Source organism: Mobula hypostoma, chromosome 3 (assembly GCF_963921235.1).
Source record: "Mobula hypostoma chromosome 3, sMobHyp1.1, whole genome shotgun sequence".
Taxonomy (NCBI): domain Eukaryota; kingdom Metazoa; phylum Chordata; class Chondrichthyes; order Myliobatiformes; family Myliobatidae; genus Mobula; species Mobula hypostoma.
This window is the reverse complement of record NC_086099.1, coordinates 18370068-18652005: the sequence shown is the minus strand read 5'-3', so window position 1 is coordinate 18652005 and position 281938 is coordinate 18370068. Positions and strand designations below refer to the sequence as shown.

The following is a 281938-nucleotide window of genomic DNA, read 5'->3' as shown; positions in this document are numbered from 1 at the left end:
ACCACTATCCCTAATACTAACATCCCTAATGTCGTCATGGCTATCCCTCGAGGTCGAGGATAATGGTCTTCATTCTGTTGATCTGTTTATGGGCTCTCAAGTGGCTTATGAGTCCAATCTTGGCTTTGAAAGTTCTTCCGCATTCAGGACAGGTAGTTCCAGATGGCAGATCGGGCTTTGGTTGTTGCTGCCTCTTTTCCCATTTTCTTCTCTTTTCTTCTAATTCTGCACATCTGTTGGCTTTGAAAGTTGCTGTTTCTTCTCGGATGATGTCTTGCTAGAGTTTCCTGTCCCTGGCATTGGTTTCCCAGTTGTTGATGTCAATGTTACATTTCTTCATGTTAGCTTTTAAGACGTCTTTGAATCTCTTCTGTTTTCCGCCTCTTTTACGTTTGACTTCTTTATGCTGGGAGTAGAAGATTTGTTTCGGCAGATATTCATCTTTCATCCAAACAACATGACCGCTCCATCTTGTCCCTAAGGGCAAAGTTGTTTCCCATGATGGGGGAGTCTAGTATGAGAGGGCATGACTTAAGGATTGAAGGGTGCCCATTCAGAACAGAAATGCGAAGAAATTTTTTTAGCCAGAGGGTGGTGAATCTGTGGAATTTGTTGCCATGGGCAGCAGTGGAGGCCAAGTCATTGGGTGTATTTAAGGCAGAGATTGATAGGTATCTGAGTAGCCAGGGCATCAAAGGTTATGGTGAGAAAGCGGGGCAGTGGGACTAAATGGGACAATGGATCAGCTCATGATAAAATGGCGGAGCTGACTCGATGGGCCGAATGGCCGACTTCTGCTCCTTTGTCTTATGGTCTATGGTCTTAGTTGGTTCTTGATGATGTAGGCTTCAATGCTTGTTGTTTTTGCTTCATTTAGCATGCATCGGAAAACTGAAGAAAAATACATTATCAGCCTAGACTAGCAGAAGGGTTTGCTTCTGTGCTGTGGTGCTCTATGATTCTGTGACTCTACCAGTTCAAGATCCTGAATTATTTGAGTGCCACAGTAGATTAGTTACAAGCCATGGTAGCGTAGTGGTTAGGGATGGTGGTGTTAGGAATGGTGGTGTTAGGGATGATAGTATTAGGAATGGTGGTGTTAGGGACGATGGTGGTAACAATGGTGGTGTTACCACCAGTTTTAGTTGGTTCTTCTATCTTCTCAGCTGATATTTAAGATGTTTCGAAGACAGCGTTGATGGAACTTTAACACCACCATTCCTAATACTATCATCCGTAACACCACCATTGTTACCACCATCGTCCCTAACACCACCATTCCTAACACCACCATCCCTAACCACTACGCTACCATGGCTTGTAACTAATCTACTGTGGCACCCAAATAATTCAGGATCTTGAACTGGTAGAGTCACAGAATCATAGGGCACCACAGCACAGAAGCAAACCCTTCTGCTAGTCTAGGCTGATAATGTATTTTTCTTCAGTTTTACGATCTAATTCTGGAAAACAATGTTGGAGAGGTAGCAATGGGGGACAATGAAATGGCAGACGAACTGAGTAAGTATATTGCATCAGTCTTCACCGTGGAAGACACTAGCAGCATGGTGGAAGCTCCAGATGGTCAAGCGTGTGAAGTTACCATAACTAGAGAGAAGGTTCTTGGGAAATTGAAAGGTCTGAAGGTAGATAAGTCACCTGGACCTGATGCTGTACACCCCAGAGTTCTGAAAGAGGTGGCTGAAGAGATTGTGGATTAGTAATGATCTTTCAAGGATCATTAGATTCTGGAATGGTTCCAGAAGATTGGAAAATTGCAAATATCACCCCACTCTTCAAAAAGGGAGAGATGCAGAAGAAAGGAAAGTACAGGCCAGTTAGTCTGATGTCAGTGGCTGGGCAGATGTTTGAGTCGATTATTAAGGATGAGGTCTCAGGGTGCTTGGGGGCACATGATAAAATAGACCATTGTCAGCATGGTTTCCTCAAGAGAAAATCTTGTCTGACAAATCTGTTAGAATTCTTTGAAGAAATAACAAGCAGGATAGACAAAGAAGGATTGCTTGAAGTTGTGTACTTGCATTTTCAGAAGGTCTTTGGCAAGATGCCATACATGGGGCTGTTTTACAAGCTACAAGCCCATGGTATTACAGGAAAGATGCTAGCATGGATAAAGCAGTGACTGATTGACAGGAGGCAAAGAGTGGGAATAAAGGGAGCCTTTTCTGGTTGGTTGCTGGTGACTAGTGGAGTTCTACAGAGGTCTGTGTTGGGACAACTTCTTTTTATGTTATGTGTCAATGATTTGGATGGTGGCATTGGTGACTTTGTTTTGAAGTTTGCAGAAGATATGAAGATAGGTGAAGAAGCAGTTAGTTTTGAGAAGTAGAGAGTCTACAGAGGGACAGACAGATTAGGAGAATGGGCAAAGAAATGGCAGATGGAATACAGTGTTGGGAAGTGTATGGTCATGCACTTTGGTAGAAGAAATGAAAGGGTTGACTGTTTTCTAAATGGAGAGAAAGTACAAAAAACTTATGTGCAAAGGGACTTGGGAGTCCTTGTGCAGGATGGTGGTGTTAAGGATGGTGATGTTAGGGACGATGGTGTTACGGATGGTGTTGTTAGGGATGCTGGCATTGAGGGTTGTGTTGCAAAGCATTTTCATGTGAGGGATTGTGGTGTGATGGATTATCGTATGAGGGATTGTGGTGTGAGGGTTTGTGGTGTGATGGATTATCGTATGAGGGATTGTGGTGTGAGGGTTTGTGGTGTGATGGATTATCGTATGAGGGATTGTGGTGTGAGGGTTTGTGGTGTGATGGATTATCGTATGAGGGATTGTGGTGTGAGGGTTTGTGGTGTGATGGATTATCGTATGAGGGATTGTGGTGTGATGGATTTTTGGTGTGAGGGATTGTCCTCTGAGATATTGTGGATTGGGGGAATGTGGTGTGAGGTATTGTGGTGTGAGAGATTATGGTATGAGGGATTATCGTGTGAGGGATTGTGGTATGATGGATTTTGCCTTTAGTCTTTCAGCTTGTTTTCTGCATTTTGCAAGAATGAGTCACCAGATCTGTGGTGAAAGTGAGGCTGGCTGCTTTGAACATGGTTTAAATATTGAATTTGTGCATCTATGTTAATGAAGAAAACGGTGTTATGATGTCATTACTTCACTACAATTCATGAAACTCAGTTAACATGAGGCCTTGACACTGTCTTACAACCTGGACACAGCATTTAGTTACTTGCCTCATTTACTGTATAACATGATAGGTATAAATCAGCCACTCTTTAATTGACAGGGAACATTCTTGCATCATTTATCCAATTCAGAGTTCCTCATCAATACTAACCAACATTTGTAAAGGGCATGCCCTTTTCTCACTGTTACCATCAGGTAGGAGGTACAGAAGCCTGAAGACACACACTCAGTGATTCAGGAACAGCTTCTTCCCCTCTTCCATCCGATTCCTAAATGGACATTGAATCTTTGGACACGACCTCACTTTGTTAATATATAGTATTTCTGTTTTTGCATGTTTTTAAAAAATCTATTCTATATACGTATACCGTAATTGATTTACTTATTTATTAAAAAAATTTATTTATTATTATTATTATTTTCTGCTAGATTATGTATTGCATTGAATTGCTGCTGCTAAGTTAACAAATTTCACGTCACATGCTGGTGATAATAAACCTGATTCTGATTCTGATTCTGATTCTAAATATCTGTGGCCCAACTTATACAAAGATGAGTTTTTCTTCAACAAAAGCTTTTCCCCTCCACCCCTGGAATCCTAAAGCTTGAGCTCTGAAATTCAACATTTCCAATTTTATTTCGTAGGTTGGTCCTGATTTGATTGAAACCGGTAAATTCAGGCAGGACTAAATCAGTTAAAAAAAATCTTATTATCGGTGTATTGAGGCTGTCTGTGATTGGAGCAAGATTCTGCCTCTAGTGGAGTAGTTTTCTATCGATAGCACCCAAACATCAGTGGAAACAGGTGAATGGTTGAAGTCCATCAGCAGAGAATTGTGAACCAGACCCACGTTGACACCTCAGTTCAGCGCCGAGGGAGGACTGCATGATCAGGGATGCCATTCTTTTTAAAGCAAGATGTTATACTGAGGATCCGCCTGTTCTCTTGGGTGCTTTCAGAAGGTGAAGAAAATTTCATCCTGAAATCCCAGTCACGATGTATCCCTCAGCTAAACAGATCTAAAAGATCACCTTAGCGTGATGGAATTGGTGTTTGTGGGATCACTCCTGTTAGCCCGCATTTCCAACTCAGTCTCAGGTTTATTATCACTGACGTACAGTTTATCATGAAATTTGTTATTCTGTGACAGTGCAAAACATGAAAAATTACCGTAACATATAAATGTTTGTTATTTTTTATGAACAGGTTCCATTGTCACCACCTCAGGTAATCGTTAGAGTATTCTGCGTGCTCTGAGTCTTTTTGCTGTTGTTTTTTTTTGTATTCTCTGCGTTTTATTAATTACAATTATCTGTATTGTTGCACCTGTTGTGTTATTGTTAAGCCTTCTCCAGTTTACATTTAAGTCGCAATTGTCCTTGATTACTTCCAGTTAATTTTCAGAGACCTTGCTGGTGTCCAATTAATTGTCTTGGACTTTCGTCTCTTACTAGAATGATTAATTGTAAGTTGTGTAATTGGTCTGGGGTTTTATCAGCTGGCCACAGGTTCTTTCATGCTCTGGACTGTATTTAAAGGGTCAGTGCTATCCCCTAGTTGGCTTAGTCATTTAGCTCCTTGCCTAATGAAATTCTAGCTGAATTATTCTGAGTTATCCAATACCTTATATATTCTACTGTCTCTTTTGTTAATAAAATTCCCAATTTTGTTTAACACTTCGGAGTCTCTGTATGATCCTGCGCTTGGGTCTGGAGATGCAGTGTGACATCCATGGTGTTCCTTTGTTTTCTGGCTACCTGTGGGGGGACAGATCTCAGAGTTGTATTCTGTATACATACTCTGATAATAAATGTACTTTGAATCTTTGAAATAAACAAATGATAAGTAAATAGTGAGATAGTGTTCATGGGTTCAGGGGCCATAAGGAATTCATCCATAAACACACAAGAGATTCTGCAGATGCTGGAAATCCAGAGAAACACATACAAAATTCTGGAGGAACTTGGTAGGTCAGGCAATATTAATGGCCTAATTGTGCCCGCGTGTCTAATCGTCTTATGGTCTCAATGGCAGAGAGGAAGAAGCTATTCCTAAAATGTTGAGGGTGGGTCTTCAGGCTCCTGTAACCCATAAGTGATTATTTGCTGAAAAGCTGCTTGTAGAAGCACAAAAGAAACTAAATCACTTATCTGCATCTCTGGGTTAAATGTCAGAAATATATTTCTTTGCAGAGACAATAATGTGAACAGCTTGTTGCCTTGTTCAGTGAGTGCAATTATGCAGGCAGTTAAAAAAATGGGAAGTTGAACAAATTCCTTGTGTGGCTGGTGACTCCCACTTACAAAGGAAAGCTAGGCTATTGAATTATCTGTCTTGTGGTCACCATGGTCTCCTGGAATTTATCAAACTTAATTTCTGGTTTAAGGAGGAATTTCTTTTTCCCTTCACTCCACGTTCCCACCCACAATTCAGCCAGGAGTTTTTGTTTCTTTTAACTTCTCCCTGGAGGTTAATATTAGTGAGTGTGGAGCTGGGTGGGATGGAAGACCTTAAGGGCAACAGGCTCATCTTGTCAGCAGCTCTTTAGCTGTTTGCCATATTCATACGTAAACCCTGTACGTGCCGACATCCGAGCGCACGGTTCCCCCTGTGCTCACAGATCACTGTTCGTAGATTCAGATTTATTTGTCACATGCACATCAAAGCATACAGAGAAATGCATTTTTAGTATTAACAACCAGCACACTCAACGATGTGCTGGGGGCAGCCCACAAGAATTGCCACACGTTCTGGCGCCAATTTAGCATGCCCACAGTATTTGATAAAACAACACAGGCAACAGCAACAGCAACGGCAAAACAAGTCCCTCTCTCACCCTCTCACCTACCCAGACAAGCTTCTAACCCCAGGACAGGCTACTCCCAGGCCTCCAGTCCTTAAGACCAGACTCTTCACAGACATTGGGCCTCCAACTTCTCACACACTTATCATGGGTTTGAACTTCGGGCCTCAACTTCAGTACTCACACAGACCTCTAACCCCAGTGACCTGGTCTTACAGCCTTCCATAACCCTACATCCTCATTATAAAGTTCAGTACCTCAGCGCCAGTTCACGGTTACCCTTTTCTGGTTCACCAAACGTGTACTTCACATTTCAGGGTGTATTCTTTCTACCCTCCCCTCTCAGCCGGTGTGGTTTAAGAATCATCAAAGTTATCGCAGTCTTTCTGCAATTCTTTTCAGTTCACTTTAAAGCAAATTTATTATCAAAATACGTTATGTCACTGTGTACATCCCTGAGATTCATTTTCTTGCAGGCTATTGTGTATTTAATATTTCAGTTACATTTGAGTAACCTTGTGTATGTATGACAAATTGGTTTATTATATTGGTTAACACAGCAGGCCAAGCAGCATCTATAGGAAGAGGCGCAGTCGACGTTTCAGGCCGAGACCCTTCGTCAGGACTAACTGAAGGAAGAGTGAGTAAGGGATTTGAAAGCTGGAGGGGGAGGGGGAGATGCAAAATGATAGGAGAAGACAGGAGGGGGAGGGATAGAGCCGAGAGCTGGACAGGTGATAGGCAAAAGGGGATACGAGAGGATCATGGGACAGGAGGTCCAGGAAGAAAGACGGGGGGGGTGACCCAGAGGATGGGCAAGAGGTATATTCAGAGGGACAGAGGGAGAAAAAGGAGAGTGAGAGAAAGAATGTGTGCATAAAAATGAGTAACAGATGGGGTATGAGGGGGAGGTGGGGCCTAGCGGAAGTTAGAGAAGTCAATGTTCATGCCATCAGGTTGGAGGCTACCCAGACGGAATATAAGGTGTTGTTCCTCCAACCTGAGTGTGGCTTCATCTTTACAGTAGAGGAGGCCGTGGATAGACATGTCAGAATGGGAATGGGATGTGGAATTAAAATGTGTGGCCACTGGGAGATCCTGCTTTCTCTGGCGGACAGAGCGTAGATGTTCAGCAAAGCGGTCTCCCAGTCTGCGTCGGGTCTCACCAATATATAAAAGGCCACATCGGGAGCACCGGACGCAGTATATCACCCCAGTCGACTCACAGGTGAAGTGATGCCTCACCTGGAAGGACTGTTTGGGGCCCTGAATGGTGGTAAGGGAGGAAGTGTAAGGGCATGTGTAGCACTTGTTCCGCTTACACGGATAAGTGCCAGGAGGGAGATCAGTGGGGAGGGATGGGGGGGACGAATGGACAAGGGAGTTGTGTAGAGAGCGATCCCTGCGGAATGCAGAGAGAGGGGGGGAGGGAAAGATGTGCTTAGTGGTGGGATCCCGTTGGAGGTGGCGGAAGTTATGGAGAATAATATGTTGGACCCGGAGGCTGGTGGGGTGGTAGGTGAGGACCAGGGGAACCCTATTCCTAGTGGGGTGGTGGGAGGATGGAGTGAGAGCAGATGTACGTGAAATGGGGGAGATGCGTTTAAGAGCAGAGTTGATAATGGAGGAAGGGAAGCCCCTTTCTTTAAAAAATGAAGACATCTCCCTCGTCCTAGAATGAAAAGCCTCATCCTGAGAGCAGATGCGGCGGAGACGGAGGAATTGCGAGAAGGGGATGGCGTTTTTGCAAGAGACAGGGTGAGAAGAGGAATAGTCCAGATAGCTGTGAGAGTCAGTAGGCTTATAGTAGACATCAGTGGATAAGCTGTCTCCAGAGACAGAGACAGAAAGATCTAGAAAGGGGAGGGAGGTGTCGGAAATGGACCAGGTAAACTTGAGGGCAGGGTGAAAGTTGGAGGCAAAGTTAATAAAGTCAACGAGTGCAGGAAGCAGCGCCAATGCAGTCTTCATTTTTTAAAGAAAGGGGCTTCCCTTCCTCCACTATCAACTCTGCTCTTAAACGCATCTCCCCCATTTCACGTACATCTGCTCTCACTCCATCCTCCCATCACCCCACTAGGAATAGGGTTCCCCTGGTCCTCACCTACCACCCCACCAGCCTCCGGGTCCAACATATTATTCTCCGTAACTTCCGCCACCTCCAACGGGATCCCACCACTAAGCACATCTTTCCCTCCCTCCCATCTCTGCATTCCGCAGGGATCGCTCCCTACACAACTCCCTTGTCCATTCGTCCCCCCCATCCCTCCCCACTGATCTCCCTCCTGGCACTTATCCGTGTAAGCGGAACAAGTGCTACACATGCCCTTACACTTCCTCCCTTACCACCATTCAGGGCCCCAAACAGTCCTTCCAGGTGAGGCATCACTTCACCTGTGAGTCGACTGGGGTGATATACTGCGTCCGGTGCTCCCGATGTGGCCTTTTATATATTGGTGAGACCCGACGCAGACTGGGAGACCGCTTTGCTGAACATCTACGCTCTGTCCGCCAGAGAAAGCAGGATCTCCCAGTGGCCACACATTTTAATTCCACATCCCATTTCCATTCTGACATGTCTATCCACGGCCTCCTCTACTGTAAAGATGAAGCCACACTCAGGTTGGAGGAACAACACCTTATATTCCATCTGGGTAGCCTCCAACCTGATGGCGTGAACATCGACTTCTCTAACTTCCGCTAGGCCCCACCTCCCCCTCGTACCCCATCTGTTACTCATTTTTATGCACACATTCTTTCTCTCACTCTCCTTTTTCTCCCTCTGTCCCTCTGAATATGCCTCTTGCCCATCCTCTGGGTCACCCCCCCCCCTTGTCTTTCTTCCCGGACCTCCTGTCCCATGATCCTTTCGTATCTCCTTTTGCCTATCACCTGTCCAGCTCTCGGCTCTATCCCTCCCCCTCCTGTCTTCTCGTATCATTTTGCATCTCCCCCTCCCCCTCCAGCTTTCAAATCCCTTACTCACTCTTCCTTCAGTTAGTCCTGACGAAGGGTCTTGGTCTGAAACGTTGACTGCACCTCTTCCTACAGATGCTGCTTGGCCTGCTGCGTTCACCAGCAACTTTGATGTATGTTGCTTGAATTTCCAGCATCTGCAGAATTCCTGTTGTTTATTATATTGGTTTATTAGATACACACACACACACACACACACACACACACACACAACACATATATACTGTGCCTGTGAAAAGTATTCACTCCCCTTAGAAGTTTTCATGTTTTATTGTTTTACGAATTTGCATCACTGTGGATTTAGTTGGGCTTTTTTGACACTGATCAACAGAAAAAGACGCTTTTGTGTCAAAGTGATCTAAATTAAATACAAATGTAAAAAACACAAAACAATTGATTGCATAAATATTCACCCCCTTCAAGTCAGTATTTAGTAGTTGCAATGCTGGAAAGTGATTACAGCCTTGAGTCTGTGTGTATAGGTCTCTATCAGCTTTGCGTATCTGGATACTGCAGTTTTTCCCCATTCTTCTTTACAAAACTGCTCAGGCTCTGTCCGATTTCATGGAGATCATGAGTGAACAGCCCTTTTCAAGTCCAGCCACAAATTCTCAATTGGATTGAGGTCTGGACTCTGACATGGCCGTTCCGGGACATTAACTTTGTTGTTTTGCAGCCATTCCCATGTAGCTTTGGCTTTATGCTCAGGGTCATTGTCTTTCTGGAAAACAAATCTTCTCCCAAGTCGCAGTTCTCTTGCAGACTGCATCAGGCTTTCCTCCAGGATTTCCCTGTATTTTACATAGAAACATAGAAACATAGAAAATAGGTGCAGGAGTAGGCCATTCGGCCCTTCGAGCCTGCACCGCCATTTATTATGATCATGGCTGATCATCCAACTCAGAACCCCGCCCCAGCCTTCCCTCCATACCCCCTGACCCCCGTAGCCACAAGGACCATATCTAACTCCCTCCTAAATATAGACAATGAACCGGCCTCAACTGTTTCCCGCGGCAGAGAACTCCACAGATCCACCACTCTCTGTGTGAAGAAGTTTTTCCCAATCTCGGTCCCAAAAGGCCTCCCCCCCATCCTCAAACTGTGGCCCCCCGCCCCGGACCTCCCCAACACCGGGAACAATCTTCCTGCATCTAGCCTGTCCAATCCCTTTAGGATCTTATACATTTCAATCAGATCCCCCCTCAATCTTCTAAATTCCAACGAGTACAAGCCCAGTTCATCCAGTCTTTCTTCATATGAAAGTCCTGCCATCCCAGGAATCAATCTGGTGAACCTTCCCCGCACTCCCTCCAAGGCAAGGATGTCTTTCCTCAGATTAGGGGACCAAAACCGCACACAATACTCCAGGTGTGGTCTCACCAAGGCCCTGTACAACTGCAGTAGTACCTCCCAGCTCCTGTACTCGAATCCTCTCGCTATAAATGCCAGCATACCATTCGCCCTTTTCACCGCTGCATTCATTTTACCCACCACCTTCACAACTCTTCCAGGGCCTGCTGCAGTGAAGCATCCCCACAGCAAGATGCAGCCACCACCGTGCTTCGCAGTAGGGAAGGTGTGTTTTGAAGTGAATTGAATTGGTTTGTATTGGACTGACTTTATTACTTATATCCTTCTTATACAGGAGGAGTAAAAATCTTGACGTTACGTCTCTGTCTAAATGTGCAATGTGTAATTTATAATAAATAGTATGTACAACAGGACAGTCAATATAACATAGAAATACAGTTGTGTCAGCATGAGTTAATCAGTCTGATGGCCTGGTGGAAGAAGCTGTCCTGGAGCCTGTTGGTCCTGGCTTTTATGCTGCGGTACCATTTCCCGGATGGTAGCAGCTGGAACAGTTTGTGATTGGGGTGACTCCGGTCTCCAATGATCTTTCAGGCCCTTTTTACACACCTGTCTTTATAAATGTCCTGAATCATGGGAAGTTCACATCTACAGCGATGTTGAGCTGTCCGCACCACTCTCTGCAGAGTCCTGCGATTGAGGGAAGTACAGTTCCCATACCAGCCAGTCAGGATGCTCTCAATTGTGCCCCTATAGAAAGTTCTTAGGATTCAACCACTTGACGTGAAAGAGGTGCTGTTATGTCTTTTTCACCACACAGCTGGTATGTACAGACCACATGAGATCCTCGGTGATGTTTATGCCGAGAAACCTAAAGCTGTCCACCCTCTCAACCCCAAATCCATTGATGTCAATAGAGGTTAGCCTGTCTCCATTCCTCCTGTAATCTACAATCAGCTCCTTGGTTTTTGTGACATTGAGGGAGAGGTTGTTTTCTTGACACCACTGTGTCAGGGTGATGACTTCTTCTCTGTAGGCTGTCTCGTTATTATTTGAGATAAGGTCAGTCAATGTAGTGTCGTCAGCAAATTTAATTAGCAGATTGGAGCTGTGGGCGGCGACACAGTCATGGGTACACAGAGAGTAAAGGAGGGGGCAGTACACAGCCCTGAGGGGCGCCTGTGTTGAGGGTCAGAGGGTCAGAGGTGAGGAAGCCCAACTCTTACCACCTGCCGGCAATCTGACAGGAAGTCCAGGATCCAGCTGCACAAGGCAGGGTTCAGGCCGAGGTCTCTGAGTTTCTTGTCGAGCTTGGAGGGAATTATAGTGTTGAATGCTGAACTGTAGTCTAAGAACAGCGTTCTCACATAAGCATCCCTCTTCTCCAGATGTGTAAGTTCAGTGTGTAGAGCTGTGGCTATTGCGTCATCTGTCAATCGGCTGTGTTCAAGATGTGTGCTGTTTGGCTTACACCAAACATAGTGTGCACTCTGATGGCCAGAAAGCTCAATTTTGGTTTCATCAGACTATATAACCTTTTTCTAGCTGACTTCAGAGTCTCCCACATGTCTTTTGGCAAACTCTAGCCGAGATTTCATATAAGTTTTTTTCAACAGTGGCTTTCTCTTTGCCACTCTCTTATAAAGCTGCAACTGGTGATTGTATGCACAATCTCTCTCATCTCAGCCTCTGAAGCTTGTAGCTTCTCCAGAGTCGTCATAGGTCTCTTGGTGGCCTCCCTCTCTAGTAGCTTCTTGCACGGTCACTCAGTTTTTGAGGACGGCCTGCTCTAGGCAGATTTACAGCTGTGTCATATTCTTTCCATTTCTCGATGATTGACTTAACTGTACTCCAAGTGATAATCAGTGACTTGGAAATTTTCTTGTATCCATCTCCTGACTTGTGCTTTTCAATCACCTTTTTGCAGAGTTACTTGGAGTGTTCTTTTGTCTTTATGGTGTAGTTTTACTACAATCAATTGAAACACCTTGACTGCACACAGGTCTCCAAAAATAGATCTCCACTTAACTAATTATGTGACTTCTAAAACCAGTTGGCTGCACCTGACGAAGGGTCTCGGCCTGAAACGTCGACTGCGCCTCTTCCTATAGATGCTGCCTGGCCTGCTGCGTTCACCAGCAACTTTGATGTGTGTTGCTTGAATTTCCAGCATCTGCAGAATTCCTGTTGTTGGCTGCACCAGTGATGATTTGGTGCGTCATATTAAAAGGGGTGAATACTTAAGCAAAATCAATTATTTTGTGTTTTATATTTGTAATCTTTGCAGAGATCTATTTTGTGTTTTATATTTGTAATCTTTGCAGAGATCTATTTTGTGTTTTATATTTGTAATCTTTGCAGAGATCTATTTTCACTTTGACACAAAGGAGTCTTTTTCTGTTGATCAGTGTCAAAAAAGCCAAATTAAATCCACTGCGATTCATGTATAGTAGCTGGCCATTTGTCAGCTGGGAAGGACCTATACTCCTACCTTTTTTTGTGTTTTTGTTCATTACTGCTTGGTTTTGGTCGCCTCGTTATTGGAAGGATGTGAAAGCTCTAGAGAGGGGGGCAGAGGAGAACTACCAGGATGCTGCCTGGATTAGAGAGTGTGTCTCCTGAGGGCTGGTTGAGCGAGCTAGGGCTTTTGTCTCTGGAGCAAAGGAGGATAGAGGTGACTAGCTAGTGGTGTACGTTGATAAGAGGCATCAATCGAGCGGACAGCAGGAGACTTTTGAGATGGCTAATATAAGGAAGTCTAAAGTGTTTGGTGGTAAGTATTGGTGGGAATGTCAGAGGTAGTCTTTTTTTTACACAGAGAATGGTCGGTGTGTGCAACATGCTCTCAGGGGTGCAGGGACAGGTAGATACATTTGGGACATTTAAGAGACTCTGGATAGGCACATAGATGAAAGAAAGATGGAGGGCAACGTGAGAGGGAGGGTGAGATTGACCTTGGAGTTGGTTACAAGGTCGGCACAACATTGTTCTGTACTGTTCAATGTTCTTAGTAATAAGAAATATCCCTTCTTCTCATTCAATGCTTATTTTTGCTGCATCTTCAATGTGTTCTTCAAATACTGTGCCTTGTGTATTTTGGTTCTGAGTGCCAAGACGTCAATCATCTCGTCCATATGCATGCTTTTTAAAAACCTCGCACAGAAGTGCAGTGCAGTAGTTCCCCAATGTCCCATTTACACCTTCATGAAGCCCTTGCAATTGTATACAGTACTTCATGTAGAATGTAGAATAAGGTTGAAAGAGTGCAGAGAAAACACACAAGGATGTTGCCAGGACTGGAGGAAAGTTTAAATAGGTTAGGACTTTATTCCTTGAAATGTCAAAGACTGAGAGGAGATTGGATAGATGTATACAAAATTACGAGGGTGAATGTAAGCAGGCGTTTTCCACTGAGGTTGGGTGGGACTACAACCAGAGGTCATGGGTTGGGGGTGAAAGGTGAAAAGTCTGAGGGGAACATGAGGGGAAATTCCTTCACTCAGAGAGGCGTGAGAGTGTGGAATGAGCTGCCAGCAGGAGTAGTGTAAGTGAGCTCGATTTTAAAGTTTAAGATAAGTTTGGATAGCCACATGAATGGCAGGGGTGTGGAGGGCTATGGTTCCAGTGCAGGTCAGTGGAAGTTCAAAGGTTTAAAAGTTCATTTTATTGTCAACGCATGCATGTATAACACAACTCTAATATTTGTGTACTCCAGATAGCCAATAAATACAGGAAGACGATGGGAGTTGATGAGAAAAAAGGCGTCAACTCCTCCCCAACCGACATGAAAAAGAAAAGAAACCAGGCTGGCAAACCACAAAATCCCTCCCTCGCCCACAGCAAACAACAGCCACAATAACAATCTCCAACCCCCTACACATAACAGTCCTCGACCCTCTCACTCACAGAACAGTGACATTCACACCATATCCCCCAACCCTCTCTTACGCACAAAAAATGAACAGATCACCCTCCCGCCAGTCATCCACAAGAGCGAGAACACTGAGAAACTGAAGGAAACCAATAAAAAAAACACTCTAATAATCACATAAATCTCAGAATATGGGAAGCAGCTTTTCACCTGCATATGAGGAGAGCAGCTGCATGAACTCAGTCCTTCCGTAAAGAGTGACCGCTGACCGGGATCCAAACGCGCCAATCCAGGCCCGAGCACTGACCATCTCTGTTGAGAGATATCGCTGACCCCCTCCGCATTCACCCCGAAGCTTGAGTCTTGAGTCTTCCCCACCACTTCGAGGCAGAGTCATTCATGACCCCCACTCTTCGTCTCTGGTCTTTTCCATGAGTTAGCTTGTGTTCTCGGATCTTTTCGTACCCCCCCCCCACCCAATCTCTGATCTCCACGAGCCAGTTCTCCAGCCACAGCAGAGCACTGGATCCTTTGATCGAGATCCAAAATGTGCATCAGAGGTTCCAACAGTTTCCATAACACAAACAAGGCAAAAGGAACAAGCAGAAGGCGTAGAAAAAGTGAAATGATTGCAAAGATTTGCTACCTGGTTGATGTCGTCCGAGGAATCGTAGTTCGCTGGCACCATCTTGACCGGAGTAAGCAGTATAAAGGGTTTCACTGGGACGCGATGGGCCAAGGGGCCTGTTTCTGTGCTGTACTTTTCTATGACTCCACGGCGCAAAGTTACTTGGATCTTCACACTTAATCCTGAACACATAAATTACATTCATTATTTAGACACCAGAATGAGTCACTTGTCAAGGAGAGGAGGGCAGATTATTTTTACTGGAAGTGTTATTTGTTTAATATACTGGCTTTGCAGTGTTTTATATATTTCAGCCGACTGCTATTTTTACAAGCGTTATCAAAATATGAACTATTACTAATGAGGAAATCCACAGCGGAACGTGAAACAAGATGATTACTATCTGGAGAAGAGAGGCTGATGATTTATATTTCAAATGTGTCTGTGAAGCTCACACAATTGTGTAATGTGATAAGCCACTTAGTACTGAGCCAATGGAGACATTAGAAGCTACAAATGCTGGAAATATTGTGTCAGGGCCAGGCATGTGACACTGCAAGTGACATTTGATAAGATAATCTTTTGTTACAGAGTTCAGCCTGGAAAAGTATGAAGTGATTCACTTTGGAAGGTCAAATTTGAAGGCAGAGTACAGGCCTATGGTAGGATTCTTAGCTGGGTGGAGAAACAGAGATCTTGGGCTCACATCCGTAATTCCCTAATCCGCATTCCCTCAAAGTTGCTGCACAAACTGATAGGGTTATTAAAAAGGCATATGGAGTGTTGGTCTTCATTAATCAGGGGATTAAGTTCAAGAGCTGCAATCAATGTTGAATTTCTCTAAAGCCCTGGTTGGACCACACTTGGAATATTGTGTTCAATTCTGGTTGTTCCTATTGTAGGAAGAACGTGGAAACTTTAGGGAGGGGGCTGAGATTTACCTGGGTGCTATCTGGATTACAGAGCTTGTCTTATGAAGATAGATTGAGTGAGGTAGGGCTTTTCTTTCTAGAGCAAAGGAGGATGACAGGTGACTTGACAGAGGTGTACAAGATGATAAGAGGCATAGATCGAGTGGACAGCCAGAGACTTTTTCCCGGGAAGAGGTATATCAGGGGGGCATAATTTTAAGGAAGCTGGAAGAAAGCATAGGAGGGATGTCAGAGATAGGTATTTAACACAGAATTGTGGAACACCCTTTCAGGGATGGTGTTAGAGATAGATACATTAGGGGCTTTTAAGAAACTCTTAGGTAGGCACTTGAATGTTAGAAAAGTGGAGGATTATGTTGGAAGGAAGTGTTAGATTAGACTCAAAGGTTGGTACAACATTGTAGGCCGATGGGCATGTACTGTACTGTAATGTTCTATGTGCCATATTATCAAAATCAGAGGTGAAATTCTCACAAGAATTCTTAAGAATGGAAGGTTGAGCATATGAGGAGTAGCTGATGTCTCTGAGACCATACTAGATGGAGCTAAGAAGGTTGAAGGTTGAAAATGAGATAATTAGACAATGAAAGGCCTGGATAGAGTGAATGTGGAGGAGATACTTCCATTAATAGGAGAGTGTAGAGTCCAAGGACACAGCCTCAGAATAAAAGGATTCTCTTTAGAACTGGAACGATGAGGATTTTTTCCTCCAGAAGGTGTTTAATCTGTGGAATTTGTTGCAACAGTGAACCATGGAGGCCAATTTAGCCTTTTATTTAAGGCAGAGACTGATACATCGGTGATTGTTCAGGTGATGTGTGATTCAGGGTTATAGGAAGAAGGCAGGAGAGTGGAGATGGAAAAAGAGACCATCCCATGATTGGATGTCAGAGCAGATCTGTGGGATGAATAATCTAATTCTGCTTCTGTATTTATTATGCCTCAGCTGAGGCAGCGTGTTGTGTCCTTGAGCAAGGCACTTATCCACACATTGCTCTGCAATGACACCAGTGCCAAGCTGTATTGGCCCTCGTGCCCTTCCCTCGGACAACATTGATGGCGTGGAGAGGGGAGACTTGCAGCATGGGGAACTGCCGGTCTTCCATACAACCTTACCCAGGCCTGCGCCCTGGAAACCTTCCAAGGCGCAAATCCATGGTCTCACGAGACTAACGGATGCCTATTTATTATCAAGTTGAGGGAACATGCACCAGTCCTCAGCAAGGGATCAGCAGTGGAAAGTGTGAGCAGCTTCAAGTTCCCGGCTGTCAACATCTCTGAAGATAACATATTCATGGAACTACAAAGAAGGCATGACAGTGGCTATATAGTATTTCATTAGGAGTTTGAAAAGATTTGGTAAGTCACCAAAGACTCTGGCAAATTTCTACAGAGGTACTATGGAGAGCATTCTAACTGGTTGCGTCACAGTCTGGTTTGGAGGGGCCACTGCACAGGATCAGAAAAAGCTGCAGAAAGTTGTAAACTCAGCCAGCTCCATCATGGGCACCAGCCTCCCCAGCATCGAGACACCTTCAAAAGGCAACGCCTCAACAAGTCGGCATCCATCATTAAGGACTCCATCACCCAAGGGGGAGGAGCAAGGAAAGATGGCACCAGTGGATTCTGCACACCCAGGAGACCTCTTCAAGTTTGTCCATGAAACACCTTATTGTTCATCTCTTATGTCTTCTTTTTCTTTTCAAGGTGGTTGTGGTTCTGCCGGAGCCCATGGTTTACAGTTCAGACTATGGTTCTTCACAAGCAGAGGGTTTTCGGACTGACTGTATGTCCTAGCGCTTCACTATCTCCAGGAATGGCCTGGAAGATGTATGCCCTCGGGTCTGGGAGGTCGGAGGTCAGTGAGCGGCCCCGTGAGTGACCTAGTTCCTCACCAATTTTGCCAACTGAAGCATCACGGGAGCCTGAAACATCACGACTGGGACACCGAGGCAGCAGGCGGTGTGTTTGCCAATCGCCGGCCACTCTCAGAGGAAGGCTCCTGTACTCAAGCGATTCCTCTCTCTTTCTCTTTCGACGGGGAGTGAGAGACTGTCAGTCCTCGAGATGGGGGCGTGGAGAAGCGACGCGGATGACTATGACATCGGAACAACAAATGGCTGGTGTCCACTCTTGCTGATGCAGCAACAACCTCCCTGCCCCTCGCTGGAGAGAGAGAGAGCCTGCCTGTGCTGGTCTGTGGACTGTAGTTTGATGGACTGCCTGGTGTTTCTGCTGTTGCTTGCGAAATGGAGGGCAGGGTGGGGGGAAGCCAGTGCTTCTGCTGGTATGGGTGGGGCTGGAGGCGGGGGTCCGATGTTTCTTGCAACTGCTTGTGCAAAGGGAGGGGCTCTTCGGGGATTTAATGTTTAAATCATTCTCTGGGGTTCCTTTGTTTCGTGGATGTCTGTGAAGAGGACGAATTTCAGGGCTTGTACTGGACACATTGATATTTAATGTACTTTGAACTTTGAACCCAGGACATGCCCTCTTCTGATTCCTACATCAAACTTCTGGAGCAGTTTCTACCTTTGTGCCATCAGATTTCTGAACAGACAATGAACCCATGTATACTGCCTCACTAGCTTTTTTGTTCCCTTTTCCCACTACTTATTTAATTTAGTTGTAATTTATAGTTAATTATATTGTACATTATAGTGCACTGCTGCTGCGAAACAACTAATTTTCATGACGTATGTTGGTGATACTAAACCTGATTCTGATTCTGTTTCTAAGTACCTTTTTATCCTGTATACGTATTTAGATAATAAATTTACTTTGACTTTGACTGTATCTTTTTTTTTGTAATTTATTTTTTATTGAATTTCATCATCAAACAAACATTTCCATAAGATGTATTTCAGATACGGTACATAAATATCATATAATTTTTGTCACAAATCTCCATGTAATATTTATCTGAGGCATACATTTATAGAAAGGAGAGGAAAGAAATAACAATGGAAAGAAGAAAACTACGTACAGAGTAGGGAGAGATTTTTTTTTACAACATATTCATTGATGTGTGAGAATAAAATCAGACCTATGAGGTGTTATGTAGTTAAACCATTTTTTCCAGTATGGATAAAATTGTTCCAACTTATGACTAACAGATGCTGTTACCTTCTCCATTTTGTAAATTACCATTATAATTTCCAACCATACATTTCAAGTTTGGCTCTCTTGTGATAACCATTTCCTGGTAAGGGTCTGTTTACCAGTCACCAGCAGTACATTCATTAAATATTTATCTCTTTTTGACCATTCTTGAGGTATATACCCAAAATATATGGTCTTGCTCTCTAAGGATATTTCACACTTAAAGATGTCTTGTAGGGCATTATGTATTCCACTCCAATAAGTCTTTGATAATGGGGCATTCCCAGAAAACATGATAATGGTTTGCATTTTGATTTCCACAATTTCTCCAGCAAACAGGGGGGTTACTATCATAATGGGGACTTTGACTATATCTAAAGGACATGTGGCCTTGTGGAAATTCTGGGCAACATTGTGGACAACACTAGGCTGACAAGAGCAAGGCCATCACGGGTAAAGTCCTCACCAGTGAGCACGTCTATCTGGAGCGTTATTGCAAAAAAGCAGCATCCATCATCAGGGACCCCCACCACCCAGCTCATGCTCTCTGCTCACTGCTGCCATCAGGAAGAAGGTACAGGGGCTTCAGGACTTGCACCACCAGGTTCAGGAACAGTTATTACTCCTCAGCCATCAGGCTCTTGAACCAAAGGGGATAACTTCACTCAACTTCACTTTCCCCAGCACTGAAATATTCCCACAGCCTGTGTACTTACTTTCAAGGAGTCTTCATCTTATTTTCTCAATATTTATTTTTTATTTCTTCTTCTTATAATTATGTTATTATTATTATTGTTTCTTTTTTTTCTTTCTTTTTGTCTTTGCACAATTTGTTGTCTTTTACACACTGGTTGTCTGCCTTGTTGGTGCGGTCTTCCATTGATTCCATTTTGGTTAATGGAATAATTGAGTATGCCACTGTTATGGTTTGTAACTTCAAAACATTAATCTAATTCAAAGTAAGACATGGGATTCTGAAATGCAGGTCTAACTTTGTATTTACTTTTTAAGAGAGGCATGCACGTATGTCATGGTAGTGTGATGATATATACGTCTAAGGCATCCGTTAGTCTTGCAAGACCATGGATCTGCGCCTGGAAAGTCTTCACTCTGGGCAAGGTTGTATGGAAGACCAGCAGTTGCCTATGCTGCGTCTCCTCTCTCCACGACACGAATGTTGTCCAAGGGAAGGGCATTAGGACCCATACAGCTTGGCACAAGTGTCGTCGCAGAGCAATGTGTGATTAAGTGCCTTGCTCAAGGACACAACACGTTCCCTCGGCTGGGGCTCAAACTCACAACCTTCAGGTCGCTAGTCCAATGCCTTAACCACTTGGCCATGTGTCCACTATATACATATGTTATATGTATTTATACATATAACCCATAAATAATTATTTAAATGAACAAAAATGCATAATCAAGTGATATACATTCCCTATAAAAAGTATTCATCCCCCCAGAAAGTTTTCATGTTTTATTGTTTTACAACACTGACTCACAATAGATTTAATTTGGCTTTTTTTGACACTGATCAACAGAAAAAGATTCCTTTGTGTCAAATTGGAAACAGATCTCTACAACGTGATCTAAATTAATTACAAATATAAAACAAAAATCATTGATAATTGATTCACCCCCCCCCCCTTAATATGACACTTGAAATCATCACTGGTGCAGCCAGTTGGTTTTAGAATTAGTTAAATAGAGATCTGGTTTTGGAGACCTGTGTGCAGTCAAGGTGTTTCAACTGATTGTAGTAAAAATACACCTATATCTGCTGGAATTTGCTGGAATGCATGTAGGAGACTCTGAAGCCAGCTGGAAGAAGGTTCTATGGTCTGATGAAACCAAAATTGAGCTTTTTGGCCTTCAGACCAAATGCAATGATTGGCGTAATCCAAACACCGCACATCCTCTAACACACACCATCCCTACTGTGAAGCATGGTGTTGGCTGCATCATGCTGTGGGGCTGTTTCACTGCAGGAGGCCCTGGGAGGATAAGTTCTTGCACAGCATTGTACAGTGAAAAACTTGTCTTGTATTCCATCTGTGCAGATCAATTCATTACAACAGTGTATTGAGGTCGTACTGTATATGAGCGTCTTGGATGGTTTTCAAAGTAGGTGTTCATAATGACCTGATTATTTATCTTGCACCATTCTACCCATTTCTCGCCTCTTTCATTTCTTTCCCCTAGTCCAAATTTTCCTATGGTGTTTCCATCAATGACATTTATGAGACTGGAATAATACCAGAAGAGATGAAAAAATCTGTATTTATCACTCTTCCTAAGAAACCTGGAGCAATAGGATGTGAATTACATAGGACCATAAGTTTAATGAGTCATATCACCAAGATACTTCTAAGAATTTTGATGACAAGAGTTAAAAGTAAGATACAAGCTGAAATGGGTAAAGAACAATGTGGTTTTGTGAAAGACAAAGGTACAAGAATCGCAATATTGATGTTAGGGATACTATCAGAACGAGCTATTCAAGTGCAAAAAGATTTGTTTGTTTTATTGACTACACAAAAGCATTTGATAAAGTGAGGCACAATAACTTACTTGAAATGTTACAGGAAACTCTAGATCTAGATTCGAATGACCACTGCCTAATCAGAAATCTGTACTGGGAACAAACTGATGCTGTAAGAATAGATGGAGAAGTGAGTCAGTTTACGAAAATCAAGAGAGGTGTTAGACAAGGGTGTGTTTTCTCCCCTGATTTGTTTAATGTGTACAGTGAAACAATATTACAAAAAATAAGAGACATCTTGGGAATCAAAGTTGGTGATGAAGACATCGATAATTTCAGATATGCGGATGACACTGTGTTAATTGCAAGTATGGAGGAAGAACTACAAAACTTAATTGATATAATTGTTGAAGAAAGTGCAAAAATGGGTCTATCTATCAATTGCAAAAAGACAGAATGTATGGTGATATCCAAAAAGAAGGAGAATCCTATCTGCGGGCTGAGAATAAATGGGAAAGACATAAAACAAGTACAGAACTTTTGCTACTTAGGAAGCTGGGTGACATCAGATGGTAGGTGTGATATGGACATCAAAAGAAGAATAGGGATGGCAAAAGACACCTTTACAAGAATGAATAGTATACTGACCGACACTAAACTAGCATGACAACCTGCCTCAGAGCACTGAAATGTTACGTTTATCCAGTTTGTTGTAGGGCTCAGAATGTTGGACAATATCTAGTAACATGAGGAAACGAATTGTAGCAACAGAGATGTGGTTTTTGAGGAGGATGCAAAGAATATCATCGACAAAACGAATATCTAACAAGGATGTCATGAACAGAGCAAGCACAAAAAGAGAAATAATGTATGAGATCATGAAAAGGCAACGTAACTTCATTGGACATGAGATTAGGAAAGAGGAGTGAGAATGCATGGTAATTATGGGAAAGATTGAAGGGAAGCAAGCAAGGGGAAGACAAAGACAAATGATGACGGAGACAGCACCGGAGAATTGGAAATGAATACCAATGAACTGGTCCACTTGACCCGAAACAGGAGTGTGTGGGCCATGGCAGTCAAAGCTCAAAGCAGGCCTGGCACCTGATGATGATGATGACTGTATATGATAAAACAGTAACACAATGCAGAATAAGCTGCTCCAGTTATAGAGAAAGTGAAATGCAGATAGACAGTCAGATTTACTGAAAGCATCTTCTGCCATGTGGGAAGGGGGCATTCTTTACCCCACCCGTCTCGTGCCCCCATACCTAAGGTACAACAATCGAGAAATGTGCGGAGCAGAGCAGGGCTGGGAGCGTGGAGTGGGTTCACTCTCTCACCGAGTCAGTGAGGCCGTCTGGTGACTGATCTTCCTCTGCCAGCTCATTCTCCCGGCTGCTCTCTCTGTGATTCTCTCTCACACGCTGTTTTCATTTCTGACTCATGAACAGTTCAGGTTACAAGCAGCTCTCTGGAACAGAAACCTGTCGTAACACCTGGGGACTGTCTGTACAATTATTAATCCATAATAAATTGAAGAAGTCTGTCGAGCTCGGTCATTAAGAAAATATTCGATCTTGTCCCTCAGTGCCACTTTCTAGCCCTATCCCCACATCCCTTTTTTTTAAATGCCCTGCACTGAATGAACACAATGGCTAAGTTTACACAACCACCTAGAGTGGAGCATTCCAAAGGGTAACCATGGTTTGGAAGAAGAAATATCTCCTCTTTTCAGTTCTAAATGACTGTCTGTTAATTCTCAATCTATTTTCAGGATCCTGAGTTCAACAGTCAAAGGAAACATCCTTTCTCCATGCAGACTGCAAGGCCCTTTCTTGTGCCCATTACGTTGCTGGCGTTGAGGGCAGCAATGAAGGTTCTCCAGTTCGGTGTTTAGGGCTTCCTTCATCATGTCAATATCTTCCTGTCAATTCTCAATACTGTCAGTCATACAAATCCTGGGTGGAGACTCAGGAATACCATCACACTCAGATGTAGAAGGGTTTTTTATTGTTCCTTCTGTAACAGTTTTGTTTAACCAGTCAGGGTTGTTAGCCCTGAGCTGAACTCCTGAACATGGAGAACTGGTGGACCACTCTTAATCTGTCCTCTACCCTTTGACCTGTTTGGCATGGGTGACCCTACCAAGAGCCAAAGCACAAAGACCGTAAGACCATAAGACATAGGAGCAGAATTAGGCCATCTGGCCCATCGAGTCTGCTCCGCCATTCAATCATGGCTGATCCTTTTTTTTTCTCCTCCTCAACCCCACACCCCCGCCTTCTCCCCATAACCTTCAATGCCATGTCCAATCAAGAATCTATCAATCTCTGCCTTAAATACCCCAATGACCTGGCCTCCACAGCTGCATGTGGCAACAAATTCCACTAATTTACCACCCTTTGGCTAAAGAAATTTCTCACCATCTCTGTTTTGAAAGGGAGCCCCTCTATCCTGAGGCTGTACCCTCTTGTCCTAGGGTCTCCCACCACGGGAAACATCTTTTCCACATCTGCACTGACTAGGCCTTTCAACATTTGAAAGGTTTCAATAAGATCCCCCCTCATCCTTCTGAATTCCAGCGAGAATAGGCACCTGACTCCAGCCAGCGTAGCTCTCTGGGTCACTGAGGCACGCAAGCTTCCAAACAAGGGTCTGGTCCTCTTGCAGGAAGGCCCTTTCAGGAGGTTGAAATTTTTGATGAGATCTCCTCTGATCTCGCCATACCCAGGTGATGAAGGGCCTCTTCCCAAAACATCGACTGCACAAGCGGAACAGTAGTGTGGTGATTTACAGTGCCAGTGATCGGGAGATTGCGTTCAATTTCTGCTGCTGTTATGTAAGGAGTCTGTATGTTTCCCCCATAACCTTGTGTGTTTCGTTCGGGTGCTTCAGTTTCCTCACACAATCCAAAGACATATGGGTTAGGTTGGTAAGCTGTGGGCATACAATGTTGGCACCGGAAGCACGGTGGCATTTGCAGGCTGCCCCCAGCACATCCTCAAATTCTGTTGGTCATTGACACAAAAAGCTCAGTTCACTGCATGCTTCAATGTGACAAATAAAGTTAATATTTATTTCTCTCTATAGATGCCGTCTGTCCTGCTGAGTTCCTCCTGCACTTCTTACAGGTTGCTCAAATTTCCAGCTTCCGCAGAATTTCTTTGTCTTCCATAAACAACTGTCTAGCAATAAAGGTTAAAACAACATTGGGACTATTACTCACTTTACTGCACCTACATTTTGGCCTTTGGTAAATTTTTACAAGCATACCTACGTGCTGTTTAACACAAACATTATCCAGTTTCTCAATAGTTAATGAATATTCTGCTTTTCGGTCATATGCTTCAAAGTGGAAGATCTGCATTTTCCCACAGCACGATCTGGCACATTCTTGCCCACCCAGTCAACCTGACCATATCCCTTTGATAAGCACAAGAGATTCTGCAGATGCCACACAAAATGCTAGATTTACTCAGTAGGTCAGCCGGCATCTATGGAGAGGATTAAAAAGATGGCGTTCTGGGCTATGACCTTCCATCAGTCCTCTCCATAGATGCTGCTTAACATGCCGAGTTCGTCTAGAATTTTGCGTCTGTTACATATTGCTTTAAATCTTTTTTCATTTTTCATATTTCCTTACAACATTGTAGGAGCTATTTGGCCCATCAACTCTGTACCAGCTGTATTAGATTAGATTGGATTCAACTTCATTGTCAATGTGCTGAGTACAGATACAAAGCCAATGAAATGCAGTTAGCATCTAACCAGAAATGCAAAGAATAGTGTTATTTACAAAATAACTGTGAATAAAAAGTAAGTGCTACAGCACACAAATATAAAAGTACTGAGACAGTACAATATGGGTGCAATACTGCTTAGCGCTGTGATGTGAGGTTCAGCAGGGTCACAGCCTCAGGGAAGAAACTCTTCCTGAGCCTGCTGGTGTGGGAGCGGAGGCTCCTGTAGTGCCTACCGGATGGGAGGAGAGTAAAAAGTCCATGGTTAGGGTGAGATGCATCCTTGATAATGCTTTTCGCCCTGCCCAGGCAGCGTTTATGGTAGATGTTCTCAATGGTGGGCAATTGGGTGCCGATAATCTGCTGGGCAGTTTTCACCACACACTAGAGTGCTTTGCGGTCTGATACGGGACAATTGCCATACCACACTGAGATGCAGTTGGTGAGTATGCTCTCAATGGTACAGCGGTAAAAGTCCGTCAGTATCCTGGGACAGAGGTGAGCTTTCTTAATGCTCCACAGGAAATAAAGGTGCTGTTGTGCCTTTTTGATCAGGATGGAGGAGTTCAGGGACCAGGTGAGATCCTCGGAAATGTGGACACCAAGGAATTTGTAGCTTGATACACGCTCCTCCGTTGATGTAGATGGGGACGTGAAGTGTGGCTCCCAGCATGCCTGAAGTCCACAATGATCTCCCTGGTCTTCTGGGTGTTAAGGGCCACGTTGTTGTCGGCACACCACGCGGCCAGGTGCTGGACCTCGTCCCTGTAGGCCATCTCGTCATCCCCTCTGATCAGGCCAACCACCGTGGTGTCATCTGCAAACTTGATTATGGAGTTAGAACCATGTACAGGAACACAGTCATAGGTGAAAAGGGAGTACAGAAGAGGGCTCAGCACACAGCCTTGAGGCACGCCGGTGTTCAGGGTGAGAGTGGAGGAGGAGAGGTTGTCTAACTTAACTGATTGAGGTCTGTTAGTCAGAAAGTCCAAGGTCCAATTGCAGAGGGATGAGCTGATACCAAGCTGGTGAAGTTTGACGATCAGCTTGGAGTATTGAATGCCGAACTAAAGTAATCCCACCAGTCCCAGTAGTTCACTGATTTCCATGCAATCCATTCTCCTTCACGTGCCCACTCATTCCCTTTGGTTCCACCCCACTCTCCCACCCTGATCCTCCTCCACCCAATTACAAAGGGGTCAATTTACAGGAAGTAAATAACCTTTTGCTGATGGCATTAAATTGACTGGAATAGCAAACTGAACAGAGGATGTGGACAGTCTGCAGAGGGATATAGATAGGTTAAGTGAGTGGGCAAGGGTTTGGCAGATGGATGGAGTACAATGTTGGTACATGTGAGGCCACTTTGGAAGGGAAAATAGAAGATCAGGTCATTCTTTAAATGGTGAAAGATTGCAGTGTGCTGTTGTGCAGAAGGTCGGGGGAGTGCTTGTGCAAGGATCACTAAAGTTGGCCACTTGATATCGAGCAGGCAAATGGAATGCTGGTCTTTATTGCTAGAGGGATTGAGTTTAAGATCAAGGAGGTTATGCTGCAACTGTATAGAGTACTGCTGAGGCTGCTCCTGGAGTACTGCGTGCCATTCTGCTCTCCTTACTTGAAGAAAGATATACTGGCTTTGGAGTTGGTGCAGAGCTTTATTCTGGAGATGAGGGGTTAGCTTTTGAGGAGAGATGGAGTAACCTGGGGCTATACTCACTGGACATCAGAAGAATAAGAGGAGATCTTATATGAACATATAAAATTATGACAGGGATAGACAAGATGGAGACAGAAAGATGTTTCCACTGGTAAGTGAGACAAGAACTAAAAGGTATAGCCTCAAATTTTCAGGGTAATAGATTTAGGACAGAGATGTGGAAAATTTGCTTTTCCCGGCGAGTAACGATTCTGTAGAATTCTCTGCCCAGGAAAGCAGTAAAGGCTCATAATTTTCATCATTATGCACTGTGTCGTATGATGTGGGCTATCTTGGTCTTATGACCATGATTGTCCTTGGCAAATTTTTCTGCAGAAGTGGTTTACCATTGCCTACCTCTGGGCAGTGTCTTTACAAGACCAGTGGACCCTAGCCAGTATCACTACTCTTCAGAGATTGTCTGTCTGGCGTCAGCGGTCTCCATTTCTCTATCATCAATGTGCCTATGTCAGAGTCTTTTGAATGACCCTAGTATCTGCCTCCGCCACCACTCCTGGCAGGGAGTCCAATGCAGCTACCACTCTGTGTAAAAAACCTGCCACTGACATCTTCCCTATACTTTCTTCCGATCACTTTAAAATGATGCTCACTGGTATTAGTCATTTGCACCCTTAGAAAACGTCTCTGACTGTCCACTCAGTCTATCCCTTGTAACATCATCGGAAGTGTCACGGTTGCATAGTGGTTAGCCTGATGCTATTACAGTCGGGGTGTCCTCTGTAAGCAAGTTTGTATGTTCCTTCCTGTGTGGGTCAGAGGGTCATAGAAAGTTCAGCACAGAAACAGGCTTTTCGGCCCATCTAGTGCATGTGGAAACATTTAAACTGCCTGCTCTCATTGACCTTCACTGGGTCCATAGCCCTCCATACCCTTATCATCCACAGACCTATTCAAACTTCTCTTAAATGTTGAAGTCGAGCTTGCATGCGCCACTTGTGCTGGCATCTCGTTCCACACTCTCACGTTCCTTTCATGTTCCCTTTAAAGTTTTCACCTTTCACCCTTAACCAATGATCTCTAGCTGTAGTCCCATCCATTCCTTCCGGTGCTAAGCTTCCTTCCACAGTCTGAAGACATACCGGTTAGTCGGTTGATTGATCATTGTAAATTGTCCCATGATTAGCCATGTCCCAGGTTGCTGGGCAACATGGCTTGAAGGGTCAGAAGAGTCTTTTCTGCTCTGTCCTTGGGTCGACGGAAGATGAGAGGTGACCTGACAGAGATGTATAAGATGATGAGAGGCATTGATTGTGTGGATAGTCAGAGGCTTTTTCCCAGGGCTGAAATGACTTGCATGAGAGGGTACAGGTTTAAGGTGATTGGAAGTAGGTACAGAGGAGATGTCAGGGGTAAGTTTTTTTACGCAGAGAGTGGTGAGTGCGTGGAATGGGCTGCCGGCGACGGTGGTGGAGGCAGATATGAGAGGGTCTTTTAAGAGACTCCTGGATAGGTACATGGAGCTCAGAAAAACTGAGGGCTATGGGTAACCCTACTAATTTCTGAAGTAAGTACATGTTTGGCACAGCATTGTGGGCTGAAAGGCCTGTATTGTGCTGTTGGTTTTCTATGCTTCTATGTATCTTTACAGCAATAAATAAATAAATAAATAAAAACCTTGTAAACAACTCTATCAAGTCACCTTTCATCCTCTTTTGCTCAAAAGGGTAATGCTCAGGGTCACTTAACCAATACTCAAGAGTAACTTGAGTGGTAAGTTTACAAACTATTAATTACACAAGTACACTCCACATTCACCAAGGAAACTGAGATGTGTGGGAGAGTACAACTGACAGGTGATAGAGACCCGAGGTCTTTAAAACTGGGAGGATTTACAGAACAGGAGAAAGGGCAAACCCATGGAGGAATTTGAACCCGATGAGAATTTTAAATTATATCATTAAGTCTGCAGACATTATAAAAACCTGTTGTCCTCTGTTAGACTATTCAAACCATGTCCAACAGGATGATTAAAAACACTATTATTGAACAATTAAACTTTTTAATATTTGATTAGTTGGATCAGCTTTATTCACCATATATATTTACATGTATGTCCATTTAGAACGGAGATGAGGAAGAATTTCTTGCGCCAGAAGGTGGTGAACCTGTGGAATTCCTTGCCACAGATGGCCATGGAGGCCAAGTCATTGGGTATATTTAAAGTAGGGACGATAGGTTCTTGATTAGTCTGGGTATCAAAGGTTTTGGGGAGAAGGCAAGACAATGGGATTGAGACAGATAATTAAATCAGCGATGATGGAATGGTGGAACAGACTTGATGGGCCGAATGGCCTAATTCTGTTTCAATGTCTTACAGCCTTACATGTATTAACATTTTGCTGTGGATTGTTGCTGTGACATGCAACAAAAATAACAAAATTCAACAATTATAAAGAATTATATAAAAATAATGTTAGAGATTAAAGTATGAATAGAACAGCCAGTGCTTTATAAAGGCTGAGCCATGAGGCTACAGATTATGATGGAATACAGTACAGACGAATGTAATGTGTGTTATCAAAGAGGATTTGGCACCGAGCTACATAAAGACCAGAGTTATTCTATCACCCACATAGATGATTGAGAGATAGATTCAATGGTGAAGGATGTAGATAGGGCAGAGAGAGGGAAGTGCTTCACATCAGCAATGGCATCAAGATCAGAAATGTCACAGCATGAAACATCTACGGTTCACTCCCCTCCATAGATGCTGCCTGACTTGCTGAGTTCCTCCAGCATTTTGTGTATGTTCTTGTAGAATGAGGATGTTTGGTGAATAAACTAAGAGTGATACACACTAGCTCCATCACTACTTTATTATTTCCCAAACACAAAATAATCTGCAGATGCTGGGGTCAAAGCAACACTCACAACACGCTGGAGGAACTCAGCAGGTCGGGCAGCATTCGGGGAAAAGATCGGTCGATGTTTCGGGCCAGAACCCTTCGTCAGGACTCACATCCTGACAAAGGGTTCCGGCCCGAAACGTCGACCGATCTTTTCCCCGGATGCTGCCTGACCTGCTGAGTTCCTCCAGCGTGTTGTGAGTGTTACTTATTATTTCCCATCAGTCACTTTATGGATATACAATCAATCTTTGTATACAAGCTATGTATTTATGGTTATTGTGCTTTTAAAATTATTACTGTGTTCTTAATCTTATTGTGTTTTGTGTGCTGCATCAGATCCAGAGTAACAGTTATTTTGTTTTCCTTTACACTTGTGAACAGGAATGGCATTAAACAATCTTCAATCTTGAAAGGACATATATTTTTGGACCTCAGTTATTTAAAGTCTGAAGGTAAATGCCTGTCGGAATGAGGAAAATTCACTCAAGAGTGACAGTGCACCCAGGCATCTCCAGGACTGCGAGACTGATAAGGGGACACTATATACGGGCAATGCATTTGGTGAAGGAACAAAGTCTGCAAGTGATCAACAGGATTGTATTTGAGTGTTCGAGGCAGGATCCCAAGTGTGGGACAGGAGGTCAGAGCACAGGAAGCTCCCAGGGCATGGCTGTACTCTCAAGGAGTCCCAAGTGTGAGAATGCACTCAAGGATTCAGTAGAGAGTGGGACAGAGTTCACAGAACTGTCATCAGTAACATCAGTGTCTTTTCCAGGGGACTGCGGGGAGTGCGACAATGTTCACAACAAGACCCTGCAAATGTCATTTTCACGATTAATTTATGTTTCTTCCTTAGATATACCATTTTATTTCCCAATTCTTTTAGGTTAAATAATAATGAAAATAAGTACTTTATTGATCCTGAGTGGGAAATTATTTCATTACAGTAGCAACATTTAAAAACACAGTTAGCAATAATAATAATAAATAATAATATTAACTAATAATAAAGTGCAGAATAATAATATACACAATAATAATATACTAATGTGCAATACTGTGCAATACTAATGTACGAAATAAAACAGAGACTATTGAACTATGATGTGTGTTCTGTTGCACAGAGATGAACTGTTATATATGCTTATAGCATTTGGTAGGAATGATTTTCTGTAACAATCCTTGTGACAGTGGAACTGAATGGGTCTGTTTGAAAAGGTGCTTCGCTGTTTATGCAGTAGGTCACGGAGAGGATGAGCCAGATTGTCCATAATGGATAACAGTTTGTTTAGTGACTTTCTCTCCACTACTAACTCAGAAGAGTCCATGTTGTAGCCAAGGACGGATCCAACCAGGAAGAATAATTCAAAATATTTAGTGCAATGACTTGGTCATTTCCTTGTTTCCGAGCAGGATTTTGACACTAAATCTCCATTATGGAAAAGGTACAGGGAAAGTGAACAATCCCATCTCTATAATTCCTGACAATAGCATAGAAACCAGATAGTCCTTTCACTCTCATCACATCATTGTAACCCAGCCAATGACCAAGGCTTTTACTAACTACGGAGATGTTGCGGTGTGACCACTCTGGGAGAGCTCAAGCCCTGACATCACAAGGCCACTGTGACACCAATGGGACACATCACACCGGATTTAAACCCTGGTCACCTGGAGACGAGAGCATGGCTGGAGGATGTTTTGATGATCTGGAGGCTGGTGTAGACATGATGTGTTAAAATGCCTCATTTTGGGCTCATTCATGGATGGTGAAGTTGAGATTTGCCTGGTCCCCAAGTGACAAACCTGGTCCTTGGATTGTCCTGCTCACCAGCTTTCCCATTCACTGAGTTAGGACCCGGTGCTTTCAAACCTACAACCTAGCAGCACCACAATGGGCTGAAAGGCCTTGTCTTGGAGTCCAGAATTCTTCCTTGATCGTATGTCAAATACTTTTCCCGAGCTGCATCTTCTGTATTGGAAGACAGTGAAATGAATGTGGAAGAGAGCACATTCTTTTGAGGGGCTGGAGGCCCTGAGAGAGGATGAGCTGGAGATAGGAAGAAAGAGGGCAGGAAAGAAAATGAGCTCGAGGATCTGTGGAGCATGCTTTGTAGCAGCACCATGATGAGACAAAAGGCCTCTTCCTGAGATTCAGCACCCTGGTCCTTGGCAGGACTTCATCCCAGAATTGACTGACTTCCCTGAACCAAATCTTCAACATCAAAACTCTGAAGCAAAGAAAGACACGCACAAAGGATAGGTGGAGACTTCTGAAGAGAAGGAAGATACCTGGGAGAAAGAACTCAAGCAACAGTGAGACAGTGTACCAATTCCTTCCATTTCTTCACAAGGCAATTTTTGGAGTGATTGTCTTTGGGATTTAAGGGTCACTCTGGATAAATATGGGTAATTACTGTTTGGGGCCCACTGTCTTTGTTGATCTTGGGCCGTTGCTAAGGAGCTGCTCCCGGGGTGATGTCAACAAAGGCCCTTCAGTGATGTCAGATGCACCACTTGGGCATTCCTGAAGATGGTGTCCAATGCTTATCTGCTGACTTTAATTCTCAGGCAGCGTTTCAGCCCCCGTCTGAATCTAGAAGTGTAAATGGTCTTGTAGTCATCTTGTAACAATCTGTTGTTTGTCAGATGTGTCAATGATTTGGAGGAGAAATGTAGATCGAACAACTAGAGAGTTTGTGGATGACACAAAAATCGATGTGAGGCGAAAGTGAGGGTGGTCTAAGGTTACAGAGGGATGGAGACCGGCTGGAAAATTTGGCCAAGGAATGGCAGGTGGAACTTAACTGAGGCTAATGCAATGTGATTGCTTTTGGGAAGTGAAACTGGTACAGAACATACAGAGTGAGTGAGAGGGCTCGGGAGAGGTGTAGAACAGAGAGACCGAGGGGTACAAGTGCAGGTAGTGAAGAAGGTGTGGACTGGTTCTCATGCAATGTAAATCTGTGACTCTTAAGTGTAAATGGTACTGTCATTGTCTGGTTGTAAGCCGGCAAATTTGCTTTCTCTTTCTTCTCATAGAGGGACAAGACTAGTGGAAACTGTGGCCTTGGGGTGAGCACAGGGAAACGAAGGCTTTCCCTGCACGAGCCAGCGATAAATCTGTGATTACAAGCCTGAGTCAGCAGGTCCTGACTGCTATCGAACCGATGCTCCTCCGTGTCTCATCCACCTCTCTGTACTATCTCAGTAGCAGCTACTATTCCCCTCCACGGATCTTCTGAGTCATGGAGATGGAGCGAAACCACTTCCCTCACCTCAGGACCATTTCCAGCTCATCCATCCTGGTGTCCACCTCTAAATTTCTTTTTACACTGATTTATTTCTAATTTTAAAAGTTGCCATTTCTGTATCTCGATGGGTGTTTGTCATCTGGACCAGTTCAGCCTGAAGTTGTTTTGCCTTGATTATTTCTTGGTGAAATCTGATGAGTCCTTCCCCCGGGAAGGATCTTCACCTTCAGTCTCATGAGCCTGCATTGGCAACAGGAACCGACCTGCTCCAACACCAGGCTCAGCTCGACATTGTTCGGTATTACTGCACTGGCACTGGAGAGGACCCAGTCCATGTGGTCAATTCTGGCCAACGGCAGCTGGGATGTCCTCCATGGCACTGAGGCGAACAGAGTCTCTGAGTTGTTCAACCGCCGGTGCAGAGTGGTAAGGCTACTCACCAACCAGTCACTTCCCCCCCACCCAGGCCACACCACTGGGTAAACCTCGCTACACACTGGTACCAAGATCTCCCAGAATAGAGGAAGGATCTTTGTCTGGCACCAGCTGGCTCTGAGCAGTCGCGTCCATTGGTGCCAGAATCAGCTCCCCCAGCTTCTGTTGATGTGCCTTTCACCAAGGGCGCACACCACCCTCTGGTGGCACCAGCCCAGCCCCGGGACCTTGGTCTCTGGTTGGCAGCTGCTCATTTGGAGAGCAACCCTCTTGCACCCCACCCCACTCAGGGATGCCCGGTTTGTGAGAGAGCAGTCACAGGTTTCAATTGTCTCTCCATGTGACTCCCCCTTCCCCAATGTGGACCTACCTGCAACCACTCTCCACAATTCCTATAGGGGCATCTGGATTCCTCGGGCTGGCACATCCAGGGAGGGTATGTGGGCCCCAGAGGCCCCTCCACTGAGTGGCAGGGTGTCATAAGGTGGTGGCTGGGAACGGACCCAAGTGCAAGACACAGACACTGAAGTACTAGGGACAGAACTAGGATTCAGGGTGAGGGCTAGGACATGGACACGAGAACCGGGAATCCAGAACAGGACTGGACAAGAGAGCTAGGAGCCCGGGCTTGAACTCTGTGCCAGAGACTGGACAAGGACCCAGAACCTAGGTCTTGCTTCTGGCTTGGACCCCAGAACTAGGCAAGGCCGTGACTTAGCTGGCAGGCAGGACGAGGCTGGAGTCTTCAGGCCTGAGGCGAGGCAAGGCTGGAGACTTGAGGCGAGGCTGGAGGCTGGGGACCAGAGACTTGAGGCGAGGCTGGGGACCAGAGACTTGAGGCGAGGCTGGGGACTAAGGACTTGAGGCGAGGCTGGGGACTAAGGACTTGAGGCAAGGCTGGAGGCTGGGGACTAGAGACTTGAGGCGAGGCTGGGGACCAGAGACTTGAGGCAAGGCTGGGGACTAGAGACTTGAGGCGAGGCTGGGGACCAGAGACTTGAGGCAAGGCTGGGGACCAGAGACTTGAGGCAAGGCTGGGGACCAGAGACTTGAGGCGAGGCTTGAGGCTTGAAGTCTTGAAGCTTGGCTTGGGGCGAGGCTCGAGGCTTGGGGTCTTGAAGCTCCTCCTGGGCAGGGCGCAGAACTCCACCTGACAGAGGCAAGGGACAGGAAGGGACAGAACCAACCGCAGGGTAATGGCAAGACAACCTGACTTACCTGGAGGAGGCAAGGGACAGGAAGGGACAGAACCAACTGTAGGTAATGGCAAGACGGCCTGGCTTACCCGACGGAGGCAAGGGACAGGAAGGGACAGAACCAACCGCAGGGTAACGGCAAGACGGCCTGACTTACCCAGCGGAGGCAAGGGACAGGAAGGGAGCTAGGTACAGGGTGGATCCAAGACAAGACTGCAGGCAAGACGAGGTGAGAGCTACCGGCAAGACAAGGCAGGGCTTCAGGTGAGGAAACAGAAGGCAGAGAAAGGGATACAAGGAGTCAGGAGAAGAACAATCTAGCAGCCACACCCTGGTCTCTGGAGGTATTTATGCAGCCAGCCCCAACTAGAATCAGCTGCCTCAATTAGTGCTCAACAGGAACAGAAACAGAGTAGACAGGAAAATCTGGAGCAAGGGTTGATGGACTGGACCATGAACCAGAATGCGGACTTCACGGACTGGGCCATGGCACAGGGGCTCAGACAAGAGTTGAACTCCTTTGGCCCCGTTATTCGTGAGCTCGGAGCTGGATAGCCGCCATCATTCCTGCTCCCAGGGATTCCCTTTCAACCCTCCCCCACTGCTGGTTCATCCAAAGGAAGTTTCCCGAGGGCCCCTCGTCTTCAGGAGCCCAGCAGGAGTCTGGGTGTCATGATCTCCCATTGTTTCGGCTGATGTACTGAACACAAGGGCGATCTGAGTCTGGAACTGAGGGTCCGGAAGTCCCTCCATTCTCCCCCCACCCCCCAATGTTTCCTCCCAATCCATGCCCTCCTGCAGCTCAGGTTTTGCAGGTAAGTTGACATGGCAACTGCTGCCAGAGTGAGGACCATCTTCTGAGAGCACCCATTATGGAACCTTGGTGAAAGAGCAAGGGCTCTCGTCCTACCCGCCTGACGTCTCCAATTTGTCTGCCCTTCCACCTCAGACATCCCCCAGCTCCTGTGCTAAGGCAGCAGAACCTTCAGGAGATCCCTCACTATCACTCAAGCATTGGGGACTTGGCTCTTTAATTGCTTTGGACTTCATCCTTGACCCGTCCACCAGCCTCTCCAAGTCTGTGCCTGAACTCAATGTCCTTTGTACTACGCAGATCCTTCGTTCCGGATTAGGAATGAGGGACCAGCTTCTGCAATTAGTCACCTCTGAGACCATTCCATCTCCATCTTCCCAAGCACTGATCCTGCCTCGGTCACCAAGCACTGAGCTGGTGGAGTGAGCCACTGTCAGTGATCTCAAGGGGAATAGCCAGGGTGGCTCTGTCCAGTGCTTAGCTCCAGGAGACCCAGGGTACTGAGAACCTTCTGCTTTCATGCCCTTTGACCCCCCATGTTGCTCACAATGTGGGTTGGTCTGACCCTAAGTGGGCCCACAGGCAGGTGATGTGATGGCCTGCAACCATCCACACCCAGGGAGAGTCATCCTGAGGCCTTAGAATGGCCCCCTCTCCACCGGGGATGTCTTCACAGATCTCCTGTGTCGCAACATCTGATTGAGCTGGTGTCCCAGGGGTGCCCAGCTTTCACAGGGCTCGATGCTGTGGCCTTCATGTCCTTCAGATGCTTCTCACCTGTTTGGGGTGGGGACACGTTCAGGACCCGTGGGTGTCTGGTCCGCTGGGCGTGGATGTGCTCACCTGGTGTTTCCGCGGGCTAGGAGAGTGAAGGGTCCAGTTCCAGACTCAGGGTGGGGTTAAGTCAGTGTGTCTCCAGATAGACAGAATGTCCAGAGTCCGGGCTCTGCAGCTGGACTGGGACCCCTCCTGGGTCTGCCTCGGCGACACACTGCTACCCATTTGTGCCTGAGCAATGGGTCACACCTTGGCCACATCTGCCAGGGTTGGATAATCCAACAGCTGGCTCCCTCAGCTGCTCTCAGCTCCACCCTCATGATCCACACGGAGGCAGTCCAGGTCCCCTCTGCACTCAGGAGGGGTTAGCAGGCTGAGCGAGCTCCTCGTATCCCCGGACAATCACCATTCTGCTCGGATCTCAGGCCCCGCAGTCCGAGATGCTTCTCCCGCTTCTGATGCTCAGGGATGTCCGATCTCCAGGATGCTACCGGGAGGCCTCACTAACAGTCCCCATACACCCTTGTGTTTCACTACTCCCAGGCCGGCTCAGGAGCCCCAGGAGAATGCCAACTCGAGCATTAAAGACAAGCATACCTTCCACTTGGAATCTCTTCAATCCAACATACTCCACACACTGCTGGACACTGTTCAACTGTACCTCAGGGTGAGGATGGGCGGTGGGGTGCAGATTCTGGCTCCAGGGGAAAATTGATTAAAGTGAGGGCTATTCTGGAACACCATCGCCAGACCCAAACAAGAGCTGAGTGTTCAGTAAGTGGACCTAGACCATTCAGCTTCTGACTGATGCTCTGGCTGTTTTAGACAGGACACCCATCAGATTCACGAATCCCAGCCACGTGGTGTTCATGGGGAATATTTCCTTTGATCATGTCTATCCAGGACACTTCAAGCCTCTCTTCCAAGCCAGGCCCCTCCTCCCTCCTCTTCCCTGGGCTACTTAGTTAGTCACCAGCAGTGTGTGGAGAATGCCCGGGGTGAAGATCAGCTCCCTTGGTGGAGGGGCAGGTCGTGTTGAGGAAACAAGTAGGCTGCAGAAGGACTTAAACAGATTAAGAGAATGGTAAATGAAATGCAGTGTTGGAAGATGCATGGCCAGGCACTTTGGTTGCAGAAATGAATGTGCAGACTATTTTCTAAGTGGGGAGAAAATCCAAAACTCTGAGATGTAAAGGGACTTGGGAGACCTTGCGCAGAACACCCTAAAGATTATCTTGCAGGTTGAGTCAATGGTGAGGAAGGCAAATGCAATGTTAGCATTCATTTCAAGACGGCTTGAATACAAGAGCAATGATGTGATGTTGAGGCTTTATAAGGCACTGGTGAGGTGTCACCTTGAGAATTGTGAACAATTTTGGGCTCCTCAAATCAGAAAAGATGTACTGGCTTTGGAGAGAGTCCAGAGGAGGTACGCAAGGGCGATTCCAGGAATGAAAGGGTTATCGTACGAGGAACGTTTGATGGCTCTGGGTCTGTACTCACCGGAATTTAGAAGGATGAGGGGGATTTCATTGAAACCTTTTGAATGTTGAAAGGCCTAGACAAAGTAGATGTGAAAAGGATGTTTCCCATGTTGGGGGAGTCTAGGACAAGAAGGCACAGCCTCAGGATAAAGGGGTGTCCATTTCAAACATATGGAGAAACTTCTTTAGCCAGTGGGTGGTGAATTTGTGAATTTGTTGCCACATGCAGCTGTGGAGGACAGGTTATTGGGTGTACTTAAGGCAGAGATTGATAGGTTCATGATTGGATATGGCATCAATGGTTATGGGGCAAAAGCCGGGTAATGGGGTTGAGGAGGGGAAGAAAGGATCAGCCATGATTGACTGGCGGAGCAGACTCGATGGGCCAAATGACCTAATTCTGCCCCCATATCTTATGGTCTTATGGAAACGTTGACTGTTTATTTATTTCCATAGACGCTGCCTGACCTGCTGAGCTACTCCAGCATTTTGTGTGCGTTGCTCCGGATTTCCAGCATCTGCCGAATGTCTTGTGTAACAGAGTGCTGAGTGTGCCGGAGGTTGTTAGACCAAGGTTCGAGTGCAACACGTCTTGAATTAAATTTGCTGCCATTGTAACAGCCATTTCTGCCTGGTCTGGTGAGCATCCTCTCGCAACATATGGAATTTCTGCGAAGCTGGGGAATTAAGGATTATGGCAGGTAGATGGAGCTGAGTCCGTGGCCAGATCAGCAATAATCTTGTTGAACGGCAGAGCAGGGTCAACGGGCCAGATGGTCCTCTCCTGATCCAATTTCTATTGTTAATCAGTCCATAGAAACCATAGAATCCAGGCAGAGGTACTTTCCGGATAACTGCAGTGTAGGATAAAGACCAAACAGGGGAAATGATTGTGAATGTCTGTTCATTTTTATTTATTTATTGAGATACAGTGCGGAATAGGCCTTTCCGGCCCTTCGAGCCACACCACCCACCGAACCCCCGATTTAATCCTGGCCTAATAGTGAGACAATTTACAATTGCCAATTAATTTACTGACCGGTACGTCTTTGGACAGTGGGAGGAAACCGGAGCACCCAGGGAAACCCATATGATCACGGGGAGAACGTACAAACTCCTTACAGGCAGAGGTGGGAATTGAACCCATGTTGCTGGTACTGTAAAGCCTTGTGCTAACCACTACACTACCATACCACCTATGTTCGTTGGACAAATACTAGGAATGAAAGCTTAAAATGGAAAAATTGCTTGACATCTTAATACTCCAAAGCTATCAACAATAAGGCTGGGAAATGCCTTCTGGCTACGTGAATGGACCAGTGAAATTTGAACCTGGGCTAAGTCTTGAGCAGGGTCAAATGATCCACAGGAAAAAGTGTGTGTCAAGTCGACTGAAAAGTGAAAGAGCTGCTGATCTTGACCGATGAACCTCCTGAAGGGAATTTGAACCAGGTGTCTAACCACGTACCCTTCAGCGGCTGGCCTCTTAATTCTAACTGCTCGGACTCTCCTTTGAATCAGCGATTAATAAACAATAGATCTTCGATTCTGAATTTCCATTTTTAGAACTTTCTATGACGTTTTCCTTTTAAGTGGTCAAAGTTAATAGAATCTACCAGAGTTTAAAGAACATTGAGAAATCTGATGAGAATTAAGCATGATTCTGCATTTTATAACTGGGAGTATTGCACTTGGAAGCAAGATAGTGATTGTTAACTTGCAACAGAAGAGATTGAGCTGTCTGGGACAATACTCACTGGAATTCAGGCTCAATGAGCCCAATGGCCTACGCCACTCTTATTTATTATGTTCTTATGTTCTTCCAGTCAGACACACCCTTGGGATGTGCATAGAAACAGATCACCCAGGGACACTCCATGCTGTCATGGAAGACCGTACAAGTTCCTAACAGGTAGCACCGGTGGATTGGGATGAAGTCCAGTTGTGACACTACATTGGCATATTCACATTCTCTTCCATTTACAACCTCCCCAATAAAACCAACCCCCACCCTTTTTCACCTTTACAACTCCTGGGCATGATGAAGTGGGGAATCTAGAGTCGCAAACGACTGTAAAGTACGGCAAAGGAAGATTCCAAATCCACATAATAAGAACATAAGAAATAGGAGCAGGAGTCAGCCATCCGGCCCATCGAGCCTGCTCCGCTATTCAATATCATGGCTGATCTGGCCACGGACTCATCTCGACCTACCTGCCTTTTCCCCATAACCCTTTAATTCCCCTACTATGCAAAAATCTATCTAACCTTGTCTTGAATATATTGACTGAGGTAGCCTCCACGGTTTCATTGGGCAGGAATTCCACAGATTCACTACTCTCTGGGAAAAACAGTTCCTCCTCATCTCCATCCTAAATCTACTCCTCTGAATCTTGAGGTTATGTCCCTTAGTCTAGTCTCACCTACCAGTGGAAACAACTTTCCTGCCTTTGTCTTATCTACCTCTTTCATAACTTTATATGTTTCTATAAGATCTCCTTCAATTCTTCTGAATTCCAGTAAGTACGGTTCCAGGCATCTGAATCTCTCCTCATAGTTTAACCCCCTCATCTCTGGAACCAAGCTGGTGAATCTCCTCCGCACTGCCTCCAAAGCCAAGTAAGACAGTACTGCAGGTGCAGCTTCTCCAGTACCCTGTACATTTGCAGCAGACGAAAGCCATCAACGATCTTGCAGTTTACTATTTACCTGCTCTGCACTTCCTCTGTAGCTGTTACACGTTATTCTGCATTGTTATTGTTTTACCTTTTTCTATCTCAATGTACTGTGTCATGATTTGATCTGTATGAACAGTATGCAAGACAATCTTTTCACTGTATCTTGGTAAATGTGACAATAATGCACTAATACCCCCTCCGCTCACCTCTCTTCTCTCTCTTCTCCCCTCTCACAGAAGCCTCAAAGCACATACCACCAGCTCAAGGACAGCTTCTATCCCACTGTTATCAGACTCTTGAATGGACTGCTTCAGTAAAATGGGCTCTTGGCCTCAAAATCTAAACTGCACTTTATCAGGGATGCATCTCACCCTAACCATGGACTTTTAACTCTCCTCCCATCCAGTAGGCGATACAGGAGCCTCCGCTTCCACACCAGCAGGCACAGGAAGAGCTTCTTCTCTGAGGCTGTGACCCTGCTGAACCTCACATCACAGCGCTAAGCAGTATTGCATCTGTATTGTACTGTCTCAGTACTTTTATATTTGTGTGCTGTAGCACTTTTTTTATTCGCAGTTATTTTGTAAATAACACTATTCTTTGCATTTCTGGTGAGATGCTAAATGCACTTCATTGGCTTTGTATCTGTACATGGCACAATGACAATAAAGTTGAATCTAATTTAATCTAATCTAATTTATCTGCACTGCTCTTCCTCTGTAGCTGTTATACTTTATTCTGCATTGTTATTGTTTTACCTTATTCTAGCTTATTGCACTGCGTCATGATCTGATCTGTATGAAGAGTATGCAAGACAAACATGTGACAATAATAAACCAATACCAATACCGAGGGGTATGGGGAGTGAGTATGAATATGCTATTGAGACAGAGAACAAAGAATCAACCATGATCGCTATATTTCATTAGGAGTTTGAGGAGATTTGGTTTGTCACCAAAAACACTTGCAAATTTCTATAGCTGTACCATGGCTGCATCACTGTCTGGTATTGGGGTGGGGCTACTGTACAGGATCGAAGTAAGGTGCAGAGAGTTGCAAAGTTAGTCAGCTCCATCATGGGCACCAATCTCTGTAGTACCCAGGACATCTTCAGAAAGGCGGCGTCCATCATTAAGGACCCCCATCACCCAGGGCATGCCTTCGTCACATTGTTACCACCAGGAAGCAGGTACAGAAGCCTGAAAGCACACACTCAGTGATTCAGGAACAACTTATTCCGCTCTGTCATCCAATTCCTGAATGGGTATTGGACCCATAAACACTACCTCACTGCTTTTTTTTTGCACTGATTGAATTCAACTATTTAATATATATGTACTTACTGTTTTTTCTCTCTAGTATTATGCATTGCAAGTACTGATGCTGCAAAGTTAACAAATTTCATGACATATGTCGATGATATTAAACTTGATTCTAATTCTGAATAGCGGAACAGCTGAGCAAATCTTTCATACCTGCTCATTTCCAATGTCTCTAGCAACCTGCATTTTGCACATGTTCATACTCACATTAATAATGCAGGATAAAATGTTGATTAAAACAAGTATTACCTGATAATTTTTGAAAGGAGTGCAGGAGAAAATTAGTTGAAAATATTGTTTGCAATAGCTAGTTAACAGTGTTCTTTGAAATGCCCTTATGGGCCATACTTGCTTAATGTTGTTTCATTCTCTGTCTCTTCATTATTGTGTTACAAACTATTAATGGCTTAAAGTCACTTAGTATTGCTGCCCAATTACATTATTATTCATTACCTCATGCACTGTTACTGGTGCTGGATCCCGGTATTTTTGCGATCCAAAGGATCTTCGGAAGTGAAGAATGGGGCATAAAACTAGTTACTTACGTATGTTACAAGAATGAAGAACACACAGAGAACGAGCCAACAGAGTAAAGAAACGATGAAGGAAAATAGTTGTGGTTTCCTCATACTCTGACTAGAGAAAACAAAATTCCAATAATAATAAATTAACTTACAAAATAGCCAGTTTCAAGTGGTGTGACACCTGCTACTGAAAAATAAGAACTTTCTAGAAAGGTACAGAAGCATCTGTACCGTAATTACTAAAAAAATCACTGAACAATTACATGTACATAGATGATTAAATAAAAGTACAACAAGCATGGGAAAGTTAAACCACAAGAAAATATGAGAAAAATAACAATTCGACATCCCAATCAATAACTCCACTAAACTTAATCAAATGTTGTTTTGAGACAAGAGGGCAGTCCTGACGAAGGGTCTCGGCCTGAAACGTCGACTGCACCTTTTCCTATAGATGCTGCTTGGCCTGCTGCGTTCACCAGCAACTTTGATGTATGTTGCAAGAAGATAAATACCATAACTGCCTTCCATCCTTTACCCAGTCAAAAGTATCTGGGGGAATATAGAAAAGCAGGTTCTTAAAGAGAGGCTGTTTGCATGGAGCACGCTGTGAGAGGTGGTGGTAGAAGCAGATATACTTGGGATATTTAAGAAACTCCTAGGCATGTGGAAGAAAGAAGAACTGAAGTTGATGTGGGAGGGAAGGGTTAGATTGATCTTGGAGTAGGTTAAAAGGTTGGCACAACATCATGGACCACAGGGTCTGTAATGGTGTCATACTGTTCTATATTCTATGTTTTATGTTCTACTTGCCCTCCGTCTCTCATTGGGAATATGGTTTTCAGTCTGCCCTCAAAAAGGTATCAGACCAAACAATTTTGCAGTGCCTTTAGGTAAACCGGCTCTGGGTCTGTACTTGCTAGAGTTTAGAAGAATGATGGAGGATCTCATTGGAACATATCGAATATTGAACAGCCTAGACAGTGTGGATGTGGAGGACTTGTTTCCTATAGTGGGGGAATCTAGCCTCAGAATACAATGACATTCCTTTGGAACAGAGATGAGGAGAGGGTGGGGAGTCCGATATTCAGTGCCGCAGATGGTTGTGGAGGCCAAGTCACTGGGTATTTTTAAAGCAGAAGTAGATAGTTTCTTAATTAGTTAGGGCACCAAGGATTATGGGGAGAAGGAACGAGGATGGGGTTGAGCGTGATAATAAATCAACAAAATAGAATGGTGGAGCAGACTCGCTTAGCCAGTTGGCTTAATTCTGCTCCTAGATCTTATGGTCTTATTATGGTCTAACTTTATACAGTATCTTACTATGGAGACAGCAATATACAATTATGTGCTAATGATCTGTCCTCCCCTCTTTTCCCCTCTTCCATTGGGCAGGAGATACAAAAGCCTGTTGGCCAGACTCAAAGACATCTTCAATTCCACTGTCATAAGACTATTAAATGGTTCCCTAGTATGATAACCTCACAATCTATCTCGTTATGATTTTGCATCTTAATGTTAGCTTATGCTGCACTCTCTCTGTAGCTGTTAAACTTTAATTTGCATTCTGTTATTGTTTTACCTTGTTCTACCTCAATGCACTGTGGAATGATTTGATGTGTAAGGACAGTATGCAAGACAAATTTTTCACTGTATCTTGGTGAAAAAAGTATAATCCCAGTTCCAATTCCCATTACAAAATTTCAGTAAAACGTCAGGGTAGCGTGTGCAAATATAAAGAAGAGATTTACTTACAAAAGCCATAAATGCCTCAAATCAATTGAATTAATATTTGACAGATTTTGTAATAAATGATTAGCCCACTCTGTTCACTTGGCAAAGTAAAGAAGATTATTAGTTAGCATTCTGAAGCAACAGCTATCCAAACGTGCAAGAATACGTTTTCCATTTTATGGAGATGCTTTGGAATCAGAATCTGAAACAGGTTTATCAAAGTTTAAAGTAAATTTTATTATCGGAGTACAGAGTACAGGGACATCAGAGTCCCCTTCAAGAATAAGTATTCCATTTTGACTACTGTTGGGAGGGGTAGGAAACTGAAGAGGATGGCAGCAGTATAGTCAGGGGGACAGGCAGGTGATTCTGTGGACGCAAAAAGGAAACACGGATGGTAGTTTGCCTCCCAGGTGCCAGGGTCTGTGATGTTTCTAAACACATTCACAATATCCTGAAAAGGGAGGGTGAGCAGCCAGAAGTCCTGGTACATATTGGTACCAACAACATAGGTAGGAAAAGGGAGGAGGTCCTGAAAAAAGAATACAGGGAGTTAGGAAGGAAGATGAGAAGCAGGACCTCGAGGGTAGTAATCTCGGGATTGCTGCCTGTGCCATGGGGCAGTGAGGATAGGAATAGAATGAGGTGTCAGATAAATGTGTGGCTGAAGAATTGGAGCAGGGGACAGGGATTCAGATTTCTAGATCATTGGGACTTCTTCTGGGGCAGGTGAGACCCGTACAAAAGGGACAGGTTGCACTTGAATCTGAGGGGGTCCAATATTCTTATTGGCAGGTTTACTAGAGCTGTTGGCAGTGGTTTAAACTGAGGTTGAGCCAGCAGGTTTACAAGCAGATGATGGGTGTAACATGAATGTAAGGAAGGACAAGCCAATGATTGGGTACAAATGCAGACAGAGCAAAGAGCTAAATTGTACCACAGAGGCAAAATTCAAAAGAGCGAAGAATGCAGGACTAAAGGTGCTGAATTTAAATGCATGTAGCATTTGGAATAAGGTGGATGAACTCATGGCGCTATTACAGATTGGTCGGTATGACGTTGTGGATATCACTGAGCCGTGGCTGAAAGAAGGCCATAGTTGGGAGCTCAATATCAAAGAATATACTTTGTATTGGAAGGACAGGCAGGAAGGCATAGGTGGTGGTTTGGCTCTGTTGGTAAGATATGGAATTACAGTGGCATGCAAAAGTTTGGGCACCCCTAGTCAAAATTTCTGTTACTGTGAATAGCTAAGAGAGTAAAAGATGACCTGATTTCCAAAAGGCATGAAGTTAAATATGACACATTTCTTTAATACTTTAAGCAAGATTACTTTTTTATTTCCATCTTTTACAGTTTCAAAATAACAAAAAAGGAAAATTGCCTGAAGCAAAAGTTTGGGCACCCTGCATGGTCAGTACTTAGTAACCCCCCCCTTTGGCAAGTATCACAGCTTGTAAACGCTTTCTGTAGCCAGCTAAGAGGCTTTCAATTCTTGTTTGGGGGATTTTTGCCCATTCTTCCTCGCAAAAGGCTTCTAATTCTGTGAGATCCTTGGGCCGTCTTGCATGCACTGCTCTTTTGAGGTCTATCCACAGATTTTTGATGATGTTTAGGTCGGGGGACTGTGAGGGCCATGGCAAAACCTTCAGCATGCGCCTCTTGAGGTAGTCCATTGTGGAATTTGAGGTGTGTTTAGGATCATTATCCTGTTGTAGAAGCCATCCTCTTTTCATCTTCAGCTTTTTTACAGATGGTGTGATGTTTGCTTCCAGAATTTGCTGGTATTTAATTGAATTCATTCTTCCCTCTACCAGTGAAATGTTCCCCGTGCCACTGGCTGCAACACAAGCCCAAAGCATGATCGATCCACCCCCGTGCTTAACAGTTGGAGAGGTATTCTTTTCATGACATTCTGCACCCTTTTTTCTCCAAACATACCTGTAACCTTCCATTTCTGGTCACTTAGGCAGTCCCAAGCATCTATAATCTGCAGCTGTCCTTTCACCTAAGTTTAACTACCCCCTCTCCCCTGAGGGTCTATACCTTCTTTCAAGGTGCTCTGTAAAGACTACCTTTGTGGCCACATGTTTGGTAATCTTCCCTAATACCTCTGCGTGTGACTCAGACTCAGATTTTGTTATGAAATGACATGGTCTGTGCAATGGACCAGACTGTGGATAATTTGGACTTTAATTCTGGGGATATTGGTAAAGGCTAACTTGCAGGTTGAGTCAGTGGCATAGAAGGCAAATGCAATGTTAGCATTCATTTTCAGAGGACTAGAATATAAAAGCAGGGATATAATGCTGAGACTTTATAAGGCATTTGACAGACTGCACTTGGGTAGTTTTGGACCTTTTTCTTTCTTTTTCTTCCAAATCTTTTTATTATTTATTTTCCAAAATAAACACGAGTACATCGAAGTAAACAGCACTTACAATGTCTCAAGGAAAAAAATTATATAATTATATAAACATTATATAAAGATTGAAAAAATTTTGTGATGGGAAAAAACCCTACTAAGCAAGAAAAGTGGGAAAAAAGAAAAATTCCATTAGGTGTTCAACCCCGGAGCCATGAGTCATACATAAAGCTTCTAAAGATAAACATCAAACCGCCAGCAAAAAAGAAAGTACCAAAAAAAATTTACAATTAGATCGTGGAGAATCCATCAATTAACTCAAATGATAATAATGAGCAAATGAACTCCATCTTTTCTCAAAATCAAACATAGGTTCAAAGGTTCAACCTCTAATTTTCTCCAAACTAAGACATAGCATCACTCGAGAGAACCATTGTGACAAAATGAGAACCATTGTATCCTTCCACTTCAACAAAATGGTCCTCCTAGCTATCAATGTAACAAATGCAGTAACATGAGGTCAGACGCAGAGATACCATGGATATCTTGAGGAATTATTCCAAAAAACACAGTTAATTTGTTAGGTTGTAAATTAACTTTAAGTACTTTAGAAATTGTCGAAAAAACTAACTTCCAGAACTGTTCCAGTATAGAGCAAGACCAAAACATGTGTGTCAGTGTAGTTATCTCAGTTTTTCATCTATCACAATAACTATCAACATTAGGGAATATTTTAGACAATCTCTCCTTCGTCAAATGGTAACGATATACAATTTTAAATTGAATCAGTGAATGACTAGCATAGATCGAAGAAGAGTTAACCAACTTCAGAATTCGCATCCACTCTTCTGTTGTAAAAGTCAAATTAAGTTCCTTTCCCCAATCTTGTTTAATCTTAAATAAAGGACGCTTATCCCATTGTAATAGTAAATCATAAATTCTTCCAATGGAACCCTTCTTCGAAGGGTTCATACTCATAATAGTATTTAACAGGTCAGCATCCAATATGTAAGGAAAATTACTAAAATATTTTTGTAAGAAATGTCTAAGTTGGAGATATTGTAAAAAGTGTGAGTATGAGAGAGAATATTTATCAACTAATTGTTCAAAGGACATCAGTCTACCTTCTTTAAATAAATCCAAAAAAGAATTAATACCTTTATTTTTCCAAAGTAAAAAAATTGGATCACTCAAAGAAGGCTTAAAAAAGTAGGTTTGATAAATTAAACTACAAAGCTTAAATTTTTTAAGATTAAAAAAATTGCAGAACTGAAGCCTTGGACCCTTTATCTAAGAAAGGATGTGCTGGCATTGGTGAGGGTCCAGAGAAGGATCATGAGAATTAAGGGGTTAATGTATGAGATGTGTTTGATAGTTCTGGACCTGTACTCGTCAGAGTTTAGAAGAATGATGGGGGGAATCTCATTGAAACATAACAAATCATTAAAAGGCTTCAGAATATAAGGACACCCCTTTACGACAGAGATTAGGAGGAATTTCTTTACCCGGAGGATGGTGAATCTATGGAATTCATTGCCACAGATGGCTGTGGAGGCCAAGTCTGAGAATATTTAAAGAGGAGGTTGATTTTTCTTGATTAGTATGGTGTCAAATGGTTACAGGGAGAAGACAGGAGAATGGGGTTGAGAGAGATAATAAATCAACCATGATCGAACGGTGGAACAGAGTTGATTGGCAAAATGGCCTAATTCTACCCTTATGTCTTAATGGTCTTATGGTGTGTACATTAACATTGGTTTGATAATCTTTTCAATGTATTTGGAGGATTTTGTGGAAAAAACATCAGTGGTACCCTTTTATAGTGAGCTGTGTGCTGTAGGTAGTCCTAGTCTCAGAACCATTTGGGAGGACAGAGATCATCGCTGCTGGGTGATCATGAATTTTGGATCTGGTCAAAGGTTTTGATCTCATTCAACAAAAGGCTCTGCTGCTTCATTGAAACTAATGGCAAATTTTATCATTACAGTCTGCTTTGGCTTACAAATGGCTATCAATATATGAAGTGGTCACTTTTTTTAGGGTGTTTCCCTGAACCTTTATTGTCAAAGTGAAGTAGAAGCAAGTTGGCAAAGGGATTTTGATTTGTAGAAGTTGAGTGTAAGGTCAACTATTTAAGACACAGTGTAAATACACAAACACTTGCAACTGTCGCTGTTTAAAAATGTTTGTTCTATGCATGGTTTAGTTTCCAATGGCCACACAAATGCACAGAGCTGATGATAGTTAAGAACTGTTTGGCAACAGTCTCCTGTCCTAATTAAGACCATAACACCATAAGATATAGGAGCAGAATTTGGCCATTTGGTCCAATGAGTCTGCTCCATCATTTCATCGTGGCTGATCCATATTCCTCTCAGCCCTAATCTCTTGCTTTCTCCCCATAACCCTTCATGTCCTGACTAATCAAGATCCTTACAACTTCTGCCTTAAATATACTCAATGACTTGGCCTCCTCAGCCACCAGTAGCAACGAATTCCAGAGATTCAGCACTCTCTGGCTAGAGAAATGCCTCCTCATCTCTCTTCTAAATGGATGTCCCCCTATTCTGAAGCTGTGCTCTCAGGTCCTAGGCTCCCCCACTATAGGAAACATCCTCTCCACATCCACTCTACTGACATCTTTCAACATGTGATAGGTTTTAATGAGATTCCACACCCCCCGACCCATTCTTCTGAATTCCAGTGAGTATGTGCCCAGAGCCATCAATTGGTCCTCATATAGTAACCCTTTCATCCTTGCATGAGGACTCCCAAGATCCTTTGCACCTAAGAATTTTGAATTTTCTCTCCATTTAGAAAATAGTCTTTGCTTTTATTTCTCCTATCAAAGTGCATGACCGTACACTTCCCGATATTGTATTCCAACTGCCACTTCTTTGCCCATAGTTACTCTGTCTAAGTCCTTCTGCAGCCCCTCTGCTTTCTCAAAAGTACCTGCCCCCCCACTATCTTCATATCATCCGCAAACTGGCCAAAAAGTCATCAATTCCATCATCAAAATCATTGACATATAATATAAAAAGAAGCAGTCTAAACACAGATCCCTGTGGAACGCCACTAGTCACTGGCAACCAAACAGAAAAGGTTCCCTTTATTCCCACTCTTTGCCTCCTGCCAATCAGCCACTGCTCTATCCATGCTAGTATCTTTCTTGTAATACCATGGGGGGGTGGGGGGGGGGGAACTTTTTAAGCAGCCTCATATGCGGCACCTTGTCAGAGTTCTTCTGAAAATTCAAGTACACAACATCCGCCAATTCTCCTTTGTCTATCCTGCTTGTTATTTCCTCAAAGATTTCCAACAGCTTTGTCAGGCAGGATTTCCCCTTAAAGAAACCAAGTTGACTTTGGCATATTTTATCATGTATCTCCAAGAACCCTGAAAACTCATCCTTAATAATGGACTTCACCATCTTCCCAACCACTGAAGTCAGGCTAACTGGCCTATAATTTTCTTTCTTCTGCCTCCCTCCCTTCTTAAAGAGTGGAGTGACATTTGAAATTTTCCAGTCTTCCAGAACCATGCCAGAAACTATTGACTCTTGAAAGATCATTACTTAATGCCTCCACTATCTTTTGAGCCACTCTTTCAGAACTCTGGGGTGTAGATCATCTGGTCCAGGTGATTTAACCACATTCAGTCCTTTCAGTTTCCCAAGCACCTTCTCCCTAGTTATGGCAACTTCTGTTATTTCTCTCTGGCAATGTCACCATACTGTTAGTGTTTTCCACAGTGAAGACTGATACAAAATATTGACTCAGCTTGTCCTCCATTTCCTTATTCCCCATTACTACCTCTTCAGTGTCATTTTCCAGTGGTCACTTATCTACTCTCGCCTCTCTTTATATATCTGAAGAAACTTTTAGTATCATCCTCAATATTATTGGTTTGCTTACCTTCATATTTCATCTTTTCCCTCTTCATGACTTTTTTAGTTGCTTTTTGTTGGTTTTTAAAAGCTTCCCAATCCTCTAACTTCCCACCAATTTTTGTTCTACTATGTGCCCTCCCTTTGGCTTTTATGCTGGTTTTAACTTCCCTTGTCAGCCTTGGTTGTATTATCCCGCCTTTAAAATACTTCTTCTTTGTGATCTACTTGTCCTCCACCTTCCAAATTACTCCCAGAAATTCCAGCCATTGCTGCTGTGCCATCATCCCTGCTCGTATCCCCTTCCAATCAACTTTGGCCAGCTCCTCTCTCTGTATTTCTGCTTACTCCATTGAAATACTGATACATCTTTAGATTATGAAGACACGTAGCCCTATTTTATTGTCATTTAGTAATGCATGCATTAAGAAATGATACAATATTTCCTCCGGTGTGATATCACAAAACACAGGACAGACCAAAACTGAAAAAACTAACAGAACCACATAATTATAACATATAGTTACAACAGTGCAACAATACCATAACTTGATGGTGAACAGTCCATGAGCACAGTAAAAAGTTCAAAGTCTCTCAAATGTCCCACATCTCACGCAGACGGGAGAAGGAAGAAAAACTCTCCCTGTCATGCCCGACCACAGTCCGACTCTGAATCATCCGAAAACTTTGAGCCTCCGATCAGCCCTCCGACACCGAGTACCGAGCACCATCTCTGTCCGAGCGATTCAACCTCAATCTCGGTCGCCAACAGCAGGCAAAGCCAGGGATTTTGAGGCCTTCCCTCCGAAAAATTCACGATTGCGCAGTAACGACAGCAGTGAATGGGCCTTTCAGAAATTTCTCCAGATGTTTCTCTGTGCTTTCATGTCTGTCTCCATCAAATCAGAATTGTCCACGGCCCCTATTTAACGGATACAATATCATTTTTCACTGGAAGGCTGCGCACGCACAGTGCGCTGCACTCTCTCCTCCCTTGGACTTTTGCTTTTCCTTCTCAAAGTGCATGGTAAATTCTCTCATTTTATGATCACTGTCTCCTAAGGTTTCTTTTACCTTAAACTCTCTAACCAATTCCATTTCATTGCACAACACCCAAAATAGTTGATCCGCTAGTGGGGTCAACCATGATGTGTATAGCAGCATCGTGTCCCAAATAAAGATAATCCTAGCTATTTCATTAACTAGCTTTCGTTCTTTCAGTTGTCCCAAATAAGCAGCTACCCTGAATAACTGATAGCCCAGTTAACCGGAATCCACTTATAAAGATCAAGTTTACATTACTGTTGTAGGCAAATCAATGATAATCCCAATTTAATTGGTTATATTTGTGACAATGGAAACTAATAATTTGCTGAGCTAATTATAAATTAGTTTGAAAATAAGATACAGGTTGATGAGTCACACCATCTAATGTCAAATGGAACAGCCAGGATTTATTCTACTTTTGGTCTTCTAAGCATTCAGGACCTGAGCAGAAATCCTGGATACATTGGCAGATTCTGGATGATAGATGAGTCAGTTTAGTCTGAGAGAGGATCCTAACAGCAAAGCCTAACATTGCCTCATGCAGGATGCAACACTGCAATGATTGCAGTGGTAACAGCATGAACAATGAATTTAACACCTATAATTAATGTAACACCCTGGGAAATGTTTCACTGCTAATGTAATGGTCTTTCTGTAGAAGCAATGTTTGGGTTATGGTTAGAGATAACGAGTGCTTTGGAATGAGAGCTGTCCAGTGACGGGAGGGTATTTTTGTGTCGTGTGCCTGACACCAGGGTGATCTGGGTCTTTTGTTCAGCCGGAGATGAAGAAAGAAGATGCTGGAGTGGGGTCATAACCTGACGAATGCCAGGGGACGGTGGGGGAGGGGGTACTGAAGGCGAAGGGGAAACCGTGAGCTCCAACGCGCACATTAGACTGTTTCATTAAAATGGGCCCTTTTCTCTTTTTGCTTTTTCTTCACTAACTCTGTAGTCAAATTAAGAATTATAAAGCTAAATTGTTTAATTGTATGAGGTGTTCTTTCTGTTATTTCGTGGTACTGATTTGTAACAGGGTAACGAATCACGCAGCATCCACACAAAGAGGGGGGTTTCGAGTGGACTCGCATCCCAATCTCACCCGTTTGGCGGGGCCAGAGATTGTCCTCCCTAGACTCACACAGCGGACAGGACCCCAGGGTTACACTAACATAAATATATATAGTTATATGTGCTTTCTATTAAGTTCACTAATTTTAAAATTTATAAAATCTTAGCATTTTTACATTCAGATTTACCGTTCTTTCAATTGTCCCTATTTGTATAAAGCATCAAAAAAACACTATATAATAATGTTTACAGCTTCAGCAGCTGAAGGCAGGTGGCAGATCAACTGATGATCCCACTGGTGAGAGCACAGGACAGCTAACATTTTAGTCCACGTGTATTTTGAAACTTTCACAGCTTAAGCAGCTGAAGTTTGGAGAAGGAGCTTTGCTAGCTGTCCAAATTTTCAGGAACCCTTTTTCAAGGTGGGCGAGATGAAATTGTCACTATTAGGCTCTGGCCAGGTCATTGAAAACCTCTAGGTTCTGTGATGCTTCTGATAGGTCTTTCACATCCAGATACATAAGAACGGATGAGCAACAGATGCAAAATGTTAGAGGAACTCAGCAAGTCAGGCAGCATCCATGGAAGGGAATAATCAGTCAATGGTTCAGGACAAAACTCTTCCTCGGGACATCTCAACCCGAAATGTCAACTGCTAATTACCCTTGATGCTGCATGGCCTGCTGAGTTCCTCTTGCTTTTTGTGTGTGTTGTTCTGCATTCCCAGCATCTGCAGAATCTCTTGTGTTGAAAGTAAGGAAGTAGGTGGTGTGACCATAGGTAGTGATTCTGAGTAGAGAGACCGGGGTAGCATCCCTCGTTTATTATAGCAATGCAGGAGGCCATTTGGCCCACTAGCTTCATCCTAGCTCCAGGCAGAGCAATTCTGTCAACCCCATTCCCCTTTCCTAATTCAAAATCCCAATTTAACTTCCTTCTGTCCCATTTAACCATAACATGGTCCACTGTACTTCTTGGATTATATTCAGTCTTATAATCATTCCAAAGCACCCACAGGTTAACAGTTGTATTTTCAAAAGGTATATTTGGGTTTATCTCCCAGTACACTTCCTGATTTGATCCTTTTCTTATCAAATGTGTTAAATAGATATTCAACAAAAAATAGTAAAGATGACCACAATGTTGAAATTGGAAGAAAAAATCTTTGATAACTTTCAAAGATTTAAATTTCTAAAGTAGGATTTTTCATTCTTTTATGAAGTTTAATTTCTTTTATTCCCAATTTACTGAGCTGCAAATTAACAAAAGTTGTTAAAAACAACTTTTAAATCTTTTCACCACACATTTTGTACACATCCTATATTACATCCCTGAAATGGCAACTACCAAAACTACTTCACAAAAGTTGTTTTTTTTTAATGCAACTGGCGGAAATCCAAATATAGGTTCTGAAATAGAACAGAAAGTCCCTTTTAAGTTTGTGTTCACCAGCCTGGTATTGTTTAATTTTTTTTTCTTTTTCTGATTGGAAGGTGTGTTTAAACTGTTCAGAGTCCTACTTTGTAGCATTTTAAAAAGAAATACTGGAATAGATTTGAACTTGTGGTTAGCTGCACAAAGACTTGTTCAAAAGTTCGATTGATTTACAGGATAAGCCCCAATTATCATACTTCATCTGGCCCACAGAAACCATAAGACCATAAGATATAGGAGCAGAATTAGTCCATTTCGCCTATCGAGTCTGCTCAGCCATTTTATTATCGCTGATCAATTTTCCCTCTCAGCCCCAATCTCCTGCCTTCTCTCCATATCATTTCATGCTCTGACCAATCAAGAATCTATCTTTGATTCTTGATTGCCTTAAATATAATCAATGACTTGGCCTCCACAGCCGCCTGTGTCAATGAATTCCACAGATTCATCACTCTCTTGCTAAGGAAATTCCTCCTCATCTCCGTTCTATAAAGACACCCCTCTATTTTGAGGAACCAATTAAGTGACCTCAATGGTTCAGCGGAGATGTCAATCCAGTCAGCATCAAGGAGGAGTGTGTTTGATGAGGGCTAGGGGAAGGGGCAATGGGCAATTGGCAGAGCAGCAGAGCTGATTATTTTTGTTGTATGCAAATAGGAAAATTTTACTCATGGCTTCACACACACACACACACACACACAATACTACAGGACCTCACAGGCCAGGCAACATCTATGGAGAGGAATAAGCCATTGATTCCATAGATGCTGCCTGGCCTGTTGAGTTCCTCCAGCATATTTTAGGTATTGCTCCAGGTTTCCAGCATCAGCAGAACCTCTTGTGATTTTCTCAGGCCGTTTCCACTCTGCCTTGTCTGTAATAAAGACATTTTTTTGGAGTAATAAAGTACAATCCATACCTGAGAGACCTCTCAAATTAATTTAAAGTCAATTAAGTATTTACTTCAGAGTTGTACTTAACAGGAAATATGGCAACATGAGGAAATCTGAAGAAGCTGGAATTTCAAGCAACACACATAAAAGTTGCTGGTGAAAGCAGCAGGCCAGGCAGCATCTCTAGGAAGAGGTACAGTCGACATTTTGGGCCGAGACTCTTCGTCAGGACTAACTGAAAGAAGAGATAGTAAGAGATTTGAAAGTGGGAGGGGGAGGGGGAGATCTGAAATGATAGGAGAAGACAGGAGAGGGAGGGATGGAGCCAAGAGCTGGACAGGTGATTGGCAAAAGGGATACAAAAGGATCATGGGACAGGAGGCCCAGGGAGAAAGAAAAGGGGGAGGGGGGAAGCCCAGAGAATGGGCAGGGGGTATAGTCAGAGGGATAGAGGGAGAAAGGGAGAGAGAGAAAAAGAATGTGTGTATGTAAATAAATAAATAACGGATGGGGTACATGGGGGAGGTGGGGCATTAGCGGAAGTTTGAGAAGTCAATGTTCATGCCATCAGGTTGGAGGCTACCCAGATGGAATACAAGGTGTTGTTCCTCCCACCTGAGTGTGGCTTCATCTTTACAGTAGAGGAGGCCGTGTGTAGACATATCAGAATGGGAATGGGACATGGAATTAAAATGTGTGGCCACTGGGAGATCCTGCTTTCTCTGGCGGACAGAGCGTAGGTGTTCAGTGAAACCATCTCCCAGTCTGCGTCGGGTCTCGCCAATATTCAGCGAAGTGATCTCCCAACTAAATTATTCACACCGAGCTTCCACAAACAGCAAAGAACAGGCCATCTGGATGAAGGATAACTACTGGTAAGAGAGCTCCCCAGGTCTTCCACAAAGTGTGCTGCAGCTCTTCTTCTTACTCACTGCCCATTACACCGCTAGCATTTAGGGCGGCAGTGAAGGTCCTCCATCCCTGGGTGTGTTCAGGACTTCCTTCATCATATCAATAGCTTCCTCTTGGTTTTCACTGTCAGCCATGTAAGTCCCAGGTGGAGATTCAGGAATGCCATCGCGCTGAGATGTAGAAGAATTCTTCATTGCTGTTTCCATAACAATTTTGTCTTACCAGTCACGATTATTAGCCCTGAGTTGAACCTCTGAACCTGGAGGACCAGTGGACCACTCCTGATCTGGCCTCTACCTTTTGACGTGTTTGGCCTGGGTGACCCTACCAAGCGCCAAAGCATAAAACCCTGATTCCAACCAACATAGCTCTCCAGATCACTGAGGCATGGAAGTCTCCAATCCATGACAAAATTGTGCTCCTCTTGGAGGACGGTTCCTCTTCACACCCCTATATCTCTACATTATATCTATCATTTGTGTACTCAATCTTCAAGGTTTGTTGAACTAGTTTTGATATAAAATCATAGAGGATTTCATCAGGACATCTCAGCCTGACCTGCCGAATTCCTCCAGCATTTTGTGTGGTTGCTCAAGATTTCTGGCATCTGCAGAATCCCTTGTGTCCACCTCATGTAGTTGACCCTTAAAAGTCCTCAGAAGTGGCCCAGAAGACACTTGGTGATACCAATACCACAATATTTATTCAGCGAAGAAGTAAAACTGGAATAGAACTCAGCAGTGACAAAATGCCAGACTTCCCCATCACCATGTCTGGGTACAGGATGCGGAGATACAGCAGCAGAATGGCTGATGGGGAGGAGGGAGTAGCCCTGGACATCATCAACATTGACTCCAAATCCAAAGAAGTAATCATGGCAACAAGTTAAAGACAGGCAAACGCCCTCCTGAATACCACCCACCAGACAGAAGTATTCTTCGGTCAGATTGATGGTTCTGCAAACTATGTTCCACTATGACTGCTTCTACCTCTACAGTACTGTTGAAAAGTCCTAAGCAAGTGTAAAAAAATTCTGTAAAGCAAAGATACTTAAAAAAATAATGAAGTGAAGTTTCTAAATAACATAAAAATTATAGGGAGCAATTAACAGTAAGAAAAATTAAATCAAATCAGTTTTTGGTGTTGTCCACCGTTTGCCTTCAAAGCTGCATCATTTCTCTGAGGTACACTGTCGTGCAGTTTTACAGGAAAATTGGCTGATGGGTTGTTCCAAACATCTTGGAGAACTCACCACAGTTCTTCTGAAGACTTTGGCTATCTCGCTTGCTTCTGTCTCTCCGGGCAAATCCAGACAGCCTCTATGATGTTGAAATCAGGGCTCTGTGGATGCCAGACCATCTGAAGCAACATAAAAAATCTAGGGTGTCCAAGGCGTTTGCACAGTACTCTATATCATTAGAGAGCTGAAAGGAAAGAAGTTGGGCCATCTTTTACCTGTCTGAGACCAGCATCGTGTACCATAAAAGCAACACACCATAGAGCACATGTCTAAGATGTACGAGTGAAAGATAGGAAGTGGTTTTTAATGAAGTGGATGACTCCGGGCTCCTTCACAAGAAATGACATTGGAAATAGCAAGGGCATAGAATTAAAAGAGACGTTTGCAGATGAGCGCACCATGTGCAGTTTAGTCTGGAGCTCATCAGAAAACAAAACAACTCAGGCAGCAAGACTCAGATAACATTTAAGCATGAACTGATAATAGTAGCAGTATAAAAGTTCCAGGCAAAGACCTACAATACTGTGTGAAAGTCTTAGGCACATATATATAGCTAGGGTAGTTAAAAGACTTTTGCACAGTACTGTGTTCGTCAACAGGGAGTGGAGAGTGAGTTTGTAAATCTGGCAGCAGCAAAGGATGTTGGGAATGGTGAGGGTGGAGTGTCATGGGAGGGGTGTGGGACAGATGGCAGAGAAGGAGTGCCTGGGTGGGAGTAGCACAGGCGCAGACACACTACCCCTGAGATACCAGGCAAAGCTATATGACTCTAAACAATTGGTTTATTGATCATTACAGAATGTCTCTGGAGCTTCCTGCTCCCTCCCCTCTCCCTTCCCCTTTCCCCCCAATGATTCCCCTCTCCCTGTCCCCTTTCCACTCTCAGTCCACAATAGAGACCCATATCGGAATCAGGTTTATCATCACTCACATAAGTCTTGAAGTTAGTTTTCTTTTACAGCAGCAATACAGTACAATACATAAAATTGCTACAGTCCTGTGCAAAAGTCTTAAGCTATATATATGTGCCCAAGACTTTTGCACAGTACTGTACTTTAACAATAAACTCTCTAACCAATTACCATAGCATTCAAAGACCCTAAAATAACCAACATCAACTTCCAGGGGTTCTTTGTTGACCAACAAATCAATGGGACTAGTCACATAAATGCTATGTCCATAAACGCATGGCATCCTTCATCAAATCATAAACACAAGAGTTTCTGCAGAAATCCAGAGCAACACACGCAAACTACTGGAGGAGTTCAGCAGGTCGGCATCTCCTGTACCTCATAAAGTGACCACTGAGTGCATGTTTGTAGTCTTCTTCTGCTGTAGCTTATCCATGTCAAAGTTCAGAGATGCTCTTCTGTACACCTCTATTGTAACACGTGGTTACTTGAGTTACAGCTTGAACCAGTCTGGCGGTTCTCCTCTGACCTCTCTCGTCAACAAGGCACTTTTGCCAGTAGTACTGGCACTGACCTGATGTTTATTTTTTGTTTTTCACACATTCTCTGTGAACTCTAAAGGCTGCCGTGCATTAAAATCGCAGGAGATCATCAGTTCCGGAGATGGTCAACACCACCCCCTCCGCCCCCGGCACCAATAATCATTCCATGTTCAAAATCACTTAGGTCGCATTTCTTTTCCCAGCTGATGTTTGGTCTGAACAACAACTGAACTCCATGACCATGTCTGCATGCTTTTATGCATTGAGCCACTGCCAAATGATTGGCTGATTAGATACTTGCCTTAAAAAGCTGGCGTACTTTTGTACCTTTTAAAGTGGCCACTGGGTGTACAGTATATCCCTCTCAACCCCAATATCCTGCCTTCTTCCTACAACCTTTGATGTGCTTACCTATCAACCAAGAACCTACTAACCTTATATCACCACCTCTTCATTGTTGTTGTATCTGAATCCTGAAATTCCCTGTAATACAACCTTTAGCAGGCAGAATCAGGTTTAATATCACCGGCATATGTTGTTAAAATTGTTAACCTTGTTGCAGCAGTACAATGTAATATATAATAATAGAGGAAAAAACTTTGAATTACAGTATATATATATTTATTAATTAAATTAAATACATTGTGCAAAATAATAGAAATAAAATTAAGTATTGAGGTAGTGTTCATGGGTTCAATGTCCATTCAGAAATTGGGTGGCAGAGGGGAAGAAACTATTCCTGAATCTTTGCATCTGTACCTCCTTCCTGATGGTAGCAATGAGAAGAGGACATGTCCAAGGTGATGGGAATCCTTAACGATGGACACCACTTTACTGAGGCATCGCTCCTTGAAGATATCCTGGATACTATTGAGACTAGTACCCATGATGGGTATGACTCTAAACTGTGACCGGTGATGAGGCTCTGATTGGGGACTTTCAGAGCTTTGGGGAAAGTGGAGTTACCCCTTAGTCATTCATTGCTCCCAGGGCCACTCTGACCCAGAACAGTAGCACCTGCAAGGATTCCTGCTCAGGATGCGAGCGAAGGCCAATGGCAGATCTGGCAGGTTCAGTAACCGAACTTATGACGGGGAAGGCTACAACCTCAGGTGACAATGGCTATAGTATGGGCGGATGAATATTTGGGAAGAGAAATGGCGATTTCTTCAGTTCGCCCAACGGAAGGCAATAGCAAACTACCGTTGTTAGATACTAGGTTTCCTAGAATCTATTTGCTAAGAAAACCATGGTCAAACTCACAAAATGTATCACACAGCAACAGCGTCAAGAGGATCTTCAGGACAATTCTGAAGATGCTTCGATCGGTAGGGTTGATTCTGGTCAGCAGGGGATCCCTGACCGTCATCAAGCTACTGCTCATAAAATTCAATTAACACAAAAGAAAATTATTGCCACTTGGAATGTAAGAACCCTATATCAAGCAGGAAGATTGGACAATGTGATAAATGAAATGGAAAGACTAAAGATTAACATTATGGAAATTAGCGAAGTTCGTTGGACAGGTGCTGGAACATGTCAGAATAGAAATAAAACACTAATTTATTCTCACAAACACGAAGAAATCTGCAGATACTGGAAATTCAAGCAACACACATAAAAGATGCTGGTGAATGCAGCAGGCCAGGCAGCATCTATAGGAAGAGGTACAGTCGACGTTTCGGGCCGAGACCCTTCGTCAGGACTAACTGAAAGAAGAGATAGAAAGAGATTTGAAAGTGGGAGATCCCAAATGATAGGAGAAGACAGGAGGGGGAGCGATGGATCTAAGAGCTGGAAAGTTGATTGGCAAAAGGGATACGAGGCTGGAGAAGGGAGAGGATCATGGGACAGGAGGCCTAGGGAGAAAGAAAGGGGGAGGGGAGCGCAGAGGATGTGTAAGGAGTTATAGTGAGAGGGACAGAGGGAGAAAAAAGAGAGAGAAAAAAAAACCAATAAATAAATAAATAAGGATGGGGTACGAAGGGGAGGTGGGACATTAACAGGAGTTAGAGAAGTCAATGTTCATGCCATCAGGTTGGAGGCTACCCAAACAGAATATAAGGTGTTGTTCCTCCAACGTGAGTGTGGCTTCATCTTAACAGGAGAGGAGGCCGTGGATAGACATATCAGAATGGGATGGGACGTGGAATTAAAATGTGTGGCCATTGGGAGATCCTGCTTTCTCTGACAGACAGAGCGTAGGTGTTCAGCGAAACAGTCTCCCAGCCTGCGTCGGGTCTCGCCAATATATAGAAGGCTGCATCGGGAGTACCAGACGCAGTATATCACCCCAGCCGACTCACAGGTGAAGTGTTGCTTCACCTGGAAGGACTGTTTGGGGCCCTGAATGGTGGTGAGGGAGGAAGTGTAAGGGCATGTGTAGTACTTGTTCCGCTTACATGGGTAAGTGCTGGGAGGGAGATCGGTGGGAAGGAACTTATTCTCGTGGAACATCCCATACTAATGGAGTAGTAATTCTTATGGATGAAAACATGGCAAAAAGTGTTTTAGGACATTGGGCAATATCAGAAAGAGTGTTCCTTGTTAGATTCCGAGGACAACCATTTGATTTAGCAATTATACAGGTATATGCACAAACAACAGATGGAACAAAGATAAAGAACAAAGATTTTAGATAAATTCTATGAGAGCTTGAACAAGCAAAGAATGTATGCAAATCTCAAGGTATTGTTATTGTCATGGGAGATCTAAATGCTAAAGTAGGACAAGGTGCTGATTGAAATACCACAGGAAAATTTGGACTAGGGGAAAGAAATGAAAGAGGCGAGAAATGGGTAGAATGGTGCAAGATAAATAATCAGGTCATTATGAATACCTATTTTAAAAACCATCCAAGACATTTGAGGACCTGGAAAAGTCCAGGTGATAACACTAGAAATCAAATTGACTTTATTACTATAAACCAAAGATTTAGAAATTCAGTGACTCAATGCAAAACATATCCAGGTGCAGACTGTAACAGTGACCACAACCCAGTAATATGTCATGTAAAAGTAAAACTTAAAAAACTAAAGAAGCAAAAACCTGAACATTCCCTTGACTACTCGCAATTAATTAAAGAAGAAAACTTATGACAAAAGTTTACAATTGAAGTAAGGAATAGATTTCAAAGTCTAGAAATAGAATCTGTTGAAGATGATAGCAATCATGTAGAAAAGAAGTTTAACTCTCTGAAGGATGCCTTGGTAGAATCAGCAAAGTCAGTGATTCCTAAAAAAGAAAAAAACACCAAGAATAAATGGATGACAGATAAAATCAAAAATCTAATGGAAGAAAGGAGACTGAAGAAAGCAAATCCTGTGGAATATAAGCCCATAGATAAAAAAGTTAAAAGCTTATGTCAAAAAGCCAAAGAAGAATGGTTAAACCAGGAATGTGAACGAATAGAAAGAATCCCTATTACTGATCCAAAAAGGGTACATCAACACATCAAGAATATCCCTGGTAAAAAGCCCCTCTGTTCTTCAGCTGGATGTTTGTTTGAAAGGACGGTACCATTATCATGGAAAAAGATCAGATTATGAACAGATGGACTGAGTATATTCAGGAATTGTTTGAAGACGATCAAGGTGAAAAACCAGAAATTAAGAAGAACATTGAAGGTCCAAGTATTTTAAAATCTGAAGTTCGTAATGCAATAAATAAGATGAAGAAAGGAAAGGCAGCAAGTCCTGATGAATTAGTAATAGAACAAAATATCGCCCTTGAAGATTATGGAATTGAAAAACTTACTGATTTAATCAATGACATTTATGAGACTGGAATAATACCAGAAGAGATGAAAAAATCTGTATTTATCACTCTTCCTAAGAAACCTGGAACAATAGGATGTGAATTACATAGGACCATAAGTTTAATGAGTCATATCACTAAGATACTTCTGAGAATTTTGATGACAAGAGCTAAAAGTAAGATACAAGCTGAAATAGGCAAAGAACAATGTGGTTTTGTGAAAGACAAGGTACAAAAAATGCGATATTGATGTTAAGGATACTATCAGAACGGGCTATTCAAGTGCAAAAAGATTTGTTTGTTTGTTTTATTGACTACACAAAAGCATTTGATAAAGTGAAGCACAATAAGTTATTTGAAATATTACAGGAAACTCTAGATCTAGATTCAAAAGACCTCCACCTAATCAGAAATCAGTACTGGGAACAAACTGCCGCTGTAAGAATAGACGGAGAAGTGAGTCAGTTTACGAAAATCAAGAGAGGCGTTAGACAAGGGTGTGTTTAGAAACATAGAAACATAGAAAATAGGTGCAGGAGTAGGCCATTCGGCCCTTCGAGCCTGCACCGCCATTTATTATGATCATGGCTGATCATCCAACTCAGAACCCAGCCTTCCCTCCATACCCCCTGACCCCTGTAGCCACAAGGGCCATATCTAACTTCCTTTTAAACATAGCTAATGAACTGGCCTCAACAGTTTGCTGTGGCAGAGAATTCCACAGATTCACCACTCTCTGTGTGAAGAAGTTTTTCCTAACCTCGGTCCTAAAAGGCTTCCCCTCTATCCTCAAACTGTGACCCCTCGTTCTAGACCTCCCCAACATCGGGAACAATCTTCCTGCATCTAGCCTGTCCAATCCCTTTAGGATCTTATACGTTTCAATCAGATCCCCCCTCAATCTTCTAAATTCCAACGAGTACAAGCCCAGTTCATCCAGTCTTTCTTCATATGAAAGACCTGCCATCCCAGGAATCAATCTGGTGAACCTTCTTTGTACTCCCTCTATGGCAAAGATGTCTTTCCTCAGATTAGGGGACCAAAACTGCACACAATACTCCAGGTGTGGTCTCACCAAGGCCTTGTACAACTGCAGTAGTACCTCCCTGCTCCTGTACTTGAATCCTCTCGCTATAAATGCCAGCATACCGTTCGCCTTTTTCACCGCCTGCTGTACCTGCATGCCCACTTTCAATGACTGGTGTATAATGACACCCAGGTCTCGTTGCACCTCCCCTTTTCCTAATCGGCCACCATTCAGATAATAATCTGTTTTCCTATTTTTGCCACCAAAGTGGATAACTTCACATTTATCCACATTAAATTGCATCTGCCATGAGTTTGCCCACTCACCCAACCTATCCAAGTCACCCTGCATCCTCTTAGCATCCTCCTCACTGCTAACACTGCCACCCAGCTTCGTGTCATCCGCAAACTTGGAGATGCTGCATTTAATTCCCTCATCCAAGTCATTAATATATATTGTAAACAACTGGGGTCCCAGCACTGAGCCTTGCGGTACCCCACTAGTCACCGCCTGCCATTCTGAAAAGGTCCCGTTTATTCCCACTCTTTGCTTCCTGTCTGCTAACCAATTCTCCACCCACACCAATACCTTACCCCCAATACCGTGTGCTTTAAGTTTGCACACTAATCTCCTATGTGGGACCTTGTCAAAAGCCTTTTGAAAATCCAAATATACCACATCCACTGGTTCTCCCCTATCCACTCTACTAGTTACATCCTCAAAAAATTCTATGAGATTCGTCAGACATGATTTTCCTTTCACAAATCCATGCTGACTTTGTCCGATCATTTCACCGCTTTCCAAATGTGCTGTTATCACATCCTTGATAACTGACTCCAGCAGTTTCCCCACCACCGACGTTAGGCTAACCGGCCTATAATTCCCCGGTTTCTCTCTCCCTCCTTTTTTAAAAAGTGGGGTTACATTAGCCACCCTCCAATCCTCAGGAACTAGTCCAGAATCTAACGAGTTTTGAAAAATTATCACTAATGCATCCACTATTTCTTGGGCCACTTCCTTAAGCACTCTGGGATGCAGACCATCTGGCCCTGGGGATTTATCTGCCTTCAATCCCTTCAATTTACCTAACACCACTTCCCTACTAACATGTATTTCGCTCAGTTCCTCCATCTCACTGGACCCTCTGTCCCTTACTATTTCTGGAAGATTATTTATGTCCTCCTTAGTGAAGACAGAACCAAAGTAATTATTCAATTGGTCTGCCATGTCCTTGCTCCCCATAATCAATTCACCTGTTTCTGTTTGCAGGGGACCTACATTTGTCTTTATCAGTCTTTTCCTTTTTACATATCTATAAAAGCTTTTACAGTCCGTTTTTATGTTCTCTGCCAGTTTTCTCTCATAATCTTTTTTCCCCTTCCTAATTAAGCCCTTTGTCCTCCTCTGCTGAACTCTGAATTTCTCCCAGTCCTCAGGTGAGCCACTTTCTCTGGCTAATTTGTATGCTACTTCTTTGGAATTGATACTATCCCTAATTTCTCTTGTCAGCCACGGGTGCACTACCTTCCTTGATTTATTCTTTTGCCAAACTGGGATGAACAATTGTTGTAGTTCATCCATGCAACCTTTAAATGCCTGCCATTGCATATCCACCGTCAATCCTTGAAGTGTCATTTGCCAGTCTATCTTAGCTAATTCATGTCTCATACCTTCAAAGTTACCCCTCTTTAAGTTCAGAACCTTTGTTTCTGAATTAACTACGTCACTCTCCATGTTAATGAAGAATTCCACCATATTATGGTCACTCTTACCCAAGGGGCCTCTCACGACAAGATCGCTAATTAACCCTTCCTCATTGCTCAAAACCCAGTCCAGAATAGCCTGCTCTCTAGTCGGTTCCTCGACATGTTGGTTCAAAAAACCATCCCGCATACATTCCAAGAAATCCTCTTCCTCAGCACCTTTACCAATTTGGTTCACCCAGTCTACATGTAGATTGAAGTCACCCATTATAACTGCTGTTCCTTTATTGCACACATTTCTAATTTCCTGTTTAATACCATCTCCGACCTCACTACTACTGTTAGGTGGCCTGTACACAACTCCCACCAGCGTCTCCCCTGATTTATTTAATGTGTACAGTAAAACAATATTACAAAAAGTAAGAGACATCTTGGGAATCAAAGTTGGCGGTGAAAACATCAATAATTTCAGATATGCGGATGACGCTGTGTTAATTGCAAGCACGGGGGAAGAACTACAAAACTTAATTGATATAGTTGTTGAAGAAAGTACAAAAATGGGTCTACCTATCAATCACAAAGAGACAGAATGTATGGTGATATCCAAAAAGAAGGAGAATCCTATTTGCAGGCTGAAAATAAATGGAGAAGACATAAAACAAGTACAGAAGTTTTACTACTTTGGAAGCTGGGTGACATCAGATGGTAGGTGTGACATGGACCTCAAAAGAAGGATAGGGATGGCAAAAGACACCTTTACGAGAATGAAGAGTATACTGACCAACGCTAAACTAAGCATGACAACCCGCATCAGAGCATTGAAATGTTACATTTATCCAGTTATGTTATATGGCTCAGAATGTTGGACAATATTTAGTAACATGAGGAAACCAATTGAAGCAGCAGAGATGTGGTTTCTGAGGAGGATGCAAAGAATATCATGGATGAAACGAATATCTAATGAGGATGTCACGAACAGAGCAAGCACAAAAACAGAAATAATGTATGAGATCATGAAAAGGCAATGTAACTTCATTGGACATGTGATTAGGAAAGAGGAGTTAGAATGCACGGTAATTATGGGAAAGATTGAAGGGAAGAAAGCAAGAGGAAGGCAAAGACAAATGATGATGGAGACAGCAGCCAGGGAACTGGAGATGAATACCAATGAATTGATCCACTTGACCGGAAACAGGAGTGTGTGGGCCATGGCAATGGCAGTCAAAGCTCAAACTGGGCATGGCACCTGATGATGATGATGATGATGATGGAGCTGACTGAGTTTACAACTCTCTGCGGCTTACTTCAATCCTGTGCAGTAGCCCTTACATACCGTATGGTGATGCAGCCAGTTAGAATGCTCTGCACAGTACATCTGTAGAAATTTGTGAGTGTTTTTGATGACATACCAAAATTGTGTTGCTGCAACACCACTCAACAAGCTGGTGTATCTCACTCCTGTATGTCCTTTTGGCACCATCTGAGATTTTGCCAACAATGGACGTATTGTCAGCAAATTTATGAGTAGTATTTGAGCTGTGCCCAGCCACACAGTCATGGCTGTAGAGAAAATAGAGCAGTGGGCTAAGCATACATCCCTGAGATGCGCCAGCTTTGACTGTCAGCGAAGTGGAGATGTTGTTACCAATCCGCACGGATTGTGATCTTCCAGTCAGGAAGTCAGGGATCCAGTTGCAGAGGGAGGTTCAGAGGCCCAGGTTCTGTAGCATTTTGATCAGAACAGTAGAAATGATGGTGTTAAATGCTGAGCTGTAGTCAATAAACAACATTCTGACGTTTGTATTGTCCAGGTGATCCAGGGCCACGTGAAGACCCAATGAGATTGTGTCTGCTGTAGATCTATTGTGGCGATAGGCAACCTGCAGTGGGTCCAGTTCTTGCTGAGAAAGGAGTTGAGCCTAGCCATGACGAACCTCTCAAAGAACTTCATCACTGGATGATAGTTGTTAAGGCTGCTCATCCAGCTTTTCCTAGACATTGCTGTAATTATTGCCCTTTTGAAGCAGGTGGGAACTTCCATTGTAGCAATGAGAGATTGAAAATGTCTTTAAATACCCCTGCCAGTTGTTTGGCACAGCTTTTCAGAGCCCTACTAGGTACTCCATTGGAGCCTGTCGCCTTGCGAGGATTCACCCTCTTGAAAGACAGCCTGACGTCTACCTCCAAGACAGAGATCACCAGCTGCCGCAGGGATCCTCAGAGCTGTAGTTTTATTCTCCTCTTCAAAGAGAGCAGAAAAAGCAGTGAACTTGTCTGGTAGTGAAACATCACTGTCATTCATGATGTTGGGTTTCGCTTTGCAGAATGGTCTGCAAATTCTGCCATTGTTGACGTGCATCCGATGTCTCCTCCACCCTCATTCGGAATTGTTCCTTTGCTTCTGAAATAGCCCTCCATAAGTCGTAGCTGGTTTTCTTGTACAGACCTGGGTGGCCAGTCTTGAATGCCACAGATCTAACCCTCAGCTGATTACAAACCTCCTGGTTCATCCATGGCTTTTGATTTGGGTATGTACCCCAAGTTCTCATGGCACACACTCATCCAAACAGATTTTAATGAAGTCAGTGACAACAGTGACGTATTCATTCAGACTCAAAGATGAATCCCTGAATACAGTCCAGTCTGCCGATTTACAGCAGTCCTCTACGCACTCCTGCACCTCCGTTGTCCATACCTTCCTGGTCCTCACTACTGGTGCTGTAGTCTTCAGTCTCTGTCTATACTCAGGGAGCAGAAATACAGTAAGCTAAGTGCTCTTGATGGTAGTGTAACAGTAGTCCAGTGAGAGAAGCAGTTCAAGAAAACAGCTCACTACTGGATCCTTGGGGACAATAAAACCATGCCACCCCTCCCACCCAAGCTTACAAAAGTGAATTTATTAGCTAAAAATTAATAAAGATCCAATTCCATCGATATGCAACTATTTGGAAAAGGCAAAAAGGTGTTTGTCCAGATGTGTGCAGTTTGGGTGCATGTGTGTGGGCAAATGGGCTTAGCGCAGATGGGCAAAGAGATTGGCGTGGATATGATGGGATGGAGGCCCATGTCTGTGCTGTACGATCGGTTGCCAAGGAAGCTTGGGGAGAGGGTAAAAGGAAATGATGTAAGAAGCTGGATGGTGATAGATGGAAGAGGAAAGGGGCTGAAGAAGGTGGAATCTGATAGGAGAGGTCAGTAGACCATGGAGTTAAGTAAAGGAGGTGGGGAACCAGAGGGAGGAAGGTGAAGATGATGAGCAGGTCATGGGGTGGGGTATGGGAAAGAGAAGGGGTAAAAGGATCACAGGGATAAGGCAAAATAAAGGGGGAGAAGGCGGAACAGAGGCGAGTGGTTGTCAGTATTAGAAAACTCTATGTTGATGATGTAGGAGTCATGCATCTATTCTCTAACTGCATTGTATTCTGTGCTGCGCGTTTATTATGTCCATTATGGTAACTAGTCACATGGGTGGGGGTGTGGTAAAAGTGAAGGGAATAAGTCAGGTAATCGTGCTTTGTTCGGGACTGTTTCCAGCCTATTGGATGTCATATCTTTTGTTGACCGCTCAGTTATGCTTAATTTCATTTAACTTTCATCATTTCAAGATTGTTTGTGTGCTCGTTGCTTTTTGTTTTTTTTTTGGAACAGTCATAATTGGAGCCGAAGGCATGCCATACAAGTATAACAAATCCTTGGTGGTTGTCAGCAGTGGCAACCTGGTTTGGTTAGAATTGTCCGCTGCAGGTGACATCAGGTTGAAGACTACTAAGAGCCTCCTTCTCCACTTTCCTGCCTTCCCACTCTCACCTGGACTCACCTATCACCTGCCAATTCATTCTCTTCACCCTCTCTCCACCCTTTTGTTCTGGCTTCTGCCCTCTTCATTTCCAGTCATGGCCTGAAACGTCGACTGTTCATTTCCCTCCAGATGCTGCCTGACCTGTGTGTTGCTCCAGAATTCCAGCATTTGAAGAATCTCTTGTGCCTTCACAATACTCCATGTGCTCTCTCACCAGTGTCTTATACAACCACACCATTTTCTTCTAACTTTTATGCCCATTGTTCTGATTGATGAAGGCCAGTGTGCCAACAGCCTTCTTTTGAATGTGATCAGAAAAATGGAGCTTCCTGGTCCAGCACACGAAAGGCCCTTCCTACTATCATTCCATGGACAAAGTCACTTAGATCATATTCATTCCCCATTCTGATGTTCGTCTGAACAATAGCTGAACCTCTTGACCATGTCTGCAGGCTTTTATGCATTGAATTGCTGCCACATGATTGGTTGATTAGATACTTGCATTAACAAGCAGGTGTTTAGGTGACCACTAAGGGTACATTCTTGGATATTTAATTTACTTTGAATTTGACTTTGATAATAAGGGCATACACTATTAAATGTGTTGTTCTGCAATTATCTTTCACAGAGATTCTAAGAAGCATTTCATAGGACGTACTGCATCTCCTCAAGCGATGGTGTCACTTGTTTACAGCCGCCCATGAGGGAAGCATCAGAGGCGTGTGGCATGGCGTCCAAGCTGGAGTCGGTGCTGCCCCCTGGAGTTCAATCGGCAGAAAACAAGCCGTATTGTGATTGACTGCAGGTTTCTGCAACATCCATGGACTCAGGATCTTGGAGTATATTTGTATGACTGTATTTTACTGATGTATTACATGTGCTCTGTGTGACTGTTGGTCCTGTGTGTTGCACCTTGGCCCTGGATTAACACTGTTTCCTTTGGCTATACTCATGGGTATTCAGGTATGGTTGAATGACAATTAAGCTTGAACTATGAACTATGAACCAGAGAAACACAGAGACCATGCCAGTGCTGTGGCAACCTTGCAGGTTGCTATTCCAACAGAGCATTTCATTATTATGACTTTTATAAAACATAGAAGTTTAAATTCCCACCAATACCACCAGGCAGAGTAAATCTGAGGACAAAGCTTGAGCTATGTATTCTTATTCGGGAAGTCCCCTTTAGTTTGTTCTCACTAAGCTCTTTGTCACATCAGGACTGTGACCTCCTCATGGTTATACTACATAATGCTATTATAAAAGGCTGAGTCATTCTGTGGATTTGTCGGGCAAGATGCCAAGAAAAGTGTTTATCATTTTGCCTCTGCTCACTGAGGTTGAATATCTTTCAGCGCGCACAGTTTCACGCAGAACTTCCAACCAGATGTTTATTTACTTCTGGTTTGCTTGGCCAGGTGCCTGCCACCCTATGTGTCAAACAAGATCAGTAAAAATCTGTAAAAAAAATCAACAGACAAATATTTGAAAGCTAATAACTTCAGGATAGATTTTGGCAAGTCTTCAAAATGAAGATTCAACAATGCATCATAGAAGAGTTAAAAATAATTGTGTCAATCGTACATGCAGATGGCATCTAAGCAAAGGAATAGGAACCAGATTTAAAATCTTTTGTTCATGTCTCAGAGCTTTGCGTGTTGGCGGTACAAATTGTAAGTTAAGGCAGCCTTTTTCATTCATTAATATCAATGAGCAAAAGATGTACCATCACCTGAATTTTCTAGCTGCAACCACTGTGCAAGAAACCAGGTCCAAAATTATACCAGCCTTAATCTTTCATCTACATAAAAGTTAACAGTATGCCAAAAGAATGTTAAAAAATGAGTTCTTTCAAATTCAGAGTTCAAAGTATATTTATTATCAAAGTGTGTATATGTGATCATATACTGTACTACCCTGAAATTTATTTTCTTGCAGGTATTCACAGTAGAACAAAGAAATACAATAGAATCAATGAAAAACTACACACAAAGACAGACAAATAACCAATGTGCAAAAGAATACATCAATGTCATCATCACCATTATGTGTCATGTCGTATGATGTGTGTAATCACAGTCTTATCAGTAAAGGTTCACATAGATATTGCTGTGTAGCCCAAATTGTTTAATGCCTTTGGGATGATACCAGTTTTAGATATTACTATTGGGACAATATATATATTGTTCATGTTCCAACATCCACTTTCCACTTTCTACACAAGGGGTTTGCCATTGCCTTCTTCTGGGCAGTGTCTTTACAAGGGGGGGTGACCCCAACCAGAGATTGTCTGCCTGGCGTCAGTGGTTGCATAATTAAGAACTGTGAAATGCGACCGCTGCTCACGGGATCATCCACCTCCTACTCCCACGGCTTCACGCGGCCCTGATCTGGGGGGGGCGGGCTGTGGAGAGGCTAAGCAGGTGCTACACCTTGCCCAAGCATGACTTGCAAGCTTGCAGGGGAAAAGAGGTAGAGACGTATCTCCATCCTACCACTACTAAGAGAAGACAAGCTGTGCAAATTCAAAATAATAATAATAACAACAACATTTAGGACTACACAGTAATATCCATGTAAATTTTCAGAAAGCCACGGACTAAGGAGCTGGTGGTAGACCTGAGGAGAGCTAAGGTACCGGTCACCCCTGTTTCCATCCAGGGGGTCAGTGTGGACATGGTGGAGGATTACAAATACCTGGGGATACGAATTGACAATAAACTGGACTGGTCAAAGAACACTGAGGCTGTCTATAAGAAGGGTCAGAGCTGTCTCTATTTCCTGAGGAGACTGAGGTCCTTTAACATCTGCCGGACGATGCTGAGGATGTTCTACGAGTCTGTGGTGGCCAGTGCGATCATGTTTGTTGTTGTGTGCTGGGGCAGCAGGCTGAGGGTAGCAGACACCAACAGAATCAACAAACTTATTCGTAAGGCCAGTGATGTTGTGGGGATGGAACTGAACTCTCTCATGGTGGTGTCTGAAAAGAGGATGCTGTCTAAGTTGCATGCCATCTTGGTCAATGTCTCCCATCCACTACATAATGTACTAGGTGGGCACAGGAGTACATTCAGTCAGAGACTCATTCCACCGAGATGCAGCACTGAGCGTCATAGGAAGTCATTCCTGCCTGTGGCCATCAAACTTTACAACTCCTCCCTTGGAGGGTGAGACACCCTGAGCCAATAGGCTGGTCCTGGACTTATTTCATATTTTACTAGCATAATTTATATATTACTATTTAACTATTTATGGTTCTATTACTATTTATTATTTATGGTGCAACTGTAACAAAAACCAATTTCCCCCGGGATCAATAAAGTATGACTATGACTATGACTAGTACTAAACACCACTAGAACAGTCCGAAAGTTCCTAGCAATTGAGAAATGAGCATTCTTAGCTATGCCCGTACCTCAGGTTTTACCAGCTTGAGCTGAGAAAAAATAATTGTAAATAATAATAATAATAAACTCATAAATGAAATCACACCTTACTATAAATACAAGCCTGATCCAGTTTTAGAGTCAGAATGCCACAAATTATATTGTAGCCCATCAGTTATTACAGATAGGACAATCCATAATAACAGGATTAATAATATAACAATACAAAATAAACAAGCAAGAACAACATATTTAATAGATATAGCCATTCCAAACACACATAACATACAAACATCAATAAGTGAAGATCATCAGAAATATGTTGAATTAAAAGAGGAAATTGAAAGACTACGGAACATGAACAGGGTATACATTGTCCCGATAGCAATATCTACAACTGGTGTCATCCCAAAGCACTGCACAATGGCATTAAACAATTAGGGCTACACAGTAATATCGAAGCACATCTTCAGAAAGCCACAATACTAAACACCATTAGAATAGTCCGAAAGTTCCTAGCAATTGAGAAATGAACATATTTGGCTATGCCTGTACCTCAGTTTTTACCAGCTTGAGCTGAGAAAAAAATCTAAAAAATAATAATAATAATTAGAACTAGAATAGTCTGAAAAGTTCCTAACAATTGAGAAATGTATGTTCTTGGATCAGTTCGCACTTCAGGTTTTACCAGCCTGAGCTGAGAAAAAAATGAAAATATAATAATAATAATGATAAGAAATGATAACAGCAGAGTAGTGCAATTGAACCAAAATAGAGACAGTCATTAATAGAAACCCAAAACTGAGCACTGAAATGGCAGAAGTGATTAAGAAACAAAATTGAAACCTAAGAGCAGAATTAGCCCGCCTAATGGAGTACAAAATGGATAACTCGAGCAAGAAAGTTAGGAGAAAAGCTAAGTAAATACCAAATAAATATAAGATCCATACAAGATATGATCAACTTAACAAAAATATTGTAGAATTCATAGATACACTGAAACAAATGCTTGCTGCACACAAACCCAGACTAGAAATATTAAAAACATCACAAGAAGAAAACAGAATTATCAGTCCAGGAACAATGAAAAAGGTTTATACAGAACATTGAAACTAAATTTGACGCACCAATATGTCACCAACCCTAGCACAGAATTACCAACAAAAACACAGAGAAAAGGAAATTTTGGTCATACAGTATGAAGCACAGTCAAGGAGCAAGCAGGATTAGGGAGAAAAAAGAATGCACTCACACAGTTAAAGACATGCAAACACCTGAAGTTACAATAGATATGCTGAAGGTGGTTATAAAAATACCCACAACTGGAAAAGTACAGATCGGTAATGATAATCATTATTGGTATAAAAACTTTACTTGCTATCATCCAAACCTATTACCATAACCATAAGACCATAAGACGTAGGAACAGAATTGGCCCATTTGGCCCATTTGGCCCATTGAGTCTTCTTCACCGTTCAGCCATGGCCAATCAAGAACCTATCAAGCTCTGCCTTAAAGAACTCAACAACCTGGCCTCCAGAGCTGCCTGTGGTAACAAATTCCACAAGTTCACCACCCTCGGGCTAAAGAAATTTCTCCGCATCTCTGTTTCAAATGGATGCCCCTCTATCCTGAGGGTGTACTACCCCATCATGGGAAACATTCTTTCCACATCTACTCTGTCGAGGTTTTTCAGCATAAGAAAGGTTTCAATGAGATCCCCCCTCATCCTTCTGAATTCCAGTGAGTACAGCCCCAGAGCTATCAAACATTATTCGTATGATAACTCTTTCATTTTCGGAATCATCCTTGTGAAACTCCTCTGGACCCTCTCCAATGCCAGCACATCTTTCTTAGATGAAGGGCCCAAAACTGTTCAGTTCAAGGTGAGGCCTCACCAGTGCCTTATAAAGCCTCACCATCACACCCCTGCTCTCGTATTCTAGACCTTTTGAAATGAATGCTAACATGGCATTTGCCTTCCTCACTACCTACTCTACCTGTAAGTTAACCTTTAGGGTGTTCTGCACAAGGACTCCCAAGTCCCTCTGCAACTCAGACTTTTGGTTTTCTCCCATTTTAGAAAATAGTCTGCACATTTATTTCTACTACCAAAGTGCATGACCATGCATTTTCCAACATTGTATTTCATTTGCCACTCTCTAGCCCATTCTCCTAACCTGTCTAAGTCTTCCTGCATCCTACTTGTTTCCTCAACACTCCACCAATCCGTATCATCTGCAAACTTGGCAACAAAGCCATCTATTCCATCATCTAAACCCTTTATATACAGCACAAAAAGATTTGGTTCCAATACTGACCCCTGCGGAACACCATTAGTCACTGGCAGCCAACCAGAAAAAGATCCTTTTACTCCCACTTGCTGCCCCCTACCTATCAGCGAATGTTCTAACCATGCCAGTAACTTTCCAGTAATACCATGGGCTCTTAACTTGCTAAGCAACCGCATGTGTGGCACTTGTCAAAGGCTATCTGAAAGTCCAAATATACAACATCCACTGCATCCCCTTTATCTATCTTACATGTAATCTCCTCAAAGAATTCCAACAGGTTCATCAGGAAAGATTTTCCCTTAAGAAACCATGCTGACTTTGTCCTATCTCGTCCTGTGTCACAAAGTACTCCATAACCTCAATCGTTAACAGTTGATTCCATCATCTTCCCAACCATTGAAGTCAGGCTAACTGGTCTATAATTTCCTTCCTGCTGCCTTCCTCCTTTCTTAAAGAGTGGAGTAACATATGCAATTTTCCAGTCCTCTTACACCATGCCAGAGAGCAATGATTTTTGAAAGATCATTTCTAATGCCTCCACAATCTCTACTGCTACTTCTTTCAGAACCTTAGGGTGCAGCTCATTTGATCTGGGTTATGTACCCTCAGGTCTTTCAGGTTTCTGAGTACTTCTCCCTTGTAATAGTAATTGCACTTACTTCTCTTCCCTTGCACCCTTCAATATCTGGCACACTGCTAGTGTCCTCCACAGTAAAGAATGACAAAAATTTTCTTAAATCCTGTAAAAAGCCTTAGGAGCTGGTGGTAGACCTGAGAACAGCTAAGGCACCGGTGTCCCCTGTTTCCATCCAGGGGGTCAGTGTGGACATGGTGGAGGATTACAAATACCTGGGGATACGAATTGACAATAAACTGGAATGGTCAAAGAACACTGAGGCTGTCTACAAGAAGGGACAGAGCCGTCTCTATTTCCTGAGGAGACTGAGGTCCTTCAACATCTGCTGGATGATGCTGAGGATGTTCTATGAGTCTGTGGTGGCCAGTGCGATCATGTTTGCTGTTGTATGCTGGGGCAGCAGGCTGAGGGTAGCAGACACCAACAGAATCAACAAACTCATTCATAAGGCCAGTGATGTTGTGGGGATGGACACTCTCATGGTGGTATCTGAAAAGAGGATGCTGTCCAAGTTGCATGCCATCTTGGACAATGTCTGCTATCCACTACATAATGTACTGGGTGGGCACAGGAGTACATTCAGCCAGGGGCTCATTCCACCGAGATGCAACATAGAGCGTCATAGGAAGTCATTCCTGCCTGTGGCCATCAAACTTCACAACTCCTCCCTTGGAGGGTGAGACACCCTGAGCCAATAGGCTGGTCCTGGTCTTATTTCCTGGCATAATTTACATATTACTATTTAACTATTTATGGTTTTATTACTATTTAATTATTTATGGTGCAACTGTAATGAAAACCGATTTCCCCCCGAATCAATGAAGTATGACTATGACTATGACTATTTAAAAATTAAAACCCAAAAAAATCCTGAAAGGCAGAAGGTCCCGATGGAGTACCGGTAAGGTTCTGAAAACCCGTGCCAACCAACTGGCGGGTGTATTCAAGGACATTTTCAACCTCTCACTGCTACGGGCGGAAGTTCCCACTTGCTTCAAAAAGGCAACAATTATACCAGTGACTAAGAAGAATAATGTGAGCTGCCTTAAATGGCTATCGCCCTGTAGCACTCACATCTACAGTGATAAAAAAAGTTTTGAGAGGTTGGTCATGACTAGACTGAACTCGTGCTTCAACAAGGACCTGGAGTCATTGAAATTTGCCTATCGTCACAATAGGTCAACAGCAGACGCAACTTCCATGGCTCCTCATACGGTTTTAGATCACCTGGACAACATAAACATCTATGTCAGCATGCTGTTCATCGACTGTAGCTCAGCATTTAATACCATCATTCCCATAATCCTGATTGAGAAGTTAAAGAACCTGGAATTCTGTACCACCCTCTGCAATTGGATCCTTGACTTCCTATCAGAAGACCATAATCTGTGTGGATTGGTCGTAACATCTCCTCCTCGCTGACAATCAACACTGGTGCACCTCAGGGGTATGTGCTTAGCCCACTGCCCTACTGTCTATATACCCATGACTGTGTGGCTAGGCATAGGTCAAATACCATCTATAAATTTGCTGAATCTCAGAGGGAGATGAGAGAGTGTACAGGAGCAAGATATGCCAACTAGTGGAGTGGTGTCACAGCAACAACCTGGCACTCAGTGGCGGTAAGACGGAAGAGCTGATTGTGGGCTTCAAGAAGGGTAAGACAAAGGAACACACACCAATCCTCATAGAGGGATCAGAAGTGAAGAGAGTGAGCAGCTTCAAGTACCTGGGTGTCAAGATCTCTGAGGATCTAACCTGGTCCCAACATATTGATGCAGCTATAAAGAAGGCAAGACAGCAACTATACTTCATTAGGAATTTGACGATTTGGTATGTCAACTAATACACTCAAAAACTTCTATAGTTGTACCGTGGAGAGCATTCTGACAGGCTGCATCACTGTTTGATATTGGGGCGGGGGGGCTACTGCACAGGACCAAAAGAAGCTGCAGAGGGTTGTAAATCTAGTCAGCTCCATCTTGGGTACTAGCCTACAACGTACTCAGGAGATCTTTAGGGAACGGTGTCTCAGAAAGGCAGCCTCCATTATTATGGACCTCCAGCACCCAGGGCATGCCCTTTTCTCACTGTTACCATCAGGCAGGAGATACAGAAGCCTGAAGGCACACACTCAGTGATTCAGGAACAGCTTCTTCCCCTCAATGTCTGATTCCTAGATGGACATTGAACCCTTGAACACTACCTCACTTCTTTGATATATATTATTTCTGTATTTTGCACAATTTTTAATCTATTTAATATACGTATACTGTAGTTGATTTACTTATTTATTTACAATTATTATCATTTTTTCTTCTATATTATGTATTGCATTGAGCTGCTGCTGCTATGTTAACAAATCTCATGACAAATGCCGATGATAATAAACCTGATTCTGATTCTGAAAAGTGCCTGAACTTTTGACAGAAGGTAAAACATATCTCTTACCTAAAGGAGAAATCACAAATGACTCAACATGCTTACAAAGAATACGTAAAATTATAACATCATGCATCTTGCAACTAATCACCACTCACTTAAGAAAGCCACAATATACTTACCGAAGAGCAGAAAGGATGCGTAAGGGAATGAAAGGATGTAAAGAACAACTGATAATGGATTCCGTAATTCTAAATGAAGCCTGGCGGAAAAGGAGAGATCTTTCATGCTGTTATATTGACCACCAAAAGTATTTGATTCTGTCCCACACTCATGGTTAATAGAATCTCTTAATATATATAAACTACGTCCAATACTTGCAAAATTCCTACAACATCTCATGACACATTGGTGTACGATAATCATCCTATCTATTAACAATCAAAAAAATAGCAGCCAGCATTGTCAAAATAAACCGAGGCAATTTTCAGGGCAACCCTCTATGGCTTTGTCTCGTTTTAAACCCGCTCTCTAATTTACTGAATCAAATGACAAGAGGGTTCCAAATCAGAGGCAAACAAATGAATTATATCTTGACACACCTTCTATACATGGACGATCGGAAATTGTACACTACTTCATCAGCAAAGCTAAAGCAATTAATTCAAATAGTAGCAACATACATCAAAGTTGCTGGTGAACGCAGCAGGCCAAGCAGCATCTATAGGAAGAGGTGCTGCTTGGCCTGCTGCGTTCACCAGCAACTTTGATGTATGTTGCTTGAATTTCCAGCATCTGCAGAATTCCTGTTGTTTGAATTCAAATAGTAGAACTAATTTCTAAAGATATAAACATGAACTTTGGACTAGATAAAAAACAGAACATTAAACATAAATAAAGATGTAATAGAGCTAACATAAGACAAAACAGAGCAGAATCAGAATAAGGTTTATTATGACCACCATATGTTGTGAAATTCGTTAACTTAACTGCAGCAGCAGAACAATGAAATACATGATGATATAGAAAAAAATAAACAAATCAATTATTGCAAATGTATATATGTATAGTAGATAGTTAAAATAGTGCAGAAACAGAAATAATATTAAGAAAGTCAGGTAACGTTTATGGGTTCAGTGTCCATTTAGTAATCGGATGGCAGAGGGGAAGAAGCTGTTCCTGAATCGCTGAGTGTGTACCTTCAGGCTTCTGTACCTCATGCCTGATGGTAACAGTGAGAAGAGGGCATGCCCTGGGTGATGGGGATTCAAAGTAAAGAGCAAGATGTACCCGTGAAGTTAAAAGTGACAGGCTATACTGGAGAGAACATTCCAGTGAAAAGGGGGGCTGCATAGCACAAGGGACAGCGCCAAAAGGCACAGCTATTGATTGGAGATAAGATTGTCGAATATAAGGTCTGAGTGCATGTGAAAAAGCTCAACTTATTGAAAGGAGTTTTCGTAGTAGTTTCACAGACCAAAGGTGACAAGGCAACACTCAACAAAGAGTCTTTGAGGGGCTCAGATACTTAACCAATGTAACGCGAGCATTTTTACCCACACAAGTTTGTCTGTTAAAGAACACACGTAACACCTACCTTAGCAAAACTACAAGCCTGATCCGGTTTTAGAGTCAGTGTCCTACAAATTATGTTATAACCAAACCGTTATCACAGATAGGACAATCCATAATAACTGTCTGGATGTTATATTACAGGATAAACAAGCAAGAACAACTTACTAACAGATATAGTCATTCCAAACACACATAACATTCAGAAATCAGAAACTGAAGAAATAACAAACAGGACAGACAAAGGAGAATCAGTGGATGGTGTGTACCTTAAATTTTCAAAAGCCTTTGACATGGTGACACACACGAGGCTGTTTAGCAAGATAAGAGCCCTTGGTATTACAATAAATAGATGAATAGAACACTGAATGACTGGCAGGAGGCAGAGTTGGAATAAAGGGAGCCTTTTCTGGTTGGCTGCCAGTGACTAGTGGTTTCCCATGGGGGTCTGTGTTGGGACCGATTCTTTTTACGTTTTACGTCAATGATTTGGATATTGGAATTGATGACTTAGTAGCCAAATTTGCGGATGATATGAAGGTAGGTTGAGGAGCAGGTAGTATTGAGGAAACAGGAAGGCTGCAGAAGGACTTACCTAAATTAGGAGGATGGACAAAGAAGTGTCAGAAGGAATACAGTGTCAGGAAGTGTGTGGTCGTGCACTTTTTTTGGAAGGAATAAAAGCATGTGCTATTTTTTAAACAGGGGGAAAAGTCAAAAATCTAAGGTGCAAAGGTACTTGGGAGTTCTCGTGCAGGATTTCCTAAAGGTTGAGTCAATGGCGAGGAAGGCAAATGCATTGTTAGCATTCATTTCAAGAGGACTAGAGTATAAAAATAACGATATAATGCTGAGGTTTTGTAAGGTACTGGTGAGGCCTCACTTAGAGTCTTGTGAGCAGTTTGGGCCACTTATCTAAGAAAGGATATGCTGGCATTGGAGAGGGTTCAAAATAAGTTCACGAAAATGATTCCGGGATTGAAAAGATTATCATATGAGGAGTATTTGATGGCTTTGGGCCTGTACTCGCTGGAATTTAGAATGAAGGGGGTTCTCACTGAAACCTATTGAACGTTGAAAGGCCTAGATGGAGTGGATGTGGAGAGGATGTGGGGGAGTCTAGGACCAGAGGACACAACCCCAGAATAGAGGGACGTCCATTTAGGACGGAGATAAAGAGTAGTTTCTTTAGCCACAGAGTGGTGAATCTGTGAAATTCATTGCCACAGGCGGCTGTGGAGGCCAGGTCATTGGGTGTATTTAAGCTGATAAATTCTTGATGTCAGGGCATGAAAGGTTATAGGGAGAAGGTGGTTGAGAGCATGATCAAATGCCAGAGAAAACTCGATGGGCAAATGTCCCAATTTTATTCCAATGTCCAAAGGTCTTATGGTTTAAATCAATAAGTGAAAACACCAGTAATATGCTGAATTGAAAGAGGAAATTGAAAGACTATGGAACATGAACAGGGTATACGTTGTCCAAATAGCAATATCTACAACTGGTATCATCCCAGAGTCATTACACCATAACATTAAACAATTGGGCCTACACAGCAATATGTATGTAAATATCCAGAAAGCCACAATACTAAACACCACTAGAATAGTCCGGAAGTTCCTAGCAATTGAGAAATGAGTGCACATGGCTTACCTCAGGATTTACCAGCATGAGCTAAGAAAAAATTAAAATATAATTAAAATAATGATTAGTAAGTGATAAATAATACTGAGAACATGAGTTGTAGATTGTAGATTGTAGAATGCTTAAAGATGAGTCCATAGTTTGTGGAAGCAGTTCAGTGAAGTTATCCACACTGGTCAGGAACCTGATGGTTGAGGGGTAATTACCATTTCTGAACCTGGTGGTGTTGGACCTGAGGCTCTTGTACCTCCTTCTTGATGGGAGCAGTGAGAAGACAGTATGGCCTGGATGGTGGGGGTCCTTCAACACAACATCTAATAATTTTGGCTTGGATGTCAGATATATATTTGAGTAGATCTTTCACAGTTTTGATAAACCAGTCCTGACATTCTGGATCTTTACTCCACTTACTTACCCTTACTTATGTATTCCAATTACACTTTGTCTGTAAAGTTTTGCAATCTCACTTACAAAATGCTCCCAACAGCTTTTTGCAAGAGATAACTCCTAGATTCTCATTCCAGTTTTGTAAATAAGTGTAAACAATAGCCTCCAGCTTTAACCCTGAACAACTTGGCTTTTATTTTCTGTCTATTATCTTCAGGAAATTTGGCAGGGGGACGTCCTGTAAGTGCTTATTTTACACAATAGACCTAAAAATTAATGAAGTGGATTAATACATATCATGTGGATACTGATTCCTAATTGAAAAGGAAATTAAAAAGAATAGACAGATATTTTAGTTAAAATAATGATGAAAATCTAGTTATTAACATTTGTTTTCACACAGATGGTGCAAGCAATCCCTGTTCATCTCAGGAAATTACCCGTCTTGGCAAGGCTAACTCAATTTGCCCATCTGAAGTTGCTCTAAGCAATGGGCCTCCGGCAGTCAGGATCGACCATTGATGTTACATCCTGGCTGTCTAGACACACAAGCCTGGGGAGTACAATATGGAGAGCAAGCTGCTGCCTGTGTAGCAAGCTCCCCCTCTCCATGCATCTCATAAACCCAAAGGAACAGAAGAGACCGATACAGTTTGGCAACAGCAGCGTCACAGGAGTTGCCAGTCAGTGTTGAACTCAATGTAGGACTGCCTTAGGGATTCCAGCTCCAGAGTCTTCCCTCAGGATTTAATCCTGAAGCTTTCCCCATGAATAGGTATAGTCTCAGGACAGTGGAGGTTTCAGATCAGAGTTTTCCATCTGTTGGTGAGCTGCCAACAATGGCTGACGAGCCCCATCTGCCCAAAGCAACTGGTTTTAAGGCAGCAGTAACCTGCCTTTGCCCCTTCTCCTTTCAGTGGAAACGGTTCCGCCAGGCTTAGTAACTAAGCCACACGTTAAGGTCTGGAGCTGAACTGGGTTGTCAGACACACACACCATTGGGAGCATTTAACAGGTAGTGGGAGCTTATCTGCATTACCACCCCCAGATATAACAACCTTAAGGAACCAAGTTGCCCTAAGCTGGTTAGAGAAATTCCAGTTTTACTATTATACGTAAACTTAAGGAGTTAAATTGAAATAGATGTTTCTGCTCTAGTGGTTTTAAATGACAAAACCACATGATTTAAGATGAATTTATTGGCTAGTATGGTATCTCTTTCTCATGTCAAGCTCCAAATTGTTTAATTAATAGACAATAGACAATAGGTGCAGGAGTAGGCCATTCAGCCCTTCGAGCCAGCACCACCATTCACTGTGATCATGGCTGATCATCCACAATCAGTACCCTTTTCCTGCCTTCTCCCCATATCCCTTTACTCCGCTATCTTTAAGAGCTCTATCTAACTCTTTCTTGAAAGAATCCAGAGAATTGGCCTCCACTGCCTTCTGAAGCAGAGCATTCCACAGAACCACAACCCTTTGTGTGAAAAAGTTTTTCCTCAACTCCGTTTTAAATTGTCTACCCCTTATTCTTAAACCGTGGCCTCTGGTTCAGGACTCCCCCAACATCGGGAACATTTCCTGCCTCTAGCGCGTCCAATCCCTTAATAATCTTATATGTTTCAATCAGATAATTTGTGGAAATTGTGGAAATCAAAATGCAAACCAGAAGTGTTAATTTATCATACAGCATTTCATCATCAAACAATATATGAGGGGTGATTGATACGTTTGTGGCCTAAGGTAGAAGGAGTCAATGTTAGAAAACCTAGCGCATTTATTTTTCAACATAGTCTCCTCCTACATTTACACACTTAGTCCAGCGGTTGTGGAACATACGGATCTTGGACCTCCAGAAAGTGTCCACAGATGGGTGATTGATAAGTTCGTGGTCTAAGGTAGAAGGAGATGAGTTATACAGCTCTCGTTACATGCACATGCAGTTCAACTCTTTGAGTGATTATGTAAAAAGTTTGAAGTTAATAACTCATCAGTTAATAACTCATCAGGTGTGATTGATAAGTTCGGAGGAAGGAGTAGAGTTATTAACTTATTCCTGTTCAATTCACAGTTGTTTGGAAATCCCAGAAAATAAATTTGACAAACGTTGATGTATTTGCGAAACATTAATCAACATTAATGAAGGGAGGTAGTTACGCCAAAGGAGCAGAGGACAGGAAATTGGGTCACTGTCAGGCGAGGGAAGGGGAAAGGGCAGGCAGAGCAGGGTTCCCCTGTCGCCATTCCCCTCAACAACAAGTATACCGCATTGGATACTGTTGGGGGGGATGACTTACCTGGGACTAGCTGCAGTAGCTGGATCTCTGGCACTGGGTCTGGCTCTGCAGTGCAGAAGGGAGGGGGGAGAAAGAGGAGAGCGGTAGTGATAGGGGACTTGATAGTTAGAGGTGCAGATAGGAGGTTCTGTGGTCGTGACAGAGAATCCAGGATGGTTTGTTGCCTCCCGGGTGCCAGGGTCAAGGATGTCTCTGATCGATTGCATGACATTCTGAAGTGGGAGGGTGACCAGCCGGATGTCGTGGTGCACATCGGTACCAATGACATAGCAAGGAAGAGTGAGGAGGTCCTGGAGAGTGAGTATAGAGAGCTTGGTAGGAAGTTGAAAAGCAGGACCTCGAGGGTGGTAATCTCAAGATTGCTACCTGTGCTAGGTGCCAGTGAGGGTAGGAATAGGATGTTCTGGAGGAGGAACAAGTGGCTGAGGAACTGGTGTAGGGAGCAGGGTTTCAGATTTCAGGATAATTGGGACCTCTTCTGGGGCAGGTGGGACCTGTACAAGAGAGACGGGTTACACTTGAACTACAGGGGGACCAATATCCTTTCAGGGAGGTTTGTTAATGCTATTGGGGGGGCTTTAAACTAGATTTGCAGGGGGATGGGAACCACAGTACCAGAGCTGACAGTGTGGCTGGGGTGAAAATAAATGATGTTAAAAGTTCAAGCAAATCCACTAATAGAAAGGTTGTGAGTGGTGGTAAAAATCTTCTGAGGTGTATATATTTCAATGCTAGGAGTATTGCGGGGAAGGCGGATGAGTTGAGGGTGTGGATTGACACGTGGAATTATGACGTTGTAGTAATTAGTGAAACTTGGCTACAGGAGGGGCAGGACTGGCAGCTTAATACTCCAGGGTTCCGATGTTTCAGATGTGATCGAGGTAGAGGAATGAAAGGTGGGGGAGTAGCATTGCTTGTTAGGGAAAATATTACAGCAGTGCTCAGGCAGGACAGATTAGAGGGCTTGTCTACTGAGTTCTTGTGGGTGGAGCTGAGAAACAGGAAAGGTATGGCCACATTAGTGGGATTGTATTACAGACCACCCAATAGTCAAAGAGAATTGGAAGTGCAAATCTGCAGAGAGATAGCAGGCAACTGCAGGAAACATAAAGTTGTGGTGGTAGGGGATTTTAATTTTCCATATATTGATTGGGTCTCCCATACTGTTAGGGGTCTAGATGGTTTAAAGTTTGTAAAATGTGTTCAGGAAAGTTTTCTAAATCAATATATAGAGGGACCAACTAGAGGGGATGCAATATTGGATCTCCTGTTAGGAAACGAGTTAGGACAAGTGACAGAAGTCTGTGTAGGGGAGCACTTTGGTTCCAGTGATCATAACACTATTAGTTTCAACTTGATCATGGACAAGGATAGATCTGGTCCTAGGGTTCAGGTTCTGAACTGGAAGAAGGCCAAATTTGAAGAAATGAGAAAGGATCTAAAAAGCGTGGATTGGGACAGGTTGTTCTCTGGCATGGATGTGATCAGTAGGTGGGAAGCCTTCAAAGCAGAAATTTTGAGAGTGCAGAACTTGTATGTTCCTGTCAGGATTAAAGGCAAAGTGAATAGGAATAAGGAACCTTGGTTCTCAAGGGATATTGCAACTCTGATAAAGAAGAAGAGGGAGTTGTATGATGTGTATAGGAAGCAGGGAGTAAAGAAGGTGCTTGAGGAGTATAAGAAGTGCAAGAAAATACTTAAGAAAGAAATCAGGAGGGCTAAAAGAAGACGTGAGGTTGCCTTGGCAGTCAAAGTGAAGGATAATCCAAAGAGCTTTTACAGGTATATTAAGAGCAAAAGGATTGTAAGGGATAAAATTGGTCCTCTTGAAGATCAGAGTGGTCGGCTATGTGCAGAACCAAAGGAAATGGGGGAGATCTTAAATAGGTTTTTTGCGTCTGTGTTTACTAAGGAAACTGGCATGAAGTCTATGGAATTAAGGGAAACAAGTAGTGAGATCATGGAAACTGTACAGATCGAAAAGGAGGAGGTCCTTGCTGTCTTGAGGAAAATTAAAGTGGATAAATCCCCGGGACCTGACAGGGCATTCCCTCGGACTTTGAAGGAGACTAGTGTTGAAATTGCAGGGGCCCTGGCTGAAATATTTAAAATGTCGCTGTCTACAGGTGAGGTGCTGGAGGATTGGAGAGTGGCTCATGTTGTTCCGTTGTTTAAAAAAGGATCGAAAAGTAATCCGGGAAATTATAGGCCAGTAAGTTTAACGTCGGTAGTAGGTAAGTTATTGGAGGGAGTACTAAGAGACAGAATCTACAAGCATTTGGATAGACTGGGACTTATTAGGGAGAGTCAACATGGCTTTGTGCGTGGTAGGTCATGTTTGACCAATCTATTGGAGTTTTTCGAGGAGGTTACCAGGAAGGTGGATGAAGGGAAGGCAGTGGATATTGTCTACATGGACTTCAGTAAGGCCTTTGACAAGGTCCCGCATGGGAGGTTAGTTAGGAAAATTCAGTCACTAGGTATACATGGAGAGGTGGTAAATTGGATTAGACATTGGCTCAATGGAAGAAGCCAAAGAGTGGTGGTAGAGAATTGCTTCTCTGAGTGGAGGCCTGTGACTAGTGGTGTGCCACAGGGATCAGTGCTGGGTCCATTGTTATTTGTCATCTATATCAATGATCTGGATGATAATGTGGTAAATTGGATCAGCAAGTTTGCTGATGATACAAAGATTGGAGGTGTAGTAGACAGTGAGGAAGGTTTTCAGAGCCTGCAGAGGGACTTGGACCAGCTGGAAAAATGGGCTGAAAAATGGCAGATGGAGTTTAATACTGACAAGTGTGAGGTATTGCACGTTGGAAGGACAAACCAACGTAGAACATACAGGGTTAATGGTAAGGCACTGAGGAGTGCAGTGGAACAGAGGGATCTGGGAATACAGATACAAAATTCCCTAAAAGTGGCGTCACAGGTAGATAGGGTTGTAAAGAGAGCTTTTGGTACATTGGCCTTTATTAATCAAAGTATTGAGTATAAGAGCTGGAATGTTATGATGAGGTTGTATAAGGCATTGGTGAGGCCGAATCTGGAGTATTGTGTTCAGTTTTGGTCACCAAATTACAGGAAGGATATAAATAAGGTTGAAAGAGTGCAGAGAAGGTTTACAAGGATGTTGCTGGGACTTGAGAAACTCAGTTACAGAGAAAGGTTGAATAGGTTGGGACTTTATTCCCTGGAGCGTAGAAGAATGAGGGGAGATTTGATAGACGTATATAAAATTATGATGGGTATAGATAGAGTGAATGCAAGCAGGCTTTTTCCACTGAGGCAAGGGGAGAAAAAAACCAGAGGACATGGGTTTAGGGTGAGGGGGGAAAAGTTTAAAGGGAACATTAGTGGGGGCTTCTTCACACAGAGAGTGGTGGGAGTATGGAATGAGCTGCCAGACGAGGTGGTAAATGCGGGTTCTTTTTTAACATTTAAGAATAAATTGGACAGATACATGGATGGGAGGTGTATGGAGGGATATGGTCCGTGTGCAGGTCAATGGAACTAGGCAGAAAATGGTTCAGCACAGCCAAGAAGGGCCAAAAGACCTGTTTCTGTGCTGTAGCTTCTATGGTTTCTATTAGGAATCAATGAAGAACCCCTGAACACAATAAAATGCAATTCCTCTAATCCATCAATTCTCTGAAAACAGAAAAAAGTTCAAAGCAAATTTTATTATCAAAGTACATATATGTTACCACATACAACCTTGAGATTCATTTTTCTGTGGGCATACTCAGCAAATCTATAGAATGGTAACTGTAAGCAGAATCAATGAAAGATCAACAAGAAGACAACAAACTGTGCAAATGCAAATAGAAATAAATAATGAGAACATGAAATAACAAGATCAAGAGCCCTTAAAGAGTGATCATTGGTTGTGGGAACATCTCAATGGACGGGCAAGTGAGTGTAGTTATCCCCTTTGTTCCAGAGCGTGATGGCTGAGGGGTAGGAACTGTTCCTGAACCTGGTGGTGCAAGTTCTGAGGCTCTTGTACCTTCTTCCTGAAGGCAGAAGCAAGAAAAGAGCATGGCCTGGGTGTTGAGGATCTTTGATAATGTGTGTTCAAAGGTTGGATCAGAAAATTTTGGCTAGAACGCTGGCAAGGAGACTCAGTCAGCAGATAAGTAAATTGGTACACTCAGATCAAACTGGGTTTATCCCTAAAAAGAATTCTTTCCATAAAATCAGGCGCCTTCTTAATATAATGCATTCCCCAAGACATCCAAAGGAAGACCTTATAATATGAAGTTTAGATGCTGAGAAAGCATTCGACTAAGTAGAATGGCAATACCTCTACAAGGTTTTGAAAAAATTTGGAATGGGAGACAAATTTATAATTTGGATTAAGCCACTATACAGTAACCCTAGTGTTAAAATACTAACTAATCAGACCCTCTCGGAACCATTCAGTTTGCACAGGGGCACAAGACAGGGCTGTGCATTAAGTCCCTTATTGTTTGCGTTGGCCCTGGAACCACTGGCGGAGACTATGTATTCTCACCCTGAAATACAGAATATACTATCAACAAGATTTCCCCTTATGCGGACGATGTTTTGTTGTTTGCAACGAAACCATATATTGCTATTCCAGTTTTGCTGGAAATAGTCAATTTATTTGGCACTTTCTCGGGGTATAAAATTAATTGGGGGAAAAGTGAATTATTCCCGGTCCGAGTAGAAGAACAGGAGGGGTTTAAACAATTTCCATTCAAAATAATCCTTGAGAAGTTTACTTACCTTGGAATTGCAATAACCGAAAAGTATAGTTCTCTACTTGAAGCAAATTTTACCCCTCTAATTGAAAAGATTAAAAGGAAATAGAATTTTGGAAGACACTCCCAGTTTCTTTAGTGGGTGGAGTAAATGCAGTCAAGATGATCTTCCTTTCCCAACTGCTCTATCTATTTCGGAATCTGCCCCTCTATCTTACCAAAACTTTTTTTAAAGAATTAGATTTGATAATTCTACCTTTCATATGGAATTATAAAGCCCATCGAATTAGGAAAGAGCATCTCTGCAAGAATATGACTAGCCTGGCACTACCGAACTTTATTTTTTATTACTGGGCTGCTAACGTTAGCCATATAGCATACTGGATAGAGGATACAGTTGCACTTCCCGGATGGTTGGAGATGGAGTGTGAGGATTGCCTACTATATTCCATAGGGGCAATCATTATGTCCCCTATTCGGTTAAATAAAGCCTGTTATAGAGGCAATCCCATTATCCATAGCACCATATGGATGTGGAAACAAATGGGGAAGCATTTGAAACTCAGAGCACTATCTTTTCTTGTACATATATCAGCAAACCCCTCTTTTATCCCCTCATGTATAGATGGGGCCTTTGATTCATCGTGAGAATTAGGGATACGCAGCGTTGAGACTTGTACATACAAGGGATTTTTGCGTCATTTCGGCAGTTCCAGGACAAATTCGGATTACAAAAGAGTCATTTTTTCAGGTATCTCCAGCTAAGACACTATATAAGATCACATATTTCTGGTTTTGAGACGGCAGAACCTGATAAATTAGATAATCATTTAAGATCATGTTTAGGGACAGAACGTATCATCACCTATCTGTATGATGCCATACAAAACAATTGCCATACAACAATGGATAATATTAAAAAAGAGTGGGAAAAGAAGTTGGGTACAGACATAGAGGAGGCTATATGGAATGAGGCTTTGGAGTATGTTAACTCCTGTTCTATCAATGCCAGGCATTGATTAATACAATTTAAAATCCTACATAGACTACATTACCCAAAAGTAAGGATTCATAAAATATTCCCAGAGTTGTCCCCAATATGTGAGAAATGCAAGTCCTCAGAGGTAAATTTGTTACATAGTTATGCTTTATGTCCCAGAATACAAGAGCAGACATCCCACCCTGCAAAAACTCATTTCAGGGAGGTAGCACCACCACCTCCACCCCCCGTAACCCCATATCCCACCCTCCCCACACCCCGGTCGACCTCCAAGGGTGTATGTATACAGGACATTTGATTATGAAAGAACACAACAATTTATTTGATCACATACTGAAACTATTTACACACACACACACACACACACACACATAATATTATATTATCATGGAGTCGTTTTTTAATTCTATTACAACTTTAAGCAAGTCTACAGGGAGTTTGGCCTCATCATGTAGGACATCAAGAGAGTAGCTCCTTAGCAGCCAGCCAGCTAGTTTAAATAATGTTAGCTATGCTAGTGAACAAATGACACCTGTTAAACTCACCTCAACGTGTCTTTTACAGTCATTTAACCCACCTTGGGCAATAGAAAAGTCACTGTTGCAAACAGTGCAGCGAGCAACACTGTCATTATTTTTTACCCCTATTAGGCAGGGGTACACTTTAGTGTAGTCTGGGGTGAAATACATTTTATATTTTCTTTTTTTGGAACACTCTGCCATAGTGCTGCAGGACACTAAACTGAACTGATGGACAATGAAAGAGAGAGAGAGGTCAACTGTAAAGCCTGCCCACAGGGAAAATTGATAGGTCTACTTAGCACAAAGAGAGACCAATCAAGATGCTCTCTCTGTCACTCTCTCACTACGTCTGTCACTCGCTCTCTCTGTCTCTCTGTCTCTCTATCTCTCACTCTCTCTCTCTCCCTCTCGCTCACTTGCTCTCAAAAAAATCGATTTCCCGGATATCATATATAACTTGTGGGCGTCAGGGAGCCGCTATCAATATGCAGGAGCTTCCCGGAACTTCCAGGAGAGGTGGGATGTCTGCAAGAGTATTGGAAGCAAATATTTGAGGTTCTATCAAAGGTACTAAAGGTTCAGATAATACCAGGCCCCATTTTAATCATTTTTGGAACTTCTGCGAGGTCAAATAAATTCCAGGCTACCCAGCAACAACTCCTGACCTATGGCATACTTAATGGAAAGAAACTCATACTGATGTTCTGGAAAAAGGAGGAAACCCCATCACTCAGACAATGGCTGGCTGCATTAATGGATACTCTGCATCTAGAGAGGAGAAGATACGTTATCAAGGACAGACTCAAGGAATTTGAAAAAACCTGGCAACTGTTACTGTTGTATTTAGAAGAGACCGACAGCTGAACTAAGTATGGAGGTGGGGTAAGACCTAAACAGCATATACGGGAGGGGCGAGGGGAGGGTCGGGCTGGGAAGGGGAAAGGAGAAAGGAGAAAGGAGACGGGGTGGTAGGGTTTCCTTTGCTTTTTGCTTGTTTACTATACATACATTCATTTGATTTTCATTGTGTCGTTATAAGAAAGAAAAGGAAAAAGAAGCATTGTACTTCAGGACATTGTCTGTTGTGGTTAAGCTGATGTTGCTTCACAATAAAAACATTTGGAACCAAAGGTTGGAACGGCGCTACCTTTTGTTGGATTTTCCATTCAAGGGTACTGGTGATTCCATACCAGGTCATGATGCAGCCAGTCAATATACTCTCCACCACACATCCATAGAAGTTTGTCAGAGTTTTTGATGACACGTCAAATCTCTGCAAACTTCTAAGGAAGTACAGACTCTGCAATGCTTTCTTTGCAGTTGTATTTACATGTTGGGTCCAGGAGAAGCCCTCTGCAATAGTACCACCCGGGAGTTTAAAGTTGCTAACCCTCTCTATCTCTGATCCTCCAATAAGAACTGGCTTATGGAACTCTGGTTTCCCTCTCCTGAAGTCTACAGTCAGTTCTTTGGTCTTGTTGACATTGAGTGAGAGGTTGTTGTTATGACACCACTCAGCCAGATTTTCAGCCCCCTCCTGTATGCTGTTTCTTCACCTCCTTTGATTTGGCCCACAACGGTGGTATCACCAGCAAATTTGAACACAGTGTTGGAGCTGTGCTTAGCCACAGAGTCGTAGGTGTAAAACGAGGTAAACAGGGGGCTAAACACACAGCCCTGTGGTGCACCAGTGTTGATGGAGAACTATCAATTACTATTTTTATACATGACATCAGGCCAGAGCATCTTTGTGTTTTTCCAGGATTAGATCATTATTACATAGGATAACAAACAGTATTTAACATATGGTTGGTCTAACACTTTTATTATAAATGCATAGAATTACACATTCACAACAACCACAGAGTTCAGAAGGGACTTAAGTGGCTGTAGAATAGGGTATTGGAGAAAAAGAGAGAAGATAATTGTATTTCCGACATGAAATCATAACGTTTCAGGTTGAAACCCTGCATCAGGACTGAGTGAGAGGTAAATGAGAACTCTGGCAGCATTTAGTAACATCATGATGAGCACTTGAATCAGGAATTAGAAAGCCAAGGGCCAAGCACTGGAAAATGTGACTAGTAAAAATGGGCAATTGAGAGCTAGCATGGGCATCGTGGGCTGAATGGCCTGGTTCTGTGCTGTACCTCTCCATGACTCTGAGTCCCTCAGTTCTTGATCTCTTCAGCATCGTATGTCTGGTTACAGAACCTACCCTCCTCCCCCGACTGTCCTTGAAGCAGATATGATCACAGATTCTCATTGGGCAGTGAGGATTTTACATAGTTTTCATGGAAGCATTTAGGGCATTCTTGAAATACCTTCTGGCTCCTCTGAAAGTCCTTTGCCATGTCTGAACTTGGAGTAGATCAGAATCAGAATTAGGTTCAATACCAGGAACACAAGAGATTCTTCTGCACATGCTGGAAATCCAGAGTAACATGCACAAAGTTACGCTTCTCCATTGATGCTACCTGACCTGCTGAGCTTTGTGTGTGTCACTCGGGTTTATTATCACCAACATGTCATGAACTTTGTTGTTTTGGAGCAGCTGTACGGTGCAAGACATAAAAATTACTATAAACCACAAAAAATAAATAATGCAAAAGAGGTAGGAAGCTTTAAGTTCCTCAGGGTCAATATCACAATTGACCTGACTTGGTCCAACCAAGCAGAGTTCACTGCCAAGAAGGCCCACCAGCGCCTTTACTTCCCAAGGAAACTAAAGAAATTTGGCCTGTCCCCTAAAACTCTCACTAATTTTTATAGATGCACCGTAGAAAGCATTCTTCTAGGGTGCATCATAACCTGGTATGGAAGTTGTCCTGTCCAAGACCGAAAGAAGCTGCAGAAGATCGTGAACACGGCACAGCACATCGCACAAACCAACCTTCCGTCCGTGGACTCACTTTCCACCGCACGCTGTCGGAGCAGTGCTGCCAGGATAATCTAGGACACGACCCACCCAGCCAACAGACTTTTTGTCCCTCTTCCCTCCGGGAGAAGGCTCAGGAGCTTGAAGACTCATACTGCCAGATTTGGGAACAGCTTCTTTCCAACTGTGATAAGACCGCTGAACGGATCCTTACCCGGATCTGGGCCGTACCCTCCAAATATCCGGACCTGCCTCTCGGTTTTTTTTGCACTACCTTACTTCCCATTTTTCTATTTTCTATTTGTGATTTATAATTTAAATTTTTAATATTTACTAATTATAACTATTTTTTATATTTAATATTTGTAATCCAGGGAGTGTGAAGCGCAGAATCAAATATCGCTGTGATGAATGTACGTTCTAGTACCAATTGTTTGGCGACAATAAAGTATAAAGTATAAAGGTAGTGTTCATGGGTTCATTGTCCATTCAGAAATCGGATGACAAAGGGGAGGGAGCTGCTCCTAAACACGCAGGGTGTTGATCTTCAGGCTCCTGTAATCTTCCTGATGGTTGAAATGAAAGGAGGGCATGTCCCAGATGGTGAGGTCCTTAATGATAGATGACACCTTCTCGAGACACTGCCTTTTTAACATGTCTTTGATGGTGGGGGGGGGGGGGGGCTGTGCCAGTGATGGAGCAGGTTGACTGCTTGTCTTGGGATTTTACTAGAACGCCTTAAGGACGTGTGCTTCGCCCATTGCTCTACTCTCTTTACACCCATGACTGTCTGGCTAGGCACAGCTCAAATGCCATTCATAAATCTGTCGATGACGCCACTATGGTTGGCAGAATTTCAGCTGGTCACGTGAGGGCATGCGGGAGCTGGTTGAGTGGTGTCGCAGCAGTAGCTTTGCCCTTGACATCAGTAAGACCAAAGAACTGTTTGTGGACTTCAGGAAAAGTAAGGTGAGGAAACACACCCCAGTCCTCATAGAGGGTTCAGATGTGGAAAGAGTGAGCAATTTCAAGTTCCTGGGGTTCAGTATCTCTGAGGACCTATCCTGTGCTCAGCATATCGATACAGATACAAAGAAGGCACGATAGCGGCTAGATTTCATTTTGGAGTTCGAGGAGATTTGTATGTCACAGAAGACACTCACAAATTTCTACAGATGTGCCATGAAGAGTATTCTAACTGGCAGCATCACCCTCTGGTATGTGGTGGTGGGAGGTGGGTGGGTGGGTGGGGGGGAACTAGAGCATGGGATTGAAATAAACTGCAGAGAGTTGTAAACTCAGTCAGATTCATCATGGCTGTAGCCTCCGTAGTATCCAGGACAACTTCAAGAAGTGATCCTTTAAAAAGATGGCATTCAACATTAAGGACCTCCATCACCAAGGACATTGGACAATGTTCTCATTGCTACCATCTGGAAAGAGGTATAGAAGCCTGAAGACACACACTCAGTAATTCAAGAACAGCTTCTTCTCATCCGTTTTCTGAATGGATATTGAACCCATGAATACTGCCTCCCATCTTCAACCCTCCTTCTGTTCCTGGACACCCTGCTCTGGTCTTCTACCTGCTCAGGATCTTTTTATTGCTAACGGCCGATGAGAGATCAACCTCTCAACTTTAACAGTTCTCTCTCCAATTCTAACCTCACTCCTTCTGAATGCGCTGCTCTCCACTCTCTACTCTCTCTGCACTAAAGCTAACCTCACCATCATACCCGCAGATGGGGTGGGGGGCACTGTTGTTGTCTGGCAGACTGGCCTCTACCTTGCCGAGGCCTGGCAACAACTCTCAGACACCTCTTCTTACTTACCCCTCGAACAGGACTCCACTAAGGAGCACTGGGCCGATGTCTCCTGCACCATCACGGATCTTATTAACTTTGGGGATCTCCCATCCACTGCCACCAACCTCATAGTTCCCTTACCCAGCATCTCCCATTTCTTCCTCCTACCCAAGATCTATAAACCTGCCTGTTCAGGTAGACCCATTGTTTCTGCTTGTTCCTGCCCCACCAAACTTATATCTGCATACTTCAACTCTGTTTTATCCCACCTGGTTCAGTCCCTTCCTCCTACATCCTTGACACTTCACACGGACTTGATCTTTTCAATGACTTTAAGTTCCCTGGTTGTCTCATTTTCACTATGAACATCCAGTCCCTATATACCTCCACCTCAGGAGGACCTTAAAGCTCTCCACTTCTTTCTGGATAATGGATAATAGACCCAACCAATCCCCCTCCATCACCACTCTCCTCCATCTGGTGGAACTTGCCCTCACTCTAAATAATTTCTCCTTCAGCCCCTCCCACTTCCTCCAAACCAAAGGTGCAGCCGTCGGCACTCGCATGGGTCCCAGCCATGCCTGCCCTTTTGTCGTCTGTGTGGAACAGTCCATGTTCCAAGCTCCCTAACTCTTCCTACACTACATCGATGACCGCATTGGTGCTGCTTTCTGTACCCATGCTGAGCTTGTCGACTTCATCGACTTTGTCTCCGACTTCCACCCTGCCCTCAAATTTACTACATCCATTTCCGACAGCTTTCTCTCCTTTCTCGCTCTCTCTTTGTCTCCATCTCTGGAGATGATCTATCACTGATATCTTTTATAAACTCACTGATTCGCACAGCTAGATGGACTATATCTCTTCCCACCCTGTCACTTGTAAAAATGCTATCCCTTTTTCCCAGTTCCTCCGTCTCCCTGTCACAACTGCTCTCAGGATAAGGCTTTTCACTCCAGAACTAATGAAATATCCTCCTTCTTCAAAATAAGGGTCTTTCCTCCCTCCACCATCAATGTTGCCCTCACCCGCATCTCTTCCATTTTGCGCAAGTCTGATCTTACCCCATCCTCCTGTCGCCACACCAGGGAGAGGGTTTCCTCTTGTCCTCACCTAGCCTCCGCATTCAGCACATAATTCTCCGTAACTTCCGCTGTCTCCAGTGGGATCCTATCACCAAGCATATCTGTCCTTCCCCCCCCTCCCAACTTTCTACTTTCTGCAGGGATCGCTCCCTTGTCTACTTGTCCCTCCCCACTGATCTCCCTCCTGGTATCTATCCTTCCAGGCAGAACAAAGGTCACACCTGCCCCTACACCTCCTCCCTCTCTACCACTCATGGCCCCAAACAGGCCTTCCAGGTGAGGCAACACTTCACCTGTGAGTCTGTTGGGGTCATCTACTGCATCCAGTGTTCCCGGTGTGGCCTCTTGTATATTAGTGAGACCCAATGTAAATTGAGAAAATGGAAAGCCTATACTCTGTCTGCTAGAAAAGGTGGGATCTCCTGGTGACCACCCATTTCACTTCTATTTCCCATTCCCATTCTGACATGTCAGTCCATGGCCTTCTCTGCCACCGCGATGAGGCCATACTCGGGTTGGAGGAGCAAAACCCTATATTCTGTCTGGGTAGCCTCCAATCTGGTGGCACGAACATCGATTTCTCAAACATCCAGTAATTGTTCCCTCCTAATTCTCCATTCCCAATTCCTGTTTCCCCCTCTCACTTTATCTCCTAACCTACCCATCACCTCCCTCTGGTGTTCCTCCTCCTCCTTCACTTTCTTGCATGAACTTCTGTCCTCTCCCATCAGATTCCCCCTCCCCCAGCCCCTAATTTCTTTCATCCATCAACTTCCTGGTTTCACCTGTCACCTACCACCTTGTACTTCTTCCTCTCCTCCCCCCACCTTCTTACTCTGACTTCTAAACTTTACTTTCCAGTTCTGATGAAGGGTCTCGGCCTGAAACATCGACCGTTTACTCTTTTCCATAGATGCTGCCTGGCCTGCTGAGTTCCTCCAGCATTTTGTGTGTTGCTTTGGATTTCCAGCATGTGCAGATTCTCTCAAGCTTGTAACACTACCTCACTACTTTTTTATTTTCTATTTTTATTTTTGCACTACGTATCTAATTTATCCGTATATATATATTTATTGCATTCAGGTTTTTTTTCTATAATGAAGTACTGATTCTGAGGCTGTGCAGACAAGTTGGATGGTCTACTGAGATTGATCGAGTACTTTAGTGACACCCAGAAACTTAAAGGATCTTAGTGTCAGGGACATAAACATTGATTTGTCTATCCTGTTAGCACGTTGTACAAACTATGTTAATAGCAGGGTTTCCCAACCTGGGGTCCACAAACCCCTCGGTTAATGGTATAAAAAATATCGGGAACCCCTGCTCTAACGTATCTACCGCCCTGTCCTGCCGAAGGGTCTCATCTCGAAACGTCGGCTGTACTTTTTCCTGTCGATGCTGCCCGGCCTGCTGAGTTCCTCCAGCATCGTGTGTGTGTCGGTCGGATTTCCAGTATCTGCAGATTTTCTCTTGTTTGTGGAGGGGCGCAACTGGCGGGTGATAGGTGAGTGGGTGAAGTGAGAAGTTGGGAGTTATAGGTAAAGGGCTGAAGAAGAATGAATCTGTTTGGAGAGGAGAGAAGACCCTTGGAGAAAGGGAAGGAGGCGAGCTGGTGGGCAAGTGAGGGGAACAGAAGATGCAAGGGAGGGTCCCATATAATTAGCTGGGGGGGAGGTCAAAACTTAATCTTGAGAAACAAAAAAGGATACGCACTTTGTGAATGTTTAGAATAAATATATCTTCTTTTGGATAGCTGCAGATCAGACCAACACTTGTGAGTAACTTGTGGATTCATTCTATTAGCCCGCACTCCAGTGACTTTCCCTAGCGTGCGGTCAGCTCGGATGGACAGCGGGAGTGACCAATGGAGTTTGGGGATTGTTGCGGGGCGGTGCATCCGGTGTTGTGGAGGGTCTGGTTTCTCGCTGCCGGGGCTGTGTGGCTGTATTGGAGACGGAGGAATGTCCAGTGCTCGTGGAACGGTGGTCTGCGCCAGCGAGACGTGGTTAATCCGGCTGGGTGATCCATAGACAGCGTAAGGTAACCAGAGCAATAACCAAAACTGTAGGGGTTTCTACTCCGTGTGTTTGTGTGTGGATCGGTTTAAAATAAACTTTTCGCTAATTATGGCTCGGCTGTGAAAGTTTCTCGTGAGAGACGGGGAGAGAGCGAGCGAGAGTGGGGATTGGGTTTACTTGGCTTGGGTATGCACCAAGTGAAGGGATTGTTTGTCAAATACTACAGGACAGGGCGTTTCTACTCTATGTTTAAAATACTGTAGTTAAATTATTTAGAAATAACACCATTCCAGCATCTGCAGTCTCTTTTATCAGCATTTAAATTTTATGCCGAAATCTGAATTCCAAAGGTTTGACCTAGTGGCTCCCTGACCTATACTGGGTTAACTGTTCAACGCAGGAAATTCTCCTCTGTCTTGTTCAAGAAACCACTTAAAAGTCGTTTTTAGCAAGGAAATAAAGGTTTGTTCATTTTTGAAGGAGCGCCTTTCTTCCCAAATCTTATTTGTAAGTTTTATTTTCTGTTTTGAGTTCTAACAATAAAGAGGTTTTTCTATTGAGTCGAAGAGCAGTGGGAATATATTATTTTCAGCCATTAGTGGTTAGTATTTTAGTTAAAATTCTTCGCTGTTTACCCGTTTTTTTTAGTTCTCCGCTTACTCGAGTTATCATTTGCATAATCATTTCGGCTGAGCAAAAGTCTTTAATACTGGAGTTCAAAAATTCCCTCACTCTAATTACGTTGCTTTATTACAGGCGAAGCTCCTTTTCCAAATGATATGGTTTTAATCCACTGGCTGTACAAACAGTTTTTAGTGTTCATTCCAAGTTTCAGAAATAGTAATTGAGCATCAGTTTTGATCACTTCACCAAAGATTTTATTTCATCAGCTGAATATTTGGTGAATCTCATTTTATTACAGTTGTTTGTCCTGATTGTGCTTAAATCAAGAAGGGTAAAACCTGTTTTAGAACTTTTTATTTATAGAACTTTTGGTACAAATCTTCGAATTGTGAAGGTAATGCTTTTTTATCGATTGCTTTTATCCAAAACCACTTGAGTAATTTGAATATCTGGAAAGATGACACAGGCAGCTTGTTAAAATAATAAAATATCAAAGGCATTTTGAAGCAGTGTTTGTGGCACAACATTTGACAGATCATTTCAGAAATTGGTCAAAGGTAGGCTTTGAGATTTTCAAAGGGAAAGAGAAACAAAGGCTTATAAGGATAGTATTACTTTCAGATCCTAATTTAGGTGTTAATTTGCAAAATGCTTTTTTTTAAGCATTTATGAAAGTTTAATTTAACCACTAATGTTTATTGTCATTTAAGTACTTCTGTCTTTTTTGCTATTCAGCTTTGCAAACTTTAGGAACATGGGGTAAAACAACTGCTCATGCAAAACTTGTTTCTCTGTACTTTGTTTGAGTATGAACCAAGAAAAGCATCATTAAAGCTATTTGACTATATCTAAAGGGCAATTCATTCAGGACCTGTGTGTTTTGAGGAAGAAGGGTGGGTGCATTGGAGTTTGTGTCTGGTATTTTTGTGCAACAATGAAATATTTTTATGAAAATAGTTTTGTCTCTATTCTTCATGTCATAGTATTATATTTTGGGGCAGCTGAGACAAATTTTGTTTTGAAGTACTTTGAAGTTTAAGTTGGATATTTGAATAAACACAACTCTTTATTTTTAAAAATGTGCTGGCTTTTTTAAAATAAGGAAGCAATGGAAAGTGTTTCTACAATTACTGGGCTAAATGGGCCGAAGGGCCTCTTTCTGTGTTGTAGTACTCAGTGATTCAATAATTACTGAAACATACTTGATGTTGTCTTAAAGGGTTTGTTGATGTTTCAGTTTTGGTATTAACTGCAAAAAAGTTAAATGCATAATGAGTTATTTAAAAAAAAGTTTTGCTGTTACTTTCAGCTGTACAAAATACTTGAATCTCTTTTCCATTCAGCTATATAAAATCATGAGGAGTATAGATAGGATAATGCAAGCAGGCTTTTTTCCACTGAGGTTGGATGAGACTGCAACTGGAGGTCATGGGTTGAGGGTGAAAGGTGAAAAGCTTAAGGGGAAACTACTTCACTCAGAGGGCCATGAGAGTGTGGAACGAGCTGCCACCACAAGTGGTGTATGTGAGCTTGATTTCAATGTTTAAGAGATGATTGGACAGGTACATGGATGGCAGGGGTATCCAGATGCTGCTAACGGTGCTGGTCACTGGGAGTAGGCAGTTTAAATGGCCTGGCACAGACTAGATGGGCCAAAGGGCCTGTTTCTGTGCTGTTCTTTCCAATGGCTTTATGATTCTAGTTCTAGTATAACTGGTGTTTTTCAAAAATTGTTATAACTTGATTAAACTTTGTCAGACATGTACTCCACTATGTTTTGGCAGCATTGAGGAATAATTTTCAATCTCTCACTGCTATGGGTGGAAGCTCCCATTTGCTTCAAAAAGGCAACAATTATACCAGCGCCTATGGAGAATAATATGAGCTGCCTTAATGACTCACCCGGTAGCGCACACATCTACAGTGATGAAATGCTTTGAGAAATTGGTCATGACTAGACTGAACTCCTGCCTCAGCAAGGACCTGGACCCATTGCAATTTGCCTATTGTCATGATAGGTCAATGGCAGATGCAATCTCAATGGCTGTTCACACGGCCTTAGATCACCTGGACAATACAAACACTTATGTCAGGCTGCTGTTCATCGACTATAGCTCAGCATTTAACACCATCATTCCCACAATCCTGATTGAGAAGTTAAAGAACCTGGAACTCTGTACCTCCCTCTGCAATTGATTCCTCAACTTCCTATCAGAAGACCACAATTTGCAGATTGGTGATAATATCTCCTCCTTGCTGACGGTCAACACCGGCGCACCTCAGGGGTTTGTGCTTAGCCCACTGCTCTACTCTCTATATACCCATAACTGTGTGGCTAGACATAGTTCAACTACCATCTATAAATTTGCTGATTGTTGGTAGAATCTCAGGTAGTGATGAGAGGGCGTACAGAAGCGAGGTATGTCAACTAGTGGAGCAGTGCCACAGCAACAACCTTGCACTCAATGTCAGTAAGACAAAAGAGCTGATTGTGGACTTCCAGAAGGGTAAGACAAAGGAACTCATACCATAGATAGACACAGACATACTTTATTGATCCCAAGGGAAACTGGGTCCTCATAGAGGGATGAGAAGTGGAGAGAGTGAGCAGTTTCAAGTCCCTGGATGTCAAGATCTCTGAAGATCTAATCTGGTCCCAACATATCGATGCAGTTATAAAGAAGGCAAGACAGCAGCTATACTTCATTAGGAGTTTGAAGAGATTTGGCATGTCAACAAATACACTCAAAAACTTCTATAGATGGACCATGGAGAGCATTCTGACAGGCTGCATCATTGTCTGGTATGGGGGAGGGGAAGCTACTGCACAGGACTGAAAGAAGCTGCAGAGGGTTGTAAATTTAGTCGGCTCCATTTTGGGAACTGGCCTGCAAAGTACCCAGGACATCTTCAAGGAGCGGTGTCTCAAAAAGGCAGTGTCCATTATTAAGGACCTCCAGCACCCAGGGCATGCTCTTTTCTCACAGTTACCATCAGGGAGGAGGTACAGAAGCCTGAAGGCACACACTCAGCGATTCAGGAACAGCTTCTTTCCCTCTGCCATCTGATTCCTAAATGGACATTGAATCTGTGAACACTACTTCACTTTTTTAATGTGTATTATTTCTGTTTTTTGCTTAATTTTTAATCTTTTCAATATACATATACTGCAATTGATTTACTTATTATTTTATTTTTTATCTGCTATTTTATGTATTGCATTGAACAGCTGCTGCTAAGTTAACAAATTTCACGACGCACGCCGGTGATAATAAACCTGATTCTGATTCCGACAATGTTGATAAGGCGCTATAGTAGCCGAGCGGTTAGCACGACATCATTACAACTTGGGGCACCCAGAAAATTTGGAGTTCAGTTCTGGCACTGTTCTGTGAGGAGTCTCTGAATGACTTTCCCGTGGAATGCATGTGTTTTCTCTGAGTCCTCCGGTTTCCTCCCAGTCTAAAGATGTATCGTGTAGCTTAATTGGTCATTAAAAATTGCCCGTGATTAAGGTTAATGGCGGTTGCTAGGGCAGTGTGGCTCGAAGGGCTGGGAGGGCCTACTCTGCTCTCTATTACTGAATAAAATAAATAATTAAAAATATTGTTCCTCACATCTTGGATATCCAGCTCTGTTTGAAGTTCTGTTACCCATGCAGCAGGGATGCTCAGTCTTTGTAAATATGAAAAGTTGAAATTGAGAGAATTCTGCATCCAAACAAAGTTGTACCTTTTTTTGCCGTTTCCATAGCATTTGACTCCAGGCCGAGTTGCTAGCTTGACCCGGCGTGCAAGGAGCCGGTCGGATTCAAACGCAGGACCACTCACCTCGAAGTGAGTGCTGATGTCACTCCACCACAGGGTGGCTATCTTAACAGAGTGGAAGAACATTAAGATCAGGTCGCAATGCATACTTGAGGTAGAGGCCACCCGCTATATGAAACGGCAGTATGGGGTTGAGTGCAAATATAGCAATCATTTGCTCTTTCTACTTGTAATCTTTCTGTGTGCATTAAAGCTGTTCTGTCCCCAGGGTCCACACACACAAAATGCTGGTGAATGCAGCATTTGGAGCTTAAAATCATCAAAAAAATTCAGAGTGTATTCATTTCGCTCTGAATTCAGATTCATTTCGGATCTCCCCCTCCCCCTCCCACTTTCAAATCTCTTACTATCTCTTCTTTCAGTTAGTCCTGACGAAGGGTCTCGGCCCAAAACGTCGACTGTACCTTTTCCTGTAGATGCTGCCTGGCCTGCTGTGTTCACCAGCATTTTTTGTGTGTGTTGCTTGAATTTCCAGCATCTACAGATTTCCTTGTGTTTATCTCCACGTTGATTTATTTGAGGTAAGATCCGTCTGCAATGTTTGCAAGCATACCCTTAATTGATTCTAAAGTTTCTTTGGGGGTGGGGGAACTAGTTACTGTATTGAAACTTCAGCTGGTGGTTCTCTCTTCCCTCCACCCATCTTGTAAATCTGCTCCTCAGCTTTTTTCTCCAGTCCTGCTGAGGGGTTTCGGCCCAAAATGTGGACTGTACTTTTTTTCCATAGATGCTGCCTGGCCTGCTGAGTTCCTCCAGCATTTTGTGTGTGTTGAACAGATTTTCAGCACATGTTTGTGTCTTGTCTTAATTAGTAATTCAACTTCATGCCAATTGACCGTGCGCAGTGCTCTTCTCCCTCCCACCCCCTTATCAATTTTAGAAAAATTACCAGCTGTGAAAATGACCTTGAACACTTTGTCCTTGTCTGGTTCAATGAAACAGTACCATGTGTGAAACAAACTTTTGAAAATTTTCCAGGTGACGTTAGTCTGCACAGAATGCATTAAACTTAATATTTAAACTTTTTAGCATTAGAAGAGGGGCCGTCTATCTTGAGAACAGTTTTCCATATTTTCCCAGACGTGCAGATCATGAAAGAGCATTTGTATTGTAGTGAAAGAAGCTTTGTGCCTGAATGCTGTTTGTATAGCGTTTCATCTAAATGGCCAAAAAGCAGTACCAGCTCAGTAGTAAAGCCCGACATTAGCTTTAAATTTCATTACTCAAGGAGCAACATAATGTCATCAAAAGCTTAATTATCAAATTATATCAAAGATATTTGGTTAGTCGTTCAGCCTGTAGTACACTAGCATTATAAAACTGCTTTTGATTTAACTGGCCTTGCTTGATCCTTTGTACTAATTGCCTTGGGTATAGTCAGCATGGTTTTGTGCAAGGCAAGTCATGTCTTACAGTCATGAAGGAGGTGATTGAAGGCAGAGCTGTGGATGTTGACTACATGGATTTTAGTAAGGTGTTTGATATGATCTCTCATGGGAGGCACATCCAGAAGATTAAGACTCATGGGTAAATTGACACATTTAGATTGGATACAGGGTAGTGGACTTATTCTGACTGGAGGTCTATTACAAGTGGTGTTCCACAGGATTGTATACTGGGACCTCCGTTGTTCGTGAAGTGTGGATGGGTTTGTTGGTAAGATCACAAACAATACAAAGATTTATCTTGTGGATAATGTAGAAGATTAGCGAAGGATGCATATATGGGTAGGGAAATGGTAGATGGAGTTTAATCTGGCCAAATATGAATTGTTACACTTCGGGAGATCAAACGTAGAGGAAAAATACACACAGTTAATGGCAAGACCCTTAACAGTGTTGATGAGCAGAGGGATCTTGGGGTCCACGTCCATAGCTCCTTCAAAGTGGCTCTGCAAGTTGATAGGTTGGTAAAGAATCATAGAATATTGCAGCACAGAAACAGGCCCTTCAGCCCATCGAGTCTGTGCCACGCTATTAATCTGCCTAATCTTATCGACCTGCACCTGGACCATAACCCTCCACACTCCTCCCATCCATGTACCTATCAAAATTTCCCTTAACTGTTGATACCGACCCTGTACCGATCAACATTTCTGTTAAACGTTGAAATTGACTGTGTCCAACACTTCTGCTGGCTGCTCGTTCCACACTCTCACCACCCTCTGAGTGAAGAAGCTCCCCCTCATGAACATTTCACCTTTCACCCTTAACCCATGACCTCTATTTGTAGTTCCATCCAGCCTCAATGGAAAAAGCCTACTTGCATTTACTCTATTTACTCCGCTCATAATTTTTATACTCTGTCAAATCTCCCCTCAATCTTCTATGTTCTAGGCAATAAAGTTCTAACCTATTCAACCCTTCCCCATAACTCGGGTCCTCAAGCCCTGGCAACATCCCTATAAATTTTATCTGCACTCTTTCAATCTTATTTACATCTCCATTAGGTTTTGCCAACATCTTACACAATTTTCAACGTAGCATCCTGATTCTTGTACTCAATACATTGATTTATGAAGGGCGTTGTGCCAAAAGCTTTAACGACCCTATCTGCCTCTGATGTCACTTTCAAGGAGTAATATATCCGTACTCCCAGATCCCTCTGCTCTACCGTACTTCTCAGTGCCCTGTCACTCACCGTGTAAGACCTATCCTGAATGGTCCTCCCAATACCCTCCTTAAGTGTTCTCTTGCATTTCTTAGAAACATAGAAAATTTACCGCACATTACAGGCCCTTCGGCCCACAATGTTGTTCCGACCATGTAACCTACTCTAGAAGCTGCCTAGAATTTCCCTAGCGCATAGCCCTCTATTTTTCTAAGCTCCATGTGCCTATCTAAGAGTCTCTTAAGAGACCCTACTGTATCCGCCTCTACCACCTTCACAGAAGGTCACTCAACCTATTCTCATAAGGGATGCTCTCCAATCCAGGTAACATCTTTGTAAATGTCCTCTGCACTCTATTGCATCTTATACTCCTGAAGTACCTCATTTGTCCCTGCCTGCCTATACCTGCTATGCACCACCTTCTTCTTAACCAGGACCTCATTACCTCTCAAAACCAAGGTTCCCTACACCTGTAATCTTTGCCTTTTATTCTAACAGTGCCATACAAACTCCTGTACTCTCAAAATATCAATTTTAGAGGCCTCACATTTACCTTTGTCAGAAAACAATCTGTCCCATTCCACACTTGCCAGATGCTTTCTGATACATTCAGAATTGGCCTTTTTCTAATTTAGAATTTCAACCCTCGGACAAGATCTATTCTTTTTCATAATTACCTTAAAACTAATGGCATTATAATCGTAGATGCAGTGTTCCTCTCCACAAACTTCTGTCACCTGCCCTATCTCATTTCCTAATGGAAGATGGTATCACAGTCTCTCTAGTTGGGACCTCTATGTACTGATTAAGGAAACTTACCTGAACACACTTGACAAACTTTTTCCCATCCAGCCTTTTTACAGTAAATCTGTGGAAAGTTAAAATCGCTTACTATCACAGCCTTACAAAACGTTTCTTGCAACGGTCTATGATCTTTCTACGGATTTACTCCTCTAAATCCTGTGGACTGTTGAGTGGTCCACAATATAATCCCATTAGTGTGACCATACCTTTTTTATTTCTCAGTTCCAGTCATAATGCCTCACAAGACGAGTTCTCCAGTCTGTCCTGACTGAGCAATGCTGTGATATTTTCCCTGAATAGTAATGCCCCCCCCATCCCCCTCACTCTCCCCCATTCTATCATGTCTAAAACAATGAAATCTTGTACATTGAGCTGCCAGTCCTGCCCCTCTTGCATCCAAGTCTCACCGATGGGTACAATGTCATAGTTTCCCTGAGCTCATCCGCCTTTCCTACATTACTCCTTGTATTGAAATGTGTGCAGCTCAGAACATTAGTCCCACCATGCTCGACCTTTTGATTCCTGACTTTTTATTTCGGTTTAACAACACCCTTCTCCACTATCTGTTGCGGTGCTCTGGTTCCCTAACCCCTGCAACTCTAGTTTAAATCCCACCCCTTGCAGCACTAGCAAACCTCTCCTCTAGGTATTAGTTCTCCCTGCAGTTCACATGAAAACCGTCCCTTCTGTGCAGGTCCCACCTTCCCTGGTAGAGAGCCCAATGATCCAAAGATTTGAGTCCACCTTCCCACGTCAACTCCTCAGCCATGTGTTAAACTGTATGATCGTCCTGTTTCTGTACTCACGAGCACACGGCATAGGTAGCGAGGAAGAAAGCACATGGCACGTTTGCCTTTATCAGTCAAGGCACTGAGTTCAAAAGTCTTGAGGTTATGTTGTAGATTCATAAAACTGTAGTTAGGCCACATCTAGACTACCGCATTCATTTCTGATTGACCCATTATAGGAAGGATGTAGGGGCTTTAGAGAGATGCAGAAGAGGTTATGCCTCCTGTCTCATGATCTTCTCATATCCCTTTTGCCAATCAACTGTCCAGCTCTTGGCTCCATCCCTCCCCCTCCTGTCTTCTCCTATCATTTTGGATCTCTCCCTCCCCCTCCCACTTTCAAATCTCTTACTAGCTCTTCTTTCAGTTAGTCCTGACGAAGGGTCTCGGCCTGAAACGTCGACTGTACTTCTTCCTATAGATGCTGCCTGACCTGCTGCATTTACCAGCAACTTTTATGTGTGTTGCTTGAAATTCCAGCATCTGCAGATTTCCTCGTGTTTGCGGAAGAGATTTACCAGGATACTGCCTGGATGAGTGGGCATGTGCTAAGGAAGAGGTTAGACAAACCTACGTTGCTTTCTTTGGTGCAGCAGAGGTTGAGGGGAGGTTTATAAGATCATCATCATAGCATGTCACACCAGACAGCCAGCCACTCTAGTGTTGTTTGGTTGATGTTGAGCAGGTCAGTGTCAGCTAAATCAGGTGAGAGTGGGCAGTTGCACAGAGCGTGTTCAGTGTTCTGCACCCTTTTGTCACACTCACAGGATTGGCTGGTCTTTAAACCCCACTTCACCATATTGTCTCCCGTCCTACAAACTCCCGCTCTCGCTCTGTTGAGAGTGCACCACTTCCGTCTATCAAGCAGAGCCCCGTCTGGCAATGTTTCTGTGGGGTCTTGCACTGTATTGTTTGGTGGGGTTCTGGCTTCTGTTTGTTGCCAGAGGTCAATCCCGTATGTTTGGGGGGGGGGATGTTCCGTGCGGTAGTTCCTCCACCGTAGCAAAGCTGCATAAGGTTTATAAGATTAGAAAGGCAAAGATAGAATAGACAACTGGTATCTTTTTCCTATGGTTGAAATGCCTAATACTAGAGGACATGCACTGAGGGTGAGCGAGGGTAAGTTCAAAGGAGATGTGAGAGGCAAGATTTTTTACACGTTGATGGGTGCCTGGAATATGAGGGGCTTTGGTAAGCACATGACTGTGCAGAGAATAGACATTGTCTAGGTTGTAAGGATTAGTTTAGTTAGGTATTTAATTACAAGTTTATTTAGTTTGGCTCAGTATTTTTAGCCAAAGGGCCTGTTCCGAGCTGCACAGGTTATTTTCTATGTTCTATGATATGTGGTTGCATATGGATATGCTTTGGTTAATATGATTGAAGCGGAGAAGCAGTTCTTCCTTGGCAATTTAATTTGTATTAGTAAATACAGCAAAGGGGGTGCTAGGTCACGTACCCTAGGGTAAGTACAGCTGGAAGCATAATGTGTCTGTAAATTGGCTTTACATCATGGTTAATATAGCGCTTTTTCATAAACAAGAGATTCTGCAGATGCTTGAAATGTTGAGCAACACACACTCTCACAACCTACTGGAGGAACTCGCAGGGTAGGCAACATCTATAAAGAGTTGCCTTTTTGGGCTGAGATCCTTCATTGGGACTGGGAAGAATGCAGGAAAACGCCATTGCTTTTTAATTGTGCCAAGGTTACTGTGTGGTACAGCTGTTCTCATGAAGTTCCTGGATACAGCAACTTTGATTAAGCTTCAAACAATTAGGCTTCATAATTTTAATAAATACTAGAAAATCTGAATCTCAAAGTAAATTTATTATCAAGGTATATGTGGCTGTACATGAGCTTGAGATTTTTTTTTGCAGGCATTTACAGGAAAATAAAGCAATACAATAGAATTTATGGAAAACTATACTTAAAGACTGACAAACAACCTACGTGCAAAAGAAGATAAATTGTGCAAATAAAATAATACTGAGAATATGAACCGTAGAATCAAATCGTATGGATGAAAACATCCTTTCTGATACTTTAGTTTAAAAAGAGTTTAGCGTTTTGTAAATTTAGTGATATTGAAGAAACTTATAAACAAAACTAATTTTGACATCCCTTTCCTTTTTCCTCCTGCTTCCACACCCATAGAATGTAGCAGCGCCTTTTTATTTGTTTTTGGTTACTTGCTGGTTGTTCCTTGAACTTCCTGTCATGTTAACAGATCTTGTTGAAATATTAGGGATTGATGAGTTGCCGTTTGCTTGTCTTAAAGCTGTAATTACAGATTCAGTTTTTAAAGCTGGACAGTGTCTGATTATCCTGGATTCAAACCACTGCCCAGGTTCACTGCCAGTAGTGGACACTTGCCCATGTTAACCTGCTCTATATATAGAGAGGGAGATCAGGCCAATCTGACCTTCCATATGTGAGAGCCATCCCACATCGTGGGACTGTATGTAAACGGAAACTTGGCCTTGGGCACCCGGTCGTCAGGTCATGTCTCTGGAATGTTCTATCTGCTTTTTGACAGCTAGTTATCATCAAGAGCACTTGAACAGTAATTCAATGTCCCTGATAACTAGAGGCATTTAAGAACTGTTCTGCCTTGGAAAAAAATTCTTAATATAAAGTGTTAAAGAATAGAAATTTAATTTAAAACATAAAATTATGGGTGGGATATGTAGAACCATAGAGCACTACAGCACAGAAACAGACCCTTTGGCCCATCTAGTCCATGCTGAACTATTACTCTGCCTATTTTCCATTGACCTGCACCTGGACCATAGCCCTCCACATCCCTCCCAGCCATGTGCAATACTGTGCAAAAGTCTTGGGTACATTTTGTAGCATTGTAGTAATTTTATGTATTGCACTGTACTCTGGTGCCCAAAAAAAAATCATGACATATGTGAGTGATGATGAACCTGATTCTGATATGGGTCTCTTTTGTGGACTGAGAGTGGGACGGGGGCAGGGAGAGGGGAATCATAGTTGGGGAAAAAGGGGAAGAGAGAGTGGAGGAGCGGGAAACACCAAAGAGGCATTCTGTAATGATCAGTAAACAACTGTTAAGAATCAAATGACCTTGCCTGGTGTCTCAGGGCTGGGTTTGTCTGCACCCGTACTATTCCTCCCTGCTCCCAGCACTCCTCTGCCATCTGTCCCACACCCCTCCCACGGTGCTCCACCCTTGCCATTCCCAAAATCTTTTGCTCCTGCTGGATTCACAAACTCGCTCTCTGCTCCATGTTGACCATTACGGTACTGTGAAAAGTCTTCGGCACCCAAGCTATATATGCCTAAGAATTCGGCGCAGTACTGTACGTGCCCAAATTTCTCTTCAATGTGGATAGCAAACCTGCATCCACTACTTCCACTGGCAGCTTTTCCCACACTCTTGCTATCCTCTGAGTGAAGATGTTCCCTGCCATCTTCCTTTACTGCCCTTTGTGCCTGATTCAGGGGTTGGGTCCGTTAGTTCCCTGTGACAGTATCCATGGATGAGACTGAAAGACAGGGGGAAAAAGCTGCATTCAATCTATCTGCTGAATAAATGCTGAATTCGACGTGGAAATTGGAGGTGAGTTATGTAGGATGGTAGCCAGTAGTTTACTTTGGAGGCACCAGCTGAAGATAAGTTCCAGATCGTTTAATGTCATTTCCAGTACACAAGTGTAACAGAGAAATGAAATAGTTACTCTGGATTTGATGCAGTGCCAAAAAAAGACACAATAAAATAAAGAATACAATAATAAAATTACACAATAAATGTAAATACATAAGAAAGCTTGTGTACATAGATTGTATGTCCATAAAGTGACGCAAAGCACAGGAGTGTCTGTACGTTGGGTGACTCTGACAGTAAGGGATGAAGTATCGGTGGTGGGGGTTAGTTAGTGGCTGGAGGTGTTGTTGCTTGGGGAAAGTAAATGCCTTTGGGTCTGGTAGTCCTGGCATGGGTGCCACATCGCTTCCTCCCTGATGGGACTGAGACAAACAGTCCATGAGCAGGGTGGGTGGGATCCTTCATGATGTTACTGCCCCTTTTCCAGCACCTTCTGTATACATGTCCTTGATGGCAGGTAGGTTGGTGCCTGAGACGTGTTGAGCAGTTTTGACTACCCATTGTAGAGCCTTCTATGGCTAACGTATGTAACAACAATTTTAAATCTGCGGTAACTTAACATTTATCGTTCATCCCTCGTTAACTTGAAGTGGTTACATGGAGAATATCTTTTAATTGCTCACCTCTATGTGACTTTCAAAGAGGAATGTGCAGACAATATAATCTTTCAAGTTCAGTTGAATAATGATTCCCAATGTGTTTGAAAGACTTCATCGTTCGTATTCCTCTCAGCCAAAACCCCTTTCACATATCTCCCAGCTTCTCACTTCAGCCCCCCCCTCACTCACCCACCTTCCCCTCACCTAGCTTCACCTATCACCTGTCAGCTTGTACTCCTTCCCCTCACCCTCACCCCTTGCACCTTCTTATTCTGGATTCTGCCCCCTCACTTTCCAGCCCTGATGAAGGCTATTGGCCCAAAGTGTCGACTATTTATTCCTCTCCATAGATGGATCTGAGCTGCTAAGTTCCTCCAGAATATTGTGTGTGTTCCCTTCCAAAAGCCTGAAAGCCCAGTGGTCTGTTTTTTTAAAGTTAAGACTGCCACAGATATTTCTGAGGGCTCCTGGCCAGGGCGGCTTGTGTGTTGGGTAATTTCTGTTTATTTTTCCTCACTTTCATTTGTGGACTTTCAAACTAAATCGGAATCTATGAGTTATAAATGTGCAGCATTCCCAGTGCCGGCCAAATATGGATGCTATCCAGGTCTTGTGAACGAATATGTTTCTTTATTGGGAGAATTTGGGAAGGGAGATGTATGCAGAGGCTATTCTCCTTTCCTGATCTCGTGATGGAGAGGAAGTTCATTAATTAACTGCAGGCTTATCTTCTAACAACAGTATACATAACATATGTGGTACTGTTTTCTAACATAGTGTTCATAGAAAATGCAAAATATTGGAAAAAGGTTTATTTTCACCTTTTCAAAAATGCAAAACTCTTAATTTCATCCAATATGCAACTTTAATGATTATTAAGCTTCAGTCTACTTTTTGGAACTTGTGCTTTAGTCTCACTAGAACCATTTGATTCCGTGCAACATGAGAACCTACTAATTAAAGATTTTTATTTGTTTAATTGTGGCTTCTCTTGGATGGTTTCCTTTTTGACTTCAGTTTGCCAGAGCTGCTTGGTCAAGTGCACACAAAATGCTGGAAGAACTCAGCCAGTCACAGTATCTGATGCAGATGCACTTAGTTTTTGTTTTAAAAACTAGTGTTTAGTACCTGTACCGTGCAGAAGCCCATCGAGTCTGCTCCGCCATTTCACCGCTGCTGACCCATTTTCCTTAGCCCCAATCTCCTGTCTTCTCCCTGTATCCCTTCATGCTCTCACCATCAAGAACCTGCCAACCTCTGTGCAAAGACTTGGTCTCCACAGCTGCCTGTGGCAAAGAATTCCACAGATCCACCACTCTCTGGCTAAAGTCATTCCTCCTCATCTCTGTTCTAAAAGGACACCCCTTCTATTCCTAGGCTGTGTCCACTTTCATTCCCTTTCGGTTTTTTTTAAAAAAGGTCAGTTTTTAGCACATTACTGTGCAAGATCTAGAAGAAAAATCAAACTGCTGGGGGATCTTAGTGGGCCACACGGGAAGCAAAGAGATGGATAATATTTGGGAGACCCTGCATCAGGGTCCTAGAAACATCTGCTAGTCCTTTGCTGCCTCAGCTGCTGCATAATTTGTTGAGTTTTCCCCCAGTCGTGCTTTTTTGCTCCATTCCAGCATCTGCAGTCTATTGTCTGCTGTGCAAAATGGACGTGCTTCATTCAGGGGCATGTCCTGGTCAGGGTTCAAGTCCCACAGCTGTAGATGTGGAGTTTGTATATTCTCCACATGACCACGTAAGTTCCTCCGGATGCTCCAGTGCTCCAGTTTCTGCCCACAGTCCAACAACGTACGGGCTAGGGTTAGTAAATTGTGGGTAAGCTACATTGGCACCAGAAACATGGCAAAACTTGCAGGTTGTCCAGCACAATTTGGTTTGTTGCAAACAATTTGAATGTGGATGGTTTGATGGTTTGACACAAACGATGCATTTTACTGTATGTTTTGATGTACATGTGACAAATAAATCCAAACTTTTTTTTAATGCAGACTATAAATCGAGTACAATTAAATTCAAGTAAACAGAACTGATGAAGGGTCTCGGCCGGAAATGTTGACTGTTTACTCTTTTCCATAGATGCTGCCTGATCTGCTGATTTCCTCCAGCATTTTGTGTGTGTGTTGCTCAGATTTCCAGCATCTGCAGACTCTCTCGTGTTTGTGACAATTAAATTGAAGCTATTTGACTAAAGTCCCTTTCCTGGAAGGGTACCTGTACTTGATTATTTTCATGTGAAATTGCAAAATAAACCAGATGTCCTTGTACTAGTGTACAAAGTTAATTTTTAAAAGGCAATTATCCATTTGCCAAGAGCAGTATAGACAAGTTAAACAGCCAGCAAATTTGACATTTTGCCTGTTTATTATTTTTATGGATGAGTATTTATCAATTTGTATACATTATAGTTAAATTAAATAAGTAGTGCAAAGATAGAAATAAACAAGTAGTGAGGTGGCGTTCATGGATTCAATGTCCATTTAGAAAATGGATGGGATGGTAGAGGGGAGAAGCTGTTCTTGAATCATTGAGTGTGTGCCTTCAGGCTTCTTTACCTCAAATGCCAGAGGACAAGAATTGAAGGTAAGAGGGGGTAGGCTGAAGAGGAATGTGAGGGATATGTTTTTTACTTAGAGTTATAGATGCCTGGAACGCTCTGCCTGGTATGGTGGTAGAGGCTTTAAAGGGACGTTTGGATAGGCACATGGAGGGAAATGGACGTGGTGTAGGTAGGAGAGATTAGTGTTTGGGTGTTTTTGATTTACTTTGCAGTTGTTTTGGCACAATATTGTGGGCCAAGTGGCCTGTTCCTGTGCTGTATTGCTCTGTGTGCTATACTCTCCTTCCTGATGGTAGCAATGAGCATGACCTGAGTGATGGGGGTCACTACTGAAGGACGGCGCCTTTTTGAGGCATTGTTCCTTGACGATGTCCTGGATACTGCAGAGGCTGGTGCTCATGGTGCAGCTAAGTTTACAATTCTCTACAGATCTACAAACTGGGATTTTTCTTGAGTAATGCACACAAAATGCTGGAGGAACTCAGCAGGTCAGGCAGCATCTTTGGAAAAGAATAAACAGTCAACTTTTTGGGTCGAAATCCTTCCTCAGGACTGGTTTCTTAACTTGATCTTGTGCAGTTTACTAATTAAGTTTTCTGATGAAATTTCATTTACATTTTATAGCCCTTTCTGCATTGGACATATGTTCCTGCAATTTCTCATCTGTTAGCTTGATTTTTGCAGTTTTGTGGTGTGGCTGTGTGCACTTTGTAAGGAATGGGTGCTGCTTTGGCTTGCAATGAGGGATATTGTTTAGTGCAATGATTGTGGCCATCATTGAAATGACAGAATATGCACCAATGGATAAATGTATTTGACACCATCTGTTCTCACTGAGATATGATCTTCCATTAAAATCACTTTCCTGTGCTAAACCACCATTTGCTTGAAGGGCACTGCATGATAGTTTATTTTCTGAATGTGCACGATGTCGATGCAGAGAGATTAATTGCTACCTGATCCATTTCATCGTCAGTGGATGTAAGTTAATTTTATAAATAACAGTGAACATCGAAGCTCCTTTCCGGGAAATGTCATGCTGTGTGTAATAAAATTATGAGGACAGATGTTGTCGAGTTGGTGGCCTCTTTAGCGTTGCTCCTTTCGAAGGCTGTTACCAGGCAGAGCTGTCAAATGTAATCCTTTAATGAAAATGGCGTATCTTTATTAATGGTGTTTGTTACAGCATTATATCAAAGTCATACCAAAGTTCAGTTTCAAAAGTTCAAAGTAAATTTATTATCCAAGTATGTGAATCAGAATCAGGTTTATTATCACCGGCATGTGACATGAAATTTGTTAGCTTAGCAGCAGCAGTTCAATGCAATCCATAATAAATAAATAAATAAAATAATAATAATAAATCAATTACAATATACGTATATTGAATAGATTAAAAAACGTGCAAAAAACTGAAATACTGTATATTTTAAAAAGTGAGGTAGTGTCCAAGGGTTCAGTGTCCATTTAGGAATCGGATAGCAGAGGGGAAGAAGCTGTTCCTGAATCGCTGAGTGTGTCTATTCGGGCTTCTGTACCTCCTACCTGATGGTAAGCAGTGAGAAAAAGGCATGCCCTGGGTGCTGGAGGTCCTTAATAATGGATGCTGCCTTTCTAAGACACCACTCCTTGAAGATGTCCTGGGTGCTTTGTAGGCTAGTACCCAAGATGGCGCTGACTAAATTTACAACCCTCTGCAGCTTCTTTCAGTCATGTGCAGTAGCCCCTCCATACCAGACAGTGATGCAGCTTGTCAGAATTCTCTCCACGGTATATCTATAGAAGTTCTTGATTGTATTGGTTGACATGCCAAATCTCTTTAAACTCCTAATAAAGTATAGCTGCTGTCTTGCCTTCTCTATAACTATGTCGATATGTTGGGACCAGGTTAGATCCTCAGAGATCTTGACACCCAGGAACTTGAAACTGCTTGCTGTCTCCACTTCTGATCCCTCTATGAGGTTTGGTATGTGTTCCTTCGTCTTACCCTTCCTGAAGTCCACAATCAGCTCTTTCATCTTACTGACGTTGAGTGCCAGGTTGTTGCTGCGACACCACTCCACTAGTTGGCATATCTCACCCTGTATTGTCAGCAAATTTATAGATGGTATTGGAGCTATGCTTAGCCACACTGTTGTGTATGTAGAGAGTAGAGCAGTGGGCTAAGCACACACCCCTGAGGTGCGCCAGTGTTGATCGTCAGTGAGGAGGAGATGTTATCACCAGTCCACACAGATTGTGGTCTTCCGGTTAGGAAGCTGAGGATCCAATTGCAGAGGGAGGTACAGAGGCCCGGGTTCTGCAACTTCTCAATCAGGATTGTGGGAATGATGGTTTTAAATACTGAACTACAGTCGATGAACAGCATCCTGACATAGATGCTTGTGTTGTCCAGGTGGTCTAAAGCCATGTGGAGAGCCATTGAGATTGCATCTGCTGTTGACCTATTGTGATCGGCAAATTGCAATGGGTCCAGGTCCTTGCAGAGGCAGTTTAGTCTAGTCATGACCAACCTCTCAAAGCATTTCATCACTGTCGATGTGAGTGTTACCGGGCAGTAGTCATTAAGGCAGCTCACATTATTCTTTTTAGGCACTGGTATAATTGTTGCCTTTTGAAGCAAGTGGCAACTTCTGCCCGTAGCAGTGAGAGGTTGAAAATGTCTTTGAATACTCCCGCTAGTTGGTTGGCACAGGTTTTCAGAACCTTACCAGGTACTCCATCGGGACCTTCTGCCTTGTGAGAGTTCACTCTCTTTAAAGACAGTCTGACATCGGCCTCTGAGACAGAGATCACAGGGTCATCAGGTGCAGCAGGGACCTTCACAGCTGTAGTTGTATTCTCCCTTTCAAAGTGGGCATTGAAGGCGATGAGTTCATCTGGTAGCGAAGCATGCTATTGGGTTTCACTTTGTCGGAAGTAATGTCTTGCAAACCCTGCCAGAGTTGTCGTACTTCCGATGTCGCTTCCAACCTAGTTTGAAATGGTCTCTTTACCCTTGAAATAGCCCTCCGCAAATCATACCTGGTTTTCTGGTACAGGTCTGGGTCGCCAGACTTGAATGCCACAGATCTAGCCTTCAGCAGACCACGTATCTCCTGGTTCATCCACGGCTTTTGGTTTGGGAATGTACAGTAAGTCTTTGTCGGCACACACTCATCTACACAGGTTTTAGTGAAGTTGGTAACAACTGCAGCATACTCATCTGGGTTCAAATGTGAATCCTTGAATACAGTCCAGTCCACTGATTCAAAGCAGTCCTGTAGGTGCTCCTGTGCTTCCCTTGTCCATACCTTCTTGGTCCTCACTGCTGGTGCTGTGATCTTCAGTCTCTGCCTATACTGAGGGAGTAGAAGTACAGCCAGGTGATCAGACTTCCTGAAGTGAGGGCGTGGAGCAGCACAATAGGCATTCTTGATGGTGGTGTAGTAATGGTCCAGTGTGGTGTTTCCTCTGATATTGCAAGTGGTCTGTTGATGGTAATTGCTTAGTGATTTTTTTCAAACTGGCCTGGTTAAAATCTCCCAAAATGATAGTGAAGGCGTTAGGATGTGCTGTTTCATGCAAGTTGATCCCATTGCTCAGATCATCTAAAGCCTGATTGACATTGGCCTGAGATGGAATGTATACTGCTACCAAAATGACCCTGGAGAACTCCCGTGGTAGGTAAAAAGGATGTCACCATATACATCACCATTATTAACCTTGAGATTCATTTTCTTGTGGGCATTCACAGTAGATCTTTTTTTTTCAACTTAAAACTACGCACATAGACTAACAAAACCAATGTACAATGTACCACAGATTACACTCGTTTATTAGGTACTCCTACATTTAATATAACCATCCCTCCCCACGGCTTTTTATTATGGCTTTTGCTCCCTTCCTTTCCATTTCTGATGAAGACTTTCAGCGTGAAGCATTGAATGTTTGCTGCCTTCCATGAATGCTGCCTTACTTGCTGAGTTCCTCCAGCATTTTGTGTATGTTGCTCAAGCTTCCTGGGGTATCGCATACAGTTCTGATCATCCCACTTTAGGAAGGATGATGAGGCTTAGGAGAGCAGTAGAAGAGGTTTGCCGGGATGCTGCCTGGTTTAAAGGACAAGAGGCTGGATAAATTGAGTTATTTTCTCTGGAGCATCGGAGGCTGAGAGGAGATCTGATAGAGGTTTACTAGATTGAGAGGCATAGATTGAGTGGACTGAGAGTATCTGTATCCGTTTCCCAGGGTTGAAGTGTCTAATTCGATTAGATTAGATTCAACTTTATTGTCATTGTGCTGAGTACAGATACAAAGCCGATGAAATGCATTTAGCATCTGACCAGAAATGCAAAGAATAGTGTTATTTGCAAAATAACTGCGAATTTTTTAAAAAAGTGCTACAGCACACAAATATAAAAGTACTGAGACAGTACAATACGGGTGCAATACTGCTTAGCGCTGTGATGAGAGGTTCAGCAGGGTCACAGCCTCAGGGAAGAAGCTCTTCCTGTGCCTGCTGGTGTGGGAGCGGAGGCTCCTGTAGCGCCTACAGGATGGGAGGAGAGTAAAAAGTCCATGGTTAGGGTGAGATGCATCCTTGATAATGCTTTTCGCCCTGCCCAGGCAGCGTTTATGGTAGATGTTGTCAATGGTGGGCAATTGGGTGCGGATAATCCACTGGGCAGTTTTCACCACACGCTGGAGTGCTTTAATACCAGAGGGCTTGCATTGAAGGTGGGAGAGGGATACATTCAAGGGGGTTGTGAGGGGTAAGTTTTTCTTTTACTCAGTGGTGGATGCCTGGAATGCGCTGCCTTGTATGATGGTAGAGGCAAATACATTAGAGGCTTTTAAGATGTTTGGATAGGCACATGGATGTAATGAAGATGGAGGGATATGGACATGGTGTAGGTAGGAGGGATTTGTATTTGGGCATTTTTGATTTGCTTTTCAGCTGTTTCAGCACAACATTGTGGGCCGAATGGCCTGCTCCTGTGCTGTACTCTTCTGCATTCCAACATTTGCAGAACCTCTTATGCTCTTAATATGAGTGGTTGTTTGTCAGTCACCCCAACTACAGGACATCGCCGCAGGAGTTCAATAGGGCAATGTCCTGGGTTCACTCATCTTTCTTTCATCATAAGCTGACATGGGAATGTTTGCTTACGACTATACAACAGAATGTGGAACAGTACATCACGGTTCAGGCACTTTGGTCGATAATGTTATACTGATCTTTTAACCTGCTCCATGATCGAACTAACTTTTGCCACCTACATAGCCTATAACCCTCTATTTTTCTTTCATTCATGTGCCTATCTTTCAAAGGGAAAGATTAACTTCATTTGTCACATGTACATTGAAACATACAGTGAAATGTGTCATTTGTGTCAACGGCCAACTACGTCTGAGGATGTGCTGGCGGCACCCTGCAAGTGTCACATGTTTCCAACGGCAGTGTAGCATGACCACAACGTACTAACACTAATCTGGACGTTAATAAGTGGCAAGTAACGTTCATCGCATCATGTAGCACATTAACAGGCCTTTGGCTCATTATATCCTCACCGGCCATCAAGCACCATTGATGCAAATCCCATCATTCCCTTGTCACCCTAGTGGCAATTTACAGTGGCTAATTACCAGTGGATTAAAATGTAACATTTTTACCTTTCTCATAGTTTAATCTCCCTTATTCTTGCTTGCATTTTGATTTAATCATCAATGTGTGTGCAATTATTCAGTGAATTTTCCAGTAATTGTGGTGTAGCTGCTTCAGTATTTTTCCAGAAGCTTCTTAATTCTCCTGCTGCAGATATATTGCCACGTGAATCTGGCTACTTTATGGCTAGTAGTTATCGTGCCATGTCTTCTTGTCCTTTGAGTCTGAGTTAGTTTTGTATGAGATGACCATGGCCTCACTGTTTTTTCTCTTTACTTTGTTTATTCTTTCCTCTTGTAACTCTCAGTACACGACCGTGAGCAACAAGTTGGTATCTTATTTATTTATTTTTGGTGATACAACACTAGCAGTCTCTTCCAGTCAAACGAGGCTGTGCTGCCCACTTCAGAATCAGATTTACTATCACCAGAATATGTCGTGAAATTAGTTGTCTTTGCGGCAATAGTGCAGTGCAATATATCATGATAGAGAGGGGGAAAAAACCATTACACTCATGTTTCCATGTTCCCAATGAACCTACTAACCTGTATGTTTTTGGAATGTGGGAGGAAACTGGAGCACCTGGAAGAAACCCATGTGGTCACAGGGTCACAGTACTGTATATATACAGAACTCTTATTTGGTGACATGGAGTGGAGAGTTAGTTTGTAAATCTGGCAGGAGCAAAAGATGTTGGGAATGGCGAGGGTGGATTGCCACGGGAGGGGTGTGGGACAGGTGGCAGAGGAATGTCAGGGACAGGGGGTATGTGGGTGCAGACACACTCATCCCTGAGACACCAGGCAAGGTCGTTTGATTCCAAATAACTGGTTTATTGATCATTACAGAATGATTCTCTGGTGCTTCCTGCTCCCTCCCCTCTTCCTTCCCCTCTTCCCAACCATGACTCCCCTCTCTCTGTCCCCTTCCCACTGACAGTCCACAGTAGGGACCCGTATCAGAATCAGTTTATCATTATTCACATGTCAAAAATTCTGTATTTTTCTGTGGCATCAGTACAGTTAAAATTACTACAGTACTGTGCAGAAGTCTTAGGCACTCTAACCATACATATACGCCTAAGACTTGTACACAGTACTATCCCACTGGTATGTCTTTGGACTGTGAGAGGAAACCGGAGCATGCAGATGGTTGCAGAATATTGACTGGATAAATCCATGCAGGAAGTATTACATGTCTGATTTGTTTTTGTGTTCATTTAAATGGTCAGAAGATAAATGGGATAAGTCGTGTGAACACTGTCCTTGCCACCTGGTTTTAAATGTGACCCGTGTACTGACCCCAAAAATTAAAATAACATTTCCTGTTTAGCCTTCCTGCTGCTTCACATCATAAGTGACCTCATTCATCGGGAAGTTCATCCATGGGTCCTTTTAAAGGGCCTCAGCCCGAAACATCGACTTCTTATTCCTCTGCATAGATAATAAGTTCCTCCAACATATTGTCTGTGTTATTCTGAATCTCTTGTGTTTAAACCTAGGATCGTGCAAACCAATCTGTTGCTTATTTTTATCTTTAAAAAGGTGTTATTGGGTGTTAAACAATCTGTTACTTGCTCTGCTTGTGCTGTGAGGGAATTAGTCACAGTCTAATGATCACTGTTTTATTCATGGATCCCTGTGTAAACCTGTCTATCTTTGGCCACATAGCCAGGTTCTTTTCTTTCAAAGTAAATTTATTATCAAAGAACATATGTACGGTGACATACAACGCTGAAATTCATTGCCTGCAGGAAGTCTATAATATAGTAACTATAACAAGATCAATGAATAATCAACTAGCGTGCAGAAGACAACAAGCCATGCAAATGAAAATCTAACTAGCAATAAGTAATGAGAGCATGAAATGAAAAAGATAGAGTCCTTAAAGTGAGATGGGAACACCTCAATGGCTGGGCAACGGAGTGTAGTTTTCCCCTTTGATCAAGGGCCTGATGGTTGAGGGGTAGTAACTGTTCCTGAAGCTGGTGGTGGGAGTTCTGAGGCTCTTGGACCTTCTACCTGATGGTGGCAGTGAGAAGAGCATGACCTGAGTGGTGAGAATCTGTGACGATGGACGCTGCTTTCCTATGACAACGTTTCATCTGTAGATGTGCTCAGTGTTTGGGAGGGCTTTACCTGTGAGGTACTGGGTCGAATCCACTATCTTTTGTAGGATTTTCTGTTCAAAGGCATTGGTGTTTCCACACCAGGCTCTGATGCAGCCAGTCAGTACAGTCTCCATGACACATCTAGAGAAGCTTGTTAAAGTTTTAGGTGTCGTGCTGAATCTCTCCGGACTGAGGAAGCAGAGGTTCAGCCACACTTCCTTTGCAATTGCATTTACATGCTAGGTCCTCTGAAATAGTAACACCCAGGATTTTAAAGTTGCTAACCCTTTGCACCTCCAATTCTCTGATGAGGACTAGCTCATGGACCTCTAGTTTCATCAGTTCCTTGGTTTTGCTGACTTTGAGTGAGAGGTGACACCATTCAGCCATATTTTCCATCTCTCTCCTGTATGCTGATTCATCACCACCATTGATTTGTCAATAATTTATTATCATTCATGGATACATGCAAGTGTCTCCTTTTAAAATTTGTTGTGCATGTAAGAATATGGTGGGAAAGTAGAGAGAGAGAAAGTCAACGTTGACTTTGTTGGATGGTGAAGTTGGCTGAGTGAACTTAAAATCCTGTTTCTTGTGGGTGTGGGAACTGAGTGTTTAAAGTAAAGAGGTCTTTAGAGAGACAGTACAGGCATATTGTTTTTCAAAATAGCTGTCTGTAATTCTTTTGTGACAGCTGAAAGGCAATTAGTTAAAAATATAAATATTCTTAAATTACTTCCCTCTTATTTTGTCTACACTTGCTGGCTCAGGATAGCAAACTATATAATTAAGAGCCCTCCCACACTTGCTGTTTTCTTTTGCCACCCTCGCCCAGATGCTAAACGCCTGAGAGCACGACTTAAGCTAAACTACCAGACGCAAGGACAGGTTCTATCCACGTTTTAATTTAGAGATGCAGCATGGTAATAGGCCCTCTCAACCCATCAGGGCCCATGCGGCCCACCTACCCTGCTAACCTGCCAGTCTCTGGAATGTGTGGGGGAATGTACAGACTTTCACAGGCGGATGCAGGAATTGAACCTGGGTCACTGGTGCTATAATCACCATGCTGTCGTCCCACCCAAATTTATGTTCCTGCCCAGGATCAGTCTGGGGCTTCTTGCTGTGTGGCAAACATCTTAACCACTGCACTACAAAACCCTGCAATTAGCCCACAAAAGTTCAAGTTTAATTGTCATTCAACCATAATTGAATACAGCCAAATGGACCAGCATTACTCCAGGGCCAAAGTGCAAAATACAATAACAATAGTCATTCACAGCACAAGATGCATATAGCACATATAAGACAGCAGTAAAATACAGCTATGCACTAAAAAATATAGTCCAAGTCCCCGATTCCATGAATGTTGTAGCAGTCTGCAGTTGAACACAATACATCTAATCTTTTGCTGAGTGAACACTAGAGGGCTGCATTCACTCCAGCATGGATGCCATGCCACACCACCTCCGGTGGACCGCACCGGATCCAGCATTTCTCTCCTGGGCGGCTGCAAACAATGACACCGTGGTTTGAGGCCTAGTGCTTGCTACAACCAAGGCCATGCAGCTTCCCCCGGCATTTGGCCTGCGGCCCGCTCCCTGCCAACAAAACAGTGATCCGAACTTGCAGCATTTCACATTACCAGTGCCCAACAAAGTCTTGCCATCACAAGAAAAGTGACTAAGGCAATCACTCGCTGTTAGACAGCACACTCCCGTCGTGCACCAATGGCTCTTTGACGCAGGCAGCAGCATGATCCACACCAAGCCCAGCTCCTTCAGTTTCTGTACCAATGAGCAACTTACGGATGAGGTAGTCCTGCAGTACTTTAAGTTCTTAATGTCCAGCAGCTTCTTGCGATCATGACAAATGCATTTAGAACAATAACACTTTTAGTTAGTCCTGTAGAAGCTGCTGTATCTGATTACACCACCATCTTACTGGAAGAGATTCCATGTTATTGGACTTGCTAATGGATCTGTCATGCACTAAATGATAAATTCTTGATTTTTACAATATACCTCACCATGGCTCCTACATTTGTCTATCTGCTCTACACCTTCTCTATAATTGGAACACTATATTCTGTTTTCTTTTTATTAACTTAATTGTGTTTATCAGAATTACATCAAGGTAATGAATGGAAATTGGAATGCAGAATATGGTCATTATGAATGCAGTATCTGCATGATCTGTCTCTGGTAGCAAAGCAACAACTTTTCATTGCTGCATATTGGTGAAGTTGACAATAATAAAACTATACGGGTTGGCCTTCTGTACATTCAAAATACCTCGAGATGATGGCCTACCTGCTCCAACATAGAATTTCATCACACGCAAGCCAACAGCAACATTGAAGAGAGTAGTTTGCAGACCGAAAGAACAAGCCAAGCTATTAGACAAGACCAATGTGGTTTACAAAATCCAATGTGGGGACTGTCACAAGTATTATGTCGGCCAAGCTGAGAGAAAGTTATCCCTATCAAGTGGCGTGACCAACTCTCCCTAGTTTCTACCGATGAAGATCGAGAGGGGCACAAAGTTGGCAGGGCATCAGTGACAGTCATGGCGCAAGCAAACACGCGGCATGCAAGCGAATTCCTCGAAGCGTAGTTTTCCGTGAACAGTTCTGTAAGCAAGCACATAGACCTCGATCCTAGTTGTGAGCCGATGCGGGCAAAATTCCAAACCACAAGACATGACATTCACCACACAATCAATCAGCCACGAGATTTCCTCTGCACATCACAATTGAGTTTTGGAAATGACATCCAACTGAAAAGTACGTAAAGGCCAAGCATTCGGAGGACACAGACAATTAACAGCATGCTGGTGGATGATGTCTTCTTGCGTGGTGATGAAACGTTTGCAAGTAAATTGCCTAGATTGAAGAACAACTCAACCCAACCGTATACTATCTCTGTCTGTCTTCAGTCTTTGGGCATTCCAGTGTGGTTTGTAGCTAACTCAAATCATTTACATAATGTATGAGTCTAGCAGTGTCAACTTTTGCAAGGCACATTCCACAAACAGCATTTTCATAAAAGGACATGAATTTTTTTTTATTATTTGCTGAGGGACAAATACCAAAACAGTGCATGGCAGAGTGGTGGTATGTCTCTGCAAAGGAGGTGTAAGGCACTTCTTCCCTCCTCTGCTAGCCTGCAGGTCACCCTTGAACAAGGTGTAGCATCTGCTTAGTGCCCCCTCCCCACCAAAATCAGGGTCACAAGAAGCCATGGGAGAGGTGGTGGATGGTCGTATGAGCAGCTGGTGCATATCACAAGTCCTGGTTATGCGAGGCAGACAATCTCTGAAGAGTGGTCTGGGTCACCCATCTTGTAAAGACACAGCCCAGAAGTAGGCAATGGCAAACCACTCCTGTAGAAAATTTTGCCAAGAACAATCATGGTCACGGAAGGACCGTGATCACCCACATCGTACGAAAAGACACGTTACGAGCAAACGGACTGAAGGACAAATTTTGATCAAAATAATTTGAGAGTTCTTGTGCTTTCCAGATGGCACTATAGAGATTTTATGCCAGCTGGGAGGTTTGCAGAAAGGGATCATCTCTCGTAGTGAAGCACTCTCTGTACTAATACAGAGCATCAGTATAGAGTATTTCCTCAAGTATGCAGCTTGGAGCTTGAACCCACAACCTTGTCACTGAAACTTTTATATCCTCCATCAGATTCTATAGCTAGACCACACTTGGAGCATTGTGTTCAGTTCTGGTTTCCTCATTATAGGAAGGATATGGAGGCTTCAGAGAGATTGTAGAGGTGATTTACCAGGATGCTGCCTGGATTAGAGAGCATATCTTATAAGGAAAGGTTGAATGAGCTAGGGCTCTCCTCTTTGGAATGAAGGCGGATGAGAGGTTACTTGAAAGAAGTTTATAAGATGATAAGAAGCATAGTTAGAGTCTGTCGGGTAGAAATGACTAATACCAGGCGGCATAATTTTAAGGTGACTGGAGGAAATGCATTGGGAAAGCAAAGCTTTCTCCTTGAACCATTGTTGTCCGTCACATTAATTTCACAGTCTCATTTAAGTGGATCTCCAACAAATTGCTCCAGTAGAGCTTGGAAGGATTGTCAGGTTTCAATGTCAAGAGTGCCATGTGAAGTTGGAGGGGAACTTTCCGGGTGTAATTCGCAGTGCGGCCATCTGTCTGCTACTCTTATGTGATGATATTGAGTGTACTTGTTCTGGAGGCTGAAACTTAACTTAAGCGAAAATCCTTAAGCCATATAGTTGGCCATAAGACATAGCAACAGAATTAGGCTATTTGGCCCATGAATCTGATCTACCATTCCATCATGGCTGATTTATTATCAATCTCAACCCCTTTCTCCTATCTTTTACCTGTAACCTTTGACGCCCTTACTAGTCAAGATACTATCAACCTCTGCTTTAAGTATACCCAATGATTTGGCCTCCACCGTCGTCTGTGGCAATGAATTCCACAGATTCACCACCTTCTGTCTGAAGAAATTCCTCCTCTTGGTACTCAGTGGTGGAGAGGGCTTTGCCTGTCATGGACTGGGCTGTATCCGCCGCTTTCTGTATAATAAACTAATCTGAAATTGAATTAATCAGACGTTAACTACCAAAAACTGTTAGGATCCTGTAGCTCTTGTGCATGTTCTTTCTTTCTTTCTTTTTAAATCTTTTTATTGAATTAGTATACAAAGGGTAAACTATATAGGCACTGATACACAGTTGCAATATAACTTTACAAGAGATATTAATACACAAAAAAAAGTTAGTACAAACGGTGCAGTTTAGATATAAAATAACCAGGTAATATAATAGTATACTAATTTTCAAATATGTCAATAAGGAAAAAAAAACCCCCAAAAAATCCACCGTGCAACTAAACTAAAAAGCAAAGCAAAGCAATGGGCTAACTAGGTATCTAGGTAAACAACTTAAAACAATTGCGTCCTCAAACCCAACCTCCATTAAAAACAGTTAAAAAGCAAGAATGGAATGTAAATATGGCCAGAGAAAGAAAAAAGTTACATTAAATGAAAATGTTGAATAAAAGATCTCCAAGTCTCTTCAAATTTAACTGAAGAATCATAAAGATTACTTCTAATTTTCTCCAGATTTAAACATAGTATTATGTGGGAAAACCAAAGAATGTAGTTGGAGCATTAATCTCCTTCCAATATTGTAAAATACATCTTTTCGCCATTAAAGTAAGAAATGCAATCAATCTACGGGCTGAAGGGGAAAGATTACTGGAAATTTTAGGTAATCCAAAGATAGCAGTAATAGGGTGGGGAGAAATATCTATATTCAATACCTTTGAAATAATATTAAAAATATCCTTCCAAAAATTTTCCAGAGTAGGACAGGCCCAAAACATGTGCGTTAAGGAAGCTATCTCCCCATGACATCTGTCACACAAAGGGTTAATATGAGAATAAAAACGAGCTAATTTATCTTTAGACATATGTGCTCTATGGACAACTTTAAATTGAATTAGGGAGTGTTTAGAACAGATAGAGGAAGTATTAACTAGTTGTAAAATATGTGCCCAGTCATCCACTGGAATAATAAGACCCAATTCCTTTTCCCAATCTGACCTAATCTTATCGAATGGAGCTTTCCTAAGTTTCATAATAGTATTATAAATAATAGCCGTTACACCTTTCTGACATGGATTAAGGTTAATTATAGTATCTAAAATATATGTAGGAGGTAGCATCGGAAAGGAAGAGAGTATAGTACTTAGGAAATTTCTAACTTGGAGATATCTAAAAAAATGTATTCTTGGTAAGTTATATTTGTTAGATAATTGCTCAAAGGACATAAGGGAACCATCTAAAAATAAATCCAAAAATTGTGAAATACCATTAGTCTTCCAAATTTGAAAGGCACGGTCAGTAGAAGAGGGAGGGAAGAATATGTTGCCTAAAATAGGAATCGCAAGCCCAAATTGATTAAGATCGAAAAATTTTCAGAATTGAAACCAAATACGTAAGGTATATTTAACTATCGGGTTACAAACCAGTTTACAGCGTTTCAAATCAAAAGGAAAAGAAGAACCTAAAATGGAGCCAAGTGCATAACCTTGAGCAGATTGTAATTCCAATACTACCCATTTTGGAATGGATAGTGTATCTTGATCAAGTAACCAAAATTTCATATGTCGAATATTAATTGCCCAATAATAGAATCTAAAGTTAGGTAATGCGAAACCTCCATCTCTCTTAGCTTTCTGTAGATATATTTTACCCAGTCTCGGGTTTTTGCTTTGCCAAATAAATGAAGAAATTTTAGAGTCAACTTTATCAAAAAAGGATTTGGGAACAAAAATCGGTAGTGCCTGAAATACATATAAAAATTTTGGAAGAATAAACATCTTAACAGCATTAATACGACCAATCAAAGTTAAATAAAATGGAGACCATTTAAATGAAAGTTGAGTAATGTGATCGATTAAGGGTAGGAAATTAGCCTTAAATAAATCTTTATGTTTACAGGTAACTTTAATCCCAAGATATGAAAAATGATTATTAACCAATTTAAACGGAAGATTCTGCTATAAGGGAACTTGCTTATTAATCGGAAAAAGTTCACTCTTACCGAGATTTAACTTATAACCTGACAAAAGACTAAATTGTGCTAATAAATCTAAAGCAGCAGGGATAGATTTTTGAGGATTAGAAATATATAAAAGTAAGTCATCAGCATAGAGTGATACTTTATGGGACTTTAAACCCCGAGTTATCCCAATAATATTTGGAGATTCTCGAATGGCAGTTGCAAGAGGTTCTAATGCAATATCACATAATAAGGGACTAAGAGGACAACCTTGTCTGGTGCCTCGAAAAAGAGGGAAAAAAGGTGAGCTTAAAGAGTTAGTATGGACTAAGGCCATAGGAGAGTGATATAACAATTTGATCCAGGATATAAATTTCGGGCTGAAATTGAACATTTCAAGCACCTTAAATAAGTAAGGCCATTCGACTCTGTCGAAGGCTTTTTCAGCGTCTAAGGAAATGATGCACTCAGGATCATTTTGTGAGGGAGTATAAACAATGTTTAACAGTGTGCGAATGTTATAAAAAGAGTAATGACCTTTAATAAAACCCGTTTGGTCTTCCGAAATAATATAAGGAAGTGCTTTTTCTAATCTGTTTGCTAATAATTTAGAAAAGATTTTAGAATCAACATTTAATAAGGACATTGGTCTATAAGATGCACATTGAGCAGGATCTTTATCCTTCTTTAATATTAAAGAGATCGATGCTCTGTAGAAGGATTCAGGAAGTTTACCAAGTTTTAATGAAGCCTCCAAAACCCTGAATAACCAAGGGATTAATGAAGATGCAAAAGATTTATAAAATTCCACAGTAAACCCATCAGGACCAGGAGCTTTCCCTGGACTCATAGAGAAAATAACGTTCTTAATCTCATCAGTAGTAAAGGAAGTGTCAAGCATAGAAAATATATCATGGGAAATCTAGGTTATCTAAAAAGTCATACATATATTTAGAGTCTCGTGGAAACTGATTAATATAAAGAGGAATAAAAATCAAAAAAAGATTGATTAATCTCAGCTTGATCAGATATCAGTTGATCATTTTGATTACAAATCTGATTAATCTGAAATTTGGAATAGTTAGACTTCAACTGATTAGCCAACAGTTTACCAACTTTGTCACTATGTACATAAAATTCACTTCTTGTTTTCATTAATTGTTTTGCAATTGAGGACAAAGTAATAAACTATGTTCCATTTGAAGTTCAGTTCTTTGTTTATACAACTTCTCAGAGGGAGCTGTAGCGTATGTCTTATCAATTTCCTTAATCTTGTGTACAATGACCAGCTCTTCATCCTTCAACCTCTTCCTAAAGCAGCAGAATACGTGATGATCTGACCATGAATATAAGCTTTAAAAGTGTCCCAAAGGATGTTCATAGAAATATCTTCTGTATAGTTGATTGTAAAAAAGAGATCAATCTGTTCATTCATAAAGTTAACAAAATCCGAATCCTGAAGCGACAGCGAATTAAAACACCATTGTCTATTATTTGGTGTGTTGGCCAATATTTTAATAGAAAGCTTAAGTGGAGCATGATCCGAAATGGTTATAGAGTCATATTCAAATTTGACCACTGAAGGAATAAGACAAGAGTCAATAAAAAAAATAATCAATTCTTGAATAGGAACGATGAACATGTGAAAAAAAAGGAAAAGTCTTTTTCCTGAGGGTGCAAAAAACACCAAATGTCCGTCGACCCGGAATCTGAAAGGAATGAGTTAATCAAGGTTGCAGATTTATTGGGTAAGGTCCGTAAAGGAGCCGAATGATCCAAAGATGGAGATAAACAAGTATTAAAATCCCCACCCCAAATTAGTGAAAACTCATTCAAATTCGGAAACAAATTAAATAATGATTTATAAAATTCCGGACAGTCCATGTTGGGAGCGTAAACATCAACCAAAACTACCTTTTTATTAAAGAGTAAACCACTAACCAATAGAAATCTGCCATTCGGATCAGAAATAATATCGTGTTGTACAAAAGTGATTGAGGGATCTATAAAAATAGAAACCCCTCGAATCTTAGTGTTGGAATTCGAATGGAAATGTTGATCCTTCCAGAATTTGAAAAAACGTAATCTGTCCCCCCTCCGCACATGGGTCTCTTGTAAAAATAGAACATGTGCTTTAAGTCTCCGGAATACTTTAAAAACTTTTTTCCTTTTTATTGGATGATTAAGACCGTTAGTATTCCAAGAAACAAAATTAATAGTAGACTCCATAAACCCTAAAGTCAACCCGCAAAAAGAGGAGGATTGACAATAGGGTCGACCCACGCACCTGGAAAGGGAACAGAACAAACAAGAGATAACGGGAAGGAGAACGTGACCAATAATTCAGTAATATAAGTAGCCCAAGAGAAAAAAGCTAAAAAGTGAAGCCCCTCCCACCGTCCCCCTGAGCCCCCAAAGCTAAATCTAAGATAGACCAGCCAGAAAGAAGCAAGCACTAGAACTATCCCCATGACTTCCGATAGACGCTCGCTAAAAAAGTGTATATATGAGAATCAGCTAAAGTTATAAAACAGTAGAGAAATAAAAAAAAGTACACCGATTAAAGCAAACCCGATATAATACAAAGAAAAAACAGGTAAATATAAAGAAAACCGTTAACCAACAACATACCATGTAGTTAAACAAGAAAATGAGACAATTAACATAGACTAGCGAGGAAAACTACAAAAAGTACGTTTGAAAACTACAAAATTTAAGGCCTCAAAGGAAATACATAAAATGATGCAGAGGAAATAACCACCCAGAATCCCAAGGGAAAAAGAACGGAATGACGCAGTTAGAAAAAAAATTTGGCAACCATATTAATTAACCGATAAAGAACTTTGCCCTCATATAAAGCAAAAAAAAACCAGAACAGATTAACTGCATTTGAACAAACAGAGATGGTTTAATAATTGCGATTAAGATGTTGAAGGCGAAAATTGATCAAGGTAACTCTGGGCTTCCGATGGAGAGTCGAAAAAACGGAAGAGCCCTCAGGCAAACGAATCTTCAAATGTTCAGGATAAAGTAACACTGGTTTTAAATCCATCTTATAAACTTGCAACATCACAGATCTATAACGGACACGTTGATCCCGAACCGGCTTGCTAAAATCCTCTGCCAGCCGGAATCGAAGCTGTGAATAATCAATATAACCTTTAGGTCGAGCGAATGGAAGCAATTTCTCCTTGTCTTGAAAATAATGGAATCGTAGAATAACATGCTGAGGTTTATCTGACTTAGACGAATATACTGGGACTCTGTGAGCCCGATCCAATAGTGGTGGTTGGTCAGGAAATAAGGTAGGGAACGCATCTTTTAAAAATTGAGAAAAGAACTTTATAGGGTCATCAGATTCAGCAGCTTCACGAATACCAATAATTCGAATATTCTATCGTCGCATTCTGTATTCTAAGTCCGAGTTTTTAAAAGTCAGAAAGTCAAGTTTTTTCTTCATTCCAGTAATTGTCTCTTCAATTTTCCCCATCTTGAGTTCATTTTGTTGCGTGGATTTTTGAAGATTAGATATAGCAGTCTGATGTTCTGTGATAGATATTTGCATTTTATCGATTACATCAAGAATTCTCTCCAGTTTAGATGAAATTTCCACACGAATCAGATCCGATATAGCTTTCAAAGTTAATGGTGGTTCAGTCGGAGGAGGATTGGGAAGTTTCAGTCTAACCGGAGGTTTGCCGTCTTTCCTGTTCTTAGACATAGCAGATCTTAAAAACATCCAAGTATCAAAAAAAAAACAGAATTTGTTGCAAGGAGTTAGCTTAAATGTAGCAGATCGTAGGAAAAAACTCAGAGGTAATGGAGCGAGTCAAGAACACGACTTCACTCCATGAGCGCTACTGGAAGTCTCGTGCATGTTCAATTTATTCACATATTAACTGAGACAGAATGGTAATTAAATATTGTACATCTTCAGTATTATACCCAAAATACTTCTTGAACATCTACTTGCCTGGGTATAAATAGCAGCAGTAATGAAGGCCAATTATTTATCATCTGATGATCCCCAGACTTCTGTTAATTGATAAATTTTAACAATGCTACAGATGAAGGAAAGCTGAAACAAAACCAGAAAATGCTGGCAGTGTTCAGCAGGTCAGGCAGCATCTGTGGAGAGATAAATGATGTTTAGTATCTATAAGCATCCTTCAGTAAGGGAATTGCACTGTGTTAAGGGAAATTACACTCTAGTATAAACATGTTGTAAAAACTGTTGCTTTGTGGCATAATTACTATAAGTTATATAAAAAAAAATTAACAAGTGCAAAAAGAAAGCAAAATAGTGAGGTGGTGTTCGTGGATAGTCCAGAAATTTAGGAGAAGAAACTGTTCCTAAGACATTGAGTGTGAGCTTCTTCAGGTTAGCTGTCAAAAATTGAGGGATGAGAGCGTCCTCCCAACCATTGAGAAGATACTTCCATCTAACGAGGCAGATTAAGCACAATTGTTTTAAACCTGTTTATTTTGAGGAATAATTTTAAAAGAGATTATAATTTCACGAAGGATTTCCAACCACAAGTACTGTACAATCATTTTAAGCTATGGACCAGTGAGTTGCAGGTGAACACGTCGTCTGTCACAGAGAAGGCTCTGGGAAGAGATGCTTCTCGGATCAAGACTGAGGAGTGGACTCCTCCCCATCCTTACTGTCTTCTGATATTTATCTTTGTTATCATTTGGTGACAACCTTGTCTGCATGTGATGTTTTTCACAACTGCATTGATCAGGTCAGAGGGCAGAAGCTTTAGGTCAACTAACAACATTGTTTCTCTGATCAGGTTGCAGTCTCAGTTAAATCAACAATAGACTTCCTGAGCCTCCACGGTTTTGTTTCTCAAGAGGATGGCTATATAATATTTAAAAATGAGCAAGAAACATATGTATATTCTGGTCTCCTCCCACATTTCAGCAGACATGCAGGTTAGTGTTAGTAACTTGTTGACATGCTATGTTGGCGCCGGAAGCATGGTGGCACTTTTGGGCTGCCCTCAGCACATCCTCGGACCGTGGTTGTTGACACAAACAGCTCATTTCACTGTGTACAGTACATGTGACAAATAAGGCTAATCTTAAAATGTAGTACCTTGAACAGTTTTTTCTGCTGTGCTAAGAAGCTGAGTTTAGCAAAAGCCTCCTGACCCTGGATAGTGACTATCCATCACACTTGTCCTAGTGATAAAAGTTCCAGGTTTGGGAGATAATGTGTGAAACTGCAGTCCTTGCAAGCCTTCTCCCTTTTCTAGAGCAATAATTATTGAAATACCAGTTTAATATATAGGACTGCACACAATAGTCTGGAGGAACACAGCAGGCCAGGCAGCATCTGCGGAAAAGAGTACAGCTGACATTTCAGACCGAAATCCTTCATCAGGAGACCCATGTTCTAAATTTAAACGATCTTCCCCCGAAAGATAATTGGCATATCAGCTATTTTGAACTATGCTCCTAACCTGTGGAACTCAGTACCTAAAACTATAAGGGACGCAGACTCAGTTGACACTATTAAACACCAGCTCAAAGCCCATTTATTTAACCTTTCTTTTAACTAACTTTATTTTCATATTTGGACTTTATCCCATTGTAAAACATTTTGAACGACATTGTATGAAAAGTGCTCTATAAGTAAGATGAGTATTATTTATAAAGAGACCTCACAATGGAACAGTCTCAAGATCAAACTAGTCAAAAGCATGAACATGAAATAGTCAATTCCAAATTGGCATCTTATTCTAAACCCTTCCCAACATTTTTGTACATTATGCAGATGGAAAATTGGATAGAATGGGAGTTGGCAATTTTGCATTTGCTCAAAACTATTTTTGCTTTATCCAAGAAGTATATATTTTGGATGGTACATCCATGTAAGAGGACAAAAAAGCTATCAAAATGGGACTAAATGAAGGCACCTTCTGAGAGTCAACACAACAACAAAATACTCTCTTTCCAAATTGAAATTTAATGATACTATGCCTGACATCATTGCTCAATCATACTAAAGTTTGCCTTCAATTCAACAAACCAGTGTGCTGGGTAACCACAGTGCTGACCTTCTCCAAAAATACTTACTGCTCATTATTGAGATTAGAAGCTGGTAATTTTTTTATTTTGATTCATCTCCAGGCTACCTATGGCATGTTAACTCAGATTTAAAAATGATTTCATAATCAGTACTTTATATGTACAGTGGCATGCAAAAGTTTGGGCACTCCTGGGAAAATTTCTGTTACTGTGAATAATTAAGTGAGTAGAAGATGAACTGATCTCCAAAAGTCATAAGGTTAAAGATGAACCATTCTTTTCAACATTTTAAGCAAGATTTGTGTATTATTTTTGTTTTGTACAATCTTAGAGTGGAAAAAAAAGGAAAGGAGCACCATGCAAGTTTGGGCACCTCAAGAGATTTGAGTTCTCAGCTAACTTTTACCAAGGTCTCAGACCTTAATTAGCTTGTTAGGGCCATGGCTTGTTCACAATCATTGTTAGGAAAGGCCAGGTGATGCAAATTTCAAAGCTTTATAAATACCCTGACTCCTCAAACCTTGTCCCAACAATTAGCAGCCATGGGCTCCTCCAAGCAGCTGCCTAGCACTCTGAAAATTAAAATAAATGATGCCCACAAAGCAAGAGAAGGCAAAGGAAGATAGCAAAGCGTTTTCAGGTAGCCGTTTCCTGAGTTCGTAATGTAATTAAGAAATGGCAGTTTAACAGGAAGGGTTGAGGTCTGGAAGACCAAGAAAACTTTCCGAGGGAACTGTTGATAGGATTGCTAGAAAGACAAATCAAAACCGCCGGTTGACTGCAAAAGACCTTCAGGAAGATTTAGCAGACTCTGGAGTGGTGGTGCCCTGTTCTACTGTGCAGCGACACCGAGACAAATATGACCTTCATGGAAGAGTTATCAGAAGAAAACCTTTCCTGTGTCCTGATCATAAAATTCGGCGTCAGAAGTTTGCAAAGGAACATCTAGACAAGCCTGATGCATTTTGGAAATAAGTCCTGGGGACTGATGAAGTTAAAATAAAACTTTCTGACCGCAATGAGCAAAGGTATGTTTGGAGAAAAAAAGGTGCAGAATCTCATGAAAAGAACCCCTCTCCAACTGTTAAGCACAGGGGTGGATCGATCATGCTTTGGGCTTGTGTTGCAGCCAGTGGCACGGGGAGCATTTCACTGGTAGAGCGAAGAATGAATTCAATTAAATACCAACAAATTCTGGAAGCGAATGTCACACCGTCTGTAAAGAAGCTGAAGATGAAAAGAGGATGGCTTCTACAACAGGATTATGATCCCAAACAGATCTCCAAAATCCACAATGGACTACCTCAAGAGGCACAAGCTGAAGGTTTTGCCATGGCCCTCACAGACCCCCGACCTAAACATCATCGAAAATCTGTGGATAGACCTCAAAAGAGCAGTGCATGCAAGACGGCCCAAGAAACTCACAGAACTAGAAGCCTTTTGCAAGGAAAGATGGGAGAAAATCCCCCAAATAAGAATTGAAAGCCTCTTAGCTGGCTACAGAAAGCGTTTACAAGCTGTGATACTTGCCAAAGAGGGTGTTACTAAGTACTGCCAAGTAGGGTGCCCAAACTTTTGCTTCTGGTCCTTTTCCTTTTTTGTTATTTTGAAACTGTTAAAGATGGAAATTTAAAAAAAAAGTAATCTTGCTTAAAGAAATGTGTCCTCTTTAACTTTATGCATTTTGGAAATCAGGTCATCTTTTACTTGCTTAGCTATTCACAATAACAGAAATTTTGACCAGGGGTGCCCAAACTTTTGCATGCCACTGTCTATCCCATATCTACCAGCACCAAACATGCCAATCTACGATAAACCTGTAAACTCATTACTAACTTATTCATCAGCTAATACTGTTGCAATAACTGTTTTAAAGTTGGGAATATTTTTGAAATTAGAACACTCCATAAAAGGATATTTTTAATATCCGTTCACAGGGAGTGGATGTCACTTATCCAGTAACTTAATACTAGGCTACTACATCCCTTGTGGGATAATGGGCTGACAAGTATGGTGGAAAAGCGGAACCACAAATTACACATATGTTCAGTACAGGAAATACCCTTAAGTGTTTTTAACCATGAACAGATTTTACTTAAGTGTCAGTACCATATCAGGTACAGTAACAGTGGCCTATTAAATTGGACGTTATCATGGTCATCATTATGTGCTGTGTTGTATGATGTGGGTGATCATGGGATGGTTCCCTATGATGAAGATCCCTTCACACGGTTGTTCTTATTTTTGTTTCTCTCTGTCCATGACCATGATTGTTCTTGGCAAATTTTTCTACAGAAGTGGTTTGCCATTGCCTTTATAAGATGGGTGGTCGCATAACCAGGACTTATGATATGTACCACCTGCTCATACGACAGTCTCCCATGGCTTCACGTGACTGTGATGTGGGGGGGGAGGGGAGGGGGGGAAAGTAGGTGCTACGCCTTGTCCAAGGGTGACTTGCAAACTGGCAAAAGGAAGGAGTGCCTTACACCTCCTTTGGTAAAGGCGCGTGTCCATCTAGTATTAACAAACGAGAGAAAATCTACAGGTGCAAACACGAGGAAATCTGCAGATGCTGGAAATTCAAGCAACTGATGTCTACTATAAGCCTACGGACTCTCACAGCTACCTGGACTATTCCTCTTCTCACCCTGTCTCTTGCAAAAATGCCATTCCCTTCTCGCAATTCCTCCGTCTCCGCTGCATCTGCTCTCAGGATGAGGCTTTTCATTCCAGGACGAAAGAGATGTCTTCCTTTTTTTTAAAAAAGGGGCTTCCCTTCCTCCACCATCAACTCTGCTCTCAAACCTATCTCTCCCATTTCACGCACATCTGCTCTCACTCCATCCTCCCGCCACCCCACTAGGAATAGGGTTCCCCTTGTCCTCACCTACCACCCCACCAGCCACCGGGTCCAACATATTATCCTCCTTAACTTCCGCCACCTCCAACGGGATCCCACCACCAAGCACACCTTTCCCTCCCCCCTCTCTTTTTGCTTTTGCTTCCTACGCGACTCCCTTGTCCATTCGTCTCCCTCATCCCTTCTCACCGATCTCCCTCCTGGCACTTATCCTTGTAAGTGGAACAAGTGCTACACATGCCCTTACACTCCCTCCCTCACCACCATTCAGGGCCCCAAACAGTCCTTCCAGGTGAGGCGACACTTCACCTGTGAGTCGGCTGGGGTGATATACTGTGTCCGGTGCTCCCAGTGTGGCCTTCTATAACTTGGAATATTGTGTACAGTTTTGGTCACTGAATTATAGGAAAAATGTCAACAAAACAGAGAGAGTACAGAAGATTTACTAGAATGTTACTTGGGTTTCATCACCTAAGTTACAGAGAAAGGTTGAACAAGTTGGGTCTTTATTCTTTGGAGCATAGAAGGTTGAGGGGGGACTTGATAGAGGTATTTAAAATTATGAGGGGGATAGATAGAGTTGACATGGATAGGCTTTTTCCATTGATAGTGGGGGAGATTCAAACAAGAGGACATGAGTTGAGAGTTAAAGGGCAAAAGTTTAGGGGTAACATGAGGGGCAACTTCATTACTCAGAGAGTTGTAGCTGTGTGGAACGAGCTTCCAGCATAAGTGGTTAAGGCAGGTTTGATGTTGTTGTTTAAAGTTAAGTTGGACAGCTATGTGGACAGGAAAGGAATGGAGAGTTATGGGCTGAGTGCAGGTCGGTGGGACTAGGTGAGAGTAAGAATTCGGCACGGACTAGAAGGGCCGAGATGGCCTGTTTCTGTGCTGTAATTGTTATATGGTTATGGTTTTATATATATTGGTGAGACCCGACGCAGACCATTTCGCTGAACACCTACGCTCTGTCCGCCAGAGAAAGCAGGATCTCCCAGTGGCCACACATTTTAATTCCACATCCCATTCCCATTCTGATATGTCAATCCATGGCCTCCTCTACTGTCAAGATGAAGCCACACTCAGGTTGGAGGAACAACACCTTATATTTCATCGGGTAGCCTCCAACCTGACGGCATGAACATTGACTTCTCTAACTTCCGTTAATGTCCCTCCTCCCCTTCGTACCCCATCCCTTATTTATTTATTATAAATTTTTTCCTTTTTTTTCTCTTTTTTTCTCTCTCTGTCCCTCTCACAATAACTCCTTGCCTGCTCTCCATCTTCCTCTGGCACTCCCCTCCCCCTTTCTTTCTCCCTAGGTCTCCCGTCCTATGATCCTTCTCCAGCCTCGTATCCCTTTTGCCAATCAACTGTCCAGCCCTTAGATCCATCGCTCCCCCTCCTGACTTCTCCTATCATTTCAGATCTCCCCCTCCCCCTCCCACTTTTAAATCTCTTACTATCTCTTCTTTCAGTTAGTCTTGACGAAGGATCTCGGCCCGAAATGTCGACTGTGCTTCTTCCTATGGATGCTGTCTGGCCGCGTTCCACCAACATTTTGTGTGTTGCTTGAAAATCTATAGGCGCTGAAAATCCAAGCAACACACACGAAATGCTGGAGGAACTCAGCAGGGAATTTAAAGATTAAAATAAGCTTTATTTGTCACATGAACCAATTGTTCCTCTGGCCTAGATAGAGTGGATATGGAGAGGGCGTTTCCTTCAGTGGGAGCGTCGAGGACAAGAGGGCACAGCCTCAAAATAGAAGGATGTCCCTTTAGAACGGAGGTGCAGAATTTCTTGAGCCTGAGAGTGGTGAATCTGTGGAAATCAGATTCCACAGACGGCTGTGGATTAGTAAGGGTTTCAAAGGCTGCGGTGAGAAAGCAGGAGAGTGGGGTTGAGAAGGGTGATTAATCAACCATGATGGAATGGTAGAGATGACTTGATGGACTGAGTGGCCTAATTCTGTTCCAATGGCTTATGTACATCGTAACATACAGTGAATTGCATTGTTTTGTTTCAAATCAAGTCAGGATTGTGCTGGGCAGCTTGCAAATGTCGCTATACTTCTGGCATCAACATAGCAAGCCCACAACATGCTAGCCCTAACATCGACATAGCAAGCCCACAACATACTAGCCCTAACATCGACATAGCAAGCCCACAACATACTAGCCCTAACATCGACTTGGCAAGCCCACAACATGCTAGCCCTAACATCGACATAGCAAGCCCACAACATACTAGCCCTAACATTGACATAGCAAGCCCACAACATGCTAGATTTAACTGTACACCTTTGGAATGTGGGTAAAAACCAGAGCGGCCAGCGGAAGCCCATGTGGTCATGGGGAGAACGTACAAACTCCTTACAAACCCCGATCTTACAGCTGGTGACGTAAAGCGTTGTGCTGACAGCCACGCTACTGTGCTGCTCAAGAAGATCAGGACAAGAACAGGGTCAGAGGGTGTTTACTAGCAGCACAGCGGTCCAGCAATTCTTGCAGCTGTCTCACAGCTCCATGGGCCCAGACTTGATCCTGACCTTGGATACTGTCTATGTGGAGTTTGTATGTTTCATTCACAGGTTGTCCCTGAGTGCTTAGCCCTCTGCTGAACAATAATTTGGAGGTTAAAGCTTGTTGACATCAAAGGTCTTTATTCATCACATCAAGCAAGTATTTTCTTCAAGGCCTTCCAGAATCACAATCAGATTTATTATCAGTCACCAATGTCATGAAATTTGTTGTTTTGTGACAGCAGTACAATGCAATACATAAAACTACTGTTACTATAAGAAGTATATAAAAAAATTAAATAGCGAATAAAGAGAAAATAGTGAGGTAGACAGTTCAGAAATCTGATGGCAGAAGGGAAGAATCTGTTCCTAAAACATTTAGGCTCCTGTACCACCTCCCTGAGGGTGCTAATGAGAAGAGTGAATCACTACTCATCAGTAGAGCATATAAAATGAGAATCACATTTAATATCACTGACATATATTGTGAAATTTGTTGTTTTGCAACAACAGTACATTGCGGTAGTGTTCATGAACCTTTCAATAATCTGATGGCAGAGGGGGAGAAAGGTGTTCATATGACATTAAGTGTAGTTCTTCAGGCGTCTGTATCTCATCTCTGATGGTAGAAGTAAGAAGAGGTCATGTTGTCCTGGGTGGTGAGGATCTAATGATGGATGCTGCCTTTTTGAGGCCTCGCCATTTAGGGAGGCTAAAGATGGACCTGGGCCTGAGTTTGCATCCCTCTGCAGCTCTTTCTGATCGTGTGCTGCGGCTTCTCCACACCAGACAGTGATGCGGCCAGTTAAAATGTTCCCCACTGTACCTCTGTGGAAATCTGCTGGGAGGTTTCATTAACGTACCAAATCTCCTCAAGCTCCTAGCTGCTGTTGTGCCTTCTTCGTAATTGCGTAAATATGTTGGGCACTGGATGGATCTAAAGAGATTTTGACACCCAGGAATTTGAAACTGCTCTCCCTTTTCACTGTCCCTCAATGAGGACAGGTGTGTGATCCCTCGATTTCCCCTTTCTGAAATTAACAATCAGTTCTTTGGTCTGAATGACATCGAGACAAGGTTGTTGTTATGACTTTAAATGGGAACTTAAGTATGTTGCATTAGTGTCTAAGATAGTTATTTTCCTTATAGTTTAACTTTCCCTGTTTGCTTATATTTTTATTTAATTACCTATTTATGTGTGCAGTGGATTCCGGTTAAGTGGGACACATCAGGACCAGTACATTTTTGCCCGGTTAATGGAAATAGTTAAAAAGGTATTGAAAAGACGAACTACTATTAAACGGAGTAACAAATTATGTATTTAAATGAAATGCAGAACAAATGCTACTACCTGTGCTGCTACAGGACTATAAAACTGTGCATTAGTTCCTAATAGTTATTGACAGAGGAATTCATCCGGTGTTCGCTGCCATGTATGGCGTGTATAGGGAGGGGTAGAACCTCTGGAGGACTTTGCATTGTCCATTCCGAGGCAGCTCCGATAGGCAGGCCTCAGACTCCATGTGAAGTGAAGTCCAACAGACTGGGCGAATGAGACCAGTAGTGAGATCCAGCAGCCAAGAAGGTAGTTCCGCAGTGCTTCCTAGAGAGCAAAGGCACAGAAGAAGTCATGGTTACCTACTGCGACCAAGGAAGATCCCAGTTTGTGATGACCACTCCTACCACTAGACACAGACTTCTGAGGTCCCGAGTGAGGAACTGTCCCAGAGCAATATCTTTCTACTTTGTAAGAACTCTCTCGTACAGGTTTCACTGTCATCGTCGGATACAATGGACAGCCAACATGCTACCGCGTCCTTTTGATAGACTGTAAATGAACAAAGTTACAGCAGACACCCAATGCAGATAATGGACTGCCTTCCTACAATGCTTTTGATGACTGTCCTCCAAAACACCAGCTTCATTGTAAAATTCAAAATGATTGTCGATACCTTCAAATTCTTTGTAGTTCTTGTTGAAGTCATGAAATTGTGTCATTTTCACTCCTGGCTGTTTCTGGCATCTCCAAGTCTGAATTATTGAAACCTCAGTGAGCAAAACAATTCTAATTTGTCTTGCTGCTTATTTCTTGCAAACTATCAGTGACAAAAATCACTACTTTTTGAACACAAACACACACAGATGATGCTATTTAAAACTGTTCGCTTTAAGCACAGTGTGGAGTCTATTGCCAATGTAAGTTCACGCAACTGATGCTAGTTAGAAACTGTTTGGCAACAATCTCCTGTCCCAATTAAGCAGCGTAGTGTCCCAAATAAACAAAGGGAATCCCAGCTATCTCAATTAGTTTTTGTTCCTTAGAGTTGTCCTGATTAACTGCTGATAAACTGCTGCCCTGATTAACTGAAAGCCTAATTAATCGGAATCCAGGGTATTTGTTCAGTGAATTTTCAGTATTTGTTGTATAGCAAGTTCTGTTTTGTTTAAGTCGTGCCATACCGCTAAGCTTGACTGTATAGGCGACCTCATAGCAATGGAATGTCTTTTAGCTGTTCAGTCTGAGCTAGTTTTCAGTATAAGATTTCCATAAATTCTGATTTTTTACATTTTCTTTGTTCATTTTTTATTCTCATAACACTTAATACAATGTCTGTAATCACTGAGTTTTATGTCTCATTCTTGACTTCCAAAGAAAACTGTGGATCACATCACCTGATCCAACAAATGGTAGGAGAAGCTTTGAAGATCTGCAAACTTATGATCTCATCTAACAGGTCCTCAAGTAGCAGGACCTGAATGCTATTTTATATAGCATTAAATAAAAATGCTATATTTAGCATTTGCATAATATGTTAAATATCATTATTATCATCATTATGTGCCCTATCATAACCACATAACAATTACAGCATGGAAACAGGCCATCTCGGCCCTTCTAGTCTGTGCTGAATGCTTACTCTCACTTAGTTCCACCGACCCGCACTCAGCCCATAACCCTCCATTCCTTTCCTGCCCATATAGCTGTCCAATTTTATTTAAATTTCGTATGACATTCATAGGCAATCATGGTCTATTCATGACCAGGATTGTTGACAAATACTTGCACAGAAATGGTTTGCCATTGTCTTCTTTTGAGCTGTTTTACAAGGTGGGTGACCCTAGCCGTTATCAATACTCTTCAGAAATTGTCTGCCTGGCATCAGGGTGGTCGCATAACCAGGACTTGTGAATATGACCATCCACCACCTGCTCCCATGGCTTCACTTGACCAGGATTGAGGGGGGGGGGCCTAAGCAGGTTCTGTGTCTTGCCCAAGGGTGACCTGCAGACTAAGAGAGGGAAGGAGCACCTTGCACCTCCTTTGGCAGAGACTCATCTTATTAAATGCTATTAATTTTATATTTTACATATTATATATTTCTGTGCTTGAAGTGAACAGTTTTTAGATAGCACCAGTTGCACGTGCTAGTGTTTAAAAAGCAGTGATTTTTGTCACTGATAGTTGGTGAGAAATAAGGAATAAGCAGTTCAGAACCGTTTTGTTCATTCTGGTTTCAAGCATTCAGGCTTGGCGATGCCTGAAACAGCCAGGAGTGAAAATGAAACAATTTCACTACTTCAAGTTAGGAACTATGAAGAATTTGAAGGTATTAACAATCATCTTGAATGTTACAATGAACATGAAGATTTGGAGGTTGCAGTTGTTAAAAGCATTGTTTGAAGGCAGTCTATTAACTCCACGAGGTCTATGCACTGATTTTGTTTAATTACAGTCAATCGAAAGAATTCCTCTGTCGATAACTATGATGAACATATACACAGTTTTATGGTACTGTAGTCGTGTTTGTTCTGTATTTCCTTTACAGTGCCTTGAAAAAGTATTCAGCCCCCAGCCCTTTGTTCACATACCTGTGTATTGCAACCAGGAATTTTGATCAATTTGTCTGAGTATTTTTATTTGTGAATCACTTGTTCCTTTTTTCCACAGTAGAGCTCCAAAAAAAACAGTGAAAATTGTAAAGCAGGAAAAACTAAAAATTCAAAAACTGTAATGTCAGTAGTTCAAAAGTATTCATCTCCTTTAGCTTCAGTACTTAGTTGAACTACCTCTTGTAGCTATTACAGCCAGTAGTCTTTTTGACTAGGTCTCTTTTAGCTTTGCAGAATGTGGTGGAGCAAGATTTACTCATTCCTCCTTGCAAAATTGCTCAAGTTGTGCCAAGTTAGTTGGGGAGCAGTGGTGGACAGCAGTCTTGAGGTCCTGCCATAAGTGTTTGATCTGCTTAAAGTCAGGACTCTGAATGGGCCACTCAAGGACATTGAGTTTCTTCATTTGAAGCCGCTCCATTGTTACTCTGGCAGTGTGCTTTGGATCATTGTCCTGCTGAAAGATGAACTTCCTTCACAGTTCTAGCCTTCTGGCAGAGGCGAGCAGATTTTTGTCCAGGATCTCTCTGTATTCAGCAGCATTGATCTTCCCATCAACCCTGACCACATTTCCAGTCCCTGCTGCTGAAAAGCATTCCCATAGCATGATGCTACCTCCACCATACTTTTCATTAGGGATGGTGCTACCCGGCTGATGTTGAGGCCAAAAAGTTCCACGTTAGTCTCATCCCACCACAGGACCATCTCGCACATCTTGACAACATCTTCAAAGTGATGCTTTGAAAAGTCTTTATGGGTAAGGATATGCATTTTTTTTTAGCTAGGGCTTCTTCCTTGCCACTGTTCCATAAATACCCTTTTTGTACAAGGCCTTGGAGATTGTGGGGCCATGAACTTCATCTCCAGTTGCCGCTACTGACTTCTGCAGCTTACCTAGAGTGACTGTTGGTGTCACAGTAACCTCTCTTACAAGTGCCATTCCTCTCTGGCGACTGTGTTTAGAGGGGGCAGACTGACCTAGACGGTGTGGCTTCATATGTTTTCCACTTTTTCATTTTATACTGCACTGAGCTCCAAGGTATGTTTGGTGCCTTAGAGGTGGCCTTATACACTTCTCCAGATATGTTCCTCTCTTATCATTTCCCTCACCTGAATGCTCTTTTGTCTTTATTTTGGTTTAGTCTGTTGAAAAAGTACTTTTTCAGGGCAGTGTAAGTATATAACTTGTTACTCAGTTTAATGGTAGTTTGTCTTTTTTTTTATATACCTTTTTGACTTATTTCCATGAAACTTTGGCCAACTGGAATATCACTGTATTCTAAATGTAGTCATCAAACAGCATACCTAATGGATAACTACCAAGGAAAATAAAACAAGTGCTAACATCATTTTGATTTTAATTTTTCAAAGCTCTTGGGAGTCATTTAGTAACAATATACTAGATACAATAAACTGATTTTCACTGCGGGTTGATTCCTTTATAAGTACTCCATGTATTCCTTTCTCGTCCATGAAGTGATTTTTAGACCCTGCACAACTTGCTTTTTCAGAGGCTGAAATATATTTTATCCAATTAAAATAGGAGCTGGTGTATCAGCAGTCAATATATACATAAAATTGGAGCTGGCAATAAGTTTGTAGCCAATTAGTAATCATAAAACCACCCAAGATTGTTTTCACTCTTGAACGTAAAAATACCAACTCAGATCTACTTTGATTTTTTTTGCATTTTGAATCTTGTTCTCATTAACATTCTCAAATTACAATAAAATTATCCCAAGAAATTATAGCTCTATTTGGTAAGGAATTAGTGCTGAAGATTGAAAGGTTAGAACAGATGCCATATAACTTTCAACAAAAAATTCTAAATGTTTAGATACCAAACTGCATTCCTCATGGATATCTACTGGGAAGAAAACAGTCTTTGTCAGATTTTACAAGCCTCTTTGGAGTTTGATGGATTTGCAGTATAGTAGATTGAGTAAATTTGATTTTTCACTGCAGAATTTCTGTTAAATTTTTATGGTGTGAGCAGACTGTGATCTGAGAAGAGGAATGTTGAAGATAACACAAAATAATCATGAATCTTGCAGACATGTGAGACTGCTGGAATCTGGAGCAAAAAAGAACAGTCTGCTGAGGAATCTGGTGGGTTTCAAGCAGCATCTGTGGGGTTGCCGTAGCACTCGAGTTCTTTCCTCTAATTACTGTATTCCTCTACCACATACTCTTTTACTAGTGGGGGTGGGAAATCTTTGTTGTGATTTTTGGTAACTATTACAGGTATTCTTCTTTCTCTATTGTTTGTGGAGTGATATTTAATGGTGCAGTCAGATGCCTGCCCAGATTCATCAGAGAGAGGTGCCAAACCATTTTCGTGGTCTGAGCTTGTTATCACTGACCCTGACGGCTGTTGGGCAGCCTTGGCAATATGGATAATGATGGCAGGTTTTATACTGGTGTTTCTTAACTGGCAAAGTGGAAGCATAGATGCACCAACAATGGATGGATCTTGAGACAGGACAGCACAAAAGGTACTTTGCTACATATACCTGATCAGCTCTTTGAAAGACCTCTCCAATTATTACCATTCCTCTGCCCAACTTATCTCGTGCTAATTGCCTGTTGAGAAATGTTACAGTGTCTGCCCATTCGTGATACAATTTTTTTAATGAATAGTGTAACTTTGGAACAGCCACGGAATCTTTCCAGTTCTCTGGTGTAACTTCCGTATTTAAGGGCATTCATAAGATTGTTATTTCCTTTTTGGCTACTGCACTGATAGATTAGCTGCCTTTAGGGCTTTGCTTTTTCCACTTGGTGTTCCAGATAATTTTCAAAGTTCTACTTTATCCATAGTCATCCTATGCTCCCCATTTTTGAAATGTTGTAAGGGCTTTGCTGAATTCTTATGTAAAGATAATCTCTGCCACTGTTGAGCAATACTTACTGCCCATTGCATCACTGGCACTTAGGGCAGCAATGAAGGTCTTCCATCTCTGGTGGTGTTTGGGGTTTCCTTCATCGTGTCAGTAGCTTCCTCTCTGTTTTCACTACTGTTAGTCATGCAAGTCCTGAGTGAAGACTCAGGAATACCGTCACACTCAGTTGAACGATTCTTCATTGCTGTTTCCGTAACTGTTTTGTTTTACCAGTCAGGGTTGTTAGCCCTGAGCTGAACATGGAGGACCAGTGGACCACTCTTAGTCTGGCCTCTACCTTTTGACCTGTTTGGCATGGGTGACTCTACCAAAGCATAAAGCCCTGACTCCAGCCAGCATAGCTCCCCGGGTCATTGAGGCACGCAGGCCTCTAAGGTTGTTGCCCTCCTGGAGAGCTGGGCAATCCTGGTAAGGGTTAATCTAGTGCACTGGGGCCTTGGTTGCCATGCACCCTTATAGCCCACAATGGCCTTGGGAAATTTTATTATAGTACTGTGTAACGTTGCTTTGGAAAAATAAAGGTGAGTTAGAATATTAAAGATAGCAATATCCCATAGTCCGGAAAGCTTGGCACTTTAGCATCACCACAGTTGCAAGCAAGCTGGATTAACAGTTTTACAGTATAAATTTGCATTCCAATTATAAAAGTTCAAAGTAACTTTATTATCAAAGTACATGTGTCACCATATACAACCCTGAGATTTATTTTCTTGTGGGCATACTAAATAAATCCATAATAGAATAACAACAATAATAGAATCAATGAAAAACTGCGCCAACTTGGGCATTCAACTAATGTGCAAAAGACTGTGTAAATGAAAAAAGAAATCAATAATATAAAAATAATAAATGTATAAGGAATCAATATCGAGAACATGAGATGAAGATGAAGAAACAGAATCAGGTTTACTATCACTGGCATGTGACATGAAATTTGTTAACTTAGCAGCAGCAATTCTTGAAATTGAGTCCACGGGTTGTGGGAACATTTCATTGATGGGACAAAGTGAAGTTCAAAGTGAAATTTATCAGAGTACATGCATGTCACCACATACAACCCTGAGATTCTTTTTCTTTCTCTGCGAGCATACTTGGGAAAGCTCTTGAACAGTAACCATAACTGCAAATGCAGATATAAATAAATAGCAATAAATAACGAACATGAAATAGCATGATGAAAGAAATTGAGTGAAGTTATCCTCTTTGGTTCAAGAGCTTGATGTTTGAGGGATAATAGCTGTTCCTGAACCTGGTGCTGTGAGTTCTGAGACTCCTGTGCCATCTTCCTGATGGCAGCAACTCGAAGAGAGCATGTCCTGAGTGGTGGGATCCTAGATGATGGATGCTGCTTTCCTGCAACATTGCTCTGTGTAGATGTGCTCAAAGGTGGGGAGGGCTTTACCCGTGATGGACTGGGCCGTATCCACTACTTTTTGTAGGATTTTCAGTTCAAGGGCATTGGTGTTTCCGTACCAGACTGTAATGCAGCCAGTCAATACCCTTTCCATTACATGTCTATGGAAGATTTTCACAGTTTTAGATGCCATGTCGAATCTTTGCAAACTCCTAAGGAAGTCGAGAAACTGTTGTGCTTTCTTCATAATTTACATGCTGGGCCCAGGACAGGACCTCAGAAATAATAACACTGAGGAATTTAAAGTTGTTCACCCTCTCCACCTCAGATCTGATGAGGATTGGCTCATCATTCACTGATTGGGAAAAAAAGCAAGTGATTATCAGCATTTTTGTTTCTCTTTGATTAAAGATTAAATTCTGTTCCTCTGGTCCTTTTAACAAATGTTTTACTTTTTGCTGATTATAAGGTCGTTCATTACTTAGTGGTCGTTGTTTGCATCTACCTGTCCTTTTTTTTCCCCTTTCCTTCCTCCCAATTCCGTGTTCTCTATGTGCATTTAAGCTGTGTTTTAATTCTTGATATGTGGTGTCTAAATTTCTTCTCAATTTTAACATACAACTGAAGTATTTGTTTTCCTAATAAATATATTTTAATACCCAAAAAATGTTCCCGATTTTTCTGGGCTTATAATTAGGAGGCATTTGGAGAGGAAGGGTTTGGAGAGTCATGGGCTGAACTTGGGCAACTGGGACAAGCAGGAAGGATGCTGTGGTCAGCATGGATCAGTTGAGCTGAAGAGCCTGTTAACCTTGACTCTCTGGGCTAGTTTTTTACTTTTTTAAAAAATCTCACATATTTCCTTTAACTGTGTTTCTATTTATACTCATTTGACATTGTACATTCTAAGTATCTAAGTTCAAAATAAATTTATTATATTACCTTGAGATAGTAAATTTTTGTGGCATGGTATTTTCCATGGGTGAGAATAGTGATAATGGAGATAAATCGACGCATAATAGGCTGTCCAATCAAGCTTCACCCAGGACCAGGGGAATGGTAAAAATGTCATTATTTCTAAAAAGCTTAATACTTCCGCTAATGCCCCACCTCCCCCTCGTACCCCATCCATTATTTATATACACACATTCTTTCTCTCTCTCTCCTTTTTCTCCCTCTGTCCCTCTGACTATATCCCTTGCCCATCCTCTGGGTTTTTTCCCGCCTCCCCCTTTTCCTTCTCCCTGGGCCTCCTGTCCCATGATCTTCTCATATCCCTTTTGCCAATCAACTGTCCAGCTCTTGGCTCCATCCCTCCCCCTCCTGTCTTCTCCTATCATTTCGGATCTCCCCCTCCCCCTTCCACTTTCAAATCTCTTACTAACTCTTCCTTCAGTTAGTCCTGACGAAGGGTCTCGGCCCAAAACGTCGACTGCACCTCTTCCTAGAGATGCTGCCTGGCCTGATGCGTCCACAAGCAACTTCGATGTGTGTTGCTTTAATATTTTGGATCCTGCTTTATATCAATCCTGAAATATTTTCATTCTCCTTTGAAGATGATTATAAATATATTTGAGTGGTTGAAAATGTCAAAGTCCTATTTTCACATGTTGTGGGAATTCAGAATTTGAATGTATTGAGCCTGGTTTAAACTTGGGGAGCCAATTGTAACTTGAATCCAACTCTTAAGTCCAGTTACAGAAAGCTACTTGATTTGGTGGTGAGGATGGAGAGATTGACTATGTCAGATGTGCCCACATCAGCTTCTACATTACTGTGCACAGAACTGCAATCTTGTTTTTGTTGTGATCAGGCCCGTACTGTACGTCGTAATAGGCATTGTTTTGCTGGCTTACCCAGTTGTTAGGAATGAAGTCTTTCATTTCCCTATCTTAAGTGACCTTAACAAAGAAGTATTTCTCAGCTGTCATTAGTGCAGACTGTTTTTAATTTCTTTGTGGCATACCTTCTAAGTATAGTGTTGGCAAACAATCAAAGAGGGTTCTTTAGTTGAGTATTAAATTACTGCCAAGGTATAAATTGTTTCAGCTTTAGAAGAAAAAAAAATACTTGTTTTTCTTAAATCAACGTTTAAACTTCAGTGGTCATGAAGTTACTTTTTATGATCAAGCGAATTTTCCTACAGAACCTTTCCCGAGGCATTTTCCTGAGCAAAAGGAAAGCTGATGTTGATATTAAGAGATAATTGATTATAAGGTCATAGAGCACTGCTGTGCAGAAACAGTCCCTTTTGCCCGTCTAGTCCGTGCCAAACTGTTACCGGATTTAGTCCCGTCACCATCCGTACCCCTCCCATTCTTGTATTTATCCAGACTTCTCCAAATGTTGAAATTGAACCTGTATCCGCCACTCCTGCAGCTCATTCCACACACAAACCAGCCTCTGAGTGAAGGACCATTGAGGGTTTAGTTAAGCTGTGGCATTCACAAAGTATTTTCGAGGAAATGGTGATGAAGTACTACAGTGGGCTGCACATTCTTAAGACAGAGAAAATTCTTATATTTTTATTTATTTAGCAATACAGCATGGAAGAATCCCTTCCAGCTGCACCACCCAGCAACCCCTAATTTAACCCTGAACACTCAGGGAAAACCCACCATTCCTTGGAGAGGGTGTACAGACTCCTTACAGATGAATTCCAACAGCCCGAGCTGTAATAGCATTGCACTAACTGCTATGCTACTGTGGCACCCAAAATAGTATTTGTGGGGATGCGATTGGGAGGTGAGGTTATTAGTCTGGAGAAAGTTATCAGCAACGAGAACAATGAAATGGGTTAAATTTAAGGTTTGAGGGAACTTAGGGTAAAAAAAAAAGAGCTTTCAGATGAGATGAACGTTGGATAAGTGGTTAATGGCATGGATGCTCGGAGAGCCATAATGGTGTAGGGTCTGGGGAAGTATGGAATAATCTTGACCTGGTGGACAAACACTGCTGGAGTGGACATGGAGAGAATATAAAGTTTAAATCCTTGTTTACGATGCTGAAGTAGCAAATAAATTGTCTCCTGTCTGAGACAGATTCCAGGAAGGCACTGAGAGATGATGCTAATAGGATCAAGGCTCAGCTTTATTCAGAAGGTTCATTTACATATACTGTATTAGGAATTTGCTGTGGTGCATTGGTTGCTGTGACATGCAACAAAAATGACGTTCAACAATTATAAGGGATTATATAAAAGTAAGTTAAAGTGTGAATGGAATAAAGTGTGCATTACTACATAAATACCAGCATGTACCTTAAATGTAAACAACATTATAAAAGTGGTTTAAAGTGTTTTAAGTATAGTGCATTGAGGGGGGATAACTAGAATGGTTTAATCTCAATTTGACATTTCCTGTCAGATGGAGACTATTAGTTCGTTCCATTTTACTCAGTTGAGAACAGAGGGATAAATAGAATGTGGACAGCATGTGGAAGAAAGAGCAGAACTATTCTTGGTGTGACATAGCCCTCAACCTGTATGTGGTTTTGGCAAAGGTTAGAGCGACCAAGCCAGATCTGGCAGAAGGTGGGACATTAGACTCAGGACCCTCACCACCAGGTTCAGGAACAGTTAATTACCCCTCAACCATCAGGCTCTGGAACCAAATGGGATAACTTCACTCAACTTCGCTTGAAATGTTCCCACAATTCATGGACTCAACTTTCAAGGACTCTTCATCTCATCTTCATCTTCATCTTGATATTTACTGCTTGTTTGCTTATCTATCCCATCATTTTCTTTTGGTATTTGCAGTTTGTTGTGCTTTGCACACTGGTTGAACACCCAACTTGGTGCAGTCTTTTATTGATTATAATATGGTTATTGCTCTGTTATGGATTTATTAAGTATGCCTGCAAGGAATTGAATCAGGGTTGGATATGGTGCCATGCATGTACTTGATGATAAATTTATTTTGAACTTTGCTATTTTTGGTGTGCACCAGACAGGTTTCTTCTGTCAATACTAATCGTACTCCTTAATGTCAGTACAAAGTGAGATCAGTTTTAAGTTCACTAATGTATTTTGCCAGCACTCCACATATTGTACTGGGTTGACTAAGACGGCATTCATCACTCTTTCACTGGTTGTCAATCTGTTTCAGCCTGATTTGAAAATGAGTTTCCTCTGAGGTCACTGCCAAAATGCTGTAATAGGGTGTTGCATGCTTAATTTAATTGGACATCTCATCCATCTGGCAACCAAGACACAAATTCACATAATTGGCATTACCTGAGGATTTGGGTCTGTTTATTAGAAATTATAAGTATCATTTATTCTAATGTGGATAAATAACTTCACTCGCCTCAACTCTGAACTGATTCTACATCCTGCAGGCTCACTTTGAAGGAACCTAATACTCATGTTTTCAGTATCATTTATTTAATTTGCAGTTTGTCTTTTGCACATTGGTTGTTTGCCAGTCTTTGTGTGTCATTTTTCATTGATTCTATTGTGTTTCTTTGTATTTACTGTGAATGCCTGCAAGAAAATGAATTTCAAGGCAGTATCCGGTGACGTATATGTAAATTGATAATTTTACTTTGAGCTTTGAACTTGTGCATAAATAAATATTTTTACACGAAAAAACCCTTATCTGATGCTTGAAGGGAAGGGAATTGCTAAGAACCAGTTGTCAACAGGTCGGGCAGCATACTGAAAGTGTTGCTTTGATCACAGCAACGGCAGATTATTTTGTGTTTAAGAACCAGTTGTGCCTCCCGATACCAACGACAGGACTCTGTTTGGGTCCTGAACTCATTTCAAGTGTTCACCATGTTGTGGCTTCCATTCTTGAGTCCAATGGGGAGTGCTATTGGGTATCCAGTGGCAAACCGAATCAGGCATGTGGCTTAGTAGGTTAATTGGCCACATGGGTGTGATGGGGTGGCATGGACTTGTTGGGCCAGAAGGGCCTGTAACTTTACTGTATCTCTAAAAAGAAATAGTGCCTATGAAGTTTTTGGGTTCACATGAGAATAACTGGAGGTTGCTAACACTGGCACAGGGTAATGCTGCTAGTTTTGTTCACTATTTCCTGCAATTTTCTAGACAATTAATGTGTCCGTCACACACTGGTAGACTGACATTAATCCAATGTAATCAGATTCATTTGTCTGTTTCCATAGCTTTCTAGTGAAATTGAGCAGCACTGAGCAAAGTCCACGTGTGATATCTGCTCGTTAAGATTCTTCACTATAATTTAAAACAACTGGAATTTTGGTTTTGGTGAATAGTACGATAGGCTAGAGAATGTTTTGCTGTTGAACGATTGTAGCTATTTTAAAAGTTCCATTTTCTTGAATTCTTCTCTGTTGTCTCATAAGATGCATTGTTTTAGGTTATGGAGCCATACAGGACCTCCAGCCCCACTGGTCCGTGACAGCCAAGCTTGGAGAGAGAAGATTAACACAGCATAGAAGCAAGCCCTTCAGCCGATCTAGTCTGTGCAGATCTGATCTTCTGTCTAATCCCATCTAGCTGGATCTGGACCATATCCCTCCAAACTTCTCCCAAACACGTAGCTATCCAAATGCTACAATTCAGTCCACTTCTCCTGGAAGCTGGATCTTTACTTGCACAACCCTCTGAACAAAAGTTCCCTCTCAGATACCCCTTAACTATTTCACCGTTCATCTCAAACCGATGATCTACAGTACTAGTCTTGCCCAACCTGAGCATGCATTCACCCTATCTATATCCCTTATAATTTGGTTAGGAATGGTGAGGATGGAGTGCTGTAGGAGGGGTGGGACAAGTGGCAGGGGACTGGTGGTGGTGTGGGTTCAGTCACACTCAGCCCCGGGACACCAGGCAAGGTCATTTGATTCTAAACAATTGGTATATTGATCATTACAGAATGTCTCTCTGCTGCTTCCTGCTCCTTCCCCTCTCCCTTCCACTTTTCCCAACCATGATTCCCCTCTCCCTGCTCCCTTCTCACTCTCAGTCCACAATAAAGACCCATATCAGAATCAGGTTTATCATCACTCACATATGTCATGAAATTAATTTTTACTTGCGACAGCTATGTATATATCACATAGGATATGTATGTGTGTGCGTGTATGTGTATGTATATTTATACATACACGCACACACTCAAGTCCCAGCAATTTCCATGCAAATGTTCTCTGCACTCTCTCAACTTTCTGTACGTTTCTTGTAGGTAGGTGATCAAAATGCACACCATATTCCAAATTTGGCCTCACTAATGTCTTGTATAACTTCAACATGACACTCTATCTCCTCTACTCAGTGTCTTGAGTTTTGAAAGCCAATGTGCCAAGATCTTTATGACCCCATCTATCCGTGATGCCACTTTCAGTGAATTATGGATCTGTATTCCAATATCTCTCTGTTCTACCACACACATGTCAGAGCCTACTGTGCAAGTTTATCCTGATTTGCCCTTCCAAAGTGCAATACCTCACACTTGTCTGCATTACATTCCATTTGCCATTTTTCAGCCCATTTTCCCAGCTGGTCATTATCATGCTGCAAGCTTTGATAGCCTTCCTCGCTGCCCACTACACCCCCAATCTCGGTGTCATCCTCCGATCTGCTGAACAAGTTTATGACTTTATAGTCTAAGTCATTAATGGTGATGGTAACAACCAATGGACCCTTCGCCGGTTCCTGTGGCACACCTCTAGTCATAACCTCAGATCAGAAAAATAACCAGCTACTACCACTCTCTGGCTTCTCCTGCTAAGTCAATGTTGGATCCCGTTGACTACTTCATCCTGAATGCCAAATGAAGTAATCTTCTGGACCAGTCTCCCATAAGGGTCTTTGCTTGGTAACTTCCTTGAAAACCAATAAGTTTGGTTCGACATGCCCTACTACACTTAAAGCCACATTGACTATCCCTAATGAGGCCCTGTCTATCCAAGTACTTGCATAACCTGTCCCTTAGAACACTATTCAATAATTTACTCACGACTGATGCCAAGCTCACTGGCCTATAATTTCTCACCTTACTCTTAGAACCTTTCTTGAACAATGGAACAACATCAGCTACCCTTCATTCCTCCAGCAGCTCACCTGTGGCTAAGGACATTTTAAATATTTCTGGCTGGGCCCAGGCAATTTTAACACTAGAGCCCCACAGAGTCTGGGAAGGGGCAATGTCTGGCCCTGGGGATTTATCTATCCTAAGTTGTCTATACATAGCCAGCACCTTCTCTTCTGTAATCTGGATATGGTCCATGACCTCACTACTCTTTTATCTCTATATCATAGCCTCTGTGTCTGCCTCCTGAGTAAAACAGTTGCAAAAGATTCATTTAAGTTCTCCCCCATCTTTTTCAGTTCCGTGTGTAGATGACCATGCTGATCTTCAAGAGGGCCAGTTTTGTCCCTTGCTATCCTTTAGCTCTGAATATAGCAATACAAACCCCTGGCATTCCCTTTCACCATGCCTGGCAGAGTAACCTCATTGTCTTAGCCCTCCTGATTTCTCCCAAGTGTTTTCTTGCATTTCTTATACTTAAACACCCCATTTGATCTCAATTGCCCATAGTGATATGGGTCTCTTTCTTTTTTTCTTTGCCAGGGCCTCAGTATCCCTCGATAATCAGGGTTCTCTAAACCCGTTACCCTTGCGTTTTTATTCAAGCAGTAGCACACAGATTCTGTACACTCAATATTTCACTTTTGAAAGCCTCCCACTTACCACACGTCTCTTTGCCATATCACATTGTTTCCAAGTCTACATGTGCTAGGTCCTTTCTGATGCAGTCAAAGTTGTCTTTGCTCCAGTTGGCAATCTCAATTTCGACCAGGCCTTTCCTTCTCCTTAATTATCTTGAAACTAATGGAATTCTTCATCATCATTATGTGCTGTTCCGTATGATGAAGGTGATACTGGTCTCCTGACCATGTTTGTTCTTGGTAATTTTTTTCTACAGAAGTGGTTTGCCATTGTCTTTTTCTGGACAGTGTCTTTACAAGACGGATGACCCCAGCCATTATCAATACACTTCAGAGATTGTCTGCCTGGCGTCAGTGGTTGCAAAACCAGGACTTGTGATATGCACCAGCTGCTCATACGACCATCCACCACCTGCTCCCATGGCTTCATGTGACCTGATCAGTGTTGGGGGGGGGGGGGTGTTGCTAAGAAGGTGCTGCACCTTGCGCAAGGGTGACCTGCAAGCGAGCAGAGGGAAGGAGTGCCTTGCACATCCTTTGGTAGAAACATGTATCACCACCTTGCCACCCATAATGGAATTAAGATTACTCAAACCAAAGCATTCTCCTATATAGACTTATGTTGCGTACTCTGTCTCATTCCTTAAGAGAAGATCCAGTACCAAACTCTTTCCAGTTCATACCTCTGCATATTTATTGATTAAGGAAACTCTCCTGAATACATTTGACAAACCCGATCCTATTCAATCCCCTTACACTATGGAAGTCCCAGTCAAAATGTGGAAAGTAAAAATCACCTACTATCTCAATCTTATTTCTTGTAACTGTTTGTTACCTCTTTACAAATTTGTTCCTCCAAATCCCACTGACTACTGGGAGGTCTATAATATAGTCCCATTAATATAGTCATCCTGTTTTTTTTTGGATTCTTCAGTTCCATCCGTCTAGTCTCAGCAGACGAGCCCTCCCGAATGTCCTTCCATTTTAGCCCGTCCCAGTTGCGTATACCTAGCACTTATGCCTCTAAACCAGGGTTTCCCAACCTCGGGTCCATGGACCCTCTCAACCCAAGCAAGGCTGCAGGACCGGATGGTGTCAGTACCAGGGTGCTCAAAGCCTGTGCCCCTCAGCTATGTGGAGTACTTCGCCATGTATTCAACCTGAGCCTGAGGCTCCGGAAGGTTCCTGTACTGCGGAAGACGTCCTGCCTCGTCCCTGTGCCGAAGACGCCGCGCCCCAGCGGCCTCAATGACTACAGACCAGTGGCATTGACCTCCCACATCATGAAGACCCTGGAGAGACTTGCTCTGGGGAGCTGCTCGGGCCTATGGTCAGGCCACACTTAGATCCCCTCCAGTCTGCCTACCAGCCCCGACTAGGAGTTGAGAATGCCATCATCTACCTGCTGAACTGTGTCTACACCCACCTGGACAAGCCAGCGAGCACTGTGAGGGTCATGTTTTTTGACTTCTCCAGTGCGTTCAACGCCATCCGCCCTGCTCTGCTGGGGGAGAAGCTGACAGTGATGCAGGTGGATGCTTCCCTGGTATCATGGATTCTTGATTACCTGACTGGCAGACCACAGTACGTGTGCTTGCAACACTGTGTGTCCGATAGAGTGATCAGCAGCACTGGGGCTCCACAGGGGATGGTCTTGTCTCCCTTTCTCTTCACCATTTACACCTCGGACTTCAACTACTGCACAGAGTCTTGTCATCTTCAGAAGTTTTCGGATGACTCTGCCATAGTTGGATGCATCAGCAAGAGAGATGAGGCTGAGTACAGGGCTACGGTAGGAAACTTTGTCACATGGTGTGAGCAGAATTATCTGCAGCTTAATGTGAAAAAGACTAAGGAGCTGGTGGTAGACCTGAGGAGAGCTAAGGTACCGGTGACCCCTGTTTCCATCCAGGGGGTCAGTGTGGACATGGTGGAGGATTACAAATAACTGGGGATACGAATTGACAATAAACTGGACTGGTCAAAGAACACTGAGGCTGTCTACAAGAAGGGACAGAACCGTCTCTATTTCCTGAGGAGACTGAGGTCCTTTAACATCTGCCGGACGATGCTGAGGATGTTCTACGAGTCTGTGGTGGCCAGTGCTATCGTGTTTGCTGTTGTATGCTGGGGCAGCAGGCTGAGGGTAGCAGACACCAGCAGAATCAACAAACTCATTTGTAAGGCCGGTGATGTTGTGGGGATGGAACTGGACTCTCTCACGGTGGTGTCTGAAAAGGGGATGCTGTCTAAGTTGCATTCCATCTTGGTCAATGTCTCCCACCCACTACATAATGTACTGGGTGGGCACAGGAGTACATTCAGCCAGAGACTCATTCCACCGAGATGTAGCACTGAGCGTCATAGGAAGTCATTCCTGCCTGTGGCCATTAAACTTTACAACTCCTCCCTTGGAGGGTCAGACACCCTGAGCCAATAGGCTGGTCCTGGACTTATTTCATAATTTACTGGCATAACTTACATATTACTATTTAACTATTTATGGTTCTATTACTATTTATTATTTGTGGTGCAACTGTAACGAAAACCAATTTCCCCCGGGATCAATAAAGTATGACTATGACTAATGGAATTGGTCCATGACATAAAAAAGGTTGGGAATCCCTGCTCTAACCTGACCTATCCATGTACCTGTCAAGTACCTTTTTAAATGCTAATGGATCTACTTTTAACCACTTCCTCCAGCACCTCATTCTATAGACTGCCCACTTCGAGTGAAAAATAATTCTGCCTTCTCACCATAAGCCTATGCCCTTTAGTTCTTGATTTCCCAACCCTGGGGGTGAGGGAGGAGGGGGTGGTGGAGAAAAGACTGTGTGCACATTCAACCAGTGTTGTGAAGATAAACAGGAAATATTTTTTCCCTCCTCTAAGGAGAGCCAATGTAATGAAGTCTGGAAATAATTAACTGTTCAGTAATTTTTCAGTATTTGGTATTTTTTCACTGACATTTGGAGTCTTAACAGGACTGTGCAAAATGTGAATTCTTTGTTATATCCTGATTAATGCTTAAAGTGCACTGGTGTTCCTCTGCCAATTTCTGATAGTAAGGAGAAAAGGTCAATACTTTGAAAAATATCCAAACATTTATCCGCTAAATTTATGAAATATTGTAAATTTCTTATATTTAAAATTTGTATCTACTATTTAGGATTTGTCTTGGAGGGCCTGTTAAAATGATTGGACTTTTGTTTTATCTAGTATTTGAAAGAACTGTTTGGATAATATTTTGAGCTTATGTATTTATTATTTTGTTCTTATTCCAGATGATTGGTTCTGCCTTCTGCATTTACAATGTACTTGTTCTGGCCACCATCTCTTTTTTAATTCGAGCTGACGCACATGTTCTCAGAGGGAATGGTAAGCTTGATGCCTTTCTTTGAAAAGAATGAAGTACTGATATTTGCTTTGAATCAGCCAGTCATTTATATTTTAAAAAAAGCAAGAAATATTGTGCCTTTGTGTCTTATAATCCTATTTGAGCTCACAGGTCTTCTTCCGCCAAGCTTTTAAATTTAAACAATCTTCTTCAAAAGAAAATTGGCAGGTCAGCTCTTTCATGGAACTCAGTACCTAAAACGATAAGGGATACAGATTCAGTTGACACTTTTAAACACAAGATCAAAATCTATTTGGTCGGTGGTGTAGTGGCATCAGCACTGGACTTCGAGGCGAATCGTCTCGGGTTTGAATCCGGCCGGCCCTTTGCACCCTTGCACGCATTCCATCCTTACTGCATTGAGTGTCGAGCTACCAACTTGGCGTTGTTGAAAGAAAACAGACAAATGCCAAAAATGCCACCCGATGCGTCACAAAATCTATTTTGTCTTTTTCTTTTATTGTTTACATTTTATCCCATTATAAAGCACTTTGAACTAAATTGTTTGTATAGAAAGTGCTCTATATGTTATTATTATGGCACAGCTCTGGAGAATCGATCAGGAGTTTGGCCTTCCAGCTTCTAAACACTTGCAGCCTGAAGCTATGATGAGAAGGGTAGCAATTAAATTATCAAAGTGAGATGATTTTGCTCAAAATATGATTGAATGGACTTGGAACAGAAATAGATGAAAGGAATACCCGATGGTATGTTTCTGAAGTATGTCATTGGCTGAGAAGTGGTTTAGGGTGGGTTATGAAAGAGCATTATAAATCCTGAGAAAATGCCCATCGACTGCTGAGTTATTTAACCTCCTTTGAAACCCTGCTAATTTTGTAGAACATGTTCTTCGAGGGGATGGGTTAAGAATTCCTATCTATGGTTATGTTTATCGCTTTAAAAGTAGTTCTCGGGAAAGTTCTGCTAATATTTGTAAATATACATTGTTAATTCCGTGTCACATTTTTCTAATAAATAAACATTAGCATTTGGTTAAAAAAATTTTAACTTGACTGGCCATTTAAAATATGAGATCAATCCTACCGGATGTAACACACACAAAATGCTGGAGGAACTCAGTAGGTCAGGCAGCATCTGTGGAAATGAACAGACAGTTGACATTTTGGGTTGAGACCCTTCTTCAGTACTGGACAGGAAGGGGGAAGAAGCCAGAATAAGAAGGTGGGGAGGGGAAGGTCTACAAGCTGGAATGGGAAGCCTGATGGATGGGGAGGAGGAGGAAATGAGAAGCTGGGAGGTAAAGGGCTCAAAAAGAATGAATCTGACAGGAGAGGAGAAAGGGAAGAAACAGGCGCTCCAAAGGCAAGTGATAGACAGGCGAGAAGAGACGAGTTAAGACAGGAGCCAGAGTGGGGGATGGAAGAAGAGGGACGGGTGTGGGCGGGGGAAATTACCGGAAGTTCGAGAAGTTGACATTCATGCCAACAGGTTGGAGGCTACCCACCCAGAATATGAGATGTTGCTCCCTTACCTTTTCCACCTGTCACCTCAGCTTCTCACTTCATACCCCTTTCCCCTCACCCAGCTTCACCTATCACCTTGTACTCCTCCTCCCCCCCCCACCCACCTTCTTATTCTGGTGTCTTTCCCCTTCCTTTCTAGTCCTGATGAAGGATCTTGACCTGAAAAGTTGACTCATTCCCTTTCTGACCTGCTGGATTCCTTCAGCATTGTGTGTGTGTGTGTGTGTGTGTGTGTGTGAGAGAGAGACGTTACTCTGGTCATTTAGAAAGTTAGTTCATCGAGAGTCTTCACAAAAAATAAAGTAACTAATCTGTTTATTAGAAGATGACTTATATGCCAGATTATGTTAACTTTGTGATGTTTGGTAGTTCATTCTTGTATTAGGACAGGTTTCTACGGTGTAACTTGATGTACACCTGATAATTGTATTTCGTAGATTTGCTCTGGTAATGGCAAAAACAGTAGTGTTGTAATATAGGGCACCATGGTAGTGTAGTGGTTAGCGTAACGCTATTACAGCTCGCGGCATCGGCGTACAGAGTTCAATCCCAGTGTCCTCTGTAAGGAGTTTGTAAGCCCTCCCTCCCTGTGGAATGCGTGTGTTTTCTCTGGGTCCTGCGGTTTCCTCCCCCAGTCCCAAGCTGAACCGGGCAGGTTAGTTGGTCATTATAAATTGTCCCATGATTGGGTTTGGGTTGATTGGGTTTGTGGGGGTTACAGAGAAGACCAGGCTCAAAGGGCCGCAAGAGAATTATCATCTGGAATTAATTTTGTTTTGTTCTCTCTTAGAAGTATCCTATGGAAGAATAGGAACAGATATTAACTTGATCTGCAATGCTGCAAATAACAGGTACTCCTAAGTTCTTATTAACCATGAATGTGTTTGAAAAATAAATATCTTTTATTTCCAAGTTATGGTTTGTGTGATTTTTTTTTTGCGCCTTTGCTGTGTCGTCTCCGTTGGCTGGGAATGAAAAGAAATATCATGTACTCTAATCTTTTGGCTGAGATTAGCAAATTTAAACCATGCTATAAAAGTTGCAAAAAAAAAACTTTTGGAGCTGCCATGCTGAGAAAGACCTGGGGGAATAAACCAAAATGGGGAATAGAAGAAGAGAGAAGGAGGACCGCTTTGTCAAGCACTTTCACTCCATCCGCAACAAGCAGAATTTCCCATTGGCCAACCATTTTAATTCCCAATCCCCATTCCCATTCCGACATGTTGGCCCACGCCCTCCACTGCTACGATGAGGCCACTCTTGGGTTGGAGGAGCAACGCCTCATATTCTGTCTGGGTAGCCTCCATCCTGACAACGTGAGACTAATCAACTTAAGCTTGTACTTCTTGGGATGTGATGCACAGAGAGGGGTTCCTATATGGAATAAGAGGAGCAGAGAAGTTGAGGCTGGTGGAACATGTGAAGTTGCCAAAGGATTTAAATATTTTCAACTTGAAAGATGAGGGAGTTGTTGTAGGTCATCAACGACCAGGTTTTGTACTACTGAGGTTTATTGTGGGGGAATTGCATATCCCAGGTTTAAATGTTGGGGATACAAGTCAGGTGATGGCAAAAGAAAGAAAAGAAACCCTTAATCAGAACTGGAAAGGAAGATTCAGATTCATTTGTCACATATACATTAAAACATGCAGTGAAATGCGTTGTTTTTGTTAACAACCAACTCAAACCTTAGGATGCCTGCAACTGTCACCACATAGTCTGGTACTGGTATAGCATGTCCACACTGTTGAGCAGAGCAACATGTACAGCAACAAGAGAAAAAGAGTAACAAAACAACCCACAGCAAAACAACGCAAACACGAGGAAATCTGCAGATGCTGGAGAGGGAGATCCAAAATGATAGGAGAAGACTTCTATCATTTTGTCTTCTCCTATCATTTTGGATCTCCCCCTCCCCCTCCCACTTTCAAATCTCTTACTAGCTCTTCTTTCAGTTAGTCCTGACGAAGGGTCTGGGCCCGAACGTCGACTGTACCTCTTCCTAGAGATGCTGCCTGGCCTGCTGCGTTCACTGGCAACTTTGATGTGTGTTGCTTGAAATTCCAGCAAAACAAGCCCCTTTCTTCCCTCCCACTTCCCTCCCCCCACCACACACACAGACAGTTCTTCAACCTTAGGCTTCAGGTCTTCAGTTGACTTGGATGGAAGCCAGAATAAGGTAAGGGGAGGAATGGAGTACAAGCCAGCATATGATAAAGTGTGACCAGGTGGGGAAGAATGAGAGGGATGAAGTAAGAACCTGGGAGGTGATGGGTGAAAGAGGTAAAGGGCTGAACAAGAAACAATCTGATAGGAGAGAACAGTGGGCCATGAAAGAGAGGGAAGAAGGAAGGGCACTGGAGGGAGGTGATGGGCAGGTAAGGCGAAGAGAAGGGAACCAGAATACGGAACCAGACGGTGGATGGGGGATTAATTGCTGAAAGTTAAAGAAATAGACGTTCATTCCATCAGGTTGGAGGCTACGCAGAAGGAATATGAGGTGTTACTCCTCCAGCCTGAGCTTGGCCTCATTGTGGCACTAGAGGAGGCCATTGGCTCACATGTGGAAATTGGAATGGCTAGCCGGTGTTAGATCCTGCCTTTCACTGTGGACAGAATGAAGATGCTTGACAAAGGAGTCCTCCAATCCTTGTTGGGACTTGCTGAGATCCTCCAGCATTTTGTGTGGTTGTTAACTCTGTGTCTGCATTAGGTTAGTGAGGTTAGACAAATAGGCTGCAGCTATGGTGATGGGGTAGGATAAAAGGCCATGGTTTGTTTAGCTGCATTGTAACTAAATTTAGCTGCGTGTCGGAGTGTAACTTGTATAAGTAGGAAGATGTGGAGATTTGCACAGTAGACTGGGGACTGAAGCATTCAATGTAGTCACATGCATCAAATGTTGAAGAGAGCTGACAATAAGAATGAATAGAGCATTGTCTGTGACCTTGGGTTCAGGTGTTGACGTGCTTCCATAAGACGGGTAGAACCAGGTTAAAGAAGTTCTTAATTCCTTACTTGAGGGAAGTTATTCAGTGATTTTAGAGAAGGTTAAATAATTAAAGTCAAAATGAGTTGTGACTGCTTTTTAAGAGAAACAGTGAATTGATGATGGAGGTGTGTAATCATTTGTGTCAATATACTGTACACTGTTAATAAGAAAAGATGAAATATGAAGCTAAGCTAAACAATAATATCAAGGAGGACACCAGAAGTTTTTCTCGGGTGTATAAAGAGTAAAGGAGAGGGGAGAGTGGATATCAGACTGCTGGAAAATCATGCTGGAGAGGTAGTAATGGGTGACAAAGAAATGGAAGATGAACTGAATAAGTATTTTGCAGCTTTCTTCACTGTGGAAGTCATTAGCAGTATGCCGGAAATTCGAGAGTGTCAGGAAGCAGAAGTGAGTGTAGTTGTTGTTACGAGGGCGAAGGTGCTTGAAAGCTGAAAGGTCTGAAGGGTAGGTAAGTCAGCTGGTTGAGATGGACTACACCCCAGGGTTCTGAAAGGGGTAGCTGAAGAGATTGTAGAGGCGTTAGTAATGATCTTTCAAGAATCACTAGATTCTGGAATGGTTTTGAAGGATTGGAAAATTGCAAATGTCACTCCTCTCTTTAAGAAGGGAGGGAGGCAAAAGAAAAAAAATTTTATAGGCCAGTTAACCTGACTTCAGTGGTTGGGAAGATGATGTGATTTCAGGGTTCTTGGAGGTGCGTGATAAAATATGCCAAAGACAACTTGGTTTCTTTAAGGGGAAATCTTGACTGACAAATCTGTAGGAATTTTTTGATGAAATAGCAAGCAGGTTAGACAAAGGAGAATCAGTGGATGTTGCTTACGTGGGTTTTCAGAAGGCTTGTGACAAAGTGCCACACATGAGGCTACTTAACAAGCTATGAGCCCATGGTATTACAGGGAAGATTCTTGCATGGATAGAGATTGGCTGATTGGCAGGATGCAAGGAGTAGGGATAAAGGGGTCCTATTCTGCTTGTCTTTTGGTGACTAGTGGTGTTCCACATGGGTCTGTGTTGGGACCATTTCTTTTCGCGTTGTATATCAAAGATTTGGATGATGGAATTGAAGGCTTTGTGGACAAGTTTGCAGATGATGCAATGATGGGGGTGTGGGACAGGTAGTATTGAGGAAGCAGGGAGTTAGCAGAAGGGCTTACACAGATTAGGAGAATGGACAAAGAACTGGTAGATGGAATATAGTGTAGAGAAGCGTTGGTCATGCATTTTGGCAGAAGGAATAAAGGCTTGGACTATTTGGATAAAATTCAAAAATCAGAAGTGCAAAGGGATTTGGGAGTCCTCATGCAGGATACCCTAAAGGTTGAATTGCAGGTTGAGTCAGTGATAAGCAAGGCTAATGTTACGTGAGCATTCATGTCAAGAGGACTAGAATATAAAAGCAAGAACGTAATGCTGAGGCTTTTCAAGGCATTGGTCAGACTGTGCATGGTGTATTGTGAGCAGTTGTGGGCCTCTTATCGAAGAAAATATGTTCTGGCAATGAAGAGGGTCCAGAGGAGGTTCCCGAGAATGATTCTGGGAATGAAAGGAGCATTCTTTCTGGGCTTGTACTCACTGGAGTTTAGAAAAATGAGGGAGGGATCTTATTGAAGCCTATAGAATATTGATAGGCCTAGATAGAGTGGATGTGGAGAAGTTGTTTCCAATGGGAGTGGGGGGGGGGGGGAGGCTAGAACCAGACGGCACGACGAGGAAGAGAGGGATGTCGACTTAGAACAGAGATGTGAAGTAATTTCTTTAGCCGGAGGGTGGTGAATCTGTGGAGTTGATTGCCACAGGCGGAGGTTGATAGATTCTTGATTAGTGGGAATGTCAAGGGTTATGGAAGGGAAGGCAGGAGAATGGGTTTGAGAAGGATAATAAATCAGAATGATGGGATGGCAGAGCATACTCAGTACACTGAATGGGCTAACTCTGTTTCTGTCTTGTAAGATGGATGGAGCCCAGGTTAAAGAAATTCAAAGAAGGAATTAAGTGAAGTGCAAAACCTTAGTAAAAATACTTAGTGATTTTAGAGAAAGATAAATAATTTAGGTCAAAAGGAGTGTCAGTGTTGTTTTTAAGACAAATAGTGATTTGACGATGGAAGTGTGAATCAGTGTTTCAGCCACTTTCTTTTGTGATTTGTGCTAAGTCTGTTTCTAAAGATGGTCACAAGAGGTATGCAGTAAAGTGCTGGCGGTGAAATCTCTTTCTGTGTCTTCCCGAAAATAGAAAAGGATGAAATGTTAAGTGCTGACAGGGGGAATTCAAGACCAAAACCTTAGTGTTCGTTCTCCTTTTCTTGCTGCTTTATTACTCAACAGTGTGGTTGAGGAACATTGTTTACTAACAGCATTGATTTTCTTCAGCTCACAAGACTAAATTTCCCTGGGCTGGTGTAATGAATTGGGACAAGACAGGCCATTGTGTAAAATGGTGGTAGAGCAATTCAAAAGCAGATGTAAACTAAAGTTTTAGCAGAGCAGAAATAGTGGGAAAAGCAGAGTGTGATTGGCCTTTGCTGGAGGCTTTGTACAAAGCAATCTTTATTTCCATTTTGACAGAGTCCAGTTACTGTTTTATAACTAAGCAGTCACACAATCATACATGCCTTCTTGTCTCCATTCCAAATTGTAAATTCTGCATTCCTTCTTGGACCCAGATCTAATTGCACTGCTTCTGCATTCCTAAATTAAGATTCCTTAAAACCATAAGACATAGGAGCAGAATTAGGCCATTTGACACACCGAGCCTGCTCAACCATTCCATCTTTGATTATTTATCTTCCCTCTCAACCCCATGCTCCAGCCTTTTCCCTGTAGCTTTTGATGCCCTTACTAATCAAGAATCTATCAACATCCACTTTAGATATACCTAATGTCCCAAGGCCACCTTTATCCATCTCTGGCTGTTCCTCTGAGCTTTGTACCACCTTTTGAGTAACCTTCTAAACCCACCTTCTTTGGGCTTTGTGCAAATATTTCATAGATCTAACCTTTAAAGTGGTTTTATCTGTCTCATGTACATCGAAACCTACAGTGAAGTGTGTCACTTTACATGAAATCAAATCTGCAATGTATGAGCTGGGCAGCCCGTAAGTGTTGCCACGTCTCCAGTGCTGACTTAGCAAGCCCACAACTCACTTATGATAACCCTATGTCTTTGGACTGCGGGAGGAACCAATGGGAATTGAACCCTGATCGGTGATAGCATTCCGCTAATCACTACGCTGCAGTGCCACTCTCATTACTGTGCTTTATACTAAACGCCACATTACCGTGCCACCCCAGAGCACCTTCAGACTTTTCACCACATTGAAGATACTGTATGAATAGAAGCTGTTGCGGTAAAGCATTATAATATCTTGCAGTTGTGGAAAAAATATAAATACAATTCATTTTTCTGAAACTTGCTTTCACTCGGGTTACTTTCAGCATTTGGAATGAGCGCAGCTGTGTGTCTCATAACTCTTTGAAGATGGGAATTAAAAAGATTATTTCCAATTTTAATTCATGCGTGACTCTTGAATTACCCTTATGAACAGAGAGGTACGTTTAACAAAAGAAGCTATTCAAATGCATCTTCGGTACAGGCAGTAATCTAAATTTGAGTTGGTTCATAAAAAAGCTCGTCAAGATAATGTATTGGAATTATAGGACTGTGATCTCGGGCATACAGAAATTACGATCAAATTGGAACTTAAAGCATTCCGTTAAGAATGTGGGGATTGGAGGGAAGGTGTGTGGATGTTGATGATAGCCTTTAAACTTTAAACTTTCTTTCACTTCTATTTGAAAGTTAAATCCCAGTTCGTGCTGGCACTGCTATCTTTTATGAAACTAGTGGTCTAATCACGGGCACAGGCATGGATACGTAGGCTCTATTGGAGTATTTGAATCAATTTTGTTCTTGCAAATTGAGTATGTATTTTATTCCAAAGTTCTACCTGAGGTTTTGTTTGAAAGTTTGTGGGAAGATGTATCTTTTTAAAAAAAGTACCGGTTTCAAGACTGAACACCAGTCAACACAAAGGTTTGCTGTTATTTTAACTGAATAATGTCAAACACTAAGAATAAAATTTGGGGTTTATACATATGAGCGTGGGTGTTTTGTCTCATGTACCAAGATACAGTGAGAAGCTTGTCTAGCATACTGTTTATACAGATCAAACCATTACCCAGAGCACTGAGCTGCAAGATTAAGGTAAAACGACAATGCAGAATAATATGTAACAGCTACTGAAAAGTACAGTATTGGTAACCAATAAAGTGGAAGATCATAATGAGAATGACTGTGAGGCCAAGAGCCCCTCTTATCATACTAGTTTTCCATTCAAGATTCTGATAACAGCAGGCTAGGAACTGTCCTCTAGTCCGGTAGAATGTGCTTTTCAAGCTTTTGTATCTTCTGCCCAATTGGCGGTGGGGGGGGGGGGCGGGGAGAGAAGAGAGAGCATCCAGCGTGGGTGGGCTCTGTGATTATGCTGGTTGCTTCTTTGAGGTATGAGAAGTATAGGCAGAGTCCGTGGAGGGGGAGGTTGGTTTCTGTGATGTGCTGAGCTGTGTCCACAGCTCCTGCAGTTTCTTGCGGTAGTGTGCAGAGCAGTTGCTGTCCTAAGCCATTATGCATCCAGACAGAATGCTTTCGATGGTGCATCGATAAAAATTGCTATGAGTCGATGGGGACATGCTGAGTTTCCTTAACCTCCTGTGGAAGTAGAGTAATATAAAATAAAGTGATATTGAATACTCCTAGGCATTAGTTGGGTCACAATTACTCAGTACCTCTTTATAAGTTCTTCTGAAAATAAGGCCATAAGATATAGGAGCAGAATTAGACCATCTGGCCCGTTGAGTCTGCTCCATCATTCAATCATGGCTGATGCTTTTTTTCTATCTCCTCCTCAACCCCAGTTTCCGGCCTTCTTCCCGTAACCTTTGATGCCATGTCCAATCAAGAACCTATCAATCTCTTCCTTAAATAAACCCAACAACCTGGCCTCCACAGCTGCATGTGGCAACAAATTCCACAAATTCACCCCCCTTTGGCTAAAGAAATTTCTTTGCATCTCTGTTTTGAAAAGGCACCTCTTTATCCTTAAGGCTATGCAGTCTTGCCCTACACTCTCCCACCATGGGAAACATCCTTTCCACGTCTACTCTGTCTAGACCTTTCAACATTTGAAAAGTTGCAATGAGATCTACCCTCCTCCTTCTGAATTCCAGTGAGTACAGACCCAGAGCCATCAAACGTTTCTCGTATGATAACTCTTTCATTCCTGGAGTCATCTTTGTGAACCTCCTCTGGATCCTCTCTAATGCCAGCACATCTGTTCTAAGAGGAGGGGCCCAAAACTGTTCACAGTACTCGAGGTGAGGCCTCACCAGTGCCTTATAAAGACTCAGCATCACATTCCTGCTCTTGTATTCTAGACCTCTTGAAATGAATGTTAACATGGCTACTTGCCTTCCTCACCACCAACTCAACCTGCAAGTTAATCTTCAGGGTGTTCTGCACAAGGACTCCCAACTCCCTCTGCATCTCAGATTCCTGGATTTTCTCCCCATTTAGAAAATAGTCCGCACATTTATTTCTACTACTAAAGTGCATGACCATGAATTTTCTAACATTGTATTTCATTTGCCACTTTCTTGCCCATTCCCCTAATCTGTCTAATTCCTTCTGCAGCCTACCTGTTTCCCCAACACTACCTGCCCCTCCACGAATCTTTGTATCATCTGCAAATTTGGTAACAAAACTATCTATTCCATCATCTAAATCATTGATATACAACATAAAAAGTAGTGGTCCCAACACCGACCCCTGCGGAACACCACTAGTCACTGGCAGCCAACCAGAAAAGGATCCTTTTATTCCCACTTGTTGCTTCCTACCAGTCAACCAATGCTCTAACCATGTTAGTAACTTTCTTTTAACACCATGGGCTCTTAACTTGGTAAGCAGCCTCATGTGTGGCATCTTGTCAAAGGCCTTCGGAAAGTCCGAATATACAAATTCCACTGCATCCCCTTTATCTATCCTACTTGTAATCTTCTCAAAGAATTCCAACAGGTTCATCAGGCAAGATTTTCCCTGAAGGAAACCATGCTGACTTTGTACTATCTTGTCCTGTGTCACCAAGTACTCCAGCACCTCATCCTTAACAATTGATTCCAACATCTTCCCAACCACTGAGGTCAGGCTAACTGGTCTATAATTTCCTTTCTGCTGCCTTCCTCCTTTCTTAAAGAGTGGAGTAACATTTGCAATTTTGTAGTCCTTTGGCACCATGCCAGAGTCCAATGATTTTTGAAAAATCATTTCTAATGCCACCACAATCTCTTAACACTACCTCTTTCAGAAGCTTAGGGTGTAGTTCCTATGGTCCGGGTCACTTATGTACTTTTGGGTCTTTCAGCTTTTTGAGCACCTTCTCTCTTGTAACAGTAACTGCATCCACTTATCTTCCTTCACACACTACAACATCAGGCATACTGCTTGTGTCTTCCACAGTGAAGACTGACGCAAAATACTCATTTAGTTCATCAGCCACCTCCATGTCCCCCTTATTATTTCTCCTGCCTCATTTTCCCGCAGTCCTATATCTACTCTCATTTCTTTTATTTTTAACATACTTGAAAAAGCTTTTACTCTCCACTTTGATATTATTTGCTAGCTTGCTTTCATATTTCATTTTTTTCTTCTAATAATTTACTTAATTGCTCTCTGTAGGTTTTTAAAAGCTTGCCAATCCTTTATCTTCTCACTAATTTTTGCTTTGTTGTATGCCCTTTCTTTTGCTTTTACAAAAGCTTTGACTTGTCAGCCATAGTTGTACTATTTTACCATTTTTTTAGAATACACATATCCTGCACCTTCCTCATTTTTTCCCCAGAAACACACATCGTTGCTGCTCTGCTGACATCCCTGCCAGCAGCTCCTTCCAATTTACTTTGGCTAACCCCTTTCTCATACCTCTGTAATTTCCCTTACTCCACTGAAATACTGCTGCATCAGACTTTACTTTTTCCCTATCAAATTTCAAGTTGAACACAATCATATTGTGATCACTGGTTCCTAAGGGTTCTTTTACCTTAAGCTCCCTAATCGCCTCTGGTTTGTTACATAACACCCAATTCAGTGTAGCTGATCCGCTAGTAGGCTCAACGACAAACTGCTCTAAAAAGCCATCTCTTAGGCTCTCACTCTCTTGAGATCCATTGCCAGCCTGATTTTCCCAATCGACCTGCATGTTAAAATCTCCCATGACTACCATAACATTACTCTTTAACTCGCCTTTTTTATTTCCTGTTATCCACCTCTCTGCCACTATTGGGAGGCCTGTATATAACTGCCATCAATGTCTTTTTACCCTTGCAGTTTCTCAACTCAACCCACAAGGATTCAACATCTTCTAATCCAATGTCATGTCTTTCTACTGATTTGATGCTATTCTTTACCAGTGGAGCCACACCACCCCCTCTGCCTACCTTCCAGTCCCTCTGATATAACGTGTAACCTTGGACATTCAGTTCCCAGCTACAACCATACTTCAGCCACAATTCAGTGATGGCAAGTCAGTGCCATTAAATATCCATATTTCTCTTGGGTTATGTGATGGATGGCAAGTTCTGTAGGGCTGCGATAATGTTCTTTTGTCTTTAACTTACGGTAGACTTTAGATCTAGTAACTCTTCACCCATGAAAAACACTGAATGAAAACATAGATAACTCCGTTGACTCCATTTACACTTCCTGCTGAATCGGGAAAGCAACCGACATTATGAAGGACCTATCCCATCCTGGTCATTCAGTTGTCCCACACATTGGGTAGAAGACACAAAAGCCTGAGTAGATGTTCGACCGGGCTTAGGAGTAGAATCTATCCCAGTTTTAATCGCACACGTGAGAAAATCTGCAGGTGCTTGAACTCCAAATCAACACACACAAAATGCTGGAGGAACTCAGCAGGTCAGGCAGCGTCTATGGTAGAGTAAACAGTCAATGTTCCAGTCCTGAAGAAGGGTCTTGGCCCAAAATTTCAGCTGTTTACTCTTATCCATAGATGCTGCCTGGCCTGCTGAGTTCCTCCAGAATTTTGTGTGTGTTGCTCCAGATTTAATCAGACTCATGAATGGATCTCTCGTTGGTTAAAAGATGAACTCTTGATTTCCCAATCTACTTTGTTGCCCTTGCTCTTTACTTGTGTACCTGCACTGCACTCCCTCTGTATCCATTACACTATATTCTGCATTTTGTTTCCCTTTGTACTTGTGTTTGGAATGATCTATCTGGATGGCACGCAAGCAAATTCCAAATCCAGAAAGTTGATAATCCTGTATAGCTCCCTAGAAAAGCTGCAATAGTTGGAGATGACTGATTATCTAAGCAAGTTTTCTGGAAGAAATAAAGTTGCCAGATAGTTGTCGTTGACCATATTATAAGTAGACGTTAATGTGGGATAACTGTTTCCAAAGTTAATGTAAAGGAAGAAATGTTCTACAGTGGTAGAAGGTAAACATATGTATGGAAATTTAATAGAAACTCGGCCACTGGGGCAAGTTAAAGTGACTTTTTTTATGACTACCTTTAACTTCCTGAAATGTTATAATTTCCCCCCTTCTTGAGATAATTGCGTGTTCTAAATTATGTTAACTTCATTCACAGGCGTGTTCATTGGAAAGTTAATGGGACCGTAGTGGCCAAAACAAACAATACTCAAGTAGAGAATGGAAACCTCGTGTTGTTGATGGCAGGGTTGTCCCTCGAAGGAAACTACAGCTGTCACAATGACACTGGAGAAATGTTGCAATGGACTCTGTTAAAACTTGGATGTAAGTCATGTTTTTAATTTTTCAAATGTCTTTCAGAAGTGATAACATCAGAAAACTCAGAGTGCATGTTGCAATTCATTTGCTGATTAGATAATGCACTACATGAGTTTTTATCTGCAGTTGATAACCTTTAAGCTCTTTGGGAATTATAGATAAACTACTAAAAGTATACAAAAAGCTTTGATATAACTTAATATTGGGGTCAATTAAATTTCCTTTTGTAATTTATTCATTTTTCTATTCCAATGTTTCTGTAATTGAGCACAGAGCAGTTACACAGACAGCAGCAGAATAATATGGTTTAAGTAGATTCAAAGTACATTACAACACAGAGAAAATGCTGGAGGGACTCAGCAGGTCAGGCAGCATCTATGGAAAAGAGTAAACAGTCAACTTTTTGGGCCGAGACACTTCTTTAGGGCAGAAAGGGAAGGGGGAGATGCCTGAATTAAATGGTGGGGGCAGGGGAAGGAGGCTAGCTGGAAGGTGATAGGTGAAGCCAGGTGGGTGGAACAGGTCAAAGGTTGGAAAAGAAAGAATCTGAGAGGAGAGAAGAGTGGATAATAGGAGAAAGGGAAGGAGAAGTGTGCGTAGTATACAACACTGAGATTTGTCTTTCCACAGACAGCCACGAAACAAAGAAAACTATGGAACCCTATTAAAGAAAAACATCAAACCCCGACAATCAAAGAAGGAACAAATTATGCAAACAGCAAAAAAATGAGGGGGAAAAACATAGAATACAAAACACAAAATCACAAAGACAATGAAAGAGTTCAGGCGTATTCAGCTCAGTTCAATCTTGTGCTGTGCCTTTGGTATCTGCAGGCTGCAGCACTAGTCTGCCCCGAACAAAATCGTACAAAACAGCAACAAAAAGAGGAGCGCCCAGAAACACATCATAATGTGAAGTACAGAATCCATTCCACAAACTGCGTCGATATAGACAACAATGACTATAAACATGAGAGTAGAATTAGGTCATTCGGCCCATTGGATCTGTTCTGCCATTCCATCATGGCTGATTTATTATCCCTCTCAACCCCATTCTACTGCCTTCTCTCTCTAACCTTTGACACACATGCTTTAGCCTCTGCTTTAAAGATGCCCAATAGCTTGGCCTCCGCAGCCGTCTTTGGTAATGAATTCCACAGATACACCACTAAGAAATTCCTTCTCATCTCTGTTTTAAAAGGACACCTTTGTATTCTGAGGCTGTGCCCTCTGGTCCTGGAATAACCAAGATATTGTGAGCAGAGTGCTAACTTGGGGATTAAGATTTTGCTGAAAAATAATTGAATTGGAAAGTGATCTTTCCAATTTTTAACTTATTGTGGAAATAATTTTCAGAAAGATGTATTTGCCAAGTTGGATCTTAATATTTATTTGATCTGCCTGACTGTATGGTTATCTTGTTCCTCCAGCATTTTGTGTGTGTTGTTCTGGACTTTCAGCTTCTGCAAAATCTCTTCTTTTCCATTTATAGCCTGCAATTTCCATTCAGAACACTTTTGTTTGAGTTCACTCCCTAAAATTCAAATTATTCCATACCATTTGTAAAGGTACAAGGAACTATGGCTGTTACAGTTGAACTTTCCATGTGGAATTTAAACTTAATTTATTTAGGATTATTTTAGTAGTAGTTTAATTTGGAGGTTAGAATCACAGAGTCATAGCACAGAAACAGGCCGTTTGGTCCATCTAACCCTTGTTGACCCATTAATCTGCCTAGTCCCATCGACCTGCACCTGGACCATATCCTTCCGTGCCTCTCCAATATATGTACCTATCCTAATTTCTCTTAAATGTTGAAATTGTTCCTGCGTCCACTACATGCTGGCAGCTCATTTCACACTCGCACCACCCTCTGAGTGAAGAAACATAGAAATGTAGAAAACCTACAGCACAATACAGGCTCTTCAGCCCAAAAAGCTATGCCGAACATGTCCTTACTTAGAAATTACTTGTGGTTACCCATAGCCCTCTATTTTTCTAAGCTCCATGTACCTATCCAGAGTCTCTTAAAAGATCCCATCGTATCCACCTCCACCACTGTCGCCGGCAGCCCATTCCATGCACTCACCACTCTCTGCGTTTTTAAAAAAAAAACAAAAAAACTTACCCCTAACATCTCTTCTGTACCTACTTCCAAGCACCTTAAAACTGTGCCCTCTCATGCCAGCCACTTCAGCCCTGGGAAAAAGCCCCCGACCATCCACATGACCAGTGCCTCCCACCATCCCACATACCTCCATCAGGTCCAAGGAGAAAAGGCCGAGTCCCCTCAACCCACCCTCACAAGGCGTGCTCCCCAATCCAAGCAACATCCCTGCAAGTCTCCTCCGCATCCCCTCCACAGCCTCCACATCCTTCCTGTAGTGAGGCGACCAGAACTGAGCAATTGGGGTCTGACCAGGGTCCTATGTAACTGCAACATTACCTCTTGGCTCCTAAACTCAATCCCACGATTAAGAAGTTCCCCTTAAACATTTCACCTTTCACCCTTAACTTATGACCTCTAGTTCTAGTTTCACCCAATCTCAGTGGAAAAAGCCTGCTTGCATTTACCCTGTCTATACCCCTCGTAATTTTGCATACCTCCATCAAATTTCCCCGCAATATTCTGTTCTAGGGATTAAAGTCCTAACCTATTCAGCCATTCCCTATGACTCAGGTCAAACTCTGGCAGCATCCTTGTAAATTTTCTCGGAACTTTCAGTCTTATTTATATCTCTCCCGTAGGTAGGTGACCAAAACTGCACACAATATTTTAAATTAGGTCACATCAGCGTCTTTTACAATTTCAACATGGCATCCTAACTCCTGTGCTCAGTACATTGATTTATGAAGGTGCCAGTAGCTCTTTTTACAGCCCTATCTGCTTGTGATGCTACATTCAAGAAATTGGAGATCGGAGTTCCCAGATCCCTTTGTTCTATACACTTCTCAGTGTCCTGCTACTCACTGTTGAAAGAACTACCCTGATTGATTTTCCCAAAGAGCAACGGTTCATACTTGTCTGTATTAAATTCCATCTGCCATTTTTTCCAGTTGATCCAGATATCCCTGCAAGCGTTGGAAGTCATCTTCCCTGTCCATTACATCCCCCGATCTTGGTCTCATCTGCAAACTGGAGTATGGAAGGAATGGGAATTATGTATTTAACCTGGAATAGTAGAATGGTATCCTCATTCCAGTAATGTTTGTCCATTTCTAGATGGATGTTTTTCACATTCCATTCTGCTATCTGAAATTCGACTGATTTTCTGCATCCATTTTCTTGAATATACCAATTCTAGACATTCCATACTCTTGAAGACAGGAGACTGAATTTCTGAGTTCCTTCATCACTTTGTGTGTGTGTGTCACCCAGTCTAGACTGTTAGCTTTGTCTTTTTTTTTCCAGAACTATTTCAGGGCTTTTAATTTATATAATTACATTCCAGATGATCAAGTATTGCCACCTTGAACCAGAGCTTTACTGTATCTACTTATTAAGGATTTTGAATGACATCTGAACTGTGCTCTGTTTCTTCATTAACAGATCCTCCAAGTAAGCCTTTGGTGCACTGCAAAGCATTCAATTTTTATAGAATCGATTGTTCTTGGGAAAAGAATCATTGGGAGTCCTTTCCCAGCAGATACATTGCAACCTACAGGTAACGATTTCATCACAGACTTGCATATTGTAAAATGTTTGACTTCCATCTACACCTTTTAAGTACATTCAAGACACACATGATAATCAAAGTTCAAAGTAAATTTATTAGCAAATACATATATGTCACCATATTCTAACCTGAGATTCATTTTCTTGCGGGCATTCTCAATAAATCCATAGAATAATAACCAAAACAGAATCAATGAAAGACTGTACCAACTTGGGTGCTTAACCAGTGTGCAAAAGACAACAAATTGTGTAAATACTAAAAGAAAGAAATAATAAATAAACAATAAATATTGAGGACATGAGATGAAGAGTCCTTGAAAGTGAGTCCAAAGGTTGTAGGAACATTTCAATGATGGGGCAAGTGAAATTAAGTGAAGTTATCCCGCTTGGTTCAAGAGTGTTGAGTGGTTGAGTGCTAATAACTGTTGCTGAACCTGGTGGTGTGAATCCTGAGGCTCCTGTACCGATTTTTTTCCCTGATGGCAGCAGTGAGAGGAGGGAGTGGCCTGGGTGGTGGGGCTCCTTGATGATGGATGCTGCTTTCCTGTAACAACGTTTCATGTAGGTGTGCTCAATGGGCTTTACCTGCGATAGACTGGGCTGTATCAACTACTTTCTGTAGCACTTTCTATTCAAGGGCATTAGTGTTTCCATACCAGGCTGTGATGCAGCCAGTCAATATACTCTCCACTACACATCAGTAGAAATTTATCAAAGTTTTTCATGTTGTGCTGAATTTCTACTCCTAAGCAAGTAGAGGTACTGTTGTGCTTTCTTCATAATTGCACTTGTGTTCTGGGCCTAGGACAGGACCTCCAAAATAATAACATTGAGGGATTTAAAGTTGCTGACCCTCTCCACCTCTGATCCTCCGATGAAGAATGCCTCATTGTCCTCTGCTCTCCTTCTCCTGAAGTCAGTCATCAGCTCCTTGGTCTTGCTGACATTGAGTGAGAGGTGGTTGTTATGGCAACACTCAGCCAGCTTTTCAATCTCCCTCCTATAAGCTGATTCATCACCACCATTGATTTGGCCAATGGCAGTGGTGTCATCAGCAAACTTGAATATGGCATTGGAGCTGTGGTTATCCACACCAGCATAAGTGTAAAGCGAATAGAGCAGGGGGTTAAGCAAACAGCTTTGTGGTGCACCTGTGTTGATGGAGATTGTGGAGGCGATGCTGTTGTGAATCCAAAATGACTGGGGTCTGCAAGTGGGGAAATGGAAGAAGAAGATATTGAGGCCAAGGTCTTGGAGCTTATTGATTAATTTAGATGGGACAATGGTAATGAATACCGAGCTGTAGTCAATAAAGAGTATACTGATGTTTGCATCTTTGATGCCCTGATGTTCCAGGGTCCAGATTTTCAAGATTGTTTATCGTCATTCGCCAGTACACGAGCAGACGAATAAAACGATCCTTGCTCTGGGTCTGATGCAGCAGATAAAAAAAACACAAGCAATTTAAAAAAAACAAAAAAACCCACAAAAATGTACATATAAAAACAATCGTATGAAACACAATATAGAAGTAATTGGTTGATTGTGGTTGTACATGCATAAGATTACCTTGTATACATACAATAGACTGTATATACATAAAGTGATGCTAGATGCTGGAGTGTCTGGCAAAGTGACTTTTGGAAGTTGGATCCCTTCTAGGTATCAGCAGGGCATATGACAACACGGTAGGACAGTGACTGTCAGTGTAGCTATGAGGTGTGGAGTGCATGGGGGGGGTGACAGGTGTGAGTAGACTGAGGAAAGGAGTGGCTGATTTGTATGTTGAGCTGCTGGGAAGGGTTAATAGATGGAGTTGTTGGTCAGTCTGATGGCTTATTTTGTATCACTTCTGGAATTGTCTGCCCAAAAATATCGTTTGAACATATTCACCACAACAATTGTAACAGTTCAGAAAGACTTTAGAATCTGGAGAAAGAACTTTAGAGGTATACTTGACAAGGTTAATCTCTTCATATAAATGCTGGGACGAAACTGCTGGATTTCTGGTCGAAGACTTAGAAGTGTATGATTTGGTGTGCTAGTGTCATATTAAGTGTTTGATCCTCTCCAGATGTATCCGTGTCAGAACTCATTGCCTGTTTAGAATGCCAGTAGTAAACTGAGAAAAAACTGCAAAGCTTGCCATGGTATTAATTAATCAAGGGGTTAGGAAGATAAGACAAGAATGTCAGCTGATGTAAAGGATGGTACTGAATGGTGGCACAGGCAAGAGGGATTTGAGTTCTGACTCTTCCTTCTACTACAGTGCTGGAGCAACTCGTCGGGTCTGACAACATCTATGCAGGGAAGTGGATAGTTGGTATTTTGGGTTGAGACCTTGAAGGGTCTCAGTCCAAAACTTCGACTGTCCCTTCCTAAGTGCTGCCTGATGTATGGAGCTCCCCTAGTGCTTTGTTTGTCGTTCCAGAGTCCTGCACCTGCAGACTTTTTTTTTGGTTTTTATTTTTGCACAAACTCTCCCCGCACACTGCCAGGTACCACTAACCTTGCCCTACCCTAAGCTCCTCCTCAGAACTTTCATGGAGGCAAACTACATTTGTCGGGACCCAGGTCCTGAGCTCCCTCAGAAGCGGTGCCAGTCTGATGTCTCCAGTGAGTTGAATTGGTGTTTGTAGCTTGTTGGATTTGTGTGGCTTGGGTCCAAGGCCTAATCAGCTTTGTCCTCCTGCTGTGCAAAAAGAAAAGGACATCAATTCTTTTTGTTCAGTTTCAATTTGTAAACAATTTCTTAGCCAGTATATTTTAGAATAGTTAAAAAATTTAAAAAAAAACAACTTTGGTTCCATCTAGGGCTTCATTGTATATAACCAGCCAAGAATCCGCTTGCGTTTTGAAGTGTATTACCTCCTAGAATATAAGGTTTATAAAGCATTGGTGAATATTTTGCAATAGTACCTCCCTGCTGAGTGTTCCTAGGGTGAATGTTTGTGGTCTGATCAGTAGGACACATCGTGAAGGATGTATAACCAAATCCATCACTGCTGTTCAGAATCAAAAATTCTGAATGTCTGATTGGTTTCACCATCTGTGGTCAATACAATGATGTACTAATGTGTTTTGGAACTGTAGGAGCCATGTATTGATTTTCTAACTGCTTGTTTTGTATTTTGTGTTGCGCGTTTATTATGGGTAATTTGTTCCGTGGGTTGGGGCACAGTCTATGCAAATGAGTATAGTTGCGTATTTGTCTTAGTTAGTCTTGTTGAGAGGGAGGGAGCTGGGGGGGGTGATCTTTTTTGATGATTGCTTATTTCACTAATTACACTTATTTGCGTTAGTTATGCTTAATTATGCTAATTTGAACATTAATTACTCTTATTACATTGCTATAAGATCATTTGTCTTTGCTGGTTTCGTAATAAAAATCAAATGTACCTTTTTCGACTTGGAACTCCGTCATTTAGAAGTGTGTCATACAGTGTCAACTTCCATACTCAGTCTCTCTGCGGACTTTGTTTGTTTTCAAACAACTGCTACAGAAGCAACTTGAAAATTACTTCATTTCATGCGTTTGATATGGGCATGATTCCCACGTAAAGAAAAGCTCAATTTTTTGGCTGTGAAATATTTCTGAATGTAATGATATACTTTGATTCAAGTGCTTCTATTCACTTACTAACTAAACATATAAAAATAAATATCAAGCTTGAATCCCATTCAGTTCTGGATTGAACATAGATGGGACATGAATGGTCTAACACCCCCTCTCAAGGTGGCACAGTAATGGGGCCTTTCGGCCCATCACATCTATGCCAAGCAACACACATCAAAGTTGCTGGTGAACGCAGCAGGCCAGGCAGCATCTGTAGGAAGAGGTGAGTCGACGTTTCAGATGACGGGTCTCGGCCTGAAACGTCGACTGCACCTCTTCCTACAGTTGCTGCCTGGCCTGCTGCGTTCACCGGCAACTTTGATGTGTGTTGCTTGAATTTCCAGCATCTGCAGAATTCCTGTTGTTTGCATCTATGCCAATCTTTTTTGCCCATCTACACCGATCTTACACGCTTGCATTAGGACTATGAACTTCCATGTCCTTCCGATTTGAGAGCCTGTCCAAATGCTTCAATAAATGTACTAATTGTGTCAGATTTCACCACCTCTGCTGGCAGTACTCCCAGAACAATGTTTATTCCATGTTTCTGCACACTTGTCCAAAATTTTCAGTGAGGCATAGTTTATGTGTTTTTTTAAGTAAATGTAGGATCATGAGTCAGAGCACAGTATTTAATTTGACAGTCAGAAACTGTCCCTTTAATGTTGTCCTGATAGATGCTATTAGAGTTGCTTTCTTCTGACTCACATGTGAGAGCAAGATTTAATCTGTAACTTACCCAAGTCAAACATTTCATAATTACTCCTTATTTTGCTGACTTTTTTCCCCTGTAACTCATGTCCATGACAGAAACACCTCTGTTAGGCTCTTGCTCGCCAAGTAGATTCATTTATTTATCACACGTATATCGGAGCATACAGTGAAAACCGCCATTTATGTTAACAGCCAACACAGCCTAATGGCGTGGTGAGAGTCTCACCACATATTCTGGTACCAACATAGCATGCCCAAAGTGCTTAACAAAATAAAATGACCTGTGAACAGTCAAACAGCCAACAGGAGGGAGGTGGCTTCAAGTATATCCTGACCCTCAGCAGCGGTAGGGCCCAGTGCGTGTGCTAAAGGCAAAACCTAAAGTGAGGTTTTACAGCGAAGTTTCCAAGATCTCAGTAAGCTAGTTTGGATTGTTAAATAATTCAAATCCTCAGTATGCTACCTTTCTCAATTATAATTGATATTATGATTTGTTGGATATTTTGACTTTTACAATAGGGCAATGGGTAGAAAAACTGCCTAGGTCTTAATTGTAGAAGGTCACTTGCAAATTACCCACCTGAGATTTTTCTACAACAGTTGTTTTAGGCCATAAAGTTGTGCTAAAGTGGGCTGCTCCCCTTCAAATGGATGTTGCCAAAATTTAATGAGTGTGCTACCCTGTGCCTCAGTCAATGCCTGCACCAGTCCCATGGTCCAATGACATTTTTGTGACCACTGTATTTCTGTGAGGAGCAGCAGTGCTGAATAGCCCACAGAAGTGACGGCTTAGTAATGACCCACACTCCAAGGCATTTTCACTGTTTACAAATATATTTAGTGCTAAGAAAAACTTTAAAGCTTCTGACAAAAATTGAATATTAAGAGCCAGCCGGTGCAAAACTGGTATTTACAATGCATGCAGTATGGCTTTTCAAACAAAAAAAATTCCCGTGTTTCCATGTGACAAATGACTTGGATAGTCCATAACACTCAAAGACCATTGGCAAGCCAGGGTGTAGCATTATTCAGCTGCACATCAGCCCACGGGAAGAAGCTGTTTTTTCAGTTCTACTAAATTGGCTAAGATGTTTCTGTATCTCCTACCAGTTGGCAGGAGTTTGGACAGATGGTGTCCAGGATAGGATGGGTCTTTAATGATGTTACAAGAATCGAGAGTTGTAGATTGTTTCCAAGTCCGTTACTCGAGTCCCAGTGATGTGCTGAGCCATTCTAATCACTCCTTGGAATGTCTTGGCCCAACTTGAGCATCACACTGACATTTCATGTGTCAGTATGCTCTCTATCGCACATTGATAAAAGTTGGCCAGCAATTTTTCAGGAAAGTTAGCTTAAATTAAGAAAAGTAAACAAAATCTTGCCTAGACTAGCAAATGAAGGCTGGCTAGATAGGTGGAGGGGCTGGTACTGTTGAAGAAGCAGGGAATCTGCAGTAGAACTTGGACAAGTTAGGAGAATGGGCAAAGAAGTGGCAGATGGAATGCAGTGGAGGGTCATGCACTTTGGTAGAAAGGGTAAAGGCATTTACTGTTTTCTGACTGGGGAGCAAAGAGACTTGAGTTATAGTGCAGGATTCCCTAAAATTTAACTTGCAGGTTGTGTAGGTAGTAAGGAAGGCAGGTGCAATTTTAGCATTCACTATGAGATGACTAGATGTAAGGAAGTAACGCTGAGGCTTTATAAGGCATTGGTCAGACTACATTTGGAGTATTGTGAGCAGTGGAGAGGATCCATTTGGAGAATGAAGACGCATATGTAAGGCTCCTTTTCATTGACTACAGCTCTGCCTTTAAATATCATTCCAAATAAACTGATTTCTAAGCTCTGGAACCTAGGCCTTAGCACTTAGATCTGCAGCTGGATCTTCAACTTCCTCACAGACAGGACCCAGGCTGTAAAAAAAAAAAAAAAAAAAAAAAAAAAAAGGGGACAAGCTCTCCTCTACAATCACCCTGAGCACCGGTGCCCCACAAGGCTGTGTACTCAGCCCCCTGCTGTACTCACTATATACCCATGATTGTGTAGCCAAGTTTCCATCGAACTCAATATATAAGTTTGCTGATGACACAACAATTGTAGGCCGTATCTCGGGTAATGATGAGTTTGAGTACAGAGAGGAAATTAAGAACCTGGTGGCATGGTGTGAAGACAATAACCTATCCCTCAATGTCAGCAAGACGAAGGAATTGGTTGTTGACTTCAGAAGGAGTAGCGGAACGCACGACCCCATTTACATTGGTGGTGCGCAAGTGGAACAGCTTTAAGTTCCTCGGCGTCAATATCACAAATGACCTGACTTGGTCCAACCAAGCAGAGTCCACTGCCAAGAAGGCCCACCAGCGCCTTTACTTCCTGAGAAAGCTAAAGAAATTTGGCCTGTCCCCTAAAACCCTCACTAATTTTTGTAGGTGCACCGTAGAAAGCATTCTTCTAGGGTGCATCTCAACCTGGTATGGAAGTTGTTCTGCCCAAGACCGGAAGAAGCTGCAGAAGATCGTGAACACAGCCCAGCACATCACACAAACCAATCTTCCGTCCTTGGACTCCCTTTACACCGCACGCTATCGGAGCAGTGCTGCCAGGATAATCAAGGACACGACCCAGCCAGCCAACACACTTTTTGTCCCTCTTCCCTCCAGGAGAAGGCTCAGGAGTTTGAAGACTCGTATGGCCAGATTTTGGAACAGTTTCTTTCCAACTGTGATAAGACTGCTGAACGGATCCTAACCCAGATCTGGGCAGTACCCTTCAAATATCCGGACCTGCCTCTCGGTTTTTTGCACTACCTTACTTTCCCTTTTCTATTTTCTATTTATGATTTATAATTTAAATTTTTACTATTTACTATTGATTTGTACTCCAGGGAGCGCGAAGCACAGAATCAAATATTGCTGTTATGATTGTACACTCTAGTATCAATTGTTTGGTGACAGTAAAGTAAATTACTTACTGGAATTTAGAAGAATACGGGAGGATCTCATCGAAATTTACGACTGTAGAAAGGACTAGATAAGGGGAATGTGGAGAGGATGTTTCCTCCGGTGGGGGTATCCAGAACTAGAGGGCTCAGCATCAAAAATTGAGGGGTGACCTTTTAGAACAGAGGCAAGGAGGAATTCTTTTAGCCAGGGAATAGTGAATCTGGAATGCTCTGCCACAGACTGTGATGGAGGCCAAGTCCGTGGGTATACTTAAGGCAGAATTTGATCATTTCCTGATTGGTCAGGGCATCAAAGGATATAGCGAGACGGCGGGTATTATGCAGTTGAGTGGATCCAGGATCAGCCATGATGGAATGGTGGAGCAGACTTGATGGGTTAACTGGCCTAATTCTGCTCCTATGTCTTATGGTCTTATGGTCTTGTGGTCTTAAAGTACCTGCACACAAAAGGTGAGTTGGACACAGACATAATTTGGGAACGGAGTGTTTTGACTTCCATTGCCTTCCTAACAGTACCCTGAAGTTCATCAGCACTGCTACATGTACTGCAGTGGTCCATTGCAATATGCATGTACTTACACTCTACGAGCTCCACATATGGATGTAATTTATTCACTCTCGTGCAATCCAAAGATTAGTCGCCAGACAATCATTAAAGGGAAACAACCTTAAAGTAATAACTCATAAATATGAGAAAGTCTGCAGATGCTGCAAATCCCGAGCAACACACACAGAATGCTGGAGGCACTCAGGCGGTGACACAGTGTTCATGGAAAAGAGTAAATAGTTCACATTTCATTCCAAGATCCTTCTTCAGGGCTGAGAAGGAAGGGGGAAGGTGCCAGAATAAAAAGGTGGGGGGAGGGGAAGGGGGCAAGCTAGAAGGTGATAGGTGAAGCCAGGTGAGTGGGACAGGTCAAGGGCTGGAGAAGAAAGAATCTGATAGGAGAGTGGACAATATGAGAAAGGGAAGCGGGGGAACCTGGGGGAATAGAGGAAGGGGGGAGATTAGTTTACTGGAAGGAGAAATCAATGTTCATACCATCAGGCCGGAGGCTACCCAGATGGAATATAAGGTGTTGCTCCTTCACCCTGAGGGTGGCCTCATCTTGGCACAAGAGGAGGCCACGGATTGACGTTGGAACAGGAATCAGAATTTAAATGTTTGGCCACTGTGAAGTCCTGCTTTTGGCAGATGGTGCAGGGTGCCTGAGGAAGTGGCTCCGGGGGCCCCCCCCCCCCCCCCCCTTACGACAAGCTGCACTGGGAGCTGTGAACCTGGTGCACATGTACTGCATTGCTTTTGTTTAAACAGGCTGATTTATGACAAAATTTAATTGAGCCACAGTTTTCACACTTCGTTTAAGTTCAGGTCATTGTCATTCAATTGTATACATGTATACCGCCAAACCAAACAATGTTCCCCTGGACAAAGGTGCACAACACTGTACATGTAACTCCCACACACAACTCAAAGTAATATTACCACAAATAAATTAACAAATGATACGATGCATTTATGATATAAGTTTAAAAAGTAAACAGTGTAACACCATGGTACTTCATACATGATGAGACCGGGTGGTGACAGGGAGTTCAGCAGTCTTATGGCCTGGGGGGGAAGAAGCTGTTTCCCATCCTAACAATTCTTGTCCAAACACTTTGGTACCTCCTGCCTGACGGAAGAGGGTTGAAGAGATTGTTGGATGGATGGGGGAGATAATTGACAATGCTCAGGGCCCTGCATGCGTAGCGCTGCAGATAAATAACTTTACTGGGTGGAAGAGAGTCCCTGGTGATCCGCTCAGCAGTGGGGTCTTGCGGTCAGATGCCTTGTGATTCCCGTACCAGAGGGTGATGTGGCCGGTCAGGATGCACTCAATGGTGCTCCTGCCAGAATTGGTTGGGGAGAGTGAGGGAGCCTTTTTTTTTTTTTGCTTCAATCTCCTTGGCAAGTGAAGAGACTGCTGTGCTTTCTTGACCAAAGAGGTGGTCAGGGACCAGAGGTCGGGTGCTCACACCATTCCACAACAGCTCTACCTCCTCTCGTTGTCGTGTTTGACGAGGCCAACCTGTGACCTTCAGAGCTGTGATGGTGCCCTGCAATTGTAGACCACCAAGTACTATTGGAGCATCTTGGACTGACTTGAATTTTAATGAAAGTCAGTGTGAGATATTGCATCATGACTTGTCTTGAACAGTAGTTGGAGTCACTTTAGAAATGCCATCAGTCTTGGTACCTTTGCTATTTTCCCAGTTACTGTTTGCAAGGTAGACTTGATTAATGTGTACTTTCCAGAACCTCTGTCCAATTTTCACGCTCTCCACCACCTTCCTGACTTCTCTCTGGATTTCAGGAAGGACTGGGTACATGAACTGTCATGTGGACTTAACCTTGCCTCTTTGGATCCCAATGTTGTTGTTTCTGTTTTAGTCAATCTCCCTTGCAGTCCACTGCAAATTGGATTGGACAAGTTGTGATGATGTTCAGAGTCTTCTATTCATTAATACCTCTGCAGTTTAACCTGTAATGGAAATTGTCTATAGTTTGGCTATAGTTTCGTGGTTAAGTTTTGTCCACTTTATGTAACTTTTTTTGTCAATTCCTTCTGTACTGTGGCTGTAGTGACTACTTTAAACAAACTTCAAGTCGCTGAAAGGCTAAGTGAGGGAGTTTTGCACTGTATGACGAACTTTCAACCAACTGAATTCCAAGTCAAAAAAGTATGTTTAATCCTTTATTACAAACCACCAATAAAATCATTTGACTCTTCCATAATTCATGTGAAACAAAGATGGGTGAGACGAGCGTAATTGAATCAAATTCTAACAGGGCGAGTGGTCAACAAATAAAAAAAAGGGGTTCCTTCTCTATACCACCATGCAGGTGGACGGGTGGGCATTCATTTATGTCTTTCGCCACCCAAACCCACATAACAAATCACCTTAGCCCAGAGTGAGGTCGCGCAACACAAGTACAATCCAGGCATCTAATAAATAGATACCTGGATCCTACTGTGGCCACAGTAATTTTCTGGTTTCCCATTCATGGGCAGGCAGTAGTAAATCAGAGAAACAATGTGTTATTAGCGGTGCTGGCTCGAAGGGCCGAATGGCCTACTCCTGCACCTATTTTCTATTGTCTATTGCTTTGTAAACCATTCAAACTGAAATAACCGGAACTATGAGAATTTAATAGATTGCATTTTTTTAAGGAATTCTGTGTAAACATGCACCATAGCTCCCTATCCCCTACTCTGGCATACGCCATAGGAACAAGCTCTTCAGCTCATGATGTTTTGACGATAGCATTTTTTTTTACTTCTAGTCACTTGTAGAGGAAATTTTGGAAATAGAAAATACCAAAATGCCCATTCGTCTCTCACAATCTATATGGATGCACTTGAATGGCCTAGTAATGTTTTGTGTGGTTTGGCCCTTCCAGAGATTATAACCTGCAATCGTGGCAAATAGTAAGTCTATGAGCATAGCATATTACAGGCTCTTCAGCCCACAACGTTCTGCTGACCCATTAGAGTCATAGAAAAGTTACAGCACAGAAACAGGTCCTTCAGCCCATCTAGTTCGTGCTGAACCATTTAAACTGCCGACTCCCATCAACCTGCACTACAACCATAGCCCTCCGTACCTCTACCATCCTTGTACCTATCCAGACTCCTCTTGATGGGGAGGATCTACAAGTACCTGGGGGTACACGTGGATGACAGACTTGAATGAAGCACTAACACAGAGGCTGTGTACAAGAAGGGTCAGATTTGCCTCTCCTTTCTGAGAAGGAGGAGGTCCTTTGGAGTATGCAGACCTCTCCTTCACATGTTCTACCAGTCTGTTGCCAGTACAATTTTCTATTCAACACGGGTGATGCCAACAGGCTCAATAAACTGATTAGAGAGTAGTTAAACTGGACACACTGGATGCTGTGGTAGAATAAACAACCCTGTGGAAAATCCTGGCAATTCTGGACAATGTTTCTCACCCTCTGCTTGCCACCCTGGGTGAACAGAGGAGCACTTTTGGTAATAGATTAAGACAACTGCGCTGCTTCAAAGAGCGTGATAAAAGGTCGTAATTACCCACGACCATTAGGCTCTACGGTGAGTCAACCTATCGCCAGGGAAGTGACGACCTCCCTCCTGTTAGACTGTTTGAAGTAACTTATAATTGTTATTACAGAAGTAGAAAGGATAAATGATATATCTGAGCACACGTAATGCTACTGTGACACTGTAATTTCTTTGGGATCAATAAACTATCTGTCTATCTAAACGTTGAAATTGAGCTCACATGCTCCGCTTGTGCTGGCAGCTTGTTCTACGCTCTCACATCGCCTTGACTAAAGAAGCTTCTCCTCATGTTCCCCTTAAACTTTTCACCTTTCACCCTTAACCCATGACCTCTGAGTATCACCCAACTTCGGTGGAAAAGGCCTGCTTGCATTACCCTATTTATATCCATCATAATTTTGTATACCTGTATCAAATTGCCTCTCTATGTTCCAAAGAATAAAGTCCTAACCTATTTAATCCTTCTGTATAACATGGGTTCACCTTTTTAACATCATAAACCAGCGGGTTGTTGTTATGTCTCCCGCTTGCTGTGAAAATGGGGGACACCTCCCTCTCCCTTATTAGGGACAGAGAGAGCCTGTGGTTTGTCGAATGCCGGATGAAATGAGATGGTCTTTGGGGTAACTGCAAGGTCTGTGTCTTTGCTATCACGTAGCTCACGCTTGTGCTCGGTAGTGGGTGCACTTTCTTTTGCCGGGGGTGGAGGGGATTGTTGCTTGCTGCCGCTTACATGTGGGGGGGGGAGCTGGGGGGGGAGGAATTTGGGGTTTTCGCGCTTAACTGTCATTCATTCTTTGGGGCACTTCTCTGTTTTCGTGGATGTTTGCGGAAAAAAAAGCATTTCAGGATGTATGTTGTAAACATTTTTCTGTCATTAAATTGAGCCTTTGAGCCGGACGCAGCAACATCCTTGTAAATTTTCTCTGTACTCTTCTGACCTTGTTTACATCTTTCCTGTAGGTATGTGACCAAAACTGCGCACAATACTCCAAATTAGGCCTCACTAATGCCTTGTACAATTTCATCATAACATTTCATCTCCTGTACTTAACACTTTGATTTATGAAGGCCAGTGTGCCCGAAAACATTTTTTACGAACTAATCTACCTACTTCATGATAAATCTTAACTCTTCCCTCCTACATAGCCCACTTCTTTCATCCACGTGCGTATCTAAGCATCTCTAAAATGTTCCCGATGTACCTGCCAAAACCACCACCCCTGGCAGTGCGTTCCAGGCACTTAACACTTTGTTTAAAAAAAATCTACCTCTGACGCCTCTCGTAAACTTTCCCCCACTCAGAGTAAAAGGATGTACTCTGCTGTTGGCCATTGCCAGCCTGGGAAAAGGGCACTGATTGTTCACTCTATTTATAACCCTCCTAATCTTATACACTTCCATCAAGTCGCCTGTCATCCTCCTTCACTCCAAAGAGAAAAGCCCGTGCTCTGTGGGTTGTCATTATCTTTGTGTACGAATCCTGTAGCCACCACCTTCATATTTACTTGTAAATACTTTCCTCCTGTCGAGGGCAATTTGTCTGCCACTGTTTAGATTGGCTGAATAATTCCCATGGTAACAGTGTGTCTTGCCAGGTCTGCTTTCAGTGCTTACTTCATGAGACTTGAACCTGACATTGGAATCACCACAATTTCTCCTGCTGGTGGTCTTTATGCTGAACCACACTGATGTTCTTTTCTGCTGTAATTACTTATCATTAGAAACAGACTCATAAAATTGTCATCACTGTCTTCTATTCCACTCCGATGTTATATCTTGAGTGTTACTGATAATAACTGGTCTATATCTGCTACTTTGTATTATCTAACAACTTAAAAAATTTCTCAGTTTGATTTCTAGAATCAGTTTTATTATCACTAACATATATCATGAAGTTTGTTCTTTTGTGGCAGCAATGAAGTACAAGGCATGAAAATTACTATAAATTACAAAAAATCACTTCAATTACTTATATCCTTCATATTCTTGGGTAAAAATCTTTACATTACCTGTCTGTCTAAATGTGCAATTTACAGTAATTTGTAATAAAGAGTATATATTTATTACAAATTATTTACTAAAATAGTGTAAAAAGAGGATTAATGAGGTCGTGTTCATGGACCATTCAGAAATCTGATGGCAGAGGGGAAGAAGCTGTTCCTAAAATATGCTGCGTTGGTCTTGAGGCTCCTGGAAGTGATGAGAAGAGGGCATTTCCCAGATGGTGAAGGTTCTTAACGTTGGTTGGCGTCTTCCTGAGGCACTGCATTTTGAAGATGTCCGCCGACCAAATCGGTCAGGTGTACAATCGCCAGCATATGTCGTGGAATTTGTTAACTTTGCAGCAGCAGTGCAGTGGAATACATGATAATAAAGGGAAAGAATGTGAATTACAGTAAGTATAGGTATTAAACAGTTAAATTAAATAAATAGTGCAAAAATAGAAATAAAGAAAGTAGCGAGGTAGTGTTCATGACTTCGAAGTCTATTCAAAATGATCTACATACATCTTTCTTTGCCTCTGTGGTGGAATCTGAGCTCAGAGTTGCTGCAGTGGTCATTAAACTTCACAGATTTATCCAGTGAACACAATGTTTGTCACTTTTAATGGCTGTGATTTGTTGTTAGAGGATCTCTGTTGGGTTCAACCATGGCTGTTGTGTCCCAGCTGAGTATGTGAATAGCAAGCCAGGGCTGTACAATGTGGAGAGCAAGCTGTTGGCCGTGCAGCAGACTCTCCCTCTCCTTGCGGCTGATGAATCCAAAAGGAATGGCAGAGACTGATACAGTTTAGCACCCGCAGCTTCCCAGGAGTTGCCAGTGAGAGTTGAACTCAAAATGGTACTGTTTTAGGGACTCCAGCACCGGAGTTTCCTCGGGGTTTACTCCCAAAACCTTCCCCAAGAGTGGGAATAGCCACAAGGTTTGAGATCAGAGTTTTCCTTCTCCTAGATGAGTTGTCAACCATGACTGACAAGTCCCACCTGCCCAAAGTGACTGGTTTTAAGGCACCAGAAACTTGTCTTTGCCCCTTCTCCTATCTCCACCAGGCTTAGTAACTAAGCCACACGTGAAGGCCAAGAGGGTCTTTGAGACTGAACTGAGGCCGAGGCTATTGCCTGTTCTGGGCTTCGTGTCTTCGAGTCCTGTGATGTTTACTTGGCGCTAGGCTGAGGCTGTGGTTGTGGCCTGCTCTGGCTTCTCCAGGCTTTGTGTATGGACTCACTTTTGTTTGAATGCTATTTGCTTACTTTTACTGTAAACACAATTTGCATTTTTCTCTTTCTATTGGGTATTTGATGGTCTTTTTTTACTTGAATAGGCTCTTTCAGGTTTCTTGTTTGATGGCTGACTGTAATGAGACAAATCTCAAGGTTGTATAATGTATACATACTTTGACAATAAATGCACTTTGAACTTTGAGAAGCATGCCGCTGGAGCATCAAATAGGTAGAGGGAGCTTATCCCAGCTATCTCCCCCAGTTATAACAGCCTTCAGATACCATTGTTCATAAGCAGTTATACTTTATACTTTATTGTCGCCAAACAATTGATATTAGAATGTACATCACAGGGATATTTGATGATTGTTATTGCTCATAACTAATAATACATATGCAAAAGTCTTCTAAGAAGCAAGAAGCAATCATTGTACTTGTATGGAGTGAATTTAAACTAAGGTTTCAGAAGTTAAATACCGATGACTAATCCACTAATCTCATTTACTTTTCTATCTGCAGTAATTTCAAATTTTAAAAGGTCAACCAACTAACATTTTTCTACATTCTATGTCTAAAGCTTTTATTGCAGGGGTCCCCAACCTTTTTTGCACTGCAGACCGGTTTAATATTGACAATGTTCTTGCGGACCGGCCGACCGGTCCCCCCCCGAGTGTTCAAGTAGGGTTAAACTCACCTCAACACGTCTTTTACAGTTAGGGTTGCCAACTTTCTCACTCCCAGATAAGGGACAAAAGTAGCAGTCAAATCCCGGGACACTTTACCTCAGGAAAGACTACCATGACCATGAAGCCTTGTGCGGGCACCTGTGTTCACAAGCGTGACGTGAGCATGTGATGTGCACATGCACGTACGTGCCAATTTACCCCCCCCAAACAAATCATTTTTGCCTTCATCTTCCTGACTATACTGTACATACATTATTTCTACTTTATATAGGCTGTGTATTTATCATATCATTCCTGCTTTTACTACATGTTAGTGTTATTTTAGGTTTTATGTGTTATGTGGTGTGATTTGTTAGGTTATTTTTTGGGTCTGGGAAAACTCAAAAATTTTTCCCATATAAATTAATGGTAATTGCTTCTTCGCTTTACACCATTTCAGCACGAAAGGTTTCATAGGAACGCTCTACCTTAGCGGGGGAGATACGGGACAAGGGCTGTCCCGTATGGGACAAACCAATTTAGCCCAATGTACGAGATGTCCCGGCAAATACGGGACAGTTGGCAACCCTATGTTCAAGTTCAACGGTGCGTGACAGGGAATGAGGAAAGGTGCAGCTGACTCATATCGTTTCCTCACAGCCCGATAGCACATGCTTTGCGGCCCGGTGGTTGTGGACCGCTGTTCTATTGGGTTGTCTTAGCCTACTTGAATTTTTGGAGAATTAAATACAATTCCAAATTTTAAATCTTTTGAGCAATTTAGTTTTGTAGGCAAAGAAAAATTTTGTTTCAATAATTAATCTTCAATACTGGAGATATGGTATTGTTTATAGAAGATCTTGGATCTAGATTTCAGATGAGATGCTAGAGTACTAACACGTTCTATGATGCTTAATCAGCGTATCAAACGCCAGGAAATACTGAGGATAAAAACTGATGCATAAAACAAACAAATTGATCTTGCCTTATGAGCTTGTATGAACACTGTCAAAGTACTACTTTCTGAGACTTGTTGTTCCGGCAACAGCTGCACTCCATCCAAGGATCTCTCAGTCTTGAAGAAGGGTCTCGGCCCAAAATGTCAACTACCTATTCAATTCCATAGATCTGCCTGACCTATTAAGTTCCTCCAGCATTTTGTGTGCACTGCTTTGGATTTCCATCATCTGCAGACTTTCCTGTGTTTATAATCTCTCTAGGTAGCCAAATATAAAGCAGGGTTGCTTAAAATAAAACAGTAACTTTTGGTTAACTTGCAATCTCATGACATTCCTCTTTCACCACCACTGAACCACAAGGAATTAGGAATGTCCCTTTTGGTTATGCTGGGTTGCTCTGCTTCTACCCTTTCGAAGCATTCTATTTAGAGGCTCCTTATCTTTTCAGTTGGTTGCTAACAATATAACAGAGACTTGATGAACAAACTCTCAAATCCATAGAGGGTAAGAAAAAAAACAACAATAGCGCAGAGCTGTCTCTGTAATCCTTACTGACTGCAATTTTATTTGGTCTGCTTGGGATGGCAGGGTGGAGATACATCTCTGGCAAAGGAGGTGTAAGACGCTCCTTCCTTCCACTAGCCTGCGGGTCACCCTTGGGCCAGGCGTAGCACCTGCCTAGAACCCCCCCCCCCCAAAATTAGGGTCATGTGAAGCCATGGGAGCAGGTGGTAGATGGTCATACGAGCAGCCGGTGCAGATCACAAGTCCTGGTTATGTGACCACTGATGCCAGGTAGAGAATCTCTGAAGAGTATTGATAATGACGGGGGTCACTTGAATTGTAAAGACACTGCCCAGAAGAAGGCAATGGCAAACCAATTCTGTAGAAAAAAATTGCCAAGGGCAATCATGGTCATAAGACCTTGATCACCTACGTTATTCGGCATGATGTTAAAACAATTTTGTACCTTGCGACTTGCTGTGTTATTTGTTGTGGATCTCAAACAAATGTAAAATCTTTGTTTGAAAATGAACATTCAGTGAAGAATAATTAGATTAGATTAGATTATGAGGATACACAGTCCTCTTTTATTGTCATTTAGCAATGCATGCATTAAGAAATGATACAATGTTGCTCCAGACTGATATCACAGAAACACAAGACAAATCAAGACTGAAAATCTGACAAAAACCACTTAATTATAACATATAGTTACAACAGTGCAAAGCAATACTGTAATTTGATAAAGAACAGACCATGGGCATGGTTAAAAAAAATAGTCTCAAAGTCTCTCAAAAGTCCTATCATCTCACGCAGACAGTAGAAGGAAGAAAAAGAACTCTCCCTGCCATGAACCTCCAGCACCACAGACTTGCCGATGCAGCACCCTGGAAGGACCTGACCACAGCCAACTCTTGAGTCCGTCCGAAAACTTCGAGCCTCCGACCAGCCCTCTGACACCGAGCACCATCTCTGCTGAGCACTCTGACTCCGGCCCCGGCAATAGGCAAAACCGAGGATTTGGGGCCTTCCCCTCTGGAGATTTTCAATCGCACAGTAGCAGTGGCAGCGAAGCAGGCATTTCAGAAGTTTCTCCAGATGTTCCTCCGTGCTTCTCAAGTTTGTCTCCATCCAATCAGGATTATGTACGGCCCCTACTTAACAAATAGGATATCATTTCGGAGAGGCCGCGTGCGCTGCGTCACGTCGCCATCTTCTCCTCCCCTCCCCTTTAGAAATACCTTTCAAGGTCCAAGCTCTATTAATATCAATCTGAATTCTTTTCTGTATCGATTACAATGGAAAGACAATTTTATTCTTCTAAGGTTCACATAGCAAGCTGCTACCAAAGTTCAAATGGTTTAATTTAATATCAGAATGTATACAATATACAACCTGAAATTCTTACTCTACACAGATATCCATGAAACAGGAAACTCCGTAGAATGAATGACAGAGATGTTCAAACTCCAAAGCCCCCCTACCCCTTTCTCATGCACAAACAGCTGCAGCAGAAGCTTTGACACTCCCCCCACCCCCCGCTTGCACCAGCAGAGGCACTGATGCCCCCCACCATGCAAACAATAGCAAAAGCTCCCCTGAAGGGGCCTTGATCTAGAGTCAATTTAAAAAAAACGACAGCCCATAACCCAGCACTTTGGTACCTCGGTTAGGCCCTCTCCCCCCATCGAGGGGGAGAGAGAGAAGTTGCCCCTGAAACAATGAGAGCAGAGACCAGCAACTCACTGTTCTGACGTTTCAATCTTCTGCATCACTTCTTGAAGCTCCAGGCTCGAGGGCTGACAGGCTCTCACTCTCCATCAGAAAGGGACAGCGAGGGAGCACACAAATACGGAGGCCTTCCTCCAACAGCAACACGCACCACCTGCTGACTCAATGTTTCAGCCTCCTGCCACGCTTCATCGGCGAGGAACTGGGTCATCTCCAGTGCTGCTCCCCGAAGGCGCACATCTTCAAGGCAATTCCTGGAGATGGCGAAGCGCCCGGCCACAAGGCTGGTCCGAAAACCAGCACTTGCCAAGAACCATAGTTTGAATGGTAGATCACGGGATCTGATAGAAACCCAGCCTCCTAGGGGAAAAAAAAGAAAGAGTAAGAGAAGAATAAGCTGTTTCGTGGATGGGCTGGAAGAAGTTGTCTGGGTCTGCAAAATCTGCTGGCACCTTCTATAAAATGTGTCCCTCTGTAGCACATTTTGTCTTTATTCTCTTGTAGCTTTGCATGGTACATGTATAAAGTATTTTGGATTCCCATTATGTTTGGTTCCCATATAAATTATCTTGTAGACAATTAATTGTTTTTTGCTACAACCTTTAGGTCTAGATCTATACAACACTTTGCACAGTTGATACAAATATTGAAACATGTATCATTGTTTTTAAGATGTTATGGAATTTTTAAAAATCTTTGATTTGAAAGAGATATTTACTAATCATGAATTAAATTGCCAAATATAGATACTATTTGCTGCACTTGGAAGGAGAGAATGTCATGGATTATAATTTGTAGCTTGCAACCGTCGGAGAATTATTTGGGTTTTAAAAAGTATCTTTTTTGTTATAGGGATCCAAGCAGAAAATTTTGGAATTGCACTACACGGTCACCTGATAATGTGTGTCAAATAGACAATCCTCAAATATATTCGCAACTGCCATATGTAATGAATGTAACAGCTGTCAATCCAGTTGGCCACAGGACTACGCTCTTGGAATTTGTAGTACTGGACATTGGTAAGTAATTTTGTTAGTTTGGTTGAAATATTGAACAGATACTGAAGTTGTTAAAACAGTTGAATGTCTAATGGCTTGGCTGTTCACGGGAGTGCATCATCTTGCAATAGTGGAAAAATGGAAATATTGTTAGTTACATTTCAAGCTTATTAGTTAAGCTGAGGAAAAAATGTCGATTAATAATATTTTTAGCTACAAGAAATCAAATGGGAGAAACAGGACATAGAACATTAGAGCAGAGTACAGGCTGTTTGACACATGATGTTGTGCAGACCTAGCAACCTAATCCTTTCCTTCCCACATTGTTCTGTATTTTTGTCATTCAAAAATGTCTATAGAAGAATTTCTTAGATAACTCTATGTATCTACCTCTGCTACTACCTTGGCAATGCATCTTGGGTACCAAGCGCTCTGTGCAGAAAAAAATACCTCTGACATCTCCTCTACACTTTCCTTCGGTTATCTTTAAATTACGCGCTCTCATATTAGTCATTTCCGCCCCGGGGAAAAGTGTCTAGCTGCCCACTCAGTCAATGCTTCATCATCTTGTACACGTCTATTAATTTACCACTCACCCTCCGTCGCTCCAAAGAGAAGATGATAAACTATGGAGCAAGAACAAAACTGTTCCATTTCTGGCACAAACCATCAGTGAGATTCACCTGTATTGCCCTGTGTGGCTGGCGGCTCACAGACTTTGATTATCAGAGCATGTAAGATAAACATCAGCATACTGGCCCAGCACCAGAGATATCCATGACACCTTATAGCAGTGAAAGTAAGAATGTAAGCACTACCTGCCAATGCCATGGCTGACATAGGCGGTTTTGAAGTGTTACTGTTTCACTAGGAGTGATAGCCACTCATTTTCAGTACTGCAAAATGCTACACACTGGTTTGGAAAAGACAAAACTGCGGATTTTTGAAATACTGTATAAAAGTTAAAAGGTAAACACTGGCAGCACTTGTGGAGTGAGATAGTAATGTTTCAGGTTATAAACAAGAGAAAATCTGCAGATGCTGGAAATCCAGAGCTACACACACAAACTGCTGGAAGAACTCAGCAGGCCAGGCAGCGTCTATGGAAAAGAATAAACGGTTGCAGCTTCAGGCCTGGACCTTTTTCGGGACAGAAGGAAGGGGGAAGATGTCAGAGTAAAAAGGGTGGGGCGAGGGGATGGAGGCTAGCTGAAGGTGATGGGTGAAGCCGGCTAGAGAAGGTAAAGGTCTGGAGATGGAGGAATCTGATAGGAGAGAAGAGGAGACCATAGGAGAAAGGGAAGGAGGAGGGGACCCAAAGGGAATGATAGGCAAGTGAGAAGAGTTGCAGGCTACCCAGATGAATATAAGGTGTTGCTCTTCCACCTTAATTGTGTCATCATGATGGCATAAGAGCTTCAAGCTGATGGTTTGCATTCGAACTGTGGAATGCTTAAAATAAAAATAAGTGCAAAGAAAGAGAAATGGGATTATGATGGAGCTGGAAAGAGTGATTAAATAGCAGAAGGTAGTACAAAGGAAGCAACACACATAAAAAATGCTGGTGAACGCAGCAGGCCAGGCAGCATCTATAGGAAGCAGTTCCATTCTGTTATGTAATGCTTTCTTTCTATACCACTTGCTTGACCTTGCCCTCTTGTCTGGTTCCAATGAAAAGCTCCACAGAAAAACATCTCTCACCTCCCAGAGGGCATTGTGCGTGGGGACAGGATTTCCAGGAGAGATGGAAGAGAACAGAAAGAGCTGAGCAGCATGGGAGAAAATTCTGGAAGGTGCCAGAGTAGAACTAGAATTGGTTTTGGCTTATTATTGTCACAAGTTCCAAGACAGTGCAAAGCTTGTCTTGCTTACCATACGGATCTTATCATGACACAGAGCGTTGAAGTAGAACAAAGTAAAACAATAACAGTGCAGAATGAAGTGTTAAAGCTGCAGAGAAGATGCAGAGCAGGGATCAGGAAGTGTGGGGGACCGATGAATATTGAGATTGAGTGGATAGTGTTTGCAGAATGATTAGTGCATTAAGGCAGAGAAGCAGAATTAGACCATTGAGTCTGCTAATGTGGCTGATTTGTTATCTCTGTCAAGCCCATTCTTCTGCCTTCTCCACATAACTTTTGACACCTGTACTGATCAAGAGCCTATCAAATCCCAATGACGTTAAATATACTCGACGACTTGGCCTCCATAGTTGCGTGGGGCAATGAATTCCACAGATTCATCACCCTCCGGCTAAAGAAATTCCTCCTCATCTCTGTTCTAAAGAGACGCCCTTCTATTCTGAGGCTGTGCCCTCTGGTCACAGGCTCCTCCACTATAGGAAACATTCTGTCCATGTCCACTCTTTCGAGGCCTTTCAATATTCAGTAGGTTTCAATGAGATCCTCCCTTCATTCTTCTAAACTCTAGAAAGTGGAGGCCCAGAGCCCTCAAATACTCTTCATACATTAACCCCTGCATTTCCAGGATCATTCTTGTGAATCACCTCTGGACCCAGCACATCCTTCCTTAGAGAGGCGGCCCAAAACTGCTCACTAATTCACTACAAATTAAATGAATGCTCCCTCTGTGACCAAGTGGATTTCCTCTGGATGCTCCAGTTCCCACCCCTCACGCCAGAGGTGTACAGGTTGGTAGGTGATTTGTCACTCTTAGTGCAGGTGGGTGGCAGCACTGATGGGAATGTGGAGAATAGTTTACAGGCAATATTAGTGAGGAACTGGGATTGCATTGTAACTGTGCATTGATAGATTCAGTGGGTCAAATATCCTCCTACGTTGTATAGAATTATTACTTGCATTTCTGATCACTGGTTCACAGAACATAGAACAGTACAGCACATTGTGGGCCAAATGGCCTGTTGTGTTGAATCAACTAAAAAGCAAATCAAAAACACCCAAACAAACACTAATCCCTCCTACCATGTCCATATCCCTCCATCCTCATTCTATCCATGTACCTCTCCAAATGTCTCTTAAAAGACTGTAATGTATTTGCTACTACCACCATACTGGGCAAAGCATTCCAGGCATCCATGAATCTGAGTAAAAAAGACTTGCCCCTCACCTCCTCCTTGAACCTACCCCCTCTTACCATCAATGCATACCCTCTGTTATTAGGCCCTCTGGCATTAGATAGAAATTTATGGTGTCGAAGGATGCCACACAGCCAGGACTGCTAAGCCAGCTAAAAATAGACTTATCCCATCTCCTGTCTCATGGTTTATAATCATGTAATAGTTGATGCTCTTCAAGATGGGCCACAGGTTTCTGTCCCCCCACCAGGCTTGTCTGGTGAGGAGGGTGGCTAGACACCTAGCAGGACAAAAAACAAGACCTGTCAAAGGGCGGATGAACCCTCTCGTAGGGTCAACGGCCATCTAGCAAACACGTGCCGCGAAGCGCGGAAAGGGCATCCCTTGCATCGAAGCCTGGTCTGGCCATTCACTGCAACAGAACTCCCCCCAGCTGTCTTGGACCCCACCATGCTGCTGGATCCGGGAGGGGATGTTGAGAGGGTGGGTCTGGACCTGTGCAACCCCCTACTCACCTAAATCCACTCACACACACGCTGTTCCTTTCTGAGGAGTGGGGTACCACCCCAGTAACTGACTGAAAGGAACCATCATCATCCAGGTAGCCAGAGAGAGACGGGGGAGATGGTGGGTTTTTGAGTTGAAAATCCTCCAGTCCTTCTACTGACTGCGACAAAAGAGCCCTGTGTTATCAGCAGATATCTGTTACAGTGTTTTTCCAGTTCAGACGATGATGATTCTCTGCCTTTGTTTCAGTTCAGCCTGATCCACCTACAAATGTAAAAGCTGAGCCTGTGTTTGGATCTCCCAGAAGAATAAGCGTTCGGTGGAGTTATCCTTCATCATGGAGTTTACGTTTTAACTTAAAGTTTATCCTGGAGTACAGACTTCAGCAGAATGACTTCTGGTTTCGGGTAAGTTCATCAGTGGTTTCACATTGCTCCTTGTGGTTTGTGTGGAGGCTTCTGATGAATTTGGAGGTCTGTTGAGAGCACTTACACCAGCACAGATTTCTGAAAATGCAGTTTTTGTTTTTGTTCTTGCAGTGGTCTTGGTCACGAGCTGCTCTCATGCTTCTAGTATGGCAAAGGTTGTTTTTTAGGTGGCAGGATGGGGATGGGTCTCAAGGAGATGTGAGTTGATCCTTCCTTCTGCTGGCCTGCAGGTCACCCCTGGGCAAGCTGTAGCATTTGCTTCGCCTCCTGATCAGGGTCATGGAAGCCATGGGAGCTGGTGGTGGATGGTCGTATGACCAGCTGGTGCGTATCACAAGTCCTGGTTATACGACCACTGACACCAGGCAGACAATCACTGAAGAGTATTGATAATGGATGGGGTCACATGTCTTGTAAGGACATTGCCCGGAAGAAGGCAATGGTAAACCACTTTGTGGAAAAAATTGCCAAGAACAATCACAGTCATGAATAGACCATCATCCCTCACGTCATACGACACAACACATAATGATGATAATAAAGGCTATTGTAGTTGCACTTCAGTTTGCTGTGGTCAGGTACCTGAACCGTTAGAACTCGTGGTTGCAAAACACATCCTACACAGTCAAGAAGGCTCAACAATGTCTACTTTTTGAGAAGGCTGGACTCTGTACATCCATACTCATGTCATTCTACAGATGCACCGTATAGAGAGCATCCTAACGAGCTGCATCACTACTTGGTAAGGAAACTGCCCAATGCATCACTGGCACCAGCCTACCTGCCATCAAGTACATGTATACATTAACGTGCTGGAAAATGGCCAATAACATTATGAAGGATCCCTTCCTCCCCAGTTAATGGACAGTTGGTCTCACTCCCATCAGGGAGGAGGTTATGAAGAATCCACATCAGGAGCGCCCGACTCAAAAACAGTTACTTTCTCCAGGCAGTAAGGCTGATCAACATCTCCACCCACTAACTCCACCATAACTTTATTACTCCTCATCAGTCATCTGATGTACTGCCTAGCATCACTTTATGGAGATACAATCAATTTAGGATGCTTCGGAAAAAGTATTCAACTCCCACAGACACATTTTACCGCCTTATTTTCTACATTTAAAATGTATTGAAGTCAGAAATTTTTGAGCTAATCTACCAAACATTGTACATCATGCTAAATCAAAAGAAAAGTTCCAAAACCTGTCAACAATTTACTAAAAATTAAAAACCAAAATTGTGAGGCTGAAGAAGTATTCGTCCCTTTGTAATTACTACGCTAACTTTCTTTGTATGCTATATACACTTCCCAATATGTTGATGTAGAAAATTGAAGGATCACCTATTTTCAATGAATTCAAAAAAATAAATGCCCCTCTCTGTGTAAGGTTAACATTTTGGACCAAATCAAAAATGAAGATGAGGGCATTCAAGACAAGTCAGAGAAATGATAATAGAGAAGCACAAATCTGGGGAAGGGTACAAGGCCATCTCAAAGGCACTGAACATACCTTGGAGCTCAGTGCAGTCCCTTTGGCGGGGGAAAAAGTGGAAAAGATATGAAACCATAGCCACACTGCCTACATCAGGCCAGTCTTATAAACCTTGTCGCAAGAGAAGAATGGCACTTTTAAGAGAGGCTACTGTGATGCCAACATTTATTTTCATTGTGTGTGATGTTTTTCTTATTATTGTTATTGTATTCTTTATCTTACTGTTTTTTTTGTGCTGCATTGGATCCAGAGTAACAATTATTTCATTCTCCTTTACACTTGTTTACTGGAAGTGATATTAAACAATCTTGAATCTTGATCAAAAATGCATGAGTATTTATAATTGATATCAATGCTAGACTAATCTTGGGCAAGTATACATTTTGCTTCCAGATGCTAAATTAAATTGCAATATATCAAATACACGTTTTCAAAGTTTTTGTTAATAACATTTGAGAAAGTCGGGAAAAAGAGATTTAGCAGAACAAATGGCGCTTTAAGGCAAAAGACATTATGATTTTATGTAATACATGACATTCATTTTTGAATAACTTTTGTACAGTTGAATGAAAAATCAGATAGTAAATATAATTTAAATGATACCAGCTGTACAATTGGCTTACAAATTTATTCATCTATATTTGTGTTTGTTTTTGTGCTTTTAAATTGAAACCAATGCATAAAGTTGAAACATAAATGGAATTGATGACAAAATTAAGCTTGCGGAGAATAGTGGTGCTAATGGGTTTTGTATGCACGAGGACTTTCCACGCTGAGGTTAGGTCACCCTTCTTTCTCCAGTCCTCTGACTCCAACACAATTAAACCTAATAATCCTAACTTAAAATGCACAATCTCTCTGTGTAAGTTCATGTCTGTGTCGGGTTTTTATTCAAAGAAAGAAAATGTGATGTTGATGGGCTTTGGGCTTTGGAGGGCAACTGTTTCTGCATGGAGCTTCAGGAGTTCCTCTTTGTTCTAACTCTACCACATTGTCAGGTCTTGTCTCTCAAAAAACTAGTCAATAAGTAAGTAAACAACATCATCAAAGAATAATAACCCAGAACCTAGATTGTTTTAGCATGTGAAAATCTTGATTTTGGAAGGCTGAAACTTTTACTTTACTTTATACTTTATTGTCGCCAAACAATTGGTACTAGAACGTACAATCATCACAGTGATATTTGATTCTGTGCTTCACACTCCCTGGATTACAAATATTAAATATTTAAAATATTTAAAATAGTTAAAATTAGTAAATATTAAAAATATAAATCATAAATCATAAATAGAAAATAGAAAAATAGGAAGTAAGGTAGTGCAAAAAAACCGAGAGGCAGGTCCGGATATTTGGAGGGTATGGCCCAGATCTGTGTCAGGATCTGTTCAGCAGTCTTATCACAGTTGGAAAGAAGCTGTTCCCAAATCTGGCCGTACAAGTCTTCAAGCTCCTGAGCCTTCTCCTGGAGGGAAGAGGGATGAAAAGTGTGTTGGCTGGGTGGGTCGTGTCCTTGATTATCCTGGCAGCACTGCTCCGACAGCATGCGGTGTAAAGTGAGTCCACGGACGGAAGATTGGTTTGTGTGATGTGCTGCGCCGTGTTCACGATCTTCTGTAGCTTCTTTCGGTCTTGGACAGGACAACTTCCATACCAGGTTGTGATGCACCCTAGAAGAATGCTTTCTACGGTGCATCTATAAAAATTAGTGAGGGTTTTAGGGGACAGGCCAAATTTTTTTTTAGTTTTCTCAGGAAATAAAGGCGCTGGTGGCCCTTCTTGGCAGTGGACTCTGCTTGGTTGGACCAAGTCAGATCATTTGCGATAATGACCCCGAGGAACTTGAAGCTTTTGACCTGTTCTACTTGCGCACCACCAATGTAAATTGGGTCGTGCGGTCCACTACTCCTTCTGAAGCCAACAACCAATTCCTTTGTTTTGCTGGCGTTGAGGGATAGGTTATTGTCTTCGCACCATGCCACCAGGTTCTTAGTTTCTCTCTGTACTCAAACTCATCATTACCCAAGATACGGCCTACAATTGTTGTGTAATCAGCAAACTTGTATATTGAGTTTGATGGAAACTTGGCTACACAATCATAGGTGTACAGTGAGTACAGCAGGGGGCTGAGTACACAGCCTTGTGGGGCACCGGTGCTCAGGGTGATTGTAGAAGAGAGCTTGTCCCCTATTTTTACAGCCTGGGTCCTGTCTGTGAGGAAGTTGAAGATCCAGCTACAGATCTGAGTGCTAAGGCCCAGGTTCTGGAGCTTAGGAATCAGTTTACAATGGATCTTCATTTACCAGGTAAAATTGTTAAGAAGTAAAATGGTGAACGTGCAGCACTGAGCAAAATGCTGGAGGAACTCAGCAAAGATCATTCCCTGCATTCCTTTGTCCACTCATCTCTCCCACTGATTTCCCTCCTGGTACTTATCCTTGCAAGTGGAAAAAGTGCCACACCTGCCCCTACACCTCCTCCCTCACTACCATTCAGGGCTGCAAACAGTCTGTGCAGGTGAGGTGACACTTCACCTGTGAGTCTGTTGGGGTCATCTAGTGTACTTAATGTTCCCGGTGTGACCTCCTATATATCGGTGAGACCCGGCGTAGATTGGGATTTGGTTTTGCCGAGCGCCTCCACTTTGTTCACCATAAAACGTGGGATCACCAGGTTGTCATCCCCTCCCCCTGTCCTGGTTTTGCCTATCACCTGCCACCTCCTACTATCTCCTGCCCTGCACCCCACCTTGCTACTCTGACTTCCCTTCCTTTTCAGCCCTGAAGAAGGGTCTCGGCCCAAAACATCGACTGTTTGCCTTTTTCCATAGATGCTGCCTGATCTGCTGAGTTCCTCCAGCATTGTGTGTGTGTGTGTGTGTGTGTGTGTGTGTGTGTGTGTGTTGCTTTAGATTTCCATCATCTGCAGAGTTTTTCATAGTTGTAATTATTCTCAGGATTAGACTGCCTCATGAAACAGAAGTTTAATTTCTGTATTTTTATTTATCCAATTCCAAAACGTCCTCACGTAGCTTCTAGGAACATGTAATACGATTTGAGGTACATTTAATATTCCTGTTTATTCATGGATGGAGATGTTTCTCTACTGAAGGAGATGTAAGGCACTTCTTTCCTCTGCTGGCCTGCAGGTCACCCTTGGGCAAGGTGTAGCACCTGCTTAGCTCCCCGATCAGAGTCACTTGAAGCCATAGGGGCAGGTGGTGGATGGTCGTACGAGCAGCTGGTGCATATCACAAGTCCTGGTTATGCGACCACTGATGCCAGGCAGATGATCTCTGAAGAGTATTGATAATGTCTGGAGTCACTCGTCTTATAAAGGCACTGCGCAGAAGAATGCAATGGCAAACCAGTTCTGTAGAAAAATTTGCCAAGAACAATCATATTCAATAGACCATGGTCGCCCACATCAAATGACCTGGCACAGATTGACGATGATGATTCATCTCTTTATTCTTGGGTTATTCGGGAACAAAGGACCCTAAAACTAGGTTTTATGCTCCAGCGTTCATGGAGGCTGCCAAATGTTCAATGCTTTGTAATCTTTCTCCCAGGGTATTTATTATTGGACAAAACAATTTGATAATTTGCTAATCCTAAATGTACTTTTGGATGGATTCCAATTCAAAGCAGTGGAGCAGAAAATCTACGCTTTCACAAAGACATTGAGAACTGAACTATGAATGTCCTTCTGCAGAATTTACCACCCAGTCTGAGATACATGCTTATGAATTACCTTATGAATTAATCATTGTTTTGGGTGCCAAGTGTTGGAAAAAGGACTTCAAATTTGCCACAAAATAAATTTCCGAAGGCTGTCACAAGCTTGCATTTAAATACGTTTATTGGCTTGATTGACGATTTGCCAACTGTTCCCTCCCCCGGACCTATCAGAATAATTATACCACAATAATTTGCCACAATAACACATGGCTTGCCTGCAGAAAGCAGAGGGTTGTGGTGGAGTGGTGTCCCACAAGGATCAGTTCTAGGACCTCTACTTTTCGTGATTTTTATTAACAACCTGGATGTGGGGGTAGAAGGGTGGGTTGGCAAGTTTGCAGACGATGCAAAGGTTGATGGTGTTGTGGATAGTGTAGAGGATTGTAGAGAGACATTGATAGGATGCAGAAGTGGGCTGAGAAGTGGCAGATGGAATTCAACCCGGAGAAATGTGAAGTGGTACACTTTGGAAGGACAAACTCCAAGGCAGAGTACAAAATAAATGACAGGATACTTGGTAGTGTGGAGGAGCAGAGGGATCTGGGGGTACATGTCTACAGATCCCTGAAAGTTGCCTCACAGGTGGATAGGGTAGTTAAGAAAGCTTATGGGGTGTTAGCTTTCATAAGTCGAGGGATAGAGTTTAAGAGTCACGATGTAATGATGCAGCTCTATTAGTCCTGACGAAGGGTCTCGGCCTGATACGTCGACTGTACCTCTTCCTAGAGATGCTGCCTGGCCTGCTGCATTCACCAGCAACTTTGATGTGTGCAGCTCTATAAAACTCTGGTTAGGCCACACTTGGAGTATTGTGTCCAGTTCTGGTCGCCTCACTATAGGAAGGATGTGGAAGCATTGGAAAGGGTACAGAGGAGATTTACCAGGATGCTGCCTGGTTTAGAGAGTATGCATTATGATCAGAGATTAAGGGTGCTAGGGCTTTACTCTTTGGAGAGAAGGAGGATGAGAGGAGACATGATAGAGGTATGCAAGATATTAAGAGGAATAGATAGAGTGGACAGCCAGCGCCTCTTCTCCAGGGCACCACTGATTAGTACAAGAGGACATGGGTTTAAGGTAAGGGGTGGGAAGTTCAAGGGGGATATTAGAGGAAGGTTTTTTACTCAGTGAGTGGTTGGTGTGTGGAATGCACTGCCTGAGTCAGTGGTGGAGGCAGATACATGAGTGAAATTTAAGAGACTACTAGACAGGTATATGGAGGAATTTAAGGTGGGGGATTATATGGGAGGCAGGGTTTAAGGGTCGGCACAACATTGTGGGCTGAAGGGCCTGTACTGTGCTATACTATTCTATGTTCTATAACAGTTTTACCAAGAGCTGCTACACTATCCGCAGAATCTCTTGTGTTTTTTACTCCTTCAAACCATTGTTTTTATTTTCCCTAAATATGAATTTCCACCTGCTGATATATTCAGAGAAGATTGGGTAGGTACATGGGTTGGAGGGGCTTAAATTAGGCTTATCTGTCTCCACTGGGCAACTTTTGCAAGCTCACTGTCAGATTTCTCCAAAACAAGTACTTTTGCACTAAGGTCTGACGCACAGTGAGAAAATACCAGGAGAGTCGATCAATTCAAGGATTTTCTCAACTCCTTTCCAAACAGAAGCATTGGCTGGTGACTGAGAGAGTTATAGGGCAGTACAGTATGGAATTAGTTCCTTTGGCACCTCTGTCTATCCCGAGCAAGCTGGCCATCTCAGTTAGTCCCATATGACTTTGACTGTGGAATGATTGGTGGCAGCCAGGGTGGTTTGAGATCTGAGAAACTGCTGATCTCCTGGGATTTTCATAAAGAATAATCTCTCGGGCAGGGGTTCCCAACTTGGGGTCCATGGACCCCTTGCTTAATGGTATTGATCCTGACATTGCAAATGTTGGGAATCCTGCTCTAGAGTTTACACAGAATGCCATGATTAAATTAAAACATCTGGTGAGTGGCAGTTCTGTGGGTGAAAACACCTTGTTAATGAGAGAGGTCAGTGGAGAATGACCAGATTGGTTCAACCTGACACGAAGGTGACAGTAACCCAAATAACCGTGTGTTACAACAGTGGTGCGCAGAGGAACATCTCTAAACGCACAACACATTGAACCTTGAAGTGGATGGGCTACAGCAGCAGAAGACCTTGCTGGGTTCCACTCCTGTGCCCAGTAAAGTAGCCACTGGGTGTACTTCAGCACCAAGTTTAGCCAAATTCAGTGTTAATAGCTATTTACATTTTCAAGCCTACCCTTTGTACACAAACAATTTGACTAGATTTCTGTATTTTCCACGGCCGCATACAAATGTAGCTTTTATTGCAACATCTGTTTTGTTATTCTTGTAAGTCAATTTGAATGACTATGTATGCATGAAAGTAAACTATTGACTCATGTTCTTTAATTTTCAGCTCGAGACGTTCAAGGAAGAAGTGACTATTACTGATGCCATTGGTGCGCAACTATATTTGATTCGTGTTAAAGCAAAAGATTTCTTTGATTATGGGAAGTGGAGTGAATGGAGTTCAGAAGTACTGGTCACTACATGGACTGGTAAGCAAAATCATGCAGAATGCAGAACAGCATGAAATCTTCATTTCAAAATTCACTGAGTAAACTTGGTTTGGTCGAACTTGATGTGGTTATTTCAGTCAGGTCTAATAACCCAGCAGATGTGAAATTTGTTAACTTTGTGGCAGCAGTTCAATGCAATACGTGATAATACAGGGAGAAAAAGAAAATGAATTATAGTAAGTGTGTAACATAAATTTTTTAAATAACTAAATTAAGTAAGTGGTGCAAAAAAAAGGTAGTGTTCAAGGTTTCAATGTCCATTCAGAAATCGGATGGCAGAGGGGAAGAAGCTGTTTCTGATTTGCTGAGTGTGTGCCTTAAGGCTTTCGTACCTCCTTCCTGGTGGTATCATTGAGAAGAGGGCACGTCCTGGGTGGTGCAGGTCCTTACTGACGGCTGCCACCTTTCTGAGGCAGCACTCCTTGAAGATAACCTGGGATAAATTCTACAGCGCCCATAGCAGCTAACGTTATTAGGCAAGTACAATGTAGGAGTTGTACATCTCCACACATTGTGAATTTCACAGATGGTTGACGAACGTCCATAAAGATGATCAAAGGACCAAGTAAATCATTGACCAAAGTGATGTGATAATAAGGGAAGATTAAATAAATCTCATTAAGGGAAGACGAGACTCTTAATGCATCTGACCTTCAGGTGCGGGGAAGAAGAGCTTGAAATCTAATTTGATGGCTTTAGTTGTTTTGCAACTCAGCTGTTTTTCGAAGAATGGAAATTATTTCTAACCTTTTGGCAGGTGAAATATTAGACAGGCCATCAGAAATTGCAAGCACGTATTTATAAGAGCAGAGGTTGGGTGCTTGGTTTATTAATTCTGCTCTGCCGTTTAATAACTTTGCAGCTGGTGTTCTAAATGGGTAATCTCTGCTGCCCAGTAGACCACGAGAGTTCTGCTGATTCTGATGTCTTGATTTTCAAGACTCCTTATCTTTGTTATTGCCGGGATTGGTGGCGGGGTTAAGCTCTCACTGCGTATTGAATGCTCTCAAAGATGTACATCTCAAATAGCTTCTGTCAGCCAAGTCTGAAGTCTGGCCTTCATGTGTGGCTTAGCTGCTAAGCCCAGTGGAAGTTCCTACTGACAGGAGAAGGAGCAAAGCTGGGTTACTAGCACCTTAAAACCACTCACTTTGGGCAGATGGGTCTCGTCAGCTGTAGTTGGCAAAGAAGGAAATCTCTGCTCTCAACCCTCCACTGCTTCATGGTTATACCCAGCCATGGGGAAGGCTTCAGGAGTAAACCCCAAGGAAAAATCCAGAGCTGGAGATTCCTACGTTGAATTCAGTCCTCCTGCGACACCACTGGTGTCAAACTGTATCGATCTCTGCCATTGCTTTGCATTTATCAGCTGTGTGGAAAGAGGGAACCTGGGCAAGCAAGAGAAAATCTGCAGATGCTGGAAATCCAAGCAACACACACAAAATGCTGGAGGAACTCAGCAGGCCAGGTAGCATCTATGGAAAAGAGTGCAGTCGATGTTTCGGGCCAAGATCCTTCAGCGGGATATGGGCAATAACTTGCTCTCCATATCCTACTGCCCTGGCTTACGTACTGACTTGCTACTCTTGTAGGCAGCTGGGACGTCACATCCACGGTCAACGCTACCAATAGAGGGCCTCAGGTTTCATCAACTATCACAATCTATGTCCATCGTTACTACAGGAGGAAATTGGTCCGTGTTTTCCAAGGTCTTACTTTGAATTTTTATTGGCAGACACAGTGTTGTAAATTGAGATGGTTTGATAAGAGGACCATTGTCATGTGACTGTTAGGTTCATTTCCTGTCTGCTGCAGTGAATGAAATGTAGGCCATCTGTATGGTAAAGGTTAGCTTTATTTGTCACATGTACATTGAAACATGCAGTGAAATAAGTCATTTACGTCAATGACCAACACAGTCCGAGGATGAGCTGGGGCAACCTGCAAGTGTCCCCATGCTTCTGGCGCCAATATAGCATGCCCACGACCTTAATGCATATGTTTTTGGCATGTGGGAGGAAACAGGAGCACCCAGAGGAAACCTCCGCAGTCACAAGGAGAACATACAAACTCCTTACAGACAATGGTGGCAATGAATCTGGGTTGCTGGCACTGTAATAGTGTATGCTAACCACTATGTTCTGTGCCCTTCCATGTAGAGGGATTACCTCTCCATAGGATAATGGCTTACAATATACAAAGCTGCTGTATCAAAGCCGTTAGCATGAGATCAGACCTATGAGATTGTAGCTTCTGTGCGAGTTTACTTTCACACTAGGGGGCTCCACAGGGGACTGTCTTGTCTCCCTTTCTCTTCACCATTTACACCTCAGACTTCAACTACTGCACAGAGTCTTGTCATCTTCAGAAGTTTTCGGATGACTCTGCCATAGTTGGATGCATCGGCAAGGGAGATGAAGCTGAGTGCTGGGCTATGGGGAAACTTTGTCACATGGTGTGAGCAGAATTATATGCAGCTTAATGTGAAAAAGAGTAAGGAGCTGGTGGTAGACCTGAGGAGAGCTAAGGTACTGGTGACCCCTGTTTCCATCCAGGGGGTCAGTGTGGACATGGTGGAGGATCACAAATACCTGGGGATACGAATTGACAATAAACTGGACTGATCAAAGAACACTGAGGCTGTCTACAAGAAGGGTCAGAGCCGTCTCTATTTCCTGAGGAGACTGAGGTCCTTTAACATCTGCCGGACGATGCTGAGGATGTTCTACGAGTCTGTGGTGGCCAGTGCTATCATGTTTTCTGTTGTGTGCTGGGGCAGCAGGCTGAGGGTAGCAGACACCAACAGAATCAACAAACTCATTGGTAAGGCCAGTGATGTTGTAGGGATGGAACTGGACTCTCTCACGGTGGTGTCTGAAAAGAGGATGCTGTCCAAGTTGCATGCCATCTTGGACAATGTCTCCCATCCACTACATAATGTACTGGGTGGGCACAGGAGTACATTCAGCCAGAGACTCATTCCACCAAGATGCAACACAGAGCGTAATAGGAAGTCATTCCTGCCTGTGGCCATCAAACTTTACAACTCCTCCCTTGGAGGGTCAGACACCCTGAGCCAATAGGCTGGTCCTGGACTTATTTCCTGGCATAATTTACTTTTTACTATTTAACTATTTCTGGTTTATTACTATTTATTATTTATGATGCAACTGTAACGAAAACCAATTTCCCCCGGGATCAATAAAGTATGACTATGACTAGTAATTTGTAAATAAATTGACATTTTTGCATTACAGAAACAACTTCAGAATCTACCCAGACTACTTTTGCAGCATTAACAGTGGACTATGTGGACGTTCACGGTCAACAAACAGAGTCTCCCTCTGCTCCAACTTCAATATTTCCAAGTAAGTTCAATGTTGCTTTTTGGTACTCAGCCAACGATCAGTGTGCAGTCATCCTGTAATGAAATTTACTAAGCTGTAGGAACCGGTCCAAGTTACTGGAGGTGAATAATGCTGGTGTGAGTATACCCCCAAATAATTGAGGGCCTGGAGGGAATTCTGACATGAACTTGCTTTATAAGCCAGATGAGGATGATTGAATTCTTAAATGCCCTGGAGTTTAGAAGAATGAGGGGGGATTTCGTTGAAATCTATCGAATATTGAAAGGCCTCGATAGAGTAGATGTGGAGAGGATGTTTCCTGTAGTTGGAGAATTTAGGACCAGAGGGCACAATCTCAGGGTACAAGGATGTCCCTTTTAGAACAGAGATGAAGAGGAATTTCTTTAGCCAGAGGGTGATGAATCTGTGAAATTCATTGCCGCAGACAGCTGTGGAGGCCGTTTTGAATATACTGAAAGTGGAGGTTGATGGGTTCTTGATTAATAAGCTCATCAAAGATTACGGAGGAGAAGGCAGGAGAATGAGGTTGAAAGGAATAATAAATCAACCGTGATGGAATAGCAGAGCAGACTCAGTGGGCCGAATAGCCTAATTCAGCTTCCATGTCTTATAGTCTTATTTACAAATGGTTCAACAAATTCCCCAAAATCAGTATATAATAATCGAAAATGATGAGTGGGTTTATAAGAAATTAAAACATACCACATGCACTGGTAAGTTAATTATAGGGATTTAGCTGAAACAATTAATACCATTTTCAGCACACGTTATCCAATACATTTTAATAGTGAAAGCAACAGTATCACAATTTGCATTAATTTGGTGGTGCTAATATAGAAGCATATTAGCAAGATAGATAATTTGATCCTAATGGATGAGATCTTGTGGTGTCTGTCTTCAATAAATTCCAGACAGTGAGATGTTCTGTCTCTTGCCATTCCACAACATTAACATCTGATGTGTGTTTCAAATGCTTTAACCACAGGCTCTGAAGTGCTGGATACGGATGTTATCATATTGATCTCAATTGCCATCATGATCGGGCTATTCTCAATGACGGCTGCATTCGTGCTCTGGTATGTTTTTTAAAAAAAAAACAGGATTGCTTTTAATCTCATGTTTGTGTATAGATTGTTATGACTTACTGTCCATTACGCCAGGTGCGTTTAGGGCAGCAATGAAGGGCCTCCATCTCTGGCAGTATTCAAGGCTTCCTTCATCATATCAGTAGCTTCCTCTCGGTTTTCACTACTGTCAGTCTTGTTAGGAGACTCAGGAATACAGTCACACTCAGATGTAGAAGGATTCTTCATTGCTGTTTCCACAACAATTTAAAAAAAATTGGTCAATGTTGTTAGCCCTGAGCTGAACCCCCGAACCTGGAGAACTGGTGGACCTACCCTTTGACATGTTTGGCATGGATGACCCTACTGAGAGCCAGACCTAAAGCCTTGACTCCAGTCAACATAGCTCTCTGGTTCATTGAGGCACACAAGCCTCCAAACCCAGCGACAAGGTTGTGGCCCTCTTGGAGGAGATTGTCCTGAGTCAGCTTTATATTCTTGCCCTCATAATCTACTTTGTTATTATATTTCACCATATTGTTTGCCTGCACCGCATTTTCGCTGTAACTATTAAACTTGTTATTGTTTTACCTTGTTCTACTTCAATGCACTGTGTAATAATTTGATCTATATGAACAGTGTGCAAGGGAAGCTTTTCACTGTATCTTTGTACATGTGACAATAATATTTCTATTATAATTAAGGAGAAAATATCTTGACAGCATTGAGTACGAGGCATGGTGATAAGAGGTTGTTATGCAAAGACGTGAGTTCAAATCCTGGCTTTGCAGCTATTGGAATTTAAGTTGCGTTAATAATCTGGAATTTGCAGGAGTAGTGATAGACACAAGAGCTACCAGAATGTTGTGAGAATACCTTTTGATCACAACTGTCCTTCAGAGGAAGAAATCTTCATCTCACCTATGATACCTATGAAAGAAAACAGAGATGCTGGAACAGCTTGGCCAATCAAGCAGTATCTGTGGAAACAGAAACCAGTCAAAGTTCAAAGTACATTTATGTCACTATATACAAACCTGAGATTCATTTTCTTGTGAGCAGACTCAATAAGTTTAATGAATAATAACCGTAACAGAATCAATGAAAGACTGCCCAACTTTGGCATTCAACCAGAGTGCAGAAGACAAGAAACTGTGCAAATACAAAAAGAAAGAAAGTAATAATAATAATAAATTATAAGCAATAAATATCGAGAACATGTGATGAAGAGTCCTTGAAAGTGAGCCCACTGGTTGTGGGAACATTTTAATGATGGGGCAAGTGAAGTTCAAGAGCCGGAAAGCTGAGGGGTTGGTCTTGTTTACATTCGGTGAAGGCTCCCTGACCCAGCATGTTAACTGGTTTCACTTTCCTCCGATGCTGTTTGTCCAGCTGTTCTCCCCGCCTTTAGTTTGTTTCAGATTCTAGCACCTGCAGTTTTGTTTTCCATTGGAAGCTCCTTGCAAACTGGAATGGCCTTACAGGTCACTCGGATGTGTACCTAGTACTACATTTGAAGAAAAAGAGATTTTAAAACCAGCCATCTAATGTTGCCTTGGACACCAAGTTCAGACATTGTAAAGGGACTCCCAGTTTAATTATCTTAGTCAGCTCATAATTATCAGGACTCTAGTGTCTAAGCTAAACGAGGGAAGACTTGGGCTGCAGAAATGTGATTTTTGAGAAGAATGAAGAAAGTGTCACAGGAGGACAGAGTAACAAATGGGGAAATGTTGCGAAAAGCCAGTCATCAATCAGGCAATTACTGAGGAAGGAGAAACTCGAGCATCCTGCAGCTGGGAAAAATTGATGGAAGAAAATGTCGCAGTCGACAGCACATGACATTCATGAGTTACATCAAGGGGTAGATGGGCAAAAGTTCTGAAGAGCTTATTAGAGCTTCTCAGATTAAAGACAGATGGAAGACAGTGGTCACTCATGGCACATGACGTTGATGAGTGTCTAAGCTGGGAGAGCTACCCTATAAATAGTTAAGCAGCAGCCTAACATGGACAATATACCTGACTCTATCACAATCCCAGGCAATATCCTATTCCTTTAGTAGGATAGACACCTCCAGAGGTGATTGCACAGTGGTAAACACATGAGAAACAGAGAAATCCTTGGAGTCATTAATATTGAGTCCAGCAACACTCACAACACGCTGAAGGAACTCAGCAGGTCGGGCAGCATCCATGGAAAAGATTGGTCGACGTTTCGGGCCGGAACCCTTCCCGAAACGTCGACCGATCTTTTCCACGGATGCTGCCCGACCTGCTGAGTTCCTCCAGCATGTTGTGAGTGTTGCTTTGACCAGCATCTGCAGATTATTTTGTGTTTAATATTGACTCCAGCTCGTAAGACAAATGAGCAGAGTTTGGCCATTCACCCAGTTGAATTCGCTCCACCATTTGATCGTGACCTATTTATTTTCCCTCTCAGCCCCATTCACCTGCTTTCTCCCTGTAACCTTTCACACCCTTTATAATCAAGAACATATCAACCTCCATTTTAAATGTACCCAGTGACTTGGCTTTCACAGCTGTCTGTGGCATTGAATTCCACAGATTCACCACCATTTGGCTAAATAGATTCCTCTTCATCTCTACTCTGATCCCAGACTGGCCCACTATAGGAAACATTCTTTCCATGTCCACTCTTTCTAGGGCTTTCAATATTCAGTAGGTTTCAATGATATTCACCCTCATTCTTCTGATCTCCAGCGAGTACAGGCCCAGAGCCATCAAACACTCCTCAAACATTAACCTTTTCATTCCAGGGATCATTCTTGTACACTTCCTCTGGTCCCTCTCCAATGCCAGCATGCTAGTTCTTAGATAAGGGGCCCAGTACTCCAAATGCAGCCTGGCCAATGCCTTATAAAGCCTTAGCATTGCAACCAAGCTGATTTGGCTGCCTCTATATTCCACTGTTGATGTACAGTGGCTGAAGTCTGTACCATTTACCAAATGTTGGCAACTCCATCATCTCCCAGATCTTACGGAGTATGGCAAGGAGGAAATTTGAACACTGTCACCCAGAGGTTACTCTCCAGGTCACACGCTCTCCTGATTTGGAAATGTATATTGCTGGCTTTTTATACAGTGTCTAAACTCCCTTCCCAACGGTACTTCACCAGAAAAAATGCAGCAATTTCAGAAGGTAACTCACCGTCATCTTATCAAAAGCAGTCCAGTTTGGGCAATAAGTGCTGATCCTGACAAATGAATGAATTGTTAAATACCCTGCACCCATCGCCCATGAAACCAGCCAAAGTTTCAAAGTAAATTTATTGTGAAAGTTGTGTGTATGATACCATATGCCACCTTGAAATTCATTTTCTTGCAGGCAGTTATGGGGGGTGGGGGGGAGGAGGGGGAGAAGCAATAAAAACATGAATTGCAGAGTGTCCTGGAAAGTGAGGATTGCCTGACCCCTTTAAGTACTACTTGAACAGAACTTCCCTCGGATATTGTGCTGAATAAAAATAAAAACGCAATTCTGATATTCACTGCAATTTGAGAATAACTAGTACATTATTCAGTCATTGTTCAATTGCCTGTTCAGTTTTCTCAAGTATATTTGCATAATAAAGTATCCTTAGTATATAGGTTTGTAAGTCTGCTGTGTCTTTTTATTGGTTTATAGACAGATAAAGTAGATGGAGTATCTTTTTCCCAGGGTAGACATCTCTTAACACCAGAGGTCGTGCTTTCAAGGTGAGAGAGGTTAGGTTCAAATGGGGATGAGAAGAGTAAGTTTTTTTAACTCAGAGTGGGGAAGCCAGGAATGCACTGCCTGGTGAACTGGTAGAGGCAAATATGTTAGAGGCTTTTAAGAGACATTTGGATAGGTACATGGATAGAATGAGGATGGAGGGATATGAGTATTCTGTAGGTAGGAGGGATTAGTTTTTGGGGGGAGGGTTTGATTTTTCAGCTGGTTCTGCACAACATTGTGGGCCAAATAGCCTGTTCTGTGTTATTATTTTTATTTATTTAAATACAGCATGGAATAGGCCCTTCTAGCCCTTCGAGCTGTGCTGCCCAGCAAACACCCCCCCCCCCGCCAATTTAATCCTAGCCTAATCATGGGACAATTTACAGTGACCCATTAACCTACCAACTGGTACGTCTTTGAACTGTGAGAGGAAACCGGAGCACCCGAAGGATTCCCACGCGGTCACGGGGAGAAGGTACAAACAGTGGTGGGAATTGAACACGGGTCACTGGTACTGTAACGCCTTGTGCTGCTAATCACTATGCTGCCCCATGTTCCCATCACTACCTGAAAGTGAATCAGATTACTGTAACTTTGAGAATAATTGATCATATTCTGTTTGCAGGGTCAGAAAGAAAAAGCGAGAACCACATAAGGCTGAAATTCTAATGAAGAAGGCATTACCTTATTGTTAATGGTATGTATACAACTTTATCTTACCAATTAGAAGAAAATAGGGGCCATTTACATTAATAAATGTTTGGGTATTGCATAATTTTCTGCATTTGAATTAGAAGATATTACTGAAGTAGAATGCAGGTGACCCCAGTGTTACAGAAAACAAGCCATATTGCATTTTTCTTTGTAATACAAGCTGTGTCATATGTGCGTGTGGCAACAAATACAAGTTGGAAGAAATATCTTTGTTTACGTACAACAACCTGCCCATTCCACCTACAGTATTGTGTGAAAGTCTTAGGCACATATATATCCATATAACAATTACAGCATGGAAACAGGCCATCTTGGCCCTTCTAGCCCATGCGGAATGCTTACTCTCACCTAGTCCCACCGACCTGCACTCAGCCCATAACTCTCCATTCCTCTCCTGTCCATATACCTATCCAATTTTACTTTAAATGACAATTTTGAACCTGTCTCACCACTTCTGCTGGAAGCTTGTTCCACATAGCTACCCTCTGAGTAAAGAAGTTCCCCCTCATGTTACCCCTAAACTTTTGCCCCCTAACTCTCAACTCATGTCCTCTTGTTTGAATCTCCCCTACTCTCAATGGAAAAAGTCTATCACGTCAACTCTATCTATCCCCCTCATAACTTTAAATACCTCTAATAAGTCCCCCCTCAACCTTCTATGCTTCAAAGAATAAAGACCCAATTTGTTCAACCTTTCTCTGTAACGCAGGTGCTGAAACTCAGGTAACATTCTAGTAAATATTCTCTGTACTCTCTCTATTTTGTTGACATCTTTCCTATAATTCGGTGACCAGAGCTGTACACAATACTCCAAATTTGGCCTTACCAATGCCTTGTACAATTTCAACATTACATCCTAACTCCTATACTTAATGCTCTGATTTATAAAGGTCAGCACACCAAAAGTTTTCTTCACCACCCTATCTACATGAGATTCCACCTTCAGGGAACTATGCTCTATTATTCCTAGATCCCTCTATTCTACTGCATTCTTCAATTCCCTACCATTTACCATGTATGTCCTATTTTGATTAGTCCTACCAAAATGTAGCACCTCACTTTTCTCAGCATTAAACTCCATTTGCCATCTTTCAGCCCACTCTTCTAACTGGCCTAAATCTCTCTGCAAGCTTTGAAAACCTACTTCATTACCCACAACGCTACCTATCTTAGTATCATCTGCATACTTACTAATCCAATTTACCACCCCATCATCCAGATCATTAATGTATATGACAAACAACATTGGACCCAGTACAGATCCCTGAGGCACACCACTAGTCACCGGCCTCCAATCTGACGAACAGTTATCCACCGCTACTCTCTAGCGTCTCCCATCCAGCCACTGCTGAATCCATTTTACTACTTCAATATTAATACCTAACGATTGTACCTTCCTAACTAACCTTCTGTGTGGAACTTTGTCAAAGGCCTTACTGAAGTCCATATAGACAACATCCACCGCTTTACCCTCGTCAACTTTCCTAGTAACCTCATCAAAAAATTCAATAAGATTTGTCAAACATGAGCTTCCACGCACAAATCCATGTTGACTGTTCCTAATCAGACCCTGTCTATCCAGATGATTATATATACCATCTCTAAGAATACTTTCCATCAATTTACCCACCACTGACGTCAAACTCACAGGCCGATAATTGTTAGGTTTACTCTTAGAACCCTTTTGAAACAATGGAACAACATGAGCAATACGCCAATCCTCCGGCACCATCCCCGTTTCTAATGACATTTGAAATATTTCTGTCAGAGCCCCTGCTATTTCCACACTAACTTCCCTCAAGGTCCTAGGGAATATCCTATCAGGACCCGGAGACTTATCCACTTTTATATTCCTTAAAAGTACCAGTACTTCCTCTTCTTTAATCATCTTAGTTTCCATAACTTCCCTACCTGTTTCCCTTATCTTACACAATTCAATATCCTTATCCTTAGTGAATACTGAAGAAAAGAAATTGTTCAAAGAAACATGTTTAAGACATGTTTTAAGACAAAAGAGCTATGTTTAAGACTTTTACATAGTACTATATTTGTATAGGTGTACCTAATAAGGTGGTCACTAAGTGCATATTTTTTGTTCAGGTGACATTCTTTTATAATTAAAAATATGTATCATTTATATGACTGTGCAAAGTTCTTAGGCACATGTATGTAGCTAGGGTGCCTAAGACTTTTCCACAGTACTCTGCTTGTCCAGTAATCCTGCTCTGAACAGCTTCAAATATATTAGAACAATTCCTTAAAGAAGGAGACCTATATTATGCCTAAAATTCCAGTTATGATTTCATCAATGTGTGCATAATGAAGCATAGCCTCCCCCCGTTTTTAAATCTGACTTTCCACCGCAATAAGCAATAATATCCCAATGGCTTTTCTAATTATTTGCCATGTTTGTCAAAATGGACATTTTTTTGTGATTTCCTCATATAACACTGTATTTGCCAGATCTTTGCTGACTCAAGCTTTGTGGCATCAGCAAGTTTAGCAGCCACATTATCCAATTCATATGTGCAAATATAAAATGTCAGACTACAGAACCAATCCTTATGCACATCACTTGTTACATCTTGCCAAGCTGAAACAGATCCACCTGTTCCTGCTTTTCATGTCAGCCAGCCTCCACTGGCTGACCTCTTTCACCAGGAGCTTTATACTCTGCAAGAACCTTTTGAGGGTTGCAACTTGTCAAATGCCTTCCAAAAGTCTCTGCACCCGTTGGTTCCATAGTTGATTGAATGCCACCTGGGGACCACGGTCACTGAGCGCTACAGCCCAGAAGCAGGCCCTGTTATTCTGCCTAGTCCGATCGACCTGCACCTGGACCATAGTCCGCCACACATCTCCCATCCATCTACCTATTCAAACGTGAAATCAAACCTACACCTGTCACTTCTGCTGGCAGCTCGAACCACACACTGAGTGAAGAAGTTCCCCGTCATGTTCCCCTTGTTTCTCCTTTCAACCCTACTGTATGACCTGTAGTTCTAGTCTCACCCAACCTCAATGAAAAAAGCCTGTTTGCACTTACCCTATCTATACCCCTCATAAACTTGTATACCTCTATCAAATCTCCCTTCATTCTCCTATGCTCTTACGACCAGAGAAGAATTTAAAATTAAGTTTTCCTTATTGACCCTGTTTAGATTCTTTTTGTCCCTCGAAAGCGATTGTGTAAACGTGTGCGGTGGGAGATGGGCACAGTATGTAATATGTTTTGGGACAGGGCTGCCTCAGTCTTGTACTTCCCTATATAGTATATTGAAAGAGAAGAAAATATAACTCAGGCTGCAAATGTCTAAATATCTATCTACAGTATATTATATCTACCTCAATATTTATCACTGTATCTGCTTTCTATTCATAGCTCGGCTCCATCTTCATCTGAGATGTACAGCAATTAATCTGTCAGGGATTCCTGTCACAATATTCTATGAAGAATTTTCAGCTAATAAAAAAACACAAATAATAACAGCCAGGACATTGGCTTCTAAACGGAAGAAAATGCCCAGATGTTTCAAACTAGTTGCGTTGAACTGGTTGATCTTCCCGTCAACGTGTGCCAGTGCAAAGACCTCACTGTTTAAGTGGGATGGAAGCTGATTTGTTTTAATTGTGGTTGATAAATTTCCTTGATATTGTCCTTTAATATTCAGTCTGTGTTTTCCAACACCTGCAAGTCGTGATACAACTCGCTTGATGCAGTTTGGTTTCTGCCATTAAGTTTGGTCTTTGAAGAGCTGAGTTTTGTATCTGAAGAGCTTGGCCTTCTCTACTTCAAACAAAAAGACAATATCCAAAGGACAGCTTTTGGGAAGAATGTGACCCATCTTTGGGTCTGCATCAACTGCTGTAAAGTAACTGCAGGATACAGAAGATGGAACCACTTTCCAATTTTAACTGCCTCAGTAATGTGCAACCACAAGATAATTTACAAGCTGAAGCGAAGCGTTGAGGAGATGGTGATTATTACATGTGGACGTCTGAGCCTATTTTGGTCTTTGCTTATTTTAAAGCACTTGACCATTGAGTATGGAATCTCATCTGCAAATTATTTTCTGTGGACTTTTTAATACAAGAGATTGTGACTGGGGGAAGCCTTATCTTAACCTTAAAGTGCAGGTGTACGTGGAAGGGAAAGCACTTGGTGCTGATTATATACACCACTGCTTTTCACGTGTTGTGGCCTTATTCTGTAAAGCACAAACCGGACAAAAAGATAATTGTCCCCTTACAGAGCAGGAGGACAGTTACTATAAATATTTTTTTTGCACAGATTGTGCTAGAAATCAAACACTTTTTAGGTAAAAGGCACGAATGTTATAAGGATAGCTTTTGATTCTAATGGTGAGCTTTCTTCGTTCACTATTAAAATGTTTCACTTACTTGTGGTTGCTTCCATTCAATAAGAAAAATGATGCTTATTAAGAAATAATTTAAGTATTTACGGAATGAAGACATTTCCAGGTAGGTAGGTGTGGATTCTGTCCAAATTGAAACTTCTACCCCCCACCCCCCCCAAACACAGATGCGTACACCATATTAATACTGTAAGAAGTTCAAGTACTTTCTTGAAAAAAAGTTTTTCTTTAATATTGATATATTAAACTCTGCAGTATCATGCAGGTTACAATGTAGAATGGAAATGTGAATTTAATAATTGTCTAGAACACCATTGAAATTTAAATCTGCCAAAGCAAATATTCTTTACTGAGGAGCAAAATGCTATCTGGGGAAAAAATCGCATTTAGAAGTCCAAAATTAATCCTTTTCTAAAATTACCATTATTCCCAAATATGAAGTATTTCATATTTTTTATGCCCGACTTACTGTTGACTTAAAAGCTTTACGAGGTAATTTATCCTTTTTGAATCTAGATCTAGAAATTTCTACTGAAGGTTTTGGAGACATTGAAGCTGGTGCAATTTTGTTTTTCATTTTTATTTCTATTTTTAATTCTTGTGAAATTGAGTCAATCTACAACTTCCATTTATGGAGAATCTTTGTTGTAGCAAACTGCATAATAGGGGTGTAATCAAACAAAAGTGACTGCAAGCCGCAGTTTAGTGGTATATTGAAAACAGTTGTCTAAAAGGTGGATTTTGAGGAGTGTTGCAAGCAGGAAAGGAAACAGTGGAAATTTAAGGACTTAGGGCCCTGGCAGCTGGTGCTATGACTATCATTGGTGGAGAGATTGTTTGATGATCTTAGGTTTGTTGGGACGTAGAGCAAGGGAAGCCAGCTGGAGCTGGGAATAGTCCAGCTGTATCAAAGCACCGAACAGTGGTTTCAGTCTTCCCAGTATTAGAAGGAACTTCTGAATCAGAATCAGGTTTATTGTTATTGATGTAAGTTGTGGTATTTGTTTTGTCACAGCAGTGCAGTGCAGGCATGACAAGTTATAATGAGTTGCAATAAAAAGAGTACAAAAGAGGAATAGTGAGGTAATGTTCACTGACTGTCCGTAAATCTGACGGCAGAGGGGAAGAGGCTGCAAATTGTTCTGATCCAACATGCTGAGAGTAATGTAGTCTGAGAATTTGGAGATAGTGAATTGGCCAGGTGGTGCAGTGTGTTCTGCATCGTCTGTCAATCACTAGTTAGCACTCGGGTGAAAATGAGGGCGAAGCAGTTGAGCATTTGGTGCGAGGAGAAACTATACTGTCTAAGTGTCGCCTAACGTTTATGCACAGTAGCGTGGCAGCTTGCATAACGCGTCAGGTTACAGCGCCAGGTCAGATTTCAGTTCCTGCTGGCGTCTGTATGCAGTTATACATTCTCCCCATGATTGTGTATTTCCTCCAGATGCCCTGGTTTCCTCCCATATTCCATTAGGGCCAGTGGGTTGTGGGCATGCTGTGCTGGTACTGGAACTGTGGCCCCAGCACAATCCTTGCTGATTTGATTTGAATCAAGTGACGCATTTCACTTTCTGTTTCAGTGTATGAGTGACAAATAAAGCTAATCTTTAATCTTAACTGTGAAGGAACTGATGTCTCGTGGATGGGTGAATACGGTTTAACTTGGTCAACATCTGTCAACTGTTGGGTTTGTAGATTTGATTGAATTAACTGCAGGGTTTTAACTGTAAAAGGAGCCTTTATGAAACTTGCGTTAATCAGCCAATCAAAAGACCATAAGACAAAGGAACAGAACTAAGCCATTTGGCCCATCGAGTCTGCTTGGCCATTCCATCATGGCTGATTTCTTTCTCCTCTTGTCCCCATTCTCCTGCCTTCTCCTCGTAACCACATTTCTTCATTCAGCTTGCCTCTGCCAGAAGGAAGCCACGAGAAAGGTGATGTTTGAAACAAAGCGTTAGCTACAAGGACTAAATTGCTAAGCAAAGCTGCTGAAATCTTTATACCGCATGAAGTTAATATTTGTCAGTCACTTTGAACAGAGAAGGGGCTACTTGTACAATTGTTCTGTGACTAATGTTTTGGAAGGGTTAGCTACAAATCCTGTTCCTTTGTGTTTATCTGTAATCTTAGATGGCATCATTGATAAAATGTTATTGCTGATCAATTATTTGATATAAAAAATATAGCAGAATTCCAGGATAAGTTAACTGCCTTTGAAGATGGGAAAACTAAAATGATGATGATTTGAAGAATTATTTGTCATGGTTTGCTTTTTTACATGACAGCGTAGTTGTGGCATTTGATGGAATTAGTGCTGGAAGTCGTTAATGCTGTCGACTTTTTGAAAAGCGTTGTATTGTGATTAATCAGCAATATAATTAAGTCGTTGCCTCTGCTAATGCCACATTTGGAGTACAGTGGCTTGTTGTTGCATAACCAGAAGATGTGGGGGCTTTAGAGAGAGTGGAGAGGAGGTTCACCAGCAAGTTGCCTGGTTTAGAGGTTATTAGCTACAAGGAGTGATTGGACAAACTTGTGTTTGGTTTCTCTGGAGCTCCAGAGGTTGAGTAGCCACCTGACAGAGGCACAAACAGGGTAGGCAATCGGCGTTTTACCCCAAGGTAGAAATGTCAGGTACAGGACAACGTAAGTTTCAAGTGAGAAAGAAAACTTAATGTAGATTTGAGGTGGGTTTTTTTTACAGAGTAATGTAAAAGTAAATTTATTATCAAAATTGGTATATGTCACCTTATAGAACCCTGGCATTCATTTTCTGTGGGCATTTACAATGGAACAAAGAAATACAACCGAATCAGTTAAAAACTACACACACAGGCTGACAATGTGCAAAAGAAGATCAACAGTGCAAATAAATAATACCGAGAGCATGAAGTTGGGTTAGGCTAGAAATGAGAGCAGGAGTAGGCCATCTGACCCCTCAAGCCTAAACTCGACTACAACTGGAGGTCATGGGTTAAGGGTGAAAGTTTAAGGGGAACATGAACTTCTTCACTGAGAGGATTGTGAGAATGGGGAACGAGCTGCCAGCACAAATGGTGCATGTGAATACGATTTCAATGTTTACGAAAAGTTTGGATAGGTACATGGTGGGTCTGTGCAGGGCTATGTTCCTGGTGCAGATCGATGGGAGTAGGCAGTTTAAATGGTTCGGCACAGACTAGACAGGCCAAAGAGTGTGTTTCTGTGCTGTACTTTTCTATGACTGACTTGTAGAGTCCTTGAAAGTAAGTCTATGGGTTGTGGAATCAGTCCATTGGTGAGTTGAGTGAAGTGATCTATGGTGATTCAGGAGCATGTGATTCACCACCAGCAGAAGTGGTGGAAACAGTCATGGTGACGTTTAAGGTTCATTTGGACAGATGTAAACAGGTAGGGAATGGAGGGAGGTTGAGCATGTACGATTTAGGTGGACATCATGGGCTGCAAAGCACAGGACCGGAAACAGCATTTTGCAACATGTTTGAGTCAGTTGCCAGTATTCTGGTAAATGCAGATCAATATCTTTTTCCATTGGCTCTGCTTAGCTTTCTAACTTTGGATGCAAGTCCTGAAACATGAAAGGGCTGTTGTAATTATCACTCAGCTGCAGGGCAGTCCAAAACAAATTCTCTTCATGCTTCAATGCAGTTTGCTTCTGGTGTTCTCTGATAGTGCTTCTCTCCAACCTTGTTTCATAATTATCACCAGAAATATACCTTGCACTTATTAACCGTAAGACTGCTCTTGCTATCAAATATTATATATAAATGCTGCAGTATAATGAAATGCTTGATATAATAAAGTATGTTGTGAATCTTGTATACTTCACAAAATAACTTGTTCAATACAATAAAATATTTTTTTAAACACCTAAGAGTAAAATAACTTCAAATATGTGTAAGACCCTCTACCTAATTTTCAGTAAGGATTGATAGTTTTTAATCATCTATTGGCAATTATAAACCTCTTCTGCCTGAGCCAGGATCTTGTATCTGGATTGTATCCAATATTTTAAAGTTCAGTCATTGCCTTAGTTTCTAAAACGTAAGATACCATGATGCCAGATTTTTATCGTGTCTGGGGTAAAGAAGCCTTGAGTGCTGAAAACTAGTTATTATGAAATTACCATAAAGCTTGAGTAAAAATTTTTAATGCCATTTGAAAGGCAATCTCAGCAATTTATGTCACTTCACCTCTCCACCCCACCTCCAAAGCTACCATACATTTTGCTGTTTTTGCTAGCACCCTAGTTCCAGCTAACTGGTTTCACTGATCCATCTTGTTACAACATGGTATCCCTAGTAACTGTCCCACTGTATTAGCCATACGTTTACTTTCCTAATCTGTTTATCCCCAAGGCCAGATTAGACATAGTTCAGGAAGTGTTCTACACATTTGGCGATGTGTTCTTTAATCTTAGTAACCTAAACCAGGTATTCTTCAATTAGGATCTCTTACTCACTGTTAACTAAATTGTTGACTGCAACATGAAGTACAGGAATTCTGTCCTCTCCCTCATGAATGTTTTATGCCTTTATCCCAATATTAGCATTGATTTAGAGAAGACTAGAATATAGAAGGATGTAACTCTATGACTTTATAAGACATTGGTCAAGACCGCATTTGGAGTATTGTGAGCAGCTTTGGGCCCCTTATCTAAGAAAGGATGTGCTGGCATTGGTGAGGATGTGGAGGAGGTTCATGGAAATGCTCTAAGAAATGAAAGGGTTAACATGTGAGGAACATTTTGTGGCTCTGGGCCTGTACTTGCTGGAATTTAGAAGACTGACGGGGGAGCTCATTGAAACCTACTGAATATTGGAAGGCCTAGAGTGGATGTGGAGAGAATGTTTCCATTAAGTGAGGGAATCTAGGACCAAAGATAACAGCCTCAGAATACAAAGGTGTCTCTTTAAAACAGAGATGAGGAGAATTTTCTTTAGCCAGAGGGTGGTGAATCTGTGGAATTCATTGCCACAACTGTTGATACAGAAAGGCAGTACTTCAGGCAAGAATATACAAATGTAAATATTTAGGGCTGGGCTTTCCTCTGAAACTGATCACCTAAAATAGTTGTAGTTTGCACATAAGATCATGAAGCTTTCAGTGGAAATCCACTTTCCATGATCTTTTGTGCTGCGTTAAAAAAATACATGTAGATAGATCCACCCAAAAAATACTGGACGTGTTCCCAGGTTGAACAAATATTGCTTGGGAGTTTCCACTTATTTCACAGGCCCTTTTAAGGAGGCTTTAAAAAACTCAGTTGACTCCTCTGCACCCAAGGGTACTGATAAGGATATTTCAAACGGTTTAGACTTATTTGCATATGAACCTGATTTCCTGTTTCCTAACTAATGGAACATTTTGGTTTCTCACAATTTGCAGTTGTTATCCCCAGATCATGGGCTGACACTGATTTTGTGGCAAATCTTTAAGCTAGTGTAATCGAAAGTTACCGCACCAATTTTTTTAAACTTTAGAAACTGTATTAAAATGTAGTCTAACTATACTGACTTAGGGGAGATTTTGCATATGGGGATATACAAGAAAACCTGTGGGAAAACTTGAGCACTTTTCAAAATGAGGTTGTGAAACTCTTATTAAAAAAAGATGTTGCTGAAGTTGGATATGTTTTAAAAGTCTGCAAGCCTTTTCTTTATTTGTTTTATGAAATGCCAGCTGAGAAAAGGGAAAGAAATACAGCAACTCAGAGAATTTTTTTTGTCTGATGCCATGTGTTGAGGCTTTTTGACTCTGCTTATGATGAATTTGTGAATGAGTTTTTAAAATATGTATGTATCAAGGAAAGCTTTGGCAGTATATGGTAGAAGAGGGTGGCGTTTTAAACACTGAGAAATGTTAACGTGTTTTCATGATATTCTGGTGGAGAATTAATAATTCCTGTTTGAACTTAATGCTGAATGCTGACAAATTGATAGTACAGGTCACTAAATTACAAGTGCCAGACAATTGTGCGGGTCACTAAGTTACAAAGATTGGGTGCCATGGTGGCATAAGTGGTTAGCGAGACACTATTACAGCTTGGGGCTTTGGAGTAAGGGGTTCAATTCTGTCGCCATCTGTGAAGAGTTTATGGGCACCCCTCCCCTGCACCCAGTGAAATACCTGCGTGTTCTCTGGGTTGCCCAGTTTCTTGCCACAGTCCAAACATGAACTGGGTAGGTTAGTTTGTCCTGTGATTAGGTTAGGGTTAAATTGGGGTTGCTGGGTGATGTGGCTAGAAGGACCAGATGGTCTATTCCACGCTGTATCTCTAAATAAGGAAAATAAAATTGCAAGGAGAGGCTACTCGTGTAGGTTTAGCGTGTAGAGTGTATGCTGAAGTATCTGGTCTTAGTCCTCCAAATTGGATAAATTCTATGAACTGATATTGATGAAAGATGTTCAAGTTCCTCTGTGGATATCATTTACTCAAGAGCAGCACATGGAACTTGTTTAGTGTGGACAATACACACAATTTCAGCAACTACCAGCTGAACTAATTTTTTGGATGGATCATTATTTTTGATAGGCAATTATCTTATATCTGCAAGGATAAAGCTAACCAAATGATAATCTAGTACTGGGCAGCTGAACTATTTGACAAATTGGTACTTCGCGTTCTCTGCAATAAGTTTAATTTGGAGTTTTCCAAATTATTTTGTGAATAGAGAAGATATTTTATTTTACTATCAGTGAGTGAAAGTAGAATTTGACTTCATTCAGAAACTTTTTTTTAGCTTTCTTCAGAGTTTTCTTTAATTGATTTGTGCAACAAGTGAACGAACTTACAGCATCAATCTGATGGTGAGTTCTGGAAGTTGTGTCTTCTCTTGTGAAAGAGAATAATGTCAGCAGAAAGTCGTTAAATCACCATATAGACTTGTGCATCAGCTTTTTAAATTACTTTCTCTGTTTGATCTGTGGCACTTTTAATAAGCTATTTTCTGTTGGTAAAGGAAATCTATTTTCAAAACATTAAATGTGAATTTCAATAAAAAAGCAATGTATGTCAATTTTAGCATCTGTTTTGAGGTAAAGCTTCTTACAAAATTTTCATTATAGAAAATTTGACTGGTTTAATTGCTTTGCAATTTTTAAAATGCTAGAATGTATCTTGTTCATGGAGTACACTATTTTTAGTCGCACTGTAGTTTGAATTTTCTTCTATCCACTAGTCTTTTCAAAATAAAAAATGTTATGACAATCTGGATTTGCAAGTTACTTTTCCTGTAATTAATTACACATTCTACATGTCTTATTCGGTATAGGAGTGGAACCCAGTGTGATATTCTGCTGTTGAAGCTCATTCACTTCAAGGTTCAACATGTGCGTTCAGCAATGCTCTTCCGCACACCACTGTTGTTATCACATGGTTATAAGACCATAAGATATAGGAACAGAATTAGGCCACTTGGCCCATCGTGTCTGCTCCACCATTTCATCATGGCTGAACCAATCTCCCTCTCAGCCCCAATATACTGCCTTCTCCTTGTATCTCTTTATGCCCTGATCGATCAAACATCTAACAACCTCTGGCTTAAATATACATAAAGACTTAGCCTCCACAGCTGCCTGTGGCAATTAATTCCACAGGTTCACCGCTCTGTGGCTAAAGCTTCATTCTAAAAAGATGCCCCTCTATTCTGAGGCCGTGTCCTCTGGTCCTAGACTCTCCCATCACAGGAAACATCCTCCCTACATCCACTCTATCAAGGCCTTTCACCATCCGACAGGTTTCAATGAGGTCACTTCTCAATTCTGAATTCTAACGAATAAAGGCCCAGAGCTATCAAACGCTTTTCATATGACAAGCCATTCAACCGTATCTGAGTTATTGTCACCTTCCTGTTAGCTTGAACCAGTCAGGCCATTCTCCTTGTATCTCTCTTATTAACATAGCACTTTTGCCCACTGGATTGTTTAGATTTATTTTGGATCATTCTCTGTCAACTCCAGAGACTGTTGTATGTGAAAATCCCAGGGGATCAGCAGTTTCTGAGATACTCAAACCATCACATCTGGCACCAACAATCACTCCACGATCAAAGTCACTTAGATCACATTTCTTCCCCATTCAGTTGTTTGGTCTGCACAACAAATGGCCCTCCTGACTGTGTCTACATGCTGTTATGTATTGAATTGCTGCTAACATCACTGATTGATTAGATATTTGCATTAATGAACAGGTCTACCCAATAAAGTGGCCACTGAGTGTACAACATGGCACATTCATCTTCCATTCTGGGAATATTACCCCTGCCAAAGCCAGCTACACTTGCGCACTCTTGGTGCCTACATTGGACTGCCCTGTGCACACATTTTGCGTGCGTTGGGGACTGTTGATATTCAACAAAATCAGAAGAAGTAAGCAAACAGTTTAGTACACCTCAGTATTTTGCAGTGTGCTAAGCGGAAGTTTTGGAGAGCTTATGATTCCACTGCTGAGGAAGCAGAAGAGATCTACCATGTTATTGCCTGGAATGGAATATTTCAGCTGTGAGAATCTGGATAGATTAGATTCCTTTGAGGAAAATGAAGGTGAACAGGACCTGAGAAGTATACAGGTTTGAAGAGCATAGTACGATTCTTCTTCCCAAAGTAGAGCTGCCTATAATCAGACAGTATGAGGTTTCGGCAGGATTTGAATAAGAACCTTTCCCTCAGTGTTTGCATCTGGAACATGTTGTCCAAATGGGTACTAACATTTTGTCAAAGTTTAGAAGGCAACTAACCAATTTCAAAGGTAAATTTATGATCGAAGTATACAACTCTGAAATTCTTCAATTCTCTAGACAGCCACGAAACCAAGAAAGAAAAGATCAGCAGACTTGGGGTGGGGGAGTCCAAAGTCCAAGTCCATATCCAAAGTGCAGAAAACCTGGGTAACATTATCCAGGCACGGCAGTAGCCTCTCCCTTCTCCATAGCAGAGCAATGTCACCAGCGATCAAAAGTCATCCGGAAAGAAATACAGTAGATCCATCAGGCAGACGCAGCATGGATTCAGCAAAGACAGGTCCTGTTTGACAAAATTACTGGAGTCCTTTGAGGATATAACAAGCACAGTGGATAGAGTGGAACAGATGGACGTTATTTACTTGGATTTCTGGAAGGCGTTAATAAGGTGCTGCATAAAAGACTTACCCATAGGATAAGAATGCATAGAGTTATGGGTGATGTATTAACATGGATAGAGCATTGGTTAACTAATAGAAAGCAGAGAGTTGGGATACATGGGTGTTACTCTGGTTGGCAGTCAGTGGTGAGCATTGTTCCACAGGGGTTGGTACTGGGCCCACAACTGTTTTTGATGTACAGTAATGATTTGGAAGAGGGGTCGGAGTGTAGTGTATATAGGTTTGCTGATGATATTAAATTGAGTGGAAAAGCAGAGGATATGGAGAGTCTGCCGAGAGATATAAGTTAATTGAGTGGCAAGGGTATAGCAGATGGAATGTAATGTTGGTAAATGCAAGATCATCCACTTTGGAAGGAAAAATGAAAGATTATTTAAATGGTAAAAAATTGCAGCATGCTGCTGTGCATGAATCACAGAAGGTTGGTTTGCAGGTGCAGCAGACTATCAAGAAGACAAATGGAATTTTGGCCTCCATTGCTAGAGGAATTGAATTTAAGAGCAGGGATGTCATGCTGCAACTGTACAGGGTACTGGTGAGGCTGCACCTGGAGTACTGCAGGCAGTTCTGGTCTCCTTACTTGAGGAAGGATATAGGCTTTGGAGACATTGCAGAGGAGATTCACCAGGTTGGTTCCAGAGATGAGGGGGTTAGACAATGAGGAGAGATTGAGTTGCCTGGGACTACACTCACTAGAATTCAGAAGAATAAGAGGAGATCTTATAGAAACATATAAAATTATGAAAGGGATAGGTAAGATAGAGCCAGTGGTAGGTGAGACGAGAACTAGAGGACACAGCCTCAAGATTCAGGAAGTAGATTTAGGATGGAGAGGAAGAGGAATTGCTTTTCCCAGAGAGTGGTGAATCTGTGGAATTCTCTGCCCAATGAAGCAGTGGAGGCTACTTCAGAAAACATACTTAAGACAAGGTTGGATAGATTTTTGCATGGTAGGGGCATTAAGGGTTATGGGGAAAAGGCAGGTAGGTGGAGACGAGTCCATGGTCAGATCAGCCATGATCTTATTGAATGGTGGAGCCGGTTCAATGGGCCAGATAGAATCATAGAAAATCTGCAGCACAATACACGCCCTTCGGCCCACAATGCCATGCCGAACATGTCCTTACTTTAAAAATTACCTCTGCTTACCCATAGCCCTCTATTTTTCTAAGCTCCATGTACCTATCCAGGAGTCTCTTAAATAATCCTATTGTTTCCGCCTCTACCACTGTCACTGGCAGCCCATACCACGCACTCACCACTCTCTGCATAAAAAGAACTTATCCCTGACATCTCCTCTGTACCTGCTTTCAAGCACCTTAAAACTGTGCCCTCTCATGTTAGCCATCTCAGCCCTGGGAAGAACCCTCTGACTATCCACACGATCAATGCCTCTCATCATCTTATGCACCTCTATCAGGTCACCTCTCATCCTCCATCGCTCCAAGGAGAAAAGGCCGAGTTCACTCAACCTATTCTCATAGGCATGTTCCCCAATCCAGGAACATCCTTGTAAATTTCCTCTGCACCCTTTCTATAGTTTCCACATCCTTCTTGTAGTGAGGTGACCAGAACTGAGCACAGTACTCCAAGTGGGGTCTGACCAGGGTCCTATATAGCTGCAACATTACCTCTCGGCTCTTGAGCTCAATCCCATTGTTGATGAAGGCCAATACACTGCCTTCCTAACCACACAGTCAACCTGTGCAGCAGCTTTGAGTGCCCTATGGACTCTGACCCCAAGATCCTCCACACTGCCAAGAGTCTTACCATTAATACAATATTCTGCCATTATATTTGACCGACCAAAATGAACCACCTCACACTTATCCGGGTTGAACTCCATCTGCCACTTCTCAGCCCAGTTTTTCATCCTATCAATGTCCCACTGTAACCTCTGACAGCCCTCCACACTATCCACAATACCCCCAACTTTTGTGTCATCAGCAAATTTACTAACCCATCCCTCCACTTCCTCATCCAGGTCATTTATAAAAATCATGAAGAGTAGGGGTCCCAGAACAGTTCCTTGAGACACACCACTGGTCACCAACCTCCAAGCAGAATATGGCCCATCTACAACTCCCTCTCACACTGCCTACAAGCTTTCTCTATTTGTGAGCTAACCACCCCTTCCTCCATCTCTTCAGTTCAGTTCCCATCCCCCAGCAATTCTAGTTTAAACTCTCCCCAGTAGCCTTAGCAAACCTCCCTGCCAGGATATTGGTCTCTCTCAGGTTCAAGTGCAACCCATCCTTTTTGTGCAGGTCACACCTGCCCCAAAAGAGGCCCCAGTGATCCAGAAATCTGAATCCCTGTCCCCTGCTCCAATCTCTCAGCACACATTTATCCTCCACCTCATTCTATTCCTATACTCACTGTCGCGTGACACAGGCAGTAATCCTGAGGTTACTACCTTTGAGGTCCTGCTTCTCAACTTCCTTCCTAACTCCCTGTAGTCTGTTTGCAGGACCTCCTCCCTTTTCCTACCTGTGTCGTTGGTACCAACGTGCCTGTGGCTGTTCACCTTCCCACTTCAGGATATCGTGGACGCGATCAGGAACATCCCGGACCCTGGCAAAAGGGAGGCAAACTACCATCCGCGTTTCTTTCCTGTGTCCAACTATCTGACCCCCTAACAATAGATTCTGCTATCACTGCTGCTATCCTCTTCCTTTCCCTACCCTTCTGAGCCTTAGGGCCAGACTCTATGTCAGAGGCGTGGCCACTGTTGCTTCCCCCAGGTAGGCCGTAGTCAAGCAGGAGTACTTATTGTTAAGGGGCACAGCCCATTGGGTTAATCTCTAGTGTCTGACTCCTGCCCTTCCTTCTACTGACCCTTACCTACTTATCAGTCTCCCAAGGCCCCCGTGTGACTACTTGCCTATCGCTCCACTCTGTCAGCTCCTCACTTTCCCTGACCAGACGAAGGTCATCAAGCTGTATCTCCAGTTCCCTAACCCGATCCCGAAGGAACTGCAGTTCAATGCACGTGGCGCAGATGTGGCCGTCCGGGAGGCTGGGAGTCTCCCGGACATCCCACGTCTGACAGCCAGTACAGAACACTGGCTTCACGGACATACTTCCTATTCCTATTCCTATTCTTCACAAGTAACTTGCCTTGCCCTGACCCGTTATCGCCAAAGCCTCCTACTCTGACTCCCTCTACTCGTTGACTGCTCCTCTGGTGCCCGCTCTTCTTTTTGAATTCTTCCCGCCGGTCTAACTCGCAGACGTCCACGCGCCTGTAGATGGCCTACGGCCTACTCCCTACTCCCTATTTCTCATGTTCTTGTAAATTAGACTGGCTTTTTAAGGACTGTTACAAGTAGCATGCCATGTGAAATTATTGTCATTTCATTTTTAGATTATCTTAAGTACGTGCCCCTTGATTGTCCAGCATATTGACTTTACAGAATGTTGTCCAAGTCCAAATGTAGCATTTGAATATCACCAAAATCAAGGCTCAAGTTCTGTCTATTTTATTCACTCAGTGGATACAACCATCACTGACAATGCCAGCTTTTATTGCCCATCCCCAAATGCCCTCGAGGTGAGAATGTGACATAGGAACGAACTTAGGACATTCAGCCTGCTCCAGCATTTGATCACGGCTGACTTATTTTCCCTCTCAACCACATTCCTCTCCCTTCTCCCTGTAACCTTTGACTTGCTTGCTAATCAACCTTTAATTTAAATATGCCAAGAACTTGCCCTTCGTTTGGCAGTGAATTCCACAAATTCACCACTGTATGGCTAAAAAAAAAAATCCTCCCCATCTCTATTCTAAAGGGATGTCCCAGAGGACTGGAAGATTGCAAATGTCACTCCACTTCTTAAGAAGGGAGGAACGCAAAAGAAAGGAAATTATCGGCCAGTTAACATAACCTCAGTGGTAGGGAAATTGTTGAAGTCTATGATTAAGGATGAGGCTTCAGGGTACTTGGAGACTAATGATAAAATAAGTCAAAGTCAGCATGGTTTCTGTGAAGGGAAATCTTGCCTGACAAATCTATTAGAGTACTTCGAGGAAGTAACAAGCAGGATGGACAAAGGAGAGGTAGTGGATGTAACCTACTTAGATTTTCAGAAGGTATTTGATAAGGTGCTACACATGAAGCTGCTTAACAAGATAAAGTCCTATGGTGTTGCAGGTAAGATACTGACATGGATAGAGGAATGGCTGAGAGGTAGGAGGCAGTGTGTGGGAATAAAAGGGGCCTTTCTGGTTGGCTGTCAGTGACTAGTGATTTTCCTCAGGGGTCAGTATTGGGACTGCTACTATTCACATTGTTTGTCAATGATTTGGATGATGGAATTGATGGCTTTGTGGCAAAGTTTGCAAATGATATAAAGATAGGAGGAGAGGTAGGTAGTGCTGAGGAAGCAATGTAATTGCAGCAGGACTTAAGACGAATTGGAAGAATGGGCAAAAAAAGTGGCAGATGAAATACAATGTTGGGAAATGTATGATAATACATTTTGGTAAAAGGAACAATAGTGCAGACTATTATCCAAATGGGGAGAAGGTTCAAACATCTGAGGTGCAGAGGGTCTTGGGAGTCCTCGTACAAGACTCCCAGAAGGTTAACTTACAGGTTGAGTCAGTGGTAAAGAAGGCAGATGCAATGCTGGCAATTATTTCAAGGAAAATTGAATATAAAAGCAAGGAGATAATGCTGAGCTTTATGAATATGTTGTCACTGGAGATGGTCCAGAGGAGGTTCACGAGGATGATTCTGGGAATGAAGGGGTTAACATACAAGGAGTGTTCGGCAGCTTTGGGCCTGTACTTACTGGAATTTGGAAGAATGTGGGGGCAGGAGTGGTCTCATTGAAACCTACCAAATGATGAAAGGACTAGATAAACAGAAGGATTAGATGTGGAGAGGATGTTTACTCTGGTTGGGGGGACGGGGGTATCCTTATCTAGAGGGCACAGCTTCAAAATTGAGGGGCGACCTTTTAGAACGGAGGTAAGGAGGAATGTTCGTTTCAGCCAGAGAGTAGTCAATCTGTGGAATGTTCTGCCACAGACCGCGGTGGATGCCAAGTTTGTGGGTATATTTAAGGCAGAAGTTGATCGTTTCCTGATCGGTCAGCGCATCAAAGGATATGGGGAGAATGCAGGTGTATGGGGTGGAGCGAGATCTGCGATCAGTCATGATGGAACAGTGGAGCAGACTCGATGGCCAAATTGCCTAATTCTGTTCTTATGTCTTATGGTCTTTCTGTTCTGAGGCTGTGTCCACTGGTCATACCTGTTGGAAACATCCTCTCCATGTCTCCTCTATCCAGGCCTTTTAGTCAGCCAATCTTCTATCTATGCTAGCATCTTTCCTGTAATACCACGAGCTCATGTTTAGCAGCTTTACATGTAGCACCTTGGTAATCTAGGAAAACAACAACCATTTACTCTCTTGTCTATTCTGCCTATTTTTTTCTTAAAGACTTCTGACAGATTTGTCAAGCAAGGTTTCCCCTCAAGCAAATCACGCAGACTTTTGCCTGTTTATTGTTTTCCTCCAAGTACCAAAAAACCTCTTCCTTAATAATGGAGTACAATGGATTTATAACACCTTGTTATAGTCTGTTATTCTACCGCCAAACCTTTCAGCTTCCCAGGCAACTTCTCTTTAGTAGTAGCAACTGCACTCACTTCTGCCCACTAACATATTTGAATTTCTGACATGTTGCTGGCATCTTCCATAGTGAAGACACAAAACACTTTTCTCACACCAATCACTGACCCGCACTTACCTCTTTGATCTTACTAAATCTGTGCTAATTTGCACTGAGCACCAATAACAATACAAAGATAAATTACCTTTTGGTTCTGTGTTTAAATTTAGTCCCTACATGCTCAAATTCCCTCAGCAGAACCTATTTCTTTGTTCTTTCTACATTATTGGCACCCACATGACAATTGGTCCTTTCTGCAAATTTCTCTGCTGGTCAGATGAGTTGTTCTGAACACAGACACCAGTCAGACAATACAGCCTTTGATACTCTTGATACTTGCAACGGAGAATTGTGTCTATTCCCTTGACTATACGATCCCCAATTACAACTACATTTCTCTTCTCTTCCCCCTCTTGTGAATGTCTCCCTGAAACATGGTGCCACAGTTTGGTTGCTAATCTTTCCTCCACAGGGAGCAACAATCTCAGGCTTGTTAGGAAAGTTCAAGAGTTAAGGCTCCTCCAGAACTTCCTCTTGGATGCTCCTAGCTACCTCACTCACAGTCACACCATCTTGTCCCTAGCCACAGACTGAGTTTGAAGTAGTTAATCTATCAGGCGCTACTGCTTCCTGAAACAGTGTCCAAGTAACACACTCTGTTCCTGATGCATCACAGTGTTAAAAGCTCAGATTCCAGGTCATCAACTTTGAGCCCGCGTTCCTTGAACAACTAACATTTGCTGCAGATGTTGTCATTCAGGAAACAAAATGGAGTCCATCACTCCCACATCATGCAGTTACAATACACTACCTGAACCTGCATCCCTACTTAGTTGTAATTTGGTATCTTTTTAGTTAAATGTATCAAAAAACAGTGTGTTCTTTCCTGCTCCTCCTTGCTGAAGCCTCTTGAGCAGAAGTCTCAGACCTTAGACTCCTACACTGGCTCATTTACACAATGGCTGATCCAAAATGTCCTCTGAGACCTTGGCCTCCACCTCTTCCTTCTGAACTTCATGAACTAAAGCCTCAATTCCCTACTCTAGCTCAGTTCAATTCCACAACTCCACTTAAACCCAACCTCCTTTTGTCAATAACCTAATCACTCTCAGTCTCAGGAGTGACAGTGAGATGCTGTATTGTCCTTGCACTTGTGTGGTTAGTTAACAATCCTGAATTTCCAGAACTTGCCGCTGGATCTGGTCAGCTGGCAAAATGGGCTCAAAATGGCAGAAGAAATTTAATGCAGACAATTGCGAGGTGTTGCACTTTGGTAAGATCAACCAGGGAGGGTCTTACAGTGTGAGCGGTAGTGCACTACAGAGTACGATAGAACAAAGATCTGGGAATAGAGATCCATAATTCATAGAAAGTGGTATCACAGGTAGAAAGGACTGTAAAGAAAGCTTTTGGAACATTAGCCGTCATAAATCGAAGTATTGCATACAGGAATTGGGATGTTATCTTGAAATTGTATGAGATGTTAGTGAGACCTAATTTGGAGGATTGTGTGTAATTTTGATCATTTACCTACAGGAAAGATGTAAATAAGGTTGAAAGAGTACAGAGAAAATTGTAAAACAGAGATTTGATGGAGGTATACAAAACTGAGGGGTTTAGATAAGGTAAGTGAAAGCAGATGTTGAGGTTGTGTGGGACTACAAAGAGAGGTCATGGGTTAAGGGTGAAAAGTGAAAAGTTTAAGGGGAACATGAAGGGAAACGTCTTCATTCAGAGAGTGTGGATTGAGCTACAAGCGCAAGTAGTGCATGTGAGCTTGATTTCAATGTTTAAAAGAAGTTAGAATAGGTACATGGACGGTAGGGATATGGAGGGCTCTGGTCCCAGTGCAGGTCGATGGGAGTAGGCAGTTTAAATGGTTCGGCATGGACTAGATGGGCCAAAGGGCCTGTTTCTGTGCTGTACTTTTCTATTACTCAGTGACTTCACTTCAGTTTAATATTGTTAATGGAAAAGGCAGTATCTTGTAAGTATTTGTAATAGTTTATTTCTCAAATGTCAGAGTAAATCACATTAAAATAAGTTGCATAAATACCGAACTGGAGTGCTTCAAATAAACAGGTCCCAGTGCAAAGATTGTGGTTAAATTTGAAGTTATTCTCTTTAAAGCAAAGAAGCCTGAAAGGGCGGTGCAAGATTATTATGGGTTTAAGAAAGCTTAATCATTTTTTTTTCCCTGTTAGTCGATGGTTCAGTGACCCCAAGTGATGGGCAAAGTATATGGCATCAATGTAGAGGGCAGCAGTGGTTAGTGCAATTGCTTTACAGCAGCAGTGATTAGCGACCAGTGTTCTATTCTTGCTGATGTCTGTAAGGAGTTTGCACATTCTCCCTACACCTCCTCTCTTGCCACCATTCAGGGCCCCAAACAGTCCTTCCAAGTGAGGCAACACTTCACTTGTGAGTCTGTCGGGGTCATCTATTGCATCTGGTGCTCGCAGTGCGGCCTCCTCTACATCGGTGAAGCCCGACACAGATTGGGGGACCGCTTCGTTGAGCACCTCTACTCCGTCCGCCAAAACAGACAGGATCTCGCAGTAACCACCCACTTCAACTCTGCTTCCCACTCCCATTCAGATATGTCCATGCGTGGCCTCTTGTACTGCCATGATGAGGCTAAACTCAGGTTGGAGGAGCAACACCTCATATACCGTCTAGGTAGTCTCCAGCCCCTTGGTATGAACATAGAATTCTCCAATTTCCGGTAATTCCCTCCCCCACCCTTTCTCTATCCCTATGTCACTCTGCCCCCTCCCCCAGCTGCCTATCACCTCCCTGCTTCCCCTCCCCCACCCCTTTATCTTTCTCCTTACTGGTTTTTCACCTGGAACCTACCAGCCTTCTCCTTCCCACCCTCCCCCCACCTTCTTTATAGGGCCTCTGCACCCTCCCTCTACAGTCCTGACAAACGGTTCCGGCCCGAAACGTCGACCGATCTTTTCCACGGATGCAGCCCGACCTGCTGAGTTCCTCCAGCGTGTTGTGAATGTTGCTTTGACCCCAACATCTGCAGATTATTTTATGTTTACATTCTCCCTGTGACTGCTTTGGAATGCGGGAGGAAACCAAAGGCAATACAGTCTGACTTTGGGTTAGTGAATTGTGGACATGCTATGCTAGTGCCAGAAGCATGGTGACACTTGCGGGCTGCCGCTTTGGGTCGTGTTGGGGATAGATGCAAAAACAACACATTTTATTGTATGTTTCAAAATATATGTCACACATAAAGCTCATCTTATAAAATCTTAATTGCAGAGAAATATGAGAAAAAAGTTTTAAGTGTTTATAATCTGGAACTCACTGCTTTGAGAGTAAGTCAACCAAAGATTTCAAAAGCCAATCGATGGGAACATGGAGGTGGGAATATAGGGCCACAGGAGAGATTAAGTGGATTAGTCAAGACTGATCCAGGAACTGCCCTCTTTTGGTTTTATTATTTCAGTATGAAATATCTGGAGGAAAAAAATTACTAAAACAAAACACATTGAAATGAATTAAGTTACAATAATTCAATTTCTTGCATATCATCTTTCACACTCCATATGTTGCAGATGATATAAAGGAGATTTTTTTCACAGGGTTATTGTAAATTCTAAGAACCGCAGGGTATTAAAATTCCAAGAATAGTCCTCAGAGGTCTCAGCTCTGCTTTCTGTAACAACTCCATTCCATTCTCCTATTTCTTTTTTTTTATTACTAATTTTTTATTACAACACCAACAAATTACATTCAATACAACCAATTGCCAATTACATTTTGACTGTTTAACCCAGCCACCCCCCAACCTTCATCACCATCCCTCTCCCCTCCACCAACCAACTGAATAGTAGTGCATACACAGACAGAGCATTCCTATTTTAATAGAAGATCTTTTAAGTTAGATATCAAATTTGTCCACATTAAGATTGTGTTTGGTCGTGCATCATTTACTCTCGCTGATGAAAGTTCCAGGTAAGAAATGTCCAAAAAGCTCTGAAGTCAGTGAGTATTTGAAATATCATCGGGAGGTTTCCAACGCTGGACTACAATCTTCTTAGCTGCAGTCAGGCCTGCCAGCCAGGCTTTGCGTGTTTTTTCCGTAAGGGAAAGGTGTGAGTTATCAATTAGAAGATGTACAGCGGGGTCCATTAGTAATTATACCCCTGTTAGTTCTGTAAGAGTTCTTCCTCCACAAATCAAAACCCCTGGACATTCCCATACAACATGTATAAAAGAGCCAAGGGTTCCGTGGGGGCAAAATGAGCAATATGGGTCAGGAATCAGTCTCATTTGATGTCTAATTCTCGGTGTTAAATATGCTCTATGACAAAATTTCAATTGTATATACCAATGATTTGGGTTTTTCGAAGGACCAACAACATTATCCCGAATCGCATCCCAGTCTAAGTCTTGTCCCAATTCAGATATGTCCCTGTCCCAAGCTTTCATTCCTGATGTGGGCATATAATTCTGGGAGTTTAATTTATCATAGATATATGACACTATCTGTCCTGGAGCACTCTGTATCCAACTTAAAATGGAATGGTCCTTTAAACCTGACCCCCAGGGAACGCCGTAGGCTTTACAAGCTGATTTTACTCGAAAGTAGAAGAAAAGAGAGTGTTTATCAATATTATATTGAGATATCAGTTCTTGAAAGCTAAGATTAGTACCTACCCTATTAATATCTTGAAGAGTAGTAATACCTTTATCCTCCCAAGTTCTGTTAGTGAATGGTTTCCCCCCAGATAGAAAACGATTATTGTTCCATAATGCAGATGATTTGCACCATACGCTTTTAAATTTTAGGAATTTTTCTGCTGCTCTAAACACTTGTAACATACGGGTTAAAATTGGACCATAATACAAATCACATTTTTTGGTAGACATACCTATAAGGAGAAAGTCCTTCAACCTTATTGGTACTATTAGCTCTTGTTCTATATTTTTCCATGATGAAACTTTATCCTCCTCCATCCAATAGCGAAGACTTTTTAATACAAATGCCCTGTGATACAGTTTAAAATTTGGACATGCCAATCCCCCATCTGACTTTTTGAATTGTCGAGCTGACCACTTTATATTGGGTCGATTACCGTTCCAAACATAGCATCGTAGTAAGGAGTCCAGTTTTGCCAATATCCTGCTCGAGGTGCAAGTGGGATCATTGAGATGATAAAATTAATGCGGGGTAAGATGTTCATTTTAATGACCGATATACGGGCTGGGACTGATGCTGGCAGGTGTCTCCATCTATTAATAGCTTCTATTTTTTTCAAAATTAAAGAGTAATGTTTTTTTAGCCACAGATGATAGGGAAGTATTAACTTTAATACCCAAGTAGAGGATCTCGTTTGTAACATTAATTGAGGAGGTAGAGACACCCTACTTTTATCCATATTAATCAGCATCTGTGCTGATTTTGACAAAATAACTTTGTATCCTGAAAGAAATCCAAATTGCTCCAGTGTTTTTAAAACATAGGGGAGAGTTTGTTGAACATTTGCCATATAAACTAGCATGTCGTCCCCATAAAGTGATATCAAATGTGAAGTTGTACCTATTGTAATAGGTGAGATCTGAGGAGAGTTTCTAATTAAATGTGCAAGCGGATCAATAGATATAGTAAAAATTAAAGGAGACAAAGGGTCCCCTTGTCGTGTGCCCCGTCCTATGTCAAATAACTCTGAGAAACCTCCTCCTACACATACCCAGGCTGAAGGATTAGTATACAGTGTTTGAATCATACTGATAAATTTATTGCCGAACTTAAATTCTTTTAGAACTCTCCAAAGATATGGCCATTCAAGGCAATCGAACGCTTTTTCAGCATCTAGAAATAGCAGGCCACAGGCAAGCGGGATTTTATGTGTTGCACTCAGTATGTGTAAGAGCCGGTGAATATTATCAGATGCGAGACGCCCCCTGATAAAGCCCATTTGATCTGGGCTAATTATTTTCCCAACTACTGTCTCGAGTCTACTGGCTAAGACGTTGGAAAATATCTTGAGGTCGGTATTTATCACAGAGATTGGACGGTAATTGGCACACTCCAAGGGGTCCTTACCGGGCTTAAGTATAACTGTGATCAGGGCTGTGTTTAGATCTCTATGGAAAGCGCCATTTCCAAAAGCATAATTTAATGTTTCTAACCATACTGGTCCAAGAATATCCCAAAGTGCTAGGTAAAGTTCCACAGGTATCCATCCTCCTATTTCGTTTCACCTGTACCTTCTGATGACGAGACTTTACACGCCAGTCCCGCTGAGGTGTCTTCCATTTTCCTTAATCAAATTTTTGACTCACCAGATAGAAGAAGTGAAGATGGGCCCATTACACCACTGGCATTTAGCGCAGTAATGAAATTCCACCATCTCTATCTGTCCTTGGCAGTCATGCAAGTCCCAGCTGGAAGAAATAGTGTTGCATACAGATGCAGAAAGATTCTTCATTGCTGGTTCAGTAACAGTTTTATTGGACCACTCAAGATTGTTAGCCTCGAGCTGAAGCCCAATCCAGGAGGATCAGTGGACCACTGTTAGTCTGACCTCTACTCTTTGACCTGTCTGGCATGGGTGACCCTACGACGAGCCAAAGCATAAAGTCCTGACTCCAGTCAACATAGCTCTCTAGGTTATTGAGGCATGCAAGCTTCCAAACCATGACAAGGTTGTGGTCCTCTTGATGGGCCTCACCAGAACTCTTGCCAAGTTCTCTTATCGACAGCAGCCATCACATTGATCTTTCATATTTTACACCACATTCAATGAGATTCCACCACCAGGTACCTTCCTCCCCTCCCTTTTCAGCATTGTGAAGAGACGTATTAATTTATTTATTGAGATACAATATGGAATAGGCCATACCGGCCCTTCAAGGGGTGCCTCCCAGCAATCCCTGAGTTAACTCCAGCCTAACGCTGGGACAATTTACAATGACCAATTATCCTACTGGCCGGTACATCTTTGGACTACGGGAGGAACCCTACGCAGTCACGGAGAGAATGTGCTAACTCCTTACAGGCAGTGGTGAGAACTGAAACCAGGTCACTGGAACTGTACAGCATTGCTCTTATAACTACTACACTACTGTGCCAGTCCAAGCTTCCCTCCCTCCCCTCCCTTTTCAGCTCGATGACCTTTGGCTTGTTAGGGAAAGAGAGGAGGTGATCAATGAGAGCTGTAGGCAGGTAGTCACACTGGTGCCACAGGAGACAGACAAGTGGGTTACTGTCAGGAGAGGGAAGGGAGAGCGTCAGGTAGTGGAGAGCACCCCTGTGGCTGTCCCCTCTAACACTGAATTCTCCATTTTGAGTGCTGTTCGGGGGACGACCTAAGTAGGGGGGAGCAACAATGGACGTGCTTCTGGCACTGAGTCTGGTCCTGTGGCTCAGAAGGGCAGGGAACAGAAGAGGATGGCAGCAGTAATAGGGGACTCTATAGTCAGGGGGACAGACAGATGATTCTATGGGTGTGAAAAAGAAACAAGGATGTAGTTTGCCTCCCAGGTGCCAGGGTCCGGGATGTTTCTGAGCACATCCACAATATCCTGAAATGGGAAGGTGAACAGCCAGAGGTCGTGGTACATATTGGTACCAATGACATGAGTAGAAAAAAGCTGGAGGTCCTGAAAGCAGAATACAGGGAGTTAGGAAGGAAGCTGAGAAGCAGGACCTCAAGGGTAGTAATCTTGGGATTGCTGACTGTGCCATGCAACTGTGAGTATAGGAATAGAATGAAGTGTCAGATAAATGTGTGGCTGGAGGATTGGAGCAGGAGGCAGGGTTTCAGATTTCTGGATCATTGGGACCTTTTCTGGGGCAGGTATGACCAGTACAAAAAAGGACAGGTTGCATTTGAATTCAAGGGGGACCAATATCCTGTCAGGGAGATTTGCTAATGCTGTTGGGGAGGGTTTAAACTAGATTTGCAGGGGGGTGGGAACAGAAGTGAAGAGGCAGAGTATGGCGTGGTTGGCGGACAAGTAGAGACAGCTTGTAGAGACAGCTTGTAGGGAGCTTGTGAGGAAGGTTAGGCAGATGTTAGAGCAAAGATGCACTTAGCCCCTTGGTTTGAGATATGTTTATTTTAATGCAAGGAGTATCATAAACAAGGTGGATGATCTTAGAGGCTGGATCAATATGTGGAAATGTGATATTGTGGCCATTACATAGACTTGGGTCGGGGCAGGAATGGCTGCTTCAGATGTTTCAAAAAGGACAGTGAGGGAGGTAAAAGATGTGGGGGTGTGGCATGGCTAATCAGGGATAGTGTCATCGCTGCAGAAAGGAAGAAGTCATGGAAGGATTATCTACTGAGCCAGTGTGAGTGGAAATCAGAAACAAGACGGGGGCAATAACTCAAGGTGTTTTTTTATAGACCACCCAATAGTAACAGGGGCATCAAGGAGCAGATAGGGAGGCAGATTCTGGAACGGTGCAATAATAATAGGGTTTTCGTATTGGGACATTTTAACTTTCCTAACGTTGACTGCCATCTCCTTAGAGCAAGCAGTTTGGATGGGGTGGAGTTTGTTAGGTGTGGTCAGGAAGGTTTCCTGACGCAATAAGCCAACTAGAGGAGAGGCTGTACTTGATCTGGTATTGGGAAATGAACCTGGTCAGGTGTCAAATCTCTCAGTGGGAGGGAATTTTGGAGGTAGTGATCACAACATTTAATTGGGGTAGGGGGATAGATGATGCTATTAGGCAGGAACTTGGGAGCATAAATAGGCGGGAGGCGAGAGAGCAGCGCACTGCACGTACACAGCCCTCCGGTGAAAAATGATATCGTATCCGTTAAATAGGGGCCGTGGACAATTCTGATTTGATGGAGATGGACGTGAAAGCACAGAGGAACATCTAGAGAAATTTCTGAAACGCTCGTTCGCTGCTGTCGTTACTGCATGGTCGGGAATCTTCTGGAGGTAAGGCCTCAAAATCCCTGGCTTTGCCTGCTGTTGGCGACCGAGATTGAGGTTGAATTGTCGGACAGAGGTGGCGCTCAGTACTTTGTGTCGGAGAGCTGATTTGGAGGATCGAAGTTTTTGGATGACTCAGAGACGGATTGTGCCAGGGAGAGCTTTTCTTCCTTCTCCCGTCTGCGTGAGATGTGGGACATTTGAGAAACTTTGAACTTTTTACTGTGCTCATGGACTTCTTCATCAAGTTATGGTATTGTTGCACTGTTGTAACTATATGTTATAATTATGTGGTTTTATCAGTTTTTTCAGTCTTGGTCTGTCCTGTGTTTTATGATATCACACCGGAGGAAATATTGTATCATTTCTTAATGCATGCATTACTAAATGACAATAAAAGAGGAGTACGTGTCTTCATAATCTAAATTGGGAGCAGATGTTCTCAGGGAAATGCACGGCAGAAATGTGGCAAACGTTCAGGGAACATTTGCATGAAGTTCTGCATAGGTATGTTCCATTGAGGCAGGGAAAGAACCATAGTGTTCGAAAGGTGTGGAAAATCTAGTTAAGAAGAAAAGCTTACAAAAGGTTTGAGAAACTAGGTACTCAGCGAATTCTGAAAAATTATAAGGTTGCCAGGAAGGAGCTGAAAAATGAAATTAGGAGAGCTACAAGGGGCCATGAGAAGGCCTTGGTGAGCAGGATTAAGGAAAACCCCAAGGCATTCTACTAGTATGTGAAGAGCAAGAGGAAGCACTGTGTGAGAGTAGGACCAATCGGTGCGATAGTGGAAATGTGTGCATGGAGTCGGAGGAGGTAGCGGAGGTACTTAATGGATACTTTGCTTCAGTATTCACCTGAGAAAAGGACCTTGGCAATTGTGGGATGACTTGCAGGGGACTGAAACACTTGAGCATGTAGACATTAAGAAAGAGGATGTGCTGGAGCTTTTGAAAAGCATTAAGTTAGATAAGTCACCGGGACTGGACGAGATACAACCCAGGCTACTGTGGGAAGTGAGGGAGGAGATTTCTGAGCCTCTGATGATGATCTTTGCATCATCAATAGGGATGGGAGAAGTACCAGAGGATTGGAGGGTTACATGTGTCATTCCCTTGTTCAGGAAAGGGAGTGGAGATCACCCAGGAAATTATAGACCAGTGAGTCTTACTTCAGTGGTTGGCAAGTTGTTGGAGAAGATCCTGAGAGGCAGGATTTGTGAGCATTTGGAGATACATGATCTGATTAGGGATGGTCAGCGTGGCCTTGTCAAGGGTAGGTTGTGTCTTATGAGCCTGATTGAATTCTAAAGACATTGATCAAGGTAGCGCAGTTGATGCAGTGTATATGGATTTAAATAAAGCATTTGATAAGTTTCCCCATGCAAGGCTCCTTCAGAAAGTAAGGAGGCATGGGATCCAAGGAGACCTTGCATTGTGGGTCCATAATTGCCTTGACCACAGAAGGCAAACGGTGGTTGTAGATGGTTCATATTCTGCAGGGATGTCGGTGACCGGTGATGTTCCGCAGGGATCAGTTCTGGGACCCCTCCTCTTTGTGACTTTTATAAATGTCCTGAACCACATTTGGAGTATTGTGTTCAGGTCTGGTCGCCTCATCCTAAGAAAGGTGAGGAAGCTTCCGAGAGGTTGCAAAGGAGATCTGCTTGGATTAGATTAATGTCCTATGAGGGAGCTAGGGCTTTTCTCTTTGGACAAAGGAGGATGAATGGTGTCTTGATAGGGGTGTACAAGATAAGAAGCAAAGATGGAGTGGGCAACCAGGGATTTTTCCCAGGATGGAAATGACTAATTTTAAGGTGATTGGAGTATAGGGGGGATGTCAGAGGTCAGTGTTTTACACCGAGAGCTGTGGGTGTGTGGAACGCGCTACCAGGATTGATGGTAGAGGCAAGTGTATTAGGGACATGTAAATGATTCTTAGATTTGTACATGGATGTAAGAAAATTGGTGGGCTTTATTGAAGGGAAGGATTAAATATTAACATAAAGGGCCTGTATAGTGCTGTACTGTTCTATATTCTAAAGTATTAACTGGTAACTCTAGTCACTTTTTGAAATGAAAGTGACAAACCTTGCTATAGTGTTGTTGTTGTCCAGGATAATGAAATGGGAAGTGGATGTTAATTACAGCAAGATATGGAAGTTTACACATGCATTTGTCATTAGTCTGCTTACAAGGATTTTCCATAGAAACTGTTGAAACAAGATGTGTCAACAGGAGATTTTTTTTTCACCAGTGTGTGTTATTGCAAGATTTTCACCAATTAATTAAAACTCCTGTCACAGAGCCAACTAATTAAAACTGTCATACAATGCAGCTATCCTAATAAGAGTCAATCAGGACTCTTACTGGGGGCTGTGTCATCTCTGATGGAAGATTGTTGCAGAAAAATATATAATGTTGAAGAGATAAAGGATGTTGTGGGGCCAACTGACTATCTCCAGCATTTCTGGTTTTACTTTAGATTTTGCAAGGAGTAATTTGATTATCATTTCTATTACAGGATATTACTATTCAAATTCCTTGTAGCTGGGTTACAACCTCTGTGTCAACCACTTCCTGCAAGCAGAGGCTGAACAATGAGTCTACTCATTGATAATTGTAGGTCTTTCATTTGTATTTATAATTCTGATCCCTGACCATGTACATTGCAACATGAGAATGGATATCTTGTGACAATTCCTGATCTCCTTGAGCTCTTCTACTTCCAACAAGGTACTAATCAAAATCAAGTGTAGATTCAACAACTTTCAAGAAGCTCAATGCAATCCCAAACTTGATTGACACCTTTCACTCATTTTAAACGTCCAGTCCTTCCTGCAATGAGTACCATCTGCAAAACGCACCCTCAAATCTGATTTCCATAATCACTTGGAAGATGAAGAGAAGTGGCTATAGTGAAATAGCACAACCTCAGTGTAAAATGCCATTTTACTTGGGAGATAAATTGTAACTTCATGCTCTTTGCATGAAAGCAGAGCCTATATCATTGTGGTGTCGTCTGCCACATGCTTCACCAAGACCTTCCTGGAAGTGAATACAAATAAACAAGAAACCATCCTTGCCCCTTTCTGCTTTCAGACCATAGTTCAAGTGATCTTCTTGAGCTATCATTATGAGTTTTGACTTCATAAGCATCTTGCTTCCTGCGATGCTGCTATAACCATTTTGCTACTGAGGCAAAACACCAAAGCTTCAAAGAATGTTGTTAATTTTGTACAAATTAGACCATACTTGCCATCTTTAAAAAATAGTAGGCAGCCGTTGATCACAGGGGATCATGGGTTTGCGCCTCTGGTGGACTGTGTCCTCTCCAGGGCGCAAGCCTGGGTGGGAAGATTTGAAGAACTGGCTGTTGCCCATGCAGCGGGTTCCCCCTCTCTACATCACTGATGTAGTCCAAGGGAAGGGAAAGCGCTGATACAGCTTGGCACCAGTGTCATCGCAGAGATTGCCAGAGTGAAGTCGTAAACAACATCAAACTGTCTTTTCTTCCTTGGGGTTTACTCCCGAAGCCTTTCCCGTGGGTGGGTATGGCCACAAGGCAGCGGAGGTTTAAAATCAGAGTTTTCCTTCATTTAGGCGGGCTGCTGTCCAAGGCTAATGAGCCCCACCTGCCTGAAACAACTGGTTTTGAGGCGCCAGTGGCCCACCTTTGCCCCTCCTCTTGTCAGTAGAAACAGTTCCGCCAGGCTGAGTCGCTAAGCCACAGGTGAAGGTCAGGAGTTGGACCTGGTTGTCAGAGGCTGTTAATGATGCTTCCATTTGGAGCACTTTATAGGTAGTAGGAGCTTATCCCCACTACCGCCCCTGGCTATGACAACCTTAGGAACCTTTAAAAAATACAGTAGACATTTTCTGTCAAGTTGTTTAAGAAATCAATATACACTCAGATTAGATACAGGAGTGAAACCTGGTGTGGTTTTCTGCTGCTGTAGCCCATACACTTCAAATTTTAATGTGTTGTGCATTCAGAAATATTCCTCTGCACACCACTGTTGTAACATAGAAACATAGAAAATAGGTGCAGGAGTAGGCCATTCGGCCCTTTGAGCCTGCACCGCCATTCAGTATGATCATGGCTGATCATCCAACTCAGAACCCTGTACCAGCCTTCCCTCCATACTCCCTGATCCCTTTAGCCACAAGGGCCATATCTAACTCCCTCACATGGTTATTTGAGTCACTGTCACCTTGAACCAGTTTGGCCATTTTCCTCTGACCTCTCTTATTAACAAGACATTCTCATCCACAGAACTGCCATTCGCTGAATATTTTTGGTTACTTGCATCATTCTCTGTAAACTCTAAAGACTCTGTTGTCTGCGGGAAATCCCAGGATATCAGCAGTTTCTGAGATACTCAAACCATCCCATCTGACCATTCCATTGTCAAAGTCTCTCAGATGACATTCCTTCCCTATTCTGATGTTTGGTCTGAACAACTCTTCCTCAGTGTCAACAAGACAAAGGAGATGGTTTTTGAGTTCAGGAGAATTCACACCACTCGCACCTTGCTTTACATTGGTGGCACGGCAGTGGAAACCGCAAGCAGTTTCAACTTCCTGGGAGTGCACATCTCGCACAAACTCTCAAGATCCCAGATAACACGGTCAGGAAAGTTCACCAATGCCTCTACCCTCAGAGGAGCCTGAAGAGAGCTAGACTATGCCATTCAGCGATTCAGGAACAGCTTCTGCCCCTCTGCCATCTGATTCCTAAATGAACATTGAACCCTTGGACACTATCTCACTTTTTTTAATAGACAGTATAACAGTGTTTTTTGCACGTTTTAAAAATCTATTCAATATCCATATACTGTAATTGATTTACTTATTATTATTATTATTTTTATTTTATTTATTATTATTATTTTTTCCTCTTCTAGATTATGTATAGCATTGAACTGCTGCTGCTAAATTAACAAATTTCACGTCACACGCCGGTGATAATAAACCGGATTCTGATTCTATGCGAATCTATACGCATGTCATTCTATAGATGTGTTGCGTTTTGTAAGTTAGGTGGCATGAGCACTTCCCCTGTTAAGGCCATGCATACGAGGGTGGTGGTTGGGGAGGAATTGTGGGTAAGGAAATGGCTGTCTAGTGTTCTAAACGAGAACAGAGAAAGTTGTTAAAACGAAAGAAGGTCTTGTCTTTGTTGTTTGGGCATAAACAGATCTCACAGTAGAGAGCATCCTAACAAGCTGCGTCACTGCATAACATGGAAACTGCACTACAGCGCACAGCTAGGTTCTACAATGGGTAGTCAAAATCGCCCAGTTCATCACCACCAACAGCCTACCCACCATCAAGGATGTATATACCGAAAAGCATTGGAAAAGGGCCGGTAACATCATGAAGGATCCTATCCACTCTGTTCATGGACTGTTTGTCTCACTCCCATCAGGGAGGAGGCTATATAGCATCTACACCAGGCCCACCAGATGCAAAAACAGTTACTTTCCCCAAGGAGTGAGGCTGATCAACACTTCCACCCACTCACCCACTGACCCACCCCTCCATACCCCTAACCACTACTTTATCATCTCTGGTCAAAATTTCTGTGCCTACTGTCACTTTACTGACATAAATCAACCTATGTATATAAACTATCTTACATATTCATATTTATTGGGTTTATTATTATGTTTTTTATCTTATTGTGTTTTTTTTCTGTGCTGCATCATATCTGGATTAACAATTATTTTGTTTTCCTTTATACTTGTGTACTGGAAATCTGAGAAGGAGAAGCTATTGTCAGATGTATCAGTATTACAGTGGAGTAAGGGGAATTACAGAGGCATGAGAGAAGAGTTGGCTAGAATTGATTGGAAAAGAACACTGTAAGGATGACGGCAGAGTAGCAATGGCTGGAACTTCTGGAAACAATTCAGAAGGCACAGGATATATACATCCCAAAGAAAAAGTATTCTAAAGAAAAGATGACACAACCCTGGCTAACAAGAGAATTCGAAGCCAACATAAAAGCCAAATAGAGGGCATATAATAGAGAAAAAATTAGTGGGAATTTAGGGGATTGGGAAGCTTTTTAAAAACCAACAGAAGGTAACAAAAAAGAAGTCATTAAGAAGGTAAAGATAGAGTATGAAAGTAAGCTGGCCAATGATATTAAAGAGGATACCAAAGGTTCCTTCAGATACATGAAGTGTAAAAGAGAGGTGAGAGTGGATAGCGACTCCTGGAAAACAATGCTGGAGAGAGTAATGGGGGTCAATGAAATGGTGGATGAACTGAAAAAGTATTTTGTGTCGGTCTTCATTGTGGAAGACATGAGCAGTATGGTGGAAGTTTCAGGTGTCAGGGGTCATGAAGTGTGTGAAGTTACCATAGCTAGAGAGAAGGTTCTTGGGAAACTGAAAGGTCTGAAGGTAGATAAGTCACCTGGACCAGATGCTGTACACCCCAGAGTTCTGAAAGAGGTGGCGGAAGAGATTGTGGAAGCATTAGTAATGGCATTTCAAGAATCACTAGATTCTGGAATAGTTCCAGAAGACTGAAAAATTGCAAAGTTACTCCACTCTGCAAGATAGGAGAGAGGCAGAAAAATGTAAACTATAGGCCATTTAATCTGACCTCTATGGTTGGGAAGATGTTGGAGTCGATTATTGAGGATGAGGTCTCAGAGCACATGATAAAATAGGCCACAGTCAGCATGGTTTCCTCAGGGGAAAATCTTGCCTGACAAATCTTTTGGGATACTTAGAAGAAATACCAAGTAGGATAGACAGAGAATCAGTTGATGTGTACTTGGATTTTCAGAAGGCCTTTGACAAGGTGCCTCACATGAACACATGGTATTACAGGAAAGATACTAGCATAGATAAAGAAGTGACTGATTGGCAGGAAGTAAAGAGTGGGAATAAAGGGAGTCTTCTGTGGTTGGCTGCCAGTGGCTCGTGGTGTTCCACAGTGACTAATGGTGTTCCACAGAGGTCTGTGTTGGGACCAATTCTTTTTACACTATATGTCAATGATTTGGATGATGGAATGATAGCTTTGTAGCAAAGTTTCCAAGTTTACTTCCCAGCCACGGAGGTCAGATTAACTGGCCTAGAGTTGCTTTTTTTCTGCCTTTCTCCCATCTTGAAGAGTGGAAGGACATTGCAATTTTGCAGTCTTCCGGAACTATTCCAGAATCTAGTGATTTTTGAAATATCATTACTCCTGGCAACTAACTGGCCAGAGTATTCAAGGACATTTTCAACCTCTCACTGCTACGGGTGGAAGTTCCTACTTGCTTCAAAAAGGCAACAATTATACCATTGCCTTAGAAGAATAATGTGAGCTGCCTTAATGGCACTCATATCTATAGTGATGAAATGCTTTGAGAGGTTGGTCATGACTAGATTGAACTCCTGCCTCGGCAAGGACCTGGACCCATTGCAATTTACCTATCGCCACAATAGGTCAACAGCAGATGCAATCTCAATGGCTCTTCACAAGGCTTTAGACCACCTGGACAACACAAACACCTATGTCAGGATGCTGTTCATCAACTATAGCTCAGCATTCAATACCATCATTCCTACAATCCTGACTGAGAGGTTATAGAACCTGGGCCTCTGTACCTCCCTCTGCAACTGGATCCTTGACTTCCTAACCGGAAGACCACAATCTGTGTGGATTGGTGATAACATCTCCTCCTTGTTGACGATCAGCACTGGTGCACCTCAGGGGTGTGTGCTTAGACCACTGCTCTACTCTATCCATACTCATGACTGTGTGGCTAGGCGTAGCTCAAACACCATCTATAAATTTGCTGATGATACAGCCATTGTTGGTGGAATCTCAGATGCTGACGAAAGGGCGTACAGGAGCGAGGTATGCCAACTTGTGGAGTGATGTCACAGCAACAACATGGCACTCAACGAGTGTAAGACGAAAGAGCTGATTGTGGACCTCAGGAAGGGTAAGACGAAGGAACACATACCAATTCTCATAGAGGGATCAGAAGTAGAGAGAGTGAGCAGTTTCAAGTTCCTGGGTGTCAAGATCTCTGAGGACCTAAACTGGTCCCAACATATCGATGTAGTTATAAAGAAGGCAAGACAGTGACTATACTTCATTAGGAGTTTGAAGAGATTTGGTATGAAAACAAATACACTCAAAAACTTCTATAGATGTACCGTGGAGAGCATTCTGACAGTCCACATCACTGTCTGGTATGGGGGGGAAGGGGCGCGTGGGGGAGGGGGGGATACTGCACAGGGCCGAAAGAAGCTGCAGAGGGTTGTAAATTTAGTTGGCACCATCTTGGGTACTAGCCTACAAAGTACCCAGGATGTCTTTAGGGAGCAGTGTCTCAGAAAGGCAGCGTCTATTATTAAGGACCTCCAGCACTCAGGACATGCCTTTTTCTCACTGTTACCATCAGGTAGGAGGTACAGAAGCCTGAAGGCACACACTCAGCGATTCAGGAACAGCTTCTTCCGCTCTGCCATCCGATTCCTAAATGGCCATTGAACCTATGAACACTACCTCACCTTTTAATATATATTATTTGTTTTTTTTTTGCATGATTTTTAATCTATTCAATACATGTATACTGTAATTGATTTATTATTTTATTTTTTTCTTCTTCATTTAGATTATGTATTACATTGAACTGCTGCTGCTAAGTTAACAAATTTCATGACACGCCAATGATTGTAAACCTGATTCGGATATGAAGATAGGTAGAGGGGCAGGTAGTTTTGAGGGAATAGAGGTTACAAAAGGACTTAGATTAGAAGAATGGGTAAAGAAATGGCAGATGGAGTACAGTGTTGGGAAGTTTATGGTCATCCACTTAGAAAGTAGTCAGCCCTTTCACTTCTTCTAAGTGGGGAGAAAATACAAAAAAAACTCAGGTGCAAAGGGATTTGGGAGTCCTTGTGCAGTATTTACTAAAGGTTAATTTGCAGGTTGAGTCTTTGGTGAGGAAAGGACATGCAATGTTAGCATTCATTTCAACAGGACTAGAATATAAAAGCAAGGATGTAATGTTGAGACTTTATAAAGCACTGGTGAGGCCTCACTTGGAGGATTGTGAGCAGTTTTGGGGAGAAGGCAGGAGGTTGGGGCTGACAGGAAAACTGGGTCAGCCATGATGACATGGCGGAACAGGCTTGATGGGCCAAATAGTCTAGTTCTGCTCCTCTTATCTTACGGTGTTATGAAAATGATGTTAACCAATCTTGAATCTTGAACGGAACCTCTTGGCCATGTCTGCATGCATTCTTTTATTCATGTGTCACCACATAATTATTGGCTGATTTAGAAATCTGCATTAATGAGGTGTACAGCTGTACCTAATAACAGTGGCCAGTACTGGCTTTCAAAACAAATACAGCAGGCACATTCTATCACATTGGATTTAAATATGTAAAATGGTATTATTTAGTTTCAAGAAAACAATGTAGAATAAAGTGAAAAGCAGTGCACAAGGAATTTTGGGATATAAGTGAAAACTGTTTAATTTAATTTGAAATTGAGTTATTTCAGATCACTATAAACAAAAGTACTCACTGTTTACAAAATATTAAGTGTCATAAATTATAGTCACAACTATAGATAATCCAGTACTATCACACCACAGCATCTATTTTCAACAAACTAGCATCCTTGTATAAATAAATATAACTAACAATCACAGTACATTCACTTGATCATTTGAAAGCTAGTTATGTTGTGAAGATTTGATCATGTTTACAAGCTTAAAGTACTACAGCTACTTTCCTAAATACACAAACATTAAGCAGCTTCAGTGAATGGAATGTAGCGATGATTTTGAATGGATTGCATGATGCCATGATCCCCTGTTACACAGAAGTCCCACAAAAAGTATACTGCTAGTTAGAATTTCCATATTAACATAGTTCAGTGCAAGGTGCTGTACCTTAAAAAAGAAAAAGAACATCATAGTGTTATACATCAATTGCAATTCCATGGGACATAGACATTGTTTCTCTCGTACCAGTCATGTACATTAGAACAGAGCAAAGGTGTGGGAACGAGGATGTAATTGCTATGTAGGTCCAATACGGCACAGCAGCTGTACTTCCAAAGGGACAGAACCAAAGACCGTGGCGGACGCCATCGCGGACATGATGGGAGACCCAGGAAATGGTGACCATCCACGGAAGGAAGCACCAAGAATCTTTAAGTCTAAATATCCACATGGCAAGTTTCACTGAAAAGGCTGCCACAGGTATGACTGTGGAGCAATGCAGCGGAGGCCTTTGTGGGAGATGCAATGCAGCCTAAGAGAGAGAGAGAGAGAGAGAGAGAGAGAAAAATGCTATTATTGCAAAGTATTTGTTGTTTAAAAATGTCCACTACTTTTATGCCGTTTTCCATCTATTAATGGAACCATTAGAATGGGGTTCCCAACCACTTTTTATGCCATTGACCTCTACCATTAAGTGAGGGGTTCATGTGATAAAGTTGTTAAGTTTTCCACAAAAGACGTCTCCTGACAAAAGGCGGTTGCTGATGGAGCTTAAGACAGGACGTTCCTTTATCAATTAAAATTTAAGTTTCAGTGGAGTCTTTTATCTAAATTATTAAGTTTTGCTCTATTTGAGTAGTTGGGATGTCAATCGAACTGATTGTTCTTTTGTATCAACCTGAGTGTTCTTTTGTATCGGTGGCCTTATAACTTGTAACAATTCTGACGTTCGGCAGTGAACTTGTTGAACTGACGGAGGTATGAGAACACTTCTCCCCTGATGTCGGGACTAAGTTCACTCGCCGGCTGAGATAGAAGAAATAAACTGGAGAAAAGATAAGTAGCGATCTTTTTGTGCTGTGGTTATTTGATCCGGCAAACTTACGTTTACACATGGACCCCAGGTTGGGAACCGCTGCATCAGAACAAACATACCGACAAGCAGTTCTTTTAACCTCCATAATGGGCACAAAACCTGAGTGATTACAACAGAGCAGGGAATGAATGAAGTGAAAGGGTGTAACTTATCTGAGCTTGGTGACAGGACAACCCTTGATGCCCTCCCTCTATCACATGCACATCCATTCATCTATAAGAGTTATCAGACTGGCAAAAGACATTGCAGGTTGGCTGTGATAGCAAACCAGGTGAGAGGAACTAAATGTCTGCAAAGGAATGATAAGTAAATAGAGTGGGAAAGAACCTGAAACATAATCTGGGGATGTCCAAATATATTCACTTGTCCAAATTTAAAGGATAAAAAATGAATTTTTTAAAAAGGTGAAGAACTAATGTCTGAGGGAGTTAGGTGTCCCATGTACATAAACATTTACTATGTCTAAATTTTTACTTTTGATACTTGCCCATATTAAACCTATAATTTTATTTACTTATTTGCGATACCACATGGATTAGGCTGTTCTAGCTCTTATAGCCATGTGCCTTAGTAAACTGATTTAACCCCAGCCTAATCATGGGACAATTTACAACAACCAGTTAAGCTAAAAGCTGTGGACTGTGGGAGGAGCATGAGCTCCCGGAGGAAACGCCATGGTCATGGGGAGAATGCACAAAGTCCTTACAGGCAGTGGTGGGAACTGAACCAGTGTCAAGCACTGTGCTGACCACTACGCTACCCTACCACCCTATGCTGTGATTCCCCAACTATACTTTAAATAAGTCTCCTCGGCCCTCGTGGGTAGAATTTCAAAACTCACAACATTGAGAATAAAGAAATTCCTCTCTGTCTCATCTCATCTCTGTCCTGAACAGTTGATCCTGTATTCCGAGTGCAGTGTTTGGTTCTAAATACGCTCACCAGTGTAAACACTTCAGTGTTTACTTCCAGGGCAAACACATCAAACCCTGAAAGAGTTCATCGACTTCAATGAGATTACCTCTCATTCTTCCAAACCCTGAAGAATACAGGACTAGTTTGTTTAATGCATTTCCATTCTTTGACAGTGTAACCAGACCGGTACACAACAAAGCAGCCGCAATCTCCAGCTACAGAATTTCAGTAAGCCACTTTCAATAAAGACCAATGCACTGTCTATTATCTAATTACTTCCCGCTTCCAGAAGTTAAATTTCTGTGATTCACATTCCCTTGTCTCTCTATTTCGTTTTAATCAAAGTGGATGACATCTCATTATTCCACATTGTCTTCCATCTGATAAAGACCTTGTATGTAATGAAGTCTAGCTACTGTAAGGTTGACTGAATTTTGTGGAAGTCAAACTCAAAACAGCTCTGTATGTGATGTGTGTCACTGCTTGGATCTGAGCATCGTCTTCCAAGTGAACAGAGGACCTGCAGTTTGGTAGATTTGCAAGAGACAGAGTGAATTCATGACAGATGGCGACGAAGAGGCGTACAGGAGCAAAATAGATTGGCTGGTTGAGTGATGTCACAACAACCTTGTACAACGTCAGTAAGACCCAGGAATTGATTTCAGACTTCTGGAAGGGGAATTGGGAAAATACACAACAGTCCTCATTGAAGGTGCAGCAGTGAAAAGGGTGAGTAGCTTCAAGTTCCTGGGTGCCAACATTTCAGAGGATCTATCCTGGATCCAACACATTGATGCAATCACGAAGAAGTCAGGTCAGAAGCTATAATACATTAGGAGCTTGAGAAGATCTGGTATGTCACGAAAGACTCTTGCAACTTTCTAGAGATGTATGGTGGACAGCATTCTGACTGGTATGGAGGGTCCAATGTATAGGATTAAAAGAGGTTGCAGAAGGTTGTAGACTCAGTTAGCTCCATTGTGGGCATAACCCTCCCCACCACTGAGGACATATTGAAAAGGTGAAGCCTCAAGAATGTGGCATCCAACAATAATTACTCCCCTCTGCCCAGGACATGCCCTCTTCTCATTACTACCACTGGGGAAGAGGTATAGGAGCCTGAAGACACACTGATTTCTGAATGGTCCATAAACACTACCTTGCTATTCCTCTTTTACTCCATTTATTTAATATACTTTTATTGTACCTTATGTCTTACATTGTCCAGCTGTCGCAAAATGACAAATTTCTCAACATATGTCAGTGTTAATAAACCTGACTCTGATTTGGAAGTTACACTATGTTGCACCTTTGGGGCATTTAATTTACTGAAAAAATCAATGCAGTTGAAACACAATTCTGACAATATTGTGGCAATATGTGGAAAACCAGCAGCTGTCTTAATACAGTTAATGTCACAGAGGACGACCATCAGTATTTCCTGTGTTTAAGAACTAAATGGCTCCACCTACAGTCATGTCATATACTGCAACACTTACAATAAGGGTTGAAAAGGAATGCACTGAACTTAAATAGTAAATTTAATTGGAATTATTCTAATACATAAATAACAAAAACAGTCAGCAATAAAATGCTTACTCAATGTATGTACATTACAGTTTGAAACATACAAATACTTCACTGAATCTAGGAAGTGGTAATTTATGTCCATGCTTCCTTCCACCTCAATAAAACAGCCAGCATAATCAAAGACACCACCCACCCCAGACATTCTCTCCTCTCTCCCTCCCATCTGGCAGAAGCTACAAAAGCCTAAAGGCATATGCACCAGGCTCAAGGACAAATTGTGTCCTGCTATTGTAAGTGTTGTGTATTTAATATTTTTCAGTAATATTTGAGCAACCTTGTATATATGTTGTTTGATTCAGTATTCCTGTTCATTTAAATAATTCATTCCACGTTTTATAGATATAAATATATGCGAATTGCATACGTCATTCAGCTAGAGACTCATTCCTCCGAGATGCAGCACAGAGTGTCATAGGAAGTCATTCCTGCCTGTGGCCATCAAACTTTACAACTCCTCCCTTGGAGGGTCAGACACCCTGAGCTGATAGGCTGGTCCTGGACTTATTTCATAATTTACTGGCATAATTTACATATTACTATTTAACTATTTATGGTTCTATTACTATTTATTATTTATGGTGCAACTGCAACGAAAACCAATTTCCCCCGGGATCAATAAAGTATGACTATGACTATGACTATGATATCACCCTACAGGTGATATGTGCATGCCTTGCTAAAAGTAAACTTGAAATTAGACCTGCATTCTGGACTTCTGTGTCTTCCTTTGAATTAGTTTAATGTTTTTAAGTTAGAAAACATAACAGTAAGACTACTGAAGGATTCCTTAGTACAATAAGATGGACGCTTGACCTCACAATCTACATCATTATAACCTTGCAGCTTATTGTTTACCTGCACTGCACTTTCCCTGTAACTATAACACTGCATTCTACACTCAGTTACTGTTTTACCTTGTACAACCTCAGTGCACTACTGTAATGAATTGATCTGTACGGTAAGTTTTTCCACTGTGCCTTGGTCCATGTGACAATAATAAACCAATTTACTAAGCATCCAAACACCCCTTTATAGGATATATAAAAATCAAGCAAGGCTGGTGAGTAGGTCAAAATTAGATAAAAAAAAACTCCCGACTTGTTTCTTAAAAAGAAAAAATTATCGTTATGCGATACAACAGGTCTATAGGTAAAATGAGTGATTTTGTAGTTAGGGATTCTCTTGGAAAGAGTGATCACAGTATGATTAAGTTCCTCATACAAATGGAGGGTGCAATAGTTCAATTTAAAACCAGTGTATTATGCCTAAGCAAGGGAGACTACAATGGGAGGAGGGGGGATTTACCTAGTGTAGACTGGGAACACAGGCTATATGGTGGGGTGGTTGAGGAGCAGTGGAGGATTTTGAAATGGATTTTTCACGGTGCTCAACAAAAGTATATTCCAGTTAAAAGCAAGGACAGTAAGGGTGGGGATAACCAGCCTTGGAAAACTAAGGAATAAAAGAAGGCATCAAACTAAAAGCTCTTGAATACGAAGTCACCAAGAGTAGTGGGAAATTGGAAGACTGGGAAAACTTTAAAAAGCAACAAAGAACCACTAAGCGAGCAATAAAGAAAGGGAAAATAGATTATGAAAATAAATACAAAATATAAAAATGGACAGTAAAAGTTTTTTACAATTACATAAAGTGGAAAAGGGTGTCTAAAATGAACGTAGGTCCCTTGGAGGACGAGAAGGAGGAATTAATATTGGGTAATGAAGAAATGGCAGAGGCTTTGAGTAACACACATAAAAGTTGCTGGTGAACGCAGCAGGCCAGGCAGCATCTCTAGGAAGAGGTGCAGTCGACGTTTCAGGCCGAGACCCTTCGTCAGGACTAACTGAAGGAAGAGTGAGTAAGGGATTTGAAAGTTGGAGGGGGAGGGGGAGATCCAAAATGATAGGAGAAGACAGGAAGGGGAGGGATGGAGCCAAGAGCTGGACAGTTGATTGGCAAAAGGGATATGAGAGGATCATGGGACAGGAGGCCCAGGGAGAAGGAAAAGGTGGGGGGGGGAAACCCAGAGGATGGGCAAGGGGTATAGTGAGAGGGACAGAGGGAGAAAAAGGAGAGTGAGAGAAAGAATGTGTGTATAAAAATAAGTAACAGATGGGGTACGAGGGGGAGGTGGGGCATTAGCGGAAGTTAGAGAAGTCAATGTTCATGCCATCAGGTTGGAGGCTACCCAGACAGAATATAAGGTGTTGTTCCTCCAACCTGAGTGTGGCTTCATCTTTAGAGGAGGCCGTGGATAGACATATCAGAATGGGAATGGGATGTGGAATTAAAATGTGTGGCCACTGGGAGATCCTGTTTTCTCTGGCAGACAGAGCGTAGGTGTTCAGCAAAACCATGTCCCAGTCTGCGTCGGGTCTCGCCAATATATAAAAGGCCACATCGGGAGCACCGGACGCAGTATATCACCCCAGCCGACTCACAGGTGAAATGTTGCCTCACCTGGAAGGACTGTTTGGGGCCGTGAATGGTGGTAAGCGAGGAAGTGTAAGGGCATGTGTAGCACTTGTTCCGCTTACACAGATAAGTGCCAGGAGGGAGAGATGGGGGGGACGAATGGACAAGGGAGTTGCGTAGGGAGCGATCCCTGCGGAATGCGGGGGGGGGGGAAAGACGTGCTTAGTGGTGGGATCCTGTTGGAGGTGGCGGAAGTTACGGAGAATAATATGTTGGACCCGGAGGCTGGTGGGGTGGTAGGTGAGGACCAGGGGAACCCTATTCCTAGTGGGGTGGCGGGAGGATGGAGTGAGAGCAGATGTACGTGAAATGGGGGAGATGCGTTTAAGAGCAGAGTTGATAGTGGAGGAAGGGAAGCCCCTTTCTTTAAAAAAGGAAGACATCTCCCTCGTCCTAGAATGAAAAGCCTCATCCTGAGAGCAGATGCGGCGGAGACGGAGGAATTGCGAGAAGGGGATGGCGTTTTTGCAAGAGACAGGGTGAGAAGAGGAATAGTCCAGATAGCTGTGAGAGTCAGTAGGCTTATAGTAGACATCAGTGGATAAGCTGTCTCCAGAGACAGAGACAGAAAGATCTAGAAAGGGCAGGGAGGTGTCGGAAATGGACCAGGTAAACTTGAGGGCAGGGTGAAAGTTGGAGGCAAAGTTAATAAAGTCAACGAACTCTGCATGCGTGCAGGAAGCAGCGCCAATGCAGTCGTCGATGTAGCGAAGGAAAAGTGGGGGACAGATACCAGAATAGGCACGGAACATAAGATTGTTCCACAAAGCCAACAAAAAGGCAGGCATAGCTAGGACCCATACGGGTGCCCATAGCTACACCTTTAGTTTGGAGGAGGTGGGAGGAGCCAAAGGAGAAATTATTAAGATTAAGGACTAATTCCGCTAGACGGAGCAGAGTGGTGGTAGAGGGGAACTGATTAGGTCTGGAATCCAAAAAGAAGCGTAGAGCTTTGAGACCTTCTTGATGGGGGATGGAAGTACATAGGGACTGGACATCCATGGTGAAAATAAAGCGGTGGGGGCCAGGGAATTTAAAATTATCGAAAAATTTAAGAGCGTGAGATGTGTCACGAACATAGGTAGGAAGGGATTGAACAAGGGGGGATAAAACCGTGTCGAGGTATGCAGAAACAAGTTCGGTGGGGCAGGAGCAAGCTGAGACAATAGGTCGGCCAGGACAGGCAGGTTTGTGGATCTTGGGTAGGAGGTAGAAACGGGAAGTGCGAGGTGTGGGAACTATAAGGTTGGTGGCAGTGGATGGGAGATCCCCTGAGCGGATAAAGTCGGTGATGGTGTGGGAGACAATGGCCTGGTGCTCCTTAGTGGGGTCACAATCGAGGGGTAAATAAGAGGAGGTATCCGCGAGTTGTCGCTGTGCCTCGGCAAGGTAGAGGTCAGTACGCCAGACGACAACAGCACACCCCTTATCAGCGGGTTTAATAATAAGGTTAGGATTAGTGCGGAGGGAGTGGAGGCTTTGAGTGACTATTTTGTGTCAGCCTTCATGGTGGAGGACATGTCTAACGTGCCAAAGAGAGGTATTATGGATGTGATGAGAGGTAAGGACCTCGATACATTAGCTATCACTAAAGAGGTAGTGCTGAGCAAACTTGAGAGCTTGAAGATAGACAAGTCCCCTGGTCCTGATGGAATGCACCCCAGGATACTGAAAGAAATGGCCGAAGTTATAGTTGAGGCTTTGGTGATAATTTACCAAAATTCTCTGAACTCTGGGCAGGTCCCGGTGGATTGGAAGACAGCAAATGTCATGCCACTGTTCAAAAAAGGATGTAGGCAAAAGGCAGGTAAACTAAACCAGATCAGTTAGGTTAGCATCTGTAGTTGGGAAAATGCTTGAAGCTATCATTAAAGAAGAAATAGCGAGCCATCTGGAAAGAAATGGATCCATCAGGCAGACAGCATGGATTCAGCAAAGGCAGGTCCTGCTTGACAAACTTACTGGAGTTCCTTGAGGATATAATGAGCGCAGTGGATAGAGGGGAACAGATGAACATTATTTACTTTCATTTCCAGAAGGCTTTTGATAAGGTGCTGCATAAAAGACTTATCCATAAGATAAGGATGCATAGAGTTGGGGGTGATGTATTAGCATGGAAAGAGGATTGTCTAACTAACAGAAAGGAGAGAGTTGGGATACATGGGTGTTACTCTGGTTGGCAATCAGTGGTGAGCATTGTTCCACAGGGGTTGGTGCTGGGCCCATGACTGTTCATGATATACATTAACAATCTAGAAGAGAGGACGGAGTGTAGTGTATCTAAGTTTGATGATGATATCAAATTGAGTAGAAAAGCAAATTGTGCAGAAGATAGGGAGAGTCTGCAGAGAGATATAGATAGGTTAAGTGAGCGGGCAAGGGTCTGGCAGATGGAGTACAATGTTGGTAAATGTGAGGTCATCCACTTTGAAAGGAAAAATGAATGAGCAGATTATTATTTAAATGGTAAAAAAATTGCAGCATGCTGCTGTGCAGAGGGACGTGGGAGTGCTTGTGCATGAATCACAAAAGGTTGCTTTGCAGGTGCAGCAGGCTATCAAGAAGGCAAATTGAATGTTGGCCTTCATTGCTAGAGGGGTTGAATTTAAGAGCAGGGAGGTTATGCTGCAACTGTACAGGGTACTGGTGAAGCCAAACCTGGAGTACTGCATGCGGTTCTGGTCTCCTTACTTGAGGAAGGGTATATTGGCTTTGGAGGCAATGCATAGGAGGTTCACGAGGTTGATTTCAGAGGTGAGGGGGTTGGACTATGAAGAGAGTTTGAATTGCCTGGGACTGTACTCGCTGGAATTCAAAAGAATAAAAGGAGATCAGAAGAATAAGAGGGATAGATAAGATAGAGGCAGGAAAGTTGTTTCCACTGGTAGATGAGACTAGAACTAGGGGACATAGCCTCAAGATTTGGGGAAGGAGATTTAGGACAGAGATGAAGAGGAACAGCTTTTCCCAGAGAATGGTGAATCTGTGTAATTCTCTGCCCAATGAAGCAGTGGAGACTACCTCAGTAAATATATTTAAGACAAGATAGGATAGATTTTTGCACAGTAGGGGAATTAAAAGTTATGGGGAAAAGGCAGATAGGTGGAAATAAGTCCATGGACAAATCAGCCATGATCTTATTGAATGGCAGAGCAGGCTCGACAGCCAGATGGCCTACTCCTGCTTCTATTTCTTATGTTCTTTCCAATGAAAAATAGTTTTAAAAAAGATCGAATGCTATGTGGAACATAGAAAAGTACAATGCAGTAGAAACTCTTCAGCTACTATGTTGTGGTGACTCTAAAATCAATCTAAACAATTCTCTACCACATAACTCTACCTTTTTCTTTCATCCAAATATCCCTAATGTCTCTACACCACCACAGCAGGGCGTTCCATGCACTTAACACTGTAAAAAAGCTACCTCTGACATCCCCCTAAAACTTCCCTCCAATCACTTTAGAACTACAGTGGGCTCCCCTGTATAAGCCGTTTCCACCTTTGGAAAGAGTCTCTCTGGCTATCTACTCCATCCATGCCTCTTATCATCTTGCACACACCTATCAAGTCACCTCTCATCCTCTGTCGCTCCAAAGGCTCCGATATATTTCAAAGTAATAAGACATTTTACATGTCATTACATCAGAATGCACGTGCAAATTGGTTGTAGAAAATATAAACTTTTTTATTTCACAATACTTAAGAAATTAGGTTGCTTTATGGTCTAGCAAATGTGTAACCTCTAACTTAGAGCTGCTTTAGTCACTTGTAAAAGGACCAAAAGCATAAGTGTTATAACTAATAATCCTGCATAAATCTTAAAGATGATGGATTTCTCTTTTGTTAATTTGATTTCACTAGTTAAATGCAAAACAATTCTGGGGAGTACACCATGTGGTCTTCTCACTGCTGCATTCCTACACGAAGAATTATTGCAGGAAAGTATCATCCATCATTAGGAACCCCACATCCAGGTTATGTTCTTTTCCCATTGTTGCCATCAGGAAGAATTTACAGAAGCTTCGGGACTCATACTGCAAGGTTCAGGAAAGTTATTGGCCCTCAACCATCAGGCTCTTGAACCAGAGGGGATAACTTCACTCAACTGCACTCACCCCAACACTCAACAATTCCCTCAACCTATGGACTCACTTTCAAGGACCTTCACCTCATGTTCTTGATATTTATTGTTTCTTTGCTTACTTATTATTATTGTTTGTTTTTTTTTCCTTTTTGTATTTGCAGTTTGTTGTCTTTTGCACATTGGTTGTTTTGTCATGTGTGGTTTTTCTTTGATTCTATTGTGTTTCGTTGTAGTTACTGCAAATGCCTGCAAGAAAATAAATCTCAGTGTTGTATATAGTGACATACATGTACTTTGATAATAAATTTACTTTGAACATTGATCATCACATAATATTGTCCCTCATCAGTCAGTAAAATTAGTTTTCTGGCTTCTAATAGATCATATACACAATTTGTGTTTGGTTCCCCATCTATTTCCTTAACTTTTGCCATCATTAGGATACCTTTCAAGCTCCTAACTATCACAATAAAAGCTTAGGTACCAAATTTTGATTTTAAAATGTACCAGAACTTCTGGGTTCCTATGAGTCATGGAATAAATAATCTATTTACTTGCAATTTGAGCTAATTGAAATTCATTAAATGAATCTCAGCGTAGTATATGATGACATATACATACTTCGATAATAAATTTACTCCGAACATTGAACTTTAAAAGTCTGCAAGTAGATACCATATTTACATCAAATTTTACTTTTAAGTTACAAAAATTTAATTGCTTTGCAACAATTATGTTCACAGGAAATGCAGTAAATTAGATTTTATGGACTAATCTTTAGGTCAATTGCTCTAATCTTTGTGCTTACCTTCAAAGATAAGGATCCAGCTGCCACAAAGTGGTCAGCATCAATGACAGAAGACAGAAGGCCAGCTAAAATTACCTCATAAAAATCACTCTTCTTTCTCAATCCAATGACAATAGCCCAAGACCACAGTCCGATGACACCATGCACAGCGTTGTCTGAAAAAGCCCTAAGCCAATCGTTGCTCTGTATTAATGAAAACTGTAAACAGTGATCAGAGAGGAAGCAGAAAATTCCTAGTCCAATACTCGAAATGACTGATGCTGTGCTGAACGTTTTCAGCAGTGCTTGAGCATGTTCTGTCTCTGTTGCCATTGCAATCGTTGATTGTTTTGACTTGAACATCGTTCAATGTATCATCCATGATATTTTACATCCATGTTCCTCATTCTAGACCAAGGAAATAACAGGTCTTGTTAGTATCAATCTCAAAGTTCAATTATATGAGAACACATTTGTTACTCTTCTGGTGGTCTGATTTGAGTGAAGTGAATGTTCTACTATATAATAACTGTAGATCAAAGGAGGAAACAGTGTGTAAAACAACAATCTTTCAACTATCTGTATACAGGTCTGCTATAACACAATAGTTGCATTCCTAAGAAACTTAGTGTTGTAGAAAATGGTTATTATAAAACAGCTGTGTAAATAGGTTAAAAGGGGGTTAGGGGCTGAAGAGTTTTAGACTCACAATAACAGTTACTTTCCCTCCCAAGATGTTCTTATTTGCTATAATTTTATTGTGTTACTGCAACCTAAAATACTAAAGGCTGGATGCTATTTTCTTTAATTGAGTATTATTGTATAAGTGTCAATAGAAGTGATGGCTTGTCAATTATGAACGGCCTCCTTAGGTGAAACTAGCAGCCTGTATACTGCGTTCGGTGCTCCCAATGTGGCCTTTTATATATTGGCGAGACCCGACGCAGACTGGGAGACTGCTTTGCTGAACATCTACGCTCTGTCCGCCAGAGAAAGCAGGATCTCCCAGTAGCCACACATTTTAATTCCACATCCCATTCCCATTCTGACATGTCTATCCACGGCCTCCTCTACTGTAAAGATGAAGCCACACTCAGGTTGGAGGAACAACACCTTATATTCCGTCTGGGTAGCCTCCAACCTGACGGCATGAACATCGACTTCTCTAACTTCCACTAATGCCCCACCTCCCCCTCGTACCCCATCTGTTACTTATTTTTATACACACATTCTTTCTCTCACTCTCCTTTTTCTCCCTCTGTCCCTCTGAATATACCCCTTGCCCATCCTCTGGGTCCCCCCCCCTTGTCTTTCCTCCCAGACCTCCTGTCCCATGATCCTCTCGTATCCCTTTTGCCTATCACCTGTCCAGCTCTTGGCTCCATCCCTCCCCCTCCTGTCTTCTCCTATCATTTTAGATCTCCCCCTCCCCCTTTCAAATCTCTTACTCACTCTTCCTTCAGTTAGTCCTGACGAAGGGTCTCGGCCTGAAACGTCGACTGCACCTCTTCCTAGAGATGCTGCCTGGCCTGCTGCATTCACCAGCAACTTTTATGTGTGTTGCTTGAATTTCCAGCATCTGCAGAATTCTTGTTGCCCGTATTCTTAAGCAACATTAGTGACTCCAAAGAGATTACATGCAGATAGGGCTTCTAACACCATCCCACAACCCCCTCCCTGAAATATTTTATCTACTTGTCAATTTTTAAAGTAATTTTTAATTGGTTCTTTAACTCTCGATCAAAATAGTTATAACCAATTCGGCCCAATGTTTCCTAATTAATCAATTGCATTATGGACATGCACTTTGGTAGAAGGAATAAAGAGGTAGACTTTTTTGTAAATGGAGGGAAAAGTTCAAAAATCAGAGGTGTGAAGGGACTTAGGAGTTCTTGTGCAAGATTCCCTAAAGGTTAACTTGCAGGCTGAGTTGATGGTAAGGAAGGTAAATACAAGAAGATGCGGCAGGGGGAGGGTTAGCATTAGCATGGCTGCATAGCAGTTAGCACATCACTTCATAGTGCCAGCCATAAGATTGGGGTTTGATTCCCACTGCTGCCTAAGAAGAGTTTGTACGTTCTCCCTGTGACCATGTGAGCTTCCACCCACATTCCCAGTGATGTACAGTCAGAGTTAGCAAAGTTCTGTGCATGCTACGTTGGTGCAGGAAGGATGGCGACACTATGTGAGCTACTCAGCACAGTCCTCATTGATTTGATCTGACACAAATGATGCATTTCATTGTATGTTTCAGTGTACCTGTAACAAATAAAACCAAACTTTATCATCTTTTATATACAATTTGTGCTATGGAAACTTGTAACAGAACTGCAAATATGCACACATATACTGTAAGACCACAAGACATATGTAGGAGCAGAATTAATCCACTTGGCATATCAAGCCTGCTCCACTGTTCCATCATGGCTAATTTATTATCTCTCTCAAACCCATTCTCCTGCCTTCTCCCCGTAACCTTTGATGCCCTAACCAAGAACACACCAACCTCTGCTTTAAATATACCCGATGATTTGGCCTCCACAGCTATCTGTGGCAATTAATTCTAGAGATTCAGCATCCCAGCTAAAAAAGTTCTCTTTCATCTCTGTTCACCCTCTATTCTGAGGCTGTGCTCTCTGGTCCTAGATTCACCCACTATAGGAAATATCCTCTCCACATCCACTCTGTTTAGGCCTTTCAATATTTGATAGCTTTCAATGAGACCCCCCTCATTCTTCTAAACTCCAGCAAGCACAGGCCCAGAACCATCAAATGTTCCTCATCTGTTAACCCTTTCATTCCCAGAATCATTCTCATGAACCTCCTCCAGACCCACTACAATGCTAGCACATCTTTTCTTAGATAAGGGGACCAAAACTGCTCCTAATACTCCAAGTGCAATCTGGGCAGCGCCCTATAAAGCTTCAGCATCACATTCTTGCTTTTATATTCTAGTCCTCTTGAAATGAATGCTAGCATTGTATTTACCTTCCTCACCACCAACTCAGCCTGCAAGTTAACCTTTAGGGAATCTTGCACAAGAACTCCTAAGTCCCTTTGCACCTCTGATTTTTGAAATTTTTCCCCCATTTACAAAATAGTCTACCCCTTTATTCCTTCTACCAAAGTGCATGTCCATAATATTCTCTACACTATATTCCATGTGTACTTCTTTGCCCTGTCTCCCAAACTGTTCATATCCTTCTGCAGACTTCCTGCTTCCTCAACACTACCTGTCCTTTCACCTATATTTGAATAATATGCAAACTTGGCCTCAAAGCCATCAATTCTCTCATCCAAATCACTAACATATTACATGGAAAGAAACCATCCCAGAACAGACCCCTGAAGAACTCCACATGTCACTGGTAGTCAACTAGAATAGTCCCCCTTTATTCTGACTCTTTGTCTCCTGCCAAGCAGCCAATCTTCCATCCATGCTAGTATATTTCCTGTTATATCTTGTTAAGCAGCACCTTGCCAAAGGCCTTCTGAAAATCCAAGTAAACAACATCCATTGACTCTCCTTTGACTAGCTTGCCTGTTATTTCCTCAAAGAATTCCAACAGATTTGTCAGGCAAGATTTCTCTGCAAGGAAACCATGCTGACTTTAGCCTACTTCATCATGTACCTCTAAGTACCCCGAAACTTCGTCCTTACTAACGGACTTCAACATCTTCCCAACCACTGAAGTCAGGCTAATTGGCCTATAATTTCCTTTCTTCTGCCTCCCTTCCTTCTTAGAAAGGAGTGACATTTGTAATTTTCCAGCTCTTCAGAATCATGCCAGAATCTAATGATTCTTGAAAGATCATTACTAATGCCTCCACAATCTCTTCAGCTACCTCTTTCATAACTCCGGGGTGTAGTCTATATGGTCTAGGTGACTTATCTATCTTCAGACCTTTCATCTTCCCAAACACCTTCTCCTGAGTAATAGCAACTACACTCATTTCTGCCCCCTGACGATCTCAAATTTCTGGCATACTGCTGGAAGTCAAGACTGACACAAAATACTTACAATTTCTTTGCCCCCCCCACCCCATTACTACCTCTCCAATGTCATTTTGTAGCAGTCCAATATCCACTCTTGCCTCTCTTTTACTCTTTATATATCTGAAATAAACTTTTGGAATCCTCTGATATTTTTGGCTAGCTTACCTTCGTATTTAATCTTTTCTCCCCTTCGGGTTCTTTTTAGTTGCCTTCTGTTGGTTTTTAAAACTTACCAATCCTCCAGCTTCCAAATACTTTTTGCTCTAATAATTTGATTTTATGTTGTCTTTGATTTCTCTTGACAGCCACGGCTGCCTCATCCTCCAATTAAAAGTTCCCTAATCAAATCTGGTTCATTACACAACACCCAATTCAATATTGCCTTTTCTCGAGTGGGCTCAACCACATTCTGCTTTAAAAAGCCATCTCGTAGGCATTCTCCAAATTCCCTCTCTTGGGATCTGATTTTCCCAATCTACCTGCACATTGAAATCCCCATTGCCTTTATTACATACCTTATCTATTTCCCATTGAAATTTACTGTATATCCCACATCTTGGCTACTGTTCGGGTGCCTGTATATAATTCCTATCAGGGTCTTTTAATCCTGATCAGGACCTGATGAAGGGTCTAGGCCCGAGACATCGACTGTTTACTCTTTTCCACAGATGCTGCCCGGTTCCTCCAGCATTTTGTGTGTTGTTTAAGATTTCCAGCATCTGCAAATTTTCTTGTGTTTGTGTGTCTTTTTATCCTTGCAATTTCTTAACTTGACCCACAAGGATTCTACAACTTCTGATCCTCTGTCACTTCTTTCTAAGGATTTGATTTCATTTGAGCGAGGCAGGATCGCTGCCTAACTACCTGCCCTTTCGATACAAGGTGTATTCTTGGATGTTAAGCTCCCAACTACGATCTTCTTTCAGCCACGTCTCACTGATGCTCACAATTTCATACCTGCCAATCTATACCTGCGCTATAGTATCATCTACCTTATTCTGTATACTGTATGCATTCAAATATAACACCTTCAGTCCTGTATTCATTACCCTTTTCAATTTTGCCCCATGCTACACTTCATCTCATCCCATTATCTGGAATTCTGCCCTATCATTTGCCTCTCCATCCTTACAGTCTTACTATATACCACATCAACTTGTACACTAAATGCCCCATCCTTAGTCCTATCACTCCGATTCCCACACCTCAGCCAACTTAGTTTAAACCCTCCCAACAGCACTAGCAAAGATGGCCACAAGGATATTGATCCTCCTTGGTTTCAGGTATAACCTGTCTTTTTTGTACGGGTCACACTTTCCCAATCAGAAGAAGAGATCCCAAGGATTTAGACATCTGAACCCCTGCCCCTTACACCATCTTCTCAGCCATTCATTAATTTCTACCATCATCCTATTTCTACCCTGACTAGCATCGACACTGGAAGTGATCCAGAGATTACTGCCTTGGAGGTCCTGTTCTTCAGTCTTTTCCCTAACTCCCTATACTCACTGCGCAGGACTTCTTCCCCCTTCCTACCTTTGTCATCAGTGCCAATGTGCAGCTCAACCTCTTGCCGCTCACCCTCCCTCTTGAGAATCTTCAGCAGCAGCTCTAAGACATCCTGGATCCTAGCACCTCGAAGGCAACACACCATCCTGGCTTGTGTTTTGTGGCCACAGAATCTCCTGTCCCCCTAACTATTCAATCCCCTATCAATATCACTCTGCCTAACTTCACTCTTCCCTGCTGAACCTCAGAGCCAGCTGTAGGGCCACTGGCCTGACTGCTGCTGTTGTGCGTTGATAGGTCATCTTTCCTAGCAGTATCCAAAGGGGTGTACTTGTTGCTGAGGGGAATGGCCATAGGGGAACCCTGCACTGACTGCTTACTCACCTTACTTCTCCCGGTAGTCACCCATCTACTATCTGAAGCTTGTACTCTGGGTGTGACCACCTCAATAAAATACTCATCTACTTAGTTTTCAGCCTCTTGGATCATCCCGAGTGCTGCCACCTCCAGTTCCATGACCTTGTCAGTCAGGAGCTGAAATTGGGTGCACTTCCTGCAGATGTAGTCAACAGGGAGACTGTTAAGTACCTTGAAATCCCGCATCTTACAAGAGGGCATTTCACTGCCTGAACTATCATCCTGCCTACACTTATTATGCTTCTAACTTCTCAAATTTATGTTTTAGCCTGTGCATGTTCTCACCGAAGCCTGTTGAGCCAAAGCCAGACTACCCTAACATTGTCCATTCACACAATGGCCGCTCTAACAATTAAATCTAATTATAATCCCACGCACCCCTCACACAAACTCTTCTCCCTCCTGCCATCTGGCAAAAGGTACTGAAGCATTCGGGCTCTCACGACCAGACTGTGCGACAGTTTCTTCCCCCAAGCCATCAGACTCCTCAATACCCAGAGTCCAGACTGACATCTACATCATTTATTATTATATTGTAATTTGTCCTGTACTGTGCCTATTGTCTTGTTTATTAATTATTGTGCTGCCCTGCACTGTTTTGTGCACGTTATGTAGTCCTGTGCAGGTCTGTAGTCTAGTGCAGTTTTTCTGTTGTTTCACATAGTCTAGTGTAGCCTTGTGTTGTCTCACATCGTCTAGTGTAGTTTTGAGTTGTTTCATGTAGCACCAGGGTCCTGGAGGGACGTTGTTTCATTTTTACTGTGTACTGTACCAGCAGCTTATGGTCGAAATGACAATAAACTTGACTGGATAATATGTAATCAGTTAATTTAGCAATGAATTATCTGCATAGATTATGAAATATAATTATTCAATATGAATATCACAGATATTTGTCCCAAACATTCATTACCTATCTCTTTATGGAGGTTGCCGACGGTATTTGAAGGGAAGGGAAATCAATTTAAAATTAATTTACTGTAAATTAAATGTAGTGGGCACATGGCCAAGTGGTTAAGGCATTGGACTATCGACCTGAAGGTCGTGAGTTCGAGCCCCAGCCGAGGGAACATGTTCCTAATGCCCTTCCCTTGGACAACATTGATGTCGTGGAGAGGGGAGACTTGCAGCATGGGCAACTGCTGGTCTTCCATACAACCTTGCCCAGGCCTGCGCCCTGGAGAGTGAAGACTTTCCAGGTGCAGATCCATGGTCTCCATGGCCTCACAAGACTGCAGAACAAAGACTACAGATGCTGGATGTGTGGAATAAAAATAGAAAATGATGGAAATGCTTAATATCTGTTAAAAGAGAAACAGTGTTAACATTTCAGGTTGAAGACACTTCCTAAGAACTGGGTTTCTAGAATTTCCTATCATAATTTTAAATAGCAGTTAGCGGCTTTTTCTGGTTTTCAAATGGTCCACTTTGTTCATACTTATTACTATTATCTATTAATTCCAGATAGTGCTGCACAGCAGCAACGTTTTAATGATTTAACTCAAAGCAATCATATTATTGAAACAGCATAAAATTATTGCTGAAGTGCGCATTTCATAAAATCTGATTGATGGCCTAATTGGTGCAATTCGTTTGCAACATTTTTTCGGATTGAATTGTGCAGATACAAATTAGATAGATTTCTTTTAGAATATATTATGTTTGTATTATGCACAATAATATCAAGGGCATTATGCTTTGGAAAAGCAGTTAGTTTACATCCATTTCGACTTTCTCATATATAGGCTATCCCCAGAATACAAATGCCCCATAATTAAAATTAGTTTATTATTGTCACATGTACCGAGATACAGTGAGAAGCAACGTTTGTTCCTATTAAAGGCAAAACTAGTTTCCTCTTTCTATTTTCAGTAATTGCTTTTTCTTAAACAATCTTATGTGTTTTTGAAACCATTCATTACAATTCTATGGGAGGTATGGTTATCATATCAGATGATTTTTGTGTATTTCTCAACATGACCAAAATCGACTAATGCTGGTCTGGAGAAACTGAACGAGTTTGTTATCTGGGGGATGGCCTGTATCTGGTGTACGTTGAAGTCACCTGCAACTGTAATGACTGGTCTCCCTTATGTTCAGCTAGTCTCATGGAATTCCCAAAATGAGTTCACTCAACGACGTGACAAACAGGGTTGATGGTTTTCCTGCAACCAGCGCTCGGGTGAATGCAAGGCTAGGCTAAAGCTTCCACATGGGATGAGCTCAGTTAAGGGCATTTCTCTTTGTACAGGTGCAGGTTCAGTCAAAAAGTGATCCTAATCACTCACCTATTGTGATCTAGGAAGAGGCCATTCACCTTATTAGATTGTGTCAGCTATTCTCACTGCCCCTCATATTTCCTTACATTATCTTTTATTAATTCAGATTAAGAGTCATAAAGTTATAGAACACTATAGCACAGAAACAGATTCTTCGGCCTATCTAGTTCATGATGAACTAATAAACTGCCTGGTCCCATCGACCTGAATGTGGCTATAGCCCTCTATATCCCTCCCATCTGTTGTAACATGAACAAGGTCACAGGACAGACACTGAACCTAGTGGATACTTAAGTGTTTTATTCAACAAAATGAGACACTTTTGGATGAAGAGGCCTTCTGACCTCATGTTACGTGACATTTTATATGCTAAAGATCAAAATTAACAGCAGGACAATTCTATAGTTATACTGCATCTACAATGCTTCCTTTGAATTACATATAATTTTCACACACCTCCTTCTTTGCCCCCACACTCCAGACACCCAAAATGAATGTTAATCAGGATTGTCTGGTTTTTAATCAACTGGTGTCCACAGCTTCAGGAAAACTATTGTTCAGGGCTGCATTTTACATTTAACCTACAATCCATGTTCAAATCTGAAGAATGCCTGCTGTTGAACTTACTATTTGTTATATACCCTAACTCCAGAATACACCCTAACACCATCCATGTACCTATCCAAATTTCTCTTAAGTATTGAAATCAAACCTGCCACCACCACCTCTGCTGGCAGCTCATTCTGCACACTCACCACCCTCTGAGAGAAGAAGTTCCTCCTCATGTTCCCCTTAAACATTTCACCTTTCACCCTTAACCTCTGAACTCTAGTTCTGGTCTCATCCTCAGTGGAAAAAGCCTGTTTGTATTTACCCTATCTATACCCTTCATAATTTTGTATACCTCTGTGAAATCTTCCCACATTCTCCTGCGCTCTGGGGAATAAAGTCCTTTTATCCTTCCCGATAACTGAGGTCCTCAAGTACTGGAAACATCCTTGTAATTGGAGAAACATACACTCAGATGAAGGGGCAACTTACAGTGACCAAGTAACCTACTGGCATATCTTTGGATAGAACCTATGTAATTACAAGAGGAATGTGCAAATTCCGATTTGGAATCCAGGTTGATGGAACAGGCTGAGAGCAGTACAAACTGCTGCACGAATGGTCCGTCATACTTTTGTATGAACAAGAAAAGCAAGTATTATTGATATGCAGATCACTAATGTGGGGCTGCTTTTGATATGTTTACATATTTATTAACATTGTTTATCCAGGTTATCAAGAGTTGTGCAATTGCTCTTGAAGACTATTTATCAGAGATGTTATAGTGCAGAAGGTACTACTTAGCAGAATATTTCAGATAATATGTCACAGGACAATGACATGCAGAAAAATTAAACCATTAACTTCAATGGTACACAGAGCTTTGAGAAACAAATATATGATGATTAAAAATACATACACTTGTCTAGCTTTCAAAAATATATAATTATTTTTGCCTCTAAATGCCTTTTGCTGTCTCCAGAGAAAAATATTAGCAAATTTAAAATGGGATTTGTATTATTTATTCTTTTCTCTTATCTATTGGAATATTTTCAATTTCAGATGTTGGAATTCCACTTGCAAATTTGTCAGATCTGAAGTGACAAATAAGGAGGACTGGAAATAAACGCTGTTTCAAATATAAAACTACGCTTTGCATCAATATATTGCAGATGTCAGTACAAAAACGGTATTTTTCTTTTACAAAGCAACATACACAAAATGCTGGGGGAACTCAGCAGGTCAGAGGGCATCTATGAAAATGAACAAACAGTCGACTTTTCGGACGGAGACCCTTCTTCAGGACAGATTATTATTTTACAAATAGTGTAACTAAATAGTATTGAATTAATTAATGCATAGATTGACGAGAAAACATGCATTAATGTAATTAGGCCTACTTACGGCAATTAGCATTTTTAAAGGATGTGGAAATTCATTTTTTTGCCCCCTCCCTTTAAAAAAAACTAAGATTTAACAAATACTATTATACTTTTGATCAGTACACAGAACAAAGAAAAATTGAGAACCTAGACCTGGAAATGTGATGAAAGTATAGAAAATGAGCCATACGATTCATGTTTTGTTAGTAGGGAAACCCAATGACGGCTCTGACATAGGAAGCTTCAACCTCTCTCTCTGATGGATGGTGGCGGACTTGCTGCGTATTTCAAGCAGCCTCTGATTGCCAATCACCCAGTCCCCCTGTTCACATCACCACAGGGATAATATTCCTGATCACATCAGCACAGGAATAATATTCCTGATCACATCAGCACAGGAATAATATTCCTGATCACATCAGCACAGCTCTCAGGGAAGCCAGGAGGTGGATTTTGTCACTTACCTTATTTCAGCCGATGAACACCGGCCACAGAGAGCCCCAGGATGGATGCACACGCACGGGTCAGCGCTGAATTAACTGAAAGGCATGGAGCGGCCAGCCTGAGGCGTGGGCCACTCACTCGGCTCGGCGCTTCCCCCGCACTGTGTCAGTAGCAGGAAGATTCATATCCCTCAGTGAGCTCCAGCACAACATGAACCCGCCGAGCCCACTGCCACAACAAAGGGATTCAGCGGTACCAACCAACAGCAGACCCGAACCCCCTCCACCTCCACAATTACACCCACCCCCTCGGACCAAGGCCCACGATAATTGGTGCGAATTCCTCATCATCTTAAGACAATTGGTGCTCTATAGTGTCAATCATATGCGATCCTGCACTGTCTCCTGAGCGGTAAGTGATGGCCCGCCCCTCGTCTGCGAGGATTGGCGATTTGGGTGGCTTGCCTTTTGATTGGTCGAATGGGACATCAATCGATGAACGGGGCGTCAATTTCGCACATGGTTGGTGACGCGACGTCCGGCTCTCCGTGGCCGTGTCCCGCAGTGTTTTGATGTGTGTAGTTCTCGATAGGCTTGTCCCGTATCACAAACATACATGGAGCAACATTAGGCCTGTCGAATCTATACTGCTTCACTCATAGAGTATTTCAGGGCAGGAACTCGGTCCATCAGAAACATTGCATTGGCCCCTCATTCAACCTGGAACATCGGAACAGCAAAGATATATACATCAGGACGCTCTTTATAGTCCAAGACGTAGGCCTCAATACCTCCTTATGCAATTGTATCCTCGATTTCCTCACTTGCAGACCCCAGGCAGTTAGGATTGGCAACAACAGCTCCTCTACAATCTCCATCAACACAGGTGCACCACAAGGCTGTGTGCTTAACCCCCTGCATTACTCGCTTTACACTTACAACTGTGTGGCTAAACACAGCTCCAATACCGAATTTAAGTTTGATGACGGCACCGCTGCCTCAGGCAGAATCAAAGGCAGCGACAATCTGCACATAGGAGGGAGACTGAAAATCTGGCTGACTGGTGCAACAACAATGCCCTCTCACTCAATGTCAGCAAGACCAAGGAGCAGATTATTGACTTCAAGAGGAGGGAACTGAAGGCCCATGAGCGAGTCTTCATTGGGGGACCAGAGGTGGAGAGTGTCGGCAACTTCAAATTCCCCAGGGTTATCACTTCCTGTCTTGGGCCCAGCAGGTAACCATAAGAACGATTAGGAAGAGAGCATGGCAGCGCCTCTACTAGAAGTTAGTGAAGATTGTGAAGTGGTTAAGAAGTTGTGAAGACTGTGGATAGTGAAGTGGTTCAGAAAGCAGACGGTGCATTGGCCTTCATCAATCGTGGGATTGAGTTTAGGAGCCGAGAGGTAATGTTGCAGCTATATAGGACCCCGCTCAGACCCAACTTGGAGTACTGTGTTCAGTTCAGGTCACCTCACTACAGGAGGGATGTGGAAACCATCAAAAGTGTGCAGAGGAGATTTACAAGGATGTTGCCTGGATTGGGGAGCATGCCTTATGAGAATAGGTTGAGTGAACTCGGCCTTTTTTCCTTGGAGCGACGGAGGATAGAGGTGTATAAGATGATGAGAGGCATTGATTGTGTGGATAGTCAGAGGCTATTTCCCAGGGCTGAAATGGCTAGCACAAGAGGGCACAGTTTTAAGGTGCTTGGAAGTAGGTACAGAGGAGATGTCAGGGGTAAGTTTTTTACGCAGAGAGTGGTGAGTGCGTGGAATGGGCTGCTGGCAGCCATGGTGGAGGTGGATACGATAGGGTCTTTTAACAGACTCCTGGACAGGTACATGGAGCTTGGAAAAATAGAGAGCTATGGGTAACCCTAGGTAATTTCTAAGGTAAGGACTTGTTCGGCACAGCTTCGTGGGCCAAAGGGCCTGTATTGTGCTGTAGATTTTCTGTGTTTCTATGTTTCCAGGATTCAGCATGATATCTAAAACTTTGATGTGGTGGAGAGAATATTGACTAGCGGCATTACAGCCTGGTATGGAAACACCAATGCCCTTGAACAGAAAATCCTACAAAAAGTAATGGATATGGCAGAATCCAAAACGGGTAAAGTCCTCTCCACCATTGAGCACATCTACACAGAGCGCTGCCACAGGAAAGCAGCATCTATCATCAGGACACCTACCACCCAGGTCATACTGCAGCCATCAGGAAGAAGGCACAGGAGCCTCAGGACTAATACCACCAGGTTCAGGAACAGTTACTACCCCTCAACCATCAGGCTCTTGAACCAGTAGGGATAACTTCACTTAATTTCACTTACCCATCACTGAACTGTTCCCACAACCTATGGACTCACTTTCAAGGGCTCTTCACCTCATATTTTCGATATTTATTACTTATTTATTTATTCTTTCTTTTCTCCTGTATTTACAAAGTCTGTTGTCGGCTGCACATTGTTTGTTTGTCCGCCCTGTTGGTTGAGGTCTTTCATTTGTTTCTATTAATGAAAGAAAATGAATCTCAGGGTTGTATATGGTGACGTATATGTACTTTGATAATATGTTTACTTTGAACTTTGAACAACAAATTCTGCAAATGCTGGAAATCCAGAGCAACACACACAAAATGCTGGACCAACTCAGGAAGTCAGGGAACATCTGTGGAGTGTTGACATTCCAGGCTGAGACCCTTCTTCAGGACTGGCCCACCGTATGTGTGTCCATCGAATTCATCCCATCTGTCTACAGATGGTCTACGCTCCTTCAACATTATTCTTGGATCTATTTCCACCACCTTCCTTCGAAGTGTGTTCCATGCTCCAATCACTCTGAAACACTTGCCTTGGATACAGCTCACATCATGGAAACCATCTCATCTTTAAGGACTCTGTCTATAGTTCTCGCTGCCTCAGTGAATTAGCCAGCATAATCAAAGACCCCATCCACCAGCACATTCTCTCTTTACCCCCTTCCCGCCTGGAAGCAGATATAACAGCTTTACAGATTGTACAACCAGATTCAAGGTCGGCTTATGGTTCCCCAATGCAATGAGGTGAACTCCCGACCTCACAATCAAATGACTGAATCTTGTTATTTCCCTGCATTGTTTCTCTCGCCCTTTTAAACTGAGTGGAGGAAAGTTTAAGGGAGATATCACAGAAAGGGGTAAGTACCTGGAATGCACTGCCGGGGGAGGTAGCATAGGCAGATACATTAGGAACTCTGGCCCTTGGATTGAAAACATGGAGGATTATGGGTTACATGGCAGGAAAGGGTTAGATTGATCATGCATCAAGTTAAAAGGTTAACTCCAGAGGACCACAACCTTGTGTTGGTTTGGAGGCTTGTGTGTGCCTCAAAGACCTGAAGGAGATAAGGTGAGAGAGGGAAATGGGGATGGGGAATGGTGAAGGGGGGGCATTACTGGAAGTTCAGAAATTGAACCTCCTCCCTCACTACCATTCAGGCCTCTAAACAGTCCTTCTAGGTGAGGCAACAGTTCATCTGTGAGTCTGTTGGGGTCATATACTGTGTCCAGTGCTCCTGGTGTGGTCTCCTGTATATCGGTGAGACCCGACATTGATTGGGAGACGCTTGCGTCAAGCACTTATGCTCATCTGCCAGAAGAAGCGAGATCTCCCAGTGGCCGCCCATTTTAATTCCGCTTCCCATTCCCATTCTGATATTTCAATCCATGTCTTCCTCTACTGTTATGATGAGGCCACACTCAGGTTGGAAGAACAACATCTTATATTCTGTCTGGGTAGCCTCCAACCTGATGGCATGAACATCGATTTCCCAAATTTCCAGTAATGGTCCCCCCTTCCCCTTCACTATTCCCCAACCCCGCTTCTCTCTCTTACCTTATCTCCTTGCTTGCCCATCGCCTCCTTCTGGTGCTCCTCCCCTCTTTTCTTTCTTCCATGGCCTTCTGTCCTCTCCTATTGGATTCCCCTTTCTCCAGCCCTGTATCTCTTTCACCAATCAACTTCCCAGCTCTTTACTTCACCCCTCTCCTTCCCAGTTTCACATATTGCCTTGTGCTTCTCCCTCCCCTCCCCCCGGCTTTTAAATCTACTCCTCATCTTTTTTTTTTCTCCAGTCCTGCTGAAGGGTCTCAGCCCAAAATGTCAACTGTACTCTTTTCCATAAGTGCTGCCTGGCCTGCTGAGCTCCTCCAGCATTTTGTGTGTTTTACTTGGATTTCCAGCATCTGCAGATTTTATCTTGCTTGTGATTGGATTACTAATCAGACTACCTACATTTTCATGCAGATTATTTAAAGATTAAAGGCTATCTTTATTTGTTGCATGTTCATTGAAACATATGGTGAAATGTGTCATTTATGTCAATGACCAACACTGTTCGAGGTTGTGCAGGGGCAGCCTGCAAGTGTTGCCATGCTTCTGGTGTCAGTGTAGCATACCCACAATTTACAATCCCTGACTGGTATGTCTTTGTAACGTGGGAGGAAACCAGATCACCTGGAGGAAATCCATGTGTTCATGAGGAGAACGTATATACTCCTTATAGACAGTGATGGGAATTGAACCCTGATTTCCAATCGCTGGCACTTAATAGCATTTTTGTTCAAGAATCAAATTTGAAATAAAAGATCTTGAATCTTGAAAGTGGTTTACTGATCGCTACACTACTGCCACTGTCCCTCTCTCATTTCTCAGTATGATCTCTAGAGCCTTACAAATCTTCCTCTCAGAAACCGAGATGGCCTGTTTCCGTGCTGTAATTGTTATATGGATAAATGTGCGGGTTTTCTCTGGGTGCTCCGGTTTTCTCCCACGGTCCAAAGAAGTACAAGTTAGTGGGTTAATTGGCCATTGTAAATTGCTGTGTGCTCTGGTTAGGGTTAAACTGGAGGTGGCTGGGTGATGCGGCTCAAAGGGCCAGAAAGGCCTGTTCCATGCTGTATCTCAATAAATAAATACTCACCCAGTTTATTTTTATATGCCTCCACTGTTACTCCTAGTAGTGCATTCCGTTTCCTATCACTACACTGCAAGGTATAATCCTCACGTTATCTCTGAGCCTTTTACCCTTACCCTTCATTCCGTGTCCCATAGTTGTGGACTCTTCCATCAGTGGGAACAGTATCTTTTTTGCATCTATCATATCCTACAAGACTTTAAATTTCCTCACAAGCTTATCTGTTTCAAGTAGAACCTCAACTTCTCCATAAAACTAAACTTCCTAATCATTGGAATCATTTTTGAGCAAAATCCTCTACATTGGTGAGACCCATTGTAAATTTGCGGACTGCTTCATCAAGCATGTCCATTTCATCCCCCAAAAATGGAACTTTCCGGCCAAACATTTTAATTCCAATTCCATTCCCATTCCCATTCTGAATTGTTGGTCCATGGTCTCCTCTTGTGCCAAGATGAGACCACCCTCAGGGTGGAGAAGCAACACCTTATATTCTGTCCAGGTTGCCTCCAACCTGATGGCATGAATATCGATTTCTCCTTCCAGTAAAAAAAAATTCTCCTCCCCCTTCCCTCTTCTTCTATTCAGAGAAAGATAGGTTCTTGATTAGCCAGGGTATCGGGGAGTGGGGATGACTGGAAGAATTGGATCAGCCCATGATTGAGTGGTGGAGCAAACTCGATGGTCTGAATGGCCCACTTCAGCTCCTGTGTCTTATGGTCTATTCCCCACTCTGGTCTTTAACCTGCCTATTACTTCCCCCTGAATTCCCTCCTCCTACGGTCCACTCTCCTCTCTTATCAGATTCCTTCTTCTCTAGCCCTTTACCTTTCCCACCCACTTGGCTTCACCTATCACCTTCTCGCTAGTCTCCATCCCATCCCCCCACCTTTTTATTCTGGCATCTTCCCCCTTCCTTTACAGTCCTTAAGAAGGGACTCAGCCTGAAATGTCAACTATTTATTCATTTCCATAGATGCTCTCTGACCTGCTGAGTTCCTCCAGCATCTTCTGTGTACTGCTTTGAATTTTTAAAATGTTGTTCACACTCATGTTTAAACTAATAGGCAAAGGGTTGGGTGCAGTATGGCTTGTGTTAATCAACCAGATAGCCAAGGAGAAAAAGTGACATTTCTGCATGAATCACCAGCATATTTGGCTACGTCCATCACCATCACAACTACATCATCTCTGAAGCTTCTTTCCTGTAACTATTCAGCTTCTCAACAAAGTCACTCATGTGTAATACTCTAACTGTCCCCGCACAACATCTATTAAATGCTCTCTTTGATCTGTTCATAAGTATTTAGCCTGCTTATTTAAGTTTGATTATTGATGTTTGCTCATGTGACCACTTTGTTAATTGTTGACTGCTCATCGTTGTTTGCACTATTGTCTTGTAAGTTGTCGGTTGCTATTGTGTTGTCTGTTATGGTATTATCTTGTGGTTTATGCTTGGCATTGAACCACATTCTGGCAAAGTGATTCTGATTTCTGTGGATTGGTTAATTGGTTGGAAGTGATTACTAGAATATTCTGCCTTCAATTTCATCTTTTTGGTCTGTCATTCATTTATTTGAATGCACACAGCATAAGGAATAAAATGGATGATCTTGAAATTCAGCTACAGATTGACAAATATGACATTGTGGCCAAATCTGAAACTTGGCGAAAGGATGGCCGCCATTGGGAGCTGATATATGGTGTATCAGAAAGATAGGCTAGTAGGCAGAGAGGGTGGTGTGGCTCCGTATAAGAAATAATTTTAAATCAGTAGAAAGAGATGACATAGAATTGGAAGGTGTAGAGTCTCCATGGGTTGAGTTAAGAAATGGCAAGGATAAAAGGACCCTAATGGTAGTTGTATACAGGCCTCCAAACAGCAGCTGGGATGTGGATTACAAATTGCAGCAGGAGATAGAAAAGGCATGTGAGAAAGGCAATGTCATGATAATCATAGGGGATTTTAACATGAAAGTGGATTGGGAAAACCAGGTCAGTACTGGACCTCAAGAGAGAGAAGTTGTAGAATGTTGAAGGGATGGCTTTTTAGAAATGTTGTGTGAATGAAATCGCCAGACAGAGTTACTGGTAGATACAAAGCAGCTTCTTTATTCGACAAAACAAGGTACAGCAGGCATCATATGGAAACGTTTTCAGTGGAAAGGTCTGCTGGCCCAATGTGGGGCTCGATATTTATTTGCTAAACACATAGGACCATTCCATATTTACAAAGTATAGACAATGCTTTCTTTTGAAGCTACAAAATTCACACCTTCTGATTTGCATCCATCCTACAGACGCCAGCAGCGCCTAGACTGGGATCCACAGCTTTTAGGAATCCATTATTCCAAACTGAATTCACAATACATTTACTTGGTATTTTTTGTGCTAAACGTAAAGGACAACTCCATATTTACAAAGTATAGATAACGCTTTCTTTGAAACTAGATGCAAACTTCACACCTTCTGATTCACATTCATCCCATAGATGCCAGCATCGTCTGTGGATGGGATTCACAGCTTCTAGGAATGCAATATTCCAAATTAAATCCACAATACATTTTCAAGGAACAGAAGACTGGTAGCCAAAGCCATTTGCTAAATGTGAATGACCTAAATCCAAAAACCACTCTAACAAGAACAGCTTGCTATTGAGCCCACTGCTGGATTGAGTGTTGTGCAATGATTCAGAGGTGATAAGAGAGCTTAAGGTTAAGGAACCCTTAGGAAACAGTGATCACAATATGATCGAGTTCATGTTGAAATTTGATAGGGAAGAAATAAAATCTAATGTGTCGGTATTTCAGTGTGTAGCGCCCCGGTAAGCCTCAGGCTCACTCAACTCTCTGTCTAGGGAAAGCAGACCTCGACCCCGCCAAACTGGATAATTAAGTTTGTGTGGGTGCTGTGTGATTGTACCCCACCCCGCCAAGTAACAGACAAAACACCATACACGATTAATTGATTACAATTTATAGATATTACTGGAACTATATAATTAGTAGAGATAAAATATAAAA

At 42.4% G+C, this 281938-nt stretch overlaps 2 protein-coding genes across 7 annotated transcripts; one reads left to right on the top strand and one right to left on the bottom strand.

Moving 5' to 3' along the window:
• The first annotated feature begins 96490 nt into the window (after positions 1–96490).
• Positions 96491–226150, top strand: LOC134343875 (interleukin-11 receptor subunit alpha-like). Of its 5 annotated transcripts, none has more exons than XM_063042735.1 (12): positions 96491–96511; positions 157321–157414; positions 159708–159768; positions 170604–170770; positions 174315–174429; positions 193753–193919; positions 197710–197867; positions 205534–205675; positions 208954–209064; positions 210050–210140; positions 214474–214545; positions 217945–226150. In XM_063042735.1, the coding sequence occupies exons 2-11, from the start codon at positions 157321–157323 to the stop codon at positions 214541–214543; spliced, it is 1176 nt and encodes a 391-aa protein (XP_062898805.1). In that variant the 5' UTR covers positions 96491–96511; the 3' UTR covers positions 214544–214545; positions 217945–226150. The 5 variants fall into 5 exon arrangements, with proteins under 5 accessions (XP_062898805.1, XP_062898802.1, XP_062898804.1 ...); XM_063042732.1 differs by lacking the exon at positions 96491–96511 and adding an exon at positions 96909–97047; XM_063042734.1 differs by lacking the exon at positions 96491–96511 and adding an exon at positions 96932–97042.
• Positions 226151–252137: 25987 nt separating this feature from the next.
• Positions 252138–274250, bottom strand: tmem267 (transmembrane protein 267). 2 transcript variants are annotated; one of them, XM_063042730.1, is made up of 4 exons: positions 273985–274250; positions 263409–263795; positions 262720–262846; positions 252835–252972 (listed from the first exon to the last, which is right to left on the bottom strand). In XM_063042730.1, the coding sequence occupies exons 2-4, from the start codon at positions 263748–263750 to the stop codon at positions 252878–252880; spliced, it is 564 nt and encodes a 187-aa protein (XP_062898800.1). In that variant the 5' UTR covers positions 263751–263795; positions 273985–274250; the 3' UTR covers positions 252835–252877. The 2 variants fall into 2 exon arrangements, with proteins under 2 accessions (XP_062898799.1, XP_062898800.1); XM_063042729.1 differs by lacking the exon at positions 262720–262846 and having other exon boundaries at positions 252138–252972.
• Between the last annotated feature and the right edge of the window lie 7688 nt (positions 274251–281938).

What these genes read in the sequence shown, in the direction of transcription:
- LOC134343875 (XM_063042735.1), top strand. Translation starts at nt 157,321, where the DNA reads ATGATTGGTTCTGCCTTCTGCATTTACAATGTACTTGTTCTGGCCACC. An exon ending in ACTGGTCACTACATGGACTG is followed by an intron (nt 205,676 to 208,953) that starts GTAAGCAAAATC and finishes TTTGCATTACAG; the next exon opens with AAACAACTTCAGAATCTACC. An exon ending in TCCAACTTCAATATTTCCAA is followed by an intron (nt 209,065 to 210,049) that starts GTAAGTTCAATG and finishes CTTTAACCACAG; the next exon opens with GCTCTGAAGTGCTGGATACG.
- tmem267 (XM_063042729.1), bottom strand. Translation starts at nt 263,750, where the DNA reads ATGTTCAAGTCAAAACAATCAACGATTGCAATGGCAACAGAGACAGAA. An exon ending in CTGGATCCTTATCTTTGAAG is followed by an intron (nt 252,973 to 263,408) that starts GTAAGCACAAAG and finishes TCTCTCTCTTAG; the next exon opens with GCTGCATTGCATCTCCCACA.